At 48.1% G+C, this 252,387-nt stretch overlaps 8 protein-coding genes across 15 annotated transcripts; 3 read left to right on the forward strand and 5 right to left on the reverse strand.

The window, feature by feature from the left end:
• Positions 1-5,332: 5,332 nt before the first annotated feature.
• On the reverse strand, positions 5,333-19,877 carry RAPSN (receptor associated protein of the synapse). Its single transcript, XM_038764847.1, has 8 exons — positions 19,515-19,877; positions 18,423-18,761; positions 17,285-17,443; positions 14,215-14,313; positions 12,633-12,755; positions 11,617-11,670; positions 7,848-8,047; positions 5,333-6,068 (listed from the first exon to the last, which is right to left on the reverse strand). Exons 1-8 carry the CDS (start codon positions 19,791-19,793, stop codon positions 5,996-5,998), a joined length of 1,326 nt encoding a protein of 441 aa, XP_038620775.1. The 5' UTR covers positions 19,794-19,877; the 3' UTR covers positions 5,333-5,995.
• An 11,324-nt stretch (positions 19,878-31,201) lies between these two features.
• CELF1 (CUGBP Elav-like family member 1) lies at positions 31,202-101,199 on the reverse strand. Of its 6 annotated transcripts, none has more exons than XM_038765112.1 (15): positions 101,142-101,199; positions 61,793-61,835; positions 49,833-50,020; positions 46,317-46,399; positions 45,279-45,327; positions 44,721-44,855; positions 43,227-43,306; positions 42,830-42,991; positions 39,697-39,760; positions 37,806-37,934; positions 37,371-37,484; positions 36,918-37,103; positions 35,804-35,947; positions 35,280-35,444; positions 31,202-31,689 (listed from the first exon to the last, which is right to left on the reverse strand). In XM_038765112.1, exons 3-14 carry the CDS (start codon positions 50,008-50,010, stop codon positions 35,317-35,319), a joined length of 1,452 nt encoding a protein of 483 aa, XP_038621040.1. In that variant the 5' UTR covers positions 50,011-50,020; positions 61,793-61,835; positions 101,142-101,199; the 3' UTR covers positions 31,202-31,689; positions 35,280-35,316. The 6 variants fall into 6 exon arrangements, with proteins under 6 accessions (XP_038621040.1, XP_038621036.1, XP_038621041.1 ...); XM_038765108.1 differs by having other exon boundaries at positions 39,697-39,772; XM_038765113.1 differs by having other exon boundaries at positions 37,371-37,481; positions 101,142-101,198.
• Positions 101,200-125,602: 24,403 nt separating this feature from the next.
• PTPMT1 (protein tyrosine phosphatase mitochondrial 1) lies at positions 125,603-137,384 on the forward strand. Its single transcript, XM_038764552.1, has 4 exons — positions 125,603-125,770; positions 129,751-129,831; positions 132,242-132,433; positions 136,403-137,384. The coding sequence occupies exons 1-4, from the start codon at positions 125,603-125,605 to the stop codon at positions 136,553-136,555; spliced, it is 594 nt and encodes a 197-aa protein (XP_038620480.1). The 3' UTR covers positions 136,556-137,384.
• Positions 137,385-137,957: 573 nt separating this feature from the next.
• KBTBD4 (kelch repeat and BTB domain containing 4) lies at positions 137,958-165,325 on the reverse strand. 2 transcript variants are annotated; one of them, XM_038764947.1, is made up of 4 exons: positions 165,299-165,325; positions 154,637-155,254; positions 152,717-152,823; positions 137,958-139,113 (listed from the first exon to the last, which is right to left on the reverse strand). In XM_038764947.1, exons 1-4 carry the CDS (start codon positions 165,315-165,317, stop codon positions 138,250-138,252), a joined length of 1,608 nt encoding a protein of 535 aa, XP_038620875.1. In that variant the 5' UTR covers positions 165,318-165,325; the 3' UTR covers positions 137,958-138,249. The 2 variants fall into 2 exon arrangements, with proteins under 2 accessions (XP_038620875.1, XP_038620874.1); XM_038764946.1 differs by having other exon boundaries at positions 137,958-139,116.
• Positions 165,326-165,463: 138 nt separating this feature from the next.
• Positions 165,464-184,542, forward strand: NDUFS3 (NADH:ubiquinone oxidoreductase core subunit S3). The gene is made up of 7 exons (XM_038765149.1): positions 165,464-165,536; positions 170,751-170,801; positions 174,392-174,489; positions 176,464-176,613; positions 180,843-180,968; positions 181,112-181,231; positions 184,264-184,542. The coding sequence occupies exons 1-7, from the start codon at positions 165,488-165,490 to the stop codon at positions 184,426-184,428; spliced, it is 759 nt and encodes a 252-aa protein (XP_038621077.1). The 5' UTR covers positions 165,464-165,487; the 3' UTR covers positions 184,429-184,542.
• Positions 184,543-187,004: 2,462 nt separating this feature from the next.
• FAM180B (family with sequence similarity 180 member B) lies at positions 187,005-194,778 on the forward strand. Its single transcript, XM_038765150.1, has 3 exons — positions 187,005-187,086; positions 193,092-193,162; positions 193,569-194,778. The coding sequence occupies exons 1-3, from the start codon at positions 187,005-187,007 to the stop codon at positions 193,953-193,955; spliced, it is 540 nt and encodes a 179-aa protein (XP_038621078.1). The 3' UTR covers positions 193,956-194,778.
• An 872-nt stretch (positions 194,779-195,650) lies between these two features.
• Positions 195,651-201,990, reverse strand: C1QTNF4 (C1q and TNF related 4). 2 transcript variants are annotated; one of them, XM_038764784.1, is made up of 2 exons: positions 201,805-201,990; positions 195,651-196,968 (listed from the first exon to the last, which is right to left on the reverse strand). In XM_038764784.1, exon 2 carries the CDS (start codon positions 196,961-196,963, stop codon positions 195,905-195,907), a length of 1,059 nt encoding a protein of 352 aa, XP_038620712.1. In that variant the 5' UTR covers positions 196,964-196,968; positions 201,805-201,990; the 3' UTR covers positions 195,651-195,904. The 2 variants fall into 2 exon arrangements, with proteins under 2 accessions (XP_038620712.1, XP_038620713.1); XM_038764785.1 differs by having other exon boundaries at positions 195,651-196,988.
• Positions 201,991-226,816: 24,826 nt separating this feature from the next.
• Positions 226,817-249,145, reverse strand: MTCH2 (mitochondrial carrier 2). Its single transcript, XM_038764843.1, has 13 exons — positions 249,026-249,145; positions 239,651-239,737; positions 239,356-239,462; positions 237,132-237,152; positions 236,893-236,955; positions 234,411-234,468; positions 234,104-234,155; positions 233,752-233,811; positions 232,580-232,673; positions 232,246-232,293; positions 231,675-231,742; positions 229,907-229,982; positions 226,817-227,039 (listed from the first exon to the last, which is right to left on the reverse strand). Exons 1-13 carry the CDS (start codon positions 249,045-249,047, stop codon positions 226,953-226,955), a joined length of 843 nt encoding a protein of 280 aa, XP_038620771.1. The 5' UTR covers positions 249,048-249,145; the 3' UTR covers positions 226,817-226,952.
• Positions 249,146-252,387: the final 3,242 nt, after the last annotated feature.

Genomic DNA, 252,387 nt, shown 5'->3' on the forward strand with positions numbered 1-252,387 from the left:
TCACTTCTCTGGGCCTCAGTTCCCTCCTCTGTAAAATGGGGATGAAGACTGTGAGCCCCCCGTGGGACAACCTGATCACCTTGTAACCTCCCAAGGGCTTAGAACAGTGCTTTGCACATAGTTAGCGCTTAATAAATGCCATTATTATTATTATTATTATTATTATTAAGCGCTTAGTATGTGCCAAGCACTGTTCTGAGCTCTGGAGTAGATACAGGGTAATCAGTTTGTCTCATGTGGGGCTCACAGTCTTAATCCCCATTTTGCAGTTGTGGTAACTGAGGCACAGAGGAGTTAAGTATAGTTAAGCGCTTAGTACAGTGCTCTGCACACAGTAAGCGCTCAATAAATACGATTGGTTGATTGATTGATTAAGTGACCTGCCCAAGGTCACACAGCAGACAAGTAGCGGAGCCGGGATTAGAAGTCACTCTGGCTCCCCAGCCTGTGCAGTTGCCACTAGATTCAGGTTGGACACAGTCCCTGTCGTAAATAGGACTCACAGTCGAAGATGGAGGGAGGAGGATTTAATCCCCATTTTACAGATGAGAAAACTGAAGCACAGAGAAGTGAAGTGAATTGCCCAAAGTCACACAGGAGGACCAGTGGTGAAGCCAGGATTAGAACCAAGGTCCTCAGACTCCCAGGCAGGTCCGCGCTCTTTCCACTAGGCCAAGCTCCTTCCTAGATTGTGTTGCAGGCAGTGGGAACTGGGCAGCCTTTGGAGGTGTTTGAGGAGTGGAGATTTACTCATTCAATCGTATTTATTGAGCGCTTACTGTGTGCAGAGCACTGGACTAAACGCTTGGGAGGGTACAATATGACAAATTGTGTGTGCCCAGCGACGATTCAGGCGGCTGTGTTGAACATAGATGGAGAAGGGAAAGGCTGCTGGCCGGTCGACAGTGAGATGTGAGCTGCTTGTGGGCAGGAAGGTGTCTGTTTGTTCTTATATTGTACACTCCCAAGCGCTTAGTACACTGATTTGCACACAGTAAGTGCTCAATAAATACAATTGAGTGAATGAATGAAGATGGTGGGCAGAAATTCTTTCAAACCCCTTAGGTCAGAGGATTTCTCTTGCTCCAGAGTCACTGCATTCTGCCCAAGGTCCGTCTCCACACTGGCACCGTGCCCATGCTGGGCACTTTCCTTCATTCATTCATTCAATCGTATTTATTAAGCGCTTACTGTGTGCAGAGCACTGTACTAAACACTTGGGAGGGTACAATATGACAAATTGTGTGTGCCCAGTGATGATTCAGGCGGCTGTGTTGAATACAGACTGGAGAAGGGAAAGGCTGCTGGCCGGTCGACAGTGAGATGTGAGCTCCTTGTGGGCAGGAATGTGTCTGTTTGTTCTTATATTATACACTCCCAAGCGCTTAGTACACTGCTTTGCACACAGTAAGCGCTCGATAAATACAATTGAGCGAATGAATGAAGATGGTGGGCAGAAATCCTTTCAAACCCCTAGGTCAGAGGATTTCTCTTGCTCCAGAGTCACTGCATTCTGCTCAAGGTCTGTCTCCACACTGGTACCATGCCCATGCTGGGCACTTTCATTCATTCATTCATTCATTCATTCAATCGTATTTATTGAGCGCTTACTATGTGCAGAGCACTGTACTAAGCGCTTGGGAAGTACAAGTTGGCAACATATAGAGACGGTCCCTACCCAATAATGGGCTCACAGTCCATTCATTCATTCAATCGTATTTATTGAGTGCTTAACTGTGTGCAGAGCACTGTACTAAATGCTTGGGAGGGTGCAATATGACAAATTGTATGTGCCCAGTGACGATTCGGGCGGCTGTGTTGAATATAGACTGGAGAAGGGAAAGGCTGCTGGCCGGTCGACAGTGAGATGTGAGCTGCTTGTGGGCAGGAATGTGTCTGTTGTTCTTATATTGTACACTCCCAAGCACTTAGTACAGTGCTTTGCACACAGTAAGCGCTCGATAAATACAATTCAGCGAATGAATGAAGATGGTGGGCAGAAATCCTTTCAAACCCCTAGGTCAGAGGATTTCTCTTGCTCCAAAGTCACTGCATTCTGCCCAAGGTCCGATTCCACACTGGCACCGCGCCCATGCTGGGCACATTCATTCATTCATTCATTCAATCGTATTTATTAAGCGCTTACTGTGTGCGGAGCACTGTACTAAACACTTGGGAGGGTACAATATGACAAATTGTGTGTGCCCAGTGATGATTCAGGCGGCTGTGTTGAATATAGACTGGAGAAGGGAAAGGCTGCTGGCCGGTCGACAGTGAGATGTGAGCTCCTTGTGGGCAGGAATGTGTCTGTTTGTTCTTATATTATACACTCCCAAGCGCTTAGTACACTGCTTTGCACACAGTAAGCGCTCGATAAATACAATTGAGCGAATGAATGAAGATGGTGGGCAGAAATCCTTTCAAACCCCTTAGGTCAGAGGATTTCTCTTCCTCCAGAGTCACTGCATTCTGCCCAAGGTCCGTCTCCACACCGGCACCGCGCCCATGCTGGGCACTTTCATTAATTCAGTCATTCAATCATATTTATTGAGCGCTTACTGTGTGCAAAGCACTGTACTAAATGCTTGGGAGGGTGCGATATGACAAATAGTGTGTGCCCAGTGATGTTTCAGGCGGCTGTGTTGAATATAGACTGGAGAAAGGAAAGGCTGCTGGCTGGTCAACAGTGAGATGTGAGCTGCTTGTGGGCAGGAAGGTGTCTGTTTGTTCTTATATTGTATACTCCCAAGCGCTTAGTACACTGCTTTGCACACAGTAAGCGCTCAATAAATACAATTGAGCGAATGAATGAAGATGGTGGGCAGAAATCCTTTCAAACCCCTTAGGTCAGAGGGTTTCCCTAGCTCCAGAGTCACTGCATTCTGCCCAAGGTCCGTTTCCACACTGGCCCCGCGCCCATGCTGGGCACTTTCATTCATTCATTCATTCAATCGTATTTATTGAGCGCTTACTGTGTGCAGAGCACTGTACTAAGCGCTTGGGAAGTACAAGTTGGCAAGATATAGAGACGGTCCCTACCCAACAGCAGGCTCACAGTCGATTCATTCATTCATTCATTCAATCGGATTTATTGAGCGCTTACTGTGTGCAGAGCACTGGACTAAACGCTTGGGAGGGTACAATATGACAAATTGTGTGTGCCTAGCGACGATTCAGGCGGCTGTGTTGAATATAGACGAGAAGGGAAAGGCTGCTGGCCGGTCGACAGTGAGATGTGAGCTGCTTGTGGGCAGGAAGGTGTCTCTTTGTTCTTATATTGTACACTCCCAAGTGCTTAGTACACTGCTTTGCACACAGTAAGCGCTCAATAAATACAATTGAACAAATGAATGAATGAAGATGGTGGGCAGAAATCCAATTTTTCAATTTTTAATATCCGCTGTCCCCTCAGGTGATGCCCCTCAAGAGGCAGCTGCTCCCCATGTTCTGCCCAGGAGGCCTTTCCAGCCTGAGCCCCCTTTTTCCTCTCCTCCTCCCCTTCCCTCCCACCCTACCTCCTTCCCCTCCCCACAGCACCTGTATATATATTTGTACAGATTTATTACTCTATTTTACTTGTACGTATTTACTATTTATTTTGTTAATGATGTGCATATAGCTATAATTCTATTTGTTCTGATGATTTTGACACCTGTCCACATGTTTTGTTTTGTCTCCTGTCTCCCCCTTCTAGACTGTGAGCCCGTTGTTGGGTAGGGACCGTCTCTATCTGTCGCTGACTTGTTCATTCAATCGTATTTATTGAGCGCTTACTGTGTGCACAGCACTGTACTAAGCGCTTGGGAAGTACAAGTTGGCAACATCTAGAGACGGTCCCTACCCAACAGCGGGCTCACAGTCTAGAAGGGGGAGACAGAGAACAAAACAAAACATATTAAATTCATTCATTCACTCATTCAATCGTATTTATTGAGCGTATTTATTGACTTGTACTTTCTAAGCGCTTAGTACAGTGCTCTGCATACAGTAAGCGCTCAATAAATACGATTGAATGGATGAATGAATGAAAGCCACCTCTGGGACTCAGGACTCCTGGGGTCCAACACCCACCCCAATCACAGGCAAATTTTCCAGCGTAAAGGGGTCCGGGCTCTGTCACGAGCTAAAAAATGAAACGGAGGGAACCCCGAAATAGCCTAGAATTTTCTACCACCTCTCCTTCCTGCAATATAATAAACCAGAGATTTTTTTATGAAAATGAGCTTTTGATTGTTTTTATTGATTTACATTTACTAATTTCACTTAAACGGGGAAGCAGAAACCGTGCTCTTACTGTGGACAGATTTTCCAAAACCGATTTTAAATATCGTAAGGATTGTACACTAAGCAGGGTTTATTTTTCCATAAAGTGTAGATTACAACGGGTGGTTCAGAGTAGATTTCCAGAAAGTGTAGATTACAAAGAAGGCAGCACCAGGGAAATTAAAAAACGACGTTCTCTGCATCATCCCCGTCTAATGAGTGCCTTCTGAGCTAGAGCCAACAAATACCATTAATTGTGTTATTTGTTAAGGGATAACTCTGTGCCAAGCATGGTACTGAGCATGGGGTGGATATAAAATCACCAGATTGGACACAGTATCTGTCCCACATGGGGCTCACGGGGTAAGGAGGAGGGGGAACAGGTATTGAATCCTCAATTACAGATGAGAAAATTGGGGCCTAGAGAAGTTAAGTGACTTGCCTGAGGTCACACAGTAGTGTGACAGAGCTGGGATCAATCACTCAATTAATCATATTTATTGAGCACTTACTGTGTGCAGAGCATTGTACTGAACACTTGGGAGAGTGAGCAAATAGCTTTATAATCATTTTAAGCGCTTAGAACAGTGCTTTGCACATAGGAAGCGCTTAATAAATGCCATCATTTTTTTTCATAATAAAATGGAGTTTGGGGGATTAGCACTCAAGTCCTCTAACTCCCAAGCCCAAGCTGTACCCACTAGACCACACTGCTCCGTTGTGTTCAAAGCCTTCCACATGTGACTAAATCAATATGGACCGAGGAAGGAACAGGCCCAAGGGGCATCCATTCATTCATTCGGTTGTATTTATTGAGCGCTTACTGTGTGCAGAGCACTGTACTAAGCGCTTGGGAAGTACAGTTCAGCAACAGAGACAGTCCCTGCCCATAACGGGCTCACGTTCCTTCAGCGGGGCTAGTTTGAGTCACTACACTGTGGAACAGGGACTGTATCTGACCTGATGATGATAATAATAATAATAATGATGGCATTTATTAAGTGCTTACTATGTGCCAAGCACTATGATCTTGTATCCACCCCAGGCAGGGGATTATCCCAGTGCTTGGCGCATAGTAAGCCCCTCACAAATGCCGCGGTCATTATTATAATTCTTCTTGGGTGGGGGCTGTGGGGTCTGGGCAGAGGGCAGCCCCTGTTTCGGGGAAGATGGCAATCCCAAGCCCAGTTTGGTCAGCTTTGCCCCAAGGAATCTCAGGCCCCGAGGAGTTGAGGTAAGTGGAGGCCAAGGCACCTCAAGATGCCACGGTGGACAGGGTTGGGGGGCATGGGGGAAGTTCAGGCCACTGTCGGGGAAGGCGGAGGAACATTAGGTTAAGCGGGAAAAGAGGCTTGGTAGCAGGGACATAACATGACAACAAGGGAGTGGGTGGGAAGAGAGGACAATTAGGAGAAGGAGCTTCTAGAGAGGTGGAAACCAGGAGAGGCTGGCAGAAGGAGAAGCTGATTTGTCTCCCCTTGGCCACTTCTAAAACACCTCCAACCATTGGAATTCGAGAAGAGATCTGTCTGGGGGAAAGCCGAACTACAGCCCCTAAACACAGGGCCAAGGAGATGGGAACAGGCCCAGGAATGAGCTCGCTTGCAGCAAAGCGTGGGCCTCTGAGGGGAGAGACGGTCAGAGCAGCCGAACCCCAGGGATGGCGAGGGCCGGAAGATGGGGAATGGGGGGGTGGCTGGGGGCGGCAACGGGTGGCAGGGATGCCCCTCGCTCACACGAAGCCTGGCTTCACAGAGGAGCGCCGACAGTTGGGGCAGCCGCGGGGTCCTTTGTTCTGGAGGCATCTGCAAGGAAAGAGACACTGCTTAGCCCCGGCCAGGTCAGGGAACCCCCATAGCCACGGGCCTCCTCAGCTCCTCGTCCCCTTGTGCCCTCGGGCCTCTGAAGGGGTCTGTTCCCCCACACAGACCCGGACTGGACTACTGCATCAGCCTTCTCTCTCATCTCCCATCCTCGTGTCTCTCCCCACTTCAATCCAGACTTCGTGCCGCTGCCCGGATTGTCTTTGTCCAGAAACGCTCTGGGCATGTTACTCCCCTCCTCAAAAATCTCCAGTGGCTACCAATCAATCTGCGCATCAGGCAGAAACTCCTCACCCTGGGCTTCCAGGCTGTCCATCCCCTCGCCCCCTCCTACCTCACCTCTCTTCTGTCCTTCTCCAGCCCAGCCCGCACCCTCCGCTCCTCTGCCACTAACCACCTCACCGTACCTCGTTCTCACCCGTCCCGCCATCGACCCCCGGCCCACGTCCTCCCCCGGGTCTGGAATGCCCTCCCTCTGCCCATCCGCCAAGCTAGCTCTCTTCCTCCCTTCAAGGCCCTACTGAGAGCTCACCTACTCCAGGAGGCCTTCCCAGACTGAGCCCCTTCCTTCCTCTCCCCCTCCTCCCCCCTCCACCCCCCCATCTTACCTCCTTCCCTTCCCCACAGCACCTGTATATATGTATATATGTTTGTACATATTTATTACTCTATTTATTTATTTTACTTGTACATATCTGTTCTATTTATTTTATTTTGTTAGTATGGTTGGTTTTGTTCTCTATCTCCCCCTTTTAGACTGTGAGCCCACTGTTGGGTAGGAACTGTCTCTATATGTTGCCAACTTGTAATCAATCAATCAGTCAATCGTATTGAGCGCTTACTGTGTGCAGAGCACTGTACTAAGCGCTTGGGAAGTACAAGTTCTTGTACTTGGGGATTGTACTTCCCAAGCGCTTAGTACAGTGCTCTGCACACAGTAATCAATCAATCAATCGTATTTATTGAGCGCTTACTGTGTGCAGAGCACTGTACTAAGCGCTTGGGAAGTACAAGCTGGCAACATAAGCGCTCAATAAATACAATTGATGATGATGATGACTGGGCTTTTCCGAGGCCTGGCTACTCAGCCCTGGGTGGCGGCGGGAGATGGGTCAGCCTCAGCCCCGAGCCCTGCCTCACGGGACGGGATGGAAGGGCACCACTTCCCGCATTTCGAGGAAAACAAAATGGGGACTCGATACCTCTTCTCCCTCCTACTTAGGCTGTGAGCCCCATGTGGGACCTGATTATCTTGCATCTAACCCAGGGTTCAGTAGACTGTTTGGCACGTAGTAAGCACTTAACAAATACCACGATCAACTGAATTATTTTCCAATCAGTCCACCTCCCCCGTTTTGCCCTTGGGATACATACACCATGAATGGGATCACGTGTGTTCTGTCAATCACTTGCAGTTACTGGACACCTACTATGTGCATTCATTCATTCAGCCGTATTTATTGAGCGCTTACTGTGTGCAGAGCACTGTACTGAGCGATTGGGAAGTACAAGTTGGCAACATATAGAGACGGTCCCTACCCAACAGCGGGCTCACAGTCTAGGCTCCATCCTCCCTTGTCCACAGCTTCGATTACTAATACTAGTAATATTCGTATTATTAGTCACTTCTTTAGGAGACTCAGCCAACCACCTCCACCACGGACAGTGATGGCTGGGCACAGTCTGGACCCCGAAGCCGTCATAAAGAGGACGCCACCCCCACCTTGCCCCGGCCCTGCCTCGGGCCCCACGGTTGCTTACTTGAGGTGGAAGAAATGTGAGCAGGGCAGAGCCTGCAGCCGGCTGTTCCTCTCCCCGATGGATTCCCCGCACAGCCCGCAGTACAGCTCCGTCTCTTCCACGCACTCGTGGAAGCGGACCACGTGAGCCCGCAGCTCCCGCTGTTGTCCCTTGCTGCGGTAGATGCCCTCGCTCAGGCAGTGCAGCTTCAGCTGGCTCAGCTGGGCATGGGGCGGGAAGAGGGGGTGGCGGAGACGTGACGTTGGGAGGGCTCAGGTGATGGGGACACAGGGCTGGGCGGGGGGCAGAGACACGGGTTTGGAAGACTGGCAGGTGAAAGAGGGGTGAGGTTGGCGGGTGGGGGTCCAGTGGGGGAGTTGTGAGGTCAGATATGAGCCATTTGGTGAGCGGGAATCCAGGACACAAGACTCGCCATTAAGTAGGGCAGAAGTCCGGTCATCTGGACCCTTTCCTCCCTCGCTAAAGGATTCATTCGTTCAATCGTACTTATCGAGTGCTTACTCTGTGCAGAGCACTTGGGAGAGTAACAATACAACAATAAACAGACACTTTCCCTGCCCACAGTGAGCTTCCCAAAGTAGTTTCCCCAAGTACTTTAGAAAAGCAGCGTGACATTGTGGATAGCACTGCTAAGCGCTTGGGAGAGTAACAATACAACAATAAACAGACACTTTCCCTGCCCACAGTGAGCTTCCCAAAGTAGTTTCCCCAAGTACTTTAGAAAAGCAGCGTGACATTGTGGATAGCACTGCTAAGCGCTTGGGAGAGTAACAATACAACAATAAACAGACACTTTCCCTGCCCACAGTGAGCTTCCCAAAGTAGTTTCCCCAAGTACTTTAGAAAAGCAGCGTGACATATTGTGGATAGCACTGCTAAGCGCTTGGGAGAGTAACAATACAACAATAAACAGACACTTTCCCTGCCCGCAGTGAGCTTCCCAAAGTAGTTTCCCCAAGTACTTTAGAAAAGCAGTGTGACATTGTGGATAGCACTGCTAAGCGCTTGGGAGAGTAACAATACAACAATAAACAGACACTTTCCCTGCCCGCAGTGAGCTTCCCAAAGTAGTTTCCCCAAGTACTTTAGAAAAGCAGCGTGACATTGTGGATAGCACTGCTAAGCGCTTGGGAGAGTAACAATACAACAATAAACAGACACTTTCCCTGCCCACAGTGAGCTTCCCAAAGTAGTTTCCCCCAAGTACTTTAGAAAAGCAGCGTGACATATTGTGGATAGCACTGCTAAGCGCTTGGGAGAGTAACAATACAACAATAAACAGACACTTTCCCTGCCCGCAGTGAGCTTCCCAAAGTAGTTTCCCCAAGTACTTTAGAAAAGCAGTGTGACATTGTGGATAGCACTGCTAAGCGCTTGGGAGAGTAACAATACAACAATAAACAGACACTTTCCCTGCCCGCAGTGAGCTTCCCAAAGTAGTTTCCCCAAGTACTTTAGAAAAGCAGCGTGACATTGTGGATAGCACTGCTAAGCGCTTGGGAGAGTAACAATACAACAATAAACAGACACTTTCCCTGCCCACAGTGAGCTTCCCAAAGTAGTTTCCCCAAGTACTTTAGAAAAGCAGCGTGACATTGTGGATAGCACTGCTAAGCGCTTGGGAGAGTAACAATACAACAATAAACAGACACTTTCCCTGCCCACAGTGAGCTTCCCAAAGTAGTTTCCCCAAGTACTTTAGAAAAGCAGCGTGACATTGTGGATAGCACTGCTAAGCGCTTGGGAGAGTAACAATACAACAATAAACAGACACTTTCCCTGCCCACAGTGAGCTTCCCAAAGTAGTTTCCCCAAGTACTTTAGAAAAGCAGGGTGACATTGTGGATAGCACTGCTAAGCGCTTGGGAGAGTAACAATACAACAATAAACAGACACTTTCCCTGCCCACAAGGAGCTTCCCAAAGTACTTTCCCCAAGTACGTTAGAAAAGCAGCGTGACATCGCGGATAATGCACGGGGCTGGGGGTCAGAGGAGCTGGGTTCTAATCTTGGCTGTGCCGCTTGCCCGCTGTGTGTCCGTGGGCAAGTCGCTTCACTTTCCCTTCTAGACTGTGAGCCCACTGTTGGGTAGGGACCGTCTCTAGATGTTGCCAACTTGGACTTCGCAAGCGCTTAGTACAGTGCTCTGCACACAGTAAGCGCTCAATAAATACGATTGATTGATTTTCTGTGCCTCAGTTCCCTCGTCTGCAAAATGGGGATCCCATACCTTTTCTCCCTCCTACTTAGACTGTGAGCCCCATGTGGGACCTGATTATCTTGTATCTAACCCAGGGTTCAGTAGAGTGTTTGGCACATTCATTCATTCAATCGTATTTATTGAGCGCTTACTGTGTGCAGAGCACTGTACTAAGCGCTTGGGAAGTACAAGTTGGCAACATATAGAGATGGTCCCTATCCAACAGTGGGCTCACAGTCTAGAAGGGGGAGACAGATGACAAAACAAAACATATTAACAAAATAAAAGAGAGTAATAAATACATACAAACATATATACATATATATAGGTGCTGTGGGGAGGGGAAGGAGGTAAGGCACATAGTAAGCACTTAACAAATACCACGATTAACTTAATTATTTTCCAATCAGTCCATCTCCCCCGTTTTGCCCTTGATAATAATAATAATAATACTGTTGGCATTTGTTAAGCGCTTACTATGTGCAAAGCACTGTTCTAAGCGCTTGGGGGGATACAAAGTGATCAGGTTGTCCCACGTGGGGCTCACAGTCTTAATCCCCATTTTACAGATGAGGTAACTGAGGCTCAGAGAAGTTAAGTGACTTGCCCAAGGTCACACAGCAGACACGTGGCGGAGCCGGGATTCGAACCCATGACCTCTGACTCCAAAGCCCGTGCTCTTTCCACTGAGCCACGCTGCTTTCGATACATACAACATGAATACATTGATATACATACAACATGAATGGGACCATGTGTGTTCTGTCAATCACTTGCAGTTCCTGGACACCTACTATGTGCATTCATTCATTCATTCAATCATACTTATTGAGCGCTTACTGTGTGCAGAGCACTGTACTAAGCGCTTGGGAAGTACAAGTCGGCAACATAGAGAGACCCTACCCAACAACGGGCTCACAGTCTAGAAGGGGGAGACAGACAACAGAACAAAACACGCATAAAGGTGTCAAAGTCGTCAGAACAAATAGAATTAAAGCTAGATGCACAGCAGAGCACTGAAAGCTAAGCACTTGGGAGAGCACCGTACAATCAAGTTAGTCGAAATGATTCCCGTCCTCAAGGGTGCTCAATAAATGCTGTCCATGATGGAGGAGGGATGACGGGTGTTCTGTCAATCGATTGCAGTTATTGGGCGCCTGTTGTGTGCAGAGCACTGAACTAAGCACTTGGGAGAGTACAACAGACTTGTTAGACATGATTCCTGTCCTTGAGGGTGCTCAATAATCACTGTCCGTGGTGGAGGCGGTTGGCTGAGTCTCCTAAAGAAGTAACTAATAATTCCCTGAGCCAGGTAGTGTGCAGACCAGCAAATTGGAGTGGTCCCTAGGAGAAGGACGGGGACAAATCTTCAGGAGATTGAGTGAGAAAAATATCTCTACTACACATATACACACATAAACACACATGCGTGCACGCAATCACATGCACCAGGATGAAGGGACTTGTGGAAAGGTTATCTCCTGCCAATCTTCCCCAATCTGTTTCTCCCCTCTGGCTGGACCACCAACCCTAACCCTAAGCTCGGAAGGAGGCAGAGAAGTTCCTTACCTTGTTCCCCAGCCCTTCGGCTAGATCCTGGGCCTTCTCGATGGCATCCAGAGCCTGGGCAGAGGGGCAGATCAATCAATCAATCAATCAATCGTATTTATTGAGCGCTTACTGTGTGCAGAGCACTGGACTAAGCGCTTGGGAAGGACAAGTTGGCAACATATAGAGACAGTCCCTACCCAACGGTGGGCTCACAGTCTAAAAAGGGGGAGACAGAGAACAGAACCAAACATACTAACAAAATAAAATAAATAGAATAGATACGTACAGGGCAGATCTGTGGGCCTGGGGCCTCGGGGCTCAGGAGAAGCCCGCTTGGGCAGAGGGGCTAATGACACGACGTGAAAATGGTGCGGGGGAGAGGGGGACGGGACTGAAAAAGGACCAGCTGTCCCCCAGGAGGAAGAGGGAAAGTCCAAGGAAAAAGAGCCAGAGTCATTGTAATGTTATTTTCCAAGCCCAAGGCAGAGCAAGAACTAGGGCCTAATCTGGCCTACAAGCCACAAACCAGGGGCGCAGATATTTTGCTACCATTAAGTGGTCTCCAGGGCCCCCCAGCTGGTCGTGCTTGTGGTTAAGAAGCAGCGTGCCTCAGCGGAAAGCGCCTGGGCTTTGGAGTCAGACGTCACGGGTTCGAATCCCGGCTCCGCCAATTGTCAGCTGTGGGCAGGTCACTTAGCGTCTCTGGGCCTCATTACCTCAACTGTAAAATGGGGATTAATACTGTGAGCCCCCCGTGGGACAACCTGATCACCTTGTAACCTCCCCAGCGCTCAGAACAGTGCTTTGCACCTAGTAAGCGCTTAATAAATGCCATCATTATTATTATTGAGAAGCCTCCCTGCTTCTCTCCTAACCGGTGGCTTTGAAAGGATGCAACTCTGGAACTGGACTGATAAACCATCCAAGCTCTGAATACCTCCATCCGCCCCGCAAGGGTCTGCACCGGGTTTGGGGGAAGGGGCCGAGGCGGAGGGGGGCAGGAAGGGACAAGGGGGAAAATGGGGACCATTTACCTTCTCCAGGTCTTTCTGGGTCACCCAGCACTTAGCCACCCCTAGCAGCACCTGTACCCGCCCCAGGCGATTCCCGATCTCAGTCATGATGCTCATGGAGGAGTCGTAGCGGGGGAAGGCCATCTGCACTTCGCCGGAGGAGAAGGGAAAGCCGTGAGAACCAAGTCAGGCCTGGGCTGGGCCTCCTCCTCCCCCCGCCCCTTCAACCCACCTCCCACCCCATAATAATAATAATAATAATGGCATTTACTAAGCGCTTACTATGTTCTAAGCGCCAGGGAGGTTACAAGGTGATCAGGTTGTCCCACGGGGGGCTCACCGTCTTCATCCCCCTTTTCCAGATGGGAGGTCACTGAGGTCCAGTGAAGTGACTGGCCCAAAGTCACCCAGCTGACAATCGGCAGAGGTGGGATTTGAACCCATGACCCCCGACTCCAAAGCCCGGGCTCTTTCCACTGAGCCACGCCGCTTCTCATCAAGTCGGGCCGGCTCCCATCCCTACCGGCCCCGACAGGGGAATGAATAGCTAAAGGAGATACGCCTAGAGAAGCGGCGCGGCTGAGTGGAAAGAAGCCCAGGCTTGGGAGTCGGAGGTCATGGGTTCGAATCCCGGCTCCGCCGCTTGTCAGCTGGGTGACTTTGGGCAAGTCACTTCACTTCTCTGGGCCTCAGTTACCTCATCTGGAAAATGGGGATGAAGACCGTGAGCCCTACGGGGGGACAGCCCGATCACCTCGTATCTACCCCAGCGCTTAGAACAGTGCTTGGCACATAGTAAGCGCTTAACAAATACCAACATTATTTATTTATTATTCATTCTTTGCTCAACGGTATATGAGGATGGAGTTCAACAATTTCCCAATTCCACGGGTCGTTCCCTTGACTCTACGTCTCAGAGGGCAAGTTGGCTTTGTAAATAATTGCCTTGCGGGACCGATTCATGTTGAGCTTCTGGTCACCTGTGACCCCCAGATCTTTTCATCATCAATCGTATTTATTGAGCGCTTACTGTGTGCAGAGCACTGTACTAAGCGCTTGGGAAGTACAATTTGGCAACATACAGAGACAGTCCCTACCCAATAGTGGGCTCACAGTCTAAAAGACATCATATCTTTCGATATGGTACCTATCTCTGCTGGACCTGCATCCGACTTGTACTTCCCAAGCGCTTACTACAGTGCTCTGCACACAATAAGCATTCAATAAATAATAAATGCCATCATTATTATTCTCTGGGCTTCAGTTACCTCACTTGGAAAATGGGGATGAAGACTGTGAACCCCTTGTGGGACAACCTGATCACCTTGTAACCGCCCCAGCGCTTAGAAGAGTGCTTTGCACATAGTAAGCGCTTAACAAATACCATCATTATTATTATTATTATCGAATGGGTTGTTTCCTTTTCCCGTCCCCGGCCCTCCGTCCCCAAGGCCACTGGGCTGCGACCCTCCGTCCAGCTGGCGTGGCCGCTCTCCCGCCTCGTCGAGCGGGATTTCTGGGACAAAATCCGAAGCCACGCTACATCCGTGGCCTCTTCCCGTCTACGCAGCTCGCCTTCCCAATCCCACCCCAAAGCTCCCACCTCCAGATCCCGACGGCTGCGGTGGATGTCGGCGAAGCACAGCAGACAGAGAGCTTGGAGGGGCCGGTCCCCGTGCTGGAGGGCGATCTTCATGGACTCCTGTGAGGGCAGATCCCCGTTTCGTCTGGCTCAGGGGAGGCTCTCAGCCCGGCCCGCCCAACAGAGTTCCCCTCCCTCAATCTTACCTCCTGATAACAATAATAACCATAATAGTGAGATTAGTGAGATAATAGTGAGATAACACGCCGCTATACACACAAGTAGTACACACGAGTTAATCAGATTGGACACGGTTCATGTCCCACATGGAACTTAGTCTTAATTCCCCTTTTACAGATGAGGTGAGCAGTGCCCAGAGAAGTTAAGTGACGGGGCCAAGGTCACAGAGCAGACAAGCGGCAGAGCTGGGATTAGAACTCAGGTCTTCTATCTCCAGGGCCTGTGCTCTTTCCATCTCCCCCTTCTAGACTGTGAGCCCGCTGTTGGGTAGGGACCGTCTCTAGATGTTGCCAACTTCTACTTCCCAAGCGCTTAGTGCGGTGCTCTGCACACAGTAAGCGCTCAATAAATATGATTGATTGATTGATCAGGCCATGCTTATCGTTTCCCTCCTTCCTCTCCCCCTCCTCCCCATCCCCCCCACCTTACCTCCTTCCCTTCCCCACAGCACCTGTATATATGTATATATGTTTGTATGTATTTATTACTCTATTTATTGATTTATTTTACTTGTACATAGCTATTCTATTTATTTTATTTTCTTAATATATTTTGTTCTCTGTCTCCCCCTTCTAGACTGTGAGCCCACTGTTGGGTAGGGACTGTCTCTCTATGTTGCCAACTTGTACTTCCCAAGCGCTTAGTCCAGTGCTCTGCACACAGTAAGCGCTCAATAAATACAATTGATTGATTGATTGATAATAGTAATTGTGGTATTTGTTAAGCGCTTCCTCTATGCCACGCGCCGTACTAAGCACTGGGGTAGATACGAGATAATCCCTTATTCCTCTTTGGGGTCGTAGTCAAAATAGGAGGGAGGCCAGCTCTGGAGTTCCCATTTTACAGGTGAGGAAACCGAGGCCCAGCGTGGCTCAGTGGAAAGAGCACGAGCTTTGGAGTCAGAGATCACGGGTTTAAATCCCGGCTCCGCCACTTGTCAGCTGTGTGACTTCGGGCAAGTCACTTAACTGCTCTGTGCCTCAGTTACCTCATCTGTTGGCCCACCCAACAGAGTTCCCCTCCCTCAACCTTACCTCCTGATAACAATAATAACAATAATAGTAATTGTGGTATTTGTTAAGCGCTTCCTCTATGCCACGCGCCGTACTAAGCACTGGGGTAGATAGGAGATAATCCCTTATTCCTCTTTGGGGTCATAGTCAAAATAGGAGGGAGGCCAGCTCTGGAGTTCCCATTTTACAGGTGAGGAAACCGAGGCCGAGCGTGGCTCAGTGGAAAGAGCACGAGCTTTGGAGTCAGAGATCACGGGTTCAAATCCCGGCTCCGCCACTTGTCAGCTGGGTGACTTCGGGCAAGTCACTTCACTTCTCTGTGCCTCAGGTGCCTCATCTGTAAAATGGGGATTAAGACTGTGAGCCCCACGTTTCTCTGTGCCTCAGGTGCCTCATCTGTAAAATGGGGATTAAGACTGTGAGCCCCACGTGGGACAACCTGATCATCTTGTAACCTCCCCAGCGCTTAGAACAGTGCTGTGCACATAGTAAGCACTTAATAAATGCCATCATTATTATTATTGTACATATTTATTACTCTATTTATTTATTTATTTATTTATTTATTTTACTTGTACATTTCTATCCTATTTATTTTATTTTGTTGGTATGTTTGGTTCTGTTCTCTGTCTCCCCCTTTTAGACTGTGAGCCCACTGTTGGGTAGGGACTGTCTCTATGTGTTGCCAATTTGTACTTCCCAAGCGCTTAGTACAGTGCTCTGCACATAGTAAGCGCTCAATAAATACGATTGATTGATTGATTGATTATTAAATAATGTGATTTGCCCAGGGCCACACAGCAGGCCAGTGGCTGAGCTGGGATTAGGACCAGGTCTTCATACTGTGACTGTGAGCCCACTGTTGGGTAGGGACTGTCTCTCTATGTTGCCAACTTGTACTTCCCAAGCGCTTAGTACAGTGCTCTGCACACAGTAAGCGCTCAATAAATACGATTGATGATGATACCTTCCAGGACCGGGCTCCTTTTCCACTAGGCCACCAGGCTTCCCTCCTCTTCTTCCAATTTCCTTTCTACTAGCACCACCTCTCCACACCCTTCTCTTCTCCCTGTTTAATGGCACATTCCTACAGAGCGGGAAATTTGGGGCTATAAAGTGAGTTCCCCTTGGAAATGTGTTGTCTTGCCGATCCAACAATGCCAGCTTGTTCCACTTTCATCAACCACCGGCTGAAGGCCCAGACAGAATAGGAGAAGACGGACGGGAAGCTTGGTTCCTTCTCCGGGGAGTCACAAGGACAGGGAGCAGCAGGGATCCCATCTATTTCACTTGATAAAGTCAGTGCTTGATAAAAAGCAACGATCGACTGATTGATTCCTAGGGGAGCAGCCCTGACAGGGGATAGACTGTGAGCCCGCTGTTGGGTAGGGACTGTCTCTATATGTTGCCAATTTGTACTTCCCAAGCGCTTAGTACAGTGCTCTGCACACAGTAAGCGCTCAATAAATACGATTGATGATGATGATGATGATAGACTGTGCGCCCCATACCTAGATTTGTGAGTCCCCCGTGGGACAGGGACCGTGTCTGACCAGATTAACTTGTATCTACTTAGTGCTTAGAGAAGTATTTGACACAGAGTAAGCGCTTAACAAATACGGTGCTCATAATTATCATTCATTCATTCATTCATTCAGTCGTATAATTGAATTGAATAATCGTATAATTAATAATTGAGGGGTCTTTGTGGCCCCATCTTGGTCTTCTGGGGTGAGATATTTCCATTAGCTGAAGGGAAAATATTGCTGTCTGTCCCCGGGTGACTTCCCCTTTCCCAAAAGTCGGGGTCCAGCCCGGCCCCGGGGCCCATGGCCTACCTCACAGCACTCCATGGCGTCGCCCAGGTGCCCCAACTTGCGATAGGCCACCGCCATGTGATACTGGCTCATGGCCCGGTATTTGAGGCTCCAACCCTTGCCGTAGTCATTCACCAGCTCGGCGGCTTTGCAGGGAAAGAACAGGGCCTTTTCGAAGTCCTGGAGCCAGAAGGGGAAGGACGGGGTGGGGGTTAATGGGGCCCGCACGGTTCCTCGTCGTCTTCAGTGGGGAATATTGCTTCCTTCCCACTCTGGCCTTTCAGCCCACAATAATAATAATAATAATATTTGTTAAGCGCTTACTATGTGCAAAGCACTGTTCTAAGTGCTGGGGGATACAGGGCGATCCAAGCTGTCCCACTTGGGGCTCACAATCTTAATCCCCATTTTACAGATGAGGTAACTGAGGCACACAAGTTGCAACTTGCCCAAAGCCGCACAGCCGATAAGCGGCGGAGCCGGGATTAGAACCCATGACCTCTGATTCCCAAGCCCGTGCTCTTCCCACTGAGCCACGCTGCTTCTCATGCTGATTCACAGCTCTAGAGAGCAGGTGTAAAACAGCAAGGGACAGAGCGGAATTTAATCAGACAGAGCATCCAACCTGGAAAATCTGCGGCTAATCCGATGTCCGTGGTGGACGCTTATTGATCTTGGACTAAACGTTGATTTCTCTGCTTGAGATTGGGTTGCCCCAAAACTCCTCAAAATATACCCAGCCACTTTACCTAGCCCACAACCCACAGCGACCCATGGGGATTGTGCCTGTTTATCGTACCCTCTCAAGCGCTTAGCAGAGTGCTCCGCCCACGCTAAGCGCCCTATAAATACCATTGATTTCCGTGAGTTCGCCGACTGGGAGCAGAGCACTGTCCTAAGGGTTTGGGAGATACGTTCCCTGCCTACAAGGAGCTTACGATCTACAGTGGTGAATGCTGGGGATGGCTGCTGTCTTCCAAAGCTGTATCTTCCCGGGCAGCACTTCCTCCGTGTGCCGGGGTGATTGCTGGTCTTCTCACCCTCAACGTGGCCCCTTCCTCCCATACTGGGAAGCCCCCCTTTCCCAGATCCAGCCAGAAATGACTCCCAACTCCTCCAGCACCCCTCGGGGCTCCCCTTCCCCTCCGACGGCCCGCACCTTGACCTGAGAGTAGAAGTTGCCCAGGCTGCAGCAGACTCGGCACTCCAGCATCTTGTCGTCATTGTTGTGGGCGTAGCGCAGGGCCTTCTCGAAGCACTCCAGGGCCTTCTGAAAGAGGCTGAGGCCCAGGTAGGCATTGCCCATGCTGAGGCTGACCTGCCCGTTGAGCGGCAGGCTGGCCCGCGGGCCCTGCATGGTGAGGCAGGTCTTACAGTAGGAGATGGTCTTCTGGAACTCGCAGAGCTTCTCGTTGCTGCGCGCCAGGTTCAGGTAACTCTCCGTGAGGTAGTCGGGGTCCTCCAGCTCCCGGGCCGTGTCGATCTGGACCACTGCGAACTACCCCCCCAGCGGACCGCTCCCCTCTTAGCCAGAGGCCTAGCCCCCTGCCCGTCCTGCTCGGTCCACGGGGACGGACCCGGCGGGGCCGGAGGCGGGGAGGGATGATCTCCTTGCCAAATCCATGGCCCTCAATCCTAATCCTCTTCGACCGCCCAGCTGCCTTCAGCGCCGTCAACTATCCCTTCTCCTGGAGACGTTATCCTGTCTCTATATGTTGCCAATTCGGACTTCCCAAGCGCTTAGTCCAGTGCTCTGCACACAGTAGGCGCTCAATAAATGCGATTGATGATGATGATGATGATGATGATGAGGGATGGGATCTGCGGCCTGGGCAGCCAGGAGGAGGTCGGGGGGGGTCTTCCCCAACTCCATCGCCACTGGTCACGGATGCACCCCACTCCCCCCGGCAGCTGGGCCCTCGGGCAAGCACAAGAGGGGTAAAAGTACGACCCGTCCTGTGACTTAGGGTTAGACGCCCCTCCCCACTCAGCCACCTCGCAGGATTTTCCCTCAGGTGGACCGTTTCGGTGCGGGCCGTGCTGGAGATGGCCGTCCCGGTTCCGGCTTATCTCCCCTTATATTCCAGCTGCTTTCCCCGTTCCTCGGACTCCCTCCCCTCCAGGAGCCCTGGATGGTGGCGGCCAATTTCCACCCTTATTTCTCGAGCGCTTTGGGGAAGACCCACCCCGCCAAAGGAGGCCCTCCCGGACGGCTCCGTCAGCCCCGCGGCCCTTCCCCTCCGCTCCTCACCTTCAGCATATCTTTGTAGCGGCCCATCTCCGAGTGGGCGGTGACCAGGCAGCCCAGCACCCGGAACCTGCCCAAGGGGTCCGTGCTCTTCTCCAGCACCTTCGTCCACACCTGCAGAGCCTTCTCCGTCCGGTTCGACTGGTACAACTGAAGCCCCTTCTCGATCTGCTGCTTGGTCTGATCCTGCCCCATGGCCCGCCCGCCAATGTGGAGCCGCGGGGGGAGGAGCGCGGCCCTTACGGAGAAGCAGGGCTGGGGGGGAAAGGGGGTCCGGGCCATCAGAGGTGGGGTCTCGGTGGGGCCTACGGGCTGCCACGGGTTGAAACCGCCCCCCGTCCCGGCCCAGGGCCCAAGGATGACCAGCTAAGGGGCGTGGGCTCCCCACCGGACCGTAGGAAACAAAGAGACGAGAGGCCTGGGAACAAAGCCGCCCGGACCCTCCACCTCCCTCACAGCTGTCCCTGCCAGTCCTGACCATGTGGCCCTTCAGGAATGTCAGCCCCAAGGTCACACGCTCCCCTCGGCCCGGAGAAACGGCTGCCCAAGAGGCATCGGCCCCGGTCTCCTCAGAAGGCAAGGAGCGGTCGGTCTCAGCATCATCATCATCATCATCATCATCAATCGTGTGCCGAGCACTGGACTAAGCGCTTGGGAAGTACAAATCGGCAACATATAGCGACAGTCCCTACCCAACAGTGGGCTCACAGTCTAAAAGGGGGTGGGGGGAGCGTCGTGGCTTAGGGGGTAGGGCATGGGCCTAAGAATCAGGATCTGGGTTCAAATCCCAGCTCCACCACCTGTCTGCTGTGTGACCCGCTTCACTTCTCCGGGCCTCAGTTAGCTCACCTGGAATTGGCTTTTGTCAGGAGAAGGAAGGGCGGGGAATTGTACAATCAATCAATCAATCAATCGGTCGTATTTATTGAGCGCTTACCGTGTGCAGAGCACTGGACTAAGCGCTTGGGAAGTACAAGTTGGCACTCCCCGCTCCCAGGGGAGCCGACACAGGTGATTACCTCTTTTCCCGTTCTAAGTGAGCACAGAGCAGACTCTTGGCCGCTCTAGGGGGGCGGGAGGTTGGGGGTTCCGGGGGATAATTTAGATCCATTTACCGGGCTAATCTCGCCTGGGATGTTGCATTGGGAACCCAGGGCCTAAACACCTCAACATCATAATAATAGCATTTGTTAAGCGCTTACTATGTGTCAAGCACTGTTCTACGCACAAGACAATCAGGTTGGACCTAGTCCCTGTCCCACATGGAGCTCACAAGTCTTCATTCCCATTTTACAGACGGGAAGCTGGGCCCATCCCTGATCCTGATCCACGACGGGGCTGGAAAACGATTAATAATCATAATAATTGTGGTATTTGTTAAGCGCTTACTATGCGCAAAGCACCGTTCTAAGCACTGGGGAGGATACAAGGCGATCGGGTTGCCCCATGTGGGGCTCACAATCTTAATCCCCATTTTACAGATGAGGGAACTGAGGCCCAGAGAAGTGAAGTGACTTGCCCAGAGTCACACAGCCAGCTGACAAGCAGCAGAGCCGGGATTTGAACCTATGACCAGTGATTAAGGCTGTGAGCCCTATGTGGGACAGGGACTGCGTCCACCCCGATTACCTTGTATCTACCCCAGCATTTAGTACGGTGTTTGGCACATAGTAAGCGCTTAACAAATACCACAATTATTATCACTACTACTGATTATTATTATTATCATCTCCCAGGGGAGATCTTCTAGACTGTGAGCCCGTTGTTGGGTAGGGGCCGTCTCTATATGTTGCCAACTTGTACTTCCCAAGCGCTTAGTGCAGTGCTCTGCACACAGTCAGCGCTCAATAAATATGATTGAATGAATGAATGAACTCACTTAACTTCTGTTGCCAACTTGTACTTCCCAAGTGCTTAGTACAGTGCTCTGCACACAGTAAGCGCTCAATAAATGTGACTGATTGGCTGATTGATTAACTTCTCTGGGCCTCAGTTCCCTCACCTGTAAAATGGGGATTCAAACTGTGAGCCCTCCGTGGGACAACGGGATCGCCTTGTAACTTCCCCAGCACTTAGAACGGTGCTTTGCACATAGTGAGCGCTTAACAAATACCATCATTATTAATCCCGGCTCCGCCACCTGTCTGCTGTGTGGCCTCGGGCAAGTCATTTCACTTCTCCGTGCCTCAGTTACCTCATCTATAAAATGGGGATTGAGACTGTGAGCCCCACACGGGACAGGGACAATGTCCAACCCGATTTGCTTGTAGTAATAATGATGGCATTTGTTAAGCGCTTACTATGTGCGAAGCACTGGGGTGGGTATAAGGTGATCAGGTTGTCCCACGTGGGGCTCAAAGTCTTAATCCCCATTTTCCAGATGAGGTCACTGAGGCCCAGAGAAGTGAAGTGACTTGCCCAAAACCACACAGCTGACAATGAGCTCTGACTCCGAAGCCCGGGCTCTTTCCACTGAGCCACGCTGCTTCTCTTGCATTCATCCCAGCGCTCAGTAAGATGCCTGTGACATAGCAAGCACTTAACAAATACCACAATTATTGTTGTTCTTATTGTTCCCGGCCCCCAGCTTCCTCCCACGCTATTCCTGGAACTGGACAGACTCTCCCGGGAATCCTCGGGACAAGCAACAATCCAGATATGACATTTTGGCTCCAGAAATTGGCCTGCACTGGCCACCCTCAAATAGGAAAGAAACTGAGTAGCTGATGGGACTTGTGAGTTTTGATTTGCTCTGAGTGTGCTCGTTGAGGGGAGAGAATGTGTCTGTTGTATTGTACTCTCCCAAACACAGCGCTCAGTACACAGCAAGTGCTCAATAGATAATGGCATTTATTAAGCGCTTACTATGTGCAAAGCACTGCTCTAAGCGTTGGGGAGGTTACAAGGTGATCAGGTCTTTTAGACTGTGAGCCCGCTGTTGGGTAGGGACTGTCTCTATGTGTTGCCAACTTGGACTTCCCAAGCGCTTAGTACAGTGCTCTGCACACAGTAAGCGCTCAATAAATATGATTGATTGATCAGGCTGTCCCATGGGGGGCTCACAGTCTTAACCCCCATTTTACAGATGAGGGAACTGAGGCACAGAGAAGTGAAGTGCCTCGCCCAAGGTCATCCAGCTGGCAATTGGCGGAGCCGGGATTTGAACCCGTGACCTCTGACTCCAAAGCCCGGGCTCTTTCCACTGAGCCACGCTGCTTCTCTGAGTGGTGATACCGTTGATGATGATGATGATGATGAAACTGCCTGCAAAGAACAAGGTGGGAAACTGAGGAATGGCTGTTCATTTATTCATTCAATCGTATTTATTGAGCGCTTACTGTGTGCAGAGCACTGTACTAAGCGCTTGGGAAGTACAAGTTGGCAACATATAGAGACAGTCCCTACCCAACAGTGAGCTGTTTCTAAATTACTTCCTCTCTTCCAGGAATCCTGCCTGAATTCGGGGCAGGTGAAATGTGCAGAATCCCCAGGGCAGGGCCCACCTAACCATGCACTGCACCCTTTTTTTTTTTTGATGGAATTTGTTAAGCGCTTACTATGTGCCAAGCACTGTTCTAAGCGCTGGGGTAGTTGCAGGGTATCAGGTTGTCCCACATGGGGCTCACAGTCTTCATCCCCATTTGACAGATGAGGGAACTGAGGCCCAGAGAAGTGAAGTGACTTGCCCAGGGTCACAGAGCTGACAAGTGGCAGAGCTGGGATTAGAACGCATGACCTCTGACTCCTTCCCCTCCCCACAGCACCTGTATATATGTATATATGTTTGTACATATTTATTGCTCTATTTTATTTGCACATATTTATTCTATTTATTTTATTTTGTTAATATGTTTTGTTTTGTTGTCTGTCTCCCCCTTCTAGACTGTGAGCCTGCTGTTGGGTAGGGACCGTCTCTATGTGTTGCCGACTTGTACTTCCCAAGCGCTTAGTACAGTGCTCTGCTCACAGTAAGTGCTCAATAAATACGATTGAATGAATGAACGAATGAAGCACTGTTCTAAGCGCTGGGGTAGTTGTAGGGTCATCAGGTTGTCCCCCGTGGGGCTCACAGTCTTCATCCCCATTTGACAGATGAGGGAACTGAGGCCCAGAGAAGTGAAGTGACATGCGCAGGGTCACACAGCTGACAAGTGGCAGAGCCGGGATTAGAACCCGTGACCTCTGACTCCCAAGTCCGGGCTCTTTCCACTAAGCCACGCTGCTTCTGCAGAAAGAGCAAGTGGCTGGGTGTCAGAGGACCCGGATTCTAATCCCGGCTCCGCCACTTGTCTGCTGTGTGACCTTGGACAAGTCACTTAACTCTCTCTACCTCACTTACCTCATCTGTCAAATGGAGATTACGTGAAGCAGCGTGACTCAGTGGAAAGAGCCCGGGCTTTGGAGTCAGAGGTCATGGGTCCAAATTCCGGCTCCGCCAATTGCCAGCTGGGTGACTTTGGGCAAGTCACTTCACTTCTCTGGGCCTCAGTTCCCTCATCTGTAAAATGGGGATGAAGACTGTGAGCCCCACGTGGGACAACCTGATCACCTTGTATCCCCCCAGCGCTTAGAACAGTGCTTGGCACATAGTAAGCGCTTAACAAATACCATCATCATCATTATTATTATTAAGGCTGTGAGCCTCAAGTGGGACATGGGCTGTGTCCAATCGGATTAGCTTGTATCGACCCCAGCGCTTAGTACAGTGCCTGGCACGTAGTAAGCACTTAAAAAAAATGCGTGGGGAAGGGGAGGCGGTGTTGGATGCTAAAATCTTTTGGTGACCACCTCTGTCCGTTTGTCTACTAAACAGCACAGGCAATATAGTATATATGTATATATGTTTGTACATATTTATTACTCTATTTATTTATTTATTTTACTTGTACATATCTATTCTATTTATTTTATTTTGTTAGTATGTTTGGTTTTGTTCTCTGTCTCCCCCTTTTAGACCGTGAGCCCACTGTTGGGTAGGGACTGTCTCTAGATGTTGCCAATTTGTACTTCCCAAGCGCTTAGTCCAGTGCTCCGCACACAGTAAGCGCTCAATAAATACGATTGATGACGATGACGACCCGGGGGCTCCGCTGCGGATGGGGATCACGAGCGGCCTCCTCCCGCGCGGGGAGAGCGCGTGGTGAGAGTTAGCCGCCCACCACGTGCGCGGGGAATGGGATGAATTCCTCCCGTGTGGGAAAGTAAGTGGATTCTTCCCGAGCGGGAAGCGCACACGGGGGAGAGCTGGCCGCGCGATTCAAGTACGATTGTGTTCCTCCCATTAGGGAAGTTCGAAGATTCATTCATTCGTTCAATCGTATTTATTGAGCGCTTACCGTGTGCACAGCGCTGTACTGAGCGCTTGGGAAGGACAAGTTGGCAATATATGGAGACGGTCCCTACCCAACAGCGGGCTCACAGGCCTGTGCTCTACCCACTAGGCCTCACCGCTTCTCGCTTGTCTGCTGTGAGATGGGTGACTGCCTCTACAAGTCAAGAGCCAAAAAGTCCCCTCCGCTCAGCCGGCCAAACCAGAGCCCTTTCTTCTACGCTTCCTGAGCACCTCTGCCCTCCCCGCCGGAGGCACGGGGCCTTGCCTGACAGGAGGTGGGGGTCGAATATATGTATATATGGTTGTACGTATTTATTACTCTATTTATTTATTTTACTTGTACATTTCTATCCTATTTATTTTGTTGGTATGTTTGGTTCTGTTCTCCGTCTCCCCCTTTTAGACCGTGAGCCCACCGTTGGGTAGGGACTGTCTCTATGTGTTGCCAATTTGTACTTCCAAAGCGCTTAGTACAGTGCTCTGCACATAGTAAGCGCTCAATAAATACGATTGATTGATTGATTGATTGAATCTTTCCAGAGCTGAGGAGCTGCTACTTACTGATTGACAATTGATTACTGATCATCAATTACTTACTGATATTGCTGATTGATTACATTCCTCCCGAAAGGGACGGTCAAGCCATTGCGCCTGAACAACTGAATAATTCAATTCGCCTCGCGGAATTAATTTTATATAAAACTCAGGGTTTCCGTCACCCTGGCCTCTCTCTCGCCTCGCCAATTATTGAGCGAACCCGTCCCCGGACGACGGGTGACAGGAGGTTGTGGTGGTTTGTAACTAGAAATTTTTTAGACTGTGAGCCCACTGTTGGGTAGGGACTGTCTCTATATGTTGCCAACTTGTACTTCCCAAGCGCTTAGTACAGCGCTCTGCACACAGTAAGCGCTCAATAAATACGATTGATTGATTGATTGCCTACCTGGGGCAGTTAAGGCTCCTGCGGGCTCTGCCTTCCAAGAGCTATCTGCTTATTTTAGGATTATCTAGGCTTAGTCGACTTTTTTTTTTTAAATGGCATTTGCCACACCATAATTATGGTATTTGTTAAGCACTTACTAAGGGAAGCAGCGTGGCTCAGTGGAAAGAGCCCGGGCTTGGGAGTTCAGAGGTCATGGGTTCTAATCCCGGCTCTGCGACTTTGGGCGCATTACTTAACTTCTCTGTGCCTCAGTTACCTCATCTGTAAAATGGGGATTAAGACTGTGAGCCCCACGTGGGACAACCTGATCACCTTGTATCCTCCCCAGCGCTTAGAACAGTGCTTTGCACATAAGCGCTTAACAAATCAATCAATCGTATTTATTGAGCGCTTACTATGTGCAGAGCACTGTACTAAGCGCTTGGGAAGTACAAATTGGCAACATATAGAGACAGTCCCTACTCAACAGTGGGCTCACAGTCTAAAAGGGGGAGACAGAGAACAAAACCAACAAATGCCACCATTATTATTATTACTATGTGCCAAACACTGTTCTAAGCACTGGGTCCTTACTGGGTTTCCGCCACTGTACTAAGCACTGGGGCAGATCCAAGCTAATCAGGTTGGACAATTTGGAGAAGCAGCGTGGCTCAGTGGGAAGAGCCCGGGCTTTGGAGTCAGAGGTCAGGGGTTCAAATCCCGGCTCCGCCAACTGTCAGCTGTGTGACTTTGGGCAAGTCACTTCAGTCAATCAATCAATCGTATTTATTGAGCACTTACTGTGTGCAGAGCACTGTACTCAGCGCTTGGGAAGTTCAAGTTGGCAACATATTGAGACAGTCCCTACCCAACAGTGGGTTCGCAGTCTAAAAGGGGGAGACAGAGAACAAAACCAAACATACTAACAAAATAAAATAGAATAGATATGTACAAGTAAAATAAATAGAGTAATAAATATGTACAAACATATATACTTCACTTCTCTGGGCCTCAGTTCCCTCATCTGTAAAATGGGGATGAAGACTGTGGGACAACCTGATCACCTTGTAACCTCCCCAGCGCTTAGAACAGTGCTTTGCACAGTGAGCGCTTAATAAATGCCATTATTATTATTATTATGTCCCACGTAGGGCTCCCTACTTTACCTATGAGGTAACTGAGGCACAGAGATGTTAAGTGACTTGCCCCAGGTCACCCAGCAGCCAGGGGACGGTGCCGGAATTAGAACCCAGGTCCTCTGGTTCCCAGGCCCTTGTACTATCCACTAGGCCACACTGCTTCCGCCATTGGGTTCTCATTCAACTTTTCATTCTTCGAATCAGATCATCATCAATCGTATTTATTGAGCGCTTACTATGTGCAGAGCACTGTACTAAGCGCTTAGTAGATCACTCCCAGATGGAGTCCTTTGTGGAACGGGGCCACTTGTGGCTCAGTACAGTGCTCTGCACAGAATAACCGCTTAGTACACTACAAGACGCCCATTCCTTCTGGATCCGGGTCCTCGGTGGGGGCCGACAGCTGCCGAAGGAAGGAATCTATGAGGAGTTTGGCCAGATTTTATTACGGAGGGTTCGGGCCCTTCTCGAGAGGCCGGGTTGCCTCGGTCCCCCCCACCGACAGCTGGGTCACACCACGGGCCTTTTTTTAGCGCAGAATCCGGGTGGGATGTCACGGTCACTCATCCTAAGGAGGCCTGTGCCCCCACACGTCTTCACAACTGGGAATCGCTCACACTTGATGTAAGAGAGACATCGATATGCCTTGTCCAGATGGCAGAGAAGGGCCTCAGAAACAGAGAGAAATAGGGTCCGAGATGGGGTGCTGGCGCAGGACTGGGGGCTGCTGTCAAGGGGCAAGTGGGGGTGGGGGGTCAAGGGGACGATGAACACTTTCAAAAATAGAGTAGGGTTTTAGGAAACACAGAAGGGTCACCTTGTTTGCAAATTCACCTTAAGAAGGGGCCAACGTCGTTCCCGGGTGTATTCAGGAGTCAGTCAATCAGGGCTCTGCACACAGTAAGCGCTCAATAAATACGATTGATGACGATGGTATTTATTGGGCATCTACTGTGTGCATAGCACTGTACTAAGCTCTTGAGACTAATGCCAACCTACTCACTGTACCTTGATCTTACTTATCTCACCCCTCCAACCTCTCGTCCACGCCCTCCCTCTTCCTATGCGACGGAAGATCACTCATCCCCAGCTTCAAGGCCTTATTTAAAGCAACTCACCTCCAAGAGGTTTTCCCCAACTAAACCCTCATTTTCTCTTGTCTCTCCCTTCTGTTGCCCTTACGCTTGGATTTGCTTCCTTCATTCACCCCTTCCCTCCGCCCCACGGCACTTATGTTCGTACCCATAATTTATTTATGTCTATTTTCCCTTCTAGACTGTAGGCTCTCGTTGACGGCAGGGAACGTATCTACCAACTCTGTTACATTGTACTCTCCCGAGCACTTAGTCCGGTGCTCTGCACGCAGTGAGGGCTCAATAAATACAATTGTTTGATACCATGGGGTTGGTAGACACGATCCCTGCCCTCCCTCGAGGGCACTTACGATCCCACGGCCACTGTTCTCACTGTACCGCAGGGTCGCACGGACTTTTTCATCCCCCTCTCCCGGCAAACGGTGAGAAACTGATGATGATGATGATGATGATGATGACACCGGCCCCTCTGTGCGGATCGGCTTTCTCTCGGTGCGGCCCCTCCTCCGGGAGCAGTAAACGTAAAGACCACGGGAGCTCTTCTCAAACAGTTTAATAGCAAATAAACAAGGGGAAGGTATCACACTTGGCAGATACAAAATGACTTTTTGTCTGTGTGTCTGTGCAATTAAAACAGCTTTAAGTTCCCCACTGGGACAAAAAGAAAAACACACAAAAAGGAAGGAAATTCCTTTTAAACACATACGCGCTCGTTCCAAACTTGTAACAAATCTTTTTCATTTTGAAATCCACTACACGAACTCTGCCATCAGGTCAGAATAGCAACAGATGCTCTTCTTGTGCCTTTTTTTTTTTTTAATCTTTTTAAACCATTAAAGTAAAATCCATAATCTTCTACAGAGTACAACACAATTTCACACAAAAGAGACATTTTCTTTTGCAAATCAAACAGGAAAAATAAAGGAAAAGCTCCAACAAGGTAAAGGAAAAAGGCATTTCTACGACTGAATCATGACTGAGTTGATTGAATCCCGTTGTTGCTGCAGAACAGACTGTACGTTTGGTCATAGTGGCGATTTCTTTTTTTCTCTTCACATTGTGAAATCACTTTACATTGTTTTCTAGTAGAAAAGGCAAAAAACTGTACAAAACCCCTAGTGTTAAATACAACGTTTGTACCAATAAAAAACTCACACAGGTTTGTTTCCAAAATGTAAAGTTTCTTTTTTTTTTTTTTTCCTTTTTAAATTATTCACAAAAAGCAGCTGGAAATCATAAAGGCAGCTGCCGCTCCAGGGTCTCAAATCCATTAAAACCACCACGGAACAATTAAAGCGACCAGAGAGAGAAAAGGAAACAACAACGTCCAACGTTTGGCATTTTGGTTTCATCCACAGGTTTTCCCAGAGCTCCTCTTGGAGTCGGAAACGCGAGGTCTCGGCCGGACCCCCCCCCCCTTTTCTCAATGCACGGACAGGGGGCATCTCGGTGCCTTCTGCCGGCGGCCCCGTGCGTCCGGACCGCGGCGCTCGCAGTAGTCTTCCCAACCAGGGGTTTCTGGCCTCTTTCCACCCGCCAACCCCTTCCCTGAAAATGAGCGGCCCGCCGGGTCGGTCCGCCCCGGATCCCCCCCTTTCGCTTCCCGTAACGTGAGGCCCCCCGCCCCGGCATGCTCCCTGGAGTTACTGGCTCCCCAGATGGAGGTCTTCCTTCACCTGCCGGGTCGGCTCGGGCCGCCACCCTCTTTACCCTCCCTGGGGAATCGGGGCATCTCTCTGGCTCCTCTCCCCAACTTCCACGACTCTTTCCCTCGCAGTCCGTCAGACTGAACACCCCCCTCGCCCCCCGCCCCAACACCCTTCTCCCCTCTCCCGGTGACGGGTCGGCCTCCAGCTGTCGAATCTCTGAATCCCTGGACCTCCCCTCTCCCGGTGACGGGTCACCCTCCACCTTTTGAATCTTTGAATCCCTGGACCTCCCCTCTCCCGGTGACGGGGGCTGGAGGGTTGGCTTCTCCTTTACCAGCCCACGTTCCTCCCGCGGCGGCCCCTCCTCGCCACCGTCCCCGCGGCAGGGCAGGGCCTCTAGCCCGGGCAGGAGGGAGCAATGCACCAAAACGGCACGGCCTTCCTTGGGTCCTGAAGGACGGGGACGGCGGCTGCTTGGCTCTTCCCCCAATTTTGGAACAACAACAACAACGAAAAATGACAAAAAAAAAAAACCCAAATCTGAGAGATTAGCCCAGTGAGTCGCCGGCCCCGGCACCCGGGTCTGTAAACAGTGTAGAGACCATTGTATTGTGCTTGTTAGCTGGGAAGAGAGCCAGCAGCTGGTGTCAGACCACGTTTCCAGCTTCTCTCCTTCTCTGACGGTTTACCAGGGATACCCCGGGGGGCCACGGAAGCCGGTGGAAACGACAAGATCCCAAAGGATCCTCCGCGCCGGCGCCCTTTGGGAGCGGCCCCGCTGAAAGCTTCTCTCGCCCACCTCCCCGCGCCCACTTCCCTCTCCCTCGCTTTCCCCTGGACCTTTTCCCCGCCTTTCCCGCTCCCCTCGCAACAATCCCGATTTGACAAATGCAGCTGGCCTCCTGGGAGCCCTTTGTAGGCCTGGCGGCCACATCGGATAAATTTAAGTGCACAGGCAGACACCCTAGGGCGACTAAAAAGTTTGCCACATCGAGAACAAAAACAAAACCAAACGAAAAAAAAAACCAAAAAAACCCCAAACCCGCCCCCCACCAAAAAACCACACCAAAAAAGTCAACCCCACAACAATTTAAAACAGCTTCTTTGAAACCCCTTAATCGGTCAGTTTTTGCACAAACTATAGAAAACACAGAGGTGGAGGTGATATATACGAAGGTGTGAAGAAAACAGCAGGAAACATGCAAAATTTGGGTTTTCTGGGCATTCTTTCGGTTGGAAAGAAAAACCAAAGCATCACATTTTGCTGAGGAGATTGTAGAAACAAGCATGGGAGTGAACGAAACAGGACATCACCTTGGATTCCCCACCACCCCCGCCCCGCCGCCCGGGAGGAGGTGAACCACACGGGGAGAACAATTTTTGTCTTTGTTTTAAAAGGGTCAGGCTAAAGTCGTTGCTCGCTCTCAAAAAAAGACAATTGGGAGTTCGAGAGTTTTCTGTAGTTAAGAGCTCAGAAGGAAAAAAAAAAATATTCATGCTGTCTCCTCAAGCCCCAGAAACTAGATCAGCAAAATGTGCTCAGGAGCCTCAGAGTTTAGTCACAACTTTTATTTAATTGTTTACTTCAAAGTTCTGTTTTAAAACTAAGCACACAGAAAAACAAAGCCTAGAAACGGACTGGCTGTGTGTTCACAGAAATACAAACACCACAAGGCATGTGCTAGTAGGGCTGCTCTGAAGACAATTACAAAGAATTGGAATCACAAAATCAAGTGGTTATCTTATGAAGTTCTAGAAAAATAGATTTTTTTTTATATTCAAATGCAAGTTTAAATATTTCCCCTTCAGCAGTCGTTCTAGCAAAACCAATTTGGCAGCACAAAAAAAAATTAAAGAAAAAAAAAAAAAAAAACAAAGGAAGGAACAAACATAATAAAAAATACACGTCAGCATCAAAGGTCAACACAAGGTCAAAGGTGAGAGTTCAAGCATCAGAGAAGCTGAAGAGACAAGGATTTGGACGATGTACTTGACGCCACATCGACATGCTTTAGGCACAACGATGAACAAACGGCAGGAATCTAGAAAAAAAAACAAACCAGAAAGAGGGAGACCCACTGAGTTACACAGAGCATTACATCCAAACGGAGAGAGAGAGAGAGAGAACAGGGACACTCACTGCCTCAACAGCCCTGAAACGAGGAAACCGCTTTCGGGGGGCGGGGGGCGGGGAGGGAGGTGACAGGGAACTTTGGCACATGCTAACGATGGACACAGTTAAAAGTCGAAGTACATGGAGGACGCCAAGAAAACAGCAAACTGCCAGACTGAATGAAACCCAAAGCCTGGATTTCCCTTTTGACCCTGTCTACGGAGGTTGCACCAAGCTACCCCAGGGTTGGGGTGGGAGAGGTCCCTGCTTTGAGGAAAACTTCAGCCTCTCCCCGCCACCCTGGTTAAGGAACCCCCCACGAACCAAAACCCTGATAAAAAAGAAAGCTGGCCCGGGGTGCCGGGGGAGGAAAACGCACTGGAGGTTGGGCGTTGTGCATTTCTTTTCCCCTCCCTGGGTGGAAGTGACTGCAGACTGTGAGCCCACTGTTGGGTAGGGACTGTCTCTATATGTTGCCAATTTGTACTTCCCAAGCGCTTAGTACAGTGCTCTGCACACGGTAAGCGCTCAATAAATACGACTGATGATGACGATGAAAGTGCTTCTGTCAGGGGAAATCCAAGCTCACGGCTTCTGCGCGGGCCCTGCCGTCCTTTGGCACCCAGGAGGTGGGGACTGGCTCGCTCCCGAGACGAATCCGTTTCAGATGGAACCGGGCAACAGATTCACAGCAGACAACACGACAGAAGTGGAAAGCCCACGCCAGGTCTGAGGGTTTTTCTTTTTTTTTTTTAAGACTCGACTGCGAAGTGCCACTCTCTAAGTCCTTTCGCAGGCTAGACTTGAGCCGGGGAGCCGTTTCTTTACAAGACCCATCCTCTGCCCCCACCCCGGGCTGGGGAGAGAGAGCCGTGCTCATCTTGGGGGAGGGAGGACGTTGGCCGGCCGTCGGTTCCGGGGCTCGCCCGAGACACCGGCCTGTTTTCCTCTGAGGGAAAACGGAGCCATTCGGAGGGAGCGGACGGGAAACTGGAGAATACGCTGAGGTCGGGGGGCGGGGAAGAGCACGCCTTTCCTTTGAGCCATCTGGAGGGAAGACAGGCATACACACACTCACACACGTACGCACCACAGGCACAATTGATCACACTAGGCTAGGCAGAGCTGCGGGCCTATCCAGTCTCCGGTGGCCGGGAGACAGGGAAGTAGAGTGGAGGGTCCCAGACAAGAGTTAACTACAGCACCCTGCGGAGCATAGCTCTCTCTCCCCCCGCCAGCCAGTTCACAGCATTAATTCTTCCCCCTCGGGCGGACGAGATGGGCTGCAAAGAGGCCACACCGACAGTCAGTAGTTTCAATCAGGACGCAGCATCCTGTGTGTGTGTGTGTGACACAATCACATTCTGGATTCGACAAAATCCTGGCCTTTTCCAGAGATATAATTTAGGTAATAAATAGTCTCCACCCTGGAGCTGTATAAAACTTCTATAAAAATAGAAATCACATTCTCAGTTCCGGCAGGTTAGGATTGGGACCAGTGCCTCCCAACCTTGCTTTTTCTATTTTTTTTTAATTATAATTTTTTTATTTATTAAAAAGAAAAAAAAAATATTTTCCATCAGGACCCTGGAAGCCTTTGGAACAGTTTCGCCTCTGAAAACCAGGACGCGTTCCTCCCAGTGAGCGGAATTCAAGTTTACGTGGTTCAGCCTAAATAAGGTGTGTGTCATAAACTTCGAGAGAGGGCACGGTCCCAAGCGAGACCCCGTGAGAGGGTTTGCAGGTGCCCCCGAAACAGACAGGCGACACTTTCTCCTCCCATTTTAACTGCTGGCAAGACACAGAATCCGTCCCATTTGCCCGCCGCTTTGCAGACTGGGTGGCCCGGAGGGCTCCTTTGCCCCTGACAATCGCCAAGCTCCCGCTTCTGATATTACAGGTCAGGACTTTCCGAGGCTTAAGACTCTAGGGGAGCCCAGGCCCTGGATCCCACTAATACTCGCCCCACATTTTGCCTTCTCCCGGGACTCCGTGTTATCCATCGCTATTTTCCTTCCCGCTCCCAGTTCCCCACGCTGCTTCCTGCAGAGGTGGCAGAGAGCCCCGCGGCCGGGCGGGATCCCAGGCCTGCGGTGGGAGGCAGCTAAGATACTCTTCGCACAGAGGACAAGAAATGGACAGGATAAAATTGAGGTAAATGCAAAGGGGAACTCGACACAAATGGCGACTGTAAACGTTCCCCAACGGCGAGGGGGCTTCTTGGGGGTGAGGACAAGAGGCTCCCGGCTCTCGGGGCAGGAGCCCAGATGCCCGGGGAAATACTAGGGAAAGTCATTACCCAGTGTGCAAATGTGGGTTTTTCTTTCCTTTGAAATACTTATTAGGCACAGGCAGGTCACCAAAGGAGATTATTCGACTGTCTGCTTTGGCTGGTCCGGACACTCCCCTCCCAGGGCTTTGTTTAGTTACTCTTGAGGAAAACAGACAGAGGACAGAAAAGATTCACCTTGCTGTTCCTGGCTACAGAGGAGTGAATCATTAAAAAAGACCAGGTGGCCCCCTGCTTCAAAAGGCCCCCTATTCGAGGGACCTGTTAGACGTGGGCCGTTACCTACTTTTAGAGCACTGTCCGGGGGGTGGCCACTTTGACAGTCTGCTGTAAACAAGAACGGAACTGGGAGAGTACTTCCACGCTCCTGGGTCTGAGGAATCTGAGAGCTGGGGAAACATTCGCTTTTCTTTTGCATATTTCTGGTTAATTTAGCAGGGGCTTCGATGCCTCACCGGCCTCTCCTCTGGAGAGGTGGTCAGAAAAAGGGGGCAGGGATTCCCAAATTTAGGCGGAAGATGGGAAGCTCCTCTCTGTCGTTTTCCGAGTCACGCCTGCTAGGAGACTCTGCCAAAAACAACCGGTGAGGATAGGACCTCTGGGCTTCTTGCTCCAATGGGGGTCGGCCGACGTGCCCTCCACCTCCCAGGATCAGCTGGATCTCCATGTCCGGCCGGGCAGCCTCCCCACTCCTCCTCACCCCCCCCCCGGCTGGGCTGTCAGTTTTCAACGGCCCCCCAGGCAATTTAGGGGCCAGCTCTGCTCCACCCCTTGTCCTTTGGCTCACGATAGTTTTCCTTAGCTCTGCTCCCTCCCCTGAAGCAACCTGGATTCTTCTTCTTTTCCTCTCCACCCCACCCCACCCTCCTTCCCTCTCCCAAGGCGGTTTGGTGTTGGTCCTTCTCAACACACATTGGTTACATACACTGCAAACTTCAAATAAGGGCGGGGGAGGGAAATAACCAAATTAAAAAAACAAAAACAAAAACCAAAAAAAAAAAAAAAAGAAACCTCAGCGGTATGGCACCTAAACTCCAAAGTAAAACACTGGAAACCAAAGCACAAACTCGTCCCTCCACACGAAGCCGGACTCCCAACGGGAGGCGGGTAGCTGAGTCTTCGGGGCAAGCTGTGCCAGCAAGAGTGGCAAAGATCAGGGTCCGGGGGGCTGGAACCACACGGCCTTAGGGCTTCGAATCATTTAAGGGTGCTCCTCTTTCCCCACTTACCAGAAGACCCTCCTCCCAGTCCCAGAGGGGAGCACGTTCAGTAGGGCTTGCTGTCGTTCTTCGAACGCTTGAGCTGCACTTTGAGTCGTTTCATGCCAATCTGAAAGCCGTTCATTGATTGGATGGCAGCTTGTGCTGAAACGGGATTGTCGTAACTTACAAAGCCTGTGAGCGGGGAGAGAAATCACCATGAGGGCAGAGGGAGGAGGCAGGAAGGTTCATTCATTCAATCAGTCGCACTGTACTAAGAGCTTGGCAAAGAACAACCTAACAATAAACAGTGACAATCCCTGCCCACGACGAGCTCAGTCTACAGTTCTTATCGTTCGAGCTACCAGCTGGGGCTTGCTGCCTTGCCTTTCCAACTTTCCTCAGCTGAATCCCGAATATTGGGAGCTGTCCGAACCGACCGATCGAGCCCAGACACTACGCCAAGACCCACTCCCTCTCCTCTTTCCTCCGAGCCTGGAACACCGCACCTCCGCCAGCTTTCCGCCCACTCCCCAAGGCCGAGCCCGACATACCAAAACACTTGCTCAGGTTGGTTTGCTTGTCGATGAAAACCTTAGCCGAGACGACGTTTCCAAAAGGCATGAACATCTGCAGCAAGTCCTGGTCTCCAAACTCTTGGGGTAAGTGGTAGATGAAAAGGTTGGCTCCTTCTGGACCTTCAAAATGATCATTGAGCCAGAAAAAAAAAAAAAAGAGCGTGAGAGAGAGAGAGATTAGCATCTTGTAGCGGAAAACAGAGGGGGGTGATGACAGTTGTTGGAAAGTGCCAGCCAAGCGACACCAATTAATTCCGTGGGGGCCCCAGATACGCCCCAGAGGTCGGGGTGCTTATCCAAAAAGTCTTCAGATCTCCTCACCCCCCGTTTGGTGCTTTGATCTACTAACTTCAGAGCCGCAGTGCTGCTCGAAACACTCACTGCAGCACACTGCAGCAGGATAATTACAGTCAAATTTGGCATCTTATTACGAGAGCTTCTTTGCTGCTGCGGCTTCAGGGAATATCTGTGGTTTATCAACCCTAGGGAACTAGAACAGTGTTCCCGCTGAATAAGCCGTACACGTTCCGTCAAGGCCACAAGTCCAGTCAATGATGCCCATTCCCAGACTGTTTCTTTGCACCGACAACTGTTCCTCAAATCACTCGCCAAGAGAGCTAATTCATCACTGTTGGCCCTCCCTGCAAATTAAATGGATTCCCTAACGAGAAGAGGGTTGGAAGGAGAAAAGACAAAAAGGTTAAGCGGGTAGAGCCAAAAAAGAACACGGAGGTCGAAAATACCCTTGGGCGGAACGGCTGGACGGACTTCCGGGTTTGTGTGGCTCTTAGCCCCTTTGGTGGTTTTCGCTTGCTGTGCAAAAATGCAAGGTGAGAAAACTGGGAACGTGGAAAATCCGATACGGTCCACAGCCAAGAGAATAACCCTTGGGTAAGAAACCACAAAACTAATGGAGAGGGCAAGATCTGGCTCGTCTCAGAATCTGAGAGTTTACATCTAAGTGCTCTCCCGAGACCTTCCGGGATAGGCGCTAGGATCAGTCGTCGCCGGGATGACTTGGAGGAATCTCGCTGCGAGCCAACGGAGCCTCCTTTCCCTCCCACCCCAAATCACTTCCAGCCCCGCTTACCTTCCTTCTGACTTCCTGCGGCCCCGATGCTCTGCTGTGTCAACAGGCTCTGGTTATAGAGCGTGGGCAGCGCGGCGGCAGCGTACTGCTGGATCCCCGAGTAGGCCTGAGTGAGGGCCTCCATCGTACTGCCGGTGCCGTTTGAGAGGCCACCGCTGCCCAGGCCGCCATTCAAGGCAGCCATCCCTGGCAAGGAAGCAAAGAGGTATCACCCTGGACCGTTTCCCCGGAACACCCCACTCTACTCCCAGATACCCTTCCTTCTAGAGATGTCCAGGCGGCCATCCCTGAGAAGGAGGCAAAGAGCTGTCACACCGGACCATCTCCCTGGAATCCCTCGGGCAAACATCCACCAACCGCTCCCCGCCCCGCAACACCTCTTCCGTCTCGAGATGTCCACGTAGGATGAAACTGTTCCCGGAAACATGACCGGAGAGCCTCCCGGCCGCTTACCTGCTAAAGAGCCGACATTGAGGCCGGCGGTCGCCCCAGCCAGCGTCTGTAATGCTCCGAGGGAGGCTATTGGGTTGACGGAGTTGCTGCTGCTGGAGCTGGGTGAGGACCCTGCTATGAAAATCAAGGAGTTAAACACAGGCCACTACTCCCACCTCTCCGCCTCCGGGGCAGGAAGGGGTGCCCGTCCGGACGGCATACCGGATGCGTCTGGATTACCCAAAGACCCGGCCAAATTAAGAATTCAGACCCTTTTCCTCTGCAACGCTCGGACCCGGACAGGCTGCTGGAGGAAACCTCAAGGTTACGCGACGGTGCCTGGGAAAGCCCGAAATCGCTCGGAAATCCTTTGCTCCCCTTTAAACCGGGGCATCGCCTATCTTCGGCGGGGGAATCTCTCCCTTTCCCTGGACCGGGCTCCGAAGGGACGCTTACCGGAACTGGTGAGGACACTGAGGGGGCTGCTGGATGTAGTGAGAGCATTGGTACCACTCGGTGTGTTCTGGGCTGCGCTGGCTGCGGCAGCTAACGCAGCCAGGTTCTGCAACTGCATGGCATTCAATCCTGTAACATCCAAAGCGGTATATCAGCCACCATACGGGGGTTTTCTCATCATTTCCACCACTGCTGCCAGACGGCATACTGATTTCAATACTTGGGTGCACTGCAGGATTCCTAAGAGCCCCTAAACTACACTTGGCTTATATAAAAAAAGACAGTCCACGCTCCCCGCAAACCATAGGTTTCCAATGCACGAGGATGCCCCGGAGAAGTTTAGCCAAGAGACTGGCGAAAGCGGGTTAACTGATCTGGAAGACGCCCCATATACTCACCCCCGAGATGCCACTTCCACGGGGCTAAGTGCTTGAGAGATCTGATGCAGACATTACTTTAGGGGGCTTCTGCCCTCGGCGGTAGTTACATGAATTAAGCGAGTTAGAGCTAAATAAAACAAAGACACCTGGAAGGCCTACAGAGGAAGTGTTAACGGAAGGACGGCGCAGGGAGAGGAACGGTGATGATGAAAATGAGGCCACTGAGAAAGGCAGATCGAAAAAGGGGGCGGACGGAGGACACAGCGAGGAAGAAGGGAAAATAAAAACAGGGACGGAAAGTGGCACTTTTTAAAAAGGAGATGACAAGAAAAGGTAGTGTTTCGGGGCAGGGGATCGACTGGTTCTTGGGGAAACTGAAAAGTTAAGAACAAAAGGGAGGTGTAGAAAGAAAACTCAAATCAATCGACGAAGCCCATCTTAAAATGAGTGACTGCGGCTTTACAAGTTGAAAGAGAACAAAGTCCTCAATGCCTATTTGAGCAAAGAAGACACAGCTGGCCAGAGACACAGTTTTGCAGGAATCAGACATTGGAGGTTCTACCTTTACTGTACATTCAGTTTATTCTAAGGGGCGGTGGGGGCCGGGGGGAACCTATTTCAGCTTTCAGAACTCAAAATGCCAAGCTTGAAAAATTACCGACAAAAATACTTTTCATAAGACAACAGAAACAGCGGTCTGCAGAGTGGCAAAGCTGCTACTCGCAACCACGACAAGGGTAATACTTCACGGGTACGCTTCATCACTGTTTTCCTGGAGACTCAAGCTGAAAAGTTTGTGAGGAAGACGGTGACTATGGACTATGCAGTGTTCCTCTGGATACATATCCAGGCAATCTACTTTAGTGCGATTGTGTTAGAGCCTTTACTTGCTCTTCTCAGGCTTTATCCCGGTTCTTCCCAGACAAAACACTGGAAATTGGAAATCTAAATCGGCTGACGGGTCGCAGCTCCCCTGAAGCGCCCGGGGAGCGAAAAAATCAGATCTCCATTCAAGGGCTTGGATTTGTGATTCATGTTTTGACCCTACTGCCTCTAAATTTCGCTTTCTACCTGAGGGGTTGAACACTCAGGACCAGATAAACCCCGGCTGGAACTGGCCAACTTAAGCCCCAAGTTCCGAGACAGGGAAAGATGGTCGTTGGCTCTTTGTCCTCGACTGTTGTTTTTGTAGTTGATGGCGCTCTTTGACTGGGAGGGAGCGTGGCCTACTGGAAAGAGCCCAGGACTAGGGGTCAGGAGACCTGGGTTTGAATCCCGATTCCACCGCCTGCCTCCTGTGTGACCTCGGGCAAGTCACTTCACATCTCTGCGTCTTCGTCGCCTCATCTGAAAAGTGGCAATAAAATACCTATTGGGCCTTCCTCGGACTACGAGCTCCCAGGTGGGACAGGGACTGAGTCTGAGCCCATTACCCTGCATCTACCCCAGCGCTTAGCACAGTGCTTAGTAACGCCATCATTCGTATTCCCAGACTTCAGTAGACTACTCACCTCCCATTGGGTGGAGGTTGCTCAAGGTGTTGAGGTTCCCAGAGGACGCAGTCTGCTGAAGGAGCTGCAAATAAAGCTAGACATTACACCAAAAAACAAAACAAGAGTGAGAGTGAGGGTTGGTTCCGCGTCTGGGATGATTCTACAGTACAGACAGCAGAGGCAGACAGAGGCAGAGAGAGAGAGAGAGAGGCGTAGAGAGACAAAGACAGAAAGAGAGAGAGGCGGAGAGACAGCGAGAGCGTACCAAGGTTTAGTCGCCCAGTGAAGAAAGGGGAGCTGAATGAGGAAACCAAAAGAGCAGAGCAGGTACGTAAGGCCTGGGACAGCATAGCACCACATAGCCCAGCCCAGCCGAGTGCCCAGGCCTAAGAAGAAAAGACTTGAGCTGAACGCAAGTCCCTAGCCCACAGACTACATCATAGCTCAAAGCACAAGTCTAAAGAGAGTGGGAGGGAGCTGAGTACATTAATAGCTGTACAATGCAGCAATGAAATATGCCGCTTCTCTTGCTGGCAGACATATTACCATCTGTTCATGGACAACTCCCAAATCCACCTTTCTACCTCCTGATCCAGGGCCACAGCTCTTGCTGTTTCCATGACACTTACAACTGGATGTCCTGCCGCTACCTGAAACTCAAGCGGGAAGCTCCTAGTTTTCCAAGGGACGCCTTCCACCACATTTGGCCGTCCCCACCCAGGCTGCCCCCCAAGCCTACGATCTCGACAGGTGAAACAGCCTTCCCTTCCCATAGCTAAATCCTGACATTCACACCTTCGGAACAGCGATGAATTCGCCCTGCCTCCTCCTGCCTGCCAAAACCCTTGGCCAGGTCACGACTAACTCACCACTGCCCAACAAAAACCTTCACTTGGGATCCCACATTTGCACTGTACTAAGCGCTGGGGTAGATACAAGCTAATCGGGTTGGGCACAGTCTCACAGTCTTAACCCCCATTTCACAGATGAGGTAACTGAGGCAGAGAAAAGTCAAGCGACTTGCCCAGGGTCACACGGCAGACAAGCGGACGAGCCGGGATCGGAACCCAGATCCTCAATTGCAGCCTCTTCCCTTCATCAATCCATCCTCCCTGCGGCCAGATCGCGCCCCTGAGCCTAGTCACCACCCTCTTCAAGACCCTCTATGGCTACCTGTCGCTGAATGAAGCAAAAACTCCTAAACACAAACTCCATATCCACGAACAACTTGTTCCACCCTACCCAGCACGGAGCTTTGCACACAGTAAGCGCTCAATAAATACTACTGAATAAATGAATGAATCCAACCCTGACTGAACTCAGATCCATCTCGTTTCCTAACCACTGCCTTTGTGCTGCTCTGCCAGGTCTCACTCTGGGAATCTATGGAGGTACTTATCGATGCTATTCGCGTGTTCCGTCTGTGTTTTATATTCCTGTTCCCATTCAGTTATTTACAGTGCTTCCGTTTTATGCGCTTGTTTGTCCAATTTGGTCTCCTCAGTAGATTTATATACTACATAAGGGCCTGGTAAATTACGATTTATCTAAACTCTGAAAACTTCTCTAGCACTTAGCACAGGGCCAGGAGCTAAGTGGGCACTCAATTCCTGACTGCTGATGATGACAGCAAGAGGCTTTCCCTCTTGCAGCATGATCTGGTGGGAGAGATCACGGGCCTGGTAATCAGAAGGACCTGGGTTCTAATCCTGCCTCCGCCACCTGTCTGCTGTGTGACCTTGGACAAGTCACTTCACTTCTCTCTGCCTCAGTTCCTTCCTCTGTAAAATGGGGGTTAGGACTGTGAGCCCTATGTGGGACGGGGCAGTGTCCAACCTGATTAGCCTGTACCTACCCCAGTGCTTAGACTCTAAGCTCATTGTGGGCAGGGAATGTGTCTGTTTACTGCTGTATTGTACTCTCCCAAGCGCTTAGTACGGTGCTCTGCACACAGTAAGCGTTCAATACGATTGAACATAGTAAGTGCTTAAATAGCATAAAAATAAAATGGGTTTCGGCAATGTTCTTAAAACCCACCTGAGAGGCCTGAAGCTATTTGTTTTCACAAACAGCCGAGATCCCTCTGGATTTCTGGGCTCCAAAACCATGGTGCAGTTACAAACCTACTAACCCCGAAACTGGGAAAGAAGTAGTAGTAATAGTAGTAGCGATTGAGTATCTACTTGGGGCGGTGGCCTGTACTACGTGCTTAGGAAGTACAAAATCAAGTGATGTGTTCCCTGCTAATGGAGAAGAAAAACATAAACATATTCACAACTACAGCGGTCGAAATAAACGACTTGATTGGGCAGATGCGTATGAATAATAATAATAATGGCACTTATTAAGCGCTTTCTATATGCAAAGCTCTGTTCTAAGCGCTGGGGAGGTTACAAGGTGATCAGGTTGACCCACGGGGGGGCCTCACAGTCTTAATCCCCATTTTACAGATGAAGTAACCGAGGCCCAGGGAAGTTAAGTGACTTGCCCAAAGTCACAAAGCTGACAACTGGCGGAGCCGGGGTTTGAACCCATGACCTCTGACTCCAAAACCCATGCTTTATCCGCTGAGCCACACTGCCCTGGTTTCTGCCTCACCCCTTCCTCCCCACAACAACTGCTAGAGTTGGATGAGCAGGTGACGAGGCTCGAGATGTGGGAAATTAACTGGGAGAAGCTTTCTGGGGAGGTGGGTAGGGATTTCTTCACTTTCCCTGGATCACTAATAATGATGACGGAGTGCACTGACCACCTTTGGGGACTTAGTAATGTTGTTATTTGGGAATTAAAGCGCATACAGGAGCCCCACTTCTAGCGAGAGCAGGCAGCAGGGCATCCAGTCCCGGAGGGAGGCTTCGGTACGGATTAGCCCCCTGCCTTCGTCAATCCTCTCAGAGTGATGGCGGGGGAGCCGGGCGTCATTTTGTGCTGAACCGTGATTATGCGTCTCCCTACGGTGGAACCTCCGGGTCTTCCCGGAGAGACGTCTGAACCCGCTGCACCCAGAAACCTCGTTACCTGTATTTTCGGCTATCCTAACACGCCATCCGTCCGACGGGCTCAGGGTGCTACGGAGCCCGCCACGCCTGACGGGCGACGGCACGAGAACGCGCTGCCTGGGAGCTTGCTCGAGCCAGGCACAGAGACTCACTGCTAAATACTGGGGTCCAAGCGTGTTCAGTCCGGCCAGGTTTCCCCACACGGACGCGGCACTGATCTGCTGCATCTGTTGCTGGAGCTGCTGGGCCATTCTCTTTTGTTCTTTGTCCTTCTGGGTGTCGGCAAATTTCACCACAATGGGGGACGAGCAGCCCTGAAAAACACCAACGTGAGAGGTCACGGCCCCGACCTTCTGACGAGGTGAAGTTTGTTGCTTAAATTCACTGCACTTGAGAAGTTGCAGCCCAGACGATCAAAAGAAAGGCTCTGGGGATCCATTTAACAAACTGAATGTCAATCCTAAAATAAATGATCAGTTTGGAAACTCCAGCTGGGAGAAGACCACAACTACTGAATAGTGCCCGCCTCCACCTGAGGTTTACTCTTACCTCCATAGTCTGAGCTTGATGCATTGCCTTGATAGCCGTCTGGGCCATGGATCGCGATGTAAATGTCACAAACGCACAGCCTGAAGAAGAGATGGGAATAAATTCATTTTTCTTTTTTCCTCCTGAAACATGGCTAGGCTGTGAGCTCCAAGAGGGGCAGGGATCATTTCTACTTTAAGGTGCCCTCCCAAGTGCTCTGCAGAGTGCTCTGTGCGGAGTAAGCGCTAAATAAATTAAACAAGGGTCACCAATCATAACTTTATACAGACTCCCAGCTGCTGTAAAAACAGCTCCACTTTATGACATTGTCACGTCGCCTTTAGTGGGGAGAGTCTATGGGAGCTCACTGTAGGCAGGGAATGTGTCTGTCTGTGGTTGTAGTGTACTCTCCCAAGCGCTTAGTACAGCACTTTGCACACAGAAGTGCTCAATAAATATGACTGAATGAGCAGACGGGCAGTGATTCTTAGTTTTTTGATTCTCACAGTTCACTGACAGTTCCTGGGAATCGTTCATGCCACGTACTTCTCACAGAATTTAAAAAAAAAGTATTTTTCTTGGATTTACAGCCTGTCTTGGACAGGGAAAGAAGAAGGGAATGCAGAGAGTGCAGGAGGCTTTGTTTTTTTTCCCCACTTTACCCAGTTCAGTGTTTGCCACTGCCAAAACCAAATTAGTTAATGGCAGCTCTTGTGTCTTCCCACCCCACTCAGAGTGACTCCCAAACTTCCCCAAAGTTCTTGTCTCCGGTTTAAACACTCTAGAAGAAGGCCAAGCGTATGGCACTTAAATATGGACAAACCAAACTCACAATGCCCTAATAGACCATTTCTATTCGACTGGATGAGTTCTGATAAGCTGAGAGCTGAAGGGCAGGGAAAGGAGTCTATTTCCCCCAGAGCAGAGGGGCAAGTTAAAGACGACAGCAATGGAATACTTACTGCCACAGGGTTCCCTTTGTCCCTTTAACCTTGTGCCCACTAAGCACTAAGCCCTGCTCCTCTTCGGAGAAGCACAAGGTGGGTGAAAATGAAGAGCCTGTTTTCTCAGCATTCAGAGGATTGAGGAGTTTCTGCCCGGAGTTGATGTCGGCCTCCCGGTTTAAACTGTAAGCTTCGTGGGGCAGGGAACGTCTCGACTATTGACTCGGTTGTATTGTACTCTCCCAAGCACTTAGTAGTACAGTATTCTGCACTACTGCAATAAATTCCATTGACTGATTGATTCACCCCTTTATTCTTTCCTTGTCCTCCCAACTCCAAAATATAAGCCCCCTTAGGGGGGTCCGGGACTGTGTCTGAATCAACGTCCTTGTATTCCTTCTTAGAGTTCAGAACAGGAGGTGCTTCTCACATTGTTCTATGCCTAATAAACATCATTATTATTAGCATTTGAGAGTTGGCCAGGAGTTAGTGATGTCTACTGTGGAAGGTAAAGCACAAACACCCTTGGACTTGGGAGCATTTACTCGTCTGGGTGGTTTCTTGCGCTTACCTCTGCTCAGGCCATCGGGACCTCGTAATATTCTGCATTCTTCTATCTGGCCGAAGGAAGAGAACATGACTCGGATGTCGTTTTCATTGCACTTCTTGGAAATCATACCAATAAACAGCTTCCTGTCTTCCACTGCTATAAGATCAAAAGAGTCAAAATGTTACCGAGAAGCGCCAGAGGAAGTGAGGAGGGAAAACAGGGATACGGTATCTATTTCCTTCGAGGCTGGAATCTGCTTTTCTTTTCCTGACTGCTCTCCTGCTCCGTTAGTTAAGCACACATTTCAGCTTGGCCTATCTCTCCACTTTCTCCTCTCTTTCCCCCACACACAATAAGAATTCCAGTTCATCTTTACCCATTTCCTATGGGTTGTAATCTCCATCACTTACGGTGACTTCTAATTTCTATTGCCAAATTCCAATACCTGGCTCAGTGATTAAAACTGACCAACGAACCAGTCTGGATACAGAATCCCTCACAAATCAGCCTGGAGATACTCGAATCCTCCAGTATTAAAAGGAACACCAGGACAAAGCTGGGCCCTTTATTGAAATTTACCATTGTTCTTCTCGCTGTCGGCTGGTTTCATCTGTATGGGATGATGCATCTGAAAGAGAGAGAGGAAACCAGTTCAGGTCGATGCATTCGGCCTATTTTGAGACGGGAGTCAGAATCTCAAGAAAATTGTGTACATTCACGGGAGACTGAGCACTGCAGCGGCTAGAAATATGGGAACCCCTGGTCTGGGCAAGGTGGGCACCAGGGTAACAGACGCCCTGTTGAACCCAAACCAAGCTGGGTCCAACTCAAAGAGGTCCACGACTCACATCTTGGGGGTGGGGGCAGAGACCCAATGATGCGATGCACAGAGGCCTTACGGGCCCAGTAATTCACGAAGCAACCGCAAAATGCCACAATTCCCCTGGCTGAAAGCAAGATTTGTCATGGGGGAAAGAGACTGAACCCTGCCCAGCCCCGACCCTAACCTGGGGGCCTTGGATCCAATGGGCCAAGCCTGCTGAAGACAGAGGGCTCTTTTCGACTCTTTCACCCTCTTCACCACCCCCCAACCAACAGCTGTCACACTAGGATCAATGTCTGGGGTGGGAGGGGGCATCAACTACTCCTGCAACCATCTTGCTGCCACCCTTGGAGACAAAATGCTGGGCTGGAAAGATCATTCGCCTCCCTCAGGAACGGGATTTCTGGGATTTTGAGGCGCCGTTGGCTCGATAAGCAGTGGTCGGGACCAGAATGGATCACGACAGGAGGCTCTTAAAGGACGTCTCATTTTTATTCTCCTTCATCTGTCCGCTGCCTTTGACTGTCAACCGCTTTCTCCCTTTCTTACGGTTTCCTCTTCTTTGAAAGGGTGTTCTCTATGCCCTCCCCCTTACCGTTTTCTTTCTTTGAGTCAGGCCCACTTCTTACACCTTGACAAAGTGTCCCCTGGACTCTGTCCCACTTGGTCTAAATTGATTTGCATTTCTTTGAAACCACCTAGTCCTGTGGATGGTCTCTAGGAGAGGATATTTAGTACTTGATTGCCCTGTTCGCCCGTCCCGAATGAAGTTATTACGTAAAGAGTTTTCTTACCCCTGGAAGGACCTTCATATTGTGAAGAGCATTCTGTGCTTCTAGTGCAGCTTTACGGGTGTAAAATGTAACAAAACAGCACCCTGCAACACAAGCACGTTTAACGCATCAGAAAGTTCGTAATGTTTCTGGGAAGTTTCCGGGAAGGAATTGACATCTACCGAGCAACGCTGGGAGGCGAGGAAGAAAGGGGGCAGTTCGGCGCTTCACTCCAATCACCCCCGATCATGGAAAAACAAGCCCCGAAATGAAGAGCAACCCTCTCGCAAACCACCAGAAGGAATTTGGCTAGATGGGCAAGAGTCACGTTGGGTTACATCTTGGATTTCAGCACCGGGGCCTTCCCGACACACTCTCTTTTTTATCTACACTGGCTCGCTTAAAGTCTTCTCAGGCAAATCTGGTTTTCCTTCCAAAGTCAAGGGGATAATGCGTCAGCGACAATCAAATCATCTTCACTTAGTGCCCTCCTATAGAGCACGTGCGCTGCACGGATTGCAATTCTGAGGTCCAGTACATCTTGGTTCAACCCAAGCACACAGGTTCATTTTGCGTCACTTTGTTACAGGGCCATCTTCACCCAACCTGATCTGGCCAGGCTCAGCCTCGCAAGATAAGGGGAAGAGAAGATGATACGAGAGAAATTCTTCCTGTATGCCAAGCTGTCCCTGGGCACTGATGGATACTGTAGAGCCAGGGACACGGATGCATGTATAATAGGCCACAGCTGCTCACCTTGCCTCCCTCCAACCCTGAGCCATCCCCAACGGCTCAATGAAACCCAACCTGTGATGATGGAGGGAAAGTACAGGCTGCCATGTTACTGCCCGAAGCCACCTAAGGGAGAATTTCTCTGAAATGTTTGCTTGATTCCCCCTCCCCGCCTCCTCTCCCCTTCCTCCAGCCCCTAACTTTTGAAATTATTGTCCTTGATGTTTGGATTTCTGAGCATGCTATTTTCCTTGCTACCCAGAGGGCATTTCCTTTGAAAAAACGCCTAGTTCAGGAAATTCTTTAGATTAGATCATATACCATTCAGCCATTTGTAAATGCCACAATATAACACTTTTCAGATATGGCAGATAACTAAATAAATAGCAAAGATAAGTTAGAGCTTTGTTCATTAAGCTGGAAATTGGGTTACTACTGATATCCGTGCTCTGGAAGTCCAAAAGCAACCAAATAATTTCAAACACTTTCATTTTCCAATAGGAAAGTACCAGAGGTTATTTTTCAGGCCTAACATGGGATTCAGGAGTTCTGACTCTAGGTCCCTGCATTAATCATCTGCATTTGCCCACCTTTGAAAGTTTCAAAACAACACTTCAGCCCTCCAAAATGCTCGCCTGTACTTTGCAAAGTCAGAATGATTCTCCATCTGCAAGTTCTATCAAGTTCTTCAATCCTACCTCCTGGAACCACCACAGAAGCACAGCTCAGCTAAAGGTGTCTGGACTACTTTTATCTTGCCAAAAATGTGGTCTTCATTCCTAATCGTGACCCATGCAACCCTAACAAATAAGGTGGTCTGCATTTCTGCTTCAGAGTTAACTCTTCTAGTCTCAGGATTATGAGCCGCACATCAAATTGAGCTTCTGGGCTTACCTCAGAGTTTCGAAGGTCTCCTATTGGAGATTTACCAATGCCTGAGCCATCGTACTTAAAATCTCTCCTTTTGATATGGTCCGGAAAGTGGACAAAGATCAAAGCTCTTACCGGAGAGGGAGAAGAGGGGATGGTAAGGCCCCAAAGGGGTTGCAGAGAGCCTTTGGCTCGGCCAGAAGGGAGAGAGGGGCTAAGAAAACTGATTCAACCTGGAGAACTATAGAGAGCCAAGAACTGGTACGGCAGGGTAATGCTGAACAGGCAGGAGTAGAATGGGTTGCGCAAACATGGGAGAAGAAGAGAAAACCAAAGTCTGTCCTGTAAATCCCTGACAGGTTTGAACTCATTTTTAAAACTTCAAAGAAGAAAATCACTTACTATATTACTAATTAGTCATGATGGAGAAAGGGCTGGGGTTGGGAGGGAGCATAACTGAACAAGAAAGCAGACTTATTTCCCGTCTTCAGGGCAGGTCTCCCCAAAATTGCTCCATCTCCCAAACCATCCACTATACTTCTCTTCTAATTCCACGTTTTTGTAACTCCTTGGAGCTGCTAGGCAGACATTCTCATAATCTTTCCATTTGGAACACTGTTTTCTACCTCCTTTCAGAATTTTGTTCTCAGATGGTTATCTTTTTATTCAGTAAAACGTTCTTCTGACTGGCGCAAGTGCTAGGGTTAAAAAAATCCTTTTCCACCCAGGTGAATGACAATAGACTATATTCCATTTCAGGGACCTATGCTTAGCCCATCAGCACGACGTTCAAAAAAAGCTCATTATAATGGCGGAGTTAGAGGACAGGAAAGACAATAGCATTCTGATGTCCCTGAATTATAATCACATAGCTGCAGCGGAGCTGGGTTCAATGTGGATTGTCCATCAGACCAAGTGGATCTCTAACAGAGATCTAGGCTCATTATTCCATGGATCTGGTTGAACAACATCCCCTAAAGCGCAGATTCATTCTGCCCTTTCAAATCTGTGACCTAGTATAGGCTAAATTATTTGGGGCTTCTACTGTAGTTAGATATCTCTTGAAACTGATTAAAATACAAAGCAGGGAAGGTCTCTCTTTATATAAGTACCTTTTTAAAAGAAAAATTACATTAATTAGTCATTCTTAATTAGTCATTAGTCAGAGAAGTAGCATGGCTCAGTGGAAAGAGCCCGGGCTTTGGAGTCAGAGGTCGTGGGTTCAAATCCCGGCTCCGCCAATAGCCAGCTGTGTGACTTTGGGCAAGTCACTTAACTTCTCTGGGCCTCAGTTACCTCATCTGTAAAATGGGGATTAAGACTGTGACCCCCCCGTGGGACAACCTGATCACCTTGTAACCCCCCCAGCGCTCAGAACAGTGCTTTGCACATAGTAAGCACTTAATAAATGCTATCATTATTATTATTATTATTTTTAAATAGTTTCCCCAATGTTCTCTGATGCCACGTGACTATCTGGCTGGAACCAGCTACAGGAGGGGCGGAGACTGTGCTTACCTAGTAAAAGTGCACGGAGTGTCATGGGAGCCCTGCTTTTGGTCAAGTGGAAAGTGCACTGCAACGGGAAGCAGGAGAGCCGGGTTTCGGTCCCAGTTCGGCATGCAGCTGGCTAACGTGGGCCGAGATCACACATGCGCTGCATCCCTGCCTGCTTCCTTCCCAGGCCCCAGCGGGAGGGAATACCACTGGAAGGGATGGCCACCAGAACTACAATCAATTCCTTGGCACAGGCTCTCAGGAACAAGGGCCACCTGCCCTTCCGGACGAGATATTCCAACGTCACACATCTGGGTTGGCTACAAAGAGAGCCCTGGCATGGGTGGGTAGGTGTTTGCGAGTGTCTGTTTCTCTCCCTCTTGGGGAGAAGAGAGACAGAGGCGTTAGAGGAAGGGCAGCCAGGATCCCCAAACTCACCTTTGCTCTGAGGAGGGTTTTGGCTCCTGTCGCGCAGGACATTGATTTCATAGACAGCACCATACTGTTCGAAGAGTTCCCTCAGATCCTTCTCAGACCAGCTCCGTGGAACCTGGCCTACGAACATCTTGATGGCGTCGAGGTCAGGTTGGTCCGGGTGATCTAGTGTGCCGTTCATTTTCTTTGAGCTGTAGAAAAATCAGGAGAGGCTTCTATTACAGAGGCACATAAGAGGACCTCTCTTTTGTCTGGCTACTTCCACACCATTCAATCGTATTTACTGAGCGCTTACTGTGTGCAGAGCACTGTACGAAGCGCTTGGAAAGTACCATTTGGCAACAACGGGCTCACAGTCTAGAAGGATCATCACCAAGTAGCCCACCAAATAGCCAACTGCTGGGAAGCTCCCAAGAGATTGTTCCGGTGTCTTGAGTGGACCCTTCGCCATAACAAGTTGGGAAAAAAAATCTTCCAGAAGGAAGTTCACTCAGTTATACATTCCTTTTGCTAGTCTTGCACTGATGTGTTACAAGCGTTCCCTGACCATCCCATCATAGTTTCCCCTTCTGTTGGTTGCTGCAGTAAAGTCACCGTCCTGTGTTTAGGACATCACAGTCTGTTGCTACGGAAAAGATCGGGCTGTTCTTCTGCCAGCGTGAGAATTTCGCTGCAGAACGCAATTGGAGAAGCCAGAAGGAGAAGGAGAAAAGTCAGGTTTAACTGTACCTCCAAGGAGGCAGGAAGAGAAAGCCAAACGAATACCAAAAGTCATGGAGAGTAGTCCAATTTTGGAGAGTTTGGCTTTTCAAGTGCTGTTACGGGTGAAAGTTCTTTTTTATGCCAACGTGACTTAGAACTTTTCATTAGACTTAAGGTTGAAGAAGCTGCTGGAGAAGAGACGCTGGTGAAGCACCGTGGCTCAGTGGAAAGAGCCCGGGCTTTGGAGTCAGGTCATGGGTTCAAATCCCGGCTCCGCCAACTGTCAGCTGTGTGACTTTGGGCAAGTCACTTAACTTCTCTGTGTTCCAGTTACCTCATCTGTAAAATGGGGATTAAGACTGTGAGCCCCCCATGGGCAACCTGATCACCTTGTAACCTCCCCAGTGCTTAGAACAGTGCTTTGCACATAGTAAGCGCTTAACAAATACCATTATTATATTAATTCTCACCTTTTGACTTCCTTGAACACCTCTACACTCTGCCAACCTTCTTAGTTAACTCTGATTCAATCCCCTTGGTAAAAACTTGCTTAGATAATATTCTAGCGCTTTTCCTTTTCATAAATTTTCTTCTACTCTTCCAAGGGTTTTTTTTTTATTTAGTCTTCCTCTTACACCAATATTCAACTCATGGCCTCTCATACCATACTCTTTTCACCCATCAATTTGCTCCTTTAACAACCTGTTTCATCGAACCCTCATGACACTCCTCACCATAGTTACTTGTTCAACTTTGTCTCTCTTCTGTTTTAGATATGCTGGCTGTCCTCAATCCCCAAATCAACCTTTTCTTGATTCTTCTTGCCCCATTCATCGCCAACCCTCTCTCCTTCCTTTAATCTCAAGATCCTTGAAAACACAGGCCTTTAACAAGTCAATTTTGTCTCTCCTAAATCTCCTTTGATCCAGTACCCATCTTTTCTTTTGAAACTGCTTTCACCTACATCAATTCCTCCTTTTCCTATGACCTCTTCAGAATTTTCCTCACCGGTTCATGATAGTCTGGCTTCCACAGGTTTTTTTTTAGTCACTAGATCCATAATACCCATTTACCCATTTACATGTTCTTTCCTCTTTTCTTACACTGCATGTCCCCTGGGAACTCTCCCTTCATATTATGAACCACCCAAGGATAAGGTATATATACCTTATACATATGTGTGTGAATATGTATGTGTGTATATATATATATATACACACACACACACACACATACACACATTTGGAAGGTACTGGTCTATTCATCCAAATTTCAATGCTTAAGCATAACAAAAGGCCTTGAGAATCCCATGTGAAGGAGAGTTTTGCAGCCCCCTGTTCTCCCAGGTTCAGCCTCCCTTAGATACATTATTATTTTTAACGGTTCTCATTGAGCGCTTTCTATGTGCCAGGCACTGTACTAAGCACCGTGGCAGACGCAAGATCATCAGGTTGGACCACATATTAATTACCATTATTTTCGAAGGGACAGACAAGGAGAAGGGACTTTTTCTAAGCAGTAGCCCAAGCTGATTTAATGACCCTTGGTAAGGGGAAATAAGAAAAATAAATCAGATTTCAAGATTGCCTCTCCTTTCCCTTTCCCACAAAGGTGACTTAGGTTCAGTTAACACCTGTTCTACCTAATTCTCCGCAGACTGGCTTTATGGTTTTCACTAGCAGCTGCTACCCAGGTTCATCCCAGCCTGGAGTAACTCAGGGAAGTCTTTATGAGGGATGGCTGATGGCCTCAAGTAGGCTACCACAGTTGAGATCAGAGGGTTGGAAACACGCTTTCTCAAACAAGGCCGATAACGCAACACCTTTTTAGGTTCTCCTTCCTACTCTCTACTTTAGTTAAATTGCTAGTAGCATTGCCTCTTTCAAGGCTTAGGAGAGAAGCAGCATGGCCTAATGGACAGAGCACAGCCCTGGGAGTCAGAAGGACCTGGGCTCTAATCCTCATTGTCACTAGTCTGTTGTGTGACCTTGGGTACGTCGCTTCACTTCTCTGAGATTCAGTTACTTCATTTATAAAATGGGAATTAAGACTGTAATCCCTATGTGGGACAGGGACTGTGTCCAACCTGATTACCTTAGAACAGTGCTTTGCACATAGTAAGCGCTTAATAAATGCCATTATTATTATTATTATTAACCTTGTATCTACCCCAGAGCTTAGAAGAGTACCTGGCACATAGTAAGCACTTAACAAATACCATAAAGGGGGGGTGGGGGGTGGGGGGGCCTCCAATTCTTGCTTAAGATTTGAGCAAGTTACCCAATCAGAACTAGTTAGTTTTTAGTAATTTTGGAGCTTTGACCAAAAACAAACACCAAAAACACCAAAAAACATGAATATGCACTTCCTAAGGACAATCAAGGCCCAAGGAGTGGATAGCAAAGCCTGTCTTGGCCCCTTGCTCCACTGTAAAGTTAGAATCCACCTGATTCCTCAACAGCATCACCACTTCCACCTCTTATTTATAAAGGACTATTTCCAAAGAGTTCAAACACTCACAAATGTAGATACTGAAATTCCCAGTACGGTCATTAGCTGGATGCGAGGTAGCTGGGACTTAGTCTTATAAACTTTTTCAGTTTTATTTCATGGAAAAAAGCCCAGGAGTGGTTCATGAGATGAAATGATGAAATGATAAGATCAGCACAATGTTAAAGCTAGAGTTTTCAAAGTGCCTTAAAACAGATGGAAGGGAACATTTTGAAGGGGTTTGAATCCTTGCATTTTAATGAGGAGCTGGTGACGGATCAAATAAACAACGGAGAGAGCATCTCCATGGAAAGGACTTGAAAGGATCCATCTTTCTGTATCCTTCACACCAGTTTTTCCTTTCTCAAGACAGGGCGGGGTGAGACGGGGAACGGATTAGGGAAATAAGAGCCCCTTAAGCAACATTTCTGATCCTTCAGGTTAGGATGCAAATTGGAAAGGTAGCCACAAAATACTTACATAGGACTGACGTTCAAGGAACAATGATCCACCATCATTTCTGGAAGAAAATCCAACTTAAATGCGGCCATCGTCTCACTCTGCCCTTCACGAGCCAACGGCACTAACTCGTTTAACTAGTCTGAATCACAAACGTCCACAGCCTGGCTTCCCAGGCTCCACAGAAACGCACGGCACAGAACCCGGAGCTCAGGGAGACCAGCGGGGAACGCCACAGAAGCAGGTTGGACTGGGGAAGGGAATGGCAGTCCTGGGTGAAAAGGGAGATGTGACCATATGAAGGGAGGCTCAGCTCAGCACACAATGAAAGTGCTGATGCATTCGGCTTGTTTTGTGTGATTTTTCCCTGGCGAAGCAGTACTGAGTGCACTGTCAGAAAAACAGGGTGTCAGATCCGCGAAGATAGCGGTGGGTGACAGAGCGGAAGGAACACCAACTCCAGGTCTTTGGCCCCCAAACTCTTTACTCCAAATATCCATTCTTCAGGTCCTCATCCCCTGATATTACCTGAGGCTTCACACAGCTTCCCTCACCTAGCTGTAGCGGGAAGGGAGAAATCTAGTTGCTGCTAAGCGCTGCAACACGGTAACCTTCGAATAACAGTGACGGGCACAGACGGTACTATGATCCTACCAGGCCCCAATGAAGTAAGCTGGCAACAAAATTAGAAGCTGCCAAAAGCAAACTGTCTCACAACGGTGGCCGACGGTTACATCAGAGAAGAGGAGGGGAATATACCCTGTTCTTTTCCCAACTTGGTCACTGACTCACACTGCAAGGCTTTGGGGAAACTTGTCCGCCTCTCTGATTCAGTTTCCCCCGAATAAAACGGGAAGAGTCACGTTTGCTGCCTCTGAATGGCGTTTTGAGAAAGGATTGTTTATTCAGACCCCTGGGTGATTGAGGATGAAAAGATTTCTAGAAACAAAATATCACAGTGACAACGAAAAGGAAGTGGGATTTCGACAGGGAAATTCCTTTGCAGAGAAAGCAGTGAGGATGGACAGTTCCAGGAGTCAGGGCGTGCTAGGTGTTCCCACCCTTGGCTTGATTTCACCGTCCTTCACCTAACAATAATAATAATGGCATTTATTAAGCACTTACTATGTGCAAAGCACCGTTCTAAGCGCTGGAGAGGTTACAAGGTAATCAGGGTTTCCAATGGGGGGCTCACAGTCTTAATCCCCATTTTACAGATGAGGGAACTGAAGCACAGAGAAGTTAAGTGACTTGCCCAAAGTCACACAGCTGACAACTGGTGGAGCTGGGATTTGAACCCATGCCCTCTGACCTAACGGACGATGGCTTTTCAAAGATCAGTGCTGGGGTTCTGAAGCTTTGGCAAAGGAGTCCAAGAATATTTTTCAACTTCTAGCCCGAAATTGCCCCTCACCCTGATGCTGCAAAGTCGGAGGCTCGATCTCCATTACATCCTGCTCAAATCAGATCCCAGCGGCTGGCGGGTTACAAAGGAAATTTGGAAATTGGACCTCTCCTTCATGGAAGGAGGGATCAGTGAAGCCCATTCACTTTGGCTATTACTTGAGGCTGGCCTAAGGACCAAGCTGGAAGTTCTCGTTCTCGTAAAGGGAAGCTGCCATCTTTCTGGTATTGACCCAGTCTTCTTGATGTCCAGAGTCTGGGAAAGTGACTGGGCCACTATTTCACTGCCACACTGTGCAACTTTTCTCGTTTGGCCAGGCCAACTTGTGGAGTGACGGCAGCCAACTGTCACTGGAGCCCTCCACTGCAAATAAATGGCAGGCTGAGAACTAAAGTGAGGACTGTGTGCTTGCCATCCATGCTGTCGCCGGACAGGAGGATTCAGAAAGTCACTTCGACCAACCCCAGACCTGATCTCTCTTTCTCCCGCTCTCCGTGCTTATTAAAATTGGAAACACCGTCTTTATATCACTAGTAATAATAATAATAATAATGATGGTATTTGTTAAGTGCTTACTCTGTGCCACGCACTGTTCTAAGCGCTGGGGTTAGATACGAGGTAATCAGGTTGTCCCACCTGGGGCTTACAGTCTTAAATCCCCATTTTAAAGGTGAGGCAACTGAGGCACGGAGAAGTTAAGCAACTTGCCTGAAGTCACACAGATGATCCTGTATCCTCTCCAGAGCTTAGAACAGTGCTTGGCATATAGTAAGCACTTAAATGCCATCATTATTACTGGGAAGCAGCGTGGCTCAGTGGAAAGAGCCTGGGCTTTGGGAGAGGTCATGGGTTCAAATCCCAGCTCCGCCAATTGTCAGCTGTGTGACTTTGGGCAAGTCACTTAACTTCTCTGTGCCTCAGTTACCTCATCTGTAAAATGGGGATTAAGACTGTGAGCCCCACCGTGGGACAACCTGACCACCTTGTTACCACCCCAGCACTTAGAACAGTGCTTTGCATATAGTAAGCGCTTAATAAATGCCATCATTATTATTATAAGTGGCGGAGCCAGGATTAGAACCCAGAACCTCTGACTCCCAAGCCCGGGCTCTTTCCACTCAGCCACGCTGCTTCTCTGTACAGCACTGGGCGAGGCATTTCCCTTCAGGTCAAGTTGTCCCTTGGAATGATAAGAGCTAATACACCAGAACCTTCACAGAGGGTACTGCGGTGATCAATTAATTCGTAATCCTCACATAAATGGTTGCGAGACCAAATTAATTCTTGAAGGACAGAGGAATCCAGGCCACGGAAAACGGCCTTAGGGGTTCATAGGGGAAAAACAGCAAATTAGATAACTACACTTTCTCCATTAATACGCTATTTATTCTACTGGTAGACTAAGGTAGGCAGCAAGTGCATCTTCTGGGGATGGAATTAAGCAAGTGGCACTACCTGATAATCCTTCTTGCAAGTAGCACTACCTGCTAAATCTTTCTTGCCCAATTCATTTCTACCAGATTTGATGGCCCAAGAGGAGTGTGAAGGATTTGGGAGTTCAGAGCCCTTGAGAGTCCAGGGTTCTGCACACAGTAGGGGTCCAGGAATCACTGCTAAAACTGATTTTGACACTGATGTCGGCTAGTCAACTGGCTAAAAGCAGGGCCTCATTCCTTTATGCAATATGGCAGGGCAGGGGACCTAGAAGACGGACCCAAAGTATATTAACTTTCCCTATAACATGGGAGTTGCATTCTTGAAGAATCCTCTTAAGGAAAATTCTCACTAAAGCTACTCACTCCGTGTCAGATGCCATAAACAGGTATACAACCATTTCCTCCAATACTGAATCCCAAGCTCACACTGTCGGGAACACGTTCCCTACCCCGCCGTCACGTTACACGTTTCGGCGAGAACGCAAACACCTGCTTCAGCGGACCTGAGTCGACCTGGGCAGACAATAAAGATGGGTTCCCAAATCTATCTAATTTGCGAGGGGGTAAAACTGGCTTAGTGAAGTTCCCCGAAGTAACTGGAAAGTCAAGAGGGTCAGGGAGCCTTTGAGAGGCTAAAACGGTTTGGTTAAAGGGTCAGCTTCTTTGGGGAAGCAGAGGGACTGTGTTCTCCAGCGCCAGACTTGAAAGGAGGAGGAACTCCCTCCTAAGGATCATGGTTGCCATGGAGATAAATAATCTAAGAGAGCAGATGAAAGTGGAAAGAGTGTGACAGCTTCCCACGTATTCCGGATGTCCGGTCTTTTGGGCAAATTTCCCTAAAATGGCCCCGTCCAGGGTGAGATCGGCATGGGACACATTTTGTTCTGTACTTTTATAAACTGAACAAATATGCAGCTCCGCCCCATGTCAAGCCGGCCCCCCTGCCCATAACTTTATATGGCTTTTCTCCGCTGACCTTGTCCCGCTATGACCACGGGTGCCCCTTCCAAACTACGTGGAGGCGATACTGGACTGACACTGGACAAGCGGGAGGAAGAGGCCGAGAGGGGACTGCCACCACTTTGGACCCAACCCTACCCCATAGCTAGTGGGACTCCAGGCAGCATGGAGCTCTGCAGAATAAAGAATGTAAGATAGTAAGCTCTTTGGGGGCAGGGGTCCTACCTATTAACTCTACTGGATTATCCCAAGGGCTTAGTACAGCGCTCTGCACAGTGCAGATGTGCAGTGAATAAGACTGATTGATTGATAGACAGGGAAGGGGAGAAATGGCAACTGTAGGACCAAGTCTGACGGACAAAAAACAAAAAACACGGCACTGCACTTTCAGGGGGGCAGGACTAAATAAAGGAAAATACAGCAAAAGGCGTATCTGGTCGGTAAAAAATTATTTTCAAAGAATAAATCAGGTCATTTCAAAGTTTAAAAATCCCACTAAATTTTTTTAAGAGGCCTGCTTTTTGAAGGATCTGTCCCCTAAATTTGTCGCACACATGCAGTCACCCTACTTGGAAAGCACAGAGAAGAAAGACCATATTGTGTTTGGGGAATCTGTTCATTTCAACATCACCGGACCTAGATCTGTATTACTGACAGACTGGAAAGGAGTGAAGCTAGGACAGGGAAACATCATGTCTTCTAGGCCCTGGACTGCATAGTTCTCATTTGTAGAATTTTATTATTGAATGAGCTTGGCTGCCATAAGCATCAACCGGCAGAAAAATTGGAAGGAACTCAAAGGAGAATTGATTAGAGCACAGTGTTGAGCTTTGGGGAAGGGTTCAGCTTATTAAATTTCAAGTTAATCCTAAATTGGAAGGTGTTGCAAACCCCGGTGAGAAGAGGGAAATACAGCAAATTCAATCTACTTGTGCTGAAAATATGGTAAAGCAGCCAAGATTATATGAAAATTACAGTTACATTTAAATACTCAGTAAGCGGGGCAAAAATCAAGCTGTCTGTAATGATATCTTTGAAGGTTTAAAGACAGGAGGAGGTGTTTTGAAATGACTGACTTTATAATGCAAACGGACTTAAGAATATTGGGGAAAGATTGAGACTTCCAAGTATAGCTGCCAAACTGCTACATGGATATAAGTTTTTTTCCCCAAGGTTATTGGTAGGTAGGTATTTTAAAGAGAAAAGAGCTGTTATTTCTTAAAAGGCCTTCCCAGACTGAGCCCCCTCCTTCCCCTCCCCACAGCACCTGTATATATGTATAAATGTTTGTACATGTTTATTACTCTACTTATTTATTTTACTTGTACATATTTATTCTATTTATTTTATTTTGTTAATATGTTCTGTTGTGTTCTCTGTCTCCCCCTTCCAGACTGTGAGCCCGCTGTTGGGTAGGGACCGTCTCTATATGTTGCCGACTTGTACTTCCCAAGCGCTTACTACAGTGCTCTGCACACAGTCAGCGCTCAATAAATACGACTGAATGAATGAATGAATGAAGGGCTTATGACTTCTAAAATAATAGATATCAGGACTATTGCCATTCGAATGATGTCAAATTCATCCACCATTTTTCATTAGAAGCCCTCCGAAAATTCCCCTTTTCAACTCCACAAGAGTTAGAACAAGCTGCTGCCTTCTTGACTTTCCAGAGAGGGAGTTGGAAGAGTTTTTAGGACTGCGCAAGAGGGCTTCTGGGCCCCTGGTAGAGGAAACATCCTCTTTTTACGCTGGTGCCTTCTGTCTTACTGAGTGAGACTGTAGACTTTAGATTGTAAGCTCACTGTGGGCAGGGAACGTAGCTGTTGACTGTTATACTTTATTCTCCCTAGTGTTTAGTACAGTGCTCTGCACCCAGTAAGCACTCAATAAACCCAACTGACTGAGTGTTACCTGCCACGCCATCAGCTCAGAGTTGGAACTGTCGCCCCAGCATTTTACCCCATGGAAATTACAGAAGATTGAGTTACGGCATCCAAACCTACGTCAGTTGGCCCAAGAGAACCCTATCCAAACTGCAGAAACCTTCGGCTACACAAAACCGCAGAGAACTGCACCTGTCAGCCGAGCCGAGGAAGACTCCTCTCAGTCGGCCAACAATCTGCTGCCAACTAAACAACCCGAAAGGAAGTCCCTCAAGGCCACGTCACTGGGCACATATGTTGGCAGGCTCTGTGCAGAGGGGCCAGGCACAGGCCAGGATTTTTGGACTCTGTCCAAGACCAGTCCAACTTAGGCTAAACCACGAAACCTGCAGCAATCGGATGTGAATGGGCCTCACTTCCAGGGCTCACACGTGGGAATATATCTGCAGCATCTTCACACATATGAGCAGCCCCAGCTGCTGCCCCACCACAGGGGAGATAACTGACCATAGACAGAACTTGGCCTTGTCTTCTTTTTTTTTTTTAGCTTACCTCGCTGACTTACGCTCCATGGGCTCTACAAACTGACAATTCTCTGGAGAACTTTTCCAGGCAATGGTGTCTAGCTGAACAACAAGAGGGGAGTTCTTCCCTGCCAGTCATCTTCCCACTGTGTTTTCTTGGATGGGCATACCTCGGTTAGCTGAATGAACAAGAGCAATTCTCGCTCTTTTCTTCTTATGATCTAGGCAGAGGCATGCCCATGTCTTGCTGAGGCTGGTTAAATTGTCAGTCGGTGTTCTACTGTAGTGTGGTTTAATCCCAAGCACTGCGCTTAATTTAACCTTTGAGCGCTAAGATCCTGTTGACCAGGATCACACACGGAATTCTGAAATTTGAGATTATGTTCTGGGGGCTGGGTATTATTTCTGGAATAGAGGTTGGGATCTCCAGTGACCGTCTTTGAGTGTGTGCACACACACATGAACACACATACACAACCCCCGCGGCCCCCAATTCAAGCACACCCACTCTTCTCTCTGTGTGTTCAGGATTGGCATCATTTTCTCCCTGAAGATGAACGTCCTTTTCCTAGTATATCGCTCCACTCCAATGGACCTTTATTTTAAAACCTCAAAGGTGTCAGTGGCTTAAAAAAGCAACAGTCCCAGGATTGGAAAGAAGCACTAGGGGAGAAGCCCAAGATTCCCGATTCCTTGGTCTACTCATCCTTAAAGGCTTGCTGGCAAATCATGAGCCACCGTTTGCTGGCCAAAGAGTCGCAGATGGTTTGCGAGCTACAGGTCAGTCATTCTCGTGAACCAATCAATCAATATTTACTGAATGCTTACTTTGTGCAGAGCACTGTACTCAGCACCTGGGGAAGTAACAGTTTAACTATGCTGAGCTAAGTCTTATTCCAAAAGGAAAATTACATGTGCTTGTGTTGGGACATTTATCCACCTTTCTTTTCTTTCTACAAACTTTAAACATCATACTACGTTTTCAGCAGCCTCTATCACTGTTGTAGATTTTTATCCGTGATAATTAGCATTTTACATTAAAGGACTACTATATCCATTCATTCATTCAATAATATTTATTGAGCGCTTACTGCGTGCAGAGCACTGTACTAAGCGTTTGGGAAGTACAAGTTGGCAACATATAGAGACGGTCCCTACCCAACAATGGGAACTCTTAGCATGTCAATTTTATTTAAAATCTCAGAAGTTGGAAAAGCATTCCAGGAATAAACTGAATTTTTCTGGTAACCTTTTCTGACAGGCAGCCAACTCACTCATAAGAAATGTATTAGCTCACCGAGACTGGTTACAAATCCACATTTCATACACACCCAGGGTAGAAAGTAAAGTTGCAGTGCCCAGGAAATCCTCTCCCGGGATGCTAGCTAACCTACCTTGTTCTGTCTCCAATCTGAATGCTCTGGAGAGAGGATGGAGAACTGCCTCTCAGCTACAGGACTTCACCCCTGCCCTATTCCAATCACCTATTTCAGGGAGCTAAGCTAGTGCAGAGAGAGGGGATGGAGAGATGGAAGTGCCTGGGGGCATGAGGAAGTCAAGAGTGATGCCAATATTTGCATTTTGCTTAGAATTTCATTAATATCACTTATTTTAAATTGAAGCTAAGAAGAAATTATTACATTCCATAATACAATTTTCAAATGTTCAAAGAATAAATAATTAACCTGAAATTTTCACATGCTCATCTGGGAACAGAGACATCTGCGTATGCTTTACAGCGTATGGACTTTTTTTTTTCATCTAAGGACCAAAGATGGCGGAATTTAGGAGAACAGATTTAAAATGTCACAGGATTTTGAAAGTGAATCCTCATTTTTCATTCATTCATTCAATCATATTTATTGAGCGCTTACTGTGTGCACAGCACTATACTAAGCGCTTGGGAAGTACAAGTCGGCAACATATAGAGACGGTCCCTACCCAACAACGGGCTCACAGTCTAGAAGGGGGAGACAGACAACAAAGCAAAACATGACAAAACAACACAACCTTTTCTGAACACAACTAAAATTCTACCTAATCAGGCCCTAAACAGAAGCCCAATAACAAACCGGTGAAAAATCCAGTTTCCAGATCTTACCTGCGGTTACACACCTCTCTTCCTCTGGATTTCAGTCTTCAGTCTAGAAAATAGAGGGAAAAAAATGCACAGTGACTCAAAAAATACCAAAACGTGTTTCATGTTTCCACATGCAACGTCTCTCTTTTTGAACAAAAATCTTTTACTACCTGAAGTAAAAAAACCAAAAACCAACCCCACCCCCCACAAAACAAGGCTTTTTCTCTCTTCCAGGTGCTTTCAAACCCAATACCTTTAAGGCACAATTCAAAATACTTGAAAAATCCCTAAGTAGCATGGGAAATAGGCACCCAAAGGTTCAAAAAAGTTGCCGTGGCCGCACTCCAAGTCAATCCCTTGAGCTGGAAATTTGCAAACACATCGCTAGGACATACAGTTTTATGAACACACACCTACTCAATATTAGAATCACCTACAGGAGATGAACTGGGAAAAGGGAAACCAAAAGAACAAAGACAAAGGAAATCTCTTAGGGATTAAGGACCGTTTCATTACTGGGGTATTTCTGGTGACTGCTGTTTTAGACACCCAATGCAAACTTCCCTATTTCTGGGGCAGAAAGTCATCACAGGAAGAAACAGAAGAACTTCTGCAGGGGCTGCACAGATGAATCTCGGCAGCCCCAAGCAGGGTGGGTAACCACAGAAACCATAGAAAGCTGTAGACTGTGGTCTAGTTCAAAAGAAAACTGAACAACCACTACACCAACCTACTCTATACTATTAAAAAAACTCAGCTTTATCTTTCGGTTTCATATCAGCGCCAACCTTGTTTCCCAGAATCTCAGAAATTTGGACACCACCGCCGTCACCTCCAACGACTTCACTTGTCAAAGTGGCTAAGACAGAAAACTGGTGAAGGTTATCAAGGACAAAGATTGGGAAGTGAGAAGAGAAATTTTGAAGACAAAGACAGTCCCAGAGCAGAAATGAAACAGGAACTCTGTCCCCAGGCTGCCTTTTGTGAAAACCACAGGAGTCGCTGAAACAGGACACGCTCCCTAAATGGCGTGCAGATTTCAGGCCCAGATCAGTATGGCGAAAACCTCTTTTTAACAGAATGCGGAGGATCGATTTTTGGATGTTTTGGTTGAATGCTACCCCTGTATAAATTCAACAGTGTGTTGCCAAATACAAAGGGGCACTCGCATTTTGGAAAGAGTTTATTATAAAGTTGCACTGCATTTACAGAGGACTTAATTACAAGTGTGCTATCCTGAGAGATAAACTACCAAGCATGGACAAGCACTGACTGGGTCAATCGTGGGCCAACGATTCACTTCTGAAGACACCTTTCTAATCCTACTGTCGGCTATGTTGCCAACTTGTTCTTCCCAAGCGCTCAGTACAGTGCTCTGCACACAGTAAGCGCTCAATGAATACGACTGAATGAATGATTCAACCAAGAGAATTATGATGAGCTTTAACAACGTAAATGACATCGCAAAGCGGGTTAAACCAACTGAGCTGCTAAAGACACGGATCAACACCGGTTTAAGTTTTTTAAGAATGCATCTGGGCTACCATCTGAGCTGAGCACTTACTATGCACAGAGCAGGGCTTGGGAGTTAGAGGTCATGGGTTCAAATCCTGGCTCCACCAATTGTCAGCTGTGTGACTTTGGGCAAGTCACAACTTCTCTGTGCCTCAGTTCCCTCATCTGTAAAATGGGGATTAAGACTGTGAGCCCCCTCGTGGGACAACCTGATCACCCTGTAACGTCCCCCGCACTTAGAACAGTGCTTTGCAAGCACTTAACAAATGCCATCATTATTATTATTATTATTACTTAGGTAGTGAGGGGAATTAAGAGAGAGACCAAGACAAGGGTCTGGTTGTTCAAGAGCACACCACCTAATAAGTAGCCGGGGCCGGGGGGGGCTAAGGTAGATGGCGTGACCAGGGTAGCAGGGCAGAAGGTGAGTTTTTAGCAGGTTTGAAAACAGAAGTAGCAAGGGAACTGTTGCAAGCAATCAATCGATGAAGCTCAGACAAAGTAGCTTAGGGGAGGGCACTCTAGGAAAGCACAAGGGAGTCGGCCGGTGGAGAGTTTTGAAATAGATGGCCAAGAGCTTTGTTTTAAAAGAAACCATGGAAGTCACTGTAAGATACCTAAGAAAGGAGCGACACGATCTGATCGACGTTTGAGAAAGATGACTTGTGTTTATGCAGGTCGGATGGACTGAGCGGAGACTAAAGCAAGGGGCTGCTTGTGAAATCCAGCCGCTAGGTAGGAAAGGCTTGTATTATTTATTGAATTTGTATTGGGTATTAGGGTCATGGCTACGAGACCGGAGAGGAATGGACCGATTCATGAAAAACCATCAGCAACACTTGGTGATAGATCTGATAGGGGAGAAAGAGAGGAGTCGAGAGAACTCCAAGGTTGCAATCATGTCAGGCCGGGAAAACGGCAATGATGGGAAAATGCGGAGGAGGAGCGGGCTTCGGAGGAGAGTTGAGTTCAATTTTTGTTACACTATGATTGATACGGTGACAAAGTCTCCCATTGGGAACGATGGATGAGCTTTGGCAGAGAGAAACCCAAGTGGAGAGGTCTCAGAGGGATGACGAAATATGAGATTGAGGGCAGGAGACCACAAGAGAGGTCATGGGTGAAGATAAAGATGTCTGAGTCACGCTAATTTAAGGGGCCCAGGAAAAGTTGGATGAAATCCATTCCTCTAACAGAAATTTTGATAAAACAATTGCAAAGAGGACCTCTCTGGTGTTCTGTGTTCCTAGATCTGTGATTATTCCGTTCTCCTATAATGCAGGGGCTACATTCCTGATGAATTCTGCGTTACAGTTTGTACACCTTGACTGACAAGTGCAGCCCCGTTTCTTTTGACCTCACCTAGTGTTCGGTCCAGAGAGACACACACTTTGAAGACGCTCCCTGAGTCTCTAATGAGACTGTCCAAAATATGCAGTTAAAACATGTATTTGGGAAGAACGGAGTGCACATCCAGTTCTCCAAAATGAGAACTGCATTCTTGCAAAACCTCTGGTTAGGAAAAACTTGCACCGTAGTAATCACCCAGCCTGACACCATGCAGCTGTGCACAAAGCCGTTTCTTCTACAACATAGCACGCCACACCCAACCAGGCTCACATTATCAGAAAATTATTTAATTCCCTAATCACCTTCTAGCCAAGATGGCTCCTGAAAATGTGTACGGCAGAACTGAGAATACTTGTTTCTCTTCACTTATGCAAAAAACCCACAACCGAATTAGACCTAGGTTGACTTCTAGACTGTGAGCCCACTGTTGGGTAGGGACCGTCTCTATATATTGCCAAATTGTACTTCCCAAGCGCTTAGTACAGTGCTGTGCACACAGTAAGCGCTCAATAAATACGATTGAATGAATGACTTGGATTATTAAAAATCAACTCTATTTACTGAGCGTTTATTGTGTTCAGAGCACTGTACTAAGCGACTGGGAGAGTACAATATAACCGAGTTGGCAGACCCGTTTCCTGCGCCCAAGAAGCTTACGGTCAAGATGATGGAAAAAGAAAAAAACCCAAAGGCCTGCACGAAGTCAGTTTCAGTTCATCGCTAACTCATCTCGATCAATTCAATTTCTATTTGGGGTGTGGGAATCCACTACTACCGTATTGCTCTGGGAACCTATTACCACCGACTTTTCGTTTTAAGTATAGGGCCAAACTTTGAGTATAGGGAGCCGAAAGAAGCCCCTGGCTGGTCTCAGCATCTGAAAGAGGGGAGAATTGGTTCCAGAGTCCAGCAAGGCCCCAAAGAATCCCAACATAGGCTCTGGAAGTCACGACCGGGAAAAGGAGCCCCAGGCTCACACACTTTGGAACTGCGTTATGGGGAGAGGAGCTTCTAATCTCATTCCATAATCCAGTGAGAGAGATGCTCAGCTCACCTTGGGAATCTTGCCCAGCTGCCTGCCAGGAACTGAGGAGAGACTAAAGGGACCGGAATTCTGGCTGGCTACGGCTTGTCCATCCACTGGAAAAACCGACAATCCCAAGGGCACAGAAGCCTCCCTTGCCCCCGCGGAGGTGGTGTGCCCCCGACTGCCACTGAATCCATCCTCTTTTCAAGGCCAGAGGCCTCTGCTTATGTTCTTGAAGATTAGTGAGTCATTATGATTCCTGCCCTCTCCTTGAACCCAGACGGGGATGTTACAAACGGATCTCAGTCTCCCACAAAAGGATCATTCTCCAAACCGGGCAGTCATCGGCAAAGATCTGTTCCGTACCTTACGGGCCCATTTCTTCAGTTTCTCTCACAAGGTTTGCTGTCCTTTGAACTCATTCTACTCTACCTTAACACAGTTGCGTAAAAGCCCTGAATAATTCTGCTGTGACAACTTGCTCTAACAAACGAAACACGCTCTCTTTCCAGCCTTCCAGAAAAAGAATGACCAATACAACAGGCAAAATGGGAAACAAACCCATTCTTTTATTCTCCCTCCCTATCTCTTTCTCTTTTCTTCCCCTGACCCTGCTTCAATTCTGCTGTCCAAAATCTGGGAATCACCATTAGATACCATCAGATAATAAACACCCCTGCATTTCTTCCTTCTCCCTAACTGGGGATAAGGAAATGTGACTGAGTCAATTGAAGGCTGGGTGAGGTTCAGTCCCTTGCACCCGCTCCATTTCTTTCCCACTGCCTCAGCTTCAGCCTCACGCCACAAGGAAATGACAAGGTCAGGAGGAGAGATGAGAGATGGGATGTTTGCATTTGTAAAAGAGGAAGGGAAGAACTAAGCTCCAGCCAGGTCCGCATGTGGCTGCTTCCTTCTCAGCTCCTACTGTCCCATCCTCCTGTTTTTTTAAGATGCCCCCCTTGTCCTCTCCCCCCCACAACACTCATCCTTTCCCAGTCCTAGCTTTGCAAGCCATATGGGCACTGCAGGAAGCCTGAACACGGCAGCAGTTATTAAACGCACAGATGGGAATTCACATATGGTAGGTATAGTAAACCTACAGACTCCAAATTGTGCCCCTATATATATATATATATATATACCATATAACACACACACTCTCTCTCTCTCTGCCTCTCTGCATACATATATACACATACACATATATGTGTGTATATATACACACACACATACAAATGTGTGTATATATGTATGTGTATATATATATATACACACATACATATATGTGTATGTGTATATATGTATGCAGAGAGGCAGAGAGAGTGTGTTTGTGTTATATATATGGTACCTCACTAGTTTTCCAATTACAAACCTCCAATTGCGCAAATAGGTGTTGAATACTTTTAGCTGGTCTCTGCCACTCTTGGCGCTTAACTAGCTAATAACGAACGAGAATCAGCAAAGGAAAAGGTAGCAGGATTGTGTAAAGGGAATGAGCAGGAACCCTACTGGAGCAGCCCCACTTTCGCAAAGGGCAAGATTCACCGTGGGAACCCGCGGTGGGGAAGAGAGACTCCAGCAGCCCCATTATTCATTATTCTTAATAATGGGGATTTGCCCCATTATTTGCATGACGGTGATACTCTAATACAGCCTTTCCTTGGACAGCCCCACACCAGTGACTCAAATTATAGATATCTCCTCTTCCATTCCACTGGCCTGTCATGAGGCCAGAGCTGAGCAGCTGATTTCATCCAGTGAGTCACTAACTTGAATTACATTTTTATTTCAACCCACTTCTCCAGTTCACCCCTGCTGCGCCATATGGTGGGCCCACATAAGCCCAATGTGACTAAACTCCTTTTAGAGGCCTTAATCATTGTCGAGGTTTTAAAATAGGGCCTTGTAAGCTCGACTTACTCATTTTTAAAAGGAAAGAACAGTCTTAAAAAGAGAGAGCAGGTGAGGTACATAACCTGAGCGTGGGATGAGAATTTCTGGAGAAGCAGCGTGGCTCACTGGCTTTGGAGTCAGAGTTCATGGGTTCAAATCCCGGCTCGGGCAAGTCACTTAACTTCTCTGGGCCTCTTACCTCATCTGTAAAATGGGGATTAAGCCCCAAGTGGGACTACCTGATCACCTTGTAACCTCCCGAGAGCTTAGAACAGTGCTTTGCACATAGTAAGCGCTTAATAAATGCCATCATTATTATTATTCTGCTCAAAAAGCTTGAGAGGGTGATGTCCACCTAGGTTCACGTGTGGGAAAATGGTCGTAAATTGAAGAATGAGAGACTCTGGTTGGAGACAGGGAAAAGTTTGACTGAGGTGATACCCTAGTAGACGCTACCAGCGAAGGCTGATGTATAACTGTGGAACTCTTTAAGAATAGTTAAGAGGGCCATCTTTTCTCAATGGGAGCCTAATCAAATCATCTTTCCAGGCCCCCTTCAATCTTATGAACCACCAGTCACTAAGGAGAAAAGGGAAGAGGAACAATGGAGGTGAAGGGATTGCTGTTTTCTACTTTTCTGACAACCTGTCTCTGCTCTTCAGCAATTTCTCCAATTGGTGCTGCCACTGTAGCTAGCTTCTCTCATTCCCCAGGGGATTTTGAGACTCCCCCAAGGGATTTTGGTCACCTGTTCCTGCTCCATTTCATTCGCATTCGTAAACCCTTCTGCCTCCCGCAAATTCTAAAGTGTGGGACGTGTTAATTCCAAAATGTTCAGATTGTATCTCTTATGGGTTCAGATTTGAAAGTACCAATTCAACCTCTCACCTCAAACGAGCCTTGCTTTTCCTCCTTTTCACACTGCCTGGAACTTTAATGCATTCATTCATTCAATCGTGCTTACTGTGTGCACAGCACTGTACTAAGCGCTTGGGAATTACAAGTTGGCAACATACAGAGACGGTCCCTACCCCAACAGCGGGCTCACAGTCTCGAATGCACGGACAGGACAGGACCACAGATTCTAGCATCCCAGAAGGGGCCGACGTTGAATTTGGGCAATTATATTCTGCCTTCCTACATTTCTGTAGTAATTTCAGTTGACACTCATGCAGCTTGGACCGGCAAGGGTGCGGCTGGCCTAATTTCAATCACTTCTCAAGTGCATGCATATTTCTGCGTAGCATTTTCTTCAATCAATCTTTCCTGCCAGGCAGAGGGCAACATTAGCCGTATTCCGGTAAGGCAGGCAAGGAGACAGAGTGAGATCCCATGTCAAAACAACTTCTATAAATACAGTTATCGGAATGGTGTTTCAGTAGGAATCAAAGCAGCTTCAAAACCGGATCAAGTGGAACATCTTTCTGAGGTTGAACTCTTTTGTGAAAGTCTTCGTGCCAAGAAGAACAGGAAAGACGAGGGGGTTCTGATGTTAAAGCTCCCTCACAGGGTGTTCTCTTCTTCTCGATTCCCAGATGAGCAAAGCTCCGTTCCCACTTGCAATATGGTTTCACGCTCCCACTTGCGGGATGACTTCGCTGCATGGGTTCCGATTTTAAATGAAAAGGCCCTGCCTATTAACTCTTTCGCCTCCCGCTCCCCCACCACCGCTACCTTTCGCAGAGCTTTCCGTGGCTCAGTGGAAAGAGCATGGGTTTGGGAGCATGGGTTCAAATCCTGGCTCCGCCACCTGTCAGCTGCGTGACTTTGGGCAAGTCCCTTCCCTTCTCGGTGTCTCAGTTACCTCACCTGTAAAATGAGGATGAAGACTGTGAGCCCCAGGTGGGACAACCTGATCACCTTGTATCCTTCCCAGCGCTAAGAACAGTGCTTTGCACATAGTAAGCGCTTAACAAATGCCATTATTATTATTATTATTATAAACTCTGGAGCCTGGTTCACCCTCAGCATAGGACCGGGCTCTGATGCAACGCTGGATGGCCGGCCATGGCTTTGCTTTCAGGAGGGTGTGGGCAGGCTGTCTTTACGGAGGACTACTGAGGCATGGAGGTCATGGTGGGCCCGCAAGGGGCTTCTATGCATGGAGGACAACAGCCACGTCTGCCATTTGGGCTCTATCACATAGGCTACCTACCTCTTCAAAATGCAGACAATCTCTCAGCGCAGAACACCCTTCCAGAAGAGCTTAGCTCTCTGACCCCTTTTCTCCACAGACTGCTAAGAATCCTACAGAGAAGCAGCGTGGCTCAGTGGAAAGAGCACGGGCTTTGGAGTCGGAGGTCATGGGTTCAAATCCCGACTCCGTCAGTTGTCAGCTGTGTGACTTTGGGCAAGTCACTTCACTTCTCTGGGCCTCAGTTCCCTCATCTGTAAAATGGGGATGAAGGCTGTGAGCCCCACCTGGGACAACCACCAGTGCTTTGCACACAGTAAGCGCTTAATAAATGCTATTATTATTATTGTATCCCTCCAGCGCTCAGATCAGTGCTTTGCACATAGTAAGCGCTTACCAAATACCGTCATTATTATTATTATTATTATTTGCCCCATCACCACCCTCGAGCAGGCAACCAAACACAGGGGTGCTCACGGCAGGACTGTTGGTATGGACTTTTCAGGAGATAGGTCCAGGTTGACATTACTTGGTCCTTCTGTGAGACCAGAAACAGCGATTAGCCCCTTTCAGTTGGGAGACATTAGATGACAGCCCTGCCATCTGTGTCGTGCAGACATTTAGCTTGGTGTGCCAAGAGGACATTCACCCTGAAGTCAGATTGGCTCCCTAAAAAGCAATCAGTCACCTCAAGCTATACCTTTATCTGAAACACTTCCACCTAAATTTCCAAAAATGTGCTTGCAACCTTTTCACCACTCAAATCACCCATTTAAAACAACGATCTTCATGTTTAGAGGCCCAGTTGCGTGCTCCCTCTAATACCAGGCGCCAGGCACTGCACTAAACACTGGTGTAGACACAAGCTGATCACGTTGGGCAGTCCCCGTCCCACATGGGGCTCACAGTATTAACTCCCATTTCAGAGATGAGGTAACTGAGAGAAGTGAAGTGACCTGCCCGAGGTCACATGGCAGACAAGCGGCAGAGCTGGGCTTCCTTTTAAATAATTCCAAATCACATTCAAAAGTTAATGTGCTCCTCAGTCCATCAGGGCTTTGAATTCTTTTTCTTTAGTGGAGGGGAGAAAAGGTCTTTTTAGAGAGAGACAGAGATCGGGGGAATGAATTCCGATTTTTCTTTGAAGCCAGTTAACTTCTCACAAAGACGGTCAAAACCCAATTCGGTATTTATCCGAAAATTATAATATTACTTTCTAAATTCATCTTTCTCTCCCTCTTCTGCAGTTACTTCTCTCATTTAACCAGGTTCTTGGAATCCGGTCGTCAGATTACCCAAGCATCACGCTCCTCCTCCGTCAGTGAGTGAATGCAGAAAAAGTCCGTAACTATTTGACTGAGAAGAGATTTGAATTCAACAGCTAAATGGACTTTTCTGGACTCTTTTAAGGACTTCATTCATTCACACTCTCCCTCCCCTTCACCACAGATAATCAGGGAGTTGGCTACACTTACAAATGATGATCCTGAAGCCACTAGTGGCTCTGTGGAAAAGGCCTGGGATTGAAAGCGCTTAGTACAGTGCTCTGCACACAGTAAGCGCTCAATAAATACGATTGATGATGATGAAAGCCGGGAAGCCCACCTTCTGGTCTCGGCTCTGCCACTCGCAAGCTATGTAACTCTGGGCACTCGCTTAACTTCTCTCTGCCTCGGTTTCCTCACCTGTAAACTGAGGATAAAAGGCCTCCCTCCTCCTTAGACTGTAAGCCCTGCAAATGATATGGACTATGCCCAATCTGATGATAAAAAGCAGTATGGTCTAGTGGGAAGAGCCTGGGCCTGAGTGTCGGGGGACCTGGGTTCTAATCTTGGCTCTGCCACTTGTCCGTGTGACTTTGGGCAAGTTACTTAACTTCTCTGTGCCTCAGCTACCTCATCTGTAAAATGGGGGTTCACTAGCCACCTCCTTCAAGCGCTTAGTGCAGTGCTCTGCACACAGTAAGCGCTCAATACATTTGATTGAATGAGCTTAGACTGTGAGTTCCATGTGGGGCAGGGACTGTGTCCAACTTGGTTATCTTGTATCTACCCCAGCACTTTGACCAGTGCTTTACACACATAGTAAGCCCTGAACAAATACTATAATGATTATCTCCTATCTAACCCAGTGCAATCAGCATCACTATTCATAAGAAATGATATATTCATAATATTACCACTCTCACCAAAAGATAATTTTTTTAAAAGACCAAATTCAAACAAATAGTGAGAAACCCAAATCAATCACCCAATAGACTACACCTTAGGATTTTCATTGTCTCTAAAATGAAATACCAGAGAGCCGTAGAAACGACACCATTCTTCATTTTACAACTCAGACCACTGAGATCAGTTTTTTTAAAAACTAGGACAACAGGGCCATCACTCCAAATCTGTATACCCCTCAATGTATTTTCTTTTAAATTGGCATCTGTTAAGCACTTCCTATGTGCCGGCACTGTACTAACAGCTGGGGTGGATACAAGATAATTGGGTTGAACACAATCCCTGGCCCACACAGGGCTCACGATCTTAATTCCCATTTTACAGATGAGGTAACTGAAGCACAGAGAAGTTAAGTGACTTGCCCGAGGCCACAAAGCAAACATGTGGCGGAGCTGGGAATAGAACAGGTCCTCTGATCCCCAGGCCCATGCTCATTCCACTAGGCCATGCTGCTTCCTAATGTAGGGAGCCAAACGGGGCGGGAGTTTGAGGTTAAACCCCCCAGAATATTGGATGTCCATATTTTAAATCCTAGAATGCTTTAGAAACTGACCTGAGCATGCATGACTTGAAGTCCAAGCATTTCAGCAGAACAGCTGGGGGTCTGTGGAAAGTATGCAGATCGCTTTAGCCATGAGCCTTCCAAGTCAGAGATATTTGTATATTTTCCTAAAACTGCCCAGCACTGTTTATAAAAAGCCAGTTATGTGCCAGCTTAATGAAAACAGGGTTAGTCTACATATAGGCCACCTGACAAATAGGAAATTCTGCCACTGACTGCCGGTATGCCGAACTGTACGCTGTGATTTTTAATTTCAATTCAAATTCAAACATTAGTTTTGAATCTACGAAGACCTGATATAATCTCCCGGGCCTCCCCTCCAGTAATTGCCCAATAAATACAACCGATTGGAGCGGATGGGAAAGCGTCAGATGAGGAAGATGAGGCACAATCTTCCATCCGCAGCAGTTTGCAGAATAATTTTGGAATGACTTTTCAAAGATTCTCGCCACGAATCTTTAAAAAAAACAGGGGGGTGCATATATAAATAAAAAAAATGGCCAAATGTGGGATACGTATCGTAAAAGACTAGCAGTACGGCTCAAAAGGGCGTTGCAAAGCCCACTACGGCAATGCTACGGTTTTCAGAAAGGCACACAATTACAGCTAGTTCACAGAACCACCAACCAGCAGGTTTTGTTTTCAACGGCACCTATAAGGACACCCAGAAAAACTGAAGGGCGCTAATACAAAGAAGCAAACCTCAAAGGCTATACAAAAACAATCTACTGAAAGTGAAAGTCCCATTGTACCTTCCTTTAATTAGAAAGCCTCTGGAAACAACAACAAAACGCCCCGCAAAAAAACAGGAGGTGAGCGGTGGGGCGGGGTGGTGATTTTTCTGACCACGGAACCGGACAAATCGTACCAGCATGTGCCCCAGATTCCCTGGGATAACAGGTATGTCAAGCCATTTTTCTGAAACTCGCTTTCCCAGTGGGGATGATTCGAAGCTGAAACAAAGAAAGGGGGGTGATGGGCTAACATACGGCACCTCTTTAGAGGGCACTTGGAAGAAATTTCCAAGTCCAAGGTAAATGCTACACAAGAGTCAGTAGGAAAGGATAACAGCAGCACCGTGAAGCAAGCCCTCGACATGCATGCAGACGGTGTAAAATGAGAACTTAAGAGTCCTTCCTAATACGGCATTTCATAAAGCCCATTTCTCGGCATCAGCTGCGGTTATCAGCTCTGCCCTCACTCACCCTATGCCAGGTACAATCGCGGCACCTCCTGTTAGGAGGGTGTTGCCCCTTGCGAGCCCATACTAGCAGGAACAGCAGCTCCAGACCTACCCTTGACGTGAATTTTTTTTTTTTTTTAAAACGAGGGGTCCAAGGACCACTTCTTGGCTTCTGGCCCCACATCCAAAGGTTCGGCAGCATCGCCTTACAACTGCCCGGAGAACCTGCTCCCCGCTCGGTTTGCCAGACCGTCACGGGGCTCCTCTCCCCTCCCGGCTTCCGCAACACGGTTCCTACGGCTCGCAATGGACAAGACGCGGAAATACTCAACAGATCACCTCTTCCACTCGGGGAAACCAGTCCTCCACAGACAGGCACACAGACAGACAGACGGACGCACGCAAGGACACAGACGGCAAGCCTCGGCTCTGACAGGCTGGGCGGCAAATGCCGGGGGCCGGTGCACGGGTCCAACCGCACGGCCTAGCTAGCGGGCCGTTCCCGCTGCGGCGGCTGGACAAATATAGAAAGCAGAAAGTGGAACAGCAGCTTCAGCAGAACAGATTCTGCTCAGCTCTCGCGGAGAGGGAGGAGCAGGGGGCTCAACAGCTTTACCCATACATGGTTGCTGAAAAGGGGCCATCGCTGAAAGCCACACACGCACGCAAGCACGCGCGCGCGCGCACACATTCTCCGTCAGACTGCTCGGGATGAGAAACAGAAACGAGGGGAAAAAAAAAAAAGGTATATGAACAAAGCCTTAAATAAGGCCTGGCATCCCATTTCGGTGAAAGGAGCATTATGAACAACTTATTGGATGTGATTCCCACTCATCAACTCGGCAGGGATGAGGAGCGGGTTCATCGCTTCGCTTCTGGAATTTAATGCACCAGGAAAAATCGGCATTTTCTGAGCGTGGCCTCTCAGACCTGGGCCCTGATCTTCACGGGCTGCTTTCTAAGTCCCCCTCATTTATGCCATTTAAAAAAATAATTCGTGTTACCAGTGTTCAATGGGCTACCTTTTAAATAAGGGCTTCTCTAAAAGATGTTTTTCAATTTCTTGACTGTTGTAAACCAAGATGCATTTCTGGTTAAACAAAAGCTTCCTTCCTAGCATGTGTTAATAATGGAAAAAACAGCCACCGGCTTTTATTGCTTGCTTGGATTCTGTTCAGGACATTTTCTGTTTGTTTTTTTGTTTAAGCCCGAGGAAAGGCTTAAATCACACCCGGTACTTGAACTGTGGTCTATAACAAACAGGAAAAACCGTTTGGCCGCAACAGGTCACTGACCTTTATGGCTGTGTGAAATGATGCTGTATAGGATTTCTGGGGCGGTGATTCAAAACCTCAAAGTTCACGAAATAGATGGCAAAATTACCTCTCTAGGAAGCCACCGGAATTACCTTCAGGTGAAAATTTAAACCTATAAAATAGTTCCTGCACACTGAAGCCCAACACCTGCTTTTGAGATTAACAACACATCACACCTTTTAGGAGAAGCAGTGTGGCTCAGTGGAAAGAGCATGGGCTTTGGAGTCAGAGGTCATGGGTTCAAATTCCGACTTCACCACTTGTCAGCTGTGCGACTTTGGGCAAGTCACAACTTCTCTGTGCCTCAGTTCCCTCATCTGTAAAATGGGGATTAAGACTGTGAGCCCCACGTGGGACAACCTGATCACCTTGTAATCTCCTTCTAGACTGTGAGCCCATTGTTGGGCAGGGACGTCTCGATATGTTGCCAACTTGTACTTCCCAAGTGCTTAATACAGTGCTCTGCACGCAGTAAGCGCTCAATAAATACGACTGAATGACTGAATCTCCCCAGCGCTTAGAACAATGCTTTACACATAGTAAGTGCTTAATAAATGCCATTATTATTATTATTACACTAGCAACAATACAGTGTGCAGTATGTAAGCTGTTTAGAGAAAACATCGAAGTCTAAATATTAAATTTAGATAACGGGAGGCATTTTAACATTTTTCACATGGAATTTTCAGAAATATTTGTTACATGTGAAGCTTCATAACGGATCTAATTTTAAAATATTAAATGTCTGAGTGTAATTGGAAGATGTGGATTTAATGGACAAGGAAAGGAAATACACAAAGGGGTGAAAAGAAAAGGTATTTCATCTGGGAACTCTGTTTTACTGGTAAATAATCGGTGAGACCAGCAGTTCCAGCTGTTTCTGGTTATTTGTCCCCTCTCTTTCTGCCCTCCTCCCTCTCCCCATCCCCCAAGGCCTTACCTCCTTCCCCTCCCCACAGCACCTGTATATATGTATATATGTTTGTACGCATTTATTACTCTATTTTATTTGTACATATTTATTCTATTTATTTTATTTTGTTAATATGTTTTGTTTTGTTGTCTATCTCCCCCTTGTAGACTGTGAGCCCACTGTTGGGTAGGGACCGTCTCTAGATGCTGCCAACTTGGGCTTCCCAAGAGCTTAGTACAGGGCTCTGCACACAGTAAGCGCTCAATAAATATGATTGAATGAATTGGTGAATATGGTATATATTCATTCATTCAATCGAATTTATTGAGCGCTTACTGTGTGCAGAACATGTTTATTCGGAATATGTAAGATATTGAATAAAAACTTAATATTTCTCTTGTATAAGTGCTCAATAAATACGATTGAATGAATGAAGGAATGTTTTGTTTTCTGTCTCCCCCTGCTAGACTGTGCGCCCGCTGCTGGGTAGGGACCGTCTCTAGATGTTGCCGACTTGTACTTCCCAAGCGCTTAGTACAGTGCTCTGCACACGGTACGCGCTCAATAAATACGATTGAATGAATTGGTGAATATGGTATATATTCATTCATTCAATCGAATTTACTGAACGCTTACTGTGTGCAGAACATGTTTATTCGGAATATGTAAGACACTGAATAAAAACTTTTTATTTCTCTTGTATAAGCGCTCAATAAATAAGATTGAATGAATGAAGGAATGTTTTGTTTTGTTGTCTGTCTCCCCCTTCTAGACTGTGAGCCCGCTGTTGGGTAGGAAGCGTCTCTAGATGTTGCCAACTTGGGCTTCCCAAGCGCTTAGTACAGTGCTCTGCACACGGTAAGCGCTCAATAAATACGATTGAATGAATTGGTGAATATGGTATATATTCATTCATTCAATCAAATTTATTGAACGCTTACTGTGTGCAGAACATGTTTATTCGGAATATGTAAGACATTGAATAAAAACTTTATATTTCTCTTGCATAAGCACTCAATAAATAAGATTGAATGAATAAAGGAATGTTTTGTTTTGTTGTCTGTCTCCCCCTTCTAGACCGTGAGCCCGCTGTTGGGTAGGGACCGTCTCTAGATGCTGCCAACTTGGGCTTCCCAAGCGCTTAGTACAGGGCTCTGCACACGGTAAGCGCTCAATAAATACGACTGAATGAATGAATGAACTTGGACTTCCCAAGTGCCCAGTCCAGTGCTCTTCACACCGTAAGCGCCCAATAAATACGATTGAATGAACGAAGTAACTCCCTGGAATGATTAATCCTCCTTCCCTCCTCTTAAAACTCTGAAAAAGCAAAAGTCTGACCTTCGGCAGGATATTTTGCTACATTTGGCAAAAAGTTTATAGGTCAAACTAATTACTATTAGGCACACAACTGCACACTTTGTAGAGATTTCTAGTGCTGACCGCCACAGGGAGCCAGGGGCTGGGTGAGAAGGAAGCATATCTGTCTCCTCCTGCCCTCGCCCTGAAGTGAGGCATCGGTTCCAAGTCCACACCCCGAGGGGGTAATAATAATAATGGCATTTATTAAGCGCTTACTGTGTGCAAACCACTGTTCTAAGCACTTGGGGAGGTTACAAGGTGATCAGGTTGTCCCACGGGGGGCTCACAGTCTTAACCCCCATTTTACAGATGAGGTAACTGAGGCCCAGAGAAGTTAAGTGACTTACCCAAAGTCACACAGCTGACAATGGGCAGAGCTGGGATTTGAACCCCTGACCTCTGACTCCGAAGTCCGGGCTCTTTCCGCTGAGCCACGCTGCTTTAGGACAATTGCGGAGTTACAGCCGCCCTGGGTTTTCCTGTGCCCTGGAATGTGCACCAGGAATGGTGTTACAATCCCATTTCACGAACTGCCCTTTCTTCCATTATTTTTTAATGGTATCTGTAGCCACAACATTACTACTACTACTAATAATAATAATGATGGCATTTATTAAGCGCTTACTATGTGCAAAGCACTGTTCTAAGCGCTACGGTAGATACAAGGTAATCAAGTTGTCCCACATGGGGCTCACAGACAATCCCCATTTTCCAGATGAGGTAACCGAGGCACAGAGAAGTTAAGTGACTTGCCCAAAGTCACCCAGCTGACAAGTGGTGGAGCCGGGATTTGAACCCATGACCTCTGACTCCAAAGCCCGGGCTCTTTCCACTGAGCCAAGCTAGGGCAGATACAAGATCACTGGGTTGGACACAGTCTCTGCCCGACATGGGGCTCACACTCTTAATCCCCATTCTACAGATGATGTAACTGGGGCACAGAGAAGTGAAATGACTTGCCCAGGGTCACACGGGAGGCAAGCGGAAGGGGCAGAATTAGAACCCAGGGCCCCCGACTCCCAGGCCCGTGGCTTCTACATATTTATTTTACTTGTACATATCTATTCTATTTATTTTATTTTGTTAATCTGTTTGGTTTTGTTCTCTGTCTCCCCCTTCTAGACTGTGAGCCCACTGTTGGATGGGGACTGTATATGTTGCCAACTTGTGCTTCCCAAGCGCTTAGTACAGTGCTCTGCACACAGTAAGTGCTCAATAAATACGATTGATTGATTTCCACTAGACCACGCTGCTTTTACTGCTTTGATTCCAACGACTTTAAATAATTCAGTCATTCAATCCTATTTATTGAGCGCTTACTGTGTGCAGGGCACTGTACTAAGCGCTTGGGAAGTACAAGCTGGCAACATACAGAGACGGTCCCTACCCAACAGTGGGCTCACAGTCTAGAAGAATCATATTGCTATTACAATATACAGATGTTGGACGTGGGAATTCCAACACAATACAGCCAGACGATTTAAGACTCTCATTTTGTCTTCAAAACGAAAGACATTATGACCATTTGATGATGTTGATCATGGCATTTATTAAGCACTTGGACTACATGATGAGGAAATAATAATAATAATAATAATAATAATAATAATGGCATTTGTTAAGCACTTACTATGAGCAAAGCACTGTTCTAAGCGCTGGGGGATACAAGGTTGTCCCACGTGGGGCTCACAGTCTTAATCCCCATTTGACAGATGAGGTGACTGAGGCTCAGAGAAGTTAAGTGCCTTGCCCAAGGTCACACAGCAGACATGTGGCGGAGCCCGGGATTCGAACCCATGACCTTTGACTCCAAAGCCCGGGCTCTTTCCACCGAGCCACGCTGCTTCTCTGTGCAAATAAACAACAGTTTAGACACCACCCTTGCCCGACAAGGGGCTCACAATTTAAGTGGGGGAAGACAGGGATGTGGAAGAAGGAAATATTGCAAAAAAAAAAAAAAAAAACCAGTAATGATATGAAAACGCTGAATCCCAAAGGGGTTTTCAAACACTGTTTTTTTTACAACTTTTCCAGAGAAAGTGAATCCAGAAGTTAAAGCATTATACAGAGGAAAACAGGCCCTGGAGAGGGAATCCTCAGGCATTCCTGAGGATGCCTTTCCCTCAGGTAGGAAAGCAGGTGCTGGTGGCTCTTCTGCGGGAGAAAATGCGCTTAGTACAGTGGTCAGCACACAGTAAGCGCTCAATAAATACAAATGAATGAATGAATGGTAGTCTAAAGAGGGGTTTTTTGTGTGTTATTGTTTGAAAAAAACACGGTATTTATTATGTGCTCACTATGGGCCATGTACTAAGTGTTGATCCAAGCTAATCAGGTCGGCTACGGTCCATGTCCCACACAGGGCTCACAGTTTGAAACCCCAATTTGCAGCCGAGGTAACTGAGGCCCAGAGAATTGAAGTGGCTTGCCCAAAGGCAGAAGGCAGACAAGTGGCGGAGCTGGAATTAGACCTTAGGTCCTTTTGACTCCCAGATCAGTGCTCTAGCCACTAGGCCACAGTGGTTCTTGGGATTTGATCTGCTTAGCCCAATTCCCAAATTTAAAATGGTCAGACAACCTTTACAGTGTTTGCACTTTTTGATTTGAGACAGCAAAGGTGCTTGGAGAGGTTCGGGGAGATGGGGTAACATCTCAATCAGGAAGAAATAAACCAGCTTGATAATAATATAATAATAATGACAGCATTTATTAAGCACTTACTACATGCAAAACACTGTTCTAAGAGCTGGGGAGGTTACAAGGTGATCAGGTTGTCCCACGGGGGGCTCACGGTCAATCCCCATTTTACAGATGAGGTAACAGGCACGGAGAAGCTAAGTGACTTGCCCCAAGTCACCCAGCTGACTACTGGGGAAGCCGGAATTTGAACCCATGACCACTGACTCCAAAGCCCGTGCTCTCTCCACTGAGCCACGCTACTTCTCTATCAAAATTAGAAGAAAAATTAACCTTTGCAGATTCCCGGTCAAACTGAACTGGAATTAGTTTGAATGTCCTGAGATTTGCTTAAATGATATCAGCGGAATGATGTGATGTTACAGAGGAACATCCGCTTCTTCTCTGGGGCAAACACAAGTGCTTCCCCCAAACTCCTCCCAGCCCCACAGCACTTATTTATCTGTAATTTTATTTATTTGTATTGATGTCTGTCTCCCCTCTTCTAGACTGTGAGCTTGTTGTGGGCCACGACTGTCACTCTTTATTATTATATTATACTTTCCCAAGCACTTTGTACAGTGGTCTGCACACTGTAAACGCTTAATAAATATGACTGAAGGAATGAATTGAAAGAATATGGCTTAGGAAGTCCTCAAGTTCATGGGGTTGGACCTCCGCCATTGAGCCGGCTGTTGGGTAGGGACCGTCTCTATATGTTGCCGACTTGTACTTCCCAAGCACTTATACAGTGCTCTGCATACAGTAAGCGCTCAATAAATATGATTGAATGAATGAATAAATACAATTGAATGAACGTAAGCACAGTTTTGTCAAAATTACTTATTGGGCTTCTAAGGCACGCCACACCATAGTAGACACCTTGGGGATTGAGAGAAAGAAAGTACAGTGCTCTGCACACAGTAAGCGCTCAATAAATACGATTGAATGAATGAAATGAATGAATATATCTATAATTCTATCTATTTTTATTCATGCCTGTCTACTTGTTTTGCCGGCTGTCTCCCCGCTTCTAGACTGGGAGCCCGCTGTTGGGTAGGGATTGTCTATCTGTCGCTGAATTGTACTTTCCAAGCACTTAGTACAGTGCTCTGCACACAGTAAGCGCTCCAGAAATATGACTGAACGAACGACTAAATGAAATAAATGGTGGACTGAGAGAAGTGGGGCCTGCAGGCTGGAGCTACAAATCAATCCTAGTGGAAGGGGAGGAGGCACTTATGCAGGCAGTTTTGTTGGCCCTAGGCACAGAGCCTAGGATGATAAATACGATTGAATGAATGAATCTAGAGGTAGAAGTTCAAATTATAAAAAAAGAGGCAAATACGGAAACAACTGATAATTCAAGATTATAAACTAAAATTTCCACGGTTAAACAGAAGAAATAAGGGCTTCCGGTGAAGTTGCCCGGACGAGCCCGATGAACAGTGCCACGGACTGGAAGTTTGCCCCCGTTATGCCACTGTTTCAGAAGGTACCTTAAGGATTTTGAAGATAATCCTCTGCTTAGAGGCCGCCCAGCAGGGAAAGGGTTAAGAGCAGTTCCCCGCTTCGATTATGCTGCGAAGCTGGAACGGTAACCAGAGAGGAGAGTCGGCAAAAACTGGGGCATCACAGATTGGAAAGAAGGAGAACGATAACAGGCCTGCAAACAAAGAGCCTCCCCATCCTGCCAGCAAGAGACTTGATACCTGAGAGCGGCTATGGCCTTAAGCCTCAATTTGTAAAAAGCATTTCAGGTACAAGAGTTAGAGCTGGCCTTGATCTAAGGGATGATGAAAAACGAAAAACCTCTTCTGTTACTTAAACAATTAAGGCTGAATTTTTTTAAAAAAAAAAAGAGTCAGGAAAAGCAGCTCAGGTTCTCATGGCAACGTGTCACCACACTGCTGTAGAGAGGAGTGCGGATTTAGAAGCCTAACTCGTAAGCCCAAAATGTGGCATATGTGCCGTGTGGGCGACATTATTCTGGGAATTCTAACTTCGAAACGTTCGAACTTCTTTTATAAATTCTGCAACTTCAGAGATGACATAACAGAATCAAGTCTGCAGAAGGTGGAAGCCTATGGAGGAGGAGAAGGCACAAAGAACACTGAGTTTACGGAAAAGGCTGAGAGACAGAAACTCGGGCTGAAGGGGGGGAAATCTTTTCCTAACATAGATCTCCCTCTCTCTACGGGTCAAATGCCAAACAAGACAAAAGATACCGGAGGGAGTTCTTTTTATGCAGTCCCGATGGAGAGAATGGACACAGCCCACGTGGGAATGCACTGAAGGGAATCAGTCACAATGGCTACCCGTCGACGCCGGATAAGATAGTTATTTTTGCTTTCTCATTTCTATGATCTCTTCGGCTTATTGGGGCACTCAAGGGGGGTGCTGCACTGAGCCAGAAGCATTATAAAAAAAGAATTTGTAGTGCTGGAATCAGGTGACCCGCCTATTACTGCTTCACTGGGTGAACCACTGAACAGAGTCACCATTTTTACCTAGTGGAAAGAACGAGGGCCTGAGAGTGGATCTGGGTTCTAATCCCAGCTCCACCACTGGCCTGCTGTGTGACCTGGGGAAGTCACTTAGCATCTCTAGGCCTCAGCTTCCTCATCTGTTCAGTGGGGATAAAATACCTTTTCTCCTTCCCCCTTAGACTGTGCGGGCCAGGGTCTGGGTCCGACCTGATAAGCTAGTACCTACCCGGGTACTTAATACAGTGCTTAGCACCTAGTAAGTGCTTAGAACAGTGCTTTGCACATAGTAAGCGCTTAATAAACGCCATCAAAAAAAACCAAATACCACAATTCTTATTATTATTATTAATCTATTTACTTAACAGGGGAGGCAGCATGGTGGAGAGGAAGAGTGCCAATCAGGGAGTCAGACCTGATCTCCAACCTGCTGTGTAGCTCTTCTACCAGTGTGCTGCGTAACCTTGGGGAAGTCACTTAACCTCTCTGAACCTCAGTTTCCCCATCTGGAGAGTAGGGATACCTTTCTCCTTACCTTACAGGTTGCTGAGAGGGCAAGAAAGCCCTTCAAAGCCCTACTGAGAGCTCACCTCCTCCAGGAGGCCTTCCCAGACTGAGCCCCCTCCTTCCTCTCCACCTCCTTCCCCTCCCCACAGCACCTGTATATATGTATATATGTCTGTACATATTTATTACTCTATTTTACTTGTACATATTTATTCTATTTATTTTATTTTGTTAATATGTTTTGTTTAGTTGTCTGTCTCCCCCTTCTAGACTGTGAGCCCGCTGCTGGGTAGGGACCATCTCTATATGTTGCCAACTTGTACTTCGCAAGCGCGTAGTACAGTGCTCTGCACACAGTAAGCGCTCAATAAATACGATTGAATGAATGAATGAATGAAGAATGGGATAATATGAAAGTGTTTGGGGAATAAAAGCTCTATACAAAAACTAAGGTATTAACGGAGATTCTTTATCAATTTGTGGCGGGGGAGGGAGGGGGGCATGGCAAAGCTGAGCCAAATGCATCTGTGGGAAGGTTAAAAAGAGCTCATCCAAAGATAGGAGTAAACAGGTTCCCAGAAGTTTAGGATGTTACCTGCTGAGAGCTCACCTCCTCCAGGAGGCCTTCCCAGACTGAGCCCCTTCTTTCCTCTCCCCCTCGTCCCCCTCTCCATCCCCTCGTCTTACCTCCTTCCCTTCCCCACAGCACCTGTATATATGTATATACAGTTGCACATATTTATTACTCTATTTATTTATTTATTTATTTATTTTACTTGTACATTTCTATCCTACTTATTTTATTTTGTTGGTATGTTTGGTTCTGTTCTCTGTCTCCCCCTTTTAGACTGTGAGCCCATTGTTGGGTAGGGACTGTCTCTATGTGATGCCAATTTGTACTTCCCAAGCGCTTAGTACAGTGCTCTGCACATAGTAAGCGCTCAATAAATACGATTGATTGATTGATTGATTGATGTTACCCAAAATCGATGAACAAATTAATTAAAAATATGACAAGTTGGGGGGGGGGAGGGCGGAGAGGCCATCTGTGGGTATACACAAGAGAAAGAGAGAATGATAACCTCCAGAGTAAAATAAAGAAATTGATAAACAGTGAAGAAAGCTATGCTTCCCCATTAATGTAGAGCAGGAAGTGAAAATAATAATAATAATAATGATGGTATTTGTTAGGCGCTACGTGCCAAGCACTGTTCAAAGCACTGGGGCAGATACAAGACCATCAGGTTGTCCCACGTGGGGCTCATAATCTTCACAGAGAAGCACAGAGAAGTTAAGTGGCTTGTCCAAGGTCACACAGCAGACAAGTGGCGGAGCCGGGATTAGAACCTACGTCCTCTGACTCCCAAGCCCGGGCTCTTTCCACAAAGCCACGCTGCTTCTCTAAACATTGTAATATTCCACTGATGCTGTAGAAGGAATGTAAAAGTGGTACCCCGCACATAAGGGGGATCCGAAACGGAGAAAGACTGATCAGAATCTTCTCCGCGTTTCCCAAATTGTGATCTCCAGGTGATCAATCCTCATGCAGCCGCAGAAGCAGGGTGAGGGGAGAAGTGACTAAAGCAAGAGGAAGAACTGTGTTCTCCCACCTAGTAGTCGGAGAATGAAGCGAAAACAAATGGGCACATCACTGTGGAAAGCAGCAGAGCCTAATGGACAGAGCATGGGCCTCGGAGTCAGGAGATCTGGGTTCTAATCCTGCTTCTGCCCTTTGTCTGCTGCCTGAACTTGGGTGAGTCACAACTTCTCTGCGTCGCGGTTTCCTCAACTGTAAAATAGGATTCAATACCTGTTCTCCCTCCTTCGTAGACTATGAGCCCCGTGTGGGAGAGGGAGTGTGTCCGACCCGATTTACCATTCATTCAATTGTATTTACTGAGCGCTTACTGTGTGCAGAGCACTGTACTAAGTGCTTGGGAAGTACAAGTCGGCAACATAGAGAGACAGTCCCTACCTGTATCTACCCCAGCAATTAGAACAGTGCTTGATGCATAGTAAGTGTTTAACAAACACTACAATTAATTATATCACACACTGGTCTGGAATCATATTCTATTTATAGTAAATGTCTGACATGAATAGAAAAGGGGGAAAATGATCGTGGAGATGGGGGAGGGGGGAGATCACAAACAAAATACCCCTTCAACAACCCCCCCCCAAAAAAAATCAACCCTTTACTTTCTTTGTGAAGTCTCAAACTTAAAAAAAATAATTAAAAATATCCTAAATCCAGATCATGCAGTCACACTGTAGCAATTGGCAAATTAAATATAAACCACCAAAACACAACACAACATGCACATCGGGCATTTTTTGGATTCCAATATCTCAAATTCTTTTTACGGCTAAATTTAGTCCCCTTATTTTATAAAGCATATCACTGAATGCATTAAGCTCATTATGTATTTCCTCCCTTTCTTTTCCACATTTCCTTCCAAATGAGGCCGTGTCTTCCCAGGTTTTGCTGTTTTTCTCCCAAGTTTTTATGTAAGGTATAATTCCCATATAGGATGATTTCTTGCTGAATGTTAGATCACCATCCCCTATGACAGCCTGAAAAGTGTCATGACTGAAAGTAGTGAGCATCTGGGATGGCAAATCCTGTGGCCCTCACTTAAATTGCCCTGTACTTCACAATTGCTGCTTCCTGGACAAAAATACGAAGGTACTGAAAAACTTTCTACACTTCACATAAACCTATTTTAGGTGGATTTCTTTATCCTTTCTTGCCTTGCCACCCACTTTTCCCACTTTTTCCCACTACTTTCTCCTCAGAATATGATATCTTTCTGTAAAGTGACCAATTAATGGAACATAAAATGCAAGTGAAGACTACAAACGTGGTATCAAACACTGTAAATCCTCAATTGAACCCTGCAAGGACAGTTCATGGCAAAGCTTCTGACTTACGGATTTGCTCTGAACCCCCAAGACAGTCTCATAGAGACAAATTGTAAATTAAGAGGTTGTTGCCATGGGGATCAGCTAAGATGAAGGGGAGTGGATTTTTTTTTTAATGTTATTTGTTAAGTGCTTACTATGTTCCAGGCACTGTACTAAGCTTGGGGGTAGATACAAGACAATCAGATTAGACACAGTCCCTGTCAGATGGGACTCACTGATGAGGTAACTGAGGCACAAGTTAAGTGACTTATCCAAGGTCACAAGGCCAGGGTTAGAACCCAGGTCCCAAGCCATGCTCTATCCACTAGGCAACACAGATTTGTTTTATTTTTTTTTGGGGGGGGGGGGGGACGCTGGAGGCAAAATATTTTACTCTTTAGTATAAACAATTTTTTTCTTTAACAGACTAAGGTTATTACCAGTTGTTTTCATTTGGGTGCCTTAGTACTAGCCACCTAGAGATCACTCTTTGCGAGTATTTAGTTTACTGTATGAGCTAAACTGTACGTTTCTCCAACCATAAAGTCTTCCTAAATGCCTTACAGCGCGAGGTACAGTGACTGCACTCAAATTAACTGCAATAGTAGCATTTTAAAAAGAGCCCTTCAGCGCAACATTAACCATCTAGCGTTCTAAGCTCCAACCATCCTTAGGCCGGTTAAGAATTGTCCAGGAACTAAAAAGATTCTGGGGCAAAGCCTGAGAGGGCATTCCGCACATAAAAGCCTTTTTTCTTCCCCAAACTAATATTTATTTATTGAGCACCTGGGTGTGCACAGCGCTGCAGTAAGCACTGCAAGTTCCAAACCCACAATCCATTTTGTCATCATGAATTTTGCAAACCGGAATAGAGTACACGCTCGGAAAGTTATCAGCCAAGAAGATAAATATACCAAAGAAAAGACTTCTGATTTTAATAGATGATAACCTGCAACAATCCCACATGAACACTTCTGGGGTCTCAATTTTGAGATACTGACCACAGCTGTGCCAAACATATCTGTGAGGTTACTTTTACATTGCGTTTGCTAGCTCCCATCACCACAATCTAGAAGCAAATTAGGTCGGTAAAAAGGAGTGTTGCTTTTTTTTATTACACTTGTAAACGCACCCAGAGGCCATTAAGCAGTGGCAGCATCCAATAAATACATTAACTATATAATAAACTTTGCAACTTTCAGTAATTATTTCCCATAAACCTGGAAAGGGAAGATTGAAGAGCAAGACTTGGGATAGTTTTGCCCCAGGAGTTTGATTGCAGAGGCAGAAATGAAAGGCTGTTTAGCCAAAGGTACCTAATGCCAAGCTCCCTGCTCATTTTTACTACTGGCTTACAATGTCCTGGGTTTTATTTTAAAATGCATTTTAGCCCCTGCCCCCCTCCCCAAAAGAGCCGAGCCCCAAGCATGACATTTATTCCTTGAGACAGCAGCACATACGACTGTGTTTCAAGGACTCTTAGTTTTATCTAGGCTTCTGGCTGTTTACCCTTTCTAATCCATGACTTTCTAGTATTAAAGTGTCCCAGATGAGATCAGTATTTTAGGACTCTGCCTCACCCAATCTGAGGTAAAGGAATCCCATCCACTTAACCAATTCCATGACCATTCTTCTTCTTAAAATGTCCCCAAATCGCACAAACAACTCTTGCCATCACCCTACACTGCTCTCCCTTAATTCCCTGTCCACTGCCATAGCTTCACTTCTCTCGGCAATTACAGCTTTCTACGGTTCTTCCACCGATTAGCTTTCCCTTGATGTAGAAATGCTTTTTTCCCCCCCAGCGGGATCATATTTTGACATTCCTACTCATTTGTATCACAATAAAACTTCAGGATGCTTTCCAGAAGAGGGTCCTTTCGATTACCATACAGAAAAAACGCTTTCTGTAGGTGCCATCGATTTATGGGGCTTTTCAAATTTAATGGAAAATATCACATAAGGAATATTTAATTGTCCTTCCTGGGACTTCCCCACTTTAGTATCTCCAAAAATGGTCTTCGATGCAGTATGTCAAACCATTAATGAAGATATTAAACGAGATGGGTCTAGACACATTCCGTCAACTGGGCGTATGGCCATTTAATATTATCCTTTATTTAGAGGCTCCCCACTGATGTTCGCTCTATATTATTGCATTCCTCTCAAGCCAATCTAAACTGTGTTCAATCTCATGACCCTATAACAAATGCGGTACTGTATTTTGTCCTTACTATGCGTTTAAACCCTCTTAGTACATTCAGTTCTCCTACCATAAGTATGGTATTTGTTATGCGCTTACTTTGTATCAAGCTTGTTCTAAGTGCTGGGATAGAGACAAGTTAATTAGGTCAGGCAGTCCCTGTCCCACATGGGGCTCAGTATCTAAGCAGGAGAAGCAGCATGGCCTAGTGGAAAGAGCAAAAAGGGAGTCTGGGAGTCAGAAAGACCCCGTTCCTAATCCCAGCTTCGCCACTTGGCTGTTGTGTGACCTTGGGCATGTCACTTCAATTCTCTGGGCCTCAGTTACCTCATCTGTAAAATGGGGTTAAGACCGTGAGCCCCATGTAGGACATGAACTGTGTCCAAGGTGATCAGGCGTAAGCACTTAACAAATGACATTAAAAAAATACGAGGGAGAACGGGTACTGAAATCCCATTTTACAGATGAGGAAACTGAGGCACAGAAGTGAATTGACTTTGCCCAAGGTCACACAGCAAGCGAGTGGCAGAGCTGGGATGAGAACCCAGGTCCTCCAACTCCAAGGCCCAGGCTCCTTCCACTAGGTCTTGCGGATGCTCTTAAAAGGAGGAGTTATTTTCTTGGCAAAGTCTGAGTTCCTATACCCCCAGTGCTTAGAACAGTGCTTGGCACATAGTAAGTGCTTAAATACCATCATTATTATTTTTATTATTACTGATGGACGCTGCCTATACAGCTGTGCATTCCAACCAGAGAGATGCCTGCTGTCACAAGAACAATCCCCAACAGTTTTCTTTCCAAAATGCCCAGAAAAAACATGCTTTATGGAAGAACGGAGTGAATTCTGCCCAAATAATATGGATCGTAATCCCTTTAGACTGCAAACTCCAGAAGGGCAGGGAGGGTATCTACCAACTCTATTGTCTTGTACTCTCCCAAGCACTTAGCACAGTGCTCTGCTCACAGGAAGCGTCCAAAAAATGCCACTGATTATAAACAATAGTTCCCTCAAGCTCTCTTTCTGTAACAGCAATACGCCTTTGTTACCGGGAGGCCCACAGGCCTAACAGGAACAATTACTACCGAATGATTAAGAACTCGTGAGAAGCTAGTTTTGATGTCTCGCAGAGGAAAAGAAGAATGAATTCCTGGAATAAGAGTCCTTAAAAGACAAAGCTATTTTACTAGGAGCTGGGGAGCAAAGACGTAGACATTAACAACAGTCAAGGCATCATCACAAAATAGATCATAGAGGGAAAGGTGATTTTTCAAATGCTCGTGCAAAAATGGAGTTAAAACACGGCCCAACCCATGAAATTTAGGAGCTGGCTCACTTCAGTTTCCACACTGGCGAAACAAAAAGAGAAACAGTAATTTACCTCATGGAGATTAGTCAATCTACTACCTAAAGCAGAAGAGAAGTAAAGGCTCATTCTTCTTTGATGACAACCAGAATCTAAAAATCTTATATTGTATCCAGAATCAATCAATCAATCGTATTTATTGAGCGCTTACTGTGTGCAGAGCACTGTACTAAGCGCTTGGGAAGTACAAGTTGGCAACATATAGCGACAGTCCTTACCCAACAGTGGGCTCACAGTCTAAAAGGGGGAGACAGAGAACAAAACCAAACATACTAACAAAATAAAATAAATAGAATAGATATGTACAAGTAAAATAGAGTAATAAATATGTACAAACATATATACAGGTGCTGTGGGGAAGGGAAGGAGGTAAGATGGGGGCATTAAGCTAACTCAGTGCAGGTGTGTTTTACTCAGCTACATCTTCACCTTGCACAAACAGTACGGAATTAGCAGTGAAAGTAAACACTATCTTGGATAAGTAGAGGAGGGAAGGAAGAATACCAAGAGATTAAAGTTCTGTAGATTTAAAAACCCAGCTCACCCAGTTTTGTATGCTTCTATTCTGAAAGCTACCAGCACTATTACTAAATATCACCAGATAAGCAGCGTCACATGGTGGAAAGAGCCCGGGCTTGGGAGTCAGAGGTCGCGGGTTCAAATCCCAGCTCCGCCACTTGTCAGCTGTGTGACTATGGGCAAGTCACTCGACTTCTCTGTGCTTCAGTTACCTCATCTGTAAAATGGGGATTAAGACTGTGAGCCCCACGTGGGACAACCTGATCACCTTGCCGGCGCTTAGAACAGTGCTTTGCACATAGTAAGCGTTTAATAAATGCCATTACTATTATTATTATGGTATATGGTAAAGAAATACCATAATAATAACAATTACTATAATTGTTATTACTCCTAGAGCTCATTTTTACTCCCCCACAAAAAGAAATTGGAAGTATAAAGAAAGACACAGTGCTGTAGAAGTGGCCCAGTTTCCAATTTTGCCTTTTTTTTTTTGCCTAAGAACATTCTTTTTTAAAAAGTAAAAAAAAAAATTCAGTACCAGAACATCCTATAAAATATATCTTTGGGGCTGAGTCTTCTCAATCATTATCGCCTCTGGGTGATGGGCATTGAAGTAGTTTTCTGTTGCGATCCATACTTTTTGAGATGTGATCATTGTTTTTTAAATGGCAACCAGCTCTGCAAATGCTGAGCAGAGAAGCAGCATGGCCTAGGGGGAAGAACAGGGGCCTGGGAGTTGGAAGGACCTGGATTCTAATCTGCCACTGATACTAACTCTGCGCCTCAGATAGCTCATCTGTAAAATGGGGATTAAGACTGTCAGCCCCTTGTGGGGCATGGACTGTGTCCAACCTTATTAGCCTGTGTCTACCTCAATGCTTAGTACAGTGCCTGACACACAGGAAGCACTTAAATACCTTTTTTTCTTAAGAAAGGCCAAAGGCAGACTGTCATGGGAGAAACCACCAGCAAGTACCCTAAGAGAGCCCAAAACGCATGCAGATCCTTCTATCAGTGGTAATTACTGAGTGCTTACTATGTGCAGAGCACTGTACTAAGAATCTGGGAGAGTACATACCACACACACACAAGGAAATATGAAGGGCTGTTTTAAAGAAGGAATTAGGGGAAACACCTTTGGAGAAAAGGATGAAGAAAGCTCTAAATATGGAACTCTAGACTGTAAACTCACTGTGGGCAAGGAAAGTGTCTACCAACTCTGCTATACTGTACTATCCCAAGCGCTAAGTACAGGGCTCTGTACATGCGTGCTTAATAAATACCATTCCCCCCCCATCTTACCTCCTTCCCTTCCCCACAGCACCTGTATATATGTTTGTACATATTTATTACTCTATTTATTTTACTTGTACATATCTACTCTATTTTATTTTGTTAGTATGTTTGGTTTTGTTCTCTGTCTCCCCCTTTTAGACTGTGAGCCCAATGTTGGGTAGGGACTGTCTCTATATGTTGCCAACTTGTACTTCCCTAGCGCTTAGTACACTGCTCTGCACATAGAAAGCGCTCAATAAATGCGAATGATGATGATGATGAAATACCACCGGTGAGGATAACACACTGATCAGAATGCAAACATTTCTAAAATGTTATGGATGCTAGACGGTCCATCCATAATCCTGATGGTGGATACCAAGAGGGTAAACATCAAACGGTTCTTCCAGCTTCCTCTTATTAGCACACTGAGCTGGGTGGCCCCTTGGACTGACGCTGCAGTGAGGGTATTTATGGTACTTTAAGAAGTATGCAAGCAATTCTTGCAAGAGGAATGGACAGGACTCAAAGGGGACGATGCATTCTACACCCCTAAACTGGACCACCAGAAAGACAGAGATTGTCTGCCAAAGATTGAAGCACAGAAAAACTCCCTGCCTAACCCCACTCTCGCTGCCAAAGATTAAAAAAAAAACAACATACTGAAGGGAAATCTACCATTTTTTAGACACTCAACGGGGTGTGTCTATTTGCAAAAATATAAATAATTGGACCAACTCTTCCAGAAGGAAATTCCAGTCATTTGTAGCTGTTGGAAGTCCTTATGAAGTCAAAGTTGTCCAAGTCCTTATGAAGTCAAAGTTGTCCAAGGCAAATTATATAGCAAAAAAAAAAAAAAACAGCAGCTTAATAATACACCTTAAAGGCTTCCTCGTTAGCAAAATTTTTAATATGGTTCACAACTTTGAAATGTTACCTTGCATTTAGATTGTGAATCCCCTGACAGACCGAAACCATTCTAATTCCCAACTGTATTCTTTAGAGAAGCAGCGTGGCTCAGTGGAAAGAGCGCGGGCTTTGGAGTCAGAGGTCATGGGTTCACATCCCGGCTCCACCAATTGTCAGCTGTGTGACTTTGGGCCAGTCACTTAACTTCTCTGGGCCTCAGTTCCCTCATCTGTAAAATGGGGATTAAGACTGTGAGCCCCCCGTGGGACAACCTGATCACCTTGTAACCTCCCCAGCGCTTAGAACAGTGCTTTGCACATAGTAAGTGCTTAATAAATGCCATTATTATTATTATTATTTCCCAGCCCTAACTACAGTGTTCTGCATACAATAAGTGCAGAATAAATACGATTACTACCTGTAAGTAGACCACCTTTTCTCTAAGCTGCAGAAATTTACAAATGTGAGTATTCATTTTTAGAGCAGGGTGCAGGCTTCTCATTTTGGAGGAAGAAGCCGAAGTAGAAAAAGGTATCACCAATCTTATATACTGAAATCACTTTCCGGTAGTGTTGCCTAAAGGAAAGAGCACGGACTTGAGAGTAAGGAGATCAAGGTTCTATCTAGTCCCAGCTCTGCCGATGGCCTGTTATGAGACCATGGACAATTTACTTTAACCTTTTTGTTCCTCTATTTCCCTTCCCTACCTAAGTCCTCCTTTCCTCTTCTCCCACTCCCTTCCGTGTCGCCCTGACCTGCTCCCTTTATTCATCCCCCTCCTCAGCCCCGCAACACTAATGTACATATCTGTAATTTATTTACTTATATTAACGTCTGAGTCTCCCTCTAGACTATAAGCTCACTGTGGACAGGGATTATGTCTGTTTGTTATATTGTACTCTCCCAAGTGCTTCGTACAGTGCTGTGCACACAGCGCTCACTAAATACGACTGATCGACTCATCTGGGAAATAAGTACCCACTCTCTTGAACTTTGAATTATGGAATTTGGTAAGCACTTAGTCCGTGCCAAGAACTGTGATACATACTGGGGTAGATACAGGATACTCAGATCAGATACAACTTCTGTTCCCTACAGGACTAGATTTTTGAGCACGTTGCTGGGCAGGGACCGTGTCTGATCTGATTATCTTGATGTCACCCCGGCGTTTAGTACAGAATAAGTTCTAAGTACCATGATTATTTCAAAACCCTGCATAAAGTAGAAACAGGATCCTGGTTATCTCCCATTTTCCATTTCTGTGGGGACAGGACGAATCCTACTTGTAATGCACTACCACAATTCATTCCCACGTCTTCCTCCTCTCTGTAAATTTCTTTGGTGCCTGTAGGCACTGCAAGACTATAAACTCCTTGAGGATGGGGAGGCTGTTTACTGATTCTAGTGGACTCTCCCAAATGATTAATTACAACACGGCACACATTAGGTGCTCAGTACGTACTAATGACTGATAAACTGACAGGGAGAAGGCCCACCTCCTGGTAGCAAGACCATTTGATCAATCTCTGTCTTCCCTCAGTTGAAGTTGAGACAGTGCAGATATACCTCCTGGGCATTATCCAAGCGTCTCACATGAACACGAGGCAGGAAATAAAATTGTGGAGCATCCTCACTGATGAACCTTGCATATAAGAAGCGGCCATATTCATTAAGCAATAAAAGACAGGAAAATGCATCATCATTAAAAGACCACCAGAAGCACCTTTGGTAGGTTCAGCAGTTACCGATCTCACCAAAACATTTCAGCTCACTGGACACTTTTAAGTTTTATTTTTCAAGTTAGCCCTCCATTTTCCATGGGTTAATCCTACCGAGCTCAATTCTCCACATCTGCAGAGATATCCACTACGTCAAATGGCAAATTTCCACTATGTTCTTGTTTATTACACTTTTGCCCCACACAATCCTCACATACCCAACATTAGCAGGTTATCAAGGTACTTTGCTTCTCTACTTTCTCCCTCCCTTTGGCTACTTCGCTGCTCATTAATGGCTTATCAGTGTTTCACAGCATACACTCAAATACTGTTGACCATGATAATACAAGAGGCCCAGTGAAGAAAATAAAAGGAGGTGCATGGCAGTCGATTTGGTATTTGTTAAAAGTGCTGAGAGAAAGTTTGCGGGGGAGAAGAATGGAATTATTGGCAAAAATTAGGTTTGTGGATTATCAGTCGACTTCAATTTTCCATGTTATCCCTTGTTTCCCATTATCACAAATGATCAATAGTGAGCAGAATATTTTCATTCGTTTTAATGGAAGAAAAGGGTCCTGTTTAAAGACTGCTCACACAAGTTTAGTTTCCAAATATCCACTCTTAGAAGTGACATATGTGTTCTAATGAAAAAAAGCTCCAAACACCACAAAACCATACACTTACATACTAGGGTAATGCTTTTCCTTCTGGCTTTTTTGGGGGGTGGAATGGGACAGCTCAACTTGGAGGTCAGGAAGCAAAAGAAGAAAGGAGACTAGGATGCCAACATATAAGAATCAATTGTAAATATTTAAATGGATATGTCTCTCACTAACGAAAACACTTCATTTAGGACGTTAACTTGATGGCACAATTAAAGTTTTCGAAGCCTTCAGGTTGCTACAAACCCCAGATGCTTTAATTTGCTCTTCTGACTTGGTGTTAGAAAGGGCTTATCTACAGGGTATGGTGCTCTGTGGAAAAACCAAAACGATTCACTTCCCAGCCGAAAACAGGCATCCTCCCACTGAAGTCAGGGAGAGCACCGGAAACTGTATTTCTGCAGTTAAAACCCAACCACAAAAGAATCCAGATGTTTTGGAATAAAACCTCTTGTGTAGATTATGCCTCAAAAATACATAGCAAACAGCTACACTTCAAGACTTATTCCAAACAGAGTTGACTCAAATCCCACTTTAGGTTCAATTCTGTGTTTCGCTGTACTTCACGTTCGCTCTGGTCGTGTACACACCGAGAAGTTTAAATGTCGGAAAAATGCCATTACAGAAATGGCTGGACGTGGAGTCTGCTAACTCATCACTTCTGGGAATGGCAATTAAACAAGCAACAAAGTAAAAATATCACAACTTCTTCAATTTTTCGGCCTGGAGTTGAACTGGGAGTTGGATTACGTTTTCCTGCCCTAGTATCCTGCTCTTTAAAACTCCCAATGTCCCCATGCTCACCTCTTTCTTCCGACAAGAGGCCTGGGGTTGTGAAATAGCAAGGACAGCTATGGAAGGGGCGTGGATCAAGGCCTCCCCAATCAGCCCCCAGCTCCTCTTTAAGCAAGCGCTCACCGTTTTTCATTCTCGTGCTTGGCTTTTTTTTCCCCTTTTTTTTAACATTTCTGAAACCACATGAAAGCATTTTAAAGAGCAAATGTCCTGGGCTATCTGCTGAGCTGTCTGAAATAGCAAATATCGAAATCCATTTGAGAGGAGAATGCAAGCTCGCCCCATCTGCACTACCAGTGTTGACTGCATTAATATCTTGGTAATGGTGCCTTCAGAGAGAACACTCAGGGCTAAAATTCTTTGGTAGTAAATATAACCCGACAGAAAAACCAGCTGCAAGTTGCAAGAGAATGAGTGGCCGAGGAAAAAGGGACTGTAACTATGCTCTCTAGTATAACTGAAACTCTGGGAGCAGGGAACAAAGTTCCCGAGCTCAAAATCCTTAATACTGGAATTAGAAGGGATGGGCCGAAACCATTTCCAGATCGCTAACGGCCTGGAAAAAAGGTTAGAATAATTAAAGCCTCTTGTGTCATCCTTTCCTATCAGCACTACCTCAATCTTGATTAAAGCTTAAATTCAGGGATCTAAACAGTGAGGCACAAGAAAACACAACGCTGATTAAAGCAGCGATCCATTAACGACACTGCAGCCCAACTGCTTCAGCAGTCAGCATCACACATCTCACAGCATCACTAAGCGCTCAGTACAGTGCTCTGCACGCAGTAAGCGCTCAATAAACACGACTGAATGAATTTGGAAACCAGGGCTACCTATCTAAAGAATTCTGCAGGGGAAAACCTCCATCGCCATCAGGTCTTTTCTTGGCATCCACAGGACACGTGGAACCGTATTAGCCGCCGCACCTACGAAAATTACAAGGAACTGTAATCTCATCCCCCAGAGTCAAGGGCGGAGGACAAATCTTCAAAAGAAAGGAGCGACTATGCCATTTGTTTTCCATACACCCTTACCGTTACAAGGAGAGGAAATATTACGCAAGCTGAGCTTTTTGGAGCAAATTTTTATATTAGGTAGCAACACGCTAACAGCCAAAGGAGAAAGAAGAGCAAGAATGCACATGCAATTTTTAAGACGGATCCACCTCGAGATTCCACCACCTTTTCCCGCTTAGAACAGTGCTTTGCAGATAGTAAGCGCTTAACGAATGCCATCATTATTATTATTTTCCCACCCAGGGCCCGAGCCCAGCCCAGAGAGGGCCCTAAAATTTCCCTCCCACCCTGCTCATTACGGGCAGGGATCTGTCTCTGCTAATTTAATAATAATAATAAAAATAATGTTGGCATTTGTTAAGCGTTTACTATGTGCAAAGCACTGTTCTAAGCGCTGGGGGGGGATACAAAGTGATAAGTTTGTCCCACATGGGGTTCACAGACCTAATCCCCATTTTACAGATGAGGTAACTGAGGCTCAGAGAAGCTAAGTGACTTGCTTGTTCTCTGTCTCCCCCTTTTAGACTGTGAGCCCAGTGTTGGGTAGGGACTGTCTCTATATGTTGCCCAATTCGTACTTCCCAAGCGCTTAGTACAGTGTTCTGCACACAGTAAGCGCTCAATAAATACGATTGATGACTGATGATGTGGCAGAGCCGTTGTACTGTTCCTCCCCCAACTGCTTAGTACAACCTGATAATAATAATGATGGCATTTATTAAGCGCTTACTATGTGCAAAGCACTGTTCTAGGCGCTGGGGAGGTTACAAGGTGATCAGGTTGCCCCACGGGGGGCTCACAGTCCTAATCCCCATTTTACAGATGAGGGAACTGAGGCACAGAGAAGTTAAGTGACTTGACCAAAGTCACACAGCTGACAATTGGTGGAGCGGGGATTGAACCCATGACCTCTGACTCCAAAGCCCGTGCTCTTTTCCATTGAGCCACGCTGATCACCTTGAATCCTCCCCAGCGCTTAGAACAGTGCTTTGCACATAGTAAGCGCTTAACGAACGCCATCGTTATTATTATTATTATAATGCTCTGCCCACAGTAAGCGCTCAATAAATACCCTTGACCGATCGACACTGGGCAAAGGTTAGGAACCAGGTCGATGCAGCGTTTGCTCTAAATCCCCTGGAAGGGTCCTTTTGCAAAATAAACTCCTTTTTCCACATACCTCACTGGGGCACTGAATTCCGACTGTACTGGACGGGTGCTTTGGGAGGAAAAAAGGGAATAATGGGCGGGAGCTTCGGGAGGAAAAAAGGGAATAATGGGGGGGTGGTTGGAGGGTGGGGAGGATGAGGTCGCCCCAAGGCAGGTGGCCCAGGGGTGGAAGGCTTCCCAAGCGCTTAGTCCAGTGTTCTGCACACAGTAAGCGCTCAATAAATACGATGAAATGAATGAATGAATGAAGAGGCTGCAGAGGGACGGGAAGAAGTACTGCAGGCCAAAAGGGGGGGTCCGGCGCTTGGCACATAGTAAGCGCTTAACAAATACCATCAGTCGTATTTACTGAGCGCTTCCTGTGTGCAGAGCACTGGACTAAGCGCTTGGGAAGTACAAATAGGCAACACAGAGAGACGGGCCCTAGCCACAGTCACATCATCATTCATTCAATCGTATTTATTGAGCGCTTCCTGTGTGCAGAACACTGGACTAAGCGCTTGGGACACCTGTCTACATGTTTTGTTTCGTTGTCTGTCTCCCCCTCCTAGACTGTGCGCCCGTTGCTGGGTAGGGACAGTCTCTATACGTTGCCAACTTGTACTGCCCAAGCGCTTAGTACAGTGCTCTGCACACAGTAAGCGCTCAATAAATGCGACTGAATGAATGAATGAGAGTACAAATAGGCAACATATAGAGACGGTCCCTACCCAACAACGGGCTCAACAGTCCATTCATTCAATCATATTTATTGAGCGCTTACTGTGTGCAGAGCACTGTACTAAGCGCTTGGGAAGTACAAGTTGGCAACATATAGAGACGGTCCCTACCCAACAGTGGGCTCACAGTCTAGTCACATCACCATCATCATTCATTCAATCGTATTTATTCAGCGCTTAGAACAGTGCTTTGCACTGTTAATAAATGCCATCATTATTATTTATTATTATTATTGACCGCTTCCTGTGTGCAGAGCACACGACTAAGCGCCTGGGGAAGTACAAATAGGCAACATTCATTCATTCAATCGCATTTATTGAGCGCTTACTGTGTGCGCAGAGCACTGTACTAAGCGCTTGGGAAGTACAAGTTGGCAACACATAGAGGCAGTCCCTACTAAACAACGGGCTCACAGTCCAATCTAGTCACAACCCAAGCGCTTAGTCCAGTGCTCTGCACACAGTAAGCGCTCAATAAAGACTGAATGAATCCTCAAAAGCGCGTAGTCCAGTGCTCTGCACACAGTAAGCGCTCAATACGACTGAATGAATGATCATAAGCGCTTAGTCCAGTGCTCTGCACACAGTAAGCGTTCAATAAAGACGATTGAATGGATGAATCCTCATAAGCACTTAGTCCAGTGCTCTGCACACAGTAAGCGCTCAATAAAGACTGATTGGATGAATCCTCAAAAGCGCTTAGTCCAGTGCTCTGCACACAGTAGGCGCTCAATAAATACAATAGAATGAATCTTCAAAGACGTTTAGTCCAGAGCTCTGCACACAGTAAGCGCTCAATAAGGACGATTGAATGGATGAATCCTCATAAGTGCTTGAGAAGCAGCGTGGCTCAGCGGAAAGAGCCCGGGCTTTGGAGTCAGAGGTCACAGGTTCGAATCCCGCCTCTGCCACGTGTCTGCTCTGTGACCTTGGGCAAGTCACTTAACTTCTATGAGCCTCAGTTACCTCATCTGTAAAATGGGGATTAAGACTGTGGGCCCCACGTGGGACCTGATCACCTTGTATCCTCCCCTGCGCTTAGAACAGCGCTTTGCGCATAATACGCGCTTAACAAATGCCATTATTATTATTATTAGTCCAGTGCTCTGCACACAGTAATCACTCAATAAAGACGACTGAATGGATGAATCCTCATAAGCGCTTAGTCCACTGCTCTGCACACAGTAAGTGCTCAGTAAATGCAATTGAATGAACCTTCATAATCCCTTAGCCCAGTGCTCTGCGCACAGTAAGTGCTCAATAAAGACGACTGAATGGCTGAATCCTCATAAGCACTCACACAGTAAGTGCTCAAAAAAAAAACGACTGAATGGATGAATCCCCATAAGCGCTTAGTCCAGTGCTCTGCACACAGTAAGCGCTCAATACAATAGAATGAATCTTCATAGGCGCTTAGTCCAGTGCTCTGCACACAGCAAGTGCTCAATAAAGATGACTGAATGGATGAATCCTCATAAGCGCTTAGTCCAGTGCTCTGCACACAGTAAGCGCTCAATACAATAGAATGAATCTTCATAGGCGCTTAGTCCAGTGCTCTGCATACAGTAAGCGCTCAATAAAGACGACTGAATGGATGAATCCTCATAAGCGCTTAGTCCAGTGCTCTGCACACAGTAAGCGCTCAATAAAGACGATTGAATGGAAGAATCCTCACAAGCGCTCACACAGTAAGTGCTCAATAAAAACGACTGAATGGATGAATCCTCATAAGCGCTCACACAGTAAGCGCTCAATAAAAACGATTGAATGGATGAATCCTCATAAGCGCTTAGCCCAGTGCTCTGCACACGGTAAGCGCTCAATAAAGGCGACTGAATGGATGAATCCTCATAAGCGCTCACACAGTAAGCGCTCAATAAAGACGACTGAACGGATGAATCCTCATAAGCGCTTAGCCCAGTGCTCTGCACACGGTAAGCGCTCAATAAAGGCGACTGAATGGATGAATCCTCATAAGCGCTCACACAGTAAGCGCTCAATAAAGACGACTGAACGGATGAATCCTCATAAGCGCTTAGCCCAGTGCTCTGCACACAGTAAGCGCTCAATAAAGGCGACTGAATGGATGAATCCTCATAAGCGCTCACACAGTAAGCACTCAATAAAGACGATTGAACGGATGAATCCTCATGCGCGCTTAGCCCAGTGCTCTGCACACGGTAAGCGCTCAATAAAGGCGACTGAATGGATGGATCCTCATAAGCGCTCACACAGTAAGCACTCAATAAAGACGATTGAACGGATGAATCCTCATGCGCGCTTAGCCCAGTGCTCTGCACACAGTAAGCGCTCAATAAAGACGATTGAATGGATGAATCCTCATAAACGCTCACACTGTAATTGCTCAAAAAAGACGACTGAATGGATGAATCCTCATGCGCGCTTAGCCCAGTGCTCTGCACACGGTAAGCGCTCAATAAAGGCGACTGAATGGATGAATCCTCATAAGCGCTCACACTGTAATTGCTCAAAAAAGACGACTGAATGGATGAATCCTCTTAAGCGCTTAGCTCAGTGCTCTGCACACAGAAAGCGCTCAATAAAGGCGACTGAATGGATGAATCCTCATAAGCGCTCACACTGTAAGCGCTCAATAAAGACGATTGAATGGACGAATCCTCATAAGCGCTTAGCCCAGTGCTCCGCACACAGAAAGCGCTCAATAAATACGACTGAATGAATGAATCTTCATCATCGTCCTGGGCAGGGGGGGGCCTCAGAGGGGTCGGTTTCCTTGGAAACGGGGGTGGCGGGCTGGCGGGCGTTTGTCCAGGCCCAGCCGCAGAGGCTGCCGGGAGGGCCGCGGGCAGGCCGGAGCGGCCTCGTCGTCGTCCCCCCCACTCCCGTTAGTCATTCATTCATTCATTCATTCATTCAGCCGGCTTTATTGAGCGCCTACCGTGTGCGGAGCACTGTGCTGAGCGCTTAGTCCGCGCTCACCTTGATAGCCGGTCCGGCTCCTCGCCGCCGCCGTGGAGGCCCTGTCCCCGGGGAGGCCCCGCCGCGGCCCGGCCCGACCCGACCCGCCTTCCCGCACCGCAGCCGGACGGACACCCAAAATGGCGCCACTTCCGCCAACTACCCGCGGGAGGAGGGAGGGAGGGAGGGAAGGGGCGGCGCCAGGACGACGCAGGCGGGAACCAACCAACGCACCGCCTCACGGCCGGCCCTCGCTAGGCCCGACCCCCACCCGCTCCTCCCCTCACCCACACCCGACCCTGCCCTGCCCACACTAGGCCCGACCCACACCAGTCCTGCCCAAACCAATCTCGCCCACACTAGGCCCACTCCACACCCGACCCTGACCACACCAGTTTTGCCCACACTAGGCCCACTCCACACCAGCCCTGCCCATACTAGGCCCGTCCCACACCAGTCCTGCCCACACCAGTCCTGCCCACACCAACCTCGCCCACACTAGGCCCGCCCCACACCCGACTCTGTCCACACCAGCCTGCCCACACCAGGCCCGCCCCACACCAGTCCTGCCCACACCAGCCCTGCCCACACTAGGCCCTCCCCACACCCGACCCTGCCCACACCAGTCCTGCCCACACTAGGCCCGCCCCACACCAGTCCTGCCCACACTAGGCCCGACCCACACCAGTCCTGCCCACAGCAATCTTGCGCACACTAGGCCCGCTCCACACCCGACTCTGCCCACACCAGTCCTGCCCACACTAGGCCCGTTCCACACCGGTCCTGCCCACACCAGTCCTGCCCACACTAGGCCCGTCCGACACCAGTCCTGCCCACACCCGATCCTGCCCACACTAGACCCACCCCACACCCGACCCTGACCACACCAGTCCTGCTCACACTAGGCCCACCCCACACCCAACCCTGCCCACACCAGTCCTGCCCAAACCAATCTTGCCCACACTAGGCCCGCCCCACGCCCGACCCTGCCCACACCAATCTTGCCCACACTAGGCCTGCCCCACAACTGACCCTGCCCACACCAATCTTGCCCACACTAGGCCCATCCCACACCCAACCCTGCCCACACTAGGCCCACCTCACACCAGTCCTGCCCACACCAATCTTGCCCACACCAGGCCCACCCCACACCAGTCCTGCCCACACCAATCTCGCCCACACTAGGCCCGCCCCACACCCGACCCTGTCCACACCAGCCCTGACCACACCAGTCCTGCCCACACTAGGCCCATCCCACACCAGTCCTGCCCACACTAGGCCCACCCCACACCAGTCCTGCCCACACTAGGCCCACCCCACACCAGTCCTGCCCACACTAGGCCCACCCCACACCAGTCCTGCCCACACCAATCTTGCCCACACTAGGCCCACTCCACACCAGTCCTGCCCACACCAGTCTTGCCCACACTAGGCCCGCCCCACACCCAACCCTGCCCACACCAATCTTGCCCACACTAGGCCCGTCCCACACCAACCCTGCCCAAACCAATCTTGCCCACACTAAGGCCTGCCCCACACCCGACCCTGCCCATACAAACCCTGCCCACACTAGGCCCGCCTCACAGCAGTCCTGCCCACTCTAGGCCCACCCCACACCAGTCCTGCCCACACCAGCCCTGCCCACACCAGTCCTGCCCACATTAGGCCCACGCCACACCCGCCCCTGCCCACACCCAACCCTGCCCACCCAACCCTGCGCACACAAGTCCTGCCCACACTAGGCCCACCCCACACCCAACCCTGCCCACACCAGTCCTGCCCACACTAGGCCCACCCCACACCAGTCCTGCCCACACTAGGCCCACCCCACACCAGTCCTGCCCACACCAGTCCTGCCCACACCAATCTTGCCCACACCAGGCCTGCCCACACTAGGCCCGCCCCACACCCAACCCTGCCCACACCAGGCCTGCCCACACTAGGCCCGCCCCACACCCAACCCTGCCCACACCAGGCCTGCCCACACCAGGCCTGCCCACAGTAGGCCCACCCCACACCAGTCCTGCCCACACTAGGCCCACCCCACACCAGTCCTGCCCACACTAGGCCCACCCCACATCAGTCCTGCCCACACTAGGCCCTGCCCACACCAGTCCTGCCCACACTAGGCCCTGCCCACACCAGTCCTGCCCACACTAGGCCTACCCCACACCAGTCCTGCCCACACCAGTCCTGCCCACACCAATCTTGCCCACACTAGGCCCGCCCCACACCAGTCCTGTCCACACCAATCTTGCCCACACTAGGCCCGCCCCACACCAGTCCTGCCCACACCAGCCCTGCCCACACTAGGCCCACCCCACACCCAACCCTGCCCACACCAGTTCTGCCCACACCTGGTCCTGCTTACACTAGGCCCGCTCCACATCCAACCCTACCCACACCAGTCCTGCCCACACGCAACCGTGCCCACACTAGGCCCACCCCACACCAGCCCTGCCCACACCAGCCCTGCCCACACTAGGCCCACCCCACACCAGTCCTGCCCATACTAGGCCCAGTCCTGTCCATACTACGCCTGCCCCAAACCGACCCTGCCCACACCAATCTTGCCCACACTAGGCCCACCCCACACCCGACCCTGCCCACACCAGTCCTGCCCACACGTGACTCTGCCCACACCACACCAGCCCTGCCCACCCCAGTCCTGCCCACACTAGGCCCACACCACACCAACCCTGTCCACACCAGTCCCTGCCCACACCAGCCCTGCTCACCCCAGTCCTGCCCACACCAGTCCTTCCCACCCCAGTCCTGCTCACCCCAGTCCTACCCACACCAATCTTGCCCACACTATGCCCTCCCCACACCAGCCTTGCCCACACCAGTCCTGCCCACACCAGTCCTGCCCGGCCCCAGCTGCCCGGAGGGAGAAGCGCCATGTCGGGTTGGGCAGGACTAGGCCCCGACCTTAGTCAGGGCAGTTCCTGAGGAGCCTGTTCAGGATGATGATGGTATTTGTGAAGCGCTTACTATGTGCCAAGCACTGTTCTGAGCGCTGGAGTGTAACAAGGTGATCAGGTGGTCCCACGTGGGGCTCACAATCTTCCTCCCCATTTTACAGATGAGGTAACTGAGGTACAGAGAATAATAATAATAATAATAACGATGGCATTTGTTAAGCGCTTACTGTGCGCCAAGAGCTGTTCTAAGGGCTGGGGAGGATACAGGGTGATCAGGTTGTCCCACGGTGGGGGGGCTCACAGTCTTCATCCCCATTTTCCAGATGAGGGAACTGAGACCCAGAGAAGTGAAGTGACTTGCCCAAAGTCACACAGCTGACAAGCGGCGGAACCGGGATTAGAACCCACGACCTCTGACTCCCAAGCCCGGTTGCCACTGAGCCACGCTGCTTCAGGAGGGCGTTGGGGCCTCGCCCTGGGGCCACTCTTCAATTAATAAATAATAATAATGACGGCATTTATTAAGCGCTTACTATGTGCAAAGCACCGTCTAAGCACTGGGGTAGATACAAGGTAATCAAGTTGTCCCACAGGGGGGCTCACAGACTTCATCCCCATTTTCCAGATGAGGTAACTGAGGCCCAGAGAAGTGAAGTGACTTGCCCAAAGTCACCCAGCTGACAAGTGGCGGAGCTGGGATTTGAACCCATGACCTCTGGCTCCAAAGCCCGGGCTCTTTCCACTGAGCCACGCTGCTTCTCTAGTTTGGCATGGCCAGTAAACACAGCCCAGGACTGGGAGTCCGAAGTCCTGGGTTCTAATTCATTCATTCATTCATTCATTCATTCAATCGTATTTATTGAGCGCTTACTGCTTGCAGAGCACTGGACTAAGCGCTTGGGAAGTACAAGTCGGCAACAGATAGAGACGATCCCTACCCAACAACGGGCTCACAGTCTAGAAACAGCGTGGCTCAGTGGAAAGAGCACAGGTTTGGGAGCCAGGGGTCATGGGTTCTAATTCTGCTCCGCCACTTGTCAGCTGTGTGACTTGGGGCAAGTCACTGAACTTCTCTGGGCCTCAGTTCCCTCATCTGGAAAATGGGGATGAAGACTGTGAGCCCCACGTGGGACAACCTTCATTACCTTGTAACCCCCCAGTGCTTGGCACATAGTAAGCACTTAACAAATACCAACATTATTATTATTATTATTACAGACAACAACACAAAACAAGTAGACAGGCATCAATACCATCGGAATAAATAGAATTATAACTATATGCGCATCATTAAAAAAATAGAGTAGTAAATATGTACAAGTAAAATAAAGTAATAAATATGTACAAATATATACATTCTAATCCCTGACCTGCCCCTTTTCATTCATTCAATCGTTATTTATTGAGCGCTTACTTGTCTACTGTGTGACCTTGGGCCACTCACTTCCCTTCCCTAGGCCTCAGTTCATCATCTGTAAAGTGGGAGAGATGTCCCAGCGTCTGTGGGACAGGGGACTGTGTCCAACCCGATTTAGCATCCACCCCAGCGCTCACTACAGTGTCTGGCACACAGTTGGCACTTAACAAATGCTATTATTAATAATAATCCCGGCTCTGACACTTGTCCGCTGCGTGACCTTGGGCAACTCACTTCCCTTCTCCAGGCCTCAGTTCCCTCATCTGTAAAATGGGGATTGAGGCCGTGAGCCCCACGTGGGACACGTGTCCCACCCGATTGGCTTGCATCCGCCCCAGCGCTCAGTACAGGGTCTGGCACATAGCACTTAACAAATGTTATTATTAATAATAATCCCGGCTCCGACACATCTGTTAAGTGACCTTGGGCAAGTCATTTTACTTCCCTGGGCCTCCGTTACCTCAACTATAAAAGTGGGGATTAAGATTCTGAGCCCTCTGTGGTATAGGGACTGTGTCCAGCCTGATTAGGTGGTATTCATTCATTCATTCATTCAATCAATCGTATTTATTGAGCGCTTACTGTGTGCAGAGCCCTGTACTAAGCGCTTGGGAAGTCCAAGTCGGCAACATCTAGAGACGGTCCCTACCCAGCAACGGGCTCACAGTCTAGAAGGGGGAGACAGACAACAAAACAAAACATGGAGACAGGTGGTATCTACCCCAGCGCTTAGAACCGTGCTTGACACAGAGTGCTTCACAAATACTATTATTAATAATAATAATATATAATAGAATAATAATAGTACTAATAAACAGACCAAAAGAGCCCCGACCGGAAACCGGGCAACCCCCAAATGCTCACAGTCTTAGTCCCCATTTTCCAGATGAGGTAACTGCGGCACAGAGAAGTTGAGTGACTTGCCCAAAGTCACACAGCCGACAAGTCAGCTCTGCACATAGTAAGCGCTTAACAAATGCCGTTAGAAAAAAAAAGGGGCAGAGGCGGGATTCGAACCCATGATCTCTGACTCCTAAACCCGGGCTTATATTGGGTTAGGTTGGGTCAGGGGAGGAAATGCCTCACCTGCTCTTTGCAGGTGACATCTCTACCTACCGCGTAGTATGACATTTCATTTTGAGCACATCATCATCATCAATCGTATTTATTGAGCGCTCACTATGTGCAGAGCACTGTACTAAGCGCTTAGCACTGTACTAAGCGCTTAGGAGACATGACTTCCAGGGATGAAATCAATCGGTGGTATTTATTGAGCACTTAATGTGTGCAGCCCAGCATTCTGTACTGGCAGAGTACACTTGGGAGTACAATACATTATTATGCATAATATGTATTATTATATATATAACTCTATTATAACAGAGTTGGTAGACATGTCCCCTGCCCACAAGGAGCTTATAGTCTAGAGGGGCTAAGAGAAAAAGCCACTTTTTCAGTGACAGAGCTCAGCAGGTATGCAAAAAAGGCCATTAATAATAATAATAATAATAATAATAATAATAATAATAATGGCATTTGTTAAGCGCTTACTACGTGCAAAGCACTGTTCTAAGCGCTGGAGAGGCTACAAGATGATCAGGTTGTTCTACGTGGGGCTCACAGTCTTAATCTCCATTTTCCAGATGAGGTCACTGAGGCCCAGAGAAGTGAAGTGACTTGCCCAAAGTCACCCAGCTGACAAGCGGCGGAGCCAGGATGATAATAATAATGATGATGGTATTTGTTAAGCGCTTACTATGTGCAAAGCACTGTTCTAAGCGCTGGGGAGGCTATAAGGCGATCAGGTTGTCCCACAGGGGGCTCACAGTTTTAATCCCCATTTTACAGATGAGGCACAGAGAAGTGAAGTGACTTGCCCAAAGTCACCCAGCTGACAGGTGGCGGAGCCGGGATTAGAACCCACGACCTCTGACTCCCAAGCCTGGGCTCTCGCCACTGAGCCATGCTGCTTGACTGTGAGCCCACTCTTCTAGACTGTGAGCCCACTGTTGGGTAGGGACCGTCTCCATTCATTCAATCGTATTTATTGAGCGCTTACTGTGTGCAGAGCACTGTACTAAGCGCTTGGGAAGTACAAGTCGGCAACATAGAGAGGCGGTCCCCACTCAACAACGGGCTCACAGTCTAGAAGGGGCAGACAGACGACAAAACCAAACAGGTGGTCAGGTGGCAAGTCATCAGAATAAATAGAAGTAAAGGTAGATTCATTCATTCAATCGTATTTATTGAGCGCTTACTCTGTGCAGAGCACTGTACTAAGCGCTTGGGAAGTACAAGTCGGCAACATAGAGAGGCGGTCCCCACCCACCAACGGGCTCACAGTCTAGAAGGGGGGAGACGGATGACGAAACAAAACAGGTGGTCAGGTGTCATCAGAATAAATCGAAGTAAAGCTAGATGCACAGCATTGACAAAATAAATAGAATAGTAATTATGTACAAGTAAAATTCATTCATTCAATCGTATTTATTGAGCGCTTACTGCATGCGGAGCACTGTACTAAGAGCTTGGGAAGTACAAGTTGGCAACATATAGAGACGGTCTATCTATATGTCGCCAACTTGTACTTCCCAAGCGCTCAGTACGGTGCTCCGCAGGCAGTAAGCGCTCAATAAATACGATTGATTGATTTGAGAGGTGCAAGGGGGTCCCCTCGATTCTGGAAGGCACCAGATATCTATGAAAGAAACACCCAGTTCACCCCTCGCATGCCCCTGCCTGGCCCTGTTAGACTTTAAACTCCACAGGGGTAAGGACCGCGTCTTTCACTTCTCAGGTAAATGCCCAAGTTCTTAGGTCCGTGCCCTCCGCGCAGTCGACACTCAATAAATACTATTTAGTTATGGATCGATTTAAAATGTAATCAAAACAATGATAAAAAACCCCCCAATATTTTCATAACTCATTGCTCCAACCCTGCCTTCCCTGGTCCACGAGCGTTCCCGACATTTTGAGCGAGCTGGGGGCAACTTGAATAGTCAATCGTCATCATCATCAATTGTATGTATTTATTGAGCGCTTACTGTGTGCAGAGCACTGTACTAAGCGCTTGGGAAGTACAAATTGGCAACACACAGAGACGGCCCCTACCCAACAGTGGGCTCACAGTCTAAAAGGGGGAGACGGAGAACAAAACCAAACATACCAACGAAATAAAATAAATAGGATAGATATGTACAAGTAAAATAAATAAATAAATAAATAGAGTAATAAATAAATAAATAGAGTAATAATAAATAGAGTAATAGTAATAGTCAATCGTACTCATTGAGCGCTTACTGTGTGCGGAGCACTGTACTAAGCACTTGGGACAGTACAATATCATCATCACGATCATCATCAGCGCTTAGAACAGTGCTCAGCGCTTAGAACAGTGCTTTGCACATAGTAAGCGCTTAATAAATGCTATCATTATTATTAGCATCATCATCAATCGTATTTATTGAGCGCTTACTGTGTGCAGAGCACTGTACTAAGCGCTTGGGAAGTACAAGATGCATTCCCTGCCCACACTGACCTTACAGTCTAGAGGGGGAGACAGACATTAATATGTGAATAAAGTACGGATGCATTTATTTATTTATTTTGTTAATATGTCTTGTTTTGTTGTCTGTCTCCCCCTTCTAGACTGTGAGCCCACTGTTAATAATAATAATAATAATAATGATGGCATTTATTAAGCGCTTACTTTGTGCAAAGCACTGTTCTAAGCGCTGGGGAGGTTACAAGGTGATCAGGTTGTCGGGTAGGGACCGTCTCTAGAAGTTGCCAACTTGTACTTCCCAAGCGCTTAGTACAGGGCTCTGCACACAGTAAGCGCTCAATAAATATGATTGATTGATTGATATAATAATAATGATGACATTTATTAAGCACTTACTACATGCATAGCACTGTTCTAAGCGCTGGGGAGGTTACAAGGTGATCAGGTTGTCCCACGGGGGGCTCACAGTCTTAATCTCACAGAGCTCAGGAGGTATGCAAAAAAGGCCAGTAATAATAATAAGAATAATGGCATTTGTTAAGTGCTTACTATGTGCAAAGCACTGTTCCCTTTTAGACTGTGAGCCCACTGTTGGGTAGGGACTGTCTCTATATGTTGCCAATTTGTACTTCCCAAGCGCTTAGTACAGTGCTCTGCACATAGTAAGCGCTCAATAAATACGATTGATGATGATGATGATGATGTTCTAAGCGCTGGAGAGGATACAAGGTGATCGGGTTGTCCCACGTGGGGCTCACAGTCTTAATCCCCATTTTCCAGATGAGGTCACTGAGGCACAGAGAAGTTGAGTGACTTGCCCAAAGTCACACAGCCGGCGGTTGGCAGAGCCGGGATTTGAACCCATGACCTCTGACTCCAAAGCCCGGGCTCTTTCCACTGAGCCACGCTGCTTCTATGTACCTAAGCGCTCCGGACGAATGAAGAGAACAAGTCAGGGAAATGCAGAAAGGAGAGGAAGAAGAGGAAAGGAAAGGAGGGCTTAATCAGGGAAGGCCTCTTGGAGGAGGTGGGCCTTCAATGAGGCTTTAAAGGGAGATTTTCATTCATTCATTCATTCTTTCAATCGTATTTATTGAGATAGAGTAATTTTCTGTCAGATTCGAGCAGGGAGGGCGTTCCAGGGCAGAGGCAGGACACGGGCGAGAAGATGGCTCTCAATAAATACCACGGATTTATTGATTAGTGAACTCCAGTCTCCTAAGTAGCAAAGATGCCAGGAGTTCCTACCACACTCAGCGACCGCGTATGAAACAGCTAAGGGCTCGTCAGTAATTACTGGGGGAAGAACACAAAAAAATTCCGCAGCCAAAGCCCGCACCCCATAATGTCACACTGCAAGGCATTTTGGCGACCGCAAGAGAGGCCTGGATTAGAGAGTGTGGATGGTTCCCTGCAGCCTATCACCATTGCTCCTGGAAAATCAATCAATCAATTGTATTTATTGAGCGCTTACTGTGTGCAGAGCACTGTACTAAGCGCTTGGGAAGTCCACGTCGGCAACACATAGAGACGCAGATCAAGAATAGGTCCTGCTGAGAGTGAGATTATCACAATTTAAGGCAACACAAGCCAAGGATCGCCACACAAGGTTCTGTCGCTAATTGAAGAGTTTTGACATGTTTAATTATCTGCTAAATTCATTATGGTACTTAAGGGTTTCCTACGTGCCAAGCACAGTGCTGAGTGTGGGGTAGACGGGATCATCAGATCAGATCGTCCCTAGCCCACAGTCTAAGAGGGAGGAAGAGCAAATATCTCGCCCCCATTTTACAAATAAGGCAACTGAGGCCCAGAGAGGTTAAATGACTTACCCGGGGTCGCACAGCGGGCCATTGGCCGAATGGAGATTAGAACCCAAGTCTTCTGACTCCCAAATCCAAGCTCTTTCCACTAGCCCTTTCCACCATTCCCGACCGCTGTTTCTCCTGGAACCGACAGGCCCGTTTTAGCAGTCAGGGGACAGATGGCCTGCAGAATGGAGTTCACACCAGTTCCCAGAGACTTAAATTAGAACTCTTCAAGATAGTAATTACAAGTCCAAGATGGGGATGGAGGGATGGGATACTCCTTTGGAAGGAATAAATGAACCAAATACGCGTTCTCCAACTTTGAGACTATTTCACAGACACAACACAGCATTTAAATCTGCACTGCAGTCTACCAGGAAGCCTCAGGTGAGATGTTAAAACGCTCCACGAAAAATCTGTCTTGACTCCCTCTCTCCTCACAGCCTCTCCATATGTAGTGCAGTTTATAGGCTTCATTAATTTTATGGAGAACGTACTTTGTGATTTGTTTACAGTGCCATCAATACAGCTGACTGGTGTGAATTTATGTTTTCTAAATATAACAGCTTAGGAGGATAGATATTACCCCTGCACGGAGGGGCAGTCCATTTAGATGAAAGACAAACAATTGAGATGTAGAAACACTAGGGTAGAAATAAAATAATCTCAGCCGAACAAGGGAATTATTTGGGCTTTTGGGGTTTTTTTCTTTCCTTTCTCTAAAAGCCTCTCTTAGGGAAATTGTCATTAAGCCTGAAGAAGGGACTCATTCATTCATTCATTCATTCAAGTGTATTTATTAAGCGCTTCCTGTGTGCAGAGCACTGTACAAAGTGCTTGGGAAAGTACAATACAACAATAAACAGTGACAATCCCTGCCCACAATGAGCTCACAGTCTAGGGGGAATTCAGAAAAGGAGGGACAGCTGACTAAGCTAGGGGTCGGAAGGAGGAGACGGCTTCATCACGCACAGCAACGGAATATGGGAATATACTGAAATATGACTTTTAGACTGTGAGCCCACTGTTGTGTAGGGACTGTCTCTATATATTGCCAACTTGTACTTCCCAAGTGCTTAGTACAGTGCTCTGCACACAGTAAGCGCTCAATAAATACGATTGATGATGATGATGATGATGATATGAGCGGGAACATGGGAATAAAATGGGTATTGCAGAGAAAGACTGATGGGGCTAAGAAAAAAAATATTAAAAATGTTGGATTTAATGGCTCAATGAATAAATAAAAATGACTGTGTTATGGATAAATAATCATAATCATAATCATGGTATTTCAGTGCTTACTCTATGCCAAGCATTCATTCATTCATTCATTCAATCGTATTTATTGAGCGCTTAATCAACCAATCAATCGTATTTATTGAGCGCTTACTGTGTGCAGAGCACTGTATTAAGCGCTTGGGAAGTACAAGTTGGCAACATATAGAGACGGTCCCTACCCAACAGTGGGCTCACAGTCTAGAAGGGGGAGACGGAGAACGAAACAAAACATTAACAAAATAAAATCAATAGAATAGATATGGAATAAATAGAATAGATATGTGTGTGCAGAGCGCTGTACTAAGCGTTTGGGAAGTACAAGTCAGAAACATATAGGGACGGTCCCTACCCAACAACGGGCTCACCCTCTAGAAGGGGGAGACAGGCAACAAAACAAAACATGTGGACAGGTGTCAAGTCATCAGAATAAATAGAAATAAAGCTAGATGCACATCATTAACAAAATAAATAGAATAGTAAATATGTACAAGTAAATAGAGTAATAAATCTGTACAAACATATATACAGGTGCTGTGGGGAGGGGAAGGAGGTAGACAAAAGATAATCAAGCCCCAGATGGGGCTCACAGTCTAAGTAGGAGGGAGAACAGGCGTTGAGTCCCATTTGGAGAAGCAGTGTGGCTCAGTGGAAAGAGGAGTCAGAGGTCATGGGTTCGAATCCCGACTCCACCACATGTCTGCTGTGTGATCTTGGGCAAGTCACTTAACTTCCCTGGGCCTCAGTTACCTCATCTGTAAAATGGGGATGAAGACTGTGAGCCCCACGTGGGACAACCTGATCACCCCGTATCCTCCCCGGCGCTTAGAACAGTGCTTTGCACATAGTAAGCGCTTAACAAATGCCAATTATTATTATTATTATTATTATTCTTTGGCAGATGAGGGAACTGAGGCACGGAGCAGTTAAGTGAGAGTGAGATTATCCTCGTTTAAGATAACACAAGTCACGGATCACCGCCAAGCCTTAGCAGTATGCGAATAATTGAAGAGTTTTGAAAATACTGAAATATCTGCTAAACTCATTATGGTACTTAAGTGCTTACTGTGTGCCAAGCACTGTGCTAAGTGTGGGGTAGACAGGATAATGAGCTCAGATAGTCCCCAGCCCACAATCTAAGTGGGAGGAAAAGCAAGTATCTTGACCCCATTTTACAAGGTCACAGCAGGAAAGTGGTGGATCTGGGATTGGAACTCCTATTTATTTATTTTATTTTGTTAATATGTTTTCTTTTGTTGTCTGTCTCCCCCTTCTAGACTGTGAGCCCGCTGTTGGGTAGGGACTGTCTCTAGATGTTGCCAATTTGTACTTCCCAAGCGCTTAGTACAGTGCTCTGCACACAGTAAGCGCTCAATAAATACAATTGATTGATTGATTGATTGATTCCCAGGCCTGGGCTCTTTCCATTAGGCGATGTCGCTTCCCAACTGGCAGATGATTATGTCAGGAGGGACCGTCTCTCTATGTTGCCAACCTGTACTTCCCAAGCGCTTAGTACAGTGCCCTGCACACAGTAAGCGCTCAATAAATACGATTGATTGATTGATTCCCAGGCCTGGGCTCTTTCCATTAGGTGATGTCGCTTCCCAACTGGCAGATGATTATGTCAGGTTGAATATTGTAACTTTTCTGGGCTTTACTAGCTGGAGTAGACAGAGGGCCAGGAAACAGTGGGAGAAAAAACTCTGTATTTTTGTTCCCTCTGGAGACAATTTTGCCCACTGCACTACAACTATTTTCCCATCCTTCCAGGCATCTTAAAAAATGACGGGGTCCAAATAGATGGTCTGGGCAAATAGCTGGTGGTTCATTCCTAAAGAGCATCGAAACCTATTCAACAATAAGATGAATTAGTAATTTACCTAAGTATTTAGTATTTTGTACAAGTATGGAGCTTGACAAGTCTACTGTGAGAAGACAGCAAGGTTTGCCCTTTAACGGTATTTACTTATGGCGCAGCAGTCTCCTAAAAAGGCTGATTCCCCTGCTTTTGGTAACATTCAATCTTGTACGTATCTATTCTTTACTTGTACATATCTATTCTATTTATTTTATTTTGTTAGTGTGTTTTGGTTTTGTCTCCCCCTTTTAGACTGTGAGCCCACTGTTGGGTCGGGACTGTCTCTATATGTTGCCAATTGGTACTTCCCAAGCGCTCAGTACAGTGCTCTGCACCCAGTAAGCGCTCAATAAATACGATTGATGATGATGATTCAATCTAGAAAAACAAAATATTACTATAATAAGGTTGGACAATAACTGCATTAAAAAAGAAAAACAAATGGCCAGTTGAACAGGTGGATAAATGGGCTTAATTTCCTATTCTCAGTTTTTATTATTGATTGATAGATTCATTCATTCATTCAACCGTATTTATTGAGCGCTTACTGCGTGCAGAGCACTGGACTAAGCGCTTGGGAAGTACAAGTCGGCAACATCTAGAGACGGTCCCTACGCAACGACGGGCTCACAGTCTAGAAAGGGGAGACTGACAACAAAACAAAACACGTTGACAGGTGTCAAAACCGTCAGAATAAATAGAATTATGGCTATATAAATAGAATTATAGCTATCATCATCAATTATCATCAATTGTATTTATTGAGCGCTTACTGTGTGCAGAGCAGTGTACTAAGCGCTTGGGAAGTACAAGTTGGCAACATATAGAGACAGTCCCTACCCAACAGTGGGCTCACAGTCTAAAAGGGGGAGACAGAGAACAAAACCAAACATACTAACAAAATAAAATAAATAGAATAGATAGCATCATCATCATCATCAATCGTATTCATTGAGCGCTTACTATGTGCAGAGCACTGTACTAAGCGCTTGGGAAATACAAATTGGCAACACATAGAGACAGTCCCTACCCAACAGTGGGCTCACAGTATAAAAGGGATATGTACAAGTAAAATAAATAAATAAATAAATATATATAATTTATATAGCTATATAAATAGAATTATAGCTATATAAATAGAATTACAGCTACTGATGATTGAACTGAACAAACCAAAGTCAGTAATTGTGGTATTTGTTAAATGCTTACTACATGCCAAGCACTGTACTATTTACTATTATTATTATTTATTTATTTATTTTACTTGTACATAGCTATTCTATTTATTTTGTTAATATGTTTGGTTGGTTCTCTGTCTCCCCCTTCTAGACTGTGAGCCCACTGTTGGATAGGGACTGTCTCTATATGTTGCCAACTTGTACTTCCCAAGCGCTTAGTCCAGTGCTCTGCACACAGTAAGCGCTCAATAAATACAATTGATTGATTGATTGATTGATTGATTGATTGATTGTACTAAGTGCTGGGGCAGATGCAAGATGAAGGATTTTGCAGATGAAGGAACTGAGGCCCAGAAAAGTTAAGCAACTTGCCCAAGGTTACAGGGCAAGCAGGGAAAGTGGTGAAAGTGAGATTTGAACCCAGGTCCTCTGACTGTCCCGCCAGTGCGCTTTCCACTTCACCACACTGCTTCCCAAAAGTGGAGAAATATTCTCGGTGAGATGAATTTGGGTAAAACCATAATATTAGCTCCTGATCTGCCTTTGCTTGCCAGGTATCCCCAGTGAATCTTTTTATGGTATCTGTTAAGCAGATAAGCAGAGAGGCGGCGTGGCTCAGTGGAAAAAGCCCGGGCTTTGGAGTCGGAGGTAATGGGTTCGAATCCCGGCTCCGCCGATTGTCAGCTGTGTGACTTTGGGCAAGTCACTTCTCTGAGCCTCAGTTACCTTGTCTGTAAAACGGGGATTGAGACAACCTGATCACCTTGAAACCTCCCCAGCACTTAGAACAGTGCTTTGCACACAGTAAGCGCTTAATAAATGCTATCATTATTTTTAAGCACTTACTATACAGTTGACTGTTGTGAATTTATGTCTTCTAAATATAACAGTTTAGGAGGATGGGATATTACCCCTGCCCAGAGGGGCAGACCATTTAGATGAAAGACAAACAATTAAGATGTAGAAACACCAGGGGAGAAATAAAATAACCTCAGAACACTGTTCTAAGCACTGGGGTAGACTGTGAGCCCACTGTTGGGTAGGGACCGTCTCTATATGTTGCCTACTTGTACTTCCCAAGCGCTTAGTACAGTGCTCTGCACACAGTAAGCGCTCAATAAATACAATTGATGATGATGATACAAGCTAATTAGGTTAGACACTGTCCCCGTCCCATACAGGGCTCACAGTCTTAGTCCCCATTTTCAGATGAGACCCAAAGAAGAAGAGTGACTTGCCCAAGGTCACACAGCAGATAATTGGCAGAGTCAGGATTAGAACCCAAGTCCTTCTGAATCCCAGGCCCGTGTTCTATCCACTATAATAATAATAATGATGGCATTTATTAAGCACTTACTACGTGCAAAGCACTGTTCTAAGCGCTGGGGACGTTACAAGGTGATCAGGTTGTCCCACGGGGGGCTCACAATCCTAATCCCCATTTTACAGATGAGGGAACTGAGGCACAGAGAAGTTAAGTGCTTAATAAATGACATTATTCATTCATTCGATCGTATTTAGTGAGCGCTTACTGTGTGCAGAGCACTGGACTAAGCGCTTGGGAAGTCCAAATTGGCAACGTATAGACACGGTCCCTACCCAACAACGGGCTCACAGTCTAGAAGGGGGAGACTGACAACAACACAAAGTAAGTAGAGAGGCTTCAATACCATCAGAATAAATAGAATTATAGCTATAGACACATCAATGATAGGGTAATAAATCTGTACAAATACACACAAGTGCTGTGTGTATCAACAAGAGTCGTCCCAACTCTGAACGTCCCTGGAGAACAGATCTGAGGCCTTTGCTGGGCCTTCCTGGGCCCCTCCATCCCAGAATGAGGCACTTTCATTCATTCAATCGCATTTATTGAGCGCTTACCGTGTGCAGAGCACTGTACTAAGCGCTTGGGAAGTACAAGTTGGCAACATACTTCTCCCCTCGGCCCCTCGTAGTTCACAGGGGAAAGTGAGTACGTGTTCTGCGGGTATGTGTCCCGGCAAGCAGTCATTCATTCATTCATTCAACCGTATTTATTGAGCCGAATACATCATCATTATTATTATTATTATTATTATCATTATTATTATTATTATTATCAATATTATTATTATCATCTAATAGGGAAGCAGCATGGCTCAGTTGAAAGATCCCGGGCTTGGGAATCAGAGGTCATGGGTTCTAATCCCGGCTCTGCCACTTGCCAACTTGTCCTTCCCAGGCGCTTAGTACAGTGCTGTGCACACAGTAAGCGCTCAATAAATACGACTGAATGAATGGATGCATCTCTTTCCTCCTTAGACATGATGGTTGTTATTGTTTAAGAGGAGGTCTCCCTAACTTCCACGTTCCTTAAGAAGAAATTATAATTGCGTGTAAGTGCTCTCTATGTTGCCCACTTGTCCTTCCCAGGCGCTTAGTACAGTGCTCTGCACACAGTAAGCGCTCAATAAATACGATTGAATGAATGTTGGGCAAGTCACTTCACTTCTCTGGGCCTCAGTTCCCCCTCATCTGTAAAATGGGGATGAAGACTGTGAGCCCCAAGTGGGACAACCTGATGACCTTGTATCTCCCCCAGCGCTCAGAACAGTGCTTGGCACATAGTAAGCGCTTAACAAATACCATCATTATTATCATTATTTGTGAAGCACTTACTATGTGCCAGGCACCATACTAAGAGCTGGAGTGGATACAAGCGAATTGGATGGACACAGTCCCTGCCCCGCATAGGGCTCACAGTCTTAATCCTCATTTTCTAGATGAGGTGACTGAAGTCTAGAAAAGTGAAGTGACGGAGAAGCAGCGTGGCTCAGTGGAAAGAGCCCGGGCTTTGGAGTCAGAGGTCACGGGTTCGAATCCCGGCTCTGCCAATTGTCAGCTGGGTGACTTTGGGCAAGTCACTTCACTTCTCTGGGCCTCAGTTCCCTCATCTGTAAAATGGGGATGAAGATTGAGAGCCCCTCCGTGGGACAACCTGATCACCTTGTATTCCTCCAGCGCTTAGAACAGTGCTTTGCCCATAGTAAGCGCTTAACAAATACCATTATTATTATTATTATTCTCTGGGCCTCAGTGGCCTCATCTGTAAAAATGGGGATGAAGACTGTGAGCCCTACCTGGGACAACCTGATGGCCCCAGTGCTTAGAACAGTGCCTGGCACATGGTAAGCACTTAACAACTACCGACATTATTATTATTATTATTATTAATGAATATGACTGAATGAATAAATGAATGAACAAATGCCATAATAATAATAATGGTATTTGTTAAGCTTGTCCCCCTTTCCATCCCCCCTTCCCCACAGCACCTGCATATATGTATATATGTTTGTACATATTTATTACTCTATTTATTTGTTTATTTATTTATTTTACTTGTACCTATCTATTCTATTTATTTTATTTTGTTAGTATGTTTGGTTCCCTTCCCTTCCCCACAGCACCTGTATATATGTATATATGTTTGTACATATTTATTACTCTATTTATTTATTTATTATTTATTTATTTTACTTGTACCTATCTATTCTATTTATTTTATTTTGTTAATATGTTGTGTTTTGTTGTCTGTCTCCCCCTTCTAGACTGTGAGCCCACTGTTGGGTAGGGACCGTCTCTATATGTTGCCAGCTTGTACTTCCCAAGCGCTTAGTCCAGTGCTTTGCACACAGTAAGCGCTCAATAAATACGATCGATTGATTGATTAAGCATTTACTATGTGCAAAGCACTGTTCTAAGCACTGCGGGGGGATACAAGGCGATCAGATTTTCCCACGTGAGGCTCACAGTCTTCACCCCCATTTTCCAGATGAGGGAACTGAGGCCCAGAGAAGTGAAATGACTTGCCCAAAGTCACACAGCCGACAAGTGGTGGAGTGGGATTAGAACCCACGACCTCTGACTCCCAAGGTCGGGCTCTTTCCATTGGACCACGCTGCTTCTCCATGCCCGTTGTTGGGTAGGGACCGTCTCTACATAATAATAATAATGATGGCATTTATTAAGCGCTTACTATGTGCAAAGCCCTGTTCTAAGCGCTGGGGAGGCTACAAGGTGATCAGGTTGTCCCACATGGGGCTCACAGTCTTCATCCCCATTTTACAGATGAGGGAACTGAGGCCCAGAGAAGTGAAGTGACTTGCCCAAAGTCACACAGCTTGACAAGTGGCGGAGCTGGGATTTGAACCCACGACCTCTGTCTGACTCCAAAGCCCGGGCTCTTTCCACCGAGCCATGCTACTTGTTAAGCGCTTACTATGTGCAAAGCACTGTTCTAAGCGCTGGCTAATGGTATTTGTTAAGCGCTTACTATGTGCAAAGCACTGTGAGAAGCAGCGTGGCTCAGTGGAAAGAGCCCGGGCTTTGGAGTCAGAGGTCGTGGGTTCAAATCCCGGCTCCGCCGATTGTCAGCTGGGTGACTTTGGGCAGGTCACTTCACTCCTCTGGGCCTCAGTTCCCTCATCTGTAAAATGGGGATTAAGACTGTGAGCCCCACGTGGGACAACCTGATCACCTTGTATCTACCCCAGCGCTTAGAACAGTGCTTTGCACATAGTAAGCGCTTAATAAATGCCATTATTATTATTTGTTAAGCGCTTACTATTCATTCAATCGTATTTATTGAGAGCTTACTGTGTGCAGAGCACTGGACTAAGCGCTTATGTGCAAAGCACTGTAAATGTTGCCTAATTGTACTTTCCAAGCGCTTAGTCCAGTGCTCTGCACGCAGGAAGCGCTCAGTCAATACGATTGAATACATATTGATACGATTGATAATGATGGCATTTGTTAAGCGCTTACTATGTGCAAAGCACTGTTCTAAGCGCTGGATGATGGTATTTAACCGCTTACTATGTGCAAAGCTCTGTAAATGTTGCCGAATTGTACTTTCCAAGCGCTTAGTCCAGTGCTCTGCACGCAGAAAGCGCTCAGTCAATACGATTGAATGAGTATTGATTCGATTGATAATGATGGCATTTGTTAAGCCTTTTAGACTTTCGACACAGTAAGCGCTCAATAAATACGATTGATTGATTGATTGATTGATTAAGCGCTTACTATGTGCAAAGCACTGTTCCCCCTTTTCGACTGTGAGCCCACTGTTGGGTAGGGACTGTCTCTATATGTTGCCAACTTGTACTTCCCAAGCGCTTAGTCCAGTGCTCTGCACACAGTAAGCGCTCAATAAATACGATTGATTGATTGATTGATTAAGCGCTGGATAAGCGCAGTCCTGCCCAGACTGAGCCCCCTCCTTCCTCTCCCCCTCCTCTCCATCCCCCCGGCCCTACCTCCGTCCCCTCCCCACAGCACCCGTATATATGTTTGTACAGATTTATTATTCTATTTATTTTACTCGTACATATTTCCTATTCTATTTATTTTGTTACTGCTGTGCATCTAGCTTTATTTTTATTTATTCTGATGACTTGACACCTGTCCACCTGTTTTGTTTTGTTGTCTGTCTCCCCCTTCTAGACTGTGAGCCTGTTATTCAGGGTAGGGACCGTCTCTACATGTTGCCAACTTGTACTTCCCAAGCGCTTAGTACAGTGCTCTGCACACAGTAAGCGCTCAATCAATACGATTGAATGAATGAATGAATAATGGTATTTGTTAAGCGCTTACTATGTGCAAAGCACTGATACGACTCATTCATTCATGCAATTGTATTGATTGAGCGCTTACTGTGTACAGAGCACTGTAGGAATGAATGAATAATGCTATTTGTTAAGCGCTTACTATGTGCAAAGCACTGATAACACTCATTCATTCATTCAATCGTATTGATTGAGCGCTTACTGTGTGCAGAGAACTGTACGAATGAATGAATAATTGTATTTGTTAAGTGCTTACTATGTGCAAAGCACTGATACGACTCATTCATTCATTCAATCGTATGGATTGAGCGCTTACAGTATGCAGAGCACTGTAGGAATGAATGAATAATGGCATTTGTTAAGCACTTACTATGTGCAAAGCACTGATATGAATCACTCATTCAATCATATTTATTGAGCGCTTACTGTGTGCAGAGCACTGTATGAATGAATGAATAATGGTATTTGTTAAGTGCTTACTGTGTGCAGAGCACTGTATGAATGAATGAATAATGCTATTTGTTGAGCGCTTCCTATGTGCAAAGCACTGATACGACTCATTCATTCATTTAATCGTATGGATTGAGTGCTTACAGTGTGCAGAGCACTGTATGAATGAATGAATAATGCTATTTGTTGAGCGCTTCCTATGTGCAAAGCACTGATACGACTCCCGTATCGATTGAGCTCTTACAGTGTGCAGAACACTGTAGGAATGAATGAATAATGGCATTTGTTAAGCGCTTACTGTGTGCAAAGCACTGATACGACTCATTCATTCATTCAATCGTATTGATTGAGCACTTACTGTGTGCAGAGCACTGTATGAAAGAATGAATAATGGTATTTGTTAAGCACTTACTATGTGCAAAGCACTGATACGACTCATTCATTCATTCAATCATATTGATTGAGCACTTACTGTGTGCAGAGCACTGTAGGAATTAATGAATAATGCTATTTGTTGAGCGCTTCCAATGTGCAAAGCACTGATACGACTCATTCATTCATTCAATCGTATTTATTGAGCACTTACTGTGTGCAGAGCACTGTAGGAATTAATGAATAATGCTATTTGTTGAGCGCTTCCAATGTGCAAAGCACTGATACGACTCATTCATTCATTCAATCGTATTTATTGAGCACTTACTGTGTGCAGAGCACTGTAGGAATGAATGAATAATGCTATTTGTTGAGCGCTTCCTATGTGCAAAGCACTGAGACGGCTCATTCATTCATTCAATCGTATGGATTGAGCGCTTACCGTGTGCAGAGCACCGTACTAAGCGCTTGGGAAGTCCAAGTTGGCAACATCTAGAGACCGCGGTGGTGATGACGAGTGTATCTGCCACACAGCTCTCCCTCTGCACCTTCTCCCCAATATAGAAAATAAAATCGCCATCAGAATGGCTCCAACCGGCCGGGCATTGGCGAGGGAAACTGGCATCTCACCCATCCACACGACGTTATTGCCCCACAAGTAGTTCAAAGTCTGTCCTTGATTTTTCCCTCCTCTCCCTAGCAACAGTTGCCACCTTTCTTCCCCCCTTGGTGACAGTTCCACTTCAATTTCCTTCCCTGTAGGCCTCTTTCCACTTGGAAAATTACTTCCTGACAAAGGACTGTAGCCTCTTCTAGTAGGTTAAGTAAAATTTGTGTTCTAAAATCAACTTCTACAGGGCCTCTCTTGTCATTTTTTTTAAAAAAAGGACAAAATTCTCTGGGTCAGATGCTTTTCTGTCTCCTTACCTCCTTCCCCTCCCGACAGCACCTATATATATATATATATATATATGCTTGTACAGATTTATGACTCTATTTATTTGACATGTACATATTTACTATTCTATTTCTTTTATTTTGTGAATATGTTTTGTTTTGTTTGAAAAAAAAAGGCAAAATTCTTTGAGTCGTATGTTTTTCCATCTCTCTATCCCCCCTGCCTTACCTCCTTCCCCTCCCCACAGCACCTGTATATACGTTTGTACAGATTTATGACTCTATTTATTTGATGTGTACATATTTACTATTCTATTTCTTTTATTTTGTTAATATGCTTTGTTTTGTTTGAAAAAAAAGGACAAAATTCTTTGGGCCATATGCTTTTCCGTCTCCCTATCCCCCCCGCCCTACCTCCTTCCCCTCCTCACAGCACCTATATATATATATATATGCTTTTATAGATTTATGACTATTTATTTGACATATACATATTTACTATTCTATTTCTTTTATTTTGTTAATATGTTTTGTTTTGTTGTCTGAAAAAAAAGGATAAAATTCTTTAGGTCATATACTTTTCCATCTCTCTATCCCCCCCGGCCTTACCTCCTTCCCCTCCCCACAACACCTATATATATATATATGTTTGTACAGATTTATGACTCTATTTATTTGACGTGTACATATTTACTATTCTATTTCTTTTATTTTGTTAATATGTTTTGTTTCGTTGTCTGTCTCCCGCTTCTAGACTGTGAGCCCGATGTTGGGTAGGGACCGTCTCTAGATGTTGCCAACTTGGACTTCCCAAGCGCTTAGTCCAGTGCTCTTCACACAGTAAGCGCTCAATAAATACGATTGAATGAATTTTATTTGTACATACTTATTCTATTTATTTTATTTCGTTAATATGTTTTGTTTTGTTGTCTGTCTCCCCCTTCTAGACTGTGAGCCCGCTGTTGGGTAGGGATCGTCTCTATATGTTGCCAACTTGTACTTCCCAAGTGCTTAGTACAGCGCTCTGCACACAGTAAGCGCTCAATAAATATGATTGAATGAATGAATTTATTTTATTTGTACATACTTATTCTATTTATTTTATTTTGTTAATATGTTTTGTTTTGTCGTCTGTCTCCCCCTTCTAAACTGTGAGCCTGCTGTTGGGTAGGGACCATCTCTAGATGTTGCCAACTTGGACTTCCCAAGCGCTCAGTCCAGTGCTCTGCACACAGTAAGCGCTCAATAAATACGATTGAATGAATGAATTTCATTTGTACATACTTATTCTATTCATTTTATTTTGTTTGTATGTTTTGTTTTGTTCTCTGTCCTTCTAGACTGTGAGCACGCTGTTGGGTAGGGGCCGTCTCTAGATGTTGCCAACTTGGACTTCCCAAGCGCTCAGTCAATCAATCAATCAATCAAAAAATCAATCGTATTTATGGAGCACTTACTGTGTGCAGAGCACTGTACTAAGCGCTTGGGAAGTACAAGCTGGCAACATATAGAGACAGTCCCTACCCAACAGTGGGCTCACAGTCTAGAAGGGCTCACAGTCTAGAAGAGTCCAGTGCTCTGCACATAGTAAGTGCTCAATAAATATGATTGAATGAATGAATTATATCTGTACATACTTATTCTATTCATTTTATTTTGTTCGTATGTTTTGTTTTGTTCTCTGTCCTTCTAGACTGCGAGCCCACTGTTGGGTAGGGACCGTCTCTAGATGCGGCCAACTTGTCCTTCCCAAGCGATCAGTCCAGTGCTCCGCACACACGAAGCGCTCAATAAATACGATTGAATGAATGGATTTTATGTGTACATACTTATTCTATTCATTTTATTTTGTTCATATGCTTTGTTTTATTCTCTGTCCTTCTAGACTGTGAGCCCGCTGTTGGGTGGGGACCGTCTCTAGATGTTGCCAACTTGTCCTTCCCAAGCGCTCAGTCCAGTGCTCTGAACACAGTAAGCGCTCAATAAATACGATTGAATGAATGAATTTTATGTGTACATACTTATTCTATTCATTTTATTTTGTTCATATGTTTTGTTTTGTTCTCTGTCCTTCTAGACTGCGAGACCACTGTTGGGTAGGGACCGTCTCTAGATGCTGCCAGCTTGTCCTTCCCAAGCGCTCAGTCCAGTGCTCTGCACACAGTAAGCGCTCAATAAATACGACTGAATGAATGAATTTTATGTGTACATACGTATTCTGTTCATTTTATCTTGTTCGTATGTTTTGTTTTGTTCTCGGTCCTTCTAGACTGTGAGCCCACTGTTGGGTAGGGACCGTCTCTAGATGTGGCCAACTTGTCCTTCCCAAGCGCTCAGTCCAGTGCTCTGCACACACGAAGCGCTCAATAAATACGACTGAATGAATGAATTTTATTTGTACATACTTATTCTATTCATTTTATTTTGCTCGTATGTTTTGTTTTGTTCTCTGTCCTTCTAGACTGCGAGCCCACTGTTGGGTAGAGACCGTCTCTAGATGCTGCCAACTTGTCCTTCCCAAGCGTTCAGTCCAGTGCTCTGCACACAGTAAGTGCTCAATAAATACGATGGAATGAATGAATTTTATGTGTACATACTTATTCTATTCATTTTATTTTGTTCATATGTTTTGTTTTGTTCTCTGTCCTTCTAGACTGCGATCCCGCTGTTGGGCAGGGACCGTCTCTATATGCGGCCAACTTGTCCTTCCCAAGCGCTCAGTCCAGTGCTCTGCACACACGAAGCGCTCAATAAATATGACTGAATGAATGAATTTTATGTGTACATAATTATTCTATTTATTTTATTTTGTTCATATGCTTTGTTCTATTCTCTGTCCTTCTAGACTGTGAGCCCGCTGTTGGGTGGGGACCGTCTCTAGATGTGGCCGACTTGGACTTCCCAAGCGCTCAGCCCAGTGCTCCGCACACAGTAAGCGCTCAATAAATACGATTGAATGAATGAACAGTCTAGAAGACTCAGCATAATTATTATTATTATTATTATTGTGACTATTAGTGATTATTGTTGGCGGGGGGGGCCCGGCGTCCATGCCCGGTGTGGACGGCAGGGGTCAGTGCGGAGCGCCCCCGGGCCGTTGCCGTTGTTGCCGTAGTTGCCGTTGCCGTGCCGCGCCGCGCCGCCAGGCGGCGTCCGCCCCCCCCCATCCCCCCGGCCCCCGCCATGGTCCCGGCGCTGGAGGCGGCGCTGGCGCGGCTGCTGTTCTACCCGACGCTGCTGTACACGCTGGCGCGGGACAGGGCGCCGGGGCCCGCCCGCCGGCCCGGCTTCCACCGCATCGACCAAACCGCGCTGCTCGGGGCGCTGCCGCTCAGGGCGCAGACGAGCCAGGTAACCCAAGGAAAAAACCCGGGGGGCGGGGGGGCGGGAAACCGCCGAGGGGGAGCCGCGACACCGCCGGGGGGCGACGGGGAGGCCGGGACACCGCTGGGGGGCGGGGGGGGAGCCGTGACACCGCCGGGGGCCGCGGGGGGGCGGCGGGGAGGCCGGGACACCAATGGGGGGGGCCGCGACACCGCCGGGGGGGCCGCAAGGAGGCCGGGACACCGCCGAGGGGGAGCCGCGACACCGCCGGGGGGGCGACAGGGAGGCCGGGACACCGCTGGGGGGGCGGGGGGGAGCGGCGGGGAGACCGGGACACCAATGGGGGGGGCCGCGACACCAATGGGGGGGGCCGGGACACCACTGAGGGGGGGCCGCGACACCGCCGGGGGGGCCAAAAGGGGGCCGGGACACGGCCCAGGGGGAGCCGCGACACCGCCGGGGGGCGACAGGGAGGCCGGGACACCAATGAGGTGGGGGGGCCGCGACACCGCCGGGGGCCGGGGGGGCGGCGGGGAGAACGGGACACCAATGGGGGGGCGCGACACCGCCGGGGGGGCCGCAAGGAGGCCGGGACACCGCCCAGGGGGAGCCGCGACACCATCGGGGGGGCCGGCAGGGAGACCGGGACACCGCTGAGGGGGGGGCCGCGACACCACCGGGTGCGGGGCGGCAGAGAGGCCGGGACCCCAATGAGGGGGGGCCGCGACACCGCCGGGAGGGCGGCTGGGACACCACCGGGGGCCCGGAGGGGGGGAGGCCGGGACATCTATGAGGGGGGCCGCGACACCGCCGGGGGGGGGGGGCGGCGAGGAGGCGGGGACACCGCTGAGGGGGGGGCCGCGACACCGCCGGGGGCCGGGGGGGGCGGCGGGGAGTCCGGGACATCAGTGAGCGGGTGGCCGCGACACCCTCGGGGGCGGGGGGGGGCGGCGGAGGCCGGGACATCGCTGGGGGGGGGGGGGCCGCGACACCGCCGGGGGGGGGCGGCAGGGAGGCCGGGACACCGCCCAGGGGGAGCCGCGACACTGCTGAGGGGGGGGCGACAGGGAGGCCGGGACACCGCTGAGGGGGGGCGGCAGGGAGGCCGGGACATCATCATAATAATGGCATTTACTAAGTACTTACTGTGTGCAAAGCACTGTTCTAAGCGCCGTGGGGATTACAAGGTGTCCCACGGGGGCGCTCACAGTCTTCATCCCCATTTTACAGATGAGGGAACTGAGGTCCAGGGAAGTGAAGTGACTTGCCCAAAGTCACCCAGCTGACGAGCGGCGGAGGCAGGATTTGAACCCATGACCTCTGACTCCAAAGCCCGGGCTCTTTCCACTGAGCCACGCTGACACCGCCGGGGGGCGGGGGGGAGGCCGGGACACCAACGAGGGGGGGGCCGCGACACCGCCGGGGGGGCGGCAGGGAGGCTGGGACACCACTGAATGGGGGGGGCCGCGACACCGCCGGGGGCCGGGGGGGGGGGAGGCGGGGAGTCCGGGACACAATTGGAGGGGGGGCCGCGACACCGCCGGGGGGGCGGCAGGGAGGCTGGGACACCACTGAGGGGGGGCCGCGACACCACCGGGTGGGGGGGGCGGCAGGGAAGCAGGGACACCGTTGAGGGGGGGCCGCGACACCGCCGGGGGCCGGGGGGGGTTGGCAGGGAGGCCGGGACATCGCTGGGGGGGGGGGGCCGCGACACCGCCGCGGGGGGCGGCAGGGAGGCCGGGACACTGCCTAGGGGGGCCGCGACACCGCTGGGGGGCCGCGACACCGCCGGGGGCGCCTAGACACCGCCGGGGCCCAGACCGTCGGCCCCAGCAGTCACCGTTTATTTACCCGCCAATTTGGGGGACCGACCGGAGCGCACCGGAGGCGTTTAAACAGTAGTACTTTCGGTTGGGGTCGGCGCCTGCCCGGGGACACGCCAAACCCATCCCCCATCCCCCGCCGCCTCCTCAGACTTGTCATTCATTCATTCAACCCTATTTATTGAGCACTTACTGTGTGCAGGGCACTGTACTAAGCGCTTGGGAAGTACAAGTCGGCAACAGAAACGATCCCTACCCAACAGCGGGCTCACGGTCTAGAAGGGGGGGAGACAGCAAAACAAAATAAGTAGACAGGTGTCAAAACCGTCAGAATAAATAGAATAATAACTATATGTACATTATTCATTCACTCAATCGTATTTGAGCGCTTACTGTATGCAGAGCACTGTACTAAGCGCTTGGGAAGTACAAGTTGGCAACGTATAGAGACGGTCCCTACCCAACAGCGGGCTCACGGTCTAGAAGGGGGAGAGAGACAACAAAACAAAACATATTAACAAAATAAAATAAATGGAATAAATATGTACAAATAAAATCAATAGAGTAATAAATCCGTACAAACATATGTAAATATATACAGGTGCTGTGGGGAGGGGAAGGAGGAGGGGGAGAGGAAGGAGGCCTCCAAAACATAGTAAATATGTACAAATAAAATAGAGTAATGAATATGTAGAAATATATACAAGTGTTGTGGGGAGGGGAAGGGGGTAGGACCGAGGGAGGAGGAGGGGAGGAAGAAGCAGCGTGGCTCAGTGGAAAGAGCCCGGCCTTTGGAGTCTGAGGTCATGGGTTCGAATCCCGGCTCCGCCGCTTGTCAGCTGGGTGACTTTGGGCCCGTCACTTCACTTCTCTGGGCCTCAGTTCCCTCATCTGCAAACTGGGGATTAAGATTGTGAGCCCCGCATGGGACAACCCGATCACCTTGTAGCCTCCCCAGCGCTTAGAACAGTGCCTGGCACATAGTAAGCGCTTATCAAATACCAAAATTATCATTATTAAGGGGGCTTAATGTGGGAAGGCCTCCTGGAGGAGGTGAGCTGTCAGTGGGGCCTTGAAGGGAGGAAGAGAGCCAGCTTGGCGGATGGGCGGAGGGAGGGCATTTCGGGCCAGGGGGAGGACGGGGGCCGGGGGTCGATCAATCAATCAGTCGTATTTAGAGAAGCAGCGTGGCTCAGCGGAAAGAGCCCGGGCTTTGGAATCAGAGGTCATGGGTTCAAATCCCGGCTCCGCCAACTGTCAGCTGTGTGACTTCGGGCAAGTCACTTCACTTCTCTGGGCCTCAGTTCCCTCATCTGTAAAATGGGGATTAAGACTGTGAGCCCCCCATGGGACAACCTGATCACTTTGTAACCTCCCCAGTGCTTAGAACAGTGCTATGCACATAGTAAGCGCTTAATAAATGCCATTATTATTATTATTATTGTTATTATTATTATTATTATTGTTATTATTATTATTGAGCGCTTACTGTGTGCAGAGTAAGCACCGACGGTGGGACGGGCGAGAACGAGGCCCAGTGAGGAGGTGAGCCTCCTTCAGACCCTCAGTCCATCCTATTGATTCATTCAGTCATCATCATCATCAATCGTATTTATTGAGCGCTTACTATCATCATCAATCGTATTTATTGAGCGCTTACTATGTGCAGAGCACTGTACTAAGCGCTTGGGAAGTACAAATTGGCAACATCTAGAGACAGTCCCTACCCAACAGCGGGCTCACAGTCTGAAAGGGGGAGACAGAGAACAAAACCAAACATACTAACAAAATAAAATAAATAGAATAGATATGTACAAGTAGAATAAATAAATAGAGTAATAAATCTGTACAAATATATATACATCTATACAGGTGCTGTGGGGAAGGGAAGGAGGTAAGATGGGGGGGATGGAGAGGGGGAGAGGAAGGAAGGGGCTCAGTCTGGGAAGGCCTCCTGGAGGAGGTGAGCTCAGTCGTATTTGTTGAGCGCTCACGGTGTGCAGAGCACTGTACTGAGCGCTCGGAAAGTACAATTCAGCCATAAAGAGAGACAATCCCCGCCCACCACGGGCTTACTAAGAGGCTACTGGGTGCGGGGGATGCCGACAAACAGACAAACGGGCCTCGGCCCTGGTTTTCCCTTTCCCCCCCCGCCCCGGGCTGACGTTTTTTGTCCTGTGGCAGTTGGTGGAAGAAGAGAACGTGCGAGGGGTCATCACCATGAACGAGGAGTATGAGACCCGCTACCTGTGCAACTCCACCCAGGTAATAATAAAAAATAATCATTATTATCGCAGTATTTGTTAAGTGCTGATGAGACCCGCTACCTGTGCAACTCCACCCAGGTAACAATAAATCATAATCATTATTATCGCGGTATTTGTTCAGTGCTTGACTTAACAAAGGAGCAGCATGGCTTACTGGAAGGAGCCCGGGCTTTGGAGTCAGAGGTCATGGGTTCAAATCCCGACTCTGCCAATTGTCGACAGCTGTGTGACTTGGGGCAAGCCACTTCACTTCTCTGGGCCTCAGTGGCCTCTTCTGGAAAATGGGGATGAAGACTGGGAGCCCCCCCCGTGCGACAGCCTGATCACCTTGTAACCTCCCCAGCATTTAGAACAGTGCTTTGCACATAGTAAGCGCTTAACAAATGCCATCATCATTATTATTATTATTATTAGGGAGATTAAGACTGTGAGCCCCCCGTGGGACAACCTGATCACCTTGTAACCTCCCCAGCGCTTAGAACAGTGCTTTGCACATAGTAAGCGCTTAACAAATGCCATCATCATTATTATTATTATTATTATTAGGGAGATTAAGACTGAGCCCCCCGTGGGACAACCTGATCACCTTGTAACCTCCCCAGCGCGCTTAGAACAGTGCTTTGCACATAGTAAGCGCTTAACAAATGCTATTATTATTATTATTATTATTATTATTATTATTATGGGGATTAAGACTGTGAGCCCCCCGTGGGACAACCTGATCACCTTGTAACCTCCCCAGCGCTTAGAACAGTGCTTTGCACATAGTAAGCGCTTAACAAATGCCATCATTATTATTATTATTATTATTATTATGATTATTATGGGGATTAAGACTGTGAGCCCCCCGTGGGACAACCTGATCACCTTGTAACCTCCCCAGCGCTTAGAACAGTGCTTTGCATATAGTAAGCACTTAACAAATGCCATCATCATTATTATTATTATTAGGGAGATTAAGACTGTGAGCCCCCCGTGGGACAACCCGATCACCTTGTAACCTCCCCAGCACTTAGAACAGTGCTTTGCACATAGTAAGCGCTTAACAAATGCTATCATCATCATTATTATTATTATTATTATTATTATTATGGGGATTAAGACTGTGAGCCCCCCGTGGGACAACCTGATCACCTTGTAACCTCCCCAGCGCTTAGAACAGTGCTTTGCATATAGTAAGCACTTAACAAATGCCATCATCATTATTATTATTATTAGGGAGATTAAGACTGTGAGCCCCCCGTGGGACAACCCGATCACCTTGTAACCTCCCCAGCGCGCTTAGAACAGTGCTTTGCACATAGTAAGCGCTTAACAAATGCCATCATCATTATTATTAGGGAGATTAAGACTGTGAGTCCCCCGTGGGACAACCCGATCACCTTGTAACCTCCCCAGCGCTTAGAACAGTGCTTTGCACATAGTAAGCGCTTAATAAATGCCATTATTATTATTATTACTTTGTGTTCTAACTTCAAAAATATGTGGGAAAAAATAGCAGGGAAGGGGGATCCCTGCAGGCTCAAGGACCCTGTGAAACACAATCTCACAAGCCCGGCAGCTGCACCACCCAGGCACCCGGTGTAAATTGGAGGCACAGAAAGATACAGTTCTACATCGTTATTAGACATTCTGCAGCTGAAAATGCCAATGTCAAAAAGGGCGATCTTCATTTCGTTTTTTTTGGGGGGGGAACAAGTCATTTTTAGAGGTCTCAAACTTAGCTGAGCAGCTGTTCCCTGGCTACCATCCCGACGGCCTCCGCCGTTCCGAAGCTGTCGGTGTCGCGGCTCGGTTGCTTCTTCTCAATCAATCAATCAATCGTATTTATTGAGCGCTTACTGTGTGCAGAGCACTGGACTAAGCGCTTGGGAAGTCCAAGTTGGCAACATATAGAGACGGTCCCTACCCAACAGCGGGCTCACAGGGCTCTCCTTCCCTCTTCTCAAGGCCCTGCTGAGAGCTCACCTCCTCCAGGAGGCCTTCCCAGACTGAGCCCCTTCTTTCCTCTCCCCCTCGTCCCCCTCTCCATCCCCCCGTCTTACCTCCTTCCCTTCCCCACAGCACCTGTCTATATGTATATATGGTTGTACATATTTATTACTCTATATTTATTTATTTTACTTGTACATTTCTATCCTACTTATTTTATTTTGTTGGTATGTTTGGTTCTGTTCTCTGTCTCCCCCTTTTAGACTGTGAGCCCACTGTTGGGTAGGGACTGTCTCTATGTGATGCCAATTTGTACTTCCCAAGCGCTTAGTCCAGTGCTCTGCACATAGTAAGCGCTCAATAAATACGATTGATTGATTGATTGATTGATTCTCCATCGGGACCAGGAGGGTTACCCCGTGGGCTCCTGCCGGGGAGTCTGTCGGCTGATTTCCGTCTCTCTGGCTCGGTCCCAGGAATGGGAAGCGGTGGGAGTGGAGCAGCTCCGGCTGAGCACGGTGGACCTGACGGGGATCCCGACCCTGGAGAACCTGCAGAAGGGGGTCCAGTTCTTGTTAAAGCACCGGGCCCGCGGGAACAGCGTCTACGTCCACTGCAAGGCCGGGCGATCCCGAAGCGCCACCATGGTGGCGGCCTATCTCATCGAGGTGTGTGCGCCGTCCCCCACCGCAGACTTCCCCTCCCCATCCCTCACCTGAACGGAAATCAATCAATCAATCAATCGATCGTATTTATTGAGCGCTTACTGTGTGCAGAGCACCGGACTAAGCGCTTGGGAAGTCCAAGTCGGCAACGTATAGAGACGGTCCCAACCCAACAGCGGGCTCACAGTCTAGAAGGGGGAGACAGACAACACAACAAAAAGTATTAACAAAATAAAATCATCATCATCATCATCAATCGTATTTATTGAGCGCTTACTGTGTGCAGGGCACCGGACTAAGCGCTTGGGAAGTCCAAGTCGGCAACGTATAGAGACGGTCCCTACCCAACAGCGGGCTCACAGTCTAGAAGGGGGAGACAGAGAACAAAACCAAAAATATTAACAAAATAAAATCATCATCATCATCAATCGTATTTATTGAGCGCTTACTGTGTGCAGAGCACCGGACTAAGCGCTTGGGAAGTCCAAGTTGGCAACATATAGAGAAAGTCCCAACCCAACAGTGGGCTCACAGTCTCGAAGGGGGAGACAGAGAACAAAACCAAAAATATTAACAAAATAAAATCATCATCATCATCAATCGTATTTATTGAGCGCTTACTGTGTGCAGGGCACCGGACTAAGCGCTTGGGAAGTCCAAGTCGGCAACGTATAGAGACGGTCCCTACCCAACAGCGGGCTCACAGTCTAGAAGGGGGAGACAGAGAACAAAACCAAAAATATTAACAAAATAAAATCATCATCATCGTCAATCGTATTTATTGAGCGCTTACTGTGTGCAGAGCACCAGACTAAGCGCTTGGGAAGTCCAAGTTGGCAACATATACAGTCCCTACCCAACAGCGGGCTCACAGTCTAGAAGGGGGAGACAAAGAACAAAACAAAAAATATTAACAAAATAAAATCATCATTATCATCAAGCGTATTTATTGAGCGCTTACTGTGTGCAGAGCACTGGACTAAGCGCTTGGGAAGTCCAAGTTGGCAACGTATAGAGACAGTCCCAACCCAACAGTGGGTTCACAGTCTAGAAGGGGGAGACAGAGAACAAAACCAAAAATAATAACAAAATAAAAAAAATAGGATAGGTACATGTAAAATAAATAGAGTAATAAATCTGTACAAACATATATACATATATACAGGTGCTGTGGGAAAGGGAAGGAGGTAAGACGGAAGGGGATGGAGAGGGGGACGAGGGGGAGAGGAAGGAGGGGGAGAGGAAGGAGGGGGCTCAGTCTGGGAAGGCCTCCTGGAGGAGGTGAGCTCTCAGTAGGGCCTTGAAGGAAAGCCACCAGACATCAGAAAAGACCCGGTTCCTAACTGCTGTAGCAAGGAGAGGGATCCGCATACCCTAGCGGAAGTAACAGTTGCCAACTTGTACTTCCCAAGCGCTTAGTACAGTGCTCTGCACACAGTAAGCGCTCAATAAATACGATTGATTGATTGATTAGTCCAGTGCTCTGCACACAGTAAGTGCTCGATCGATCAATCAATCAATCGTATTTGTTGAGCGCTTACTGTGTGCAGAGCACTGTACTAAGCACTTGGGAAGTCCAAGTTGGCAACATATAGAGACGGTCCCTACCCAACAGTGGGCTTGATTGAATGAATGAGTCAGCCGTCATGGGTTCAAATCCCAGCTCCGCCAGTTGTCAGCTGGGTGACTTTGGGCCAGTCACTTCACTTCTCTGGGCCTCAGTTCCCTCATCTGGAAAATGGGGATGAAGACTGGGAGCCCCACGGGGGACAACCTGATCACCTTGTATCCCCCCAGCGCTTAGAACAGTGCTTTGCACATAGTAAGCACTTAACAAATACCATCATTATTACTATATATGTATATATGTTTGTACAGATTTATTACTCTATTTTACTTGTACATATTCTATTTATTTTATTTTGCTAATATGCTTTGTTTTGTTGTCTGTCTCCCCCTTCTACAGACTGTAAGCCCACTGTTGGGTAGGGACCGTCTCTAAACGTTGCCAACTTGGACTTCCCAAGTGCTTAGTCCAGTGCTCTGCACACAGTAAGCGCTCAATACATATGATTATATGAATGAGTCAGACGTCATGGGTTCAAATCCCAGCTCCGCCAGTTGTCAGCTGGGTGACTTTGGGCCGGTCACTTCACTTCTCTGGGCCTCAGTTCCCTCATCTGGAAAATGGGGATGAAGACTGTGAGCCCCCCGGGGGACAACCTGATCACCTCGTATCCCCCCAGCGCTTAGAACAGTGCTTTGCACAGAGTAAGCGCTTAACAAATACCATTATTATTATTATTCATTTTATTTGTACATATTTACACTATTTATTTTATTCTGTTAATATGTTTTGTTTTGTTGTCTGTCTCCCCCTTCTAGACCGTGAGCCCGCTGTTGGGTAGGGACCGTCTCTATACATTGCCAACTTGTACTTCCCAAGCGCTCTGCACACAGTAAGCGCTCAATAAATCATCATCATCATCATCATCAATCGTATTTATTGAGCGCTTACTATGTGCAGAGCACTGTACTAAGCGCTTGGGATACGATAAATACAATTGAATGAATGAATGAACAGTCCCTGGCTCTGGAGCCGGTTTTCCCTGGAAGCGGGACCGCGGGTGCTTCAGAGTCTCTGCTTTTCTGAGCACCGAAGCCGGCATCGTAGACTGCTACCCTGGTCTCCTTTAAGCAAATGAGTCAATCAATCAATCAATCGTATTTATTGAGCGCTTACTATGTGCAGAGCACTGTACTAAGCGCTTGGGAAGTACAAATTGGCAACACATAGAGACAGTCCCTACCCAACAGTGGGCTCACAGTCTAAAAGGGGGAGACAGAGAACAGAACCAAACATACCAACAAAATAAAATAAATAGGATAGACATGTACAAGCAAAATAAATAAATAAATAAATAAATAGAGTAATAAATATGTACAACCATATATACACATATACAGGTGCTGTGGGGAAGGGAAGGAGGTAAGATGGGGGGATGGAGAGGGGGACGAGGGGGGAGAGGAGGGAAGGGGCTCAGTATGGGAAGGCCTCCTGGAGGAGGTGAGCTCTCAGCAGGGCCTTGCTGAGAGCTCAGCAAGAGCTAACCTTGCTGAGCGGTTAGGAGTCAACAGGCACCTAACCTTTCACGACTAAAATGGGAAAGAAAATCGGGAAGCGGCCCGGCCTGAGCGGATCAAGCCCGGGATTGGGAGTCAGAGGACCTGGCTTCTAATCCCGGTCCCACCACCCGGTCTGCTGTGTGACCACGGGCACGTCCCTTAACGTCCCTGGGCCTCCAACGGGCCCACATCTCTTTTGAAGTTAGAACTAATACAGAGTAATAATAATAATAATAGTGACGACGGCATTTATTAAGCGCTTACTAGGTGCAAAGCGCTGTTGTAAGCGCTGGGGAGGTTCCATGGTGATCAGGTTGTCTCACGGGGGGCTCAGAGTCTGGGCTCCGACTTCTCTGGGCTTCCCTCATCTGTAAAACGGAGGTTACGGCGGCGGTGAGCCCCATGGGGGACGTGGATTGGGTCCAACGTGATTAGGCACTCAGTACACCGCCTGGCAGGTAGTGAGTGCTTAACAAATGTGTGTGTGTGTGTACGCACACCGGCTGCTTCATCCCGGAGCCGTCGTTCAGGCGGTGAGCCCCATGGGGGGCACGGATCGGGTCCAACGTGATTAGGCACTCAGTACAGCGCCTCGTATGTAGTAAGTGCTTAACAGACGTGTGTGTGTGTACACACACAGGCGGCTTCATCCTGGAGCCGTTGTGCAGCGTTGCCAAAATCTTGAGGGGAGGGGGGGTCACAGAAAATGTCACCATCTAGAATTCAGTAGAAGGCCCCTTAAGCGCTTAGAACAGTGCTTTGCACATAGTAAGCGCTTAATAAATGCCATTGTTATTATTATTAAGGCCCTTCTCCACCTCTTCTGCTTTTTGCTTCTCTTCTCAGCTGCACAAATACAGTCCCGAAGAGGCGGTCGACGTCATTTCCAAAATCCGTCCCCACATCATCATCCGACGCGGCCAGTTCCAGACCCTTGAGAGATTCCACCAGAAGGTCACCGAGGCGGAGGCGGAAGAGAGCCGCCAGACAAACGCCTAATGGTAGCACTCCGAGTTTTGGGAATTCTCCTAACTGCAGGATGAGGAAACGAGCGTCAGGGGGCCTTGTAGCCGGAAGAAACGGACCCCGCTAGGGAGCCGCGTGACGCGTCCAAAATGATGGAAAATGCCGAGCCGCAGATTGTCTTCTCTTGCCTCTCTGCAGCCTCTGAGGAGAGGACCTCTTGCTCGTGGCGACTTGAGCGCGTTCTGGGGTTGGGGGGCGAAGGGGGGTGTTTTCCCAGACCTCATCTTACCCCAGGCCGTGGTTCGTAAAAGCCCATCAACAGTGGCTCGGTAGGGGAGAAAGACATCAGTTCCGCTTTTCCCTCGACTTCCCGAGGCCCCACTTCATTAGTGAACGAAGGACACTGCACCGCTCTTCTCTGGAGCCGTTCCTCCGCTCACGTTCGCTCGACCGAAGGGGAAGGGGCGTGTGGCGGCGGAACAATCAATCAATCAATCAATTGTATTTATTGAGCGCCTACTATGTGCAGAGCACTGTACTAAGCGCTTGGGAAGTACAAATTGGCAAATTGAACAACTCTTGGCTCCCCCCGAGTTCAAGCCGTTTACGGGGGAAAATGTAAGGCTTCCCGTCTCGCGCCCCACATCGTTAAAACGTGAGCCACTTCTTGATGACACCCAGAGTTGTCTTCCATGGGGCAGGTGACCCAACGGATGACAATCAATTAATCAGTGGTTTTTACTGAGCAGAGCGCTTGGGAGGGTATGATACGGCAGAGTCGGTTCACACTCCCTGGTCACGACGAGCTGACAGTCCCTAGCGATCACATCATCATAATAATAATAAAGATGGTATTTATCAAGTGCTTACTATGTGCCAAGGGCTGTACAAGGTAATCAGGCGGTCCCCTCTGGGGCTCACAGTCTCAGTCCCCATTTTCCAGATGAGGGAACTGAGGCCCAGAGAAGCGACTTGCCCGAAGTCACACAGCAGAGCTGGGATCCGAACCCTCGATCTCTGACTCCCGAGCCCGGGCTCTTCCCGCTAAGCCACGCTGCTTCTCCCACACGCCGGGCACGTCCGCCGGTAAGGAAAACTCACCCGATCCCCAGCGTGCGTGACGCCCCAAAGGTGCCCGCGGGCACGCCTGTACCTTCTGACGTTGCGTCGCGCTGTACCCAGACATATATCAATCAATCAATCAACGGGATTTATCGAGCGAGGACAAAATACAGTCGGTAGAGACGGGTTCCCGGCCAGGCGCGCCCTAATTCCGCCACCGTGTCCTTTAGGAGATGTGCCCCAGAGAGTCATAAAAAGTCCTCCCGCTCCCCTAAAAGGATTTGGGGGGGCCCTCTGCCTCCTCTCTGATTTCCGTTAAAGCTTCCCGCCCCTCCGGTGTGTACCCCCTGAACACAGAGGCTCGAGGCGAATGAGAAATTCAAAAGGAGCGTTTATTTTCTGGAGGGGGGGCGAGAAGACGCCGGAAGAAATTTCCAGGGTCGCCCGACGGGCCCCGGAGAGGGGTCAAGCCCCTCGGATGGCATCCTTGCCGCCGAGCCGGACTTACTTTAGAAACGCCCCTCTGCCGGGCCCCGGCACGGGAGGAGGAGAAGGCCCTTTCGGATTGAGAGGGAGGACCCGGGAGCGGACCCTCCGGTAAGCGGGGCCCGGGCGAAAGACCCTCGCTTCTCGACGGATCGGAGGTGGGGGTCCGCGGCGAGGCCTCAGGCCAGGACGAACTGCAGGCTGGTGAGCGGCACCTCGCCGCCGCCGCCGGTGACGGTGACGGCCGAGGTGGCGGGGTCCAGCTTGTAGGCGTTGGCGTCCCCCTTCCGGCAGCGCTCCCGGAACACGTAGATGCCGCCGTCGCAGCTGGCGATCCTCCAGAGGGAGGGGGCCGCGCCCCAGGCCTCGGGGAGGCAGAGCCGGGTGAAGCTATCCAGCGAGGGGTTGTAGCAGACCAGCGCGTCCCCCTCGGCCACGATGAACACCAGGTCCCGGTGGACGGCGGCGTGCAGGCGGCCCGCCACCGGCAGCGCGTAGGGCTTCAGCTGGCACCTCCCCGCCTCCGTGTCGAAGCGCTGGATGAGCCGCGAGGGCTTGGTGAAGAAGTCCAGGTCGCTCTCCTCGCCCCCGAGCAGGTAGATGACCCCGTCGAGGGCGGCCCCCGCGGCCCCGGCCACGGCCACCTCCAGCCGGCCGGCCTCCGTCCAGACGTTGTCGCCCACCCGGTAGGAGACGACGGCGTTGGAGAGGGTGTCCTGCAGGGTCTTGCCCCCGAGCGAGTAGATGGCGTCCTGCCCGGGCACGGACACCAGCGTGGGGTGCAGCCGGTCGCGGGGCAGCGGGGCGCACCACTCCCAGTCCACCGTGGCGTTGTTGCACTTCCACATGCGCCGGGGGACCGAGCCCCCCACCACGTACAGGTCCCCGCCGTGCTTGCAGGCCGCCGTGATCTGGTGGCACAGGCTGTTCTGGCCGCTCACGCTGAGGGAGTCGTCCTCGGCGCAGCGCAGGGACACGGCCAGGGAGTGGGTGCGGGACGACTCCTTCCCGATCAGGTAGATGTGCGCCGTCTCCCCGACCTCCTGCTCCGGGTGGGGGAGAGGGGAGAGCCGTCACTCCTCCGTCCCCCCCGTTTATCGAGCCGACGTTACGGCGGATAGCGGGAGACGATCCTTGCCCTCACCGGGCTCGCCGTCGGGGTGTGGGTGTGTGTGGAGGAGCGGTCGCTCACTCGGTCCCCCCTATTTACCGAGCGCGGACCGGGCTCGGGAACTACGATACCGCAGATAGCGGGAGACGATCCTTGCCCTCACCGGGCTCACCGTCGGCGGGGTGTGTGTGTGTGTTGGGCGACAGACATCAAAATAAGTAAACGGGCGACAGAAAGAGAATTCTTGATAACAGATACAGTGTAGAGATCGAGTAACTAGAATTACAGATCTCTAGTCGATCGTAATTTATTGAGCGCTTACCGCGTGCAGAGCACCGGACTAAGATACGGTGTAGAGATCGAGTAACTAGAATTACAGATCTCTAGTCAATCGTTATTTATTGAGCGCTTACCGCGTGCAGAGCACCGGACTAAGATACTGTATAGAGATAGAGTAACTAGAATTACAGATCTATATTCAGTTGTAATTTATTGAGCGCTTACCGCGTGCAGAGCACCGGACTAAGATACAGTATAGTGTAACTAGAATTACAGATCTATAGTCAATCGTAATTTATTGAGCACTTACCGCGTGCAGAGCACCGGACTATGATACAGTGTAGAGACAGAGTAACTAGAATTACAGATCTATATTCAATCGTAATTTATTGAGCGCTTACTGCGTGCTAAGCACCGGACTATGATACAGTGTAGAGATCGAGTAACTAGAATTACAGATCTATATTCAATCGTAATTTATTGAGCGCTTACCGCGTGCAGAGCACCGGACTAAGATACTGTATAGAGATAGAGTAACTAGAATTACAGATCTATAGTCAATCGTTATTTATTGAGCACTTACCGCGTGCAGAGCACCGGACTAAGATACTGTATAGAGATAGAGTAACTAGAATTACAGATCTATAGTCAATCGTTATTTATTGAGCGCTTACCGTGTGCAGAGCACCGGACTAAGATACGGTGTAGAGATCGAGTAACTAGAATTACAGATCTCTAGTCAATCGTAATTTATTGAGCGCTTACTGCGTGCAGAGCACCGGACTAAGATACGGTGTAGAGATCGAGTAACTAGAATTACAGATCTCTATTCAATCGTTATTTATTGAGCGCTTACTGCGTGCAGAGCACTGGACTAAGATACGGTGTAGAGATCGAGTAACTAGAATTACAGATCTATAGTCAATCGTTATTTATTGAGCGCTTACCGCGTGCAGAGCACCGGACTAAGATACAGTATAGAGACAGAGTAACTAGAATTACAGATCTCTATTCAATCGTTATTTATTGAGCGCTTACCGCGTGCAGAGCACCGGACTAAGATACGGTGTAGAGATCGAGTAACTAGAATTACAGATCTCTATTCAATCGTAATTTATTGAGCGCTTACCGCGTGCAGAGCACCGGACTAAGATATGGTGTAGAGATCGAGTAACTAGAATTACAGATCTCTAGTCAATTGTAATTTATTGAGCGCTTACTGCGTGCAGAGCACCGGACTAAGATACAGTATAGAGATAGAGTAACTAGAATTACAGACCTATATTCAATCGTTATTTATTGAGCGCTTACTGCGTGCAGAGCACCGGACTAAGATACGGTGTAGAGATCGAGTAACTAGAATTACAGATCTATATTCAATCGTTGTTTATTGAGCGCTTACCGCGTGCAGAGCACCGGACTAAGATACAGTATAGATATAGAGTAACTAGAATTACAGATCTATAGTCAATCGTAATTTATTGAGCGCTTACCGCGTGCAGAGCACTGGACTAAGATACAGTATACAGATAGAGTAACTAGAATTACAGATCTATAGTCAATCGTAATTTATTGAGCGCTTACCGCGTGCAGAGCACCGGACTAAGATACGGTGTAGAGATCAAGTAACTAGAATTACAGATCTATAGTCAATCGTTATTTATTGAGCGCTTACCGCGTGCAGAGCACCGGACTAAGATACAGTATAGAGATAGAGTAACTAGAATTACAGATCTATAGTCAATCGTAATTTATTGAGCGCTTATTGCGTGCAGAGCACCGGACTAAGATACAGTATAGAGATAGAGTAACTAGAATTACAGATCTATAGTCAATCGTAATTTATTGAGCGCTTATTGCATGCAGAGCACCAGACTAAGATACAGTATAGAGATAGAATAACTAGAATTACAGATCTATAGTCAATCGTAATTTATTGAGTGCTTACCGCGTGCAGAGCACCGGACTAAGATACGGTATAGAGATAGAGTAACTAGAATTACAGATCTATATTCAATTGTAATTTATTGAGCGCTTACCGCGTGCAGAGCACCGGACTAAGATACGGTGTAGAGATAGAGTAACTAGAATTACAGATCTATAGTCAATCGTAATTTATTGAGTGCTTACCGTGTGCAGAGCACCGGACTAAGATACGGTGTAGAGATCGAGTAACTAGAATTACAGATCTCTATTCAATCGTTATTTATTGAGCGCTTACCGCGTGCAGAGCACCGGACTAAGATACAGTATAGAGATAGAGTAACTAGAATTACAGATCTATATTCAATTGTAATTTATTGAGCGCTTACCGCGTGCAGAGCACCGGACTAAGATACAGTATAGAGATAGAGTAACTAGAATTACAGATCTATAGTCAATCGTTATTTATTGAGCGCTTACCACATGCAGAGCACCGGACTAAGATACGGTGTAGAGATCGAGTAACTAGAATTACAGATCTCTATTCAATCGTTATTTATTGAGCGCTTACTGCGTGCAGAGCACCGGACTAAGATACGGTGTAGAGATAGAGTAACTAGAATTACAGATCTATATTCAATCGTTATTTATTGAGTGCTTACCGCGTGCAGAGCACCGGACTAAGATACAGTATAGAGATAGAGTAACTAGAATTACAGATCTATATTCAATTGTAATTTATTGAGCGCTTACCGCGTGCAGAGCACCAGACTAAGATACAGTATAGAGATAGAGTAACTAGAATTACAGATCTATAGTCAATCGTTATTTATTGAGCGCTTACCACATGCAGAGCACCGGACTAAGATACGGTGTAGAGATCGAGTAACTAGAATTACAGATCTCTATTCAATCGTTATTTATTGAGCGCTTACTGCGTGCAGAGCACCGGACTAAGATACGGTGTAGAGATCGAGTAACTAGAATTACAGATCTCTATTCAATCGTTATTTATTGAGCGCTTACTGCGTGCAGAGCACCGGACTAAGATACGGTGTAGAGATCGAGTAACTAGAATCACAGATCTCTATTCAATCGTTATTTATTGAGCGCTTACCGCGTGCAGAGCACCGGACTAAGATACAGTGTAGAGATAGAGTAACTAGAATTACAGATCTATAGTCAATCGTTATTTATTGAGCGCTTACTGCGTGCAGAGCACCGGACTAAGATACGGTGTAGAGATAGAGTAACTAGAATTACAGATCTATATTCAATCGTTATTTATTGAGCGCTTACCGCGTGCAGAGCACCGGACTAAGATACAGTATAGAGATAGAGTAACTAGAATTACAGATCTATATTCAATTGTAATTTATTGAGCGCTTACCGCGTGCAGAGCACCAGACTAAGATACAGTATAGAGATAGAGTAACTAGAATTACAGATCTATAGTCAATCGTTATTTATTGAGCGCTTACCACATGCAGAGCACCGGACTAAGATACGGTGTAGAGATCGAGTAACTAGAATTACAGATCTCTATTCAATCGTTATTTATTGAGCGCTTACTGCGTGCAGAGCACCGGACTAAGATACGGTATAGAGATAGAGTAACTAGAATTACAGATCTATATTCAATTGTAATTTATTGAGCGCTTACCGCGTGCAGAGCACCGGACTAAGATACGGTGTAGAGATAGAGTAACTAGAATTACAGATCTATAGTCAATCGTAATTTATTGAGTGCTTACCGTGTGCAGAGCACCGGACTAAGATACGGTGTAGAGATCGAGTAACTAGAATTACAGATCTATAGTCAATCGTTATTTATTGAGCGCTTACCGCGTGCAGAGCACCGGACTAAGATACGGTATAGAGATAGAGTAACTAGAATTACAGATCTATAGTCAATCGTAATTTATTGAGCGCTTACTGCGTGCAGAGCACCGGACTAAGATACAGTATAGAGATAGAGTAACTAGAATTACAGATCTATAGTCAATCGTAATTTATTGAGCGCTTACTGAGTGCAGAGCACCGGACTAAGATACGGTGTAGAGATCGAGTAACTAGAATTACAGATCATATTCAATCGTTATTTATTGAGCGCTTACTGCGTGCAGAGCACTGGACTAAGATACGGTGTAGAGATCGAGTAACTAGAATTACAGATCTATAGTCAATCGTTATTTATTGAGCGCTTACCGCGTGCAGAGCACCGGACTAAGATACAGTATAGAGATAGAGTAACTAGAATTACAGATCTATAGTCAATCGTAATTTATTGAGCGCTTATTGCGTGCAGAGCACCGGACTAAGATACAGTATAGAGATAGAGTAACTAGAATTACAGATCTCTAGTCAATCGTAATTTATTGAGCGCTTACCGCGTGCAGAGCACCGGACTAAGTGCTTGGGAAGTCCAAGTTGGCAACATCTAGAGCCGGTCCCTACCCGACAGCGGGGTCACAGTCTAGAAGGGGGAGGCGGATAACAAAACATATTAACAAAATAAAATAAATAGAATAAATATGTACAAATAAAATAGAGTAATACATACATACAAACATATACACGTGCTGTGGGAAGGGGAAGGAGGTAAGGTGGGGGGCGATGGGGAGGGGGAGGAGAGGGAGAGGAAGGAAGGGGCTCAGTGTGGGAAGGCCTAATATATATACTAATATATATATCTAATATATTCATTCATTCATTCAATCGCATTTATTGAGCGCTTACTGTGTGCAGAGCACTGGACTAAGCGCTTGGGAAGTCCAAGTTGGCAACATATAAAGACGGTCTCTACCCAACAGTGGGCTCACAGTCTAGAAGGGGGAGACAGAGAACAAAACATATTGACAAAATAAAATAAATAGAATTAATATGTAGCAGTAAATATATATATCTATATATGCACACAAAAGTGCTGTAGGGCGGGGAGGGGGGCGAAGAGCTAAGGGAGCGAGTCAGGGGGCTGCGGAAGGGTGTGGGAGCTGAGGAAAAATGCGTGGCTCGGTGGAAAGAGCCTGGGCTTGGGAGTCAGAGGTCATGGGTTCAAATCCCAGCTCCGCCGCTTGTCAGCTGGGTGACTTTGGGCAACTCACTTCACTTCTCTGGGCCTCAGTGACCTCATCTGTAAGGTGGGGATTAAGACTGTGAGCCCCACGAGGGACAACCTGATCACCTTGTATCCTCCCCAGTGCTTAGAACAGTGCTTTGCACACAGTGCTTAACAAATGCCATTATTATTATTATTATTATTATTATTATTATTATTATTAAAAGTGGGGCTCAGCCTGGGAAGGCCTCTTGGAGGAGGTGAGCCTTCAGTAGGGCTTTGAGGTGGTGGGGAGAGTCACTGCTGGGCAGATCTGAGGAGGGAGTGTGTTCCGGGCCAAAGGGAATAATAATAATAATAATAATAATGGCATTTGTTAAGCGCTTACTATGTGCAAAGCACTGTTCTAAGCACTGGGGAGGATACAAGATGATCAGGTTGTCCCACGGGGGGCTCACAGTCTCCATCCCCATTTTCCAGATGAGGGACTGAGGCCCAGAGAAGTGAAGTGACTTGCCCAAAGTCACACAGCTGACAAGTGGCGGAGCCGGGATTCGAACCCATGACCCCCGACTCCAAAGCCCGGGCTCTTGCCACTGAGCCCCGCTGACGTGAGCCGGGGGTCGGCGGCCAGACGGGCCCAGTGAGAAGGTGAGCGGCCCCAGGGGAGTGGACTGTGTGGGCTGGGATGGACAAGGAGAGAAAGGAAGCCCACTCTTTTAGACTGTAAGCCCACTGCTGGGTAGGGACCGTCTCTATATGTTGCCAACCTGGACTTCCCAAGCGCTTAGTACAGTGCTCTGCACACAGTAAGCGCTCAATAAATACGATTGATTGATTGAGGAGAGGCAGCAAGGAGTAAGGTGAAGATGGCTGGCATCCGGTCTCCCGCTCAGCGGGCCTTTAGGTCTCCCCCTCCCCCTCCCTGCTGGCCCACGATTCGAGGAACGTACTGAGCGCTCGCCGGGTGCAGAGCATCGGACTAAGCGCTCGGGAGGGTGCGAGACGATGGGAGTCGGTAGATCCCATCCCTGCCCTTGGAGGGCTTCCAGTCTCTCCCCCGGCTACTGGGGGACCCCCCACCTCCCCTGCTCCCCTCACGCAACGGCCATGCCAAGGTGTTTGTCTTATGCTTGGGAAATAGTAATAATAACGACGATAATCATGTTATTTGTGAAGCGCTTACTCCATGCCAGGCACTGTACTGAGCGCTGGGCGTGTCACTCCCTTCCTCGAAAAGCTCCAGTGGTTGCCTATCGACTTCCGTATCGAACAAAAACCGTCGGCTTCCAGGCTGTCCATCCCCTCGCCCCCTCTCATCTGGCCTCCCTTCTGTCCTTCTCCAGCCCGGCCCGCACCCTCCGCTCCTCTGCCTCACTTCCCAGTCTCTAGATGTTGCCAACTTGTACTTCCCAAGCGCTTAGTACAGTGCTCTGCACACAGTAAGCGCTCAATAAATACGATTGATCGATTGGTTGGGCCTCGTTCTCGCCCATCCCGCCGTTGGCCTCTGGCCCGGAATGCCCTCTCTCCTCAAATCCACCAAAAAATCACTCTCCCCCACTGCCTTCGAAGCCCGACTGAAGGCTCGCTTCCTCCAGGAGGCCTTCCCAGACTGAGCCCCCCTTTTCCTCAGCTCCCCCTCCCCATCACCTCGACTTGCATACACGAATATAGCTATAATTCTATTTATTTCTAGTGACGCCTTTGTTTACTTGTTTTGATGCCTGTCTCCCCCCTTCTAGACCGTAAGCCCGCTGTGGGCAGGGACTGTCTCTCTTTATTGTTGAACTGTACTTTCCAAGTGTTTAGTACGGTGCTCTGCACGCATTAAATACAATTTATTCCTTAAATAAATGAATGAATGCAAGCAAATCGGGTCAACTTGCATATATGCATATAACTATAATTCTGTTTATTTCTAGTGATGCCCATTTACTTGCTTTGATGCCTGTCTCCCCCCTTCTAGACCGTAAGCCTGCTGTGGGCAGGGACTGTCTCTATTCTTGAACTGTACTTTCCAAGTGCTTAGCACGGTGCTCTGCACGCATTAAATACAATTTATTCATTAAATAAATGAATGAATGCAAGCAAATCGGGTCGACTTGCATATATGCATATAGCTATAATTCTGTTTATTTCTAGTGATGCCCGTTTACTGGTTTAGAGGCCTGTCTCCCCCCTTCTAGACCGTAAGCCCACTGTGGGCAGGGACTGTCTCTCTTTATTGTTGAACTGTACTTTCCAAGTGCTTAGCACGGTGCTCTGCACGCATTAAATACAATTTATTCCTTAAATAAATGAATGAATGCAAGCAAATCGGGTCGACTTGCATATATGCATATAGCTATAATTCTATTTATTTCTAGTGATGCCCGTTTACTCGTTTTGATGCCTGTCTCCCCCCCCTTCTAGACCGTAAGCCCGCTGTGGGCAGGGACTGTCTCTCTTTATTGTTGAACTGTACTTTCCAAGTGCTTAGTACGGTGCTCTGCACGCATTAAATACAATTTATTCATTAAATAAATGAATGCATGCAAGCAAATCGGGTCGCCTTGCATATATGCATATAGCTATAATTCTATTTATTTCTAGTGATGCCCGTTTACTGGTTTTGATGCCTGTCTCTCCCCTTCTAGACCGTAAGCCCGCTGTGGGCAGGGACTGTCTCTCTTTATTGTTGAACTGTACTTTCCAAGTGCTTAGTACGGTGCTCTGCACGCATTAAATACAATTTATTCATTAAATAAATGAATGCATGCAAGCAAATCGGGTCGCCTTGCATATATGCATATAGCTATAATTCTATTTATTTCTAGTGATGCCCGTTTACTGGTTTTGATGCCTGTCTCTCCCCTTCTAGACCGTAAGCCCGCTGTGGGCAGGGACTGTCTCTCTTTATTGTTGAACTGTACTTTCCAAGTGCTTAGTACGGTGCTCTGCACGCATTAAATACAATTTATTCATTAAATAAATGAATGAATGCAAGCAAATCAGGTCGACTTGCATGTATGCATATAGCTATAATTCTATTTATTTCTAGTGATGCCCGTTTACTGGTTTTGATGCCTGTCTCCCCCCTTCTAGACCGTAAGCCCGCTGTGGGCAGGGACTGTCTCTCTTTATTGTTGAACTGTACTTTCCACGTGCTTAGTGCGGTGCTCTGCACGCAGAACAGTGCTCTGCACATAGTAAGCGCTTAATCAATGCCATTATTATTATTATATTATATATTGCCAATTTGTACTTCCCAAGCGCTTAGTGCTGTGCTCTGCACATAGTAAGCGCTCAATAAATACGATTGATTGATTATATTATTATTATTAAATACAATTTCTTCATTAAATAAGCGAATGAATACAAGCAAATCGGGTTGGACACGGTCCCCGCCCCACGCGGGGCTCACAATCTCACCCCCCATTTTTCCAGGTGAGGTAGCTGAGGCACCGAGAGGTAAAGCGGCTTGCCCAAGGTCACACGGCAGACAGGCGGCGGAGCCGAGATTAGAACCCACGACCTCCTTGTACCTCCCAAGCGCTTAGTACAGTGCTCTGCACACAGTAAGCGCTCAATAAATACGATTGATGATGACCTCCTGACTCTCGGGCCCACGCGGCGCCACGCAGGGAAAGAACTGGTCGTGCTCAGATTTCCCGGTGCATTTTTTTACCAGGGCGCCGAAGCGCAACTGGAACTCAAGCCCGCTGGGCCGAGGGATTTCCAGAAGGAAATGGGAGCACCGGGCCTCCGAGGGGAACCGAAGCCGGCCTCAAGGATGGGAGGACACCAGAATCGCAAAGCCAATCCCCCTCAACTCACTAATCCCCGGGGAATTCATTCAATTGTACTTATTGAGCGCTTACTGGGTGCAGAGCGCTGTACTAAGCGCTGATCTTGCCTCCACCGCTTTCTCACTGGGAAGCAGCTACCCAGACTGAGCCCCCTTCTTCCCCTCCCCACAGCACCTCTATATATGTTTGTACAAATTTAATAATAATAATAACGATGGCATTTATTAAGCGCTTACTATGCGCAAAGCACCGTTCTAAGCGCTGGGGAGGTTACAAGGTGATCGGGCTGTCCCACATGGGGCTCACAGTCTTCATCCCCATTTTACAGCTGCGGGAACTGAGGTACGGAGAAGTGAAATGACTGGCCAAAGTCACAAAGCTGACAGTTGGCGGAGCCGGGATTTGAACCCATGACCTCTGACTCCAAAGCCCGGGCTCTTTCCCCTGAGCCACGCTGCTTCTCTAAATTATTTTACTAGACCGTCTCTATATGTTGCCAACTTGTACTTCCCAAGCGCTTAGTACAGTGCTCCGCACGCAGTAAGCGATCAATAAATACGATTGAATGAATGAATGAATTTTACTTGTACATAATTACTATTCTATTTATTTTGTCAATGCTGTGCATCTAGCTTTACTTCGATTTATTCTGATGACTTGCCACTTGACCACCTGTTTTGTTTTGTCGTCTGTCTCCCCCCTTCTAGACTGTGAGCCCGTTGGTGGGTGGGGACCGCCTCTCTATGTTGCCGTGTATTTCCAAAGCGCTTAGTCCAGTGCTCTGCACACAGTATGCGCTCAATAAATACGATTGAATGAATGAATGAATCTACCTTTACTTCTATTTATTCTGATGACTTGACACCTGACCACCTGTTTTGTTTTGTCGTCTGTCTCCCCCTTCTAGACTGTGAGCCCGTTGGTGGGTAGGGACCGTCTCTAGATGTTGCCGACTTGTACTTCCCAAGTGCTTAGTCCAGTGCTCTGCACACAGTAAGCGCTCAATAAATACGATTGAATGAATGAATGAATCTACCTTTACTTCTATTTATTCTGATGACTTGACACCTGACCACCTGTTTTGTTTTGTCGTCTGTCTCCCCCCTTCTAGACTGTGAGCCCGTTGGTGGGTGGGGACCGCCTCTCTATGTTGCCGACTTGCACTTCCCAAGCGCTTCGTACAGTGCTCTGCACACAGTAAGCGCTCAATAAATACGATTGAATGAATGAATGAATCTACCTTTACTTCTATTTATTCTGATGACTTGACACCTGACCACCTGTTTTGTTTTGTCGTCTGTCTCCCCCCTTCTAGACTGTGAGCCCGTTGGTGGGTGGGGGACCGCCTCTCTATGTTGCCGACTTGCACTTCCCAAGCGCTTAGTACAGTGCTCTGCACACAGTAAGCGCTCAATAAATACGATTGAATGAATGAATGAATCTACCTTTACTTCTATTTATTCTGATGACTTGACACCTGACCACCTGTTTGGTTTTGTCGTCTGTCTCCCCCCTTCTAGACTGTGAGCCCGTTGGTGGGTGGGGACCGCCTCTCTATGTTGCCGACTTGCACTTCCCAAGCGCTTCGTACAGTGCTCTGCACACAGTAAGCGCTCAATAAATACGATTGAATGAATGAATGAATCTACCTTTACTTCTATTTATTCTGATGACTTGACACCTGACCACCTGTTTGGTTTTGTCGTCTGTCTCCCCCTTCTAGACTGTGAGCCCGCTGTTGGGTAGGGACCGCCTCTAGATGTTGCCGACTTGTACTTCCCAAGCGCTCAGTACAGTGCTCTGCACACAGTAAGTGCTCAATAAATACAATTGAATGAATGAATGAATCAATCTACCTTTACTTCTATTTATTCTGGTGACTTGCCACCTGACCACCTGTTTTGTTTTGTCATCTGTCTCCCCCTTCTAGACTGCGAGCCCGTTGGTGGGTAGGGACCGTCTCTAGATGTTGCCGACTTGTATTTCCCAAGTGCTTAGTCCAGTGCTCTGCACACAGTAAGCGCTCAATAAATACGATTGAATGAATGAATGAATCTACCTTTACTTCTATTTATTCTGATGACTTGACACCTGACCACCTGTTTGGTTTTGTCGTCTGTCTCCCCCTTCTAGACTGTGAGCCCGCTGTTGGGTAGGGACCGCCTCTAGATGTTGCCGACTTGTACTTCCCAAGCGCTCAGTACAGTGCTCTGCACACAGTAAGTGCTCAATAAATACAATTGAATGAATGAATGAATCTACCTTTACTTCTATTTATTCTATTTATTCTTCCTCCCTTCAAGGCCCTGCTGAGCGCTCACCTCCTCCAAGAGGCCTTCCCAGACTGAGCCCCTTCCTTCCTCTCCCCCTCGTCCCCCTCTCCATCCCCCCCATCTTACCTCCTTCCCTTCCCCACAGCACCTGTATATATGGATATATGTTTGTACAGATTTATTACTCTATTTATTTATTTATTTTACTTGTACATATCTATTCTATTTATTTTATTTTGTTAGCATGTTTGGTTTTGTTCTCTGTCTCCCCCTTTTCGACTGTGAGCCCACAGTTGGGTAGGGACTGTCTCTATATGTTGCCAATCTATACTTCCCAAGCGCTTAGTACAGTGCTCTGCACATAGTAAGCGCTCAATAAATACGATTGATTGATTGACACCTGACCACCTGTTTTGTTTTGTCGTCTGTCTCCCCCCTTCTAGACTGTGAGCCCGTTGGTGGGTGGGGACCGCCTCTAGATGTTGCCGACTTGTACTTCGCAAGCGCTCAGTACAGTGCTCTGCACACAGTAAGCGCTCAATAAATACGACTGAATGAATGAATGGGTAGCAGGAGAAACCACGTGGCCTAGGGGCTACAGCACGGGCCTAAGAGTGAGAGGCCCTGGGTTCTAATCCTGGCTCCACCACTCGTCTGCTGTGTGCTCTTGGGCGAGTCCCATCACTACCCTGCGTCTCAGTGACCTCAGCTGTCAAATGGGGATTAAGACTTTGAGCCCCAAGTAGGGCACGGACTGGGTCCGATCGGATTAGTTTGTATTTACTTGCTTATTTAGCTTGCATCATCATCATCATCAATCGTATTTATTGAGCGCTTACTGTGTGCAGAGCACTGTACTAAGCGCTTGGGAAGTACAAATTGGCAACATATAGAGACAGTCCCTACCCAACAGTGGGCTCACAGTCTACAGTCTCGCTTGCATAGAGAAGCGGTGTGGCTCAGTGGAAAGAGCCTGGGCTTTGGAGTCAGAGGTCATGGGTTCGAATCCCGGCTCTGCCACTTGTCAGCTGGGTGACTTTGGGCAAGTCACTTCACTTCTCCGGGCCTCAGTTCCCTCATCTGGAAAATGGGGATGAAGGCTGTGAGCCCCCCGTGGGACAACCTGATCACCTTGTAACCTCCCCAGCGCTTAGAGCAGTGCTTTGCACACAGTAAGTGCTTAACAAACACCAACATTATTATTATTATTATTATTAGAGAAGCAGCGTGGCTCAGCGGAAAGAGCCCGGGCTTGGGAGTCAGAGGTCATGGGTTCAAATCCCGGCTCCGCCACGTGTCAGCTGTGTGACCTTGGGCGAGTCACTTAACTTCTCTGGGCCTCAGTGACCGCGTCTGTCAAATGGGGATTAAGACTGTGAGCCCCACGAGGGACACCTGAATACCTTGTATCTCCCCCAGCGCTTAGCACAGTGCTTGGCACATAGTAAAGCACTTAACAAAAACCAACATTATTATTACTATTATTATTTACCCCAGCGCTTAGTTCAGTGCCTGGCACATAGTAAGTGCTTAACAAATACCATTAAAAAAAAAAATAGATCAATCAATCAATCGTATTTATTGAGCGCTTACTGTGTGCACAGCACTGTACTAAGCGCTTGGGAAGTCCAAGTTGGCAACATCATCATCATCATCATCATCAATCGTATTTATTGAGCGCTTACTGTGTGCAGAGCACTGTACTAAGCGCTTGCGAAGTCCAAGTTGGCAACATATAGAGACGGTCACTACCCAACAGTGGGCTCACGGTCTAAAAGGGGGAGGCAGAGAACAAAACCAAACATACTAACAAAATAAAATAAATAGAATAGATTTGTACAAGTAAAATAAATAAATAGAGTAATAAATGATAGAGTCCCCCTCTCCATCCCCCCCATTTTACCTCCTTCCCTTCCCCACAGCACCTGTATATATGTATATATGTTTGTACATATTTATTACTCTATTTATTTATTTTACTTGTACAGATCTATTCTATTTTATTTTGTTAGTATGTTTGGTTTTGTTCTCTGTCTCCCCCTTGTAGACTGTGAGCCCACTGTTGGGTAGGGACTGTCTCTCTATGTTGCCAATTTGTAATTCCCAAGCGCTTAGTCCAGTGCTCTGCGCATAGTAAGCGCTCAATAAATACGATTGATGATGATGATGATAGAGTAATAGATCTCACTGCGGCGTCGCACTCTTCCTTACCTTCAGGTTGGCCCTGAGCGACTCGGAGAAGATCTCTCGCTCCTCTTTGTTGAAGTTGATCCAGGTTTCTATGGCCTCGGTCGGGTTCTGGGAACACGGCACTCCGTCTGGAATGGGCGGAGGGAAACCATTGGCGGACGCCGTCCAGAAAGGCTACAACCACCGCTTCTACTTCCCGGGTGCCCTAAGGAATTTCCTGTAAATTCCCGGGTGCCCAAAGGAATTCCCTGTAAATTCCCGGGTGCCCGAAGGAATTTCCTGTAAATTCCCGGCTGCCCAAAGGAATTTCCCGCAAATTCCCGTCCGTGGTCGGTTCCCCCGGCGCCCGTGGGCACGGGCCGGAGCCGCCCCTGGGCCTCGCTGTGGCCAGCCGGGCGGTGACCTTTCCCACCAGGAGCGGCTGACCCTGGTACCTACACCAAAATAATAATAATAATAATAATAATGATGGCATTTATTAAGTGCTTACTATGTGCAGAGCCCCGTTCTAAGCGCTGGGGAGGTTACAAGGCGATCGGGTTGTCCCACGGGGGGGCTCACAGTCTTCATCCCCATTTTACAGATGAGGGAACTGAGGCACAGAGAGAGGCCTTCCCAGACTGAGCCCCCTCCTTCCTCTCCCCCGCCTTTACCTCCTTCCCTTCCCCACAGCACCTGTATATATGTATATACGTTTGTACGTATTTATTACTCTATTTATTTATTTTACTTGTACATATCTATTCTATTTATTTTATTTTGTTAATATGTTTGGTTTTGTTCTCTGCCTCCCCCTTCTAGACTGTGAGCCCACTGTTGGGCAGGGACTGTCTCTCTATGTCGCCAACTTGGACTTCCCAAGCGCTTAGTCCAGTGCTCCGCACACAGTCAGCGGCTCAATAAGTACGATTGACTGATTGATGGATTGAAGCGCTCAATAAATACGACTGATTGATTGATTGATTGACCGTCTATGTTGCCAACCTGGACTTCCCAAGCGCTCAGTCCAGTGCTCCGCACACAGTCAGCGCTCAAAAAATATGACCGACTGATTGATGGCTTGAAGCGCTCAATAAATACGACTGATGATTGATTGACCATCTATGTTGCCAACTTGGACTTCCCAAGCGCTTAGTCCAGTGCTCCGCACACAGTCAGCGCTCAATAAATACGACCGATTGATTGATGGATTGAAGCGCTCAATAAATGACTGACTGATTGATTGATTGACCGTCTCTCTATGTTGCCAACCTGGACTTCCCAAGCGCTTAGTCCGGTGCTCCGCGCACAGTCAGCGCTCAATAAATACGACCGATTGATTGATGGATTGAAGCGCTCAATAAATGACTGACTGATTGATTGATTGACCGTCTCTCTATGTTGCCAACCTGGACTTCCCAAGCGCTTAGTCCGGTGCTCCGCACACAGTCAGCGCTCAATAAATACGACCGATTGGTGGATTGAAGCGCTCAATAAATACGATTGATTGATCTCCCCCTTTTAGACTGTGAGCCCACTGTTGGGTAGGGACTGTCTCTATATGTTGCCAATTTGTACTTCCCAAGCGCTTAGTACAGTGCTCTGCACATAGTAAGCGCTCAATAAATACGATTGATGATGATGATGATGATGATTGATTGACCGACCGTCTATGTCGCCAACTTGGACTTCCCAAGCGCTCAGTCCGGTGCTCCGCACACAGTCAGCGCTCAATAAACACGACCGACTGATTGAAGCGCTCAACAAATACGACCGATCGGTTGATTAAGCGACTCTCCCAAAGCCGGCCGGCGACCGGCGGAGGTGGGATCGGGGACCCGTGACCTCTGACCCCCCCATGCCCGGGCCCTCTCCCCCCGAGCCACCGCCCCGGGTCGCACGGGGGGCGGGATCGGAACCCGGGCCCGCCGACCGGCCCCCCCCCCCCCCCCGAGCCCCCACCCGAGATGATGTCGGAGAGCAAGCGCCGGGGCAGGTGGAGAAACTCGTCGGCGTCCCGCAGCCGGGCCAGGTGGGCCTTGGCGCACCGCGCGGCGGCCGCGTAGAGGTCGGCGTCGCTGTGCCGATCGGCCAGCCACATCACCCGCAGGCAGTTGCCCGCCGTCACCGTGCGGGCCAGGAAGCGGGAGCACTCCTCGAACAGGGCGCTCAGCTGGTACATGTCGGCCACCTCGTACGTCTCCTGCAGCTCCTCGGCCCGCAGCTTCACCGTCCCGTGGTAGATGTAGTCCACCAGCAGCTGGAAGACGGACTGGCTCACGTCCCGCAGCACGATGGCCCGGTTCCGCGCCTCCTTCAAGTCGGAGGTGAACATGGAGCGGAAGAAGCGGCTCTGGGCCGACAGGACCAGGCGGTGCAGCTGGAACTCCCTCCCCTCCACCGAGACCGTGACGTCGGCGAACAGCTCTTCCTCCAGGCACAGCTGCAGGATGCCCTGGGCCACCCGGCCCGAGTGGGACCGGTCCGTGAACGTGTAGTTGACGAAGTAGTTCTCCTCCGCGGAGGGCCCCGGCTCCTCCGGCGACTCCATGGTGGCGGGAGGGGAGGGCGGCCCGCTCTCTGCAAGACACCCACCCCGTCGGCCCTCGCGGGGAGCTCGCGGCTCCCGCCGCGGCCCACGAGCCCGCTGTCGGGTAGGGACCGTCTCTATACGTTGCCGACTTGGACTTCCCAAGCGCTCAGTACAGTGCTCTGCGCGCGGTAAGCGCTCGATAAATACGACTGAACGCATGAAAGGGCGGCCTCTGAGCTGTCTAAGCTCAAGGGAGTGGCCAGAGTAGTGGTATTAATGAACAGTGAATGAAAAGGTCATTAATCGTCACCGACCGCCCAGACCGAGCCCCCTTTGTCCTCTCCTCCGCCCCATTCATTCATTCATTCAATTGTATTTATTGAGCGCTTACTGTGTGCAGAGCACTGGACTAAGCGCTTAGGAAGTACAAGTTGACAACATATAGAGTCGGCCCCATCCTCCCCACCTTACCTCCTTCCCCTCCCCACAGCACCCATATATACATTTGTACAGATTTATTACTTTATTACAGATTTGTTACTTCATTAACAAAATTAAATCCATCAGGTCCGACCTCCCCAAAGTCACTTCCCCCCCCCCTTCTCCAACCCCCCGGCTCTCAACACTCTCTGCTACTCTCCCATCCTTCCCAGCGGTGTCCTCAGAGGAACTCTCCTCCCTCCTCTCAAGTGCTACTCCGGCCACCTGTGCTTCTGACCCCATTCCCTCTCATCTTATGAAATCTCTCGCTCCATCCCTTCTCCCCTCCTTAACTTCCATCTTCAACCGCTCACTCTCCACTGGTTCCTTCCCCTCTGCCTTCAAACATGCCCATGTCTCTCCCATCCTAAAAAAACCCTCTCTTGACCCCACCTCACCTTCTAGTTATCGTCCCATATCCCTCCTACCATTCCTTTCCAAACTCCTTGAACGAGTTGTCTACATGCGCTGCCTAGAATTCCTCAACAACTCTCTCCTCGACCCCCTCCAGTCTGGCTTCCGTCCCCTTCATTCCACGGAAACTGCGCTCTCAAAGGTCACCAATGACCTCCTGCTTGCCAAATCCAACGGCTCATACTCTGTCCTAATCCTCCTCGACCTCTCAGCTGCCTTCGACACTGTGGACCACCCCCTTCTCCTCCACACGTTATCTGACCTTGGCTTCACAGACTCCGTCCTCTCCTGGTTCTCCTCTTATCTCTCCGGTCGTTCTTTCTCAGTCTCTTTTGCAGGCTCCTCCTCCCCCTCCCATCCCCTTACTGTGGGGGTACCCCAAGGTTCAGTGCTTGGTCCCCTTCTGTTCTCCATCTACACTCACTCCCTTGGTGACCTCATTCGCTCCCACGGCTTCAACTATCATCTCTACGCTGATGACACCCAGATCTCCATCTCTGCCCCTGCTCTCTCCCCCTCCCTCCAGGCTCGGGCCTCCTCCTGCCTTCAGGACATCTCCATCTGGATGTCCGCCCGCCACCTAAAGCTCAACATGTCGAAGACTGAGCTCCTTGTCTTCCCTCCCAAACCCTGCCCTCTCCCTGACTTTCCCATCTCTGTTGACGGCACTACCATCCTTCCCGTCTCACAAGCCCGCAACCTTGGCGTCATCCTCGACTCCGCTCTCTCATTCACCCCTCACATCCAAGCCGTCACCAAAAACTGCCGGTCTCAGCTCCGCAACATTGCCAAGATCTGCCCTTTCCTCTCCATCCAAACCGCTACCCTGCTCATTCAAGCTCTCATCCTAGCCCGTCTGGACTACTGCACTAGCCTTCTCTCTGATCTCCCATCCTCGTGTCTCTCTCCACTTCAATCCATACTTCATGCTGCTGCCCGGATTGTCTTTGTCCAGAAACGCTCTGGGCATATCACTCCCCTCCTCAAAAATCTCCAGTGGCTACCAATCAACCTGCACATCAGGCAGAAACTCCTCACCCTGGGCTTCCAGGCCGTCCATCACCTCGCCCCCTCCTACCTCCCCTCCCTTCTCTCCTTCTACTGCCCAGCCCGCACCCTCCGCTCCTCCGCCGCTAATCTCCTCACCGTACCTCGCTCTCGCCTGTCCCGCCATCGACCCCCGGCCCACGTCATCCCCCGGGCCCGGAATGCCCTCCCTCTGCCCATCCGCCAAGCTCGCTCTCTTCCTCCCTTCAAGACCCTGCTGAGAGCTCACCTCCTCCAGGAGGCCTTCCCAGACTGAGCCCCTTCTTTCCTCTCCCCCTCGTCCCCCTCTCCATCCCCCCGTCTTACCTCCTTCCCTTCCCCACAGCACCTGTATATATGTATATATGGTTGTACATATTTATCACTCTATTTATTTATTTATTTATTTTACTTGTACATTTCTATCCTACTTATTTTATTTTGTTGGTATGTTTGGTTCTGTTCTCTGTCTCCCCCTTTTAGACTGTGAGCCCACTGTTGGGTAGGGACTGTCTCTATGTGATGCCAATTTGTACTTCCCAAGCGCTTAGTACAGTGCTCTGCACATAGTAAGCGCTCAATAAATACGATTGATTGATTGATTGATATTTATTTTACTTGGACATATTTACTATTCTATTTATTTTGTTAATGCTGTGCATCTAGCTTTATTTCTGTTTATTCTGATGACTTGACACCTGTCCACATGTTTTGTCTTCTGCCTCCCCACTCTAGACTGTGAGCCCATTATTGGGTAGGGACCGTCTCTAGATGTTGCTGACTTGTACTTCCCAAGCGCTCAGTACAGTGCTCTGCACATGGTAAGCGCTCGATAAATACGATTGAACGAATGAAAGGGCGGTCTCTGAGCTGTCTAAGCTCAAGGGAGTGGCCAGAGTAGTGGTATTAATGAACAATGAATGAAACGGTCATTAATCGTCACCGACCGCCCAGACCGAGCCCCCTTTGTCCTCTCCTCTGTCCCATTCATTCATTCAATCGTATTTGACCGCTTACTGTGTGCAGAGCACTGTACTAAGCGCTTGGGAAGTACAAGTTGGCAACATATAGAGTCGGCCCCATCCTCCCCGCCCTTCCTCCTTCCCCTCCCCACAGCACCCGTACATATGTTTGTACAGATTTATTACTCTATATATTTTACTTGGACATATTTACTATTCTATTTATTTTGTTAATGCTGTGCATCTAGGTTTATTTCTGTTTATTCTGATGACTTGACAGCTGTCCACCTGTTTTGTTGTCTGCCTCCCCCCTCTAGACTGTGAGCCCGCTGTTGGGTAGGGACCGTCTCCATTTGTTGCCGACTTGTACTTTTCAAGCGCTCAGTACAGTGCTCTGCACACGGTAAGCGCTCAATAAATACGATTGAACGAATGAAAGGGCGGTCTCTGAGCTGTCTAAGCTCAAGGGAGTGGCCAGAGTAGTGGTATTAATGAACAATGAATGAAACAGTCATTAATCATCACCAACCACCCAGACCAAGCCCCCTTTGTCCTCTCCTCCGCCCCATTCATTCATTCATTCAATTGTATTTATTGAGCGCTTACTGTGTGCAGAGCACTGGACTAAGCGCTTGGGAAGTACAAGTTAACAACATATAGAGTCGGCCCCATCCTCCCCGCCCTTCCTCCTTCCCCTCCCCACAGCACCCGTATATATGTTTGTACAGATTTATTACTCTATTTATTTTACTTGGACATAGTTACTATTCTATTTATTTTGTTAATGATGTACATCTAGCTTTATTTCTATTTATTCTGATGACGTGACACCTGTCCACACGTTTTGTTGTCTGTCTCCCCCCTCTAGACTGTGAGCCCGTTATTGGGTAGGGACCGTCTCTAGATGCTGCTGACTTGTACTTCCCAAGTGCCTAGTACAGTGCTCTGCACACAGTAAGTGCTCGATAAATACGACTGAACGGCCCACAGCACCCGTATATATGTCTGTAGAGTAATAGATTTATTACTCTATCTTACTTGGACATATTTACTATTCTATTTATTTCGTTAATGCTGTGCATCTAGCTTTATTTCTATTTATTCTGATGACTTGACACCTGTCCACATGTTTTGTTGTCTGTCTCCCCCCTCTAGACTGTGAGCCCGCTGTTGGGTAGGGACCATCTCCATATGCTGCCGACTTGGACTTTCCAAGTGCCTAGTACAGTGCTCTGCACACAGTAAGCGCTCAATAAATACGACTGAACGGCCCACAGTACCCGTATATATGTTTGTAGAGTAATAGATTTATTACTCTATTTTACTTGGACATATTTACTATTCTATTTATTTTGTTAATGCTGTGCATCTAGCTTTATTTCTGTTTATTCTGATGACTTGACACCTGACCACATGTTCTGTTGTCTGTCTCCCCCCTCTAGACTCTGAGCCCGTTACTGGGTAGGGACCGTCTCTAGATGTTGCTGACTTGTACTTCCCAAGCGCTTAGTCCAGTGCTCTGCACACAGTAAGCGCTCAATCAATACGATTGAATGAATGAATGTTGCCGACTTGTACTTCCCAAGCGCTTAGTACAGTGCTCTGCACACAGTAAGCGCTCAATAAATACGATTGAATGGATGAAAGAGGCGGTGGCTGGGGACTGCTGACCCCGGCCCCGCCGACGATTCGCGGAATGCCTTTACGCGTCGGACGTCTCACGGGCCTCCCACCCGCGTCTCCTCTGCTTTGAGAAGAAAATGGGCCCTTAAGAGCCAAGTCCTCTTGGACATATATACCTGTATATATGTATATACATATTTATTACTCTATTTATTTATTTATTTTACTTGTACATATCTATTCTATTGATTTTATTTTGTTAGTATGTTTGGTTTTGTTCTCTGTCTCCCCCTTTTAGACTGTGAGCCCACTGTTGGGTAGGGACTGTCTCTATATGTTGCCAACTTGGACTTCCCAAGCGCTTAGTCCAGTGCTCTGCACACAGTAAGCGCTCAATACGATTGATTGATTGATTGACAGCTCGATTCGGACTGCTAGGGCCCCACTCACTCTTGTGGCTCGCCGAAGGGCTTACTGGAGATAAGAGCCTAGTAATAACTCGCGTTGGCTACCTCGAGACAACGCGGGAAGACAACTCGGCAGTAATTTCGAGGGGGGAAATCAAACCCCCTGATTTTAAGCGGGCTTGGAAAACCGAAACCCATCTAGATGCGGGAAAACAACTCGGCAGTAACTTCAAGAGGGAAAATCCAAACCCCTGATTTTAAGCGGGCTTGGAAAGCCGAAACCCAGCTAGATTTCGCGCTCTGCTTGCTTCCCGGAGCCGGTGAACGGGGCCAGTGGGAGGCAGTAAAAATAAGAATGCTGGTAATTGTTAAGCGCTTACTATGTGCAAAGCACTGTTCTAAGCGCTGGGGAGGTTACAAGGCGATCAGGTTGTCCCCGGGGGGGCTCAGTCTTCATCCCCATTTGACAGATGAGGGAACTGAGGAGTAGAGAATAATAATAATAATGGCATTTGTTAAGCGCTTACTATGTGCCAAGCACTGTTCTAAGCGCTGGGGAGGTTACAAGGCGATCAGGTTGTCCCACGGGGGGCTCACAGTCAACCCCCATTTGACAGATGAGGTACTATGTGCCGGGCACTGTACTAAGCGCCGGGGTGGATACACGCAAGTCGGAGTGGACTGTCCCTGCCCCCCGTGGGGCTCACAGTCTTAAATCCCCATTTTCCAGAGGAGGGGACTGAGGCCCAGAAGCGAAGTGACTTGTCCAAGGTCACACAGCAGAGGGGCGGCAGAGCTGGGACTAGAACCCACGCCCTTCGGACTCCCAGGTTACTTTCTGGTAGATGGAAACCGGAGCGGCACCCCCAATCTTTGCCAAGTCCTTCCTGGGCAGCCCAGTCAGCTGCCACTTGGAGAGTAGGGGCACGTTTCCATGCAGTTTCACCAAGGCAATCTGTGTCCTGAAGGTCTTTAATAATAATAATAATAATAATAATAATAATAATAATAATAATAATAATAATAATAATAATAATGGCATTTATTAAGCGCTTACTATGTGCAAAGCACTGTTCTAAGTTACAAGGAGATCAGGTTGTCCTACGGGGGGCTCACAGTTTTAATCCCCATTTTCCAGATGAGGGAACCGAGGCCCAGAGCAGTGAAGTGACTTGCCCAAAGTCACGCGGCTGACAGTTGGCGAAGCCGGGATTCGAATCCCTGTCCTCTGACTCCAAAGCCCGGGCTCTTTCCACTGAGCCACGCTGCTTCTCTTTAGTATATCTCTGCCCTTTCAAACGGGATGGGGAACGCCTAGGCCGGCTGTACGTCGGCAGCGGAGACAGTAGCTCCCCGTGTTTGGCACGAAGGAAAATCAAATTGCCAGACAAAAGCCCACTGTTCAAACCAGGCCTGCGCCCGGGCCCACGGGTTGGATTTTTGAACTTCTCCTCCTCCCCACGCCTCAACTGTTCCGCCCTTGGCCTTTCAGCACGGTCCTGGAGTCCTCTCGTATTTATTGAGCGCTTACTATGTGCAGAGCACTGTACTAAGCGCTTGGGAAGTACAAATTGGCAACATATAGAGACAGTCCCTACCCAACAGTGGGCTCACAGTCTAAAAGGGGGAGACAGAGAACAAAACCAAACATACTAACAAAATAAAATAAATAGAATAGATATGTACAAATAAAATAAATATATAAATAGAGTAAAAAAATATGTACAAACATATATACATATATACAGGTGCGGTGGGGAAGGGAAGGAGGTAAGATGTGGGGGGATGGAGAGGGGGGTGAGGGGGAGAGGAAGGAAGGGGCTCAGTCTGGGAAGGCCTCCAGACTGATTACAAGGTAATCAGGTTGTCCCACGTGGGGCTCACAGGCTTAATCCCCATTTTACAGGTGAGGTAACTGAGGTCCAGAGAATTATTAAGCGCTCACTAGGTGCCAAGCACCTAGCTCGGAGGAGGATCCTCCTCCTCCTCCTCGGCGGCACTCATGGTCCACAGTGCTCCGAAAGCACGTATTCAATCCATCGCTCAATCCTGTCGGTTCCCCCTTCACCACGTCGCTAAAATCCGCCCTCCCCTCTCCATACAAACTGCTGCCACATTAATATAGTCTCTTATCCCATCCCGCCTTGATTACTCTATCAATCAGCCTCCTGTCTCTCCCTACTCCAGTCCATTCTTCAGTCTACAGAGACATTCAGGCCGTGTTTCCCCACTCCTCAAGGAACTCCAGTGGCTGCCCGTCCACCTCCGCATCCAAAGCTCTTCATCGCTGGCTTCAAAGTACTCCATCACCTTGCCCGCTCCTACCTCACCTCGCTACTTTCCTGCAAGCCAGCCCGCACGCTTTGCTCCTCCACTGCTAACCTTCTCACTGCGCCTCCATCTCACTTATCTTGCCGCTGACCCCCAACACACGTCCTGGCACGCCTTCCCTCCCCAAATCCGACAGAAAATGACTCTCCCTCCCCTTCCAAGCCTTACGGAAGGCCTTCTTTCTCCAGGAGGCCTTCCCTGGCTAAGTCCTCCTTTCCTCTTCTCCCATTTCCATCTGCGTCAACGACTTGCTCTCTTTAGTCATCTCCCCTCCTGGCTTCACGGGACTTCTGTACACATCTGTAATTTATTTATATTAACGTCCATCTCCCCCTCTAGACTGTAAGCTCGTTGTGGGCAAGGAATGTGTTTACCGTTATACTGTACTCTCCCAAGCGCTTAGGACAGTGCTCTGCTTACAGTAATTGTTCAATAAATGCGAATGAATGAAAGCCCCGGCCTTCCTCGCCCTCCAGGGAGGTTCTGGCCACAGCAGCGCTGCTGGGGTCGGGGTCTCCCCTGAAACACACACCCCGGGCCCTGTTTCACACTTTCTTCCCGGTTTAAAGGCCCGCTTCCAGTTCAACTTTTCCCAAATCGCCCCTCAGGGGAAAGGGAGGGAAAGGGAGGGAGAAAGAGGGAGGGAGAGGGAGGAAAGGGGGAAGAGAGGGAGAAGGGGACAGGGGAGAAAGAATGGGGGAGAGAGGGAAGAAAGGGGAGAGAGGAGAAAGAATGGGGGAGAGAGGGAAGAAAGGGGAAGGGAGAAAGGATGGGGGAGAGAGGGAAGAAAGGGGAGAGGGAGAAAGAATGGAGGAGAGAGGGAAGAAAGGGGAGAGGGGAGAATGGGGGAGAGAGGGAAGAAAGGGGAGAGGGAAGAATGGGGGAGAGAGGGAAGAAAAGGGAGAGGGGAGAAAGAATGGGGGAGAGAGGGAAGAAAGGGGAGAGGGGAGAAAGAATGGGGGAGAGAGGGAAGAAAGGGGAGAAAGGGGAGGGGAGAAAGAATGGAGGAGAGAGGGAAGAAAGGGGAGGGGAGAAAGAATGGAGGAGAGAGGGAAGAAAGGGGAAGGGAGAAAGAATGGAGGAGAGAGGGAAGAAAGGGGAAGGGAGAAAGAATGGAGGAGAGAGGGAAGAAAGGGGAGGGGGAAGAATGGGGGAGAGAGGGAAGAAAGGGGAGGGGGAAAAAGAATGGGGGAGAGAGGGAAGAAAGGGGAGAGGGAAGAATGGGGGAGAGGGAAGAATGGGGGAGAGAGGGAAGAAAGGGGAGAGGGAAGAATGGGGGAGAGGGAAGAAAGGGGAGAGGGGAGAAAGAATGGGGGAGAGAGGGAAGAAAGGGGAGGGGGAGAAAGAATGGGGGAGAGAGGGAAGAAAGGGGAGAGGGGAGAAAGAATGGGGGAGAGAGGGAAGAAAGGGGAGGGGAGAAAGAGTGGGGGAGAGAGGGGAGAAAGGGGAGAGGGGAGAAAGAATGGGGGAGAGAGGGAAGAAAGGGGAGAGGGGAGAAAGAGTGGGGGAGGGGGAAGAAAGGCGAGAGGGGAGAAAGGGAAGAGGGAAGGGAGAGAGGAGAGAGAGAGGGGAAGAGAAGAAGGGGAGAAAGGAGAGAGAGATTGGAGGGGAGAGGGAGAAGGGGAGGGGGGAGAAGTAGTGTGACTCAGTGGAAAGAGCCCGGCCTTTGGAGTCAGAGGTCATGGGTTCGGATCCCGACTCCACCACGTCTGCTGTGACACCTCTCTCCCTCCATTAAGAAGTCGCTTATCTTCTCTAAGCCTCAGTTACCTCATCTGTAATATGGGGATTAAGACTGTGAGTCCCACGTGGGACAACTTGATCACCTTGTATCCCGCCCCCAGCACTTAGAACAGTGCTCTGCACATAGTAAGAAGTGCTTAACAACTGTCATCATTGTTATTATAATTATTATTAAGTAAAGGGAGAGAAGGTGAAGGGGAGGGAGGAAGAAGGGGGAGATGGAGAGAGAGGGAGAAGGGGAGAGAGGAAGAAGGGGAGAGAGGGAGAAGGGAAGGGGAGAGAAGCGGAAAGAGGGAGAAGGGGTGATTCCCCCCAGCGCTTAGAACAGTGCTCTGCACATAGTAGGTGCCTTGACAAATGCCGTCATTATTATTCTAATTATTATTAAGTAAAGGGAGAGAAGGTGAAGGGGAGGGAGGAAGAAGGGGAGATGGAGAGGGAGGGAGAAGGGGAGAGAGGGAGAAGGGGCAATCCCCCCAGCGCTTAGAACAGTGCTCTGCACATAGTAGGCGCTTGACAAATGCCGTCATTATTATTATAATTATTATTAAGTAAAGGGAGAGAAGGTGAAGGGGAGGGAGGAAGAAGGGGAGGGAGGGAGAAGGGGAGATGGAGGAAGAAGGGGAGGAGGAGAGAGAAGGAGAAGGGGAAATAATTCTCTTTGTTCTGACGACTTGACACCTGTCCCCATGTTTTGTTTTGTTTTGTTGTCCGTCTCCCCCTCTAGCCTGTGAGCCCGTTGTGGGGTAGGGCCTGTCTCTCTATGTTGCCCACTTGTTACTTCCCAAGCGCTTAGTACAGTGCTCTGCACACAGGAAGCGCTCAATAAATACGACTGAATGAATGACTGACTGAGAGAGAGAGAGGGAGCAGGGGAGAAAGGGGGGAAGCGCTCTGCGCACAGCAGTGAGAGTGAGCGCTCCATCAAGACGATGGAATGAATGAATGAATGAATGAATGCACACGATGGCAGGCGGGAATGACTGAATGACTGACAGTCCCCCGGCCCCCTCCTCCCTCCAGCGCCCCCGGGCGGCCGGCGGGGGTGTGGGCGGACCGCACCGCTCCCGCACCGCTCCCGCTCCCGCACGGCTCCCCCGCTCACCGGCTGCTCCTGGTCGCATCCCGCGGGGCGGAACCTGGTCGGGGGGGGCCCGGAGCCCCGCCCGGACCCGACGGACGGACGGCGCCCCCACTTCCGGTTCCGGTCCCGCGCCCACTTCCGCTTCCGGTCTCTGCCCTTGGCGCTCCCCTCCGCTGCGCCCCCTGCCGGCCGCCTCAGGGAGGAGGGAAGATGGCGGCGGCGGCGGGTTTGCGGGCCTTCCTGGGCGCTCGGGCCCGCGGTGAGCTCACACCTCAACACTCAGGCCCCTCCGCCCCAGAATAATAATAATTAATAATAATAATAATAACGGCATGTATTAAGCGCTTACTATGTGCCAAGCACTGTTCTAAGCGCTGGGGAGGTGACAAGGTGATCGGGTTTTGTCCCATGTGGGGCTCCCAGTCTTCATCCCCATTTTCCAGATGAGGGAACTGAGGCCCAGAGAAGTGACGTCACTTGCCCAGAGTCACCCAGCTGACGGCAGTTGGCGGAGTCGGGATTTGAACCCATGACCTCTGGCTCCCAAGCCCCCCGCCTTACCTCCTTCCCCTCCCCACAACACCTAAATATACATATATATATATACGTGTGTGCGTATGTGTGCATATACACACATATTCATATAGATGCGTGTGTACATATACACATATTCATATATATACGTATAGATGTGTGTATGTACTTGTGCAGATTTATTACTCTTGTATGTATTCTATTTCATTTGTGTACACACATATATTCGTATGTGTGCGTGTGTACATATACACACATATATTCATGTTTATACGTATGTATACATAGTGTATGTATGTGTGTGTATGTATATATGCGTATTTGTACAGATTTATTACTCTCTTTTACTTGTACGTATTCTGTTTGCACATTTATACGTATGTATATATAGTGTATATATGTGTGTGTGTGTATATATATATATGTGTATTTGTACAGATTTATTACTCTCTTGTACGTATTCTATTTGTGTACACACATATATTCGTATGTGTGCGTGTGTACATATACGCACATATATTCATATTTATACGTATGTATACATAGTGTATGTATGTGTGTGTATGTATATATGCGTATTTGTACAGATTTATTACTCTCTTTTACTTGTACGTATTCTGTTTGCACATTTATACGTATGTATATATAGTGTATATATGTGTGTGTGTGTATATATATGTGTATTTGTACAGATTTATTACTCTCTTGTACGTATTCTATTTTATTTGTGTACGCACATATATTCGTATGTGTGCGTGTGTACATATACACACATATATATTCATATTTATATGTATACATAGTGTATGTATGTGTGTGTATGTATATATACGTGTTTGTACAGATTTCTTACCCTCTTTTACTTGTACGTATTCTATTTTATTTGTTTGCACATATATTCGTATATGTGCACGTGTACGTATACACACACATATATTCATATTTATACGTATGTATATATAGTGTATATATATGTGTGTGTGTGTGTATATGTGTGTATTTGTACAGATTTATTACTCTCTTGTACGTATTCTATTTTGTGTGCACACATATATTCGTATGTGTGCGTGTGTACATATACGCACATATATATTCATATTTATACGTATGTATACATAGTGTATATATGTGTGTATGTGTATATACGTATTTGTACAGATTTATTACTCTTGTACGTATTCTATTTTATTTGTTTGCATATATATCCGTATATGTGCATGTGTACATATACACACATATATTCATATTTATGCGTATGTGTATATAGTGTATATATACGTGCGTATATATATATGTGTATTTGTACAGATTTATTATTCTCTTTTACTTGTACATGTTTATTCCATTTATTTTATTTTGTTAACGTGTTGTTTTGTCGTCTGTCTCCCCCTTCTAGACTGTGAGCCCGCTGTTGGGTAGGGACCGTCTCTAGATGTTGCCAACTTGGACTTCCCAAGCGCTTAGTACAGTGCTCTGTCGGCGGGAAGTGCTCAATAAAGACGACTGACTGAATGAATGAATGAATGTCAGGGGACCGGGGGCCTCGTCACCGCCCGTGGCGTCGAACCCCACCTCCCTCACACGTCACCTGGGTGACCTTGGGCAAGTCACTTCCCTTCTCCGGGCCTCAGTGACCTCAGCTGGGACATGGGGATAAGCAAATAATAATAATAATAACAAAGGCATTTGTGGAGCGCTTACTATGTGCCAAGCACCGTTCTAAGCGCTGGGGAGGTTACAAGGTGATCAGGTTGTCCCACGGGGGGCTCACAGTCGTCATCCCCCCCCCCCCCTTCTAGACTGTGAGCCCGCTTTGGGGTAGGGACCGTCTCTAGATGTTGCCGACTTTTGTACTTCCCAAGCGCTTAGTCCAGTGCTCTGCACACAGTAAGCGCGCAATAAATACGATTGAACGAATGAATGAATCCCCCATTTGACAGATGAGGGAACCGAGGCACAGAGAAGTGAAGTGACTTGACCAAAGTCACACAGCAGCCAAGTGGCGGAGCCGGGATTTGAACCCATGACCTCCGACTCCAAAGCCCGGGCTCTCTCCACTGAGCCACGCTGGATGAAGACTGGGAGCCCCACGGGGGACAACCTCATCACCCCGTATCCCGCCCCGGCGCTAAGAACAGTGCTTGGCACACAGTAAGCGCTTAACAAATACCAACATTATTATTATTATTATCATTATTCTCTGGGCCTCAGTGACCTCATCTGTAACATGGGGATGAAGACTGGGAGCCCCACGGGGGACAACCCGATGACCTTGTATCTCCCCCAGCGCTTAGCACATAGTATGCGCTTAACAAATACCAGCATTATTATTGTTATTCTCTGGGCCTCAGTTACCCCATCTGTAAAATGGGGATGAAGACTGGGAGCCCCCCGTGGGACAACCTGATCATCTTGCATCCGCCCCAGCACTTAGAACAGTGCCTGGCACAGAGTAAGCGCTTAACAAATACCAACATTATTAGTATTATCATTATTCTCTGGGCCTCAGTGACCTCATCTGTAACATGGGGATGAAGACTGGGAGCCCCACGGGGGACAACCTGATGACCTTGCATCTCCCCCAGCGCTTAGAACAGTGCTTGACACATAGTATGTGCTTAACAAATACCAACATTATTATTATTATTATTATTATTATTATTCTCTGGGCCTCAGTTACCCCATCTGTAAAATGGGGATGAAGACTGTGAGCCCCCCGTGGGACAACCTGATCATCTTGCATCCGCCCCAGCGCTTAGAACAGTGCCTGGCACGCAGTAAGCGCTTAACAAATACCAACATTATTACTATTATCATTATTCTCTGGGCCTCAGTGACCTCATCTGTAACATGGGGATGAAGACTGGGAGCCCCACGGGGGACAACCTGATCGCCTTGTATCTCCCCCAGCGCTTAGAACAGTTCTTGACATGTTATTATTATTATTATTATTATTCTCTGGGCCTCAGTTAGCCCATCTGTAAAATGGGGATGAAGACTGGGAGCCCCCTGTGGGACAACCTGATCATCTTGCATCCGCCCCAGCGCTTAGAACAGTGCTTGGAACAGAGTAGGCGCTTAACAAATACCAACATTATTATTATTATTATTATTATTATTATTCTCCTCAAGCTGCCGCCTCTCTCCATTCATTCATTCACTCATTCATATTTAATAACAATAATGATAATTGTGGTATTTGTTCAGCTCTTACCCTGTGCCAAGCACTGTTCTGAACGCTGGAGTAGACACAGGGTGACCAGGTTGTCCCCCGTGGGGCTCACAGTCTTCATCCCCATATTACAGACGAGGACACTGAGGCCCAGAGAAGTGAAGTGACTGTCCCAAGGTCACCCAGCTGACAAGCGGCAGAGCCGGGATTAGAACCCACAGCCTCTCACTCCCAAGCCCGGGCTCTGTATTTAATAATAAAAATGACGGTATCCGTTAAGTGCTTACTCTGTGCCAAGCACTGTTCTAAGCGCTGGGGAAAATACAAGGTAATTAGATTGCCCCATGGGGGGGGCTCACAGTTTTAATCCCCATTTTACAAATGTCGGCACTGTGACCCAGAGAAGTTAAGTGGCTTGTCCGAGGTCACACAGCAGGCGGAGCCAGGATTAGAACCCATTCATTCATTCATTCAGAGAAGCAGCGTGGCTCAGTGGAAAAGATCCCGGGCTTTGGAGTCAGAGGTCATGGGTTCAAATTCCGGCTCCGCCAACGGTCAGCTGTGTGACTTTGGGCAAGTCACTTCACTTCTCTGGGCCTCAGTTCCCTCATCTGGAAAATGGGGATTAAGACTGTGAGCCCCCCGGGGGGCAACCTGATCACTTGTAACCTCCCCAGCGCTTAGAACAGTGCTTTGCACATAGTAAGCGCTTAATAAAACCTATCATTATTATTATTCATTCATTCATTCAATCGTATTTATTGAGCGCTTACTGTGTGCAGAGCACTGTACTAAGCGCTTGGGAAGTACAAGTTGGCAACATATAGAGACGGTCCCTACCCAACAGTGGGCTCACAGTCTAGAAGGGGGAGACAGAGAACAAAACAGAACATATTAACAAAATAAAATAAATAGAATATGTACAAGTAAAATAAATAGAGTAATAAATATGTACAAACATATATACATATATACAGGTGCTTTGGGGAAGGGAATCAATCAATCAACCGTATTTTTTGAGCACTTACTGTGTGCACAGCACTGTACTAAGCGCTTGGGAAGTCCAAGTTGGCAACACATAGAGACAGGCCCTACCCAACGGTGGGCTCACAGTCTAAAAGGGGGAGACAGAACAAAACCTTAATAAATGCCATCATTATTATTATCCCCATTATTATTATTATTATTATTATTACTAAGGGATGCCATCATTATTATTATTATTATCCCCATTACTATTATTATTCAGGGATAATAATAATAATAATAATAATAATAATAATTTCGGCATTGGTTAAGCGCTTACTATTTGTCGGGAACCGTACTAAGCGCTGGGGTAGATACAAGCAAATCGGGTTGAACACAGTCCCCTGTCCCACGTGGGGATCGCAGATAGCAAAATAAAATCAATAGAATAATAAAACGAATAGAATAATAAAATAAATAGAATAGCAAATAAATAAATAAATAATGAAATAAATAATAAATAAAGGGAAGGAGGTAAGGCGGGGGGATGGAGGGGGGGAAGAGGGGAAGTAGAGGGGGAGTATACACACACACACACACACACACACATACACACACACACACACACACACACACACATATATATATGTGTATATATATATATATATATACATGTATGACCTCTGACTCCCAAGCTCGGGCTCACAGTCTAGAGGGGAGACGGGGAAGACAGTCCTCAATACAAATAAACAGACGTTAATATAAATAAATAGAATTATAGCCCTCGATGTCTTCCTGCAGGTGCCGTGCTGCTGTCCACCCGGGGGATGACCTCTGCGGCCGACAAGAGGCGTGAGTCCGGCCGTCTGTCCGGCCGTCCGGCCTTCCGTCCTTCTCATAGCCCTCCCCACCCTCCCTCGGCCCCGGGCAGTGAGGATCCGACAGTTATCCATCCTTGGATCAAGTAGAATCATTCCCAGCCTTGAACCAGGAATCCTGAGGCGGGGCGGTCATCATCATCATCATCATCATCATCATCATAATAATAATAATAATGGTATTTGTTAAGCGCTTACTATGTGCAAAGCACTGTTCTAAGCGCCGGGGAGGCTACAAGGTGATCAGCTCGTCCCGGGGGGGCTCACAGTTTTAATCCCCATTTGACAGATGAGGTCACCGAGGCCCAGAGACGTGAAGTGACCTGCCCAAAAGTCACCCAGCTGACAGTTGGCAGAGCCGGGATTTGAACCCATGACCTCTGACTCCAAAGCCCGGGCTCCTTCCACTGAGCCGCGCCGTTGGGGCTTCCAGGAAATAGACATAATAATAATAATGGTATTTGTTAAGCGCTTACTATGTGCAAAGCACTGTTCTAAGCGCCGGGGAGGCTACAAGGTGATCAGCTCGTCCCGGGGGGGGGGCTCACAGTTTTAATCCCCATTTGACAGATGAGGTGACTGATGCCCAGAGACGTGAAGTGACCTGCCCAGAAGTCACCCAGCTGACAGTTGGCAGAGCCGGGATTTGAACCCATGACCTCTGACTCCAAAGCCCGGGCTCCTTCCACTGAGCCGCGCCGTTGGGGCTTCCAGGAAATAGACATAATAATAATAATGGTATTTGTTAAGCGCTTACTATGTGCAAAGCACTGTTCTAAGCGCCGGGGAGGCTACAAGGTGATCAGCTCGTCCCAGGGGGGGGCTCACAGTTTTAATCCCCATTTGACAGATGAGGTCACCGAGGCCCAGAGACGTGAAGTGACCTGCCCAAAAGTCACCCAGCTGACAGTTGGCAGAGCCGGGATTTGAACCCATGACCTCTGACTCCAAAGCCCGGGCTCCTTCCACTGAGCCGCGCCGTTGGGGCTTCCAGGAAATAGACATAATAATAATAATGGTATTTGTTAAGCGCTTACTATGTGCAAAGCACTGTTCCAAGCGCCGGGGAAGCTACAAGGTGATCAGCTCGTCCCGGGGGGGGGGCTCACAGTTTTAATCCCCATTTGACAGATGAGGTCACCGAGGCCCAGAGACGTGAAGTGACCTGCCCAAAAGTCACCCAGCTGACAGTTGGCAGAGCCGGGATTTGAACCCATGACCTCTGACTCCAAAGCCCGGGCTCCTTCCACTGAACCGTGCCGTTGGGGCTTCCAGGAAATAGAAATAAAAATAATAATTAATATGGTATTTGTTAAGCGCTTACTAGGTGCTGTTCTGGGCACTGGGGTAGATACAAGATAATCAGGTTGGACACAGTCCCCGTCCGACATGGGGCTCATCGTCTCAATCCCCATTTTACAGACGAAGTTACCGAGGCAGAGAGAAGTTAGGCGGCTTGCCCAAGGTCACACGGCAGTCAAGTGGCCGAGCCGGGATTAGAACCCACGACCTCTGACTCCCAAGCCCGGGCTCTTGAGAGAGAGCACTACCACCTCCCATCCTACTAAGCAGCTTGCCATGGCCTAGTGGTTAGAGCACAGGCCTGAGAGCCGGAAGGTCATGGGTTCTAATCCCAGCCCCGCTCCATGTCTGCTGTGTGACCTTGGGCAAGTCACTTTACTTCTCTGGGCCTCAGTACCCTGATCTGTAAAATGGGATTTGAGACCGCGATCCCCACCTGGGACAGGGGACTGTGTCCAACCTGATTTGCTTGTATCTACCCCAGCGCTTAGTACGGTTTCAGACAAATAGTAAGCGCCTAACAAATGCCGAAATTATTATTATTCCTTAATAATAGTAATAATAATGGGGATAATAATAATAATGATGGCATTTAATAAGCGCTTACTAGGTGCCAAGCACTGTTCTAAGCGCTGGGGAGGTTACAAGGTGATCAGGTTGTCCCACGGGGGGCTCACAGTCTCCATCCCCATTTGCGCTTAACAAATGCCGAAATTATTATTATTCCTTAATAATAGTAATAATAAAGGGGATAATAATAATAATGATGGCATTTAATAAGCGCTTACTAGGTGCCAAGCACTGTTCTAAGCGCTGGGGAGGTTACAAGGTGATCAGGTTGTCCCACGGGGGGCTCACCGTCTCCATCCCCATTTTACAGATGAGGTCACTGAGGCACGGAGAAGTGAAGCGACCTGCCCAAAGTCACACAACTGGCAAGTGGCGGAGCCGGGATTTGAACCCACGACCTCTGACTCCAAAGCCCGGGCTCTTTTTTTTTTTTTTTTTTTTTTTTTTAATGGCATTTATTCAGCGCTTACTACGTGCAAAGCACCGTTCTAAGCGCTGGGGAGGTTACAAGGTGATCAGGTTGTCCCACGGGGGGCTCACAGTCTCCATCCCCATTTTACAGATGTGGTCACTGAGGCACGGAGAAGTGAAGCGACCCGCCCAGAGTCACGCAACTGGCAAGTGGCGGAGCCGGGATTTGAACCCACGACCTCTGACTCCAAAGCCCGGGCTCTTGCCACTGAGCCACGCTGCTTCTCTGCCTCTGACGAGCCCCCACTTAATGGGTGTAGCTGGTCAATTGGTGGTATTTATTGAGCACTCACGGTGTGCTGAGCACCGTACCGTAGAGTTGACAAGACAGGATCCCTGTCCCCGAGGAGTTTACAATCTGTCGGACTCTGGGAAATCTTCAAAAAAAGGTTCTTCGCTAAAAGGAGATTAAGACTGTGAGTCCCCTGTGGCACAGTGGAAAAAAAAGCCCGGGCTTTGGAGTCAGAGGTCATGGGTTCAAATCCCGGCCCCGCCACTTGTCAGCTGTGTGACTTTGGGCAAGTCACTTCCCTTCTCTGTGCCTCACTTCCCTCATCTGGAAAATGGGGATGAAGACTGTGAGCCCCACGTGGGACAGCCTCCTGACCTTGGATCCCCCCCAGCGCTTAGAACAGTGCTTTGCATCATCATCATCATCATCAATCGTATTTATTGAGCGCTTACTACGTGCAGAGCACTGGACTAAGCGCTTGGGTAGTACAAATTGGCAACATATAGAGACAGTCCCGACCCAACAGTGGGCTCACAGTCTAGAAGGGGGAGACGGAGAACAAAACCAAACGTACTAACAAAATAAAATAAATAGGATAGATATGTACAAGTAAAATAAATAAATAGAGTAACAAATATGTACAAACATATATACAGGTGCTGTGGGGAAGGGAAGGAGGTAAGGTGGGGAGATGGGGGAGAGGAAGGAAGGGAAGGCCTCCAGGAGGAGGTGAGCTCTCAGTAGGGCCTTTGCACATAGTAAGCGCCTAATAAACGCCATTATTATTATTATTATTGAACTGTGTCCAACCTGATTAGCGTGTATCCACCGCTGCACTTAGTACAGTGCTTGTCACTTAACAAATACCATTTTTTTTAAAAAAAGGGCCTGAACTATCGGTCGAAGCCAGTGGAAAATGCGTCCAACGGGTCTTCCGTCTTGCCTCTCGCTGTGTCTCTACTCTGAGAAGCCTCTGTTTCCCTTCCCAGCTACCGTCCGGTCCCAGGATGGCGTAGTCCACAAGCAGCTCTCGGCCTTCGGCGAGTACGTGGCCGAGATTCTCCCGAAATACGTCCAGCAAGTCCAGGTGAGGCCGAGGGGCCGAGGAGGGAGGCGACCCTTTGGGTCCGGGGGCCGGAGGAAAGCCGTCTTTTCGTCAGCTGAGTTAACCTCAGGAGAAAACCGCCTGGCCGTGTGGGGAAAGAAAGGAAAAAGAAGCTTATTGGATCTGGCAACAGATCTGGATCTGTAGCCAACTTGTACTTCCCAAGCGCTTAGTACAGTGCTCTGCACACAGTAAGCGCTCAGTAAATACGATCGATGATGATGATGATGATCTGGCCCGTTCCTAAACACTGCGGACAGGAGCGACTTCATAGTCAGCTGTAGGAAAGGGTGATTGGCAGCGCTTAGAACAGTGCTTTGCACATAGTAAGCGCTTAATAAATGCCATTATTATTTTTATTATTATTATTATTATTATTATTAAAACCGCCTGGCCGTGTGGGGAAAGAAAGTAAAAAGAAGCTTATTGGATCTGGCCCGTTCCTAAACACTGCAGACAGGAGCGACTTCATAGTCAGCTGTAGGAAAGGGTGATTGGCAGCGCTTAGAACAGTGCTTTGCACATAGTAAGCTCTTAATAAATGCCATTATTATTGTTATTGTTATTATTATTATTATTATTATTATTATTATTATTATTATTATTATTAAAACCGCCTGGCCGTGTGGGGAAAGAAAGTAAAAAGAAGCTTATTGGATCTGGCCTGTTCCTAAACACTGCAGACAGGAGCGACTTCATATTTAGCTGTAGGAAAGGGTGATTGGCAGCGCTTAGAACAGTGATTTGCACATAGTAAACGCTTAATAAATGCCATTATTATTATTATTATTATTATTAAAACCACCTGGCCGTGTGGGGAAAGAAAGTAAAAAGAAGCTTATTGGATCTGGCCCATTCCTAAACACTGCGGACAGGAGCGACTTCATATTCAGTTGTAGGAAAGGGTGATTGGCAGCGCTTAGGACAGTGCTTTGCACATAGTAAACGCTTAATAAATGCCATTATTATTATTATTATTAAAACCGCCTGGTCGTGTGGGGAAAAAAAGTAAAAAGAAGCTTATTGGATCTGGCCCGTTCCTAAACACTGCAGACAGGAGCGACTTCATATTCAGCTGTAGGAAAGGGTGATTGGCAGCGCTTAGAACAGTGCTTTGCACATAGTAAGCGCTTTATAAATGCCATCATCATCATTATAGCATGGTGTGGGCTATTTTTGTCTTCTGTGGGTCTCCTGATTGACAAGGGCTACTCTGAGGTAACGTTTGGCTCCCTCAGTCACTAGCCGGTCTCTACTCATCTCCTAACTGAGCCCACTGTCGGGTAGGGACCGTCTCTATATGTTGCCAACTTTTACTTCCCAAGCACTTAGTACAGTGCTCTGCACACAGTAAGCGCTCAATAAATACAATTGAATGAGTGAACCAGGAGGCTCTGAATGCAGGAATCGTTTACTTCTGTGAACTTCAAGGCTGGCAGTTAGGAGAAGTGAAAGGGAAGGGAGGGCAGAGAAGCCTGCGGTGATCGTTATCATCATCATCGATGGTATTTATTGAGCACTTACTGTGGGCAGAGCATTATACTGAGCACTTGTACAGTACAACGAAATCGGTAGACACGTTCCCTGCCCACAACGAGCCTACAGTCTAGAGGAGGGGGCAGACATTAATATAAGTACAGGATTTATCGGTACCTTTGACGATCGGGTGGCGCGTGGACATCAAGGTGTCAGGACGGCCTCGGGGGTGGGATCAGTGCCGTGGGCCTCCCTCCCGTTCGTTCCCCCCGACTCTGGAGCTGCTCTCGTTGGCGGTCACTGGCCCCGAGCGTTTGGCCGGTGCCGGGAAGAAGCGTAAGCCACGTCAGCTCGGAGATCCAAGTGGAAATGGTTCCAAAACCTCCCTTTTCTCGAACCGCGGCCGAACCGTCCGACCCAGATGGGGGTACTCGAATTGAAACCCCCTTCGCGATCTCTCTCTTCCCGTTTTGCCCCCAGGTGTCTTGCTTCAATGAGTTGGAAATCTGTATCCATCCCGATGGAGTGATCCCCGTGCTGACCTTCCTTAAGAACCACATGAACGCCCAGTTCAAATCCCTGGCTGATTTGACGGCAGTCGACGTCCCAACCCGGCAGAACCGCTTTGAGGTAGGAGGAGCGCTTGGGATATCCTGGAAAGGGAAAGGGTTTTTGGAGTGGGGGCGGGATAACTGTGAAGGGTCTGAGTGAAAATTTCCATTGTTCAAATCCTTCTAATGGAAACGCATCTGCTGCCGCATCGTCTCGGTGCCTCGTCGGTAAAGGCAGCTTTCTTTTTTATGGTATCTGTTAGCAATCAAACACTGTTTTAAGCTCTGGGCTAAATACAAGTGAATTAGGTTGTAATTGGGACTCACAGTCTAAGCAGGAGGTAGAACAGGAGAGATGAGGCATGGAGAAGTTAAGTGGCTTGCCCACAGTCATACCGAGGCAGGATTAGAACCCAGGTCTTCTAACTCCCGGGCTCATGCTCTTTCCACTAGGCCACGTTGCTTCTCCCTTGAAACGGTGGGGGTGACGTTGTTTTCTGGGTGTCAGCAGCAGGGGCTTTGGTGTCTACGGGATTTCTTTTGTGGCAGACAGGATCCCTGTTCAGTGGCTGATGGAAAAGTACAGTCAGATCTCTTATAATGTGCTTTAAGTACAGTCAGATCTCTTATAATGTGCTTTTTGAACTCCACACAATGGTTAGGGCTCAGTTGGGGATTTAGGGAATAGTCTCCCGACACATCCACACCTGTCCGGATAGTGCTCAGCGTCATGTTGGAAGTAACAGTTGACCGCATTTACGTATATATGTATGTATCTATAATTCTGTTTGTTTATATTGATGCCTGTTTACTTGTTTTGATGTCTGTCCCCTCCCTTCTAGACCGTAAACCTCATGTGGGCAGGGATCGTCTCTCTTTGTTGCTCTTTCCAAGCGGTTAGTACAGTGCTGTGCACACAGCAAGCGTGCTCAATAAATGCAATTAAATTAAATGACCGAAAGGGCCTGATTAGTCGAGGATTGAGTTCTGTATACAGGGTGAAGTCCTTAACATCAGGGCTGTCCAAAACACCACTTTTGTGTACCAGAAGAACTGACTGGAGTCCCAAACGGGCTGACTGCCGTCAGCTACCCTGAGGGGATTCGCTTACCCGAGCTGCCCAGCGTCATGGAGTTTTACTACCCAAAGCCGACTCAAAGCCGACCCAAAGCCGAGGGCTGAGGCTGTATATATATATATATATATGCCTGTACATATTCATTACTCTATTTATTTATTTATTTATTTATTTATGTGTGTATTTATGTATGTGTGTATTTATGTATTTATTTTACTTGTTGTGAATTGTTGTCGAAGCTGGCGGGTAATGGAGCCCAAGTGCGGTACGCCCCGTAATAATCCTAATAATGATGGGGTCTGTTAAGCACTTACTGTGTGCCAGGCACTGTACTAAGCGCTGGGGTGGATACAAGCAAGTCAAGTTGGACGCAGTCGCAGTCCCAAGTGGGGCTCCCGATCTCAATCCCCGTTTTACAGGTGAGCTAACTGGGGCCCAGAGAAATGAAGTGACTTACCCGAGGCCACACAGCAGACAAGCGGCGGAGATGGGATTAGAACCCAGGTCCTCCGGCTCCCGGGTGGCTCCTTCCACTCGGCCGGGCTGCTCCTCTCCGTGCCGCTTCTGTAACAAAGCATTTTGACGAATACGACCGTTATTATTTTGACTCTGCTGGGGAGAGGGCGGCCAGGGCTGCGGTTTGGGAGCCCTAGAGTGTCCCAAACAGGGGGAAAGTAAAGATTGGCTCCCACTGGAACAGTGGGGAGGGCTGAGGCTGTATATATATATATATATATATATATATATATATATATATATATATATATATATATATATATATACACATACATACATACATATATATATATATATACACATACATACATATATATACACACACACACATATATGTATATATACACACACACATATATATATACACACACATATATACATATATATGTATATATGTGTGTATATATATACACATATATATACATATATATACACATATATATACACACACACACACATATATATATATGCCTGTACATATTTATTACTCTATTTATTTATTTATTTATTTATGTGTGTATTTATGTATTTATTTTACTTGTACCTATCTATTCTATTTATTTTATTTTGTTAGTATGTCCGGTTTTGTGCTCCGTCTCCCCCTTTTAGACTGTGAGCCCACTATTGGGTAGAGACCGTCTCTATACGTTGCCATCTTGTACTTCCCAAGCGCTTAGTACAGTGCTCTGCATACAGTAAGCGCTCAATAAATACGATTGATTGATTGAGGCAACTTTGAAACCTTGGCTGATCCGACAAGACCGGGCGTTATGTGGGGGACAGGAGGGATGAGGCATTTCAAACTGTAGCAGCCGGTGTGTGCGGGAGGGGAATCTCACAGGTCCCTAGATCTCTAGACTGTAATAATAATAATGGTGTTTGTTAAGCACTTACTATGTACAAAGTACTGTTCTAAGCGCTGGGGAGGTTGCAAGGTCATCGGGTTGTCCCACGGGGGGCTCACAGATTTAATCCCCATTTTTACAGATGTCTTATTTTGTTAGTATGTTTGGTTTTTTTTCCTCTGTCTCCCCCTTTTAGACTGTGAGCCCACTGTTGGGTAGGAACTGTCTCTAGATGTTGCCAGCTTGTACTTCCCAAGCGCTTAGTACAGTGCTCTGCACACAGTAAGCGCTCAATAAATACGATTGATGATGATGATGATGACTTGCCCAAAGTCACCCAGCTGACAGTTGGCGGAGCCGGGATTTGAACCCCTGACCTCTGACTCCAAAGCCCGGGCTCTTTCCACTGAGCCACACTGCTTCTCCGTAAGCTCACTGTGGGCTGGAAGTGTGTCTATTTTATACTGTACTCTTCCGAGCGCTCAGTACGGAGCTCTGAACACAGAAAGCACTCAGTAAATACAAACGAGTGAAAGGTCCCCGTGCCGGGTCGCGTCCGGCCGGCCGAAAGAGCGGAAGCGGCCGGGGCGTGGGCCGGCTTTCTCCGTCCCCGCTCCGAGCCACGGCGGCCCACAGCAGGAGTCGGCAGTGCTGCCGTGGCCGGCTGCCCGCCTGGCACGCTGCCTCGGGACTGGTTTGGGCGGCCCAGCCCAGGCAACGTGAAAAAAACAACCCCACTCAATATAATCATCCGCTTTTAAAATAATTCCAACCGGAACGGGCACGATCTGCCACTTATTCTCCTACCGGATCCGTCTTTCGAACCGTTCGGCCCTCCCTCCTCCGCTGAGCCCAAGGCTTTGAGCCTCAGTTCCAGAGGGCACGTCGATCCGTCTTCTTCCCAGTCCGGGCTCCAATTGTATTTATTGAGCGCTTACTGTGTGCAGAGCACTATACTAAGCGCTTGGGAAGTACGTCATCCCCCGGGCCTGGAATGCCCTCCCTCTGCCCATCCGCCAAGCTCACTCTCTTCCTCCCTTCAAGGCCCTACTGAGAGCTCACCTCCTCCAGGAGGCCTTCCCACACTGAGCCCCTTCCTTCCTCTCCCCCTCATCCTCCTCTCCATCCCCCCATCTTACCTCCTTCCCTTCCCCACAGCACCTGTATATATGTATATATGTTTGTACATAGTTATTACCCTGTTTATTTATTTTACTTGTACATATCTATTCTATTTTGTTAGTATGTTTGGTTTTGTTCTCTGTCTCCCCCTTTGAGACTGTGAGCCCACTGTTGGGTAGGGACTGTCTCTAGATGTTGCCAATTTGTACTTCCCAGGCGCTTAGTACAGTGCTCTGCACACAGTAAGCGCTCAATAAATACGATTGATGATACAAGCCAGCAACATAGACGGTGCCTACCCAGCAACGGGCTCACAGTCTAGAAGGGGGAGGCAGACAACAGAGCAGAACACGACAAAACACAGCGTTTTCTGAACACAACTAATTAGGCCCTAAAGAGAAGACCAGTAACGTACCGATGAAAAATCCAGTTTCCAGATCGTACCTGTGGTTACACACCGCTCTTCCTCTGGATTTCAGTCTTCAGTTGGCCCCTGTGTGCCAGAGGGGTCCCCCTGCACGTCTTCATCAGCTCTGTTCCTCCCGGCGTCGCTCCTCTCCCCAAGTCCCTATTGTAATAATAATAATAATGGCATTTATTAAGCGGTTACTATGTGCAAAGCACTGTTCTAAGCGCTGGGGAGGTTGCCCGGTGATCGGTTGTCCCACGGGGCGGCTCGTCGTAGTTTGATTCCGTCGAGGCTGGCCAGCGGCGTCGATCCAAGCGCCATCTGTTCCCTCCCTTTAGATTGTCTACAATCTCCTGTCCCTTCGCTTCAACTCTCGGGTCCGGGTGAAGACGTATACGGACGAGTTGACTCCGATTGAATCTTCCGTCGCCGTGCACAAGGCCGCCAACTGGTACGAGCGGGAGGTGAGTTCCCGACCCCCCCCCCCCCGGGGGTCCCGTTGTCGAGCCTCCGGTGGGGAGGGAGGCGGCAGAGCGGAAAGGAGGCCGCCTCGCGGAGTCCGGAGCTGGGCCCGGCCACCCGGCTCTCTCTCTGCCCTCCTTTCCAGATCTGGGACATGTTTGGAGTCTTCTTTTTCAACCACCCGGATCTGAGGCGGATTCTGACCGACTACGGGTTTGAGGGCCACCCTTTCCGGAAGGACTTCCCCCTCTCTGGCTACGTGGAGGTAGGGTGATGGGTGCCCCGGCCCGCGGCCCCTCTCCGGGTCTTGGTGGTGCCGAGCCTGGGTGCTGCCCAAACCCTGCCCGCCGTCGTTCGGTTGGGCAGACGGGGCTCTGGGGCCACAGGTTCATCCCAATGTTTTGGCCTAGTGAAAAGAGCCGTGCGGCCTAGCGAAAAGAGTCGGGCCCGCGTGACCGTGGGCAAGTCATTTCACTTCTCTGGCCCTCAATTTCCTCAGGGATTCGATACCTGGTCTCCCACCTATTCATAATCGATCAGTGGTATCTGCCGAGCGCTTACTGCGTGCAGGGCACTGTACTCGGGGCCTGGAGATTACCATAAAATGGAGTCGGTAATAATAATAATAATAATGACGATGGCATTTATTAAACGCTTACTGTGGGCAAAGCACCGTTCTAAGCGCTGGGAAGATTACAAGGTGATCAGGTTGTCCCGCAGGGGGCTCACAGTCTAAACTCCATTATACAGACGAGGGAACTGAGGCACGGAGAAGTGAAGTGACTTGCCCAAGGTCACACAGCTGGTCCCCAGTGAGCATAGAGAGTGAGTCACGTGTAGGATAGGTTCTGTATCCGACCCGGTTATAGTGTGTCTCTCTCAGTGCATGGCGGATAGTAAGTGTTTAACAAACACCACAACTGCTGTTATTATCATTATAAGAAGATGCTTGGTTCTCGCTGACGCTGGAGGGCTTACGTTCCTGGAGATTCCTGTGTTAAGGGAGACTTGCATCCTGATAAGTGGTTTTTTTTTTTTTTAATGGTATTTGTTAAGCGCTTATTATGGACCAGATTGACGTAGGTACAAGCTAGTAAGGTTCGACTCAGTCCACGTCCCACATGGGGCTCACGGTCTTGATCCCCATTTTACAGGTGAGATACCTGAGGCACAGAGAGGTTAGATGTCTTGCCCAAGGACGCACAGTAGGCACTGTGGCCGAGTCGGGATTAGAACCCAGTCCCGTGCTCCGTTCACTAGGCCACACGCACGATCGCACAGCCGATTCTTCCCGCGCCACAGGGTGTCCTGTCTAGGCGGGCCCGTCTTGTCAATCAATCGTATTTATTGAGCGCTTACTGTGTGCAGAGCACTGGACTAAGCGCTTGGGAAGTCCAAGTTGGCAACGTATAGAGACAGTCCCTACCCAACAGCGGGCTCGCAGTCTAGAAGGGGGAGACAGAGAACAAAACCAAACATACTAACAAAATAAAATAAATAGAATAGATATGTACAAGTAAATAGAGTATTAAATATGTACAAACATATATACATATATACAGGTGCTGTGGGGAAGGGAAGGAGGTAAGATGGGATGGTCGGAAGATAGCGCCTGGGTTCCCTAGTACTGTGTCTCCCAGCTGTGGAGTGAAAACATTCATTTGGACAAACACATTTACGTCATAAGTACGTACCATTAATGAGAAAAGTCATGTCTGGATTTTTCTGCAAGGCCTTAGTCAAGAAGGTGGATTTCATTTCACTTTGGGGCAAGAACTACGACCGATCAGATTATTTTGTTTCTACTCTGGCATTTAGCACAGCGCTTTCAATGTAGTAAACACCTGACACCACCATTTCTTTCTCAGTTCTAACTCTTTTCTTTGATAAATTGTGCAGACCAGTTGGAATATACATGTTACCCCTTATCAGATCAGCCCTTGGGTTTTATTCTGATCTCTCTATCCTCCACTTGGATATTGGAGCAACAAAAACATGGTGTTAAAGGAAAATTCCCAGACATAACAATATCACTTGAAAAAATGTGATTGGGAAAATTGAGAACAGGTTTTTATGGACCAAGAACTAATATAATAACTGAATTAAAGGATAATGTACTGCCTAAATTTTTCAATATCTCTTAAGTAATGCCTTTAGGCTGTTTTCCTGAAAAACATAGAGATAGAGTGAATTTTGAAAAAAGTGCGGGTATTTTACATTACAGTGCATATACCGATGCCAAGAATTCTAAAGGGACCACTAGAAGAAATCTTTGGTTATCAAACATCATCACACCCACTCATCAGACGTTAAATTATCAACCCCCGAAGTCACCCAAACCAATTATAAAGCTGTTTCCTTAGATCCAACCCTATGGTGCTTTCTTAGCAGCATGATTGCGTTTCAGTTTCTGTTCTTTTTGAATGGACGAGGCACCGCTTGATCATTTTGGTTTGATTTTCTGATTATTTTTAGCCGGGAAGTAATGAGGTCCTTGAAAAAAGTAGGGCGAGGTTGGAATTGGGGGCTGTGGACTACAGGGGAAGGGACAAGAGCTGAATAGACGTGATCCGAAAATAAACCTCGCTCTCTTTCCTAAGGAAAGCTCCCACTCCACCCTGACGCTTCTCATTCCTCCAATCTCTGTGTTGCCTTCCCTGTCCGTCTCTATATGTTGCCAACTTGTACTTCCCAAGCGCTTAGTACAGTGCTCTGCGCACAGTAAGCGCTCAGTAAATACGATTGAATGAATGAACTGTTTAGTATTGTTAGTATTGTTATTCAGGAGGTTTTTTTAGCTTGAGGGAAAGGACAGACAGTTACTTGGAAATAAAGACTGGGATTCTCATCCCACAGGGTCACCTCGGCCCCAGAACGCAATATTTTGGTCGGTTTGGTCATTCTCCTCCTTATCGGTTTTTAGACTGTGAGCCCACTGTTGGGTAGGGACTATCTCTATATGTTGCCAGTTTGTACTTCCCAAGCGCTTAGGACAGTGCTCTGCACATAGTAAGCGCTCAATAAATACGATTGATGGTGATCGGTTCCTAAAAGACAACACCCAGGGAACCCAGCAGCCCCAAGATAATGGAGAACAGAGACCTGTGGTTAAAATCGACTGTGGAGTTTGTGGAAACCTGGCCCGAGCCATCTCGGCTTTGGACTGGGGTTATGGGGAATCCAAGGCAGGACGAGCACGGGGGAGGAGCAAGGAGGAGTGGGGGGTCTTCCCTTTAGCCACAGAGGTCCCTCGGCCCGGGGGGCCCAGATGCAGGCCACGTCCTCTGTTCCCCGCAGTTGCGCTACGACGACGAAGTGAAGCGAGTGGTGGCGGAGCCGGTGGAGTTGGCCCAGGAGTTCCGCAAGTTTGACCTGAACAGCCCCTGGGAGGCCTTCCCTGCCTACCGCCAGCCCGCCGACCAGCCCAAACTCGAGGCCGGAGACAAGAAGCCGGAAGCCTAACGGAGCCGGACCACCAAGGGCGGGAGCCGGCGATCCCGGAAGGCTCCGAAACACAGATGTCCCGGCCCGCGGCTGCGTATTTATGGAAATAAAGCCCGACTCGGTGTTTCGGCATCCCATCTTGTGGGTGGGCACGGAAGTCCTCGAAGAAGGTGGGGGCTCGGCCTCGTCCTCATTCGGCAGAGGGGGACGGTAGACTTTGCTTTCAGCGCTTAGAACAGTGCTCTGCACAGAGTAAGCGCTTAACAAATGCCATTATTATTATTATTATTATTAGGTCACCCAGAGGGTCCCTAACAGCTGGGAGTGGATTTGGCTGTCGAAGCCTCAGCCGGTGGGCGGGGGCCGCTCCAGGTAACGACCGGGACGCGGCCCGCTGTTGGGTAGGGACCGTCTCTATACGTTGCCACGCTTAGTACAGTGCTCGACACGCAGTAGGCGCTCAATAAATGCGACTGAATGAATGAGTGAAATGGGGAGGAGGAGGCCAGCACGTAGCTGCGTTTCTGCTTCGGCTAGGAGGATTTCCTCCCGTTCTCTTGGACCGCAGACATCTCAGGGGGCCGGGGACCTCTGGGGTGACGTTAGCAGCAGGCGAAAGATCTGAGCCAATCTGAGATCTGCGTTTTGAATTTTGGCTGACTGGTTTCCCCCCCGGAATCAAGAAGCGCGTCCCGCCGGGGTTCTCTGCCCCCCGGGACAGACCAGGTGTGTTTTCAATTCCGTGGAGCGGAGCCAAGCATCGAGCTCCAACTAGCCGACATCAAACGTGCAGCAGGACCTGCAGCCCTCCCAGGACGGGCTGAGAACATCTTCCAGGCTCAGGTGGCCGTGGGTTCAAATCCTGCCTCTGCCAATTGTCAGCTGTGTGACTTTGGGCGAGTCACAACTTCTCTGGGCCTCAGTAACCTCATCTGTAAAATGGGAATGAGGACAGTGAGCCCCCTGTGGGACAACCTGATCACCTTGTATCCTCCCCAGCGCTTAGAATAGTGCTTTGCACATAGTAAGCACTTAATAAATGCCATTATTATTATTATTATTAAGAGTTTTGTCCAGTACTTGGCACACAGTAAACAGTACCATTGGTGGGCTGATGGATTAGTGGCAGCTCAGAGCCCCTCGGGACTGAAGGGAACTCTATTTTTTTTCTTAAATGTTGCGCCTTTACTGTGTGCCAGCCACTGAACCAAGTGCTGGGGTAGATAAAAGATTGATATGTTGCCAACTTGTACTTCCCAAGCGCTTAGTACAGTGCTCTGCACACAGTAAGTGCTCAATAAATGCGATTGAATGAATGAATGGACACCGTTCATGCATCACGTGGGGCTCACCGTCTTCATCCCCATTTCACAGATGAGGGAACGGAGGCATAGAGAAGTGATGTGACTTGCCCTAGGTGTCACAGCAGACGAGGGGCAGAGGCGGGATTAGAACCCAGGGCCCGCGTCCCGGGCTTTCTCAGCCAGCTGGTCAGTCAAACGCTCCTCCCTCAGGAAAAGGGTTTGACTGGGTAGCTGACGGTTTCCCGTTTGGAGAGTGGCCAGATCAATCAATCAGTCGTATTTAATAATAATAATAATGGCATTTATTAAGCGCTTACTATGTGCAAAGCAGTGTTCTAAGCGCTGGGGAGGTTACAAGGTGATCAGGTTGTCCCATGGGGGGCTCAGTCTTCATCCCCATTTTTCAGATGAGGGAACTGAGGCCCAGAGAAGTGAAGTGACTTGCCCAGAGTCACCCAGCTGACTAGTGGCGGAGCCGGGATTTGAACCCCTGACCTCTGACTCCAAAGCCCGCGCTCTTTCCACTGAGCCACGCTGCTTCTCTTAATGAGCGTTTACTATGTGCGGAGCACTGTACTAAACGCCCGGGAGAGTACAATAGAACCGAGTTAGGGGACGTTTTCCCCGCCCATAATGAGCTAAAGTGTAAGGGTCAGCCTTCTTCTTGCATATCAATCAATCAATCGTATTTATCGAGCGCTTACTGTGTGCAGAGCACCGTACTAAGCGCTTGGGAAGTACAAGTTGGCAACATAGAGAGCCTACCCAACAGTGGGCTCATTTATTCTATATATTTTATTTATGTTAATGTGTTTTGTTGTCTGTCTCCCCCTTTCTAGACTGTGAGCCCGCTGTGGGGTAGGGACCGGCTCTAGATGTTGCCAACTTGGACTTCCCAAGCGCTGCACGCAGTAAGCGCTCAATAAATACGACTGAATGAATGAATGAATGAATGTCCCCTGGCTGAGGACAAAAAATAACGATGGACCGAGGCCCAGGCCCTGTTCCACGAGAGCTCTTGCCCAAGTCATTTGGTGTCAAAAACCTTTTTCCTATTAACTTGCCACGCCAGGGTAAACACAGACCTACGAGGCCCAGGGGGTTGGGAATCTGGCTCCCGCTCCCTGGAAAACAACGGGAGATGCCCCGGCTCCGATCCGGGATGGAAAACGGCCCCGGTGGGAGTACGGCCCCTCCTTGTTTTTCAGCGGAGACAGATGGAGGGCGGGTGGGGTTCCAGCGGAAAGGCCGGAGCCAGTTCGGCGGAGGCCGAGGGGAGCGGGACGTGGCATGGCCGCGGGACTGCGTCTCCGAGCCTGGACTTGGGCAGCTGTGGGGCTCTGCGTGGTGGTCGGATCCCACGGACATAGAGGTAGGCCTGTCTTATCCCACTGCCCCCTCTCCCCCTGCATCTCTTCCCACATCCCTTCCCTCCCTTCGTCTCCCGGAGCTCCCTGGAGAGGAGCTTTGGAAGCTCAACCTGCTGGCTTCCGGAAAACCGCTCGAAGGCTGCGGACTTCCCGGAGCAGACGGGGCCGAGCAGGTGCGCCGGGAATGGGCGCGTCCCTGAGGGCGACCTCGACCCGACTGGCCTCGCTCGCCCCTCCGGTCCGCTGGGCTTTGGAGGCAGAGGTCACGGGTTCAAATCCCGGCCCCGCCAATTGTCAGCTGGGTGACTTTGGGCAAGTCACTTCAATAATAATAAGAATGTTGGTATTAAGCGCTGTTCGAAGCGCTGGGGGGATACAAGGTGATCAGGTTGTCCCACGGGGGGCTCACGGCCTTCATCCTCATTTTCCAGATGAGGGAACTGAGGCACAGAGAAGTGAGGCGACTTGCCCAAAGCTGACACGTGGCGGAGCTGGGATTTGAACCCGTGACCTCTGACTCCAAAGCCCGGGCTCTTTTCCACTGAGCCACGCTGCTTCAATCAATCAATCGTATTTATTGAGCGCTTACTGTGTGCAGAGCACTGGACTAAGCGCTTGGGAAGTACAAGTTGGCAACATATAGAGACGGTCCCTACCCAACAGTGGGCTCACTTCGCTTCTCTGGGCCTCACTGACCTCATCTGGAAAATGGGGATGAAGACTGTGAGCCCCCCGTGGGACAACCTGATCATCTTGTTACCTCCCCAGCGCTTAGAACAGTGCTTTGCACATAGTAAGTGCTTAATAAATGCCATTATTATTATTATTATTATCGGTTGGGCTGGAAGAAGTGGGACAGAGACTGTGTCCAACTTGATTAGCTCGTTTCTGCCCCAGCACTTAGTTCAGTGCCTGGCACAGAGTAAGCGCCTAAAAAACGACATGAGAAGAATGACTCTGCATGAAATCTGTTGGTGTTTAGAGAATTATCCTGTTCATAGAATTACCCACTTTCTTCTAGACTGTGAGCCCACTGTTGGGTAGGGACTGTCTCTATATGTTGCCAACTTGTACTTCCCAAGTGCTTAGTACAGTGCTCTGCACACAGTAAGCGCTCAATAAATACAATTGAGTGAATGAATGAATGAAAGAGCCCGGGCTTGGGAGTCAGAGGTCATGGGTTCTAATCCCAGCTCCGCCGCTTGTCGGCTGGGTGACTTCGGGCAAGTCGCTTAATAATAATAGTAATAATAATGATGGTGGGATTTATTAAGCGCTTACTATGTGCAAAGCACCGTTCTAAACGCTGGGGAGGTTACAAGGTGATCAGGTTGTCCCACGGGGGGCTCGCAGTCTTCAGCCCCATTTTCCAGATGAGGTCGCTGAGGCCCAGAGAAGTGAAGTAACTTGCCCAAAGTCACCCAGCTGACAAGTGGCGGAGCCGGGATTTGAACCCATGACCTCTGACTCCAAAGCCTGGGCTCTTTCCACTGAGCCACGCTGCTTCTCTAACTTCCCTGGTAAATGGGGATGAAGACTGTGAGCCTCCCGTGGGACCACCTGATCACCTTGTATCCTCCCCAGCGCTTACAACAGTGCTTTGCACATAGTAAGCGCTTAACAAATGCCATCATCATTATTATTATCATGATTATTATCATTATTAGCCTGCGCTGGGGTTGGGAGTGGTGGGGGTCGCCGGCCGGGCCTACCGATAGAGAGTGGGAGATGCCTGAGGGCTGTCTTGGCCGTGAATCAATCAATCAATCGTATTTATTGAGCGCTTACTGTGTGCAAAGCACTGTACTAAGCGCTTGGGAAGTACAAGTTGGCAGCATATAGAGACAGTCCCTACCCAACAGTGGGCTCACAGTCTAAAAATGACCTGGCACGGCCTGGCGCCGGCGGCCGTGGGGGGCCGATCCCGGGGCACGGCTCCGGAAGCCGGAGGTGAGCCGTGGCGGAGGGAAAAGGGTTCAGCGAGGATCCTGGGGGAAGCTCCCCTGCCCCAGCCGCTCAAGCATCCTGCATCCCTGCATCCAAAAGAAGCGGTGCGGCTCAGTGGAAAGACAGCGGGCTTGAGAGGCAGAGGTCGTGGGTTCTAATCCTGCCTCCGTCACTTACGGAGAAGCGGCGTGGTTCACATCCCCGGGGGGCCGTAGAAAAGGTAGCCTCGTCTGTAGGGATACCTCTGGTCGCTGTGCCACTTCTGTACTACGCTGTACTTCCCAAGCGCTTAGTACAGTGCTCTGCACACAGTAAGCGCTCAATAGATACGATTGAATGAATGAATGAATGATCCATGGGCTAGCCCTGGGAGTTGCTCCTCCCAGCCTGCCCAAGTTCCTGTGTCCACCTTGGTCACTCCATCATTCATTCATTCATTCTTGAGCGCTTACTGTGTGCAGAGCACTGTACTAAGCGCTTAAGCCTCCTTCCTGACCTCCCTGCCTCCTGTAATAATAATACTAATGATGGCATTTATTAAGCACTTACTATGTGCAAAGCACTTGTTCTAAGCGCTGGGGAGTTTACAAGGTGATCAGGTTGTCCCACAGGGACAGTCTTAATCCCCATTTTCCAGATGAGGGAACTGAGGTCCAGAGAATCAACCAATCAACCAATCGTATTTATTGAGCGCTTACTGTGTGCAGAGCACTATACTAAGCGCTTGGGAAGTACAAGTACATATAGAGACGGTCCCTACCCAACAGTGGGCTCACAGTCTAAAAGAGAAGTGAAGTGACCTGCCCGGAGTCACCCAGCTGCCAAGTGGCGGAGCCGGGATTTGAACCCGTGACCTCTGACTCCAAAGCCCGGGCTCTTTCCGCTGAGCCACGCTCCAGTGTCCCCCCACACCAGTCCAAACGTCACACTGCTGCCCGGCTCATTTTTTTTTTTAATAGCATTTATTAACCGCTTACTATGTGCAAAGCCACTGTGTGCAAAGTGCGCTTACTATGTGCAAAGCGTTTCTCTACAGAAGGATTCAGCCCACGTTTCCCCACTCCTCAAGACCCACGGGGGGTTGTCCCTTTATCTCTACATCAAATAGAAAGTCCCGCTAATGCCAACCTTCTCATTATACCTCCATCTCGTCCATCTCGCTGCCACCCTCTCACCCACATCCCGCTTCTGTCCCGGAACACCCTCCCTCTTCGTAACCGACAGAAAATTCCTCTCCCAGCCTTCGAAGCCTGATTGAAGGCCCACCTCCTCCAAGAGGCCTTCCTAGACTGTGAGCCCACTGTTGAGTAGGGACTGACTCTATGTGTTGCCAACTTGTACTTCTCAAGCGCTTAGTACAGTGCTCTGCACACAATAAATACGATTGATTGATTTCCCCTTCTCCCAGTCCCTTCTGCGTCACCTTGACTTCCTCCCGTCATTCATTAGAGAAGCAGCGTGGCTCAGTGGAAAAGAGCGCGGGCTTTGGAGCCAGAGGTCATGGGTTCAAATCCCGGCTCCGCCAATTGTCAGCTGGGTGACTCTGGGCAAGTCACTTCACTTCTCTGGGCCTCAGTTACCTCATCTGGAAAATGGGGATGAAGACTGTGAGCCCCAAGTGGGACAATCTCATCACCTTATAACCTGCCCAGCACTTAGAACAGTGCTTTGCACATAGTAAGTGCTTAATAAATGCCCTCATTATTATTATTATTATTATTATTATCCCCCTTCCCTGCCCCGCAGCACTTCCGTACATATCTGCAATTTATTTATACTGAACTCCTTGTCTTCCCTCCGAAACCCTGCCCTCTCCCTGACTTTCCCATCTCTGTTGACGGCACTACCATCCTTCCCGTCTCACAAGCCCGCAACCTTGGTGTCATCCTCGACTCCGCTCTCTCGTTCACCCCTCACATCCAAGCCGTCACCAAAACCTGCCGGTCTCAGCTCCGCAACGTTGCCAAGATCTGTCCTTTCCTCTCCATCCAAACTGCTACCCTGCTCATTCAAGCTCTCATCCTATCCCGTCTGGACTACTGCTTCAGCCTTCTCTCTGATCTCCCATCCTCGTGTCTCTCCCCACTTCAATCCAGACTTCACGCCGCTGCCCGGATTGTCTTTGTCCAGAAATGCTCTGGGCATGTTGCTCCCCTCCTCAAAAATCTCCAGTGGCTACCAATCAATCTGCGCATCAGGCAGAAACTCCTCACCCTGGGCTTCCAGGCTGTCCATCCCCTGGCCCCCTCCTACCTCACCTCCCTTCTGTCCTTCTCCAGCCCAGCCCGCACCCTCCGCTCCTCCGCCGCTAATCTCCTCACCGTACCTCGTTCTTGCCTGTCCCACCGTCGACCCCCGGCCCACATCATCCCCCGGGCCTGGAATGCCCTCCCTCTTCCCATCCGCCAAGCTGGCTCTCTTCCTCCCTTCAAGGCCTTACTGAGAGCTCACCTCCTCCAGGAGGCCTTCCCACACTGAGCCCCTTCCTTCCTTCCTCTCCCCCTCGTCCCCCTCTCCATCCCCCCATCTTACCTCCTTCCCTTCCCCACAGCACCTGTGTATATGTATATATGTTTGTACGGATTTATTACTCTATTTATTTTACTTGTACATATCTACTCTATTTTATTTTACTATGTTTTGTTTTGTTGTCTGTCTCCCCCTTCTAGACTGTGAGCCCACTGTTGGGTAGGGACCGTCTCTAGATGTTGCCAACTTGTACTTCCCAAGTGCTTACAGTGCTCTGCACACAGTAAGCGCTCAATAAATGTGATTGAATGAGTGAATGAATGAATGAATTAACGTCCATCTCCCCCTCTAGACCATAAACTCATTGTGGGCAAGGAATGTGTTGACTGTTAGACTGTTAAAATAATAATAATAATGACGGTTTTTGTTAAGCAGTTACTATGTGCAAAGCACTGTTCTAAGTGCTGTGGAGGTTACAAAGTGATCAGGTTGCCCCAAGTCGGGCTCACAGTCTTAATCCTCATTTTACAGATGAGGTAACTGAGGCACAGAGAATAATAATGATAATGATGGTATTTGTTAAGCGCTTACTATGTGCAAAGCACTGTTCTAAGCGCTGGGGGGATGCAAGGTGATCAGGTTGTCCCACGTGGGGTTCACAGTCTTAATCCCCATTTTACAGATGAGGGAACTGAGGCACAGAGAATAATAATAATGATAATGGTGGTATTTGTTAAGCGCTTACTATGTGCAAAGCACTGTTCTAAGCGCTGGGGGGATGCAAGGTGATCAGGTTGTCCCACGTGGGGTTCACAGTCTTAATCCCCATTTTACAGATGAGGGAACTGAGGCACAGAGAATAATAATAATGATAATGATGGTATTTGTTAAGCGCTTACTATGTGCAAAGCACTGTTCTAAGCGCTGGGGGGGATACAAGGTGATCAGGTTGTCCCACGTGGGGCTCACAGTCTTAATCCCCATTTTACAGATGAGGTAACTGGCACAGAGAATAACAATAATAATAATAATAATAATGGTATTTGTTAAGTGCTTACTATGTGCAAAGCACTGTTCTAAGCGCTATGAGGGGGATCAGGTTGCCCCACGGGGGGCTCACAGTCTTAATCCCCATTTTCCAGATGAGGGAACTGAGGCCCAGAGAAGTGAAGTGACTTGCCCAAAGTCACACATACATGACAACTCTCCCAAGCGCTTAGTACAGTGCTCTGCACACAGTAAACTCTCAATAAATACAAGTGACTGACTGATGGAGGGCAGAGTAGGTGCTCTGCACACAGTAAGCTCTCAATAAATACAACTGACTGATGATTGAGTGATGGAGGGTAGAGTAGGTGCTCTGCACACAGTAAGCTCTCAATAAATACAACTGACTGATGATTGAGTGATGGAGGGTAGAGTAGGTGCTCTGCACGCAGTAAGCTCTCAATAAATACAACTGACTGATGGAGGGCAGAGTAGGTGCTCTGCACACAGTAAGCGCTCAATAAATACAACTGACTGATGGAGGGCAGAGCAGGGCCGGGGTCTAGAGGGGCCTCACTCCCGGTGTCTTACTTGGGTTTTCCAGGTGAGTTCGCGGCCAACGCCGGCTGGAGCCGTTCTCCCCAGGAGCCAGAGGATGTGGACGTGATGTTTGAGGTCACTGGACTGGGGCGGGAGTCCCTGGGGTTGGGAGGGAGGGTGGGTGGAGCGGGCAACCAGAGTGGAAGAGGTGGGAGTTGGGGGGACCCCCTAAACAGGAAGGAAAGAGAGTCTACGGGGGGGGGGGTCACTCGGAGCACAACCCAGGCCCTCTCTTTCCCCCCGGGCCACTCTCTTCCATTCCTCTCCCACCCCACTGCCCCCCTCTCAATCAGTCGTACTTATTGAGCGCTGACTGTGTGCAGAGCACTTGGGAAGTCCAAGTTGGCAACATATAGAGTCCCTACCCAACTTCTGGGTGGGTGGGGGGTGGTCTCCCTGCCCCCAGTCCCTCCTTACCTGGTCTGCGGCCCAGCCCCCTGCCCACCCGTCCTTCACCCTCCCGCTCCCGCTTCCCTTCCAGCTGCTCTGGGGCGGCCTGGAGCTGGGCGGCGACGGGCAGCTCCGGCTGCAGGACGAAGAGCTGGCATCGCTGCGCTCGGGCCGGCGGCTGGCCCACCTCCTGCGGGGCCAGGCGGCCGGCGGCCTGGCCGGGGTGGAGCTGCGGGTGCTGCAGCTGGAGCGGGAGGCCGCCCCCCTGGACCCCGGGGGCTTCGAGCAGCTGGTCCTCACCAGCTTGTTCTGTGCCTACGGGCTCCGGGCGGCGCAGGGGGAGGAGAGGGGCCGGTGGGTCCGGCTTTTCTTCCGCCTGGTGCAGGAAACCCTCCGGGACCTGTGCAAAGGCTTTTGTCCAGAGGGTCACCCGGCCCCGCGGGACCTGTGGGCAGTCCTGAATCCACCGCCACAGTGACCTCTCCGCCCTTCCCTGGCCTAGGCCGGAGGAGGCCCCCCGACTCCGACTGGACGCCGAATGCTCCCTGCTTCAACGCCCCGGGACGTTGCCGCTGCTCCCCTTCCCTTTCACCCCTCTTCTCTCCCTGGGAGCCGGGGTTCCCCTCTCTGGTCCATGCGGGAGTCCCTGGGGGCAACTGTTCAGAGAGCCAGTGGTAAGGCAGTCTGGCTCCCGGGGGAGAGGAAGGAAGGGGTAGGCGGAGGCCAGGAATTGCTGGAAAGAGGTTGAGTTGGGGAGCGGGAGGTGAGGAGGGTGGCACCGAGGCCTGCCCAGGCCCAGGTGAGCGGTCCTCGGGGTCGGCTTGGCACGCTGGGGACGTTGCAGGGCCTTGGGGAGGCAGAGAGGCAACAAAAAGAGAACACTTTCCCCCTCGCCAACCACCCTGCCGGGGAGCTCGGATACCAGGAAGGGCCAAGCTCGGGCCCGGCTGGCCGGCGAGGTCTCGCCATCTCCCCGAGGGCCGCGACAAGGGACTGCTCAAACTCAGTGAGGTGCTGGGGGCCGTTAGGACTGCGATGAACCCTTTCCCCGTCCTGGGGCATTTTCCCGGTCGGCACGGGTCATTCCCCTGCCCTCACCCCCTCCTCCTCCACAGCCGTCTGCCCCTCTGGAAGCGGCTGGAGAGACTGTCAAAGGGGACCCCATTTCAGCAGGAGGGAGGGTTGCCGGGGGAGTCCCGGAGGTAGGATCGAGCAGGGTCCCGGCCTCCGCTGCGCTGCACGAGTGACCTTGGCTGATGCCAGAAAGGCCAAAAAAGCAGCTCCACCCGGGTCCTGGACTGTGCGAGTGACCGTGGCAGGCGCCAGAAAGGCCAAAAAAGCGGCTCCACCCGGGTGCTGAGCTGACGCCGCATGCCGATCTTCTGAGTAAAGCGCTCTGCACAGCTGCTCCAGCGTGGCTTCCTCCGGGCCCTCCCTTCCTCCCATCACCGCTCCCAAGTCCTTTACGGCCTCGGCCAAAATCCCAGAACCCCTCCCGGGTCTCTGGTCTACTTCGATCCCCTTCACCTGGTCATCCAAGCCCAGCCCGGTTTGGAGCCCTTGGGAAGGGAGGCTTAAGGAGAGGATTGGAGGCCCCGGGGCAACGGGGGTGAAGGCCAGGGGAGGGAAGAGGAAAAGGTTCCTGGATGGAAATCAGATTCTCGGGGTCATGGTGATGAGTGAGAGGCGACCCCTGGCCGGTGGCCATTCCCGAGATAGCTGGGATGTTCAGGTCACCGGAGGCTCGGACTCAGGCCGGACCAACCCCGGCCAGGGAAGAGTACACGAGGCTGACTTCTCACACCACTCAGCTCCCGCCGGGGAAGGACCGTTCGGTTGGGATCCTGGGCTTTCACTGAACCGCTTGCTCCTCTCTGGCCCCCCGCCGTCTCCCCACCCGGCCCGAGACCCCGGCCTGACACTCCGGCTCACTCCCGCGCCGCAGCTCAGAACCTCACAGCAGCCTCGGACACCAGTCCGACCTTCACCTCTGCCACGGCTCCTCTCAGCCATTTGGGGCGGGTCTGCCTCCCAAGCCCAGAGAGAAGACAACCGCTTGGCTGGCTGGGGCCAGAGCCTGCCAGAGCCCTGTTTTATTGGCAGATCCCGAACCCAGCCCCTCCAAACATCCCTCCCTTCCTGCCCCCCCCATCCCACCCCACCCCACCCACCTCCCCGGCTCTCCCAGTGAGCGCCAGCTGACCCAAAGTCTCATTTTTTGACGTCAAGCTCCAACGGCAACGAGGGACACACACCCCGGCTGGATGTAGCGGGGCTGAAAACTGACGTGGACGCATACATACACCCACCCGCGCACCCACGCAAACACACATAGAGCATGCGTTTAGCAATCCTCCCCCCCCCCCACCTCCCGGCCCCTCCGATCCTCGGTCTTCCCTTGCCCCGCGGCGGGCGGGAGAGAGGCGATCAGGTCCCCGGGGGTCCGGGGTCCGGGTAGACCAGGAAGCCGGTGAAGGTGATGTACTTGCCGTGGTTGCTGTAGGCCCCGTACCCGTCGTGCTGGTGGCTGTAGAGCCACACGGCATCGCCCGGGCGCAGGGGCAGCAGGACGCTCTGGCTCTGCATCTCCCGCCGGCGGGAGCGGTTGTCGTCGTAGATCATGGCCTGCACCTCGTCGCGGTTCTTCATCAGCTTCACCGACAGCGTCTTGTGCGGCATCTTGCCCACGGTGAAGGAGAAGTAGTAGGCGCCGGGCAGGCGGCAGCGGAAGACGCCCGAGGCGGCGTCGAAGTCGCCCCCGATGTTGACGAACTCGGTGTCGAAGGTGACGGGCCGGTGGTGGAGGGAGGCCTCTTCCGCTCCCACCAGGCTCTGAGAGCGGGCCGCCGAGAAGGCCGAGCGCGGGTCCGGCCGGGCCGCCGCCGTCGTCGCCGCCGCCTCCTCGTCGTCGTCGTCGTGGTCCTCCTGCTCTCCTGGCCGCCCCCGGGGAGGGCCCTGGCGGGGCGGCGGGGCCGGGCCGGGGCCGTGGAAGTAGGAGGAGGTGTCGGGGTAGATGAGGTAACCGCTGAAGGTGGTGCAGGGCCCCGGGGAGCTGTAGAGCGCGTACTGGGGGTCCCCGTGGAGCCGCAGCCAGACGGTGTCTCCGTAGTCCAGCTGCAGCATGGCGCTCTGGCTGGCCGCCTTGCGGTCGGCCCGCTGGTGCTCGTCGAAGGCCACGGCCTGCACCTCGTTCCGGTTCCTCACCAGCATGACCGACAGGCTCTTCTGCGGGTACTTGCCCACGGTGAAGGAGAAGTAGTAGGCCCCCGGCACCCGGCAGCGGAACAGCCCCGACTTGGGGTCGAAGTCGTCCCCGATGTTGACGTAGACCTTGTCGAAGGTCACGGCCATCTCCGTGTTGCCCTCCAGGCTGCTGGTCCGGGCCACCGAGAAGGCCGAACGGAGCTCCGAGCTGGGGCCCGGGCCCAGGCCCCAGGCCGCGGGCCATAGGAGGCCCAGCAGGAGTTGAGCTCTGCAGAGTGCCATTCCGCCTGAAAGAGAAGCAGCAGGGCTGGGGGGGTGAGGGGGTCCTGAGGGAGGCATCCCCCGGCCGGGAGGGCCATCTTTCGGCTCTCTGCCTCTCAGCCCGATGGGCCAGAGGCATTTGGGATCAGAAGGAGGAGTGAGGGGGCACCGGGGGCCCAGTCCCGGGCAAGACCCGGGTGTCTGGAGGCCAAGGAAGTCAGGGATGGGTTGCGGGTGGGAATGGTGGCTGGAGTGAAGGGTGGAGGGTTTGGGAATCAATCAATTGTATTTATTGAGCGCTTAACGTGTGCAGAGCACTGGACTAAGCCCTTGGGAACTACAAGTTGGCAACATATAGAGACGGTCCCTACCCAACAGTGGGCTCACAGTCTAGAAAGCAGGCCGGCGCCTGGGGAGCCCCGAGATCACTCCAGAGAACCACCTCTTTGCCCCCCTCAACCGGACTGGCTCGTCAGCAGCATTTCCGGAGGTCCGGCTACAGTCCTAGGCCCCCGGGAGCATTCGTCAGAGGCAGAAGGCCTGATCTTGGCCTCTGACGGGCCCCCCTTTCCTGCTCGGGGCAGGGGTTTCCCCAGCTGAGCCCCGCTGGGTCCGCCCGGCCTCCCATTCTGGTCCCCGCCGTGGCCCGGATGTCGGTTCCGGCCCAGTCCGCCCTGGCGTGTCCCCCCAGGGGGTGGCTCGGGGCTTCGATGAGGGGCAGCAGGAGTCCCGGGGCTCAGAATCGACAGGTGAGCCAGGCCCGGGGAGGGCCACCGCGGGAAGACGGAGGGCGGCGGGAGCTAAAGAACGGAGGGAGAGATGGGCCGGGGGTCCGGGAGCCTCGGCCCAGAGCAGAGGGCGGTGAGAGGTTGGCAGTTGAGCAGTCCGCACCTCCGCTCTTCTCTCTACTTGAGGGAGCAAACTTTCCTCCTCCTCCTCCTCCTCCTCATCATCATAATGATGGCATTTGTTAAGCGCTTTCTATGTGCAAAGCATCATCGTCATCAATCGTATTTATTGAGCGCTTACTATGTGCAGAGCACTGTACTAAGCGCTTGGGAAGTACAAATTGGCAACATAAGCTCATCATGAGCTCTGAAGCCAGGCGGCTCTCCCTGTTCCCTCAGCCCTCCCCTTCTTCCCTCCCGTCCCCCTGTCCGAGGCCACCCTGTCCCCAAGGCTGCCGCAAAGCAGTGTGACCTAGTACGCTGCTCCTCTGACTTCTCTGTGCCTCAGTTCCCTCATCTGGTAAATGGGGATGAAGACTGTGAGCCCCCCGTGGGACAACCTGACCACCTTGTAGCCTCCCCAGTGCTTAGAACAGTGCTTTGCACATAGAAAGCGCTTAACAAATGCCATCATTATTATTAATCAATCGTATTTATTGAGCGCTTACTGTGTGCAGAGCACTGTACCAAGCACTTAGAAAGAGCAAAAGCGCTTAACAAATGCCATCATTATTATTAGTAGAAAGAGCCTGGGCCCGGGAATCAGAGGACACGGATTCTAATCCTGACTCCGTTACACGCCGGCTGTGACCTTGGGCGAGTCCCTTCACTTCTCTGCGCCTCTGTCCCCTAATCCGTAAAATGGGGATTAAGATCGTGAGCCCCACATGGGATATGGACCGCATCCGACCTGATTCTCTATATGTTGCCAACTTGTACTTCCCAAGCGCTTAGTCCGGTGCTCTGCACACAGTAAGCGCTCAATAAATACGATTGAATGAATGAATGAATTAGTTTTTATCTACCCCAGGGCTTAGTACCATGCCTGGTGCGTACAACCTGATCACCTTGTAACCTCCCCAGCGCTTAGAACAGTGCTTTGCACATAGTAAGCGCTTAATAAATGCCATTCTTATTATTATTAAATGCTTAACAGATACCATTAAAGAAAAAAAAGAAAAAGAAAAGGCTGGACCATTTTACCAGCTCCCAGATCTCGTCTCACCTCCTCCCATTCCCTCTCTTGCCCTCCTCTTTCGGTCCTCGGCTCCTTCCAACCCGGACCCCAAAGCGCGGCTTGAGGGTCCAAGCCCTAACCGAATCTGAGGCCCCATCGCTGCCCCGTCTCTGGGCTTCAGTTTTCCCATCTGCAGATCCGAGAGGAAACAAATCCCAACAGTGTGAGGGGAAATGCAGGAAGGGGACCTCTAAACCCGCTCTGCAAACACACCCCACCAGAGAAAACGCTGAACAAAAAGAAAAAGGGGCAGAACAGGGTCCCCCTGAGCAGCAAAGGACTCTACCGGCCCCAGCCCCTTCCCCTTGGCCAGGATCTCTGGACCCCCTCATTCATTCATTCATTCAATCAATCGTATTTATTGAGCGCTTACTGTGTGCAGAGCACTGTACTAAGCGCTTGGAAAGTACAAGCTTCTCTTGTCCCTCCTCACCCCCCAACTTCTGTCAGCTCTCCTGACCTCCCACCCCCGGGTGCACTTCAAATCCAGCTGGATCCTGGTCCTTCCTTTGTTAAGCGCTTTCTATGTGCAAAGCACCGTTCTAAGCGCTGGGGAGGATACAAGGTGATCAGGTTGTCCCACGGGGGGCTCACAGTCTTCATCCCCATTTACCAGATGAGGGAACTGAGGCACAGAGAAACTCGAGAAACAGCGTACTAGGTCACACGGCTTTGCGGCAGCCTTGGGGACAGGGTGGCCTTGGACAGGGGGATGGGAGGGAAGGAGGGGTGCAGAGAGGGGAATATGGGGTGAAATACAGTGAGAAGGGGGGAATTGGGGATAGCTCCTTTTCCCTCTTCAATCAATCAATCAATCAATCGTATTTATTGAGCGCTTCCTCTGTGCAGAGCACTGTACTAAGCGCTTGGGAAGTCCAAGTTGGCAACATATAGAGACAGTCCCTCCCCAACAGTGGGCTCACAGTCTAAAAGGGGGTGACAGAGAACAAAACCAAACATACTAGCAAAAGAAAATAAATAGAATAGATATGTACAAGTAAAATAGAGTAATAAGTATGTACAAACATATATGCATATATACAGGTGCAGTGGGGAAGCGAAGGAGGTAAGATAAGGAGGTAAGAGGGCTCACAGTCTAAAAGGGGGAGACAGAACAAAACCAAACATACTAACAAAATAAAATAAATAGAATAGATATGTACAAGTAAAATAAATAGAGTAATAAATATGCACAAACATATATACATATATACAGGTGCTGTGGGGACGGGAAGGAGGTAAGATGAGGGTAAGATAAGGAGGTAAGTCTCCCCAAAGGGGAGACTTAAATAGACACAAAGAGAGGGAACTGGGAGGAGAAGCTGAAGAAAAATGCAGCAGACTCCAGAGCAGGAGGAGGACTCCCGCCCTTCAGCTCCGATTTTCTGGGGTCTCTCACATCCGAAGAAGGGGTTCGCTGAGCCCTCGCCCCCTCCCCTGCCCATCCTCTTGAGCTCATCTTGAGTGGCAACCAGGATGAGGAGCCTACATCAGCCCTTCCTCCCCTTCCCAGGGCTCAGGGCCCCTCCTTCCCATCCCACCCCTTCATCACCATCCAAAGGGGAAGCTTGCCAGGGCATCAGGGGAGGGGGAGAAGCCCCCTACCCTCTCCTCCTTCCCATTCATTCATTCATTCATTCATTCATTCATTCATTCATTCATTAAACCAGCTTTATTGAGCCTTTACCCTGTGCAGAGAGCCGGGCTAAGCGCTTGGGAAAAAACAATACAGCACTAAAGAGGGACAACCCCTGCCCACAACGAGTCCACAGTTTGGGGACAGGGGAAGAGGCAGACATCAGTACAAGTAGAGAAGCAGCGTGGCTCGGTGGAAAGATCCCGGGCTTTGGAATCCGAGGTCATGGGTTCAAATCCTGGCTCCGCCAATTGTCAGCTGTGTGACTGTGTCTCTGTGCCTCGGTTACCTCATCCGTAAAATGGGGGTTAATACTGTGGGCCCCCCCATGGGACAACCTGATCACCTTATAGCCTCCCCAACAGTGCTTGGCACATACTAAGTGCTTAATAAATGCCATTATTATTATCATCAAATAGACATCAATACAAACCTCCCCAGTACCTCATCCGTAAAATGGGGATTAATACTGTGAGCCCGCCATGGGACAACCTGATCACCTTGTAGCCTCCCCAACAGTGCTTGGCACATACTAAGTGCTTAATAAATGCCATTATTATTATTATCATCAAATAGACATCAATACAAACCTCCCCAGTACCTCATCCGTAAAATGGGGATTAATACTGTGAGCCTGCCATGGGACAACCTGATCACCTTGTAACCTCCCCAACAGTGCTTGGCACATAGTAAGTGCTTAATAAATGCCATTATTATTATCAAATAGACATCAATACACATCAATAAAATTGCCAGAGACCTGCTCCCGGCTCCCCTGGGGAAGGGGCGTGCGTTTGGAGGAGGGGAAGGGGAAGTGCTTGGCTTCTCCCTTTTAAAGGAATAATAATTATAATTAGGGTATATTTGCGAAGCCCTTACTGTGTTCCAAGCACTGTTCTAAGCGCTGGGAAGAGTCCCCTCCCGGCTCAGCTCCCTGACAGGGGAAAGTTCTCCCCACTGCGGAAGAAGCTCCGATCCCTTGGACTTACTGGGAATAAACCTCCTTCTCCCTCCCCCAGCCTTTCGGAATCAAAGCATTCCCTTCTCTCCATCCCCCAGTGCAGGGGAAAAAAAAAAGCCCTTTCCCGGTTTTCTTGTTCCCCTTCTTCCCACCTCCTGGGGGAAAAGGGGACCGGAACAGTGCTTGGCACATAGTAAGCGCTTAACAAATACCATTATTATTATTATTATTATTGTCATCATCATCCTCCCTTGGAGATAAAAGCCCTCTCCTCCTGGGTTCCCCCGCCTTGGGACTCACCTGCCTCCGGGAGAAAGGCCGTGATCTGGTCCAGTCCTTGGGGATCCAGGAGATCCCGGTCCTCGCTTGGGGAAAGCAGAGAGTTGCGCACTGACGAAGCTCTGCGCCCACAAAATCAGGCTCAGGGGGCGGGGGAAGGACCAGATGGAGGGAGATGGAGCTGGAGATCCAGATGCGGAGAGATGGGCAGAGGAGAAAAACGGGGGAGGGAGGCAGGATGAGGGACAGGGAAGGAAGGAGGGGAAAAGGGAGGGGGGAGAGAGGCGAGGCGGATGGACCAGAGGGAGGAAGGAAGGAAGAAATGAGAGGAGGAGTGCCCAAGCCGGAGAAGGGAAGGACACAGGGTCCCCTTCTAGAATCGGTTCTGAAGACAAAGGCTGCAGGGACAGGGGCTGGCAGGATTAGGATGGAAATCTGCCTTTCTGGGCTTCCCACTGGGGAAGGGAATCCCAGCCCAGCCGGACACCCCCCTCCCCATCCCAAAAAGTGGCACGGGAGGAAGGGGACAGGGGGTTGAGAGGAAGGAAAAGGTCACGAGCCATTTGCTGCGGGAGAGAGAAGGTGGTGGCTTTGTTCTTTAAAGAAAAAAACCCACAACGAAACCCGACACAATGAAAGTGGATTAAAAGGGAGAGAGGAGAAACCCCCAGCAAACGCCTCTAGATTTCTAAGCTCAACCTCAGCCAGCCCCTCATGGGACCCTCTCCTCTCTCTTCCCTAGTGTGGCTCTGCCAGGGATCATCATCATCATCAATCGTGTTTATTGAGCGCTTACTATGCGCAGAGCACTGTACTAAGCGCTTGGGATGGTAGGTGTCCTGGAGAGGTCCCAGGATGGAGGCCCTGGCCTCAAGGTCACCGGACCGGCGAGGTCCCCTGGAGAGAAAGGAAGTTTCCAGGCAGCAGTCCAGAAAGGACGGACGTTTCGGTTGAGGTTCGGGGCCTCCGAGTGAAGTCCAGCCATCCTGAACTAGCAGGGCAGGTGAAGCGGGGTTTGGCTTCAAATGTATGTCGGATAAATTAATAGCAACCTTGGAAGCGGCGCCTCTGTTAACAAAGACCTGAGGGGGAACGCCAAAAGGGTGGCATCACGGTTCCCCCGGGGATCCTCTAGACGGTAAGCTCACTGTGGGTAGGAGACGTGTCTACCAACGACGCTGTACTGTACTCCGCCAAGCGCTTAATGCGGGGCTCCGTGCGCGGCAAGCACTCAGTAATTGATCGATGGATCGAAAATGCTCTAGATTTGGGTGGACTTGATGGGTGTGACGTCATTTTGTTATTCCGTGTACTCAGCGCAATGCCCACGGTGTCACGTGTGTCTTGGTTTCCAGGGATGGCAACTGTTTTCCTCTGCCTTCTCGCCTCAGGGCTGCCAGATGTCTGAAACTGGGTTGAGGCGCTGGAAAAAAATGGGGCAAGGTCCGGAGAGGCATCTTGGGGAAGGAGCAGAGGCTGATGGAGTTGTTGGGATTTTGACCTTGGGTGATCGCTATGAAAATCATATGCAAAATAATACGCAAAGCTGCCCCTACGAGGCCCTTCCTGTTCTAGGACGGAAACGAGGGTTGTCAGCTGTGCCTTGGCAAAGAGCTGAGATGGGCTAGTGACCTCCTCTCTGGATTTCCCAACTCCTTCTTAGATCATCTTTTTCCTTCTGAACGGGACTGACTTCTACAACAGAGGACCTGGAGCAGGGGAGACCCGGGGCGGACATTTGATCAGCCCCCATTTGAAAACAAATCATTTGTCCTAAATACGTTGTGTCGGGGAAAAGGTGACGGATAAACAACCGCTTCAGTCCTGCCTTGAGCCTGAAATGAAGCAAACAAGAACGGCTTGACCTAGAAGAAGTGTGTGCGTCCCAATTTCACAGAAAATAGGGGCGGTGCTCAAAGTCCCCTTGGCTAATCCACCGGGGCCAGAAACTGGCCCTTGTCACAGGTGTACTTGTGTCTCATTTCCGTGTCCCTAAGTGGCCCCTGGAGAGTCACTAGCCATTACTTCCAATCTCTTTTTCCTGAAATCTCGTTGTGGACAGGACACCTGTCTCTCAACTCTGTTGTTTTGTACTCTCCCAAACACTCAGTACACTGCTCTGCGAACAGTATGCTCTCAATAAATGACTGATTGACTGACGACTAGTTTCCCATGGTACATAATATCATCATCATCAATCGTATTTATTGAGCGCTTACTGTGTGCAGAGCACTGTACTAAGCGCTTGGGAAGTCCAAGTTGGCAACATCTAGAGACGGTCCCTACCCAACAGTGGGCTCACAGTCTAAAAGGGGGAGACAGAGAACAAAACCAAGCATGCTAACAAAATAAAATAAATAGAATAGATATGTACAAGATAGAGTAATATGTACAAACATACTAATAATGGTATCTGTTAAGCGCCTACGATGTGCCAAGCACTGTTCTAAGAGCTGGGGTAGATACAAGGTCATCAGGTTGTCCCAAGTGGGGCTCACCCCTGCCCAACAGCGGGCTCACAGTCTAGAAATCTATATCTGTATCTATATGTCTATATCTATAAGTCTATTTATTGATATTGATGCTGTTGATGCAACAGCAACTTGTACTTCCCAAGCGCTTAGTACAGTGCTCTGCACACAGTAAGTGCTCAATAAATACGACTGATTGATTGACTAGTCCCCAGATGAGGTAACTGAGGCCCAGAGAAGTAACTTGCCCAAAGTCACCCAGCTGACAAGCGGCAGAGCCGGGACTAGAACCCAGGACCTCTGCTTCCCAAGCCCGGGCTCTTTCCACTGAGCCACGCTGCTTCTCGGCATCACCGCTCTCCGGTCCGTTTCGGATAATTTCATCTCTCAGCCGCACTTTTACATCATTTCCTCAGGTCTCGCAAATCCTACGGGCTCCCGCCAGGCTCTACACCCAGCTTTCTGCGGGTGTCGGGGTTCAAATCCTCACTCATCCTCTTTTTCCGATCTATTCTGATGTCTCGGTCACGTCCCGGCCCTTTCCGAGTGCTCCTTCCATCCACCTGGAAGGGTTCTAGTCTCCCCAAGTCCCGCTGATGGTTCAGGGCTAAGAGTGAGCGCTCAATAAATACGATTGATTGATTGATTGATTGGGAGTCAGGAAACTTGGGTTCTGCCTGTAGTCGGCCAGTATGGGAGAAGACATTTAGTAGAGTGCCTGGCACATTCATTCATTCATTCAATCGTATTTATTAAGCACTTACTGTGTGCAGAGCACTGGACTAAGCGCTTGGGAAGTCCAAGTTGGCAACATAATGTAATAAGCACTTAAGAAATACCACATAAAAAACAGACTACCCTCGCACTTTTCAGTGTCCTGAGCTTCTGCTCACTTATTCATTACACTCCTTATTATTACTATTATTATTATGATATTTGTTGAGTGCTTACTATGTGTCAAGCACTGTTCTAAGTGCTGGGGTAGATTCATTCATTCAATCGCATTTATTGAGCGCTTACTGTGTGCAGAGCACTGTACTAAGTGCTTGGGAAGGACAAGTTGGCAACATACAAGGTCAATCATTCATTTATTCAATCGCATTTATTGAGCACTTACTCTGTGCAGAGCACTGTACTAAGCGCTTGGGAAGTACAAGTTACATTTATTGTACATTTAGTTTTAATTCTATTTGTTCTGACGACTTGACGCCTGTCCACATCTTTTGTTTTGTTGTCCGTCTCCCACTTCTAGACTGTGAGCCCGCTGTTAGGTAGGGACCGTCTCTATATGTTGCCGACTTGTACTTCCCAAGCACTTAGTACAGTGCTCTGCCCACAGTAAGCGCTCAATAAATGCAATTGAATGAATGAATGAAAAGTTGGCAACATACAAGGTCATTCATTCATTCATTCAATCGTATTTACCGAGCACTTACTGTGCGCAGAGCATTGTACTAGGCGCTTGGGAAGTACAAGTTGGCAACATACAAGGTCATTCATTCATTCATTCAATCGTATTTATTGAGCACTTACTGTGTGCAGAACACCGGACTAAGCACTTGGGAAGTACAAGTTGGCAACATACAAGGTCATTCATTCATTCATTTAATCGTATTTATTGAGCGCTTACTGTGTGCAGAGCACCGGACTAAGCGCTTGGGAAGTACAAGTTGGCAACATATAGAAATGGTCCCTACCCAACAACAGGCTCACAGTCTAGAAGGGGGAGGCAGACAACAAAACAAAACATGGACAGGTGTCAAGTCATCAGAACAAACATACGGACAGGCCCTGCTGAGCGCTCACCTCCTCCAGGAGGCCTTCCCAGACTGAGCCCCTTCCTTCCTCTCCCCCTCGTCCCCCTCTCCATCCCCCCATCTTACCTCCTTCCCTTCCCCACAGCACCTGTATATATGTATATATGTTTGTACATATTTATTACCCTATTTATTTATTTATTTTACTTGTACATATCTATTCTATTTATTTTATTTTGTTAGTATGTTTGGTTTTGTTCTCTGTCTCCCCCTTTTAGCCTGTAAGCCCACTGTTGGGTAGGGACTGTCTCTATATGTTGCCAATTTGTACTTCCCAAGCACTTAGTACAGTGCTCTGCACACAGTAAGCGCTCAATAAATACGATTGATGATGACAGGTGTCAAGTCGTCAGAACAAATAGAATTAAAGCTAAATGCACATCATTAACAAAATAAATAGATCAGTAAATATGTACAAGTAAAATAAATAGAGTAAAAAATCTGTACAAACATAGGTACTCAGGCTGGACACAGTCCCTGTCCCACATGGGGCTCCCAGTCTTAATCCTCATTTTGCAGATGAGGGAACTGAGGCCCAGAGAAGTGAAGTGACTTGCCCAAGGTCACACAGCAGACAAGTGGCAGAGCCGGGATTAGAATTCACATCCTTTGATGCCAAGGCCCGTGCTCTACCCACTAGGCCACGCTGCTTCTCTTTGCTCCAGCGGGAACATGACTGGCAGAGATGAGAGAGACACTACAGTGCGAGCCACTAGCTCTATAATCATCATCAATCGTATTTATTGAGCGCTTACTGTGTGCAGAGCACCGTACTAAGCGCTTTCAATTCGTCTGTGCAGGTTCTCTGTCCTGCCACCCCCGTTCAGATGCTCGTCTGTCACTCCAGATGGGAGCAAGGAGTAGGTCGTGGATTCTAATCCCGGCTCCACCACCTGGCTGCTGTGTGACCTCGGGCAAGTCACTTCACTTCTCTGCGCCTCAGTTACCTCGTCTGTAAAATCAATCAATCAATCAATCAATCAATCGTATTTATTGAGCGCTTACTATGTGCAGAGCACTGTACTAAGCGCTTGGGAAGTACAAATTGGCATCACATAGAGACAGTCCCTACCCAACAGTGGGCTCACAGTCTAAAAGGGGGAGACAGAGAACTGAACCAAACATACCAACAAAATAAAATAAGTAGGATAAAAATGTACAAGTAAAATAAATAAATAAATAAATAAATAGAGTAATAAATATGTACAACCATATATACATATACAGGTGCTGTGGGGAAGGGAAGGAGGTAAGACGGGGGGATGGAGAGGGGGACGAGGGGGAGAGGAAAGAAGGGGCTCAGTCTGGGAAGGCCTCCTGGAGGAGGTGAGCTCTCAGCAGGGCCTTGAAGGGAGGAAGAGAGCTAGCTTGGCGGAGGGGCAGAGGGAGGGCATTCCAGGCCCGGGGGATGACGTGGGCCGGGGGTCGATGGCGGGACAGGCGAGAGCGAGGTACAGTGAGGAGATTAGTGGTGGAGGAGCGGAGGGTGCGGGCTGGGCTGGAGAAGGAGAGAAGGGAGGTGAGGTAGGAGGGGGCGAGGTGATGGACAGCCTTGAAGCCCAGGGTGAGGAGTTTCTGCTTGATGCGCAGATTGATCGGTAGCCATTGGAGGTTTTTGAGGAGGGGAGTAATATGTCCAGAGCGTTTCTGGACAAAGATAATCCGGGCAGCAGCATGAAGTATGGATTGAAGTGGAGAGAGACACGAGGATGGGAGATCAGAGAGAAGGCTAGTGCAGTAGTCCAGACGGGATAGGATGAGAGCTTGAATGAGCAGGGTAGCGGTTTGGATGGAGAGGAAAGGGCGGATCTTGGCAATGTTGCGGAGCTGAGACCGGCAGGTTTTGGTGACGGCTTGGATGTGAGGGGTGAATGAGAGAGCGGAGTCGAGGATGACACCAAGGTTGCGGGCTTGTGAGACGGGAAGGATGGTAGTGCCGTCAACAGAGATGGAAAAGTCAGGGAGAGGACAAGGTTTGGGAGGGAAGACAAGGAGCTCAGTCTTCGACATGTTGAGCTTTAGGTGGCGGGCGGACATCCAGATGGAGATGTCCTGAAGGCAGGAGGAGATGCGAGCCTGGAGGGAGGGGGAGAGAGCAGGGGCAGAGATGTAGATCTGGGTGTCATCAGCGTAGAGATGATAGTTGAAGCCGTGGGAGCGAATGAGGTCACTAAGGGAGTGAGTGTAGATTGAGAACAGAAGGGGACCAAGCACTGAACCTTGGGGAACCCCCACAGTAAGAGGATGGGAGGGGGAGGAGGAGCCTGCAAAAGAGACTGAGAAAGAACGACCGGAGAGATAAGAGGAGAACCAGGAGAGGACGGAGTCTGTGAAGCCAAGGTGGGGATTGAGACGGTGAGCCCCTCTTTGGACAGGGACCGTGGCCAACGTGATTTGCTTTTATCCGCCTCAGTGCTTAGTACAGTCCCTGGCGCACAGTAAGCGCTTAACAAATACCGCAATTATTATTATTATTATTATCCATCATCACTCCCACAACACGCATCCCAGGAGAGAAGATGGAGCCGAACTTTCACTTCGTCCTTCTTCCTCCCTTTGTTAAAACCACGTCTCTAAGAGTAGCATCAACCCAGTTCTGCGGAAACACTGAGTTTTCCATTCCTGGTGAGTAGATTAGCTGCCTCTCAATCCCACCAGCCTTATTATTCCATAAGGCAACAGAACACATCTCAGGAGACAAGTACTCATCCAGCTGGCGGGAGCCAGACCCGGCAGAATTAAAAGAGGAGATGAGACAGGTGGGACACAGTTGGAATGGAATATCCTCCATATTTCCCCAAGCTTCTTCTGCTCTGTTTCTTTCAGCCCCGGTATATCTTACTTTAACGCGTCCTTTTTCCATTTTCCTTTCCCTTTATCTTCTTCTCTCCCTCACCTTTTAGATCTGGGAGCAGTGCGCTACATACTAAGTGCTTGGTTTGAGCCATGTTTCCAGGCAACTAATGGGGTCTCCACTTAACTCCGTATTCATCCCAAATGGAAAGTCAACAATTCGCCTCCTCCTCCTCATCAATCGTATTTATTGAGCGCTTCCTATGTGCAGAGCACTGTACTAAGCGCTTGGGAAGTACAAATTGGCAACCTATAGAGACAGTCCCTACCCAACAGTGGGCTCACAGTCTAAAAGACTCTAAAAGACAGTCTAAAAGATGATGTCTGAGATGCCTCCTCAGACATCATCCCCATATCATCTTCTCACATAAGCTCTACATTCAGAATGTCTTCCACTTATACTGCCTGCTCTTTTTTGAGCGGCAATGGTCTCGTCCACGGCCAAAGCGCATAGAAGACTGCTCAGATATCCTTGTCTAATTCCTCTCGGGACGATGATCTGCTTTCCCATTTACCCATCCAGTCTCACTTGGGTAGCTTGTTCTCTTTTCCCATCTTTGCTCCTTTGAAACGGTCAGTCTTCCCTCACCGGCTCCCGTGATTCCAGGGCTGACTGCATCCTGAGCACGGAGGTGAACGGACGGCACGACACTTTGAGCGAGACGTGCTGAGAAGGAGCAAGGTCAATAATCTGAATGGGTCCAGGGACTGGCGGGGAGGTGTAAGGAGGAAAAAGTTGGGAAAAGGAGCAGGATCCAGAGGGAGTCTAGCCAAGGGAGACAGAGGCAGTTGTAGAGAGCAGAGTCCCAGAGAGAAATGTAGAGAGACAATAGAAAGAAGAGCAAAAGGGAGGAGACGAAAGAGTAGGAAAGAGAAAGTGAGAGGGAGATGGGGGACTAGCCTTATCCTTATCAATCAGTGGTATTTAATAAGCACTTACTGTGTGCAGAGCACTGTATGAAGCGCTTGGGAGACTACAACAGAGTTGGTAGACATATTCCTTGTCCACAAGAAGCCTATAGTCTAGAGAGGGAGACAGATATTAAAATAAATTACACATATGCACATAAGTGCTGTGGGGCTGAGGGTGAGGTGAATGTCAGGTGCTTAAATGGTACAAGAGCAGCAGCGTAGCTCAGTGGAAAGAGGGTAACCCTCAACCCTGTTTATCATCTTGCAGTCAGAAGTCACGGATTCAAATCCCGGCTCCACCGATTGTCAGCTGTGCGACTTTGGGCAAGTCACTTCACTTCTCCGGGCCCCAGTTCCCTCATCTGTAAAATGGAGATTAAGATTGTGAGCTCCCCGTGGGACAACCGGATCACTTTGTAACCTCCCCAGGGCTTAGAACGGTGCTTTGCACGCAGTAAGCGCTTAATAAATGCCATTATTATTATTATTATTAAGTCCAAGTGCACAGGCAATGTCGAAGGGAGAAGGAGTAGGGGAAATGAGGGCTTAGTTGGGGAAAAAAAGACCGCTTGGAGGAGATGTGATTTTAATAAGGGTTTGAAGGTGGCGAGAATGGTGGTCTGTCATTTATGAAAGTGGAGGGAGTTCCAGGTCAGAGGGAGGATGTGGTCAAGGGGTCAGTGGTGAGAAAGATGGGAGAAGGTTGGCTAGAAGAACAAAGTGTGTGGGCAGGGTGGTAGCAGGAAATCAGAGAGGTAAGATGAGGTGAGCTGACTGAATACTTCAAAGCCAACGGTAAAGGAGTTTCTGTTTTGGCGGAGGGGAAACCAGTGGAGGTTCTTGAGGAGTGGGGAGACCGGGACTAAATTTATTTTGGGAAAATGAACGGGGTAGCAGAGTAAATCATGGGCTGGAGAGGGGAAAGACAGGAGATTGGAAGGTCAGCGAGGAGGCCGACGCAGTAGTCATGCCGGATAAGTGCTTGGGTCAGCGTTGTAGCTGTCTGGCTGCTCCCTTTCCCTTTCCCTCCTTGCTTTTGACCTCGGCTCCATCTTTGGGGATCTCCTTAGACTTGCTGATGGTGTTTCCCTACTGGCCCTCTCAGTGCTGATTTCCTACAGCCTCTTGAGGGGAGGCCACAGTGTACGCTATGGTTTCCCCTAGTCCTGGAGCTCAGCGGCCCAGGAGATGACCCTTCTTAAAACCTCAGCAGAGGCAGGCTGACACAAACACCAGACTTCCCCTGTAAGGAAAAACACCTTCTCTTCCCGTCCCGCGAGAAACCAGCATTCCCAGTCGCTCGGTGCCGGAGGGACTCACGGTGAGCGGACCCACTTGGATCTGATTACTCTGCGAGCCCCCCATGGGACAACCTGATCACCCTGTAACCTCCCCAGCGCTTAGAACAGTGCTTTGCACATAATAATAATAATAATAATGGCATTTGTTAAGCGCTTACTATGTGCAAAGCACTGTTCTAAACGCTGGGGAAGTTACAAGGTGATCAGGTTGGCCCACCGGGGGCTCACAGTTTTAATCCCCGTTTTACAGATGGGGTAACTGAGGCCCAGAGAAGTCAAGTGACTTGCCCAAAGTCACCCAGCTGACAGGATTTGAACCCATGACCTCTGACTCCAAAGCCCGGGCTCTTTCCACTGAGCCACGCTGCGCTTAATGCCATTATTATTATTATTATTATTATTATAATAACAGGGTGGAACCTACCCCTTTTATCTGGTCTTTCCGAAGTCCCCCTCAACGCGAAGGTATCGAAGGCTCCTTCGGATTGCTACGGAAGTGGAACCTGAGGAGATGGAAAATCATTTAATTAGCCTCCTGGATTCTCGGTGATTGCCTGAGGATTACAAGGGAATTAGTAAAGCTCCGGGGCTGGGACCTCACCGCAAGACGAGAGAAGGAAGTTAATGAGAAAGCAACAACGCCCCCGGAGAGATGGAACAAAGAAAAGGAAGTTATTAGCCGGGTCCAGACACCGAGAACAGGGCCTGGGGAAAAGGGTCGACTCCTGGGGCTTTCTCCGCTCTCTGTGAACCATTCTCCCAAGCCAAGGCCCAGATGGATGGGGACCTGACCTCTCTCAGGCTGATAATAAAATAATAATAATAATAATAATAATAATAATGGCATTTGTTAAGCGCTTATTATTTGCAAAGCACTGTTCTAAGCGCTGGGGGGATACCAGGTGATCAGGTTGTCCCACGAGGGGCTCACAGTCTTAATCCCTCCCCATTTTCCAGATGAGGTACCTGAGGCCCAGAGAAGTGAAGTGACTTGCCCAAAGTCACAAAAGCGGCGGAGCCGGGATTAGAACCCGTGACCTCTGACTCCCAAGCCCGGGCTCTTTCCACCGAGCCACGCTGCTTCACTTGTCTGCTTTATGATCACTTCACTCCTCTGGGCCTCAATTACCTCATCTGTAAAATCATCAATCGTATTTATTGAGCGCTTACTATGTGCAGAGCACTGTACTAAGCGCTTGGGAAGTACAAATTGGCAACATATAGAGACGGTCCCTACCCAACAGTGGGCTCACAGTCTAAAATGGGGATTGAGACTATGAGCCCCACGTGGGACGGGGACGGCGTCCAAACCGATTTGCTGGTATCCACCCCAGCGCTCAGTACAGTGCCTGGCACGTAGTAAGTGCTTACCAAATGCCGTAGTTATTGTTATTATTACGCTCTGTGGGGGAGACGGCGAGAACGCCTATAGAGGTGAGTGCTTAACAAATGTCATAGTTATTATTATTATTATGCTCCGTGGGGGAGACGACGAGAACGCCTACAGAGGTGAGTTCCACCACCCAGACGGAGGAAACAGGGTCAGAGAGAGGAGGTTGGCAGTGGAGAGGCCCTAGACCTAATCGGTCATTCATTTATTCGGTCGTATTTATTGAGCGCTTACTGTGTGCAGAGCACTGTACTAAGTGCTTGGGAAGTCCAGGTTGGCAACATATAGAGACGGTCCCTACCCCACAACGGGCTCACAGTCTAGAAGGGGGAGACAGACGACAAAACACGTGAACAGGTGTCAGGTCATCAGAGAAGCAGCGTGGCTCAGTGGAAAGAGCTCGGGCTTTGGAGTCTGAGGTCATGGGTTCGAATCCCGACTCCACCACATGTCAGCTGTGTGATCTTGGGCAACTCACTTCACTTCTCTGGGCCTCAGTTACCTCATCGGTAAAATGGGGATGAAGACTGTGAGCCCGACGTGGGACAACCTGATCACCCCGTATCCTCCCCAGCGCTTAGAACAGTGCTTTGCACACAGTAAGCGCTTAATAAATGCTATCATAAATGCTATCATAAAAAACGTAACTTCTCTGGGCCTCAGTTGCCTCATCTGTAAAATGGGGATGAAGACTGTGAGCCCCACGTGGGACAACCTGATCACCCTGTATCCTCCCCAGCGCTTAGAACAGTGCTTTTAGACTGTGAGCCCACTCTTTTAGACTGTGAGCCCACCGTTGGGTAGGGACTGTCTCTAGATGTTGCCAATTTGTACTTCCCAAGCGCTTAGTACAGTGCTCTGCGCACAGTAAGCGCTCAATAAATACGATTGATGATGATGATGCTTTGCACATAGCGCTTAACAAATGCCAATTATTATTATCATTATTGTCAGAATAAATAGAAGTAAAGCGAGATGCACATCATTAACAAAGTAAAATAGAGTAGTAAATTCTACTGTAATCTACTGATTACAATTAGATGGTTTGTTACGGCTCTGATACCAACGGGACGGTGCTTTCGCCTTCTAGAAAATGGCTGGGGGCGGGGAGAGGAAACTTAAATCTCATTTTTTCTTGTCCTGTTACCCTGGGCAGGGTACTCAGCGCCTGTCCTGAGGGGTGGCGGGGCAGAGAAGAAAAGGTGACACCTTTCATCACACCTCGGGGAGCAGGAGACAGCCAGAAAGTGAGTGGTGCGGTGATTTCATCATCATCAATCGTATTTATTGAGCGCTTACTATGTGCAGAGCACTGTACTAAGCGCTTGGGAAGTACAAATTGGCAACATATAGAGATGGTCCCTACCCAACAGTGGGCTCACAGTCTAAAAGGCTCACAGTCTAAAAGAAATAATAATGGCATTTATTAAGCGCTTACTATGTTCCCAAGCGCTTAGTACAGTGCTCTGCACATAGTAAGCGCTCAATAAATACGATTGATTGATTGATTGATTGATTGCCAAGTACTGTTCTAAGCACTGGGGGAGATACAAGGTAAGCAGGTTGTCCTCCGTGGGGCTCACAATCTTCATCCCCACTTTACAGATGAGGGAACTGAGGCCCAGAGAAGTGAAGTGACCGGCCCAAAGTCACACAGCTGACAATCGGCAGAGCTGGGACTTGAACCTCTGACTCCAAAGCCCGGGCTCTTTCCAGTAAGCCACGCTCTGGGGTATATCGGGATAAAAGTGCGGGGAGAGTCCATTGCCTTAAAACCAAAGGTTAGGAGTTTCTACTAAATGTAGAAAGGGATAGGCACAATTGAAAGATTTTTTTTTTTTGGAGTGGGGCGACAAAGTTATGGAAAAATCACCATTTCCCCTATCAGAAATTTACCATCTGTCTTCCCCTGTAGGCTCCTTGTGTGCAATCAATCAATCGTATTTAATCCCCATTTTCAGACGAGGGAACTGAGGGCCAGAGAAGTGAAGTGACTCGCCCGAAGTCGCGTGGCTAAGTGGCGGAGCCGGGATTGGAACCCATGACCTCGGACTCCAAAGCCCGGGCTCTTGCCACTGAGCCACGCTGCTTCTCTTTCACCTACCTTCGGTTTGCTGGCTGGTGAGAGGAGAACTTTCTCTAGCCTACTTCGTCGGGGCCAGGATTTACTCGGGCAAAGTGCTGGTGTGACATCAACAGCCGGTGGTGAAGCCAGGTGGAAAGCAGTAACACTAGTGGTGCTTGTTAAGCGCTTACTATGTGCCAAACACTGTACAGAGCAGATATAAGATAAGCAGATCATACATGGACCCCGTGCAAGTCTAAGTGGCACACAGAACAGGCAGCGTGGCTCAGTGGAAAGAGCCCGGGCTTTGGAGTCAGAGGTCACGGGTTCCAATCCCGGCTCCGCCACATGTCTGCTGTGTGACCTTGGGCAAGTCGCTTAACTTCTCTGAGCCTCAGTGACCTCATCTGTAAAATGGGGATTGAGACTGTGAACCCCACGTGGGACAACCTGATCACTTTGTATCCCCCCCAGCGCTTAGAACAGTGCTTTGCACAGAGTAAGCGCTTAACAAATGCCAACATTATTTAACCTCCATTTTAGAGATGAGGAAACGGAGGCACAAAGAAGTGACTTGCCCGAGGTCACGAAGCAGGCAAGTGGCAGAGCCGGAATTCGAACCCAGGTCTTCTGAATCCCAGTGCCGAGCTCTTTCCACTAGGACACACTGCTTCTAAGAAACTTGGATAATAATAATAATAATAATAATAATCATAATAATGACATTTATTAAGAGCTTACTATGTGCAAAGCACTAAGTGCTGGGGGGGGATACAAGGCAATCAGGTTGTCCCACAGTCTTCATCCCCATTTTACAGATGAGGTAACTGAGGCTCAGAGAAGTGAAGTGACTTGCCCAGTGTCACACAGCAGACATGTGGCGGATCCAGGATTCGAATCAATTAATCAATCAATCAATCAATCGATTGTATTTATTGAGTGCTTGCTATGTGCAGAGCACTTTACTAAGCACTTGGGAAGTCCAAGTTGGCAACATATAGAGACAGTCCCTCCCCAACAGTGGGCTCACAGTCTAAAAGGGGGAGACAGAGAACAAAACCAAACATACTAACAAAATAAGATAAATAGAATAGATATGTACAAGTAAAATAAAGAGTAATAAATCTGTACAAACATATATACATATATACAGGTGCTGTGGGGAAGGGAAGGAGGTAAGATGGGGGGATGGAGAGAGGGACGAGAGAATCCATAACCTCTGACTCATCTTGCCATCATCTTGGCATATGTTGCCAACTTGTCCTGCCCAAGCGCTTAGTACAGTGCTCTGCACACAGTAAGCGCTCAATAAATACGAATGATGATAATTGATGACTCCAAAGCCCGGGCTCTTTCCACGGAGCCGCGCTGCTGCTTGGATGTAGGTGGGTGGGAGGGGTGGGAGTTCAGCATTAGAGTGAAGAGGAAACGGAATTAGCTTTGTTCAGAGCATTCACAGCTGCACAATTCCTACACCCACTGCCTCCATCTCCTTCAGAGTATTAATAGCCCAACTCTCAGCTATGGGTACTTATTAAACGGGCCCCAGTGGGAGGAAATCTGGAGTAGAGGGTGGGCTGCGTGTACGGAGAGAGGGCAGTCAGTGGTGGAAGGGATCTCTGCCAGGAGGGAAGAATTTTTTTTAAAAATGCATTTATTAAGCACTTACTATATGCAGAGCACTGTTCTAAGCGCTGGGGAGGTCACAAGGTGATCAGGTTGTCCCACAGGGGGCTGACAGTCTTAATCCCCATTTTACAGATGAGGTCACTGAGGCCCAGAGAAGTGACTTGCCCAAAGTCACACAGCTGACAATTGGCAGAGCCGCGATTCGAACCCCTGACCTCTGACTCCAAAGCCCGGGCTCTTTCACTGTCTAAAAGAGGCTTCTAGGAATGAAAATATCTCCCTTTGCATCCCAGCTTGTGCTTTCTACTCTAACCCTTAACACTGTTCATCAACCCTGTTTATCATCTTGGAGTCAGAAGTCATGGGTTCAAACCCCAGCTCCGCCAATTGTCAGCTGTGTGACTTTGGGCAAGGCACTTCACTTCGCTGGGCCTCAGTTCCCTCATCTGGAAAATGGGGATGAAGACTGTGAGCCCCACGTGGGACAACCTGATCACCTTGTAACCTCCCCTGCACTTAGAACAGTGCTTTGTACACAGTAAGCGCTTAATAAATGCCATTATTATTACTGTAACCTCCCCAGCGCTTAGAACAGTGCTTTGTACATAGTAAGCGCTTAATAAATGCCATTATTATTATTGTAACCTCCCCAGCGCTTAGAACAGTGCTTTCCACATAGTAAGCGCTTAATAAATGCCATTATTATTATTATTGTAACTTCCCCAGTGCTTAGAACAGTGCTTTGTACATAGTAAGCGCTTAATAAATGCTATTATTATTGTAACCTCCCCAGCGCTTAGAACAGTGCTTTCCACATAGTAAGTGCTTAATAAATGCCATTCTTATTATTATTGTAACTTCCCCAGCGCTTAGAACAGTGCTTTGTACATAGTAAGCGCTTAATAAATGCCATTATTATTATTATTATTATTATTATTATCTAGTTAATTCATTCATTCAATCGCATTTATTGAGCGCTTACTGTGTGCAGAGCACTGTACTAAGCGCTTGGGAAGTACAAGTTGGCAACATACAGAGACGGTCCCTACCCAACAGCAGGCTCACAGTCTAGAAGGGGGAGACAGACAACAAAACAAAACATATTAACAAAATAAAATAGAATAAATATGTACAAGTAAAATAGAGTAATAAATATGTACAAACATATGTACAGGTGATATACATATAACATATACCACAATTATTCTTCTCATTATTCTCACCCCTTGTCTACAACCCGTTGAATGCTTTTCTCCATTTTTTCCACCCAACCAGTCTCTTCCCTCCAGGATGATTAACTACACCTCTCCCCCCAGCAGCCTTCCCAATCAATCAATCAATCAATCAATCGTATTTATTGAGCGCTTACTGTGTGCAGAGCACTGTACTAAGCGCTTGGGAAGTACAAGTTGGCAACATATAGAGACAGTCCCTACCCCACAGTGGGCTCACAGTCTCAAAGGGGGAGACGGAGAACAAAACCAAACATACTAACAAAATAAATAGAATACATATGTACAAGTAAAATAAATAGAGTAATCAATATGTTCATCCTCCTGGCCTTTAGTCACTCAAGGATCTTGGAACTTTTACATCCATTATAGATCTGTTAATTAGGTTTCAGGTAATTAGGCTTTTAAATTTGAAGCAGCGTGGCTTAATGGAAAGAGCCCGGGCTTAGGAGTCAGAGGTCGTGGGTTCTAATCCCGGCTCCGCCACTTGTCAGTTGTTGACTTCGGGCAAGTTACTTCACTTCTCTGCGCCTCAGTTACCTCATCTGTAAAATGGGGATTCATTCATTCATTCAATCGTATTTATTGAGCACTTACTGTGTGCACGGCACTGTACTAAGCGCTTGGGAAGTACAAGCTGGCAACATACAGAGACGGTCCCTACCCAACAGCGGGCTCACAGTCTAGAAGGGGGAGACAGACAACAAAACAAAACGTATAAACCACATAAAATAAATAGAATAAATATGTACAAGTAAAATAGAGTAATAAATATGTACAAGTAAAATAGAGTAATAAATATGTACAAGTAAAATAGAGTAATAAATATGTACAGGTAAAATAGAGTAATAAATATGTACAAGTAAAATAGAGTAATAAATATGTACAAACATATATACAGGTGCTGTGGGGAGGGGGAGGAGGGGGAGAGGAAGGAGGGGGCTCAGTCTGGGGATTAAGACTGTGAGTCCCACGTGGGACAACCTGATTACCTTGTATCTCTCCCAGCGCTTAGAACAGTGCTTGGCACATAGTAAGTGTTTAAAAAGTACTATTATTATTATACAACCATGAAAGTGCACAGAAGATTCATAAAATAATATTTTATTAAATAAATAATAACCATAATAATTATTACTTTATGTATCATCTATGCACTTTCATGGTTGTATAATAATAATAATGGCATTTGTTAAGCACTATGTGAAAAGCACTGTTCTAAGCACTGGGGTAGATACAAGGTAATCAGGGGGTCCCATTTAGGGCTCACAGACTTCATCCCCATTTTACAGATGAGGGAACTGAGACCCAGAGAAGTTACGGGACTTGCCCAAAGTCACACAGCTACGTGGCAGAAGCGGGATTAGAACCCACGACCTCTGACTCTCAAGCCCAGGCTCTTTCCACTACGCCACACTGCTTCTCCCAAATGTCTGTTAAATGATGAATGTTAAATGTATGTTAAATGAATCTTCAGTACACATTCAAGGCTGTATGTTAAAGGTCGTATTCGTCCTGCCTCACTCATACTGCATAGTCCTCAGGGGCAAGGATTATGATTTCTTTGTAACTCCTCCCGATGCCAAGTCGACATCACAGGCTCTGGATTCCCAAAAAGTATTATTAGCCGCTGCTACGCATTTCATCCTTTGTGGGAGCCATAGACTGTGACAATATTAGTTATTTTTCTAGCAGTGACCCTCTTCCATTACTTTCTTTTTCCATCGATCGACTGATTTTACACGCTGGGTGTCCGTTGCTCCTTTCCACCGTCTGGTTCGCAGCCGGACTAAACTCAACTCTTTCCATTTCTCCCCCGTCATGTTTTCTGGGTCACTGATTGTTTTCTTTTCCCATTCTCCTCCGCTCTCTCCAAGATACTGCTTTCATTCTTCTCTCCCTGGGAATTAAAATTGGGATCTGCCCAGATGCATATTCCTCTAGACCACAACAGATAGAGTGGGATAAGATGCAATAAAGCAGACACGGAATTTAGCATTTGTCCAACAGTCCTCAACCATTTTCAGACCGGACCAAACCGAGCCCGGATGGTAGATCGAAAGCAAATCGAGGGCCAGGTGATCCCCGGCGCCCGGCGGCAGGACAGAACAAAGGCTCAGAACAAGGCTCTATGTGCTTAGTAAATACTATTACGACTACTGCTTGAATCTCCACGCTTGGGGCTTAGAGAATTTGCAATAATTTTGGTAGCTCCCAAGGAGCTCTCAAACTCCCGCTTCCAATTCCCAGGAGTCCCCCTTAGAACGGTGCTGGGCACATAGTAAGCGCTTAACGAATACCATCATTATTATTTACATCCCCCCTCTCCCACTGCCGTTGACGCCAAGGAAAGTGGAGGCCTATGCAAGAACGTGGATCCGGGGCTATCACTGCTACTCCGGGAAACTCACCATTTCCAGGAATCAATCATATTTATTGAGCACTTACTTTGTGCAGGAACTGCTGCTGGCGGTCCGTTTCCTCTTATTCTTTCTGCCGGGAGGGTCCTGGTGGCCAGTTTCGGTTTCAAGGTGAGGGTGGGAGCCGCAGAAACTTCTTAATCTACCCATATCAGGTACCTTCACCAAAGGCAGCAAGGCCATTTTATCTCCCCCATAGAGCGTTCGTGGAAATTGGTTAAGCCCACCCGTAACTCTGTCCTCTTCCTCCTCCCAGAAGCAATTCATTCATTCAATCATTCAATTCATTCAATATGTTGCCAATTTGTACTTCCCAAGCGCTTAGTACAGTGCTCTGCACATAGTAAGCGCTCAATAAATATGATTGATTGATTGATTGAATCATATTTATTGAGTGCTCACTGTGTGCAGAGCACTGTACTAAGCACTTGGAAAGTACAAGTTGGCAACATATAGAGACGGTCCCTACCCAACAGTGGGCTCACAGTCAAAAAGGGGGAGACAGAGAACAAAACCAAACATACTAACAAAATAAAATAAATAGAATAGATATGTACAAGTAAAATCAATTAATAAATAGAGTAATAAATATGTACAAACATATATACATATATACAGGTGCTGTGGGGAAGGGAAGGAGGTAAGATGGGGGGATGGAGAGGGGGACGAGGGGAAGAGGAAGGAAGGGGCTCAGTCTGGGAAGGCCTCCTGGAGGAGGTGAGCTCTCAGTAGGGCCTTGAAGGGAGGAAGAGAGCGAGCTTGGTGGATGGGCAGAGGGAGGCCATTCCAGGCCTGGGGGAGGACGTGGGCCGGGGGTCGATGGCGGGACAGGCGAGAACGAGGTACGGTGAGGAGATCAGCGGTGGAGGAGTGGAGGGTGCGGGCTGGGCTGGAGAAGGAGAGAAGGGAGGTGAGGTAGGAGGGGGCCAGGGGATGGACAGCCTGGAAGCCGAGAGTGAGGAGTTTTTTCCTGATGTGTAGGTCGACAGGCAGCCACTGGAGATTTTTGAAGAGGGGAGTAACATGCCCAGAGCGTTTCTGCACAAAGATGATCCGGGCAGTAGCGTGAAGTATAGACTGAAGTGGGGAGAGACAGGAGGATGGGAGATCAGAGAGGAGGCTGATCTGATGTAGTAATCCAATCGGGATAGGATGAGAGATTGAACCAGCAAGGTAGCGGTTTGGATGGAGAGGAAAGGGTGGATCTTGGCGATATTGCGGAAGTGAGGCCGGCGGGTTTTGGTGACGGCTTGGATGCGTGGGGTGAACGAGAGAGCGGAGTCGAAGATGACACCAAGGTTGCGGGCTTATCAAGGGTTTTTATTGAGGGCTTACTGAATGCAGAGCGCTGTACTAGGCTCCTGGGAAAGCATAACAGACTTGGTAGAGGTGATCCTGCCCACAGGGAGTTGACAGTTTACATGTAACAATCATATTACGTTGGCTTACGCTTAGCCCAGCCCATCTCTGACCCCACAGAGCACACTGCTGAGAAGTGATACGCAGTCACAGTGCCCTGGGTTAGGGAGGGGTTGAGGTGCAGAGTAAAAACACATAGACAATGGGCTAATTAAAGCACAGTGCCCCCACTTTACAGTGGGCCAGTGGCAGAGTTGTTATGGCTACTGAACTACCTCCGGGGCTCTTTCAAGGGACCACAAAACCTCTCTGCGGGTCAAGAAGCACTTAGACTGTGAGCTTCCTGCGGATAGCGACTGCAATTGTCTGTGATATATCACAGTATCACATTACATTACATCACGGTATCTGTGACACTTTCCAAGCGCTTAGTGCTTAGCGCCCACAGTTAAGCGCTCAATAAATACAATTGAATAAATAAATGAATGAAAATGAATGATTGACCTAATCATTCTGTAGCTACTCCAGTGCTTGGCACACAGTAAACACTGAACAGATGCAATCCATTCCTCTTGCACAGCTGAAAAATGGTAGGTATAATCTATCTCTACATTTTGTTTAAGTCATCTCACTCCTGCATTTCTTTCTCCTTTTGGGACTACTGATATGTGGATGCACTACTGCTTTTTTTTTTGGTATTTGTTAAGCACTATGTGCGAAGCACTGTTCTAAGCTCTGGAGCACTGTTCTACTGCTTCCCAGTGAGATATAAATAATTTCACTTCTTCTGTGCTTTCACACCTCAGAACGATTTTCATATAGCAGAGGGGCTAGTTGGTGCTCAGATTTTATGGACCAATCAAACATCCAGCTATTCAGGGCTAGGGACCCAGCCCAGGAAGCAGCCGAAGGGACGGGATCACTTTCAAAGCCCTACTGAGAGCTCACCTCCTCCAGGAGGCCTTCCCAGACTGAGCTCCTCCCCTCCTCTGCTCCTCCTCCCCATCACCCCCATTCCCTCCCTCTGCCCTACCTCCTTCCCCTCCCCACAGCACTTGTGTAGATTTGTACGTATTTATTACTCTATTTTACTAATGATGTATATACATCTCTAATTCTAAGAGAAGCAGCGTGGCTCAATGGAAAGAGCCCAGGCTTTGGAGTAAGAGGTCATGGGTTCAAATCCCGGCTCCGCCAATTGTCAGCTGTGTCACTTTGGGCAAGTCACTTCACTTCTCTGGGCCTCAGTTACCTCATCTGTAAAATGGGGATTAAGACTATGAGCCCTCCCGTGGGACAACCTGATCGCCTTGTAACCTCCCCAGCGCTTAGAACAGTGCTTTGCACATAAGCACTTAATAAATGCCATCATTATTATCATTATTATTTTGATGGTAGACACCTACTTGCTTTTGCTATGCTGTCTGTCTCCCCCTTCTAGACTGTGAACCCGTTGTTGGGTAGGAACCGTCTCTATATGTTGCCAAATTGTACTTTCCAAGCGCTTAGTTCAGTGCTCTGCACACAGTAAGTGCTCAATCAATACGATTGAATGAAGTCTAGGCCTTCCCACACTGAGCCCCCTTTTTCCTCTCCTCCTCCCCATCCTCCCTGCCCTCCTTCCCCTCCCCACAGCACCTGTATATATGTCTGTGCAGATTGATTACTCTATTTTACTTGTACATATTTACTATTCTATTTTGTTAATGTTTTGTTGTCTGTCTCCCCCTTCTAGACTGTGAGCCCGCTGTTGGGTGGGGACCGTCTCTAGATGTTGCCAACTTGTACTTCCCAAGCGCTTAGTACAGTGCTCTGCACACAGTAAGCGCTCAATCAATACAATTGAATGAATGAATGAATGAATGAATGGGTCATTTACCAGTCTCTTGCTACTCCCCGGAAGTTCCCCTAGGGGGCACTCTCTCACCCTGAAGTTTCTTTATTCATTCAATCGTATTTATTGAGCGCTTACTCATCATCATCATCAATCGTATTTATTGAGCGCTTACTGTGTGCAGAGCACTGTACTAAGCGCTTGGGAAGTACAAATTGGCAGCACTGTACTAAGCGCTTGGGAAGTCCAAGTTGGCAACATATAGAGACGGTCCCTACCCAACAATGGGCTCACAGCCTAGAAGGGGGAGACAGACAACAAAACAAAACATATAAACCAAATAAAATAAATAGAATAAATATGTACAAGCAAAATAGAGTAACAAATATGTACAAACATATATACATATATACAGGTGCTGTGGGGAGGGGAAGGAGGTAAGGCGGGGGGTAGGGGGAGAGGAAGTCAAGCGCTTAGTACAGTGCTCTGCACACAGTAAGCGCTCAATAAATACGATTGAATGAAGGAGGGGGGCTCATCGTTCCCTTGAGAGCTCTCCAGCCAACTACCAAGATTATCATCATCATCATCAATCGTATTTATTGAGCGCTTACTATGTGCAGAGCAATGTACGAAGCGGTTGGGAAGTACAAATTGGCAACATATAGAGACAGTCCCTACCCAACAGTGGGCTCACAATCTAAAAGACTATCGATTGAGTCCTGCGCGCAAAGAACTGTACCAAACGCTTCGGAGAGTCCAATACAATGGAGTTGGAGACACGGTCCTTGCCCTCAAGGAGCTTACAATCTAGCTTACAATCGCAAAAAAAACCCCTAGTCTTCACGAAAGCAATGTACCAACTTTTCCTTTCCGGAAAACTTTCAAGAACAAAAGAGACAGGGACGGGTTAGATGCAGCCTACCTGGGAAGCACGTGGAGGCACAGATTCTTTGGGTCTTCCATTTTAATCACTCTAGGGCAGAGGTCCTCGGATTGGGAGTCGGAGACGACCGGGGGATTGCGGAGTTTCGACGGCCTCTTGGGGAGAGGAATTCAAAGTTCGAAGCAGCCATTTGGCAGCCACTTGCGAGGTGCGTGAACAGGGTAGTGTGTTTGTGAGACAGAGAAGGGAGGGGAGAGAGAGAGCACACGCATACGCGCACGTTGGGGTGATATACGCAATGTGGGATGAAGTTTGAGAATCAATAACCCAACAGACCCCTACGGTAACTCGGTTTCCACTCAGCAACTCCAACCAAATAAATTAGAGGGATTTGGAACAGTTCACCCTGTCTGGAATGCGGTAAGCTCCGAAGCTAGACATCTCTACGGTAGCACAGCTCAGTTCCGGCAACAGGGAGTTTTCTATTTCTGCTCCGTCACCACCTTTAAACCGCCATCCTAAAGAGAAAGCCGTTTAGTGTCCAAAGATAACCCCATGGATGTTTCTTCAAAAGTGAAAGGACTAGCAGTCTTTTCCGCATTAGACACTAGCCCACCCTAGAGCGGCTGCTGGCCGGGCGCCTTATCAAAGCAAAGGCAGCAGGAAGCCGATATGGCAGAGCGAGCCGTCCTGCGTCTGCCTGCAGAATGCCATGTTGCTTTATCTGCTCCTGCTTCCGCAGACTGATCATCCTTCAGAGTGATCTAATGTTTCTTCTGCCCATCCTGCTGACACCCACCTGGCTCCCGATCCCGCTAGAGGAATACGTGGGTATCCTAGCCCCCGACTTCCAGGGATGCTGTGAAGCTGGCTGCGTTTCCGGGCCTCATTTATCCATCGACTCTGTTCAAGAATCTTGGAGTACTGCCTGGACATACGCTGTCAAATATAGTTCGGGGTGATCCTCATCAAACCAAGAGAAGTCCAAGGTCCGAGCCTCATGGCTCATAATAATAATGATGATGGCATTTGTTAAGCGCTTACTATGTTCTAAGTACTGGGGGGGGGATACAAGGTCATCAGGTTGTCCCCCGCGGGGCTCACAGTCTTCATCCCCGTTTTACAGATGGGGTAACGGAGGCACAGAGAAGTCACTTGCCACGCAGCGGACAAGTGGCGGAGCCGGGATTAGAACCCACGACCTCTGAGTCCCAAGCCCGGGCTCTCACGGACGTGAGTCTGCAAAGTAGCCTTTAATATGCCGTCTTGCCCATTTTTGGAGAACAAAGTCGAAAACATGGAGCAGCCTCTGGGTGACTTCCTCAAGGGCTCCTGGCGACCGGAATCCCAAGGGTCCAACAAATGATACGGAAGGGACGAGTGTGATCTGAGACCAACTGCATTGAAAAATGCAATTAAAAGGATCAGTGGATATGGGGAACAGGTGGAATCAAAACTTAATATGAGTGGGCAACTGTCACTGAGTAGCTTTACGATACTAGTGAACGTCTATAAGCTGCCAAATTTGCTTATCAAAGCCATTAAAAACCAGTTTCCCTCCGGTGGTCAACTAGGAACTCCAATCATGGATGACTTCTAGGGCCAAGAGGTGTTTCTTGGCCTTCCGAACACCCCCATTTCATCGCTCAAACACACCAAGTACCACTGTTTCTTGTTCTCCAAATTTCCTCTGCTTTAGTCTGGCTTTATTGGGTTTAGTTTCTTTTCACAATCAACAAACCAAGAAAATGGCCATTTTCAATTTTAACTTTCTGAATTTCACTAGAACGTAAGTTTCTGGATGTCCTTAGCCATGGCTCATGCCGCACTTCACTGTCCCAGCAGCCTGGGGGAGGATCCCTGTATTTTGCATTAATTCTGCACTATAAAAATCCATATTCCCAGACGTGGGATTGCAAAAAATTATTTCTACAGGTTTCTTGGGTGAATCAAAGTGCTTCTTTCCTTCCCCTCCAGATTTCCCCTCTCCAAAACAGAATCAAGAGGGAAAGGAGAGGCCATGCACAATTAGAACTGCTCTGTATTCAGAAAGAGGAGAAGGCAAGGGCCACAACCCCAAAGCAGGGGAGGACTGCTACAGTGCGTCATGCTTTTGTTTTAAAAAATGGTATTTGTTACGTGCTTACTACGTGTCAAGCACTGTTCTAAACGCCGGGGTAGATACAAGTTAATCAGGTTGGACACAGTCCCTGTCCCACGTGGGGCTCACAGTCTTAATCCCCATTTTACAGATGAGGTAACTGAGGCACAGATAAGTGAAGTGACTCGCCCAAGGTCACACGGCGGACAAGTGGCAGAGCCAGGATTAGAACCCAGGTCTTTCTAACTCTCAGGCCCATGCTCTATCCACTAGGCCATGTGGCTTGCTGGAGGGCTCCAGGGGATGAGGAGAGCACGACCAAACCGGACCCACCCCATTTTATTTGTGGGAAAAGAATAATGTTAAGAAATATCCACGGATGCCACGTCTCCTAAAGCTTCTCCGTTTTCCCTCTCTAGAAGGGTGAAAGATTACAGGCATGTGCCGGGGAGATGCTGACCTCTCCTGCAGGGTCTGGAGGAGAAGAGCTTTTAGCCTCCTAGCAAATTGCTTCAGTGATTTTCTGAAAAGTCTCACGAGACGGCTTCTAATCAATCCTATTCACATTTCCACAGCCCTTCATTCTGCCAAGCCTGAACTACTGGGACAATATGCTCGCCCTTTTGAAGAAGTTCAGCTCTGTTTTCCATGAAAAGTCACATTAAAACCAAAACGAAAAAGTTCCCAGTCAGAACGGCAGCAAAGCATCTTCTTTCCTGCACTGGGGGGTATGAGGGAGAGGGAAAAAAGGCAAACACGCACCTTCATTTTCCCAAGATTAACTGATTATTAAAAAAAAAAGAAAAAGTAAAGCTCCACACTGTATAGAAATCAACATTCTCTCCCATAATTTTGTTTATCTGGGACTTCGGAAATGTCATCGTCTCTGCCAGATATCTTCAAATAAACATCTTCAAGTCCCAACAGTAGGTCTTCCCACAAGGAACCTTCCGGAAAAAGAGACTATTTCCTCGGCTCATGTTTCCCTAGAAAAGAAAAACCAACAGTGAGGAATATATGAGGTCAGGAAATCCAACCCACTGACCCAGGGAGAGAAGATGCAGTAACCGAACAGGATCTCTTGGGAACGGAACCAAGGAAGTAAGAGCAAGACAGGGTCGGTAGCTGTAAAATAAACAACTGTCTTGTCTTTCTCTCACAATAAGGAAGTGATCTGAATTTCTGTCCCCAGGGAAGGAATTCCTACCTAATTCATTCAATCGTATTTACTGAGCGCTTACTGTGTGCAGAGCACTGTACTAAGCGCTTGGGAAGTACAAGTTGGTAACATATAGAGATGGTCCCGACCCAACAACGGGCTCACAGTCTAGGTGGGGGAGACAGACAACAAAACAAAACATGTGGACGGGTGTCAAGTCGTCAGAACAAATAGAATTAAAGCTAAATGCACATCATTAACAAAATAAATAGAATAGTAAATATGTACAAGTAAAATACATAGAGTAATAAATCTGTACAAACATATATACAGGTGCTGTGGGGAGGGGAAGGAAGTAGGGCGGGGGGATAGGGAGGAAAAAGGGGGCTCAGTCTGGTAAGGCCTCTTGGAGGAGGTGAGCTCTCAGTAGGGCTTTGAAGGGAGGAAGAGAGCTAGCTTGGCGGATGTGTGGAGGGAGGGCATTCCGGGCCAGGGGGGAGGACGTGGGCCGGGAGTCGACGGTGGGACAGGTGAGAACGAGGCACTGTGAGGAGGATAGCGGCGGAGGAGCGGAGGGTGCGGGCTGGGCTGGAGAAGGAGAGAAGGGAGGTGAGGTAGCAGGGGGCGAGGGGTTGGACAGCCTTGAAGCCGAGAGTGAGGTGTTTTTGCTTGATGCGTAGGTTGACAGGCAGGTTTTGGTGACGGACTGGATGTGAGGGGTGAACGAGAGAGCGGAGTTGAGGATGACACCAAGGTTGCGGGCTTGTGTGACGGGAAGAATGGCAGTGCCGTTTACAGTGATGGGAAAGTCAGGGAGAGGACAGGCTTTGGGAGGGAAGATAAGGAGTTCAGTCTTGGACATATTGCGTTTTAGATGGCAGGCAGACATCCAGATGGAGATGTCCTGAAGGCGGGAGTAGACACGAGCCTGAAGGGAGGGAGAGAAAGCAGGGGCAGAGATGTAGATTTGGGTGTCATCAGCCTAGAGATGATAGTTGAAGCAGTGGGAACGAATGAGTTCACCAAGGGAGTGTAGATAGAGAACAGAAGGGGACCGAGAACTGACCCTTGAGGAAACCCTAGAGTAAGGGGATGGGAGGGGGAGGAGGAGCCCGCAAAGGAGACTGAGAATGAATGGCCGGAGAGATAAGAGGAGAACCAGGAGAGGCGTCTACCATGAACCCCAATAATCTGCTACACCTAGAGGTTAAGGAAAACCTTAAAAGATCTGATAATCGGATCATCTAGGATCTGGTGGTGCCATTTCACCCTTTAGTCCTATATCAGTCTTTGGGCTCCTTGAGGGTGATAGTACTATTAATTATTCTAAATTAATCTTAAGGCTGTTTCATAGACTTTTGGCTTTTAATCCTCAAAGAACCAAAAGACTTTTGGCTTTTAATCCTTAAAGAACCTAAGTTCAGGGCAACAGCTTCATCCCCTGGGCTGGGGCAAGCAACTTGGCAACGCTGGGTAAAACAACACACTGGTGGCCCTGGATGGAGGCTGAAGAGTGCAACTACCTGTCACGCCACTTCTTCTGTTCCTTAAACTGGCCCGTCCCTAATTGATCTTAGGAGGCCCTGCTTCTCCCTCAGAGCTTAGCACAGTACCTGGCACGTCTAACCTTAACATATACCACAATATACACTGGTTCTGGGCCCCAACCCCACAACCGGGCTCGGCCCACGGAGGGGGTGCTGTAATAAACAAGTTCAATAGTGGCAGGGAGTGCCACCTCTAAAAATCCTTTCCCCCCTCATCAAGCTCTGGGGGGCCAAAAATCTGTGCTGTCTGGGCTGGGGCAAGTAGAGGTGAGGAGAAACCCACAGGGTGCCTATCAGCTCTCAAGGCTCTGCCCACGAGTCTGGAAGGATGGGGACCGAAGTGAAGGACCCAGAGGACCAACTTCGTCCACCCCCATTTCTTTCCTTAATAATAAGAATTGCTGTGAAATCATTCATTCAGTCGTATTTATTGAGTGCTTTTACTGTGTGCATGCAGTTAAGCAATTCCTTTTTCCTCTTTGTTTCCCGTTTCAAATCACTTCCCTCGTAGGAACAGCTGTGGCATGATTGTCTCAGTGCTCCCTTGTCCACTTAGTCCAATGGCTGGATTGGACACAGCTGCACATTTCTCAGAGAAACAGGATTCTCCGTTCTGATAATATACTCTCCATCATCATTAAAGGGCAAACTAAATCTGAACCCTCCACCTCTTGACTGGGACTGCAGCTTGGGGGAATAAATAAGGAACCATCCGAGGTGTGGCCTCGCTCTGTCACAGCTGCAAGTGCCTTAACCTCCTGTGTCTGTTTCCTCAACTTTAAAGAAAGGTAAAACACTGATACATTTCAAAGGGAATATGAAGTAGTGTTTCAAAGCGGTTCTGGAAATTCAAAATATAAGTGTAATAACGGTCAATAACCAGCAATCCCCAAGGCAACTACCTACTTAGCTCTTTTGGTAATTTTAATACAATTCTCCGTGATAGTTATTTTATGGATTCTTATTTCCCCAATTCCCCCGCTGTTAAACGTGAGCCCTCTTCAATTTCCAGGTCAGATTAAAAATTCTTCCCAGGGTGTTCGACTGAACCCTATTAAGTCGGAGGACAGATAAAAGAAATCGGAAGCCAGACCGGTGGGGCAAGTTGGAATGCAGGGGACCTTTCGAGAGAGGCAGAGGGAACTACCTCTTTGTGTAGCTGACACCAGCAGTCCAGCCAGGAAGAGTATATCGGAGCATAAGGAGGCATTCCACCGGCAAGCCTGAAACAAAGAGGTCTGCAAGTCAGAGCAGGTATTTTCGGATGATTCCCCCAGAAATTCGGCTCCCTACAACGCACACGCCCCGCGGGGCAGGATCACACTGTTCTCCAGTAGATATGCTATAATCTAGTATGACATTTGGGAAGAGAGCCCATTTCCGACGAGGCGATCTTTGTTGGGGCGGGGAAAAAAATGCGGGACCAACAACCTTTTCTTCTACATTTAGGCTGTGAAGCTATAAAGGTTGAAAGCTAGAACCAGTTTCTCACCTATCTTCTTACCCAGGGGACTGCGCTTCTGGCAGCAGACTCACTGCCAACACGATGGGAGGTTGGAGGGGAAGAAGGGAACTGGTACACATAGCTTATCTGGTGCTCGGAAGGGATTTAAAACTGGCAACTGAAGAACAGCAGGGTTCAATCCATCCCTTCTCAATAGCTTGTCCCACCCATTCTTCTGGGGAGATTTCTAGACTATGCACGTAATACACTCTCATCTATCACTCTGTGCTTACAAATCCCACAACAGGCAGCACGTAATGCCAAGGACTGTGGCCAAAACTGTTTTATGTCTTGTGTGAGAAGTGATAGGTCTGACACTACTCTAATCTCCAGGGCACTGGGACCCAAATTATTATTCGCTGAGAGGCCAAGTTTCCTCACTGAATTAGAAATGTCATTCAGTGACCAGAATTTGGGAAATCTGCACTCTTCCCTGTTCACTTCTCCCTTCTGTCCATTAGACTTTTGGGATGAGATAGAGAGAGAAAAAAAAAGAGTGGAAGAATCCATCTGCTAAATATCCTTCCTCTCTTTATTTGATGTCCACTTTCTCCATGAGCTACCTCTAATTTGTTACAAGTGCTTTTTTGGGGGAGTTTTTTTGCATACCAAACAAAACCAGTGAATCTCAACTTCCCTACATCCAGATATGGGCAGGTAAAAGAAGTTAAAAGAAAGAATCTAATTCATTTGAAATCCTGTCTCCCTTTAAAAAGATGTACTTAAGGCAGGAGTGATCTGTATCACATGAACGTTTCACGGCACCTAGAGCCTTTGTGAGTTTAATAAACATTAAGACTTTAATGCTGAATGGGAAATAGTAAAACACAACTGGACATTAAGTAATGGGTTCTTTATGGATGGGAGCTAGAGAACAAATCACTCCCAGGAGAAACACAGCTCACCCAAGCTCAGTCTGGGAGCTTAAATGTGGGGCAATGACTATGTCTGATCAGATTTTCTAGTATCTATCCTTGCACTTAGCACAGGATATCTGCACAAATAAGCACTTAACAAATCAGTCAAATACAGACCCTTTCAGAGATCTGCTATTTGTTTATTTATTAAAATGGAATTTAAGTGCTTATTATGTGCCGGGCAATGTACTAAGCACTGGGGGAGATACAAGCTAATCAGGTTGGACCCAATCCACGTCCCACATGGGGTTCACAGTCTTAATCCCCATTTTACAGATGAGGTAACTGAAGCACAGAGAAGTTAAGGTTCCACAACAGACAAGTGGCAGAGCCAGGATTAGAAACCAGATCCTTCGGATTCCCAGGCTCGTGCTCTATTCACTAGGCCATGCTGTTTCCCTTTTTATTTGCCAGTGTTCCTTGTTTGTCATGACTGTCCTAGTTCCTCAATACACTCAGTTGTTTCAGGAAGGAAGAAAAGGCTGGGCACTTACCCACAGTTGTTGACAGCCATAAGGTTGGAGACTAGTACGAAAGGATAGGTCAGCATACTGGCGAAGAACTGCAACACAACACAGACCAGTGTGAGTTGGCTGGATAGTGCCTAGCTTCATTCTATCTTCTCTAGGCCTCCTTGTTCTCCTCATAAGCAGTCACAGCCTTTTGCCACTGAGGGGGTACTCTGGCATGTTCTCGGGATCCAAAGAAAAAGTCTCACTTTGAACTTGGAGCAGATATAAAGCCCACACTCCGCCACATCTGGTTGGTGATGCCAAATCATCACTGGCAGTAGGTACTGTCCAAAGGGAACCATTCAACCCTTTTTGGTCTGTGGATCTATCTTATGGCACTTTATCTCCAGATGCTCAGTCCTCTGGCAAATGTCAATTCAACCAGAAAACACGGGAAACCTAAGTGACCTCTTCCCACAAGAGAACAAAAAGTTCTGGGTGCATGCCCTGAGGAACGCTGAGACTGATATGCTCTGACATTCTCAACACAGACACATAAAAACAATCACTCTCACCTGGGGGAATGAGAAAAAAGAAAAATGAACATACTTACCCCAGTAACAGCCTGGGAATAACTCTTCATTTCGCTCATGGTGGAGACCTACAGAAAAACCATTAGAATGAATAAGGAACCTGAATTTGTGTCAGCTCATTGCACCCTAATCCAGACAAAGGAGCCAAGTTATTACCATTCCTCACTCAAATCACCATCTGGTCTACTGCGGAGGCTCCTGTAACTGGATCTTATTGATAAAAGCAGGCAGTGTCGATTATGGTGGCAAAAAGGCATTCGACTGCCAGAACGCTCAATACCGAGAAGGGCTAATAAACAGACCTTCCTCTTTCACTCCCCAAAAGGTGCAAAATCCACCAAGAACATAACCTACCCCACTCTCCAGTGCATACGTGTTGATGAGGTAGGCCAGCGTATTACAGAGCCATAGTGAAATGACGTCACCAAGGAGGCGAGGAACAAGGCCCCTAAATGAAGACAAGCATGAGGGTAATGAACTTCTAAAGAACAAACAGCTCAAACTGCACGGAAACAGCTCATGAAGTGTGTTTGAACAGTTTCTGGAGTGTGTAAGGAACTAGAAGGATGTCAAAAGTTGGAATCCATTCCCTTCTGTTTTGTTCACACCTTTTACCTATTCTCCCTTCTGAAATAGGGCAAGCAGGCTTCTATCCATGTTCTCTGGAGAGGTCTAAACCCAGTACTTTTCAGCCCAAATATCCACATATGGTATTGAATTCCAATGCTCCTTCTTCCCATTATTCTTAGGGAGTAATTTGTAATTTTGCTCACTGGCCCATCATCACACTGCTTGCTTAGCAATAACACTGACTGCGGCCAAAAAAAAATCTGGGAGCTCTCACAGACACGGTCCCTGTGCAGCAAAATTATACTTCCACATGAGAAAGGCAGGGAGGCAACAGACAAAAATCACAGGGAGAGAAAGAGCAACACCCTAAGGAAAAACAGAAAAAATGACCAGAACCAGCCCACAACATTTCTGAGATTCTAGATTTCAGACGATCTAGAGCTTTCTAGGAATGTCACGTAAAAGTTTGAGGAAAAAGGATGAAAGAGAGATTTAAAAGCTCTTCAGAAGGGTCAGAAAAATGGAAAAAGGCACACTGCTATGCAAGCATTCCAACATCCACTTGCTTGGGGCTAGCAAACTCTAAACCTTTTATACTTTGTGAAGAGTAAAATTTATTCTGCCACTTTAAGTGTACATTTTAAAATTTAATTGCTATGCTAAAATAAAGCATACTTGTCCAAGAAGCAGAGATGATTTTGGGATGGAAAACCTGAGAAAAACTGGTCAGGCAGTTAACTGCAAACTCCAAACTTCCTAACCAGCCAGAGATTAAAGCCCAGGAATGGGCTTCAGGCCCAAAGGAATTCTAATGGGAAGGCAGTTGAAAGAAGAATGAATCCCTCAATGGCCTAAAAGAAGGTATCTGCACTGATTTCGCCTGGAAAATCACCTTCCCAAGGCTTCCTGCTTATAATGAATTACTAAAGCAAAAAATTTCAGCCAAAGAAACTCACGCAAAGAATCCTAGGATGCCTTCCTCCTGATAGATGGTTGATATGGAGTCGAAAACTCCGCTACATTGGGAAAAGAAGAGACGAGTTACATTCAGATTAGCCTGTGGGGCTGAACAAAAATTACAGTATTTGATGGGGTAAGCTTTACTTCTCTCCCCGCAACTTCCTTTCAGCCACTTTTCTGGAGGGCTCTAATCCGAATACCCACATAGAGACATTTGTAGACAACAGGTGAGGGGACACGTGGAATGTTGAAACCACCACCCTAGCTGTGTGCAGGTGGCGAGAGAAGAGCCTCCAGTTTCTCTGCCTCTCAACATACCCTTACAAATATACAGAACCAAACACTTACCAATATTTGGACTCTCTGCCAATGAATTGTACCATACACCTCAGGGTGATCACTGCAGGGCAGAGAGGAAAGGCATTGGTAGAAACACCAAGAAGTGAGGAGTTTTGCAAACCCTACAATAATAGAGACCGATGGGTACTTTGGCTAAAGTGGGTGAAAAATCCAGAAAGGAACCCGTAATTGGGTGAACGCCTATGACAACCTGAGTGAAACTGAGGCATTACAAGGGTGACTGAGAGGAGAATAGAAAAAGTGAACAGGGCATGCATGGATCACTCCCACAAGGATCACAGGTGTGAAAACATACCATGGAAGGGATGTGTGACGAGGGTAGCAGCAGACCGGGCAACCATCTCTCGAGAAGTCTACAAACAACCAACACAGATTTATGAAAGCGGATATCGACATTCCAAAAATCTTCCGAGTTCAAAATGTGAGGACTGAATGAAAGAGGGAGTGAGGCACAAGAAGACACTTGTCCTCGAGTCAGCAATGTAAGGCTAACAGAACCGTGATACCGAATCAGGCAAGCGATCACATCTTTCATTCAGGCACTTCAGGGTTTCTTATAAATGTTATTCCTTGCGATCCAAATGGGGTCAGGTGTAGACTACGCTCTCGGTTTTAGCTGAGGAACAGAACTTAAGGTCACCAACAAATAGACGTAGAACTGGAACGAGAGCTAAGAGTCTGTAACTCTTAGCCCTGTGTTCAGACCGCTTTGCCACACAGTTTGATTTGAGTTACTCCAGATTTGGTAGCAGATACTGGTTTCACATATTTACTTCACCAGCCTCTACGGGGTGGGCACATTTGAGGGACAACTTCTAAGGACAGTGAAAGGGAAGAAAACGAGCACACAGTGTGTTCAGCCTAATTCTTCCAAGATCAGGATGCTCACTGTTAAGGAGTAACAACGAAGGATGCAACTTCAACTCTTTGGAAAAGGATCCTGAGTTGTTAACGGTTACAAATGCTCAGGATTCCGATTTTTAGCCACTCTTTCCAATAACCTCTAATGGCTAACCACCACCTCTTTTCATAAAACAGAATATTCTTGTTGGCTCCAAAAATCTGCGCCAGTCTTACCTATCCATTTTTCCCCAGCTTCCATTTCTGGTTTCTCCCACACTAGTACTCTAACTGCTCCTGACTTGTGATTCTCCCGCTTTTGACCCACTGCTCTCGCCTTTCTGTCTGCGTGAAAATCCCTCCCCTCTCGTCTCTGCCAACGTCCTAGCTTTCCTTCAAAGAGCCCTCCTACTAAGTGACTTAATAATAAGAGTGGTCTTTGTTAAGCGCTATGTGCTTAGTACAACAGTGAGGTAGAGACGAGATAATCAGGTCAGAAACGGTCCCTGCCCTACGTGGGGCTCATGCTCCAAGAGACATTCCTTGACTAACCCCTTGTTTTGGTCATATCACCCTGTCAGCCACCTAAGCCCTCAACTGTAGATCTATGTATTGATTTCTTCTGCACTGCAGCATTTGTAATGCTTTCTTACTTTTTTTTTTTAACCTATTGAGTATTTAATGTGTCCACTTTACGCCCATTAATTTAATTAATTAAGTAGGCTTCAATAATGGAATAGCAATAATAATAGATGACGATGACCCACGGTGTTCAATGCTAATAGACAAATAGGTCATTACTGAAGACCAATCAATCAATAGTGGCTCAGTGGAAAGAGCACGGGCTTGGGAGTCAGAGGTCATGGGTTCTAATCCCAGCTCCACCACTTATCAGCTGTGTGACCTTGGGCAAGTCACTTCACTTCTCTGTGCCTCAGTTACCTCATCTGGAAAATGGGGATTAAGACTGCGAGCCCCGTGTGGGACAATCTGATTACCCTGTATCTCCCCCCGTGCTTGGAACCGTGCTTGGCACATAGTAAACGCTTAACAAGTATACCAAAATTATTATTATTATTATTATGAATTAGTGCAGGGCACTGCACTAAACGCTTGGGAAAGCACAATACAAAAGAGTTGGTGGCCATGTTTCCTGACAAGGAGCTCACCACTTTGGACGAAAGCAACGTGGCTTAGTGGCAAGATCACGGGCTTGGGAGCCAGAGGTCGTGGGTTCAAATCCCAGCTCCGCCGTTTGTCAGCTGTGTGACTTTGGGCAGGTCACAACTTCTCTGTGCCTTCGTTACCTCATCTGTGAGACTGTAGGACTGTGAGCCCCATTCGGGGCAACCTGATCACCTTGTATCTACTCCAGCACTTAGAACAGTCCTTACCATCATTATTATTATCTTAGGAAACTACCTGAATATGGATGCTTCATACAGACTACGGAACTGGTTAACCAAAGACAGCTGCGTCGCCAGGAAATATCAGCAGGTTCAAGAGAGATTAGGATAAACGGTCCACAGCAGGTTACTAGAGGGATGCTGAGAGAAAAGTTAAGGGACATTCCACTGCTGGAGACAGAATATTGAACTGAATGGAAGCTTAATCTGACCTACAAATGGCACTGCTTACTCAAGCTGACAAGACGCTTCAATATAAGATGGGCTGTGAAGAGTGAAGGTAAACCCTAAGGCTATATCGATACTCATTCTTTATACTAAACACACTCAGTGAAATCATAACTGCCTCAAGTGTGTCACTTCCTGAATCAATTTAGGACTAGAGGTTTCAAGTCTAACATCAACGATTGGTCTTAAGTGAAAAGAAAGAAGTGAAAAGAGATTGGCTCTGGGATCTGCATCGGTCAGTGGCTACCATCTGTCACAGTATCTAGAGTCAGGCTTCAAGCGGCTCAGGGTCCCATCTCTTACCTCCTTGATAACCTGGTCGAGGGAGGAAGGAATTGCTTTCGGTCCAGATGCCGGTCCCAATTCCTGAGGAAAGAATACAATCAGGTCAAGGATCCTGATAGTTCCCAAAAGAAATCAGTGAGTGCAAACCGGTGTTCATGAAATAGCTGGCAGTTCACTAACTGCTTAAGGGAAAGACCGGATGTCCCGTCTACTTGTGAGGGAATGGGATTTGTGCACAAAAATCAACTCTAACATACCTCAGCGTTGTCCTGGTACTGCTATGGAGAAAAAGAAAACACAGGGAGATTAGGGTCATTGCACTGCCACGCAAAATAAGGGGAGAAAAAAATTTCAGGTGTGCAAGTAGAGGTGAAGTCAGATTAACAATAATTATAATAACAATAATAACTATGGTACTCGCTAAGCACTTACTGTGTGCCAGACACTGTATTAAGTGTTGGGTAGATGCAAGATAATTGAATTGGACACAGTCCCTGTCGTACATGGGGCTCAGCCCTAATCCTCATTTTACAGTTGAGGAAATTGAGGCACAGAGAAGTTAAGTGACTTGCCCAAGGTCACATAGCAGACAAGTGAAGACATACCAAGTCCCTACTTTCTCCAAATCTATTTCTGTCTCTCAATTAGCAATGGTCATGAATAGCTACAGGCAACTGATTAATCGGGAAGAAAATCTGCACCACAAATTGATCACACTGCCCAGTTTCGCGAAATGGTCAAGCAAAGGTATGAAAAAGTAAGGACTACATAAAGATAACTTGTTAGAAAAAATATTTATATAGAAAGACAACTGATATGAGTATAGCCCAATGCTTCTTGAGAAAGTAGGGTTTGCAGTGGATCATGGTGAATTTGTGCGCATTTCAAACACATACCACACTCTTTTCTTTGTCAAAAGGGAACTGCAAGAATTACTTAATGAGAGGCCATGAAAAAGGAGTGGAAGAAGCAAGGACTTTCCAGTAACTGAAAGACTGACTCACTGCTTTTATTACTCTCCTAGCTCAAACCCCAGTTCTTTTCCTAGCTCTAAAACTCAGCCTCCTTCTCAATCAATCAATCAATCGTATTTATTGAGCGCTTACTGTGTGCAGAGCACTGTACTAAGCGCTTGGGAAGTACAAGTTGGGACAGTCCCGACCGAACAGTGGGCTCACAGTCTAGAAGACTCTCTCTTTGCTCCCATCCTATTTCCAGATTTTCCTTTCCAACAAGCTGCTGCCTCTTCTTGCACCTTATCATTCTGTCAATTTCAATTTACCTCTGGGTCCAGGTATAGCACAGAAATCACCCGCCTTGTACAAAACCCCTCTTTTTCTAGTTTCCCATGGGGTTAGGCTGAAGAGATCCCATTTTCTTAACTTTATACGCTATACTGAATACTGCTGATCATTCCACTCTTTTATTATACTGAAATGGGCCATTACCCAAGGTACATAGCCGGAGTCTTCAGTCCCCAATTACAATAGTTTTGTTCTCAGTCTGGTAGGGATTCTCTCTCCCATCAAGTCTGTGTTATCCTCATTTGCTTTAGGTATGTGCCTGCTCATCTCCACCAGGGTGATGGCTGATTGTTTTAGATCATTAACATAACCGCGCCATCACTTTTTATTCTTTGCACAGACACTCAATTATCAAATGCAATCAGAGCCCAAATGGCACCTTCAAAACTCATATATTCTCACAACTACCACTAGCAACTCTGATCAAGTCAAACGAGTTAACACAAAAGTTAGCTCTTTCTTTGTCTTGGACTCTGTGCTTGGGAAAACTGCTGCCCTAGAGATCATCAACTAGTTGATTATTAGCTTTCATGAAGACTACAAACTGTTCCCAAATTACTGAGGCCGGTGACTAGTCAGCCATAAGATTGCTCAATGCCCAGCCCATGAAACCCAGCCAGGAGAAAAAGGTTGGAACCACACTCCTCTCCTTGCCCATTATGTCTGTGGCCTAATTAGCTGATAAGGCTTCAGGTTTCGGTAATGACAGGTGCAACAAGTAGCAACGGATCACTTAAAAACTTGAAAGCTGAAACTGCATGTCCCAAGCTGAAAATCCCATGCTAAAGAAACTATAATAGTTTAAAAACTGAAAAGCATTAATAACATAACTCTGAGTTACAGGATGGAGTCCATTGGGATGGGTTTGGGTACTAGTGTAATTATCACAAGGGGCCAAACAGTGAATAGTGTCAGGGAATTCAAATATACAATGGAAAGATGTTTCCTTCCATCTTCATACAAAGTAAACTGAGCTGCTTAAGTGGCCCACGGCCCCTGAGATTTCCCTTAAGTTAATGGCTGCAGGAGATAAATTACATTTCAGGTCAATGCTGAATGAATGTCAGAAAACCAAAAAGCCAAGTTAACCCGAATATTACCACCCAATAAGAGTGATCAGGAGAGGAGAACATCTACTGATCCTGCTGGAAGAGGATTTTTTTGAGGTTTCACTTACCTGCAAAACTTTACTATGGACTACAGTCCCAACAGCTCCTGAACAGAGTCTGGGGGCTAAGCCTGTGAAAAGTCCTTTCTTTCCATCAATCTTCATAATGTGTTTAGCTAAGAAAGAAAACAAATACTCAGATACTCAGACCCATTCGAAGAGGCTACGATCAAAAAACAAAGGCACTCCAAAGGAGCATGCTTCCTGCTCCACTTTACGATTTCTACATTGTCCTCTGATTTTAATTCTTGACCCTCAACGCCTAGCCCCCACAGCCCCTAATTGCCAATCACCCCTCACTCACCATATGCAAAAAGGCCAGGGAGCTGATAGACTTGTCGTCCAAAGATATTTCTTCCAAGAGTTGGAGGAAGAGGTTCATATCCCACCTTTAAAAATAAAGAAATACAATATGCAGAGATATAAATAAAGGGACAATGCTGAGTTTGGTACGGAGAACCCTGTACTTGAATTGGATACCTCAAGTCTATTGCCAGTTGTGTCTGGCTTGTCATGTAATCCATTTATTTAACCTAGAATTTCCGTTTTTCCACCTGAAAAAATGAAGGAAAAATACACTATCCATCTTCTTCCTATATGATTGTGAAGATGAGATAAAATATAAATGCAACTATAAACTACTTTAAACTCACTGTGAGGTCATTTACATCTACAAAATGTCACCGATCCTTTAAAAATCTCAGTCAACTCTTAGTCTCCTCACAGATTTGAAGCAAACCAATGTTCTAACAGAAGGCAAAATTATGGCATAATATTTTCAGGGTAAGCCACAGGCAAGTGTGGAAAACTGAACCTAGGATTTATAAACTAGGTAGAAGTCTATCCAGTCTACTATGCCATTCTGTTTCTTAAATTAGACAAACCAGAGCTTCTTGAAAAAGAATACAGCACGCACATTCCTGAATTGGGGTTGTACACTAATGAGTTAGGAAGCAGGTACCAGGAACAATAATAAACGTTTGCAATGTGCTTGAGCACAGCACTAAGTGCTGGAGAGATATACAAGGGCATTGATTTGAACAGAGTCCTGACCCACACTGGGCTCACGATTTACGGGATGGCAGGGAAGGACACATAGCGAAAGAATAAAAAAGTAATTGAAAAACAACAGTAAGTCCATCAATGATATGTATTGAGCGCTTACTGTGCTGAAAGCACTCTACTAAGTGATGGGAAAGTACAGTACAACAGAGTTGGTAGACATTCCCAAAATGAGCTTACCCGCCCTAAAGGGGAAAAAGCAGGTCTATTACTTCCTAGAGAGAATAGCAAATTAAGGCTTTTCCCCCCTCCTAATGCTTCCTATAGATCAATCTGGCTTTCAATAACCTATCATTCCAGTGGTGGCTCCAGAAAAATAAGGCCATTAAATGTAGTAGGTGACCCTTTTCAAACATGAAACCTGGATCTGTTACTTTTGGACATTTGATACTCGCCTCACCCCCAACCTCACTTAGGTAAATATCTTTATATTTACATTATAAATTATTTATTTATAGTACTGAATGTCTCTTCTGACTGTATGTTTGTTATGGACAGGGAATGTGTCTACTAACACTTTTGAACGGTACTCTCTTAAGTGCTTAGTACAGTGCTCTGCACATAGTACACATTCAAAAAATACCATCAACTGACTGATAAGCCTGAACCTCTTCCCTGATAGAATTCATGTTATTCTGCCTATTAATCCCTTGAAAATTACTTTCTATGTGAGATTCTTTAGTTTTGCTTGGTTATATGTGGTTCTCTTTGGCGTAGCAACAGACTCTCAAGGAAATAGGTTACATTTATTCAACAGTAATGAGGCTTGGTGTACCAAACAGTGCCAAACACTGTTATTTTTTTAAAAAGCCTTGATTACAAAAATATTCAAAGGTACAGGAAGTTTCAAGATTCCCTTGAAAGCTAACAATGGAAACTAGTTATTAGGTCAATATGAACAATAGGCCTTTATATTCTTTTTGCTTGGCAGAGTTAGGATTAAGTACCTGATTAAAAAAAAAAAATCCTAGTCCAAAACTTCGAAAATTGTTAAAAAGAAAAAAAAATATTTAGGAAAGATTCATGGAACGAAGAAAGCTCAGAAATATGATCTCTGGGATGAAAAGACGCACTGATTATTCAGACTTTGAACACAATGACAGCACAGGAAAGCAAGGCCCTAACATTCCTACTGCTAGAAAAACAATAATATTTTCACCAATCTCATTGCCAGAACATACGAGGGCAACACATTCAAAGCTAAAAATCTGTTTTTTTTTTTTTAAATGGTATTAATCAATTAATCAATGGTATTTACTGAGCACCTACTGTGGGCAGAGCACTGTACTAAGCACTTGGAAGAGTACAACAGAGTTGGTAGCCACATTCCCTGCCCACAAAGAGCTTTCAGTGTACAGTGTAAAGTGCTCACTATCGGCCGGGTGCTGTGGCATATATAGCAGCTACTCAGGTTGGACACAGTCTGTATCCCACATGGGGCTCACAGTCTTAATCCCCATTTTACAGATGAGGTACCTGAGGCACAGAGAAGGTTATGTGACTTGCCCAAGTCACAAAGCAGACAGGTGGCGGACCCTGGAATTAGAACCCAGGTCCTCTGACTCCCAAACCCATGCTCTATCCTCTAGGCTATGCTTCTTCTCTACTCATGCCGCTTCAATTAATTTACTTGGAAAAACTGCACGTAAGTCAGCGTCAAATCAATCAATCAATCGAATTTACTGAGTGCTACCGTAAGCAGAGCACTGTAGTAAGTGCTTGGGAGAGTACAATGTAACAGAATAACTGGTAGGCATGTTCCCTGCTCACAGTGAGCTTTACCGTTTAGGGGGAGCTTGCAGGAAAGATCTAACAGCAGCCTAATCAAGATCATCTATGGGATAATGATGGCCATTTTATTTCATTGGTTCATAACTGCATGACAAAAAATGTGGCCTGTGCTCTGACTCTGATGCCACATAACATAAGCATATACATAACACATATGCCAGATGAGGGACTCATACTCCAACTAGACCAACTGCTGCCTCCTTCAACATGTCTGCACTTGAAGTGAAAGTAAAAAAAATGAAGTGTTTGCCCCGTAATTTTGGAGGTCACTGCTTGCCTAGTCAAAGGTTATATGTGATTAGATATTAAACGAGTAAAACAAACAGTTGATAGTGTATCTGACAGCCGGCTAAAATCTTTCAGCCTTGTAACAGGCCAGTATTGACAGCATTCATTCATTTATTTAATTGCATTTATTGAGCGCTGTGTGCAGAGCACTGTAGTAAGCACTTGGAAAGGACAATTCAGGCAACCGAGAAGAGATAAATCCTGCCCACAAACAGGTTCTTCTTTTCCCCTCCTCCTTTTTCCTCCTCTTCCTCCTGCTCCTTCTCCCCCCATCTCCTCGTCCCCCCTTTTTCCGTCTCCCTCCTCCTGGAGTTACGATGAGCTGAGGACCGACCCGGCTAGAACTCTACCCTCCTCTCCCGGGCCCCCTGCAGTCTCCACCTCCTTCCCTCTCCATTCTAGATAGTCCCCATCTCTTGGAAGCAGCATGGCTTATTGGAAGGAGCCCGTGCTTGGGAATCAAAAGTCATGGGTTCTAATCCCAGTTCCTCCACTGGTCTAGTCACTTAACTGGGCAAGTCACTTAACTTCTCTGGGCCCTCAGTTCCCTCATCTGTAAAACGGGGCATGAAGACGATGAGCCCCCACGTGGGAACAACCTAATTACCTTGTATCTACCCCAGCGCTTCGAACAGTGCTCGGCACACAGTACACGCTTAACAAATACCCTTATTATTTGCATAGCACAGAAGTAGGTACTTGAGGAACATATAAAAAAAAAGTGAAAAATGAGCTTACAAAGACATCTAGTAGATGATTAATTACAATGGTTACAATACAATGGTTAAAAAAAGGCAAGAAAGAAACAGCACAAGTGAATAATAGAAACATCCCATTCTCCTATACCATAGTTGCATTCTCGAAACTCCCTGCAATAAGGAAAGCTCATGTTGTAATATCCACGGAGCTACTTGGCACATGCCCCAGGCCATGATCATTCCTCCTCCAAAACCAAGCCCTGCTGTAGCCAAACAGGTTCACATCAGAAGCTCCCTCACCATTCAACAGCTCTCTGGCCCAAATGCGTAGTGAAAACAGCACAAGTTATGCCAAGTTTTCACCCAACAACATGACCTAAAAGGATCAAATTGCAGCACTGGCTATTAAAAAGCGTCCACGTCCTTCATTTTCAGACCAGAATGCTGCAATGTGCAAGTCTAAGTCGTTTTGGGACAGAGGAGAATAGCTTCCAGGTTCCTAGTGAGAACTGTTTCTTGTTTCTGCAGTTGCTGAAAGAAGTTGCCTCAACTTTAAAAGCTTTTATCTTTTTCTGGGAGTTCTCTTTCCGAGATTTCATACTACATTCTGAAATGAGCCCCGTGCCTCTGAATTTAACAGTAAAATCTACTGGAAAGCAATTAAAACCCAAATAAAATGAAAACAAAGACATTTCAAGAATTTTGGGTTACCTCAAATTGGACTCATTGAAGCGCTCTCTTTTTGCATATTCAACAGCTTTCTTCTTAGGACTGGACTCTCCTGACATTTTGATTCGTTAATTAAATCTATTCATGAACTTTATATATCTACTGGGGAACCATATCGGATGGTGGATCTATAAAATCCTTGGGTCTCTCTGGGAATTGATGAGCAAACTTCAATGTAAGGAGCAGAACTCCTCACCCTGGGCTTCAAGGCTGTCCATCACCCTAGCCCCCTCCTACCTCACCTCCCTTCTCTCCTTCTACTGCCCAGCCCGAACCCTCCGCTCCTCCACCACTAATCTCCTCACCGTACCTCGCTCTCGCCCTGTCCCGCCATCGACCCCCGGCCCACGTCAATCCCCCAGGGCCTGGAATGCCCTCCCTCTGCCCCTCCGCCAAGCTAGCTCTCTTCCTCCCTTCAAGGCCCTGCTGAGAGCTCACCTCCTCCAGGAGGCCTTCCCAGACTGAGCCCCTTCTTTCCTCTCCCCTCGTCCCCCTCTCCATCCCCCCGTCTTACCTCCGTCCCTTCCCCACAGCACCTGTATATATGTATATATGGTTGTACATATTTATTACTCTATTTATTTATTTATTTATTTATTTTACTTGTACATTTCTATCCTACTTATTTTATTTTGTTGGTATGTTTGGTTCTGTTCTCTGTCTCCCCCTTTTAGACTGTGAGCCCACTGTTGGGTAGGGACTGTCTCTATGTGATGCCAATTTGTACTTCCCAAGCGCTTAGTACAGTGCTCTGCACATAGTAAGCGCTCAATAAATACGATTGATTGATTGATTGATTGATTGAGCATAGCTAATTATAATCGGCTGCACAAAGGGCACTAAGAGAGGTGATTCTGGGACCAGCAAGGAATTGTACTCTCCCAAGTGCTTAGTACATGTTTTGCTCACAGTAAGCGTTCAATAAATACTACTAATGAATGAATAGTAGCGGCAAGTGTATTTATTAAATGCTTACTGGGTGCAGAACACCGTACTAAGTGTGCATGAGGAAACACAGGGAACAGCGCACGCTCCCAAGCGCTTAGTACAGTGCTCTTAACACAGTAAACACTCAATAAATACAATTGATTGGTTGATGGGAATTGGACATGGTCCCAGTCCTTCAGGGGGCTCACCACCTAAGAGGCGATAATGGAAAACTAGTGGAAATACTGTGATCTTTATCCCTGTCTTTCCTGACAGGCCAGATACAGCAGGAAAGGAGGGGTGCCTTTGGGACACTAGGATATGTAACGCTACACACTGTGAACAACGCCTTCCTCCACCAACAATCCTCTAATTTGCCCATACTCAGAAAAGATATGCATCTCCAGACCGAGCCCCTTCCTTCCTTCCTCTCCCCCCTCGTCCCCCTCTCCACCCCCCCCATCTTACCTCCTTCCCTTCCCCACAGCACCTGTATATATGTATATATGTTTGTACATATTTATTACTCTATTTATTTATTTATTTATTTATTTTACTTGTACATATCTATTCTATTTATTTTATTTTGTTAGTATGTTTGGTTTTGTTCTCTGTCTCCCGCTTTTAGACTGTGAGCCCACTGTTGGGTAGGGACTGTCTCTATATGTTGCCAATTTGCACTTCTCAAGCGCTTAGAACAGTGCTCTGCACATAGTAAGCGCTCAATAAATACGACTGATGATGATGATGATGATCTTGAACCCAAGGACTAGGTGTGTGGACTAAGCCAATTGCAGCAGGCTTATATTGGACTCTGTCTTAATAGGAAATATTTCAGTCAGTCTCCAAACTGCTGCAGTTCCGTTTAGTTAGCGGCGCTTTTAAAAAAAGGGCTAGACTCATAGGAATGGGGAAAAAAGTTGGAGACAGGGTGGCTTTTCAGCCACAACCCATTAACAGGACCCTCGGGAAAATCCATTTAAAAATCAGAATGTGTCCAAGCTCACCAAGGAAATGTCTGAGATTAAAATTATACACTTACACTTTGTAGCTTTCAAAATATTTGCAGAGAGGGACAAATTGCACGTTTTTTTTTCTATCCAAAACCCACATGCAGCGTGGCTTAGTGGATAAGGCAAGGGCTCGGGAGTCAAAGGTCGTGGGTTCTAATCCCAGCTCCGCCGCTTGTCTGCTATGTGACCTTGGGCAAGACACTTCTCTGTGCCTCAGTGACCTCATCTGTAAAATGGGGACTAAGACTGTGAGCCCCTGGAGGGTCAACCTGATTACCCTCTATCCTACCCCAGCCCTTAGAACAGTGCTTGGCACACAGTAAGTGTTTAACAAATATCGTTATCATTATTAGTAGTAAGCGCTTGACAAATACCATCATTATTCTTCGTCTCTGGGCCTCAGTCCCTCATCTGTAAGCTGGGGATTGAGACTGGGAGCCCTATGTGGGAGCCGTGTGACTTTGGGCAGGTCACTTCACTTCTCTGGGCCTCAGTGACCTCATCTGTAAAATGGGGAGGAAGATTTTGAGTCCCGCGGGGGACAACCTGTTGACCTGGTATCTACCCCAGCACTCAGAACAGTGCTTGGCACAGAGTAAGTTTTTGACAGATACCATCATCATCGTCGTCTATCCCAGCGCTTAACACAGTGCTTAACACACTGTCAGCACTTAACAAATAAAATCATTAGTATTTGGGCGGAGGCTGGGGAGGTGAGGCCCTGGGGAAAGGGAGAGGGCTGATAGAAGCAGCGTGGCTTGGTGTAAAGAGCCTGGGCTTGGGAAGTCATGGGTTCAAATCCCGGTTCCGCCACTTATCAGCTGTGTGACTTTGGGCAAGTCACTTCACTTCTCTGTGCCTCACTTCCCTCATCTGTAAAATGGGGACTACGACTGTGAGCCTCACGGGGGACAACCTGATGACCTTGTATCTACTCTGGTGCTTAGAACAGAGCTTAGCACATAGTAAGCACTTAACAAGTACCATCATTATTATTATTACTCTAGTGCCTAGAACAGTGCTTGACACATATTAAGCGCTTAACAAATACCATCATTATTATTATTACCCCAGTGCTTAGAACAGTGCTTGGCCCATAGTAAGCGCTTAACAAATATCATAATAATTATTACTGTTATTACCCCAGTGCCCAGAACAGTGCTTGGCTCATAGTGAGCACTTAACAAATAAATACCATCAGTATTACTGCAGTGCCTCGAACAGTGCTTGGCACATAGCTAGCGCTTAACAAACACCATAACTATTATTATTACCCCAGAGCCTAGAACAGTGTTGGCCCATAGTAAGCGCTTAACAAATACCGTAACTATTATTATTACCCCAGCGCCTAGAACAGTGCTTGGCACATACTAAGCATTTAACAAGTACCATAACTATTATTATTATTCCCCCAGCACCCAGAACAGTGCTTGGCCCATAGTAAGCGCTTAACAAACACCATAACTATTATTACCTCAGTGCCTAGAACAGTGCTTGGCACATACTAAGCGTTTAACAAGTACCATAACTATTATTATTATTCCCCCAGCACCCAGAACAGTGCTTGGCCCACAGTAAGCGCATTAACAAACACCGTAACTCTTATTACCCGAGTGCCTAGAACAGTGCTTGGGCCCATACTAAGCACTTACCAAGTACCATAACTATATTATTCCCCAACGCCAAGAACAGTGCTTGGCACAATAGTAAGCGCTTAACAAATACCATCATTACTATTATTATCATAAGATGAAGGGGGGGAGAGGGAGCAGCTGATGGCGGCCGGGACTGATTGACTGAGGCCTGACTGACTGACGTACTGACTGACTGAGGCCTGACTGACGGCTGTACTGATTGACTGAGGCCTGCCTGACTGACGTACTGACTGACTGAGGCCTGACATTGATTGGCCTGACGGCCTGACTGACGGCCGGACTGACTGACTGAGGCCTTACTGGCTGACTGACTGAGGCCTGACTGACTCGCCTGCCTGCCTGAGGCCTGACTGACTGACGGACTGATTGACTGAGGCCTGACTGACTTGCCTGCCTGACAGATGGCCGGACGGCCTGACTGACGGCCGGACTGATTGCCTGAGGCCTGCCTGACTGACTTGCCTGCCTGCCTGAGGCCTGAATGGTGGCCAGACTGACTGACTGGGGCCTGACTGACTGAGGCCTGACTGACTGACTTGCCTGCCTGAGGCCTGACAGACGGTCTGACTGGCTGAGGCCTGACGAACTGACGGGCTGATTGACTGAGGCCTGACTGACTTGCCTGCCTGACGGCCCTGACAGATGGCCGGACGGCCTGACTGACGGCCGGAACAGATTGCCTGAGGCCTGCCTGAGTGACTTGCCTGCCTGCCTGAGGCCCTGAATGGTGGCCAGACTGACTGACTGGGGCCTGACTGACTGAGGCCCTGACTGACTGACTTGCCTGCCTGAGGCCTGACAGACGGTCTCTGACTGGCTGAGGCCTGACGAACTGACGGCGCTGATTGACTGAGGCCTGACTGACTGACTGGCCTGCCTGACGGCCCGGGACTGCTTGGAATGACGCCTGACTGACTGACTTGCCTGCCTGACTGACTGAGGCCTGACTTGCCTGCTGCTGACTTGACAAGCGCTTAGTACAGCGTTCTGCCACACAGTAAGCGCTCAATAAATACGATTGGTTGATTGAGGCCCTGCCTGACTGATTTGCCTGCCTGCCTGAGGCCTGACTGACTGACGGACTTGCCTGCCTAAGGCCTGACTGACGGACTGGACTGACAAACGGACTGATTGAGGCCTGACTGACAGACTGATTGACTGAGGCCTGACTGACTTGCCTGCCTGTCTGAGGCCTGACTGAACGGACGACCTGACTGGATCATCATCAATCGTATAAATGAACTGAGTATGAATGACTGAATGAACTGAGGCCTGACTGGACTTGCCTGCCTGAGGCCCCGACTGACTGACTGACAGCCGGGCTGACCGACGAAGGCCTGACTGACTGACTGACGGGCTGGCTGACGGACGGACTGCCGGAAGTCCGCCCGACCGGAAGTCCCGGGCCCCTGAGGCGGGGGGGAGGTGATGGCGAAGGGGGAAGGCCTCCCTGGAAGCGGGAGAAGCGGGGGATTCCCCGCGGCGGGTGGGTGTGGGAGGGTCGGCTCATTACCTTGCACCAGCACCTTGACGTACATAAGCGGGCTGGGACAGGAGCGTCAGGCCGGAGCTGAGCAGCACCTGGCTAGGCCCCCGTCCCGCCATGATGGCACCCGCGGGAGGACCCACCGACCCGCGGCCCTCCCACTCACACGGGGCGTGCGCACGCACGCGCGGGATGGGGAGGGATGGGGAGCCGGCTCCCTACGTCAGCACGCACGCACGCGCCCTGCGCGGGGTGACGCAAGGGGCGGGGAGAGACGGCGGCGGAGGGGGCGGGGGGGAGAGGGGCGCGGAAGGCGCACGCGCCCCTGCGCGAGGTGACGTAAGGGGAGGAGAGAAGCGGCGGCGCGAGAGGGGAGAGCGCACGCGCGCGAACCGGCTCGCTGGGCCCCTGCGCATGCGCGTGAACCGGCCCCTCTGGCCCCCTTGTGCATGCGCGTGAACCGGGCCCTCTGGCCCCCCCCTTGCGCATGCGCAGGCTTACGGACCCTGAAGGCCCCGACAAGGTCACGGGGGGAAAGTGAAAGCTAGAAAGCGGACATTCATTCATTCATTCATTCATTCATTCATTCATTCATTCATTCATTCTTTCTTTTTCTCTCTCTCTCTCTCTTTCTTTCTTCCTTTCTTTCCTTTCTTTCTTTCTTCCTTCCTTCCTTTCTTTCTTTCCTTTCTTTCTTTCTCTTTCTTTCCTTCTTTCTTCTTCTTCTTTTCTTTCTTTCTTTCTTTCTTTTCTTTCTTTCCTTCTTTCTTTCTTTCTTTCTTTTTCTTTCTTCCTTTCTCTCTCTTTCTTCCCTTCCTTTCTTTCCTTTCTTTCTTTCCTTCTTTCTTTCTTTCTTCTTTCTTTCTTTCTTTTTTTCTTTGTTTCTCCTTTCTTTCCTTCTATCTTTCTTTCTTTCTCTTTCTTCTTTCTTTCTTTCTCTCTCTCTTTCTTTCTTTCTTTCTTTTTCTTTCTCTTCTTTCTTTCCTTTCTTTCCTCTTCTTTCTTTCTTTCCTTCTTTCTTTACTTTCCTTTCTCTTTCTCTTTCTTTCTTTCTTTCTTCCTTTCCTTCTTTCTTTCTTTCCTTCTTTCTTTCCTTCCTTCCTCCTCTTTCTTTCTCTTCCTTCCTTCCTTCTTCTTCCTCTCCCGTTCTTTCTTATTGAGCACTTACTGTGAGCAGAGCACCGTACTAAGCGCTTGGGAAGTCCAAGTCGGCAACATCTAGAGACGGTCCCTTACCCAACAGCGGGCTCACAGTCTAGAAAGGGGAGACAGACAACAAAACAAAGCATGGGGACGGGCGTCAAGTCACCAGAATAAATAGAAGTAAAGCTAGATGCACATCTTTGACAAAATAAATAGAATAGCAAATATGTAGAAGTAAAATAAGTAGAGTAATAAATCTCAGTGGAAAGAGCATGGGCTTTGGAGTCAGAGGTCATGGGTTCAAATCCCGGCTCCACCAATTGTCAGCTGTGTGACTTTGGGCAAGTCACTTAACTTCTCTGGGCCTCAGTGACCTCATCTGTAAAATGGGAATTAAGACTGTGAGCCCCACGTGGGACAACCTGATCACCTTGTATCCCCCCAGCGCTTAGAACAGTGCTTTGCACATAGTAAGCACTTAACAAATACCATCTTTTAGACTGTGAGCCCACTGTTGGGTAGGGGACTGTCTCTATATGTTGCCAACTTGTACTTCCCAAGAGCTTAGTGCAGTGCTGTGCACACAGTAAGCGCTCAATAAATACGATTGATGATGACGATGATCATTATCTTCTAGACTGTGAGCCTGCTGTTGGGTAGGGACCGTCTCTATATGTTGCCAACTTGTACTTCCCAAGCGCTTAGTACAGTGCTCTGCACACAGTAAGCGCTCAATAAATACAAATGAATGAATGCATACATACATTCCCAGGTCATTCTTCCATTCAGTCAATCATATTTATTGAGCGCTTACTGTGTGCAGAGCACTGTACTAAGCGCTTGGGAAGTACAATTCAACAACAGAGACAATCCTTGCCCACAATGCATTTACAGTCTAGAAGGGGGGAGACATAAGAATAATAATAATGGCATTTATTAAGCACTTACTATGTGCCAAGCACTGTTCTAAGAGCTGGGGAGGTCACAAGGTGATCAGGTTTTCCCACAGGGGGCTCACAGTCTTCATCCCCATTTTACAGAAGAGGTAACTGAGGCCAAGAGAAGTGAAGTGACTTGTAATAATAATAATGATGGCATTTGTTAAGTGCTTACTATGTGCCAAGCACTGTTCTAAGCACTGAGGAGGTTACAGGGTGATCAGGTTGTCCTATGGGGGGCTCACAGTCTTCAGCCCCATTTTACAGATGAGGTAACCAAGGCCCAGAGAAGTTAAGTGACTTGCACAAAATCACACAGCTGACAATTGGCAGAGCTGGGTTATGAACCATGACCTCTGACTCCAAAGCTTGGGCTCTTTCCACTGAGCCACGCTGCTTCTCATACAATAAAGTACCATACGATAATGCTGGCAGTTGCAATCCCTGCCCACAGAGAGTTTATAATCTACAGGGGGAGACAGACGTTAAAATAAACTACAGATAGGGGAAATAGAATATAAGGATATGTACATAAATCCTGTGCGACTGGGGCAAATATTGAAGTGCTTAAGGAGTGCAGATCCAAATGCAGAGCCAATACAGAGGGGAAATAAGGTCCCACTGAAATTTGAACTCCAATTCAGCTGGATTCAGGGTCCAGTGTACTAAAATAGCATTATAGGGCCAATTGTAATTACAGATAAGGTAAATAGCAGAATATAAAGATATGTACATAAATGTTACTTAATGTTAAAGTCTCAAAGTACTTGAGAGTTAGATATAGTTTCTTCTAGACTTTGAGCCCATTGTTGGGTAGGGACCGTCTTTATATGTTGCCAATTTGTACTTCCCAAGTGCTTAGTCCAGTGCTCTGCACACAGTAAGCGCTCAATAAATACGATTGAATGAATGAAGAGTGAAAGATTGAATGAATGAGTGAGGTGGGGAAAGACAATCAATCAATCAATCAATCATATTTATTGAGCGCTTACTGCATGCAGAGCACTGTACTAAGCGCTTGGGAAGTACAAGATGGCAAGTTGAAGGGGTACAGACCCAAGTGTGGAGGCTATGCAGATGGGAAGGGGAATGGAACAGAAAATGAGGGCCTAGTTAGAGAAGGTCTTTTGGAGGACGTATGATGTGATCCCAGAGATTCCCCGGGAAATTTTGGGCTCCAAGAAGACCAGTGCTGTACTGATGCTTTAAGGAAGTCTCCATTTGCTGGCAACCGTAATCCTGCAACCTTATGATATTAAGTCCATGCTTTCATTCATTCAGCAGTTGCTGGGTGCAAAACACTGTACTGAA

This window comes from Tachyglossus aculeatus, chromosome 22 (assembly GCF_015852505.1).
Source record: "Tachyglossus aculeatus isolate mTacAcu1 chromosome 22, mTacAcu1.pri, whole genome shotgun sequence".
NCBI lineage: Eukaryota > Metazoa > Chordata > Mammalia > Monotremata > Tachyglossidae > Tachyglossus > Tachyglossus aculeatus.

Coding starts and splice junctions, on each gene's coding strand:
- NDUFS3 (XM_038765149.1), top strand. CDS start 165,488: ATGGCGGCGGCGGCGGGTTTGCGGGCCTTCCTGGGCGCTCGGGCCCGC. Junction 170,802..174,391: donor CTCTGCGGCCGACAAGAGGC/GTGAGTCCGGCC, acceptor TTCCCTTCCCAG/CTACCGTCCGGTCCCAGGAT. Junction 176,614..180,842: donor CCCGGCAGAACCGCTTTGAG/GTAGGAGGAGCG, acceptor CCCTCCCTTTAG/ATTGTCTACAATCTCCTGTC.
- C1QTNF4 (XM_038764784.1), bottom strand. CDS start 196,963: ATGGCACTCTGCAGAGCTCAACTCCTGCTGGGCCTCCTATGGCCCGCG.
- PTPMT1 (XM_038764552.1), top strand. CDS start 125,603: ATGGTCCCGGCGCTGGAGGCGGCGCTGGCGCGGCTGCTGTTCTACCCG. Junction 125,771..129,750: donor TCAGGGCGCAGACGAGCCAG/GTAACCCAAGGA, acceptor GTCCTGTGGCAG/TTGGTGGAAGAAGAGAACGT. Junction 129,832..132,241: donor ACCTGTGCAACTCCACCCAG/GTAATAATAAAA, acceptor GCTCGGTCCCAG/GAATGGGAAGCGGTGGGAGT.
- MTCH2 (XM_038764843.1), bottom strand. CDS start 249,047: ATGTACGTCAAGGTGCTGGTGC. Junction 239,738..249,025: donor GTACGTCAAGGTGCTGGTGC/AAGGTAATGAGC, acceptor CTTTATTTTTAA/AGGTGGGATATGAACCTCTT. Junction 227,040..229,906: donor GGTGTCAGCTACACAAAGAG/GTAGTTCCCTCT, acceptor TTTCTTTTCTAG/GGAAACATGAGCCGAGGAAA.
- KBTBD4 (XM_038764946.1), bottom strand. Junction 152,824..154,636: donor GCTCTCCGACATCATCTCGG/GTGGGGGCTCGG, acceptor CGCCCATTCCAG/ACGGAGTGCCGTGTTCCCAG. Junction 139,117..152,716: donor CGCTCAGGGCCAACCTGAAG/GTAAGGAAGAGT, acceptor CCCCACCCGGAG/CAGGAGGTCGGGGAGACGGC.
- FAM180B (XM_038765150.1), top strand. CDS start 187,005: ATGGCCGCGGGACTGCGTCTCCGAGCCTGGACTTGGGCAGCTGTGGGG. Junction 187,087..193,091: donor CGGATCCCACGGACATAGAG/GTAGGCCTGTCT, acceptor TGGGTTTTCCAG/GTGAGTTCGCGGCCAACGCC. Junction 193,163..193,568: donor ATGTGGACGTGATGTTTGAG/GTCACTGGACTG, acceptor CTTCCCTTCCAG/CTGCTCTGGGGCGGCCTGGA.
- CELF1 (XM_038765108.1), bottom strand. CDS start 50,010: ATGAACGGCACACTAGATCACCCGGACCAACCTGACCTCGACGCCATC. Junction 46,400..49,832: donor AAACCCTCCTCAGAGCAAAG/GTGAGTTTGGGG, acceptor CTTGTGTTGCAG/GGTGCTGTTTTGTTACATTT. Junction 39,773..42,829: donor TTGGACCCCAGTATTTAGCA/GTGAGTCTCTGT, acceptor TGTAATGTCTAG/CTTTATTTGCAGCTCCTTCA.
- RAPSN (XM_038764847.1), bottom strand. CDS start 19,793: ATGGCCCGGACCCCCTTTCCCCCCCAGCCCTGCTTCTCCGTAAGGGCC. Junction 17,444..18,422: donor ACTTCTACTCTCAGGTCAAG/GTGCGGGCCGTC, acceptor TTCTGGCTCCAG/GACTTCGAAAAGGCCCTGTT. Junction 6,069..7,847: donor TCACATTTCTTCCACCTCAA/GTAAGCAACCGT, acceptor CTTTCCTTGCAG/ATGCCTCCAGAACAAAGGAC.